At 39.0% G+C, this 280,954-nt stretch overlaps 1 protein-coding gene and 1 pseudogene across 1 annotated transcript; both read right to left on the minus strand.

Annotated features, from left to right (window-relative positions):
• Positions 1 to 25,693: 25,693 nt before the first annotated feature.
• On the minus strand, positions 25,694 to 44,963 carry LOC131766843 (small ribosomal subunit protein uS3m pseudogene; annotated as a pseudogene).
• Positions 44,964 to 47,996: 3,033 nt separating this feature from the next.
• Positions 47,997 to 194,964, minus strand: ST8SIA1 (ST8 alpha-N-acetyl-neuraminide alpha-2,8-sialyltransferase 1). Its single transcript, XM_059082192.2, has 5 exons — positions 193,541 to 194,964; positions 135,199 to 135,343; positions 103,182 to 103,291; positions 97,000 to 97,092; positions 47,997 to 50,622 (listed from the first exon to the last, which is right to left on the minus strand). Exons 1-5 carry the CDS (start codon positions 193,774 to 193,776, stop codon positions 50,136 to 50,138), a joined length of 1,071 nt encoding a protein of 356 aa, XP_058938175.1. The 5' UTR covers positions 193,777 to 194,964; the 3' UTR covers positions 47,997 to 50,135.
• Between the last annotated feature and the right edge of the window lie 85,990 nt (positions 194,965 to 280,954).

Here is a 280,954-nt window from a genome sequence, read left to right on the forward strand (position 1 = left end):
GAAAAATTGAGCTTCTTCTAGTTAATATTAACACACAGTAGAGGAAGCAGCTAGTATTGCATTTCAGGAAGAAAAGAGGAATGGAGTAAGAAAATATAATTTTTTCTAGGAACTGGCAGATAAATCTGTGACTAAATATAAACCCCACAGGAAATACTTTAAATAAAAAGTACAAAAGATAACATGGGAATCAGGAAACCCAAGCAAAAAACAAAACAAAAATACTTGAGCTTTGATGTACACAGGAAGTTTTTTGGTTGAACTAATAAACTCTTGAGTCATTCTTAGCTTCTGTCACCAATATTGTTACATTCTGGATTGAATTAAATATGGTAATGAAGTGCCTAGTTACTTCAGTGAACCACATCTGAATCTTTTTTGTTTGCTCGTCTAAACATTAAAAAGAAATGCACACCAACAAGGAAATAATCAGCATTTTAGCTGAGCACAAAAAAGTAGAGGTCAATTGTCGCAGAACTAATTGAAGAAGATACAAATGGAGTTGAGGAAAATGGCGGAAGAGTAAGACACGGAGATCACCTTCCTCCCCACAGATACATCAGAAATACATCTACAAGTGGAACTGCTCCTATAGAACACCTACTGAACGCTGGCAGAAGACCTCAGACCTCCCAAAAGGCAAGAAACTCCCCACGTACCTGGGTACGGCAAAAGAAAAAAGAATAAACAGAGACAATAGGGACAGGACCTGCACCAGTGGGAGGGAGCTGTGAAGGAGGAAAGGTTTCCACACACTAGAAGCCCTTTCGCGGGCGGAGACTACAGGTGGCGGAGGGGGGAAGCTTCAGAGCCGCGGAGGAGAGCGCAGTAACAGGGGTGCGGAGGGCAAAGCGGAGAGATTCCCGCAGAGAGGATAGGTGCCGACCAGCACTCACCAGCCTGAGAGGCTTGTCTGCTCACCCGCCGGGACGGGTGGGGGCTGAGAGCTGAGGCTCGGGCTTCAGTCGGATCGCAGGGAGAGGACTGGGGTTGGCGGCGTGAACACAGCCTGAAGGGGGCTAGTGCGCCACAGCTGGGCGGGAGGGAGTCAGGGAAAAGGTCTGGAGCTGCTGAAGAGGCAAGAGACTTTTTCTTACCTCTTTGTTTCCTGGTGAGCGAGGAGAAGGGATTAAGCGCACAGCTTAAAGGAGATCCAGAGACGGGCGCGAGTCACGGCTATAAGCATGGACCCCAGAGACAGGCATGAGACGCTAAAGCTGCTGTTGCCGCTACCAAGAAGCCTGTGTGCGAGCACAGGTCACTGTCCACACCTCCCCTCCCAGGAGCCTGTGCAGCCCGCCACTGCCAGGGTCCCGGGATCCAGGGACAGCTTCCCTGGGAGAACACATGGCGCGCCTCAGGCTGGCGCAACATCACGCCGGGCTCTGCCACCGCAGGCTCGCCCCTCTTCTGTACCCCTCCCTCCCCCCGGCCTGAGTGAGCCAGATCCCCCGAATCAGCTGCTCCTTTAACCCCATCCTCTCTGAGCAAAGAACAGACGCCCTCAGGCGACCTACACGCAGAGGTGGGGCCAAATCCAAAGCTGAACCCAGAAGCTGTTCGAACAAAGAAGAGAAAGGGAAATCTCTCCCAGCAGCCTCAGGAGCAATGGATTAAATCTCCACAATCAACTTGACATACCTGCATCTGTGGAATACCTGAATAGACAACGAATCATCCCAAATTGAGGAGGTGGACTTTGAGAGCAAGATATATTATGTTTTCCCCTTTTCCTCTTTTTGTGAGTGTGTAGGTGTGTGCTTCTGTGTGTGATTTTGTCAATATAGCTTTGCTTTTACCATTTGTCCTAGGGTTCTGTCCATCCCCTTTTGTTTTTCTACTTTAAAAATATTCTTTCTTGGGCTTCCCTGGTGGCGCAGTGGTTGAGAATCCGCCTGCCGATGCAGGGGATACGGGTTCGTGCCCCGGTCCGGGAGGATCCCACATGCCGCGGAGAGGCTGGGCCCGTGAGCCATGGCCGCTGGGCCTGTGTGTCCGGAGCCTGTGCTCCGCAACGGGAGAGGCCACAGCAGTGAGAGGCCCGCGTACCACAAAAAAAAAAAAAAAAAAAAAAAAAAAAAAATTCTTTCTTAATAATTATTTTTTGTTTTTTATTTTAATAACGTTATTTTATTTTATCTTACTTTAATTTATTTTATTTTATCATCTTTCTTTCTACTTTTTCTCCCTTTTATTCTCAGCCGTGTGGATGAAAGGCTCTTGGTGCTCCAGCCAGGAGTCAGTGCTGTGCCTCTGAGGTGAGACAGCCAAGTTCAGGACACTGGTCCACAAGAGACCTCCCAGCTCCATGTAATATCAAACAGCGAAAATCTCCCAGAGATCTCCATCTCAACACCAAGACCCATCTTCACTCAACGACCAGCAAGCTACACTGTTGGACACCCTATGCCAAACAACTAGCAAGACAGGAACACAACCCCATCCATTAGCAGAGAGGCTGCCTAAAATCATAAGGTCACAGACACCCCAAAACACACCACCAGGGGTGGACCTGCACACCAGAAAGACAAGATCCACCCTCATCCACCAGAACACAGGCACTAGACCCTCCACCAGGAACCCTACACAACCCACTAAACAAACCTTAGCTGCTGGGGACAGACACCAAAAACAACGGGAACTATGAACCTACAGCCTGTGAAAAGGAGACCCCAATCACAGTAAGTTAAACAAAAATGAGAAGACAGAAAAACACACAGCAGACGAACGAGCAAGGCAAACACCCACCAGACCTAACAAATGAAGAGGAAATAGGCAGTCTACCTGAAAAAGAATTCAGAATAATGATAGTAAAGATGATCCAAAATCTTGGAAATAGAATAGACAAAATTCAAGAAACATTTAACAAGGACCGAGGAGAAATAAAAAGGAAGCAAGCAACGATGAGCAACACAATAAATGAAATTAAAACTACTCTAGATGGGATCAATAGCAGAATAACTGAGGCAGAAGAGCGAAGAAGTGACCTGGAAGATAAAATACTGAAAAAAACTACTGCAGAGCATAATAAAGAAAAAGGAATGAAAAGAACTGAGGACACTCTCAGAGACCTCTGGGAAAACATTAAACACACCAACATTCGAATTGTAGGGGTCCCAGAAGAAGAAGAGAAAAAGAAAGGGGCTGAGAAAATATTTGAAGAGATTATAGTTGAAAACTTCCCTAATATGGGAAAGGAAATAGTTACTCAAGTTCAGGAAGCACATAGAGTCCCATACAGGATAAATCCAAGGGGAAACAAGCCAAGACACACATTAATCAAACTACCAAAAATGAAATACAAAAAAATATACATTAAAAGCAGCAAGGGAAAAACAACAAATAACACACAAGGGAATCCCCATACGGTTAACAGCTGATCTTTCAGCAGAAACTCTGCAAGCCAGAAGGGAGTGGCGGGACATATTTAAAGTCATGAAGGAGAAAAACCTACAACCAAGATTACTCTAGCCAGCAGGAATCTCATTGAGATTTGATGGAGAAATTAAAACCTTCACAGACAAGCAAAAGATGTGAGAATTCAGCACCACCAAACCAGCTTTACAACAAATGCTAAAGGAACTTCTCTAGGCAGAAACACAAGAGAAGGAAAAGACCTACAAAAACAAACCCAAAACAATTAAGAAAATGGGAATAAGAACATACATATTGATAATTACCTTAAATGTAAATGGATTAAATGCTCCCACCAAAAGACACAGACTGGCTGAATGGATACAAAAACAAGACCTATATATATGCTGTCTACAAGAGACCCATTTCAGACCTAGGGACACATACAGACTGAAAGTGAGGGGATGGAAAAAGATATTCCATGCAAATGGAAATCAAAAGCTGGAGTAGCAACTCTTATAAAAGACAAAATAGGCTTTAAAATAAAGACTAGTACAAGAGACAGAGAAGGACACTACATAATGATCAAGGGATTGATCCAAGAAGAATATATAACAATTGTAAATATTTATGCACCCAACATAGGAGCACCTCAATACATAAGGCAAATACTAACAGCCATAAAAGGGGAAATTGACAGGAACACAATCATAGTAGGGGACTTTAACACCCACTTTCACCAATGGACAGATCATCCAAAATGAAAATAAATAAGGAAACACAAGCTTTAAATGATAATTAAACAAGATGGACTTAATTGATATTTATAGGACATTCCATCCAAAAAGAACAAAATACACATTTTTCTCAAGTGCTCATGGAACATTCTCCAGGATAGATCATATCTTGGGTCACAAATCAAGCTTTGGTAAATTTAAGAAAATTGAAGTCGTATCAAGTATCTTTTCCAAACACAATGCTATGAGATTAGATATCAATTACAGGAAAAGATCCGTAAAAAATACAAACACATGGAGGCTAAACAATACACTATTTAATAACGAAGTGATCACTGAAGAAATCAAAGAGGAAATCAAAAAATACCTAGAAACAAATGACAATGGAGGCACGACGACCCAAAACCTAAAGGACGCAGCAAAAGCAGTTCTAAGAGGGAAGTTTATAGCAATACAATCCTACCTTAAGAAACAAGAAACATCTCAAATAAACAACCTAACCTTGTACCTAAAGCAATTAGAGAAAGAAGAACAAAAAAACCCCCAAAGTTAGCAGAAGGAAAGAAATCATAAAGACCAGATCAGAAATAAATGAAAAAGAAATGAAGGAAACGACAGCAAAGATCAATAAAACTAAAAGCTGGTTCTTTGAGAAGCTAAACAAAATTGATAAACCATTAGCCAGACTCATCAAGAAAAAAACGGAGAAGACTCAAATCAATAGAATTAGAAATGAAAAAGATTACTACAAGCAACTCTATGCCAATAAAATGGACAACCTGGAAGAATTGGACAAATTCTTAGAAATGCCCAACCTGCTGAGACTGAAACAGGAAGAAATAGAAAATATGAAGGCCAATCACAAGCACTGAAATTGAAACTGTGATTAAAGATCTTCCAACAAATAAAACCCCAGGACCAGAAGCCTTCACAGGTGAATTCTATCCAACATTTACAGAAGAGCTAACACCAATCCTTCTCAAACTCTTCCAAAATATAGCAGAGGGATGAACACTCCCAAGCTCATTCTACAAGGCCACCATCACCCTGATACCAAAGCCAGACAAAGATGTCACAAAGAAAGAAAACTATAGGCCAATATCACTGATGAACATAGATGCAAAAATCCTCAACAAAATACTAGCAAACAGAATCCAACAGCACATTAAAAGGATCATACACCATGATCAAGTGGGGTTTATTCCAGGAATGCAAGGATTCTTCAATATAGGCAAATCAATCAACGTGATACACCATATTAACAAATTGAAGGAGAAAAACCATATGATCATCTCAATCGATGCAGACAAAGCTTTTGACAAAATTCAACACCCATTTATGATAAAAACCCTGCAGAAAGTAGGCATAGAGGGAACTTTCCTCAAAATAATAAAAGCCATATATGACAAACCCACAGCCAACATTGTCCTCAATGGTGAAAAACTGAAACCATTTCCACTAAGATCAGGAACAAGACAAGGTTGCCCACTCTCACCACTATTATTCAACATAGTTTTGGAAGTTTTAGCCACAGCAATCAGAGAAGAAAAAGAAATAAAAGGAATCCAAATCAGAAAAGAAGAAGTAAAGCTGTCACTGTTTGCAGATGACATGATACTATACATAGCGAATCCTAAAGATGCTACCAGGAAACTACTAGAGCTACTCAATGAATTTGGTAAAGTAGCAGGATACAAAATTAATGCATGGAAATCCCTGGCATTCCTATACACTAATGATGAAAAATCTGAAAGTGAAAGTAAGAAAACACTCCCATTTACCATTGCAACAGAAAGAATAAAATATCTAGGAATAAACCTACCTAAGGAGACAAAAGATGTGTATACAGAAAATGATAAGACACTGATGAAAGAAATTAAAGATGATACAAATAGATGGAGAGATATACCATGTTCTTGGATTGGAAGAATCAATATTGTGAAAATGACTCTACTACCCAAAGCAATCTACAGATTCAATGCAATCCCTATCAAACTACCACTGGCATTTTTCACAGAATTAGAGCAAAAAATTTCACAATTTGTATGGAAACACAAAAGACCCCAAATAGCCAAAGCTATCTTGAGAACAAAAAATGGAGCTGGAGGAATCAGGCTCCCTGACTTCAGACTATACTACAAAGCTACAGTAATCAAGACAGTATGGGACTGGCACAAAAACAGAAATATAGATCAATGGAGCAGGATAGAAAGCCCAGAGATAAACCCATGCATCTCTGGTCACCTTATCTTTGATAAAGGAGGCAAGAATATACAGTGGAGAAAAGACAGCCTCTTCAGTAAGTGGTGCTGAGAAAACTGGACAGGTACATGTAGAAGTATGAAATTAGAACACTCCCTAACACCATACACATAAATAAACTCAAAATGGATTAAAGACCTAAATGTAAGGTCAGACACTATCAAACTCTTAGAGGAAAACATAGGGAGAACACTGTATGACATAAATCACAGCAAAATCCTTTTTGACCCATCTCCTAGAGAAATGGAAATGAAAACAAAAATAAACAAATGGGACCTAATGAAACTTAAAAGCTTTTGCACAGCAAAGGATACCATAAACAAGACGAAAAGACGACTCTCAGAATGGGAGAAAATATTTTCAAATGAAGCAACTGACAAAGGATTAATCTTCAAAGTTTACAAGCAGCTCACGCAGCTCAATAACAAAAAACAAACAACCCAATCCAAAAATGGGCAGAAGACCTACATAGACATTTCTCCAAAGAAGATACACAGATTGCTAACTAACACACGAAAGAATGCTCAACATCACTAATCATTAGAGAAATGCAAATCAAAACTACATTGAGGTATTACCTCACACCAGTCAGAAAGACCATCATCAGAAAATCTGCAAACAATAAATGCTGGAGAGTGTGTGGAGAAAAGGGAACCTTCTTGCACTGTTGGTGGGAATGTAAATTGAAACAGCCACTATGGAGAACGGAGGTTCGTTAAAAAACTAAAATTAAAACTACCATACAACCCAGCAATCCCAGTACTGGGCATATACCCTGAGAACACCATAATTCAAAAAGAGTCATGTACCACAATGTTCATTGCAGCTCTATTTACAATAGCCAGGACATGAAACAACCGAAGTGTCCATCATTGGATGAATGGATAAAGAAGATGTGGCACATATATACAATGGAATATTACTCAGCCATAAAAATAAATGAAATTGAGATATTTGTAGTGAGGTGGATGGACCTAGAGTCTGTCATACAGAGTGAAGTAAGTCAGAAGGAGAAAAGCAAATACTGTATGCTAACACATATATATGGAATCTAAGGGGAAAAAAAAAAAGGTCATGAAGAACCTAGGCGTAAGACGGGAATAAAGATGCAGACCTACTAGAGAATGGACTTGAGGATATGGGGAGGGGGAAGGGTAAGCTGTGACAAAGTGAGAGAGTGGCATGGACATATATACACTACCAAATGTAAAATAGATAGCTAGTGGGAAGCAGCCACATAGCACAGGGAGATCAGCTCAGTGGTTTGTGACCACCTAGAGGGGAGGGATAGGGAGGGTGGTAGGGAGGGAGATGCAAGAGGGAAGAGATATGGGAACATATGTATATGTATAACTGATTCACTTTGTTATAAAGCAGAAACTAACACACCATTGTAAAGCAATTATAGTCCAATAAAGATGTTTAAAAAAAAGAAGATAGAAATGATGGTAGCAGAAATAAAATTTTAAATGATTATACACCAAGAAACCCCTCAAAGTATCTAGAAACAATTAAAGTGAATATGTAAACTGATCATGGTTGCTGGATTATGAGGGCAATACATGGCAGTAAATTGTATTTATGTATTCTAGCAACAACCAGTTGAAAAATAAAATTTGAAAAACTATACTATTTATAATAATATGAAAAAATTAAATCTCTAGAAATAAATCTAATAAAATATGTGAAAGACAGTGAAAACTACAAAGCATTAATGAGATGGGTTAAAGAAGACCTAAGTAAATAAAGAACAATATCATGTCCATGGACTGGATGACTCAGTATTATTAAAATGTCCAGGGACTTCCATGGCAGCCCATTGGTTAAAGCTCTGTGCTTCCAATACAGGGGGCGCCGGTTCAATCCCTGGTCAGGGAACTACGATCCCACATGCTGCAGGATAAAGCCAAGTAAAAAACCCCAAAAAAACAAAAAATACTCAAAAAAATAAAATGTCAAAATTCTCCTTATTTGTCTATGAAGTCCATTTAGTTAGATCAAAATCCTAACAGATGTGTGTATGTGTGTTTGTGTCTGTGTGTGTGTGCATGTGTATAAATTGACAAGCATTTGTATAAACTGACAAGCATTTGTATGGAAGTGCAAAGGTCCCAGAATAGTCTCTTAAAAAAGAACAAAGCTATAAGACTTAGATGATAAGATTTCTAGATTTACCATAAAACAGCACTAATTAAAATAATGTGGTCTGAGCCCAATGCTGCACATGTAGATCAATAGAACAAAGTAAAGAGTACAGAAAAAGATCCACACATAAATGTTCACTTGATTCATGACAAAGGTGCAATTCAATAAGGGGGAAAAAACATGGTCTTTTTTAGTGACTGGTGCTTATTCAATGGGATCCATATTGGGGGAAAGAACGAATTTTACCTCTTATCATACACAAAGAAAAATTCAAGATGGATCATAGAATTAAACTAAAAAAAAAAGTTTCTAGAAGAAGATGTAGGAGAATATCTTCATGATCTTTGGGAAGGCAAAGATTTCTTAAACATGATTCACAAAAGAACTATCCATTAAAGAAAAAAATTATACCTTGACTTCATTAAATTAAGAACCTTTGTTGATTAAAAGTCGCCATTAAGTGAGTAAAAAAGGTAAGCCACAGACTGGAAGAAAGTGTTGTGATACATATATTCAATACTGTACTCAGTTTTAGACTCTTTAAAGAACTCCTACTAATCAATTTTTTTAAAAATCAAACAACTCAGCAACAAAAAAAAGAGCAAAAGACCTGAATAAGCCTTTGAAAAATTTTCAACATCATTAGTTGTTGAGGAAATGCTAATTAAAATGAACCTCATGGGACTTCCCTGGTGGCCCAATGGTTAAGAATCCGCCTTCCAATGCAGGAGACACGGGTTCAATCCCTGGTCGGGGAACTAAGATCCCACATGCTGTGGGGCAAACTAAGCTCAGGCTCCGCAACTACTGAGCCTGTGCACTCTAGAGCCCACATACCACAGCTAGAGAGAAGCCCACACGCTGCAACGAAAGATGCCGCATGCTGCAGTGAAGATCCTGTGTGCCAAAACTAAGACTCAATGAAGTCAAATAAATAAATAAATAATTTTTTTTTTTTTTTTAATGAAACTCGGGCTTCCATGGTGGTGCAGTGGTTGGGAATCCATCTGCCAATTCAGGGGACACGGGTTTGTGCCCCGGTCCGGGAAGATCCCACATGCCACGGAGCGGCTGGGCCCGTGAGCCATGGCCACTGAGTCTGCGCGTCCGGAGCCTGTGCTCCGCAACAGGAGAGGCCACAACAGTGAGAGGCCCGCATACCAAAAACAAAACAAAACAACAAACAAACAAACAAAAATTAACCTCGTAAGGGGATCCACTTCCAGAATGTTGGCATGAGGAGCTCTGTGGATCCACTCCCTTAAAAAACAACCATGAATGGTGACAATTATTTTTAAAATAAAATAAATAGGGACTTCCCTGGCAGTCCAGTGGTTAAGACTCTGAGCTTCCAATGCAGGGGGCATCGGCTCGATCCCTGGTCGGGTAACTAAGACCCCACATGCCATGCAATGTGGCCAAATAAATAAATAAATATTTTAAATTTCTAGAAATTGTCCTAAAAGCACATAGCAAATGAAGAAATAGTTATTCAAGAAAAATGTACTGAATATTTATAAGAACAGCCAGACTCTATCACACTTGAGCAACAATTGGTTCCCTACCTCCATTGCCTCCGCTAGCTAAGCATCAAAGCTCCACTCCAAGAAGTTATGGCCAAGAAGATGGGGCTTCCTCTTCCCCTGGCTTCCAGGCAATAATTTGAAAAAAAAATAAAATCCCTAAAAATACCTCTCCAGTACTCCCCTGGGAGGAGCAAGCCACCAACATTTCTCATCCCTTCCAACTCTGTCTAAATTCCAGGTGACTGCAGGCAAGAGGTTGAGGGCTTCCTTCCTTCATCCAGTTCCCACTCATAAGGTGGAGGCCCTACTGCTGGTGTGTCAGGCTAAAAACATTGGGGCCCTGATTGCCTTTGGCCCAGCTTGCTTATAGGTCAGAGGTTCCATATCAGGAGAGGAAAGCCAAGAAGACCAGGGGCTTTCATCATTTACCAAATCCCTGCACCAAAAAAGGGTGTGTCACTCCAAGAGAAATGGACCACTGTCCTCACACCCAACTCCACAGTAAATGGTTCAGAGATTTTTTTTCCCCAGAGCATGAAGCTGGGCATAAGAACAAAGAGCTCTGAAGCTCTTCCTAAAGAAACTGACTTATTTAGAAAAGAATGAGGGGGAATTCAAGGATAAAAATGCTCTAGAAAACAACAGAGATTTTTGTAGTAAGCAATTAGCTCCACGAAAGCAATAAAATAAATTGTACACTGACTTGTTTATCATAGAGAACCAGGAAAAGAGGTTAAAAAAAAAAAAAGATCTCCTGGGATAGAAAGACTACCTCCACAAGTGGCCCAAATTTAATTGGGTTAGACTGTGGATCAATTTATATACTGAGGCATTGCTGAAAACAATAGAGCAACCAGCCAGCAGTTATTGGAGTCAAATAGCTGGGTGTGATGCCAACAGAGGCAGACAGCTTAACAGAAAGATCAAGGAAAGAGACAGTCAAAAAGAGCCCTGCTAAAACCATTGTCATCCCAGAGTGACTGTGTACATGCCCAAGGATGCACCCTCTGAGGAGTGACATCATAGAAGGTTTGAACAACACTATATACCAACTAGACTTAATGCACATCTATACAACACTTTACCCAATAACAGCAGAATACACATTCTTCTCAAGTACACCTGGAACATTCTTCAGTATAGACCATATGCTATGCTATACAACAAGCCTCAATAAATTTTCAAGTATTAAAATCATACAAAGTATGTTCTCTGACCACAGTGGTATTAAAAATCAGTAATAGTAGGAAAGCTGGAAAATTAACACATATTGGAAATTAAACAACACACTCTTAAATAAGCAATGGGGCAAAGAAAGTTGGGTCAAAAAAGAAATTAAAAGAACATTAGAAAATATTTTTTTTAATACCAAATTTATGGAACTCAGTTAAGGCAGTGCTTACAGGGAAATTTATTGTTATAAATACATATTGATAAAAGAAAAAAGATCTCAAATCAGTAGTCTAAACTTCTACCTTAAGGTGCTAAATAAAAGAAGGCAAACTAAACCTAAAAGAAGCAGAAGGAAAAAATTGTAAAGATTAGAGTGAAAATTAATGAAATAGAGAATAACAAAAAAGTGCAGGGCTTCCCTGGTGGCGCAGTGGTTGAGAGTCCGCCTGCCGGTGCAGGGGACATGGGTTCGTGCGCCGGTCTGGGAAGATCCCACATGCCACGGAGCGGCTGGGCATGTGAGCCATGGCCGCTGAGCCTAGGCGTCTGGAGCCTGCGCTCCGCAACGGGAGAGGCCATGACAGTGAGAGGCCCGTGTACCGCAAAAAAAAAAAAAAAATGCAGAAAATCAATAAAAACAAAACTTGCATCTTCTAGCTGAACTGATGGGGGGGAGGGTGGGCAATGGCAGGAACAGAACATTACAACTGACTTTAAAGGAATAAAAAGGATTCTAGGGAAATACTATGAAATTGTTTTCAATCAAATTAGTTAACTTAGATAAAATGGACGAATTCCTAGAAAGACTCAAACTACCAAAACTGACTTCAGAAGAAATAGAAAATCCGAGTAGACTATAAGTTAATAGATTGAATTTGTAATCAAAGATTTTCTACCAATAAAATTCCAGATGGCTGCAGTAATAAACTCTACCAAACATTTAAAGAAGACTTAACACCAATTCTTCACAAACTCTTCCAAAGAATAGAAGAGGAGGGAATACTTCCCAACTATTCTATGAGACCAGTATCACCCTGATACCAAAATCAGACAAAGATCACAAGAAAACTACATACCAATGTCCCTTAGTAAAAGTTCTCAATGGAATATTATCAAATCAAATCCAGCAAAAGAATTATACACTGTGACAAAATTCTTGGTAGCTATCCCAAGAATGCAAAATCGATTTAACAACTGAAAATCAATTAGCCTAATACCCCATTTAAATAGAATAAAAACAAAAACCACACGATCCTCTCAACAGATTCAGAGATACATTTGACAAAGTCCAACATCCCTTTATGATAAAAAACGAAAAAGAAAATCAACCTAGAAATAGAAGGGAACTTAATCTGGCAAAGGTCATCTACAAGAAAATGAGCAGCTAACATCATGTATAATAGTGAAAGACTTAATGCGTTCCCACAGAAACAAGAAAAAGATGTCTGCTCTTATCACTTCTATTCAATATTGTACTGAGGTTTTTGCCAGGGCAATTAGGCAAGAAAACTGAAAAAAAAAAAAAAAAACAAAAAACTTTCCAAATGGAAAGGAAAGAAATAAAACTATCTTTATTTGGAGATGGCATGATCCTTTATCTAGAAAATCCTAAGGATGTGAGAGCCGATGCAATCTGGAAATATTGATCATGTCCTAAGATTCTCGAGTGTTGCTAGTGAGTCTGTGTCCAAGGACTATAGATTAAGTATAAATATTGAACATATTTATATATTTAATACAGATGAATATTAAAATAGCCCTGCTGGTTTCAGCTTAGAGAGGCAGTTCATCAGCTTAGTGGGAACAGACCTCTTCAGAGTTTTGGTAATTGGGTTCTAAGAATGAAATCCCAGGGAAAACTACAGTGATTAGATGTCATTAGAGTTATGCAAAGTTTTCCTTATTGTAATGACAACAAAGCAGAGTTTTCAAGTGGTGTTTGGCAGTAGACTGGGTAAATGACTACTGAAGAAAATCTAGATGGTAGAACAGTTTGTAATTCTGATAATTTTTTGTTGTTTTCTCTCTGGACTGATGGGATATATCTGAGACCAGAATTTCTTTGTGCACTTGAGTTTAGATTTCAGCTTTATATTTGTTGGGACTATTATGCTTTGAAAATATGAAGAATTTGGGAACCTAGTTATATACAGAGGGCAAATTTTTAATTACTTAGAGAACTATTTTTAAAGAAAGCTAATAAAGGAAGAATCTATTTTTAATTTTACAATGCATCCTACATGTTTAAAAACACAGAATATGCTTGAAAGAAAAACAACACTTTTCTTTTCTAAATACAAGTAATATGTGTTTATCAGAGAAATTTAAAAATGCTAAAAAAAATCCCAGAAAATTATCTCATAATTTTATCATCCAAAGGTAACAGCTAGAAGTTGATATACACCTTTGAGACTTTTTTTCCTATGGCTATTTGTAATATGTGTGTGTTTACAAAAATGTTACCATTCTTTTTGGCAACCTGTTTGACAAAACTATAAATATAATTATATCACTATAAATATAGAAATACAAGTAACACACTATAAATATAGTAAGCACAATCTTTAGTGGAGCCTTAGTATTCTGTTGTATTTAATTAATGTATTTAATCAATTCTCACTGTAGAAACTTTGTTTCTAATTTTTTGTCATAATAAATGAAAACAATCTGAATAGACATTTCACCAAAGATATACAAATGAATAATAACTACGTGAAAATTGGCTCAACATCATTAACCATCAGTGAAATACAAATCAAAACCACAGTAAGATGACTTCACACCACCAGGATGGCTATAATAAACAAGGCAGATAATAACAAATGTTGACAATTTTGGGGAGCATGGAACCCTCAGACACTGCTGGCGGGAATATAAAATGGTACAAAGCTTCGGGAAACAGTCTGGCAGTTTCTTAAAATGGTAAACGTAGAGTTATCGTATAATGCAACAATTCCACTCCTAACTATATACCCCCAAATGAAAACATGTCCAAACAAAAATTTGTAAACAAATGTTCACAGCAGCATTATTCACAGTAGCCATAAAGTGAAAACTACTCAGATGCCCATCAACTAATGAATATATATATGAATATAAATGTGTATGTACAGAGATAGATGTATACATGCACATATATGTATGATGTTGTATATCTGTATTATTAGTTTCCTGTTGCTGCTGTTAACACTGTAAATTTAGTGTCTTAAAGCAACACAAGTTTATTATATTTTAATTCTGGAGGTCAGAGGTCCTAAAATGATGTTCGCAAGGCTGTGCTCCTTTTGGGGGCTGTGGGGAGGAATTCCATTTCTTTGTCTTTCCAACTTCTAAAGACTTCCCTCGTTCCTTAGCTCATGGCCTTGCATCTCAAACCTTTTCCCCCTCTGCTTCTATAGTCACATCACTTTCTCTCTAACTTTGACCCTGTAGCCTCCCTCTTACAATGTCCCTGTGATTCTAGTGGGTGTACCCAGATACTTCAGGATAATTTCCTCATCTCAAGATCCATAACTTAACTATTTCTTCAAACTTTCTTATGCCACATAAGGCAACATATGCATAGGTTCTGGGGATTAGGATAGGAACATCTTTTGGGGGCCATTATTCCATCTATCACACATCAAATGGAATATTATTCAGCAATGAAAGGGAACTAAATACTGACACATGCTTCACCGTGGGTAAATGTTGAAAACAAGTTAACTGAAAGAAAGCATTTGCAAAAGACTACATATTTTATCATTCCATTTATATGAAATGCCCAGAACATGCAAATCTACAAAGACAAAAGTAGGTTAGTGGTTGCCTGCAGCTGGAGAAGTTGGAGGGAAATGGGGCGTGACTACTAATACATATGGGATTCTTTTTTTGAGATGATAAAAATGTTCCAAATTTGACTGTGATGTGCTTGCACAACTCTGTGAATATACTATAAACCATTGAATTGTGCACTTTACATGGGTGGATTCTGGGGTATGTGATTTTATAAATAAATCTGTCATATTAAGAAAAACAACTAGGACTATACATCCCCTAGAATCTCTTGCCATCAAAATATAAGAATCCTAGTTGATTCATATCCTTGCCAGCATGTGATATTGTCACACTTTATTGGCAGGAGTATATAAATTGGCTGCAAAAATATTGGAAAAGTATTTGGTAGTATTCAATTTGCCTATTTCTGGTAACAAACCACTAGAATTGTAATGAGTTAAAAGCAACAATTTGTTCTTTACTAGTTTTGTTGGTTGACCATGTTCAGCTGGGTAGTTCTTGCTTCAGCCCTCTGGTGTAGTCGCTGTCAGATGGTAGGAAGCACTGGATTTTTCTGAAGACTTAACTGGGCTTGACATAGAAGACAGCTTGCTCGCATGGCTGGCAGTTGATTCTGGCTGTTTGCTGTAGTTTAAGCTGGGGCTCTCTATCAGAGTGCTTATATGTGCTTTTCGATGCAGTTCAGGCTTTTTACAGCATGGCAGCTGGATTATAAGAGAGAGCACTCCAAGAATGAGTGTTCCAAGAGACCAAAGCAGAAACTACAAGGCTTCTTATGACAGACTCTTGGGAGTCATGTGGCATCACTTCAACTACATTCTATGAGCTACATAGGGCCAGCCCAGATTCAGTGGGGAGAAAACTACACAGAACTTGAATACTGGGAAGTGTAGTTCACGGGGCCTGTCATGGAAACTGGTTCTTACCGTCTTCCTCTAACCTCCATGATTCATTTCCCATCTAGCAACAAAATGCCCTCACAACCTTCCTAAGACCTCCAAATCCTCACTCTATTAAGTCATCAGGGTCAGGCTTGAAGTCTGATCTCATTACCTAAATCAGTACTAAATATAAATGGAGCTCCTTGGTGACAGCTCCCTCTACTAAAGGTCCTCAGGTGCAGCTCCTAGAGCATGATTCTCTTAATCTGAAGACCTGTGAATTAAAGACACAGGCTATCTTCTGATACACATCCAATGTACAATGCTAAGACAGGGAGAAGATAACTGTGGGAGACATTTCTATGTAAAAAGGAGAAGAGTAGGAAGCACCTAAGTGCTAGTGAGGTAGAGAAATTTTGTTGAGTCCAATCCTCCTCCCTATAAGTGATTATCCGAAGTTCTAGGCTCTGCCTTCTGGGCTCTCGGTTCTGCACTCTGAGCCATCTTTCCTCCCTAAATAGCACTCTTCACAGCTGAGCACATTTCTCAGACTGACTCGTGCCTGTAGAAGGTCAGGGCTTATAAGGGCTCTTTTTCTTTTGAACTGTCTCCGTCCCTGAAGTCTGAGTAGGTGGTTGTTTTTGTTTGGTTTTGATTTTTTTTTTTTTTTTTGCCAACGTAATGCTCTTAAAAAATGGTGTAAGCTTTCTGTGATTATTCTTATTGCTCCGTCCATGTGACAAAAAGCCACACCCATAAATATCTCCGGGATAAGCCCCATTCTTCCTTGGAATGAGGAATGGTGCTTTGAGATGATGTCTTTGAGATTCTTAGAAGGCTTTTTGTCTAGCAGATAAGAGAGTCATGCCCTTAAGATTCTTAAAAGCCTATTTGTCTTCCTGTAAGGTCTATGGGGCACACACACATTTTATCTCTCTGAGATATCAAGAAAAGATCTTACGACTAAATCCTTGACTTCATCTTTACCCTGAACCATGTTTTGTTGGTAGTGTCAAGGCTGTGATCTTGTTCTGAAGTCATTTCTTACTGTGAGAACCTTTTGCTAGCTAGAAACATTGTCATGGATCTTATTTCACACATTCTAGTAAAAAACTGGACTGTTTCTTCTTTAATTCAACTCTCTCTTCTTACGCTTTTATTACAGGCACTAGAAGAACCCAGTTATCACTTTCAACGTTCTGCCTGAAAATCTCCTTAGCAAAGTCACAAGTTTGTTAAGACTCAGGGGATAGTGTTGCTAATTGTTCTGCCATAATCCTCTCTCATCCAGACTCCAATAATGACTTCCTCACAGCCCTTAAAAAGTTTGGTTACAGTTTCCTCATGCCCTGTCAAGCCTCTCCTCACTATCTAGTCCCAAAATCAATGTTACATATGCTTTAGGTTTTTGTTACAAAAACACCTCATATGCAAGTATCAATCTCTGTTTCCTTATATATTTGCTGAATAACAAACAATTCCCCAAATGTAGCATTTTAAAGTAACAGTGTATTATCTCTCATACTTTTATGATTTTTCTGGGCTCAGCTGGGCAAGTTTGATCTGGAGTCTTTCATAGCAGCTGGGACTAGAGTTATGTGAAGACTGAGCTGGTCATCCAAGATGGCTCCCTTACATGGATAAGAATTGATGCTGGCTGTTGGCTGGGAACTAATCTCGGGCTGTCTACCAGAAAATTTTCGTCCTTTCGCCCTTTGCCTTCCTTCCTACTCTTGCCTGTCTCTCTTTTTTTTTCTTCTCTCCCTTTCTTTCTCTCTTTCCTTCCTTCTTCTGCCTCTCTTTTCTTTCTCTCCTGTTTTAAAATTTTATTTTATTTATTTACTTTTTATACAGCAGGTTCTTATTAGTTATCTATTTTATATACATCAGTGTATACATGTCAATCCTGATCTCCCAATTCATCCCACCACCATCCCCAACCCTTCACCCCCGCTTTCCCCCCTTGGTGTCCATACATTTATTTTCTACATCTGTGTCTCTATTGCTGCCTTGCAAACCACTTCATCTATACCATTATTCTAGATTCAATATATATGTGTTAATATACAATATGTGTTTTTCTCTTTCTGACTTACTTCACTCTGTATGACAGTCTCTACATCCATCCACATCTCTACAAATGACCCAATTTCGTTCCTTTTTATAGCTAAGTAATATTCCATTGTATATATGTACCACAACTTCTTTATCCATTTGTCTGTTGATGGGCTTTTGGGTTGCTTCCATGACCTGGTTATTGTAAATAGTGCTGCAATGAACCTTGGGGTTCATGCGTCTTTTTGAATTATGGTTTTCTCTGGGTATATGCCCAGTAGTGGGATTGCTGGGTTCTCCTTCATTTCTTTCTTTCTTCCTCCTTCCCTCCCTCCCTCCTTCCTTCCTTCCTTCCTTTCTTTCCCTTCCTTTCCTTTCTTTCTTTCCTTCTTTCCCTTTCTTTCTCTTTCTTTCTTTCTCTCTCTCTCTCTCTCTTTCTTTCTCCCTTCCACCTTCTTTCCTTTCTTTCTCTCTCTTTGATACTTTGAGACTTTAGTCTTTGCAGTGAGGAAACTTGGGAGGAGAGAGGCCTTATCCTGGTGTCTTGATCAGATGTTGACAATTTGCCAGCAGGTGTGTTTCTGGCCCACAAGAGCAGAGCATGCTGCATCTCCCACCACTGGTAGGTTTATGCCACATGGAGTCCCTAAAGCTTCGTTTGAGCCCTAAGGCTGTAAAACCATGAATAAGTGATGGATAATTACAATCCATCAGCCAGCAGCCAGAAAGAAGAATAACAAACAGAACTCCCAGACTTGGAAGAATTTCATGGATTAGAATTGATGGTAGAGATAAGTGACAACTTAAATTTAGAAAATAAATAATAAGGGCACTTAGGAAGATTCTATTAAAACCTTCTTAAAAAGACCTTTAAAAATGATTTACAATTACAAAGTCAGTAAGTGAATCAAAGGAGAGATTGGTTCCTGATGAATACCCAATAGGTGACCTGTAAGAGCCACTCAAAGAAAAATCACAAAATGCAGAGCAAAAATTAAAAGAAATAAAGCATTAATAATAAAAATAGAGGGCAGATCCAGGAGGCTTAATAGCTTGCTACAAGATGTAAAAGAAAAATTAGACATATTTGACTAGATAGAAAATGTTTAATGGGAAAAGACATCATAAATTACAAGATAAATTAAGATAGTGAAAAATATTTCCAAACACTATGGCAGATAGCATTTTTAGCTATAATAAAAAGATTTAAAATTGATTTTAAAAAAAGAAAAATTGACAGAAAGCATGAGACAAACTACAGATCCAAATCAAAGTAAATATATAATAGAAGCCTTACTTCCATCAAAAAGGAAATGGTTGTATAAATTTGGATACAGTCATACTGTGAAATATTATGTTACCTTAAAAAGATACATTAAACGCATAAGCAGCATAAAAAGAAATGTACATATTATGATACCATTTTTATAAAGCAAGCAGTTTCCTCAAAGCCTTACATTTCTACACATGTATGTATGAGTACACATATGTATTTGTCTGTATATGATAATATGAGCCAGAGATAAATATGAAAATTTATGACACATGGATGTTATGACTGCATAGGAAGAAAGAGGGAGGAAGCAGTAATTAAAAAAGAACAAGGGGCTTCCCTGGTGGCGCAGTGGTTGAGAATCCGCCTGCCGATGCAGGAGACACGGGTTCGTGCCCTGGTCCGGGAAGATCCCACATGCCGCGGAGCAACTAAGCCCGTGAGCCATGGCCGCTGAGCCTGTGCGTCCGGAGCCTGTGCTCCGCAACGGGAGAGGCCACAACAGTGAGAGGCCCGCATAACGAAAAAAAAAAAAAAAAAAAAAAAAAAAAAAAAAAAAAAAAAAAAAAAAAGAACAAGAAGGGCTTCCCTGGTGGCGCAGTGGTTGAGAGTCCGCCTGCCGATGCAGGAGACACGGGTTCGTGCCCTGGTCCGGGAGGATCCCGCATGCCGCGGAGCGGCTGGGCCCGTGAGCCATGGCCGCTGGGCCTGTGCGTCCGGAGCCTGTGCTCCGCAGCAGGAGAGGCCGCAACAGTGAGAGGCCCGCATACCGCAAAAAAAAAAAAAAAAAGAACAAGAAGATTATTTCTGAGAAAAACAGCAAACATGACATGATATAAATTATGTAAAATTATATAGACATATAATATATGTGTGTCTATATGCAGAAAGAGATATATGAAAAGAGAAGCATTAAATTTCAATTGTAGTTATCTCAGTCTGGAGGAATTTCAAGTATCAGTTTCTTACTTACACACATGCTAATGATTGCTTGAATTTTTTTTTTTTTTTTACAGACAACATCCTCATATCCTCAAAATTGAGGAGATGAAAGCTAAATTTTGAATGAACACATCTTGAGATAGAAAAGGTCTAAAAGGTTGCCTGGTTGACCATCAGCAAGAAATGTGCTTGGATGCAGTACTGAGTGGTTCTGCAAGAGAGCCTTGATAGCTCAAGAACTGAAAGTTGGCCAAAATAGCTCTTAATTGTTGGGAAGGAAAACCCCTTCCAGCATCATACTGAGGAATGCTTTCCTCTTGCCTGAGAGAGGGTTGGGAACCCTGTGGGTGTGATGGCTGAGCCAATAGCAGTATTGGAATGAGGGGAGGGAGAGTATCAGTGTGTGTGACAGTGATGACTGAGAAATGACAACTGCCAACAGCAACACATGTCAAACCCTGAACTCCTCCCTCACTCCCTCTCCTTCCTCCCATAATCCCTTGGGGCCAGAAAGGGGCAGACCCTCTTCCTTAGTCTTCTTGTCTAGATCCCCTTAAGGAAGACCCTAACCTAGAAGGCTTGGTTAGGAAGATAAAGAAGCTAGCCTTGGGAATCCCCTGGCAGTCCAGTGGTTAGTACTCTGCGCTTTCACTGCCGAGGGCACGGGGTTCGAACTTTGGTTGGGGAACTGAGACACTGCAAGCTGCATGGCGCAGCTGAAAAAAAGGGGGGAGGGAAGAATATTAAGGAAATGTTTAAGTCTTCTTTCAAAATGATAATCTGGTTCACTAGGTTATGTCTTAATGCATAATTCTATTTTCAATGTCGAATGTGGAAAATGATCTTTTATCTGCTTTCTTTTGTAACATAGCATAATTCTCTTTTCCTACCTCTGAGAGCACTGAGATAAAGTTCATGTGCATGGAAAGTCAAAAGAGGAAAGTATAGAAATTATTTTTTTAAATGTTACCCCTGTCACAACAAGTACCATTTACAGTGTACTTCTTACATGCCAGGCACAGTACTGAGTTCTATGTGCACACCCTTACAACAACATTATAAAGGCAATATTATTAAACTCATTTATTTTAGTGGAAAGAAACAGACTCAGTGGGATTAAGTAAGAATACACTTAGTTAGAATAACACAGTCAGTGGTAAATATGATTAACTTGAAAGCACATGCTCTGAATCATTGTGTGATAGTCCTCCTAGTCGTGTCCATGGAAGAGAGAGAGAGAGAGAAAGAGAGAGGGAGAGAGAGAGAGAGTGTGTGTGTGTGTGTGTGTGTGTGTGTGCACGTCTGTGCTCATGTATGAGTAAAATGTCCTCAGTAGTCTGTAAATATCAGAATTTTGGTCTGCTATTTAATGTACTAATAAGTAAATTCTCTTCATTCCCTCCATTTCTAAAAGCAAGATTTGCATCTTTGGGGCCTTCCAGAAGCCTAGACATAATCTCCAGTGGGGAACTAAAACCAAGAGCAGATCCAGGCTCCGTAAGTGAGGGAGAAACACGGTGCTCTGTCAGCTGAGTTAAGGGACAGCACATCTGATGAACAGTCAGTAATGGCTCCTGGAGAGGGTGGCCTTTGACCAGGGACTCGAAGATTTTCACAGACAAAGGGTAGGTGGACCAGGATTTCGGAAAGGAGGTGGGGTGCGGGGTACTGGGGACCATAAGAGGGAGATTTAGGCCTAGAAGACAGTGGCTGAGAAGTGCAGCTGCAACAACTTGGGTTGGAGATAGAATAGGAGCAGCAGAAGATGAGGTTAAAGGTCAGACTGTCCAGCTCTCTGCCCTGGACAGTCCTGGATGCCCAAGTGAGGAGTCTGTTCTCAGTCTGAAATACAACAGGAAAGGGTCACAAATTCTCACCCTCACAGAGGCCAGGTAAGTAAAATAGGTGGGCAAAGAGGGCCAATTATAAGACACAGACATATACTTAATTTATATTAAACACTTAGAAATTATCTTCACTTCCCTAAGCAAATATGTTGCCTTTCAACTATAATTTAAATATGTAGCTTCTCAGGTTATCTTTCGTTTTCTCATGTTTGAAATAGAGATGAGGAAAGAGAAATATTTCTCCCCTCTAAGAAAAACAACAGCACAAACACAACCATAAATAACAAACTACACTTGGTCCCAGCATCAGGAATAGATAGGGAGAGCTGAGGTGAGGACTCAGACAAACTGGGGTGGATTTGCTTTGTCTCTGGAGGTACTCAACACTCAGCTCTTTATTGCCTCATGAGAGACTGGGCCCAGTACTTGCAGATCTTTTAGGTTTTCATGAAAAATTAGAAATTCTGATTTTGATATAAAATCCTTTGATTATTTAACAATGGCTAAAAAATGTGTTTTCAAAACTGACTAAGCCAAACAAACAAAACATATATCTCATCTAAATGAGAACCGTGGGCCCTAATATGCCCCCTTGCTTAGGAAATAATTAATGTTTTTTGAATAGAAGGATAATACATTTAGAATTTACTTTAGGAACATTATCTGGGGGTCATATATGAAATGAACTAAAGAAAAAGGAGAACTGGAAGCAGATAGAACAATTAAGGCATCTTTCAAAAAGCTTGGCTTGAACTGAGCAGGAAGCTGAGGAAATGGAAAGGTGTTTTGACCTTCTCTCTGTGAAAGAGAGAAGGTCTGGAATTTGGTAGCAGGATATGGGGAGTAAAAAAAACAAAAAACAAAACACAACATGAAGTGCAGTGGTTGTTTACAGTAATAAAAAACTCAAGGAAAAAAATTTCTTTTTCTTTCTCCCATGATGTTGATACCAAGGGAGGGTATGACAGTGACTTCAAGTGCCAGGATAAAACAAACCCCAGGACAGGAAATGTGAAGCAACAGGAAGAGTAACAGACAGAAAGATATCAGATAAGAAGGAGATTTCAGGAAAGGTTCACAGGTAACAAAAACAAAGAAGTCACAAGGAACGGTGGACATCAGTGAACACGGAGCTGCCTTGTGATATTAATATTTTTTATGTTTCCTTTTCTTTTAGAACACTTTCTTTTAAAGTAACAGTTGCTCCAAGGTCAGAGTCAGAAAATACTCCTCTGACATATTTTATCAAGCACTTCTAATGCACCAGACATTATTCTGACTACAGGAAATAGAATCTGAATATGACTATAAAGTATATGCTTTTTCTTAAAAAATAGACAATGAGAAAATATCAAGTTATGATAAGTAAAATACAAATAACAAAACCACAGTGAATGCAATATAGAATAAATAGGGGGTTACTTTAATTTGGGTCGTCAAGAAAGGTTTCTCTATGAGGGGCCAGTTTCCATTTTCCACATTCAAGAGGAGGTCCTCATCTAGAGTCTAAACCCATACTGTTGTCTAAGTGAAAAGAATATTACCTTGGGCCGAGAAGTACAGATACTGAGGAATTTGCTGAGAGAGTTCTGACACTGTTAAACTGTCCTCACTGGTAGGGCAAATTCTCAGCTGATCTCAGATTATTACAATGCAGTATTAGCACGGGAATATTTGTTTTTATTTATTTACTTCATTGTTTTATTTTTCTCTGATGGAGCATTTTCTTGCCTTTAATATAAGTTGAAGGAGGCTTCTGGCAAAGATGGAGTTAATGGGAGCTGGCTTACTTTCCAACTGGAAACAAAAGAACAAAATATGACTTCCCTGGCAGTGGTTAAGAATCCGCCTGCCAATGCAGGGGTCACAGGTTCAATCCCTGGTCCAGGAAGATCCCACATGCTGCAGAGCAACTTAGCCCGTGCACCACAACTACTGAGCCTGCACTCTAGAGCCTGTGAGCCACAACTACTGAAGCCCGTTTGCACTAGAGCTTGCACGCCGCAACTACTGAGCCCATGCGCTGCAACTACTGAAGCCCGTGAGCCCTAAGGCCAGTGTTCTGCAACAAGAGAAGCCACCACAATGAGAAGCCGGCGCACTGCAACGAAGAGTAGCCCCCGCTCGCCGCAACTAGAGAAAGCTCGCACGCAGCAGTGAAGACCCAACACAGCCACAAATAAATAAATAAATAAACAAATAAATATTATTTTCCATTATGAAAAAAAATAAAGAACAAAATAGTAGAAGATCTAAGAAGCAATGGGGATGTAAAACAGCTTGGTAGTTTCTTAAAGAGTTAAACATATTCCTGCTGCATGACCCAGACATTCCACGTGTAGGTATGAGAAATGAAAACAAACATCCACACAGACATATACATAAAGCTCATAGCGATTTGATTTGTAATAGCCAAAAACTGAAAAACAAAACAAAACAAAACAACACATGTCCATCAGGAGGCAAATGGATAAACAAACTATGGTATAGCCACATGACAGACTATTATTCACCAATAAAAAGGAACAAAGAATTGATACTTACAACGACAAGGATGAATCTCAAAATAGTTTTGCTAGATAAAAAGTCAGAAAACAAAGGGTATATACTGTGTGGTTTTATTTATAGAAAATTCTAAACAATGTACATTTGTCTATAATAACAGAATATAGATCAGTGTTTGCCTGGGGTTGGGAAGGAGGTGGGGAGAGGCAGGAAGCAGAGATAGAAAGGGGATTAATATGCTTGTTATGGTGATGTTTTTCACAGGTGTGTACATATGCCAACTGCATACTTTAAATATGTGCAATTTACTGTATACCAAGTGTACCTCAATGAAGCTGTTAAAATTATCGAGGAAGATATTTCAATATCCAGAATCTGACAATCTAAGATGACTGCAAACTCTTTCCTATTTAATGTGACTGTGTTTTCAGTATGAAGTGGGTCTTGACCCAATGCTACTGAAATTATTTGATAAATCACTTATCTTTATAAATTGTTTAAAAGGTTTTTTTATTTAGAAATTTAATGAGCAGTTTTAAAATTAATAAGGCCATACTATTAGAATATCATGTAATTATGTTGGTGTCTTTCTTTCTAAACTTATTATTATTATTATTTGCACAGTTAAAAGCTTTTTAAATAAATGATGAATATGCAGTACAGTATTTATGGGGGATAAAAGTGTATCTGGAAATAAAATACAACAAATTATTCACAGTGGGTCTCTCTGGGGTAGAATTACAAACTCCATGGATGATTTAATACATGGCCCTACTGTTTTGATTTTTAAAAATTAACATGCTTTATAATCTCCAAAAACGGATCTTTCCATTTTAAGAGAAAACAAAGAACTTCAGGCAAAGTTCCTGACACAGTGACTCGCACAAGACACTCATTGAACTGTAGCTATTACCTAAACCTCAGGTAACTGGCAGCCTTCCTGGGAACGCTGGAGCATCTTCAAAGAAACCCTATTCTAGTTCTCTACACAGACCCAGAGGCAAGACAACAGGGAGAGTCTATTTATTCAACAGCCGCTTTGAAGACAAATACATCCCCTCAGTAGTCTGAGGGGATGTATTTCCCCTATTTCTACTTCAGTCCTTTTCCACAAATTTCTGTCCTTTGCAGGCTAGAGCCTGATGCAAAAAAAAAGGCAGTTGTCCTAGATATACACAATCTTTGAGGGCACAGTTTGGATATGCACAGGACACTATTAAAAGTGGGACAGCAGAGACTCACCGTAGCCCACAAGGAAGTAGAACCTGTGCGCAGGCAGCTGCCTCAGGACCAGGGCACAGATTTCCACCTGGTTGGCCTGGTGCTTTAGAATAAGCCGGTCGGGGAGGCAGCCGGGGAAGACGCCCAACAGAAAATCTTCCACCGTTCGCTCTGTAGCCTGGTCCTCCCCATCCAGGTTACCTGGGTGCAGTGACAGCCAGTCCTTGCGGTGGGTGATGCAGCGAGGTGCGTGCACCTCCTCACAGGTCACAAGCTCGTCCCACTTGCTCGGTCGGACTCCGGCCGCCCGGTTTTTAGCGCCGACCTCGCAGCCGTTCAAGGCTCGCGAGACTCCCGGCAGCTTCCGGTTCTAGAGCGCCAAGATGGGCGCCGCCATCTTGGGCCCTAAAGGTATCTATTTTTTACTGTTTGTCTTTTCAGGGGCTAAATATGCCCTTATTTTCTCCACCTTCCCGGCCTGCCACTCTCCTCTCCTCCCCGTGTCCTTTCCATGTGTCATTTTCTATCAACCAAAAAAAAAAAAAAAGTACCATCTGAAAAGCAAACTGAATCAAAGCATCACTGACTTTAAATATCAGGAGTTTATTTCCTCATTTAGCCATTGAATCAGAGATAACACTTTATGCAGATGAGGTTCAGTTTTGGAAAGTGTTTTATACCGGAACAGTGAATATTTCTCTCTAGTACTGACAATTAATTGCTGTTCTTCTTTTGAATCTCTCACGTGTATTGATTCATAGCAACCAAGAAGCTTAGCTTTGAATACAAGTATGATAGGGATTGATTTGTGCGAGGGTTATTAGATGTTTAAATCAAGTGGATCTTCCTTTATTTCATCAGCTCGGTTTGTACACCAGGCTCATACACAGTCTCAAAGGTTGCTAAAAGCAGCCCTAACACAGAGTGAAATCAGTGCTAAATTAAGTATCAAAGATGCAGTTACTTTTTTTTCTCCTAAACCTTGGAAGAGACACCTATGACACAGTGAAAAGTTAAGATGGTATGGGATCAACTCTTTAATAAAATCATTGGCGTGATATGCCCCCTGACAAATCAAGAACCCTGAGAGAAAAGACAATTTAATAAATGACAGCATTACCCCTCCCCTATATAACACTTACAACACTTGTTCAGAATACATTTATTGGGAAAGGTAGAGTTAAACTTTGTACTCAGAGTTCTTTTCTTTTTAAGAACTAACCACTGATCCCAATATAGCTTCCCAAGGGAGAAAGAAGCTTACTCTAAAATGGAGAGTAATTTCTTTGGAAGGTACAGAATCCTTGTCACAGAAGGTTTACAAAAAGTTATTTGACAGTAAGGATAGAACTTATAAAAATGATGTCTTGAGATTCCTACAGATGCTATAATTCTGCCATTCTTTGGGAATTAGTACATTGGCATAGTAAGAAGACCAATTTTAAAAGTCAGACTAGAAATTGCATTTTATTTAAAATAAGAAGAATTCAGTTTTACTTATAATCTATATATATTCAGGCCATTAAGCATGAATTGGATCATATTAAAAATGAGAAATCTCTAATCTACCATAGGGATACTACCAGTATTTTCTTCCTTCCAGACACAAATGTGTACATACCATATGATTACATTTGTGTGAAATTCTGGAGTACAAAAAACTAACCTATAGTGTCATAAAGCAAACAGTGTTTTTCTGGGGCCAGGATTGGGGGAATTTACTGAGAAGGATAACAAGAAACTTTTTAGAGTGATGGACATAGTCTGTACCTTACATCATGTGTCAAAAACTCATCACGCTGTGCACTTAAAATGTATTCATGTTATTACTTTTAAATTCTACTTCAGTAAATATTTTTTAAAGTATATTAAGATACCATTTTTTACCTATTACATTGGCAATAAATTCAAAAGCTTGACAACTCACTTTTTTGGTGAGGTTGTGGGGTAATGAACACTCTCATTGCTTAGGGAAGAAAAAAACGTTTCAAGCCCTAAGGAGGGGAATCATATGCCTCTTGATACATTAGTTGCAGAATATGTAGCATTCCTGCCAAAAAATGCATTAACAGAATCTAATCATGTGAGGCTATCAGACAAACCCCAATTCAGAGACATTCAATTGATCTGAACTCTTAAAATTTTTCAATGTTAAAGACAGGGGAATAGTTCCAGATTGAAGGAGACTAGAGTTATGACAACTAAATACAATATGTGCTCCTAGACTGGATCTTAGAACAGAAAAAAACAAAACAAAACAAGTTATAAAGGACACAAATGGGACAATTGATAAAATACAAATAGAAACTTATGTAAGGTAATACTGTTATATCAACATTAAATTTCTGAAATTATCTTTATACTATGGTTATGCAGGAAAATGTCTTTGTTGTTAGGAGATATACACTGAAGAATTTGGGATTAAAGGATTATTGTGTCTGCAGTTTACTCTCAAATATTTCACCAATAATAATAGTGGCCATGATTAGAGAGATAAATAAAGCAGATACTGGCAAAACATTAATGACTGTTGTCTCTGAGTAAAGGTTATATGGGAGTAGGATTTTTACAACTTTTTAAGTTCAATGGTTCTTTAAAATTTGGATATTTAAATAAATAATTAAAATGAATCTTCAAATAGCAGTTTCTCAATTGAGACGGAAAGCCAAAAGAGAAAGGAGAGAATTTGTTTTCCCCTTGGGCTCTTAGAATTGAGTAGACCTCTTGGATTCTCAGGAAAGACTTCAAAATGTCCCAAAGACTATAGCTTGGGGGTGTGTCTAGGAGCTCAGAAAGTAAGGCCAGAAAATAGCCTGGGTAGAAAGTGGGCAAAAATGCCTATGCATGATGGTAATGGAAGGAGGTCAGCATTTCTGCAGGCTTATTTCTGCTCCTGCTCTGCCAGTTTGCTTCTCTAATTCAGGGGGCTATGAACAGTTCAGTGCAATTTTGGCAACACTGGAAAATGTACATACAGTCATATTAGTAAGAGGTGTTGATGGCCACAATAATTACCTGGGAAGAAAAACATGTTCTAGAATTTACCCTGAAACTGGGGTGGACAACTTCTTTAGTCCACAATGCAACCCTTAAGATTAAGACTGTATATTAGAGTCACTGCCAGGTGATTATGGTTTGGAATATCCCAAGAAAGAAGACAAAGATAGAAAGGAATTCTGTGAAAAAAGGGGAAGAAGGGAGAGAAGGACAAGAATAAGCACGTGCTGCCAGCACTACCTCAGCTGCCCCTCGAAGGCACTAGCGAGAGGTGGTTGCTTCTCCTCTTACCCCTCCTGCAAACCTCAGAGAGGACGATTGCCTGAAACACGGGCTGGCTACTGCATTAGGGACATGACCCTTTTTTCAAGTCAGAGAAATTTAAACTGGGCAAGGGCTCACTACTCCTTTGAATTTGTATAATTCTTTGTTCTAGTTTGCCAACACTTGTCTCATGCCTCCCTTTATTTTAATTTTTATACATGTTTTATCTCCCTTACCAAATTGTAGATCTCCTACAAGCTGAGTACAGAACATAGTAAATTTTATGCTCCTCAAAAAGTTCAGTATAATGCCTAACAACTCATGCTCAATAAATATTTATTGAGGGAACATGACATTAAAAAAACAAAAACAAAACTAGCCTCTCAATATTTCACTTGACGTGTTGTGTGTGAGAGCCCCCTAGTGTGCAAAAAAGAGCTGTGTGAAGGAGTCCAGATTAACAGGAATTTAAGCAAGTTTTCAAGGGAATGATCTTGGACTCACTTCTTTAATTCAAGATGCTTTTCTTTTCTTATCTCTCTGACTTATTCTTCTGAAGGGAAAGATCAGTTTTAGAATATTAAAACTCATTAATTCTCCAGGATAGCAGCACCGACTATGCTTCAGCCTCCTTTCCAAAGGCCTTTTCATTCAACCCATTAATGGAAGATAAAGTGTGTCATTGATTCTAAGATACATCTTTTCACATTTTAACATTTCTGACAAACAGCTGTCAAACAGCATCTTATCGATGCCTTTCAAGGTCACTCTTTGCTAAACAGTAATCATGGCATTGTTGCCATTGCCTACACGTGTGCACACTTGGTTATGGCACTTCTCACATCAGTTATGAGCATTGTTTCTATCAAGTTTGTTAAATTTAACTGTCGTTTGAATATATTTTAAAAGATATATACTAAGATACACTAACTGCATATCTATATCTATATTTATACATGCACACACATACACATACACATAGAGAGACAGAGCCATACTTGGCTTTAAAACATAAAGCTATTGTGTATGCAAAAAAGGCAAGAAAATTATGCAGTGGGATGTAAATCAGTTAGTGTAAATTGATTATTTTTTGAAAGAATTCCAGATTGTGCTGCAAAACAACAACAAGTTTCCTACAAGGCCTAAGAGGGGAAGAGACCCAGAAATCGATATTACTGAGATGCATGCAAAAAGATTGCTTATTATGTGCCAAGCAATGCAGCCAGAAGTGGGAAAATTTGCAACTCTCCCTCTGAATAGATAAAAGAAACTTCAAAGTAGTGAGTGACTGATGTGACCTATTTGCACAGTGCGCAGACTATCAGTAACATGTTAACTTGTCAGCACCTTCCTGATTTTTTGGAACAGAAGTGGTTTACTTGTAATGATACATGATTCATTTGAGGTAAAAATGGAAACAGTAATAATGGTAAATTGAAAATCCTGGCGAATCTCAAGGTAGAAACACTTTTCAAAATCATATTGACAATGTTAGAAGTATTAAAGAGATCAAGATAGTGAACACAAGTAATAAAAATCATCATATCTACAGCCACTATGGAAAACAGTGTGGAGGATCCTCAAAGAATTAAAAATAGAACTACCATATGATCCAGCAATTCTGCTTCTGGGAATATACCCAGAGGTGACAAAAGCACTAACTGGAAAAGATATTTGCACCCCTGTGTTCATAGCAGCATTATTTACAATAGCCAAAACATAAAAACAACCTAAATGTCCATCAATGGATGAAGGTATAAAGAAGTTTATATATATATATATACACACATGTATATATATATGTATGATGGAATGTTATATATATATAATGATATATATATACATATATATATGGAATGTTATTCAGCCATAAAAACAACAACAAAAACGAGGAAACCCTACCATTTGCAAGAACACAGATGGACCTTGAAGGCATTATGCTAAGTGAAATAAGTCAAATAGAGAAAAACAAATACTATATGATCTCACTTACATATGGAATCTAAAAAAACCCCATAAAAACCTAGAAAACTAAACTCTTAGAGAAAGAGATCAGATTTGTGGTTACCAAAGGTGGAGGGGAGGGGGAGGGGGAATTGGAGGAAGGTGGTCAAAAGCTACAAACTTCCAGTTATAAGATAAGTAAGTACCAAGTATGTAACATACAACATATGACTATAGCTAACACCATTGTATGATATATAGGAAAATTAAGACAGTAAATCCTAAGAGTTCTCATCACAAGGAGAAAAATTATATTCCTTTCTTCTTGTCTTCTTATTGTGTCTATATAAGGAGATGGATGTTAGCTGAACTTATTTTAATTATTTCACAATATATGCAAATCAAACCATCATGCTGTATGTATACACTTATACAGTGATGTATATCAATTATTTCTCAATAAACTGAAAAAATCAGCATGTCACTATGATAATATGCATAATTACTGATGACTGAACAACTATCTCCATATATTTAAGCCACAACATGAAATCTAACAATGAGATCTTCTCCAAAAGCACATTATGTATAAATGGCAAAATAATTGGATGGATAATGGTTGAGTTAATGGTGAGCTAGCTAAAAGTTACTTGGAATTGGTGTCAACAGCTACCCATAACTCACACAGTAGTTTGATTTCTGATGCATTTCATGCCCATGTATCTTAATGGTTAAAGGAGAAGCTCATTGAAAACTAACTTGAGTTGCCTTGGCTATTCTTGATTCTTTCTTTTTCCATATAAATTACAAGTTAAGTTACACCACAAACTCTCTAGGTCTAGATCAATTTTAGGAGCAATGACATCTTTAAGATATTGAATCTTTTTGTTCATGAATATAGTGCATCTCTCAATTAATGTAGATCTTCTTTACTGTCAATAAATTTTATAATTACTTTGTAAAAGACCTCTGAAATTTTTGTTGTATTTGTCATGGACTGAAATTTCATTATTTTTGTTGCTATGAAATAAAGTAATTTTATTTTTCAAATTGCATTTTCTAGCTGTTAGAAAGTAGTACTGATAAAAAATAAAATTGACTTTCACATGTTGATCTTATATCTGGTAACCTTGCTAGATTTCTGCATTAATTTTAAACTTGTCAAATATTGGTAGGTGAATTTGGTAATTTTGGGTTTCCTGTAATTTTTTAAAAGAAGAGTTTTGTTTTTCCTTTCAAATTATTTTATTTGTATTTATTTATTTATCTATTTATTTATTTTAAACTAATTTTTATTGGAGTATAGTTGACTTACATGTTGTGTTAGTTTCTGTGGTACAGCAAAGTGAATCAGTTATACATATATCCACTCTTTTTTACATTCTTTTTCCATAGAGGTCATTACAGAGTATTGAGTAGCATTCCTTATTAGTTATTAAGTTCTTATTAGTTATCTATTTTATATATAGCAGTGTGTATATGTCAATCCCAATCTCCCAATTTATCCCTCCCCACCCCTTTTCCCCTTGGTAACCATAAGTTTGTTTTCTACACTTGTGACTCTATTTCTCTTTTGTAAATAAGTTCATTTGAACCATTTTTTTAGATTCCACATATAAGTGATATCATATATTTGTCATTCTCTGTCTGATTTATACATCACTCAGTATGACAGTCTCTAGGTCCATCCATGTCACTGAAAATGGCATTATTTCGCTTTGGTTTTTTTTTTTAATGGCTGAGTAACATTCCATTGTATATATGTACCACATCTTCTATATACATTCATCTGTCAATGGACATTTAGGTTGCTTCCATGTCCTGGGTATTGTAAATAGTGTTGCAATGAACATTGGGGTGCATGCATCTTTTCAAATTATGGTTTTCTCCAGATATATGCCCAGGAGTGGGATTGCTGGATCATATGGTAGCTCTATTTTTAGTTTTTTAAAGAACCTCTGTACTGTTTTCCATAGTTGCTGTACCACTCTGCTTTCAGAAAGCAGAGGTAGAAACACATCCTAACTTATTTTATGAAGTCAGTTTTACCCTAATATCAAAGCCAGACAAAGATATCACAAGGAAGCAAACATTCCAGTGAACGCATTCCTAATGAACATGGAAATAAAATTCTTACTAAAATATTAGCAAACCAAATCCTGAAACACATAAAAACTTTAAATGACATGAAAAAGTGGAGTTTATCACAGTTATGCAAGGTTGGTGTAATATCTTTTTTTTTTTTTTTTTTTTGCGGTATGCGGGCCTCTCACTATTGTGGCCTCTCCCGTTGCGGAGCACAGGCTCCGGACGCGCAGGCCTAGCGGCCATGGCTCACGGGCTTAGTTGCTCCGCGGCATGTGGGATCTTCCCGGACCAGGGCACGAACCCGTGTCTCCTGCATCGGCAGGCGGATTCTCAACCACTGCGCCACCAGGGAAGCCCTGGTGTAATATCTTAAACTTGATTAATTAAATACACCACATTAATAAAATAAAGAAAATAAAGTTGTTCATCTCAATAGGTACACAATAATGCATTTGTAAGTAGCAATAGTCATCCATGGTAACAACTCTCAAACAACTAGGAATAGAATTCAAATTTTTCACTCTAATAAGTAGAATATACAAAAAAAACTAGAGCTAGTATTGTATTAATGCTGAAAGATGAAATGTTTTTATTTAATAACAGGAATAAGGCAAAGATGTCTATTCTCAGCATTTCTATTCAACATTTTGCTTGTGGTTCTAGCCAGTTCAGTAAGGCAAGAATAAAATTAAAGACATGCTTATTGAAAGAAAGGAATACATGTGTCTTCACTTGCAGATGACATCAAAAACACTATCTTTAAGGAAAAACATAAAATCAACTTCGTAAAAATGAAATTTTTTTATTTTTTAAAAATATTTTTTATTTTTTGCGGTATGTGGGCCTCTCACTGTTGCGGCCCCTCCCATTGCGGAGCACAGGCTGCGGACGCGCAGGCTCAGCGGCCATGGCTCACGGGCCCAGCCGCTCCGCGGCATGTGGGATCCTCCCGGACCAGGGCACGAACCCGTGTCTCCTGCATCGGCAGGCGGATTCTCAACCACTGCGCCACCAGGGAAGCCCTGAAATTTTTTTTATTTTCAAGAGACAACATTAATAAAATGAAGAAATAATTCAAATAAGGAAAAATATTTGCAAATATTATATCTGAAAAAGGATGTGCATACAATATATATATATATTATAGGAACAAGGAACAAACTATTGATACATGCAATGACAAGGATGAATCTCAAAAACATTCTAATAAATGAAAGAAGTCAGACATAAATGACTGAATACTGTACTATTCCATTTATATAAAGTTTCCAGAAAAGGCAAAACTATAGAGGCTGAAAGCAGATCCACAGTTGTCTGGGGTTAGGGCTGAGAGCCAGGGTTGACTACTGGAATTAGGAAACATTGTGGGATGATAGAAGGGTTATAAAATTGGACTCTGATAATGGTTTCACAACTATAAATTTTACTAAAAATCATCAAACTGTACATTTACAATGGGTTAATTGTGTGGTACATAAAATACCCCCAAATAAAATTGTTTTTATTAGCAACCTAATTTTGGTTTAACTAAAGTGTAATGTCCATGTCCCACACAGATCTTGGGTAGCTTATCTATTAAATAATAATAATAATAATAACAACAATAATAATAAACCTGTCAAGCTATTAGCAAGCGGAGCAGAAGGGACTGGAAAAATCCTCAGGTGCAACAATAATTTACTTGGCCTGACATCTCCCTTCTTACTAAACCACCATAAGAACCATTTTGATGTGAAAAGGTTAGTTAAGCTGGGGCTGAAAAACACAAGAACTTACATAGTTTTGCACATTACGGTGATGCCTAGAACTGGAGACTGCTGCTGCTAAAGCCAAAGGTAAAACCTCTGTCAAAGTGCTGAAACTCAAAGATTAAAAAAATTCTAAAAGAACTAGAGGGTGAAAAAGAAGCTGAAATCACATCTATAACAATAATTTTAGCAAAATTCTCATCAAACACAAGGCAAACCAGAAGACAATGGAATGACATAGTTTAAATGTTAAAAACTGTCAAGCTGTATTTCTATACACAGTAAAGCATCTTTCAAAAATGAAAATGAACTATAGACATTTTCAGATAAACAAAAGCTGTGAGGGATTTTACTGCCAGCACTACCAGAAAAGCTAAAGGAATTTCATCAAGCTGTTGAGAAATGACACCAGTTCTACAGAAAGGATGATAAAACATGAAATTAGTACATGGGGGTAAACAAGCAAAGTATATTTTAATATCCCAATTTCTTTGAAAGACTAAGCAAAACAGCAATACTGTATTACAGGGTTTATAAAATACATGGTAATAAGATATGTCTTCATGTCAGTTTGAGCCACTATACCAAAGTACCATAGACTGGGTGGCTTATAAACAACAAAAAAATTACTTCTCACATTTCTGTAGGCTGGAAGTCTGAGATCAGTGTGCTACCATGGTCAAGTTCTGGTGAGGCCTCTCTTCCAGGTTTCAGATTTCTAATTTCTTGTTGTGTCTTCATATGATAGCAGAGAGAGGAAGCAAACTCTCTGGTGGCTCTTATAAGTGCACTAATCCCATTCATGAGGCTCCACCCTCATGACCTCATTGAATCCTAATTACTATCAAAAGCCCCATGTCCTAATACCATCACATTGTAGGTAGAGTTCCAATGTATGAATTTTGGGGGAACGTAAACATTTACTTGACAACACACAACAATAGGAAAAAAAGGACAGGAGAGACAGAGTAAAGTGACTTATACTATTGCAAACTTCTAATATTATATGTAAGGTGGTATATTAATTCAAATTATACTATGATTAAAGGTACATATTATAATTCCTGGAGCAACAACTAAAATAAAAGCATAGATTGAAATCAAATAAGGGAGATAAATAAGACACTAAGAAAACACATGATTAATCTAAAAGAAAACAAGAAAGCAACATGGAAGGAAAAAAGGAACAGAGCAATCCAACAGAAAACAAATAGCAAGGTGGCAGACTTGAACCCAGCCATATCAACAATTACATTAAGTATAAAGGGGTTAAACATTCCAATTAAAGGATAGAATTGTCAAAATAGATACAAAGCTAAACAAGACCCAACTATTAGTTGTTTACAAGCGATGCATTTTAAAAATAAATATAGCAATAGGGAAAGTAAAAAAATGGAAAAAGATATACCATGAAAATAGTAATCATAAGGAATCTTGTGAGTGTTTATTAATGTCAGACAGAGTAGACTTCAAAACAAGGTTTATGACCAGAAGTAAAGAAAAACATTCTATTTATATATTTATCTTGGTATTTATTTAGAGCATAATATTTATATTGTTATAAATGTTAATACAGGTATCCTCCACTTTTCAAAAATTTGCTTTACACCATTTTGCTTCTATGAAAGACATACATTAGTATCTGTTTTCGCTAATGGAAGGAATTCTGAAGAGAATTTTTGCTTTTACCAAAAAAAAAAAAAAAAAAGGCAAAACCTAAAAATAACATTCAGCTTTTGTCTTTTTTTTTTTTAACATCTTTATTGGAGTATAATTGCTTTACAGTGTTGTGTTAGTTTCTGCTGTATAACAAAGTGAGTCAGCTACATGCATACGTATATCCCCATATCCCCTGCCTCTTGTGTCTCCCTCCCACCCTCCTTATCCCACCCCTCTAGGTGGTCGCAAAGTACCCAGCTGATCTCCCTGTGCCATGCAGCTGCTTCCTTTTGTTTTGCAGTGAACCATTATAGAGGCTGCCCACACCCCGGGCACTGACAGTGGCACCTCCAAGATCCTTCTCCAGGAACTACACTCAACATCTCAGCATCAAGCTGCCATAGCTTTGAACTATGTCTGTGAGCATCTGAGCTTTATCTCAATTTATTTTGTGCATCTGTTTTCAAGATGTGTCCTAAGGGAATTGCTTCTTCACTTCATGCCATTTCTGGTTACAAAAGGTTTCGTAAGAATGCTGTGCTTTTGGATAGCAGGGAAACCTGTAATAAATGGTCAATTCATGAAGAAAATATAACAGTTTTAAAAACTATTTCTCAAGCAATCAGCGCCCGAGGTGATCAATTAGGACAATGAACCAACTTGAAAGTAGCAAGCAAGCCTTTATTCACTTATTGTGTCATCGCAAACTAGAGGCAAAAACAAGTGCCAGTTCCTAAGGGTTTCCTTTTTCCTCGTGGGATGGCACTGGACGAGAGACAGATGGATGCAGTGCGGATGGGGGAGTCATCTCACTACCAAGGAGCCCTAAACAAAAGGCTTCTGCCTCTGTATGTACCTATGGGCCAGGAGGAGGGAGAGAGAGAAGGGCTAGGTGTAGAAAGGCATTGAGTTAAAGCGCAGAAAAGTGCCTTAACCCAGACCCCTGATTAGGAGGATATGTATTGGGCTAGGAATGCAGACATGCATCTGAGAATGGTTGTCCCAGGAGGTCATGAGCCCCTGACTGCAATTCACTCCAGAAAATGAATGCATCAGCTCTGTACAAACCTGATGTGGCCAGGACCACTTTCTCCCCACGAGGCCTGCTGGGCAAAGCCTTGGAATGACCTGTGGTCAGGGCATGAAGGATCAGACAGTCGTTTGACCTGGAGTCAGACTCCTCAGTGTATGTAGTTTACAAGAGAATTGCAAAGTACGTAAAGCTCAAATGCACAGAACTGAAAAAGGAATGGGCATACATTTGGAGACTTTAACATTTCTTTTCTCTGTAATTGAAAGAGCAAACCGAAAAAAACTATCAGTAAGGATACACTTGACCTAGTAAACATTTTTAGCACACTCCTGCCAACAACTGTGCTCCTGGAAGCTGGGCCATAAAACAAGGCTCAATAAATTTCAAAAAATTTAAATCATACATAGTATATTTTCTGATCATGACAGAATTAAGTCAGAAAGAGATACCAAAAAGATACTAGTAAACACTACACATATTTGGAAATTAAAATATACACTTCTAAAAACCCATGCATTAAAGAAGAATCACAAGGGAATTAGAAAATATTTTGAATTAAAAAGTAATACAAGCACTACATATCACAATTTACGGGGGCCACTTCTACTTCCATTCCTTTGTTCCCAGATCCAAATATTCTAAATACGATCCAAATATCTAGATATAAGAGAAACTGGTTATTGTCCAAAGCATACACCACGTCTTGTAAGATGGTACCACAACTTCCTAAGATACTGTCTCTCAGATGGTCCTTAAAGGGAATCTCTGTTAGGCCCTGCCAGCTTTCTGTAAGGCAACTGCTTTTAGGTCAGTGTTTCTCAAACTTTTTTCATTATTCCCCCTCCCACCCTTATTCCAAGGAAATTAAAAAAATTTTTGCCCCTAATCATTGTAATATCTAAGATTTTTTTGCCCCTTAAAACAATCTTTTGCCTTTTGTGGAGGCAGTATCACTCCCATTGAGAATGAATGTTCTCCATGATATGGTAAAGAGCAATACTTGTTAATTCCATAAGCAAAAGCTCCTTTCTATACTTCTTTTGCTGTAAAATGTGTCCTTGGTCAAAAGGATATTGTGTGTTGTATATGCCAATATGGTACATAAGTCCTTCTGTAGATGGTGGTGTACATAAGTCATGGTGGTGATGGCAGAAGCATTGAAGACAGGAAAGACAAATCCAGAATAAGTGTCTATTTCAGTGAGAACAAATTGCTGCATCTCCATGATGGAAAGCACTGATAACCACGCTTGACCTTGCAAGGCATTAACTGTCCTATCTCAGTCTTAACCTTTATAAGAGATCGAGGCAAAACAGTATGTTGAATAGATACCTGTTAATCTCTTTTCTCAGTTACCCCACTACTTTCTCTATAGGCTTCTACACAGAGTTGTTTTGCTAGCAGGTTATGGAGGTTATGCATGGAATCAATAATCTGGCTTCCACCACTGCTGAGTGCCCAGGCAGTAATAGCATGGACCAATATAAACATATACAGATTGCCAACAAACACATGAAAGGATGCTCAACATCACTAATCATTAGAGAAATGCAAATCAAAACTACAATGAGGTATCACCTCACACCAGTCAGAATGGCCATCATCAAAAAATCTACAAACCATAAATTCTGGAGAGGGTGTGGAGAAAAGGGAACCCTCTTGCACTACTGGTGGGAATGTAAATTGATACAGCCACTATGGAGAACAGTATGGAGGTTCCTCAAAAAACGAAAAATAGAACTACCATATGGCCCAGCAATCCCACTACTGGGCATATACCCTGAGAAAACCATAATTCAACAAGAGTCATGTACCACAATGTTCATTGCAGCTCTATTTACAATAGCCAGGACATGGAAGCAACCTAAATGTCCATCGACAGATGAATGGATAAAGAAGATGTGACACATATATACAATGGAATATTACTCAGCCATAAAAAGAAACAAAATTGAGCTATTTGTAGTGAGGTGGGTGGACCTAGAGTCTGTCATACAGAGTGAACTAAGTCAGAAAGAGAAAAACAAATACTGTATGCTAACACATATATATGGAATCTAAAAAAAAAAAGGTCCTGAAGAACCTAGGGGCAGGACAGGAATAAAGACGCCGCAGACATAGAGAATGGAGTTGAGGACACAGGGAGGGGGAAGGGTAAGCTGGGATGAAGTGAGAGAGTGGCATGGACATATATACACTACCAAATATAAAATAGATAGCTAGTGGGAAGCAGCCGCGTAGCACATGGAGATCAGCTCGGTGCTTTGTGACCACCTAGAGGGGTGGGATAGGGAGGGAGGGAGGGAGACGCAAGAGGAAGAGGATATGGGGATGTGTGTATACATATACTGATTCACTTCGCTATAAAGCAGAAAGTAACACACCATTCATTGCAAAGCAATTATACTCCAATAAAGATGTTAAAAAAAAAGACTGTTTGAGGTTACTCTGAAATACATTTTGTATGAGAGACTGCCAAGTAAACTTACACTGTTATGTTCTTGATAAAAGATAATGAGTTTGAATCAGAATAAGAGGAATTGTGTTAAAAATAAACAAATAAGTAAATAATACCATTTCCAAATAGATCAGTAATCCACCTGGTGGCGTGTTGATTACAGCTGACCGACCAAATGAACTCTCATGCTCCATTCTTACTGCCCCCTTTTCCTCTACACACAAAGGTCAGAAACTTCTTAATCGAAGTGTATCTTGAGATCAATAAACTCTTGATTGTTTTGTAATGTAACTTTTGATTGCATTGTTTATGATGACAAAGTTCCCAAATATTGAGGTTGATTTTTGAATTCATGCCTGGAAACCATGACTCTTGTGGAGGAAAGAAATAATTTTCTATCCATATAAAAGAAGTAAAGGATTTGTTTTCCTGTACTTTCAAAATCCTAGAAACTAGTTAATACGTCTCAGAATTACACATGTCAAGCATAAACAGATATGGCCCCAATTTCATCCCGTGGTTTCCTGATCACTCACAATAAACTTCACAAGATTCAATTCAATCATCCTACATCTTGAGTCCTTCATACCATCAAGAATCTAACTGTATATCCAAATAATAAGTTTTCAAGCAAAAATATAAACTGTGACTCGTAATTACACTTCTTTTAGGTTTAGGAATTCTTGAGTAATTAATGCCTTTGGATTCTTAATATGTGTTTTTGAATGCTTAAACCAAAATAAAGTAGAACAGCAGGACTCAGTAATATCTAGATTTTTTTTACTTAATGATAGTTGGTGAAAACAAGTGAAATCTATTTTCCTCATGTGATCTGAGAACAGATTAGAGCAACCCACATTTATGCTGGAGCTCTGCCCTTTTCCCCCAAATGATTCAGCTAAACCTCATGAAGATTTAACATTAGGTAATAGAATGTCCTTTCCTAAAATAGCTTTAGTCCAAAAAAGCTGTTATGTGAGAATGAAGTTCAGAGAATTAATAAGGAGATCTGCACAAAGCACCTTGACCAATTTCTGAGGAGAAATGTATGGTAAAGGATGGACCAAGGTGACTTTTTCTGATATCTCTCCCTCTTGAGAAAGTGGCAGAATGGGGCCACGAGAGTTCAAGGTAAATGGGAGTTTGAAGCAATTATCTAAATAATTCAGACAAGAAGGCACACTTGGGCTTGTCAAAGTCACTGAACCTAAATATTTTGAATCCTGTTAGAAATTTATTAAAGTATCTCTAGGGCACACATACCGATATTGACTCATTGCATGCAGGAAAAATGTTATCCCTGGAAAAAGTAGGCTCATGTACATATACCGTGTTAAATAAATGTTCAGTTTTCTTTCTACTTTCCCCAGTAGATAGTGTCTTTCACCTGCATAAGAAGTACGAATAATGTCCTTATATCCTATTCATAGCATTTATAATTCTGTATTTCTAAAATAATTTTCGAAGTAGCATGAGTTTTCACCCAGAAGAAAAAAAATATCAGTGTAGCTGATATGACAAAATAAAGGAAGAAAAGAAAAGGAAATAGAATTACCCACACGCTTCTGGGAAGTAAAAAGACTTCACAAGCTATAAAAAAAATCATTTTATTCACAGGGTACATTTCCAAAATTTCTCCAAGTAAGGGAGGTAGAGAAATTGAGACTTACTGAACCTTCCCAGTACCAGCCATAATTACAATGAACACAGCAAAGAAAAAGACATGTTTTTACAGCAAACCTCCTCCTATGACATTGCATTTAAATTCTGTGGAAAGAACAACTCAGCAGAACCAACAGAGATACTGTTTTCTCAAGTCATACTATAAAAAGTACCAATTAAAGTTTTTTCTTACCTGCTACATATTCTATGAAACTAAAAAAAGAAGAAATGACGAGCACAGATTTTTCCCCACACCTACTGCCAGTGGAGTTCGGTTTTATTAGGAAGAAGTAATTCCAGGTACACTGCAAAAGTGATTTCAATTTTATGGTCTAATCTAACATCTTTTCCAGAATTACTGCATCTATGGACTTTTAGCCTACTGTACGAGGAAGAATATTTGAATTTTTCTATTTTTTTCTTAGCCCCAGTCTCTGCAAATTTGCTTTTGAAAAACAGCTTGCATACATGTGGAATACTATATAATGTGCAATCGTTGAGTTAAAGAGAAACTTTCTTTTTCAAAGCTTTTCAGACTAACTATGTTGTATGGTTAACTGGAGTTCTAATCATGTTCCAGACTTTTAAAAATTTAGGCAAGTTTTCAGTGGATCTCTCCTTGTCCGTTCTCGCCCCCTTCCTTCTAGTGTCTCTGACTTTGATGTATCCCAGTGGCCATCAATCATCACAAATTGTGAATCCTATATATTATGAAAGAGTTGTCTCTAGTAACCTACCAACAAGAAAGCCCAAAGGATTGGTGCTAAAGAATGAATGAGAAACAAACAAAAAAAACTGTTTCCTTGATTCCACGAATGCTAGAATTTGCTGGAAAAACAAACATTTTTAGTCTATGTGTCCTCCTGTGGCTATCACCTAAGGCGTTCCCTATGAGAAGGTTCTACTACTTCAACAAAGGATATTTACATACTGTTATCAGACGTCTCCAAGGCCTATATACTATTGTGCATTTTTATAAGATAGTCACATTCACTACACTTGTAAGAGTTCTTGCTGATGATAAAGATACAACTTGGAACAAACATGGTTACACCTCTAGAGTGATGGGGTACACGAAGGAAATACACAAGGAAGTGGGAAACAAGCCAGAAAAAGTTAAGGCACCCTCTGCGTGCCCCCCCAGGTCAGCCATCTTTTTCTTTTCAATGGGCATAACTAATGCAAGGGGTGTGTGTGTGTGTGTTTACATTAGAACACAGAGGAGAAAATACATCTATGTCTGCCTAAGTAATCATGAATATAAAAGCCTTTCACTGAGGTATAATTTTGGAAGCAGTGGACTAAAGCTAACTATGCATAGTATAGGGTGATCATGTTTCAAAGGGTCAAGTTCAAGGTAACACTTCCCACTATCGTTGCTGCATCATGACAAGAGATCTAAATAATCTCAGGGCTTCCCTGGTGGCGCAGTGGTTGAGAGTCCGCCTGTCGATGCAGGGGACACGGGTTCGTGCCCCGGTCCGGGAGGATCCCACATGTCGCGGAGCGGCTGGGCCCGTGAGCCGTGGCCGCTGAGCCTGCGCATCCAGAGCCTGTGCTCCGCAAGCCCGTCGCAACAGTGAGAGGCCCGCGTACGGCAAAAAAAAAAAAAAAAAAAAAAAAAAAAATCTAAATAATCTTATTTTGGGAGTACGCATCAAAGTGGAGATGGAAGAGGGGTGTGAGAATGGGAGTGTTTGCATATTCAGCCTCAGACACCAAGCAAAGCCCAACTTGGAGAGGGCAGAAAGGGGGGTAGCATTTAGACCGCGAGGGTCCAAGTAGGTAAATAAGTGCCACTTCTGCTTTCTTCCCTAAGCATCTCACAGTCTCACGCTGCTTTCTCTAGTGTCTTTCCATCATTAGCCATAACAACTGCATGACAATGTATTTCCTTTAAAATGTTTTGAAAGGGTTCTTGAGGCTGACACAAGGACAGCAGCCTCTGTGCTCTCTCTTTGCTGCACGCTAAGATCCTTCCCAGTGGTCCCTCTCCATTAAAGCCCTGATTTTTATCTGTATCTTTTTCATTTTGGTTAAACCTCTTTTTTAAGATTACAATTTTCCATTTCTCTTACTATGTAGAGAAAACTAGACATATCTATCTCCTGACTTTCTCTGCCCTGGATAAAAATCACATCTCTTAGATGTTTATTGGTATCATGTGAAACATAAGCTTTTAAAATGACAAATAACTGGAGAAAATCTAATTACATAGAGGCAGAAAGAGACATGATCAATATATTTAGATACTATTCTATAAAACTCCCAGATAGCTTCGCATCATTGATTCTATCCCACAGATTCAATAGGAAAGCAAATCAGAAAGAATTTTAGCACAATGTAGAGATCAATACAAACACAGGAGGTAGGTAAATTAGTGACCATAACCAAAATATAATTCCTCTTTTGTGCTTTAAAAAGTTATAGTTATGGGTTTTGGCTATCATACAAATGCTCACAGGTATTGTAAGTCAATTTATTGTAAGTTATTTACTCCTTATTTGTTAGAGATGGAAGAAATCAGAAATGCTGGCACTAGAAAATCAGAAGGAGACAGAAGCATATATTTTTTCTTTATTGCAATGACAAGCAGAATTTTTGTGTTATGTTTGAATGAGTTTTCCATTCATGTATTTATTTCAATCTCTCACCCCTAGGATGTAGGTAAAAACTTCAGAGAAGCCTAGGCTGAGGGTAAAGCCAGTAGTATCCATTTTCTTATGCTAGGAAGAAAAAAGGTTATAGCAATTGCAGATTCACACAAATCTCCTTTCACTTACAAAATAGGAATTTTATGGTGCTCAACCTAAATACTGTGGCTTCATATTAGGATTTTATAAACAGACAGTCTAGGCTTCAGGATGCCTTTGGATGAGTCTCCAGGGTTTTCAAAGAGGCTATAGAACTTTCTCTAGGCTACTAAAGAACTAGTAGAATATGTGCTATCTTCCCAGCTTCAAGAACTCAGAAAATGCATCAGAGTAGAGAAAAAAGGCTCTATTTTTAATAAACACTGGCAAGGCCATAATCAGGTCAGGATGACCAGAATTCTGTCACAAGACACCCAAATTTAGAGAGCACAAGTTTAAGCATCTCAGCAAATTTCCACACCAACTCTCTAGTCACAAGGCTACTAGCTCGACCCCGGAGCCAGGCCAGCTTCCTTGGTAGTGGACAGAGATAGAGTGCTGGAAAGCCAAGGCCAAGGGCAGAGACTTCTCTGACCCTTTGTATCCGGAGAGCGTGGGGACTGCGTTTTTCCTCCTTTTGACTTGCCTCTTCCTTGTCCCAGCACTCAATTCACTGAAGTTGTCAAAAGTGCTACCTGTATTTAGTTGTTGTTACTGCTCACTTTGTAAGAGGCTTGACCTATGTTGCAGGTGCCTCGGAGTTGTCTGCACACTTCCATCCGTGCTGTGTGCCCACTAAAATCAGATCATCTCAGAGGAGACCTCTACACTGGGAAGATGAAGAAATAAAAAGCACAGTATTGTTCTTAAGACCTATCCCTCCACATGCTCATCCTTAAGTTCCCACAAACGTCCTTATAGCTCTTGATCTTTGAAACGCTCCAGACAGAGAGCAGTTATTACCTGGTTCTGGTGGGAAAGTTTTTATACAACACAGTAAGTATTTCCTGAAGTTTTCAGTGGACTGTAACATTTTTTTCCTCTTAGGTCCCTCCTAACAAGAATTTATCAGTTAAAAACTTCACAAAGTCAGTATTTTTAAACATAGAAATGAAAACTCGAGGTGGCTGATTTTCAAAACAGAGAAATAGGAGGTGGTATATAATAAAATTACAACCTACCATAGTTGCCGACAAGAAGAAATGTTATTGATATCATTTCTATTTGAAATTATCTGTAACATTCCTGTAAATCTTTTGACTAATCTCAGAATATTTTTGGCAAATTCAGAGTTCTAGGATTTTCCTAGTTATTTTCCATGTAGATTTTTAAGCCATGCTGCCCGTTGCTTCAGGTACAAGTTATATTGAACCTAAACAAGGTTTTTACCCCAGAAGAGGGCATAAAACATCACAAAGCCAAACACAGAGTACTGTTTGAACATCTGTCACTTTGGATCATTGGATCATTTTGGATCATTTGTCCTTGTTAAAATAGCTAAAAGTGAATTCTACAGAAACAAAATCCAGGAAGCACTCCTTAACTTCCTGTGTTACTTACAGTTTAGATGCACAATGTTGTATAAACTTGGTCAAATACTCTCTATAAAGCATATGTGACCAGTGTCCTCTTCCATATAAAAATCTTTCATATAAAAAATTACTTTTCTTTGTTATGGAATGACTTAATCCTTTAGCCATTTTCATTTGACCAAAGTCTAATTAAAATCAAACAGAGGTCATCCTTACTCATGATACATCAGTGCAATTCTCCAGTTGGAGCTAATAAAAATAAAAATTCGCATCAGGTACTCATTTTCAGTCTCTTGAACCCCTCTTTTATCCCCATGGAGCAACCTAATTTTTGTCACTAAAAAGCAATTTTAAAATTACACTGATGTCAGAGGGTGACACCTTCTCTTAGCAGATGCATCAAAAATGATGAAATACTTTCATATTAAATGTGTCTGCCATAACTTGAATCTCTTCTGAGCTGCATCTTAAGGGTCAGTAATATTAAAATGTAATCAACCAAATTTGACAAAGAAAGAGGTCCAATTCTGAAGGTCTCAATTTCAAATAAACAAAATAAAATAATGGGAGTTTAAATTCAACTTCTTGATGTGGCACATATATACAATGGAATATTACTCAGCCATGAAAAGGAACGAAATTGAGTTATTTGTAGTGAGGTGGATGCACTTAGAGTCTGTCATACAGAGTGAAGTAAGTCAGAAAGAGAAAAACAAATACAGTATGCTAATGCATATATATGGAATCTAAAAAATGGTACTGATGAACCTAGTGGCAGGGCAGGAATAAAGATGCAGACATAGAGAACAGACCTGAGGACACGGAGGGGCGGGTGGGAGGGGAAGCTGGCACGAAGTGAGAGAGTAGCACTGACATGTATACACTGCCAAATGTAAAATGAATAGCTAGTGGGAAGCAGCTGCATAGCACAGGGAGATCAGCTGGGTGCTTTGTGATGACCTAGAGGGGTGGGATAGGGAGGGTGGGAGGGAGACACAAGAGGGAGGAGATATGGGGATATACGTATGGGTATAGCTGATTCATTTTGTTGTACAGCAGAAACTAACACAACATTGTAAAGCAATTATACTCCAATAAAGATGAAAAAAATAAAAAAGAATTCAACTTCTTAAGAGTAATAAAGTATGCCAGAGTACTCTGAAAGATAATTCTAGAAAGACCCTCACTTAGGAAAACACATATTTCAATAAAGATGGATATATATAACTTTATGCTACACACACGTACACACACACAGACACTCAAAACTCCTAGGTTTAGATACATCTATCTAACCGCAGAAAAGGGAGTATGTATGGCATACCTAAGGATTATCACCATAAAATAATGCCAAACTGTAACCTACTGTAAGAAAACATTCTCATTAAATTGTAGTCCTACTTTGAATGATGTGAGCATGTATGTGTATCCTGAACTGAAGACAATATGGAACAACCAAAATATCACTTTGGTCTAATCCAGGGTTTCTCAACCTTGGCACTATTGGCATTTTCAAGTGGGGAATTCTTTGTTGAGGGGCAGGGGGCGCTGCTCTGTGCATTGTAGGATGTTTAGCAGGATCCCGGACCTCTATCCTCTAGATGCTGGCAGCACCCTCCAAATCATGACAATCAAAAATGTCTCCAGGGCTTCCCTGGTGGCGCAGTGGTTGAGAGTCTGCCTGCCAATGCAGGGGACACGGGTTCGAGCCCTGGTCTGGGAGGATCCCACATGCCGCGGAGCAACTAGGCCCGTGAGCCACAACTGCTGAGCCTGCGCGTCTGGAGCCTGTGCTCCTCAACAAGAGAGGCCGCGATAGTGAGAGGCCCGCGCACCGCGATGAAGAGTGGCCCGCGCTTGCCACAACCAGAGAAAGCCCTCGCACAGAAACGAAGACCCAACACAAAAAAAAAAAAAAAAAAAAGAAGACCCAACACAGCAAAAATAAATAAATTAATTAATAAACTCCTATCCCCAACATCTAAAAAAAAAAAAAAAAATGTCTCCAGACATTGCCAAGTGTCAACAGATGGGGGAGGGGAATCACCCCATTAAGAAGCCCTGATCTAATTACACTTTATCGATTTGGGCCATTTCTGTTTTGCCTTTCAGAAACCCCAAATGTATAGACTAACCACTGTATAAATCAATTGCATAAACCTAGCCCACGAATCATAAGATGTAAAATTTCCAGAAGGCATCTCCAATGGAACTGTGACACATGGGTTCTATGGAGCTCATTAGTTACATCTGAACAATTTAAATAATTAAAGCACTAATCTGAGTGATACATATTTTATTAACTTTTATGTATGTTTTTTGTTAGGCCTTTTATATTTTGATGAAACATAGAGCTAAAAATAGATTCCTTTTTTAAGGTAGTTATTAAGTAATAACAATAGCTCAAAAGAGGAAATATATTCAGGGTTGTACACACAGCGAATATTTAATGCAACTCCCTCATAGTACATTCTCATTACATTTTTGCTGCCAAATAGGATCAAAAGAGCAAATGAGATCTGCAGAGAATCAATACTCTCAAATTCTTAACTTTCTAAGTAACAACAGAATATGTGTTATGTCAACCAGCCGTATTTTAACTGCTGATCTCTACAATAACCTCAATATTCAATCATATTTAGAAATTGGCTATTCTAATGATGTAGAATTTTTCCAAGGGCTTTCTTATCTTGGTATCTTTTAAATTAACCCACCAAAAACTGCCACCTGTTTAACTGTTTTAGTCTATATTGTATACTAAGTCTCTACTATTAAAAATGAAGCAGAACTTTTGGGTACAGTTTACCTACATTTTGGTGACACTTAAAAATAAAGTTAGTGATTTCTACTGTCTCCTTTTAGATTAAGGCATCCCAAAGCACAAAGACCATGTGAGGTTTCTTTTACCTTTCTCTTACATGTAAACACATCTGACTGCTTGTAATCTGTCAACAGAGTTTGTGTGCAGTTGCGTCGAAGCTGAGGTAACAAGCCTTCTAAGCAGTCCTACCTGTTACTAAGGGAATAAACAGCTAGTAATTCACATCCCTTTACTGGTGTGAACCATGCCTTGATGACCATGCTTAACACAGGACTTACTCATGAGATGTTGGGAAGAGTCACATTGACTAACCCAATTCTGCTCATTTGGAGTGATTTGGGGGTAAGGCTTGCATCTCATACTGGTTTGAGCATTACAGCAGCATGCAGTAAGCTGGCTTCTCTCATATCAAGGTGTAGTAGGTAGTACATAATGCATTCGTAGCTCTCCAATACCCGTTACAGATTTTTGCCATCCCAGGTCATGTGGGTTCAGCTTTCATAATCACACAGGAATGAGCTTTGTTTAACAGTGTGTGTGTGTATGTGTGTGTGTGTGTGTGTGAAACTATGTGTGAGGGTACACAAATATATGCATTCTTTAATGTATGCATGCATATTCTTTATCTTGGAGGGAACATACCATGGTAGATAGAAAAGGATATGCCTTCCAATCTATCTTCCAGAGACTAAGCTTTACGTCATTGTGCTTTACTTCATCTCCAAACATTAAATTATGAAGACAATTCTGGCAATTTGCAAATAAATAATGCACTCACATTTGCAGTTTTTTGCACTAAAATAATAATAATATAAACAGGCTACATAACGCACACCTAAAATTGAGTTTATGCCCTAAATTCTGAGGAGGGAAAGTGGCTCTTCATCCTGACAATGAATCAACCCAGACTAAATTCAACAATGCTTCACATTGTCTAAGTAGACCTGACAAAAGGGGAGGCGGTCATTCTTATTAAACATTTTTTTAATGGAAGGGAAGGGAACTCTAGTTAACACAGAATTGGTTCAACAAATCACAATAATCAGCTGTAGCATTTTGGATCCATATTATTCAGTAAGGGATTTTAAAAATCTACCCCATCACCTACTCACTGCCCTTAAATAAGGCAAAAATAAATAATAATTTTTTTAAAAACCTATAGTTCTAATGTTAGTCATAATAAGATAGTTTTTTTTCTAATTAAGCCAGTTCATGTTGATAATCACTAACACGTTTACCCTGGCATTTCATTTACTATACCTTGATTAATTCCTCAGCTTCAAAAACTAGAGTTTTGTCTTGTTTGTGAACTGTACCATCTCTATTTGAACCATGGAAATGTGCTTTACCAACATCATTTCATCAGCATGTTACTAGATGCACATCCACCATGTGCTATAAAAGATTTCATAGGACATTTCACTTCTTTTTTTGTCCTTCCAGCCAACAGTAAAAGTAGAGTTCCCCTTGAGTTTTTGTCGTCGTTCTTTCCAAGTGGCCCACGCAAATCCATGAAACGACCTGACCATTCCTTTTTGGAGTCACGTAGAAAACCTAGCAAAAATACCCTGGCTCAGTCCTTTCTTTTCCCACAGTCCCTAGGAAGTGGGTGGGAGTGAGGTGTCCTCACATGGGTCTAACTGCATTCTCAGTACACCCATTTTATGAAGATACCAGAGTTGGAGAAATTCCTCCGGCATGGCATGGAAGCCAGAAAAGGGCAGGACATTATCATAGTAGTGGTGGCTGATGGGTTGTTCATGCATATTCACAGAGAAGGGCCAGAAGCCATAGATGACCACCTCTTCACAGAGGCCCAGGGCCGCGCTCACCAGAAAGAGTCCTGTGGACAGGCGCTTGGCATGAATTCCCCTACTTTTCCAGAACTTCCCAATGCTACGCAGAAAGTTGGGGTTGGCAAAGAGCACTGTTTGATTCGCACCAACATCTGACAGTGTGTAATAAACCCGGAGGGATGGCTCTGTTCCCGTCTTCATAGAAAAGGCAGGCATGTAGATGTAACTGTGGTTATACACTTTCATGTGGTCCACAAACGTCTTTCTGGACCACAGCAGGTTCTGAAACCTATCAAAAAGAAGAAGCTCAATTAAACCTGGAGAAAAGAAACTCATCAATACCCACTCTACCATTCTTCTGATGGCCCTGATGGCTCATATCATCTCAGCAAAAAACAAGAAAAACATTTATCTTGCATTTAAAATCCACCTTGAACTTACCAGTTATCTCTCATCGAGTAGCCTGACTCTTCTCCACCGCAACATCTTAAACTCCAGTTAAGATTCTTTAATGAGATGCCCTCTGAACTAAAATGCATTGTACATTTTGTTCTCTTTTAGAATTGACTTGCCTGGAATGTAGAAATGATTTAATACTCATGAATTCACAAAGATTGTTCGTTGTTGGATAGGCTTTTGATAAAAGCTACTTGTGTGGTAGACATAAGCACAGGACTGGTTTTCTCATCTGCAAATCAAAGGAATCACTTCTAAGATACTTCTTACCATTGAAATGCTATAAGTATGCAGCTTAATCAGTGAATGATATATTATAATATTACATGGAAAAAGAAAGACTTGTTTCTATTATAAAATGCTCCTAAGAGTTGCCCATATTGCTTGCTGCAAAGAACTCCACTTTCCTATGTTCTTTCAGTTTGGATTACATAGAGGATCTCTGATTCAAATGTATTCAGCTAAAATTAATGGTACACATCCTATGCATCAGGCATTGGGGACGTAAAATTTTAATGACCCAATTTTTTTTTTTTTTTTTTTTTTTTTTTTTTTTTTTTTTGTGGTATGCGGGCCTCTCACTGTTGTGGCCTCTCCCGTTGTGGGGCACAGGCTCCGGACGCGCAGGCTCAGCGGCCATGGCTCACGGGCCCAGCCGCTCCGCGGCATGTGGGATCTTCCCGGACCGGGGCACGAACCCGTATCCCCTGCATCGTCAGGCGGATTCTCAACCACTGCGCCACCAGGGAAGCCCTAATGACCCAATTTTTGATCTCAGGAAATTCCAGTCCAATTGTGAAACACAAATATAAGTGAGCACAATATAATGTTCTAAGTACAACCATTGATATTTGTATAAATTACTATGGAATACAGATGAAAAAATAATTCTGCCTTGGGAGAGAGAGCGGGTTCTAAGAAAGCTACAGAGAGGGGATGACATTTAAATACATCTCCTTAGGGGAGCAACAGGAAGAAAAGCCACTAAACTATAAAGGACACTTTGGTCATAGGCAAGGGTGCAGTGTCCAGAAACGATGATGAGGATTCTGTGTCCCTGGAATGAGCGAGACAGGGATTGTTGAGGCAGTGATGGGAGATGAGGTATGTTGCAAAAACCCTTGTGTCTCTAATTTGTTTGGGCTGAACTCTGTGATGACTGAGAAGCTTCACAGAAGTGAGTACTTAGAGCACTTACTATCTGGATTACAAATATTTCATCATTTGTTTAGTTGTCAATCTGTGTCAAAAAAAGTGACTCTGGTGATCTGGGGAAGGAAGAGGCTGGTGGCCTGGAGACCACTTAAGAGGTTGCTAATGTAGCTCAAGTGAAAAAAGACAGTGAGTGTCTTGTAACTTCTGGTTCTTTCACAAACAGAAGTCACCTGTCTTGGGTTACATGCAGGTGAAGAAGCAGCATTTGAGAATGGAATTGAGCCAATACCAGCAGAGGGAAGTCTGGCCTGACAGGTTGGCAGGGCTCATCAGAAATATGTGAAACTGAAATTCTGAATACACAAATCCACAGGATTTTATGTCACAGTCAATGTTATGAAATCTGCCTGCCAAGAAAGATGTTCTTCTTAAGCCCAAAGAAAGAGAAATTGCTCAAGTTTTCTTCATGTCATTGATCCAGCAGCCTGCCTTAGCAATTTTCCCTGGGCTCTGACAGAGAAGTGACAACAGGGTTTTTAGGTGCAATAACTTTACCCTAAAAGAAGGCATGGAAGACGCTGATCCATACTCTGGAGCTGGGCCAGCCCCTGCAACACAAACTCCCGTTTCCCAACTTCAATAGGCTCTGCTTAATAATTCTTTTATTCTCTCCATTGTGCGCCCATATTTGGTGCTCACTAACACTTTCCCAATCGTGTAGATACACCCTGCAGATAACTTCCTACTTCATCTGAACTAAGGTTCTCAAACTTTAGTCAGAATAACCTGTATCACAGATTCCTAGATTCTGATGAGAGTGATACAGGGAGTTGCATTTTTACCCAGCATTCCCTGCTGATTCTGATGCAGGTGTCTGGGAGCTATACTTATTTAGAAGATCGACACCATCAGTGTAAGCTATCTAACTCTCTGCATCTTTCCCTCAGCATCTCTTTCTTTACATCTTCTAATTTTGTCCTTGCTCCTTCTTCCTCTCTGAGTCTTCTCCTCTGTGAAACAGGCTGTTTCACACTCCCTAGTGGGTCTCCCCTCTTTAAAACAATCAACCTTTCCATCTCTACTGAATTATTCCCTTCTATCTTCTAAACATGGCTCTAACTTAATAAAAGAAAATTCAGCATAAGCCCAGAGTGTTCCCAGAGCTACTCTCTAGTTCTCTCATGTCACCATCAACATCCTAGAACAGTTAGTACACTTTTGCTTGTTCCCTTTCTTGCTTTCATTACCTCCTCATTGCTGTGCAGAATGGTTTCTATTCCACAGGCTGCTTCTGGCTGAAGGAACTTCTCCCTATTTTTGTAGTGGACTACATACTAATGAGAATTACAGACAGCTCCAATAAAATCAAGACAATTGATTTTGTGTTCCCTGTCTTAAAGCTGACTGATTATTCTTTTTTTTTTTTAAAGAGATTGGAAAGTTAGAACTTTAATGTTGGTGAATTTACTGTTTCGATTTTGATCTAGTGGTAGAGTTCTTTTTAAAAAAAAATAAATTTATTTATTTATTTTTGGCTGTGTTGGGTCTTTCTTTCTGTGCGAGGGCTTTCTCCAGTTGTGGCGAGTGGGGGCCACTCTTCATCGCGGTGTGCGGGCCTCTCACTGTCACGGCCTCTCCCGTTGTGGAGCACAGGCTCCAGACGCGCAGGCTCAGTAGTTGTGGCTCACAGGCTTAGTTGCAGCTTAGTTGCAGCTTAGTTCCCAGACCAGGGCTCAAACCCATGTCCCCTGCATTGGCAGGCAGATTCTTAACCACTGTACCACCAGGGAAGCCCTGACTGATTATTCTTGAAGAAGGTAGTTTTCTTTCCTTGAGTTTTAACTTTGAAAAGGAACACACATCTTGGATTTACTGTACTCCTAATTTTATTGGCATGGTTAAAAAAACCAGCTTATATATTATGTTTTATTATTTTTATCTACCTCATTCTTCAGAATAGCGCAGAATTGTTGTATACTATATGAATGGAAAACTATTAAATAATAATCGAAAAAGAAGAAAAATGAAACCGACCAGTCCATAAAGTATTAAAAATAGACGTGATTAATATTTAATGAATATGGGCACACAATAGAAAAATATAACACAAAGTACAGAAATACAGCACATTTGACAAATGAATTTAATATGTGATAATAGAAACAATGATGAAATTTTTAAAATTAGTTAATAAACAACTTCAAGATAACTAGTTAACAATTTAGAAATTTGAGGGGGAACAGATTCATACTTGACAAGAGAATTTTTAAAAATTTCAAGATACGTAAGATAAATATTTAAAGTCTACATAAAGAAAACAAGAAAAACTAAAGAAAACAGCTGTGAACTTATCATTTACAAAATATCTTCTACAAAGGAAAATATTGACAAAATTGATTATGTTAAGATATGAAATTTCATTACCACAAAAAAGAAGATAACTGAAATAAAAAAAGAAATGACTCCAAAAAATATTTTCAGTCAACATGACAAATAGAATGTTAATACTGACAACATGATAGTCTAAATATATTGGTATATTGACATGAAAATGGACAAAAATACAGACAATAAAAAGGAATTGTGATTAATAAAATGTTAAAATGTTCAGCTTCAGGTTGCCAGTCAAGATGCAAACTGAATAGAATCAGGGAAGGTAAGGGACCAGCTCTCCCCTCCTAGAGCAAATCTCTAGAAATAAGAGAAACGATGTTTTTTAAAAAAAATCTACATTTATCCTAAAAAAGGAAAAGAAGGCAAACCTTCAGTCAATCCCCACATCTGGAATACTTCTGAAAACAGAAAGTTTATAGAAGGAAAGGAGAACATAAACTAACTTGCCAAGCATTGCTCTAAAAGGTAGTTGTGCTCTATTCCTTAAGGCAGGAGATACTGGAGAAAGTGGGTGTCTTGGAACAATCAACAAGGTTATTGTTCAGATTATAGGGCAGCAGGAACATGCAGATGGGTCGAACCCTAAAATCCTGCACTGGCTAATTATCGCTGTGTGTAGTGAAGAGGTAGTGTCAGCCTCTAGGGAGGAACAGTGGCTGTGTGCCCAGATGATACCTGGCCCAGCCCACAGGAAACTGGGGATTCTTTTCAACTCATACAGTATTGGCAGCCAGGCCAATGGAGGACCAAGAGAGAGACCTGTAGATTATGACACTTGGGAGTCGTCCAAGAGAAAGCCACCCTGCCACCTTCTCTTCAACTGAGAGTGAAGCCCACCTGTCAATAGGTCCAGTCTCTGCACAGAGCTTCCAGTCTCCAAACAAGAAAAGATAGTCAAGATCAGAAGACATTGAAGGAAAGTCTCCAACACGAAAGTCAGAGAACAGAATGGAAGAACGAAAGAACTCAGAAAAAACGAAGATCATTAAAGAGGCAGAAGAAAATGCTTAAAAGTCTATAATTAGTTTGTTTAGAAATATTAACTATTAATTAATATTTGCACCCATGAACTAAGACTTAGATGCTATAAAATGAAAAAAAAATTAAGGTAGTAAGAAAGATATGTTAGTAATTAGAACATATAACAACAGATGGATTCGGGTAAAGGAAATCTCCAGGAAGACAGTTTACACAGCAGGCTGAGAATGCCATCAGTCAGATTCTATGAGAGAAAAAGATAGTTTCTAAAAGCATGTCTATACATAGAGAATCCTAAAGATGCTACCAGAAAACTACTAGAGCTAATCAATGAATTTGGTAAAGTAGCAGGATACAAAATTAATGCACAGAAATCTCTTGCATTTCCACACACTAATGACGAAAAATCTGAAAGAGAAATTAAGGACACATTCCCATTTACCATTGCAACAAAAAGAATAAAATACCTAGGAATAAACCTACCTAAGGAGACAAAAGACCTGTATGCAGAAAACTACAAGACACTGATGAAAGAAATTAAAGATGATACAAACAGATGGAGATATATACCATGTTCACTGGAAGAATCAACACTGAAAATGACTCTACTTCCCAAAGCAATCTACAGATTCAATGCAATCCCTATCAAACTACCAATGACATTTTTCACAGAACTAGAAAAAAATTTTCACAATTTGTATGGAAACACAAAAGACCCCAAATAGCCAAAGCAATCTTGAGAAACAAAAACGGAGCTGGAGGAATCGGGCTCCCTGACTTCAGACTATGGTACAAAGCTACAGTAATCAAGGCAGTATGGTACTGGCACAAAGACAGAAATAGGGATCAATGGAACAGGATAGAAATCCCAGAGATAAACCCACGCACATATGGTCACCTTATTTTGATAAAGGAGGCAAGAATATACAATGGAGAAAAGACAGCCTCTTCAATAAGTGGTGCTGGAAAAACAGGACAGCCACATGTAAAAGAATGAAATTAGAATACTCGCTAACACCATACACAAAAATAAACTCAAAATGGATTAAAGACCTAAATGTAAGGTCAGACACTATAAAACTCTTAGAGAAAAACAGAGGAAGAACACTCTTTTGACATAAATCACAGCAAGATCCTTTTTGACCCACCTCCTAGAGAAATGGAAATAAAACCAAAAATAGGGCTTCCCCGGTGGCACAGTGGTTGAGAGTCTGCCTGCCGATGCAGGGGATATGGATTCGTGCCCTGGTCCTGGAGGATCCCACATGCCACGGAGCGGATAGGCCTGTGAGACATGACTGCTAAGCCTGCGCGTCCGGAGCCTGTGCTCTGCAACTGGAGAGGCCACAGCAGTGAGAGGCCCGTGTACCACAAAAAAATAATAATAATTTAAAAAATAGGGCTTCCCTGGTGGCGCAGTGGTTGAGAATCCGCCTGCCGATGCAGGGGACACGGGTTCGTGCCCCGGTCCGGGAAGATCCCACATGCCGCGGAGTGGCTGGGCCCGTGAGCCATGGCCGCTGAGCCTGCGCGTCTGGAGCCTGTACTCCACAATGGGAGAGGCCACAACAGTGAGAGGCCCGCCTAGCACAAAAATAAATAAATAAATAAATAAAAATAAAAAATTTAAAAAAATAATAAAATAAACAAATGGGACCTAATGAAACTTAAAACCCTTTGCACAGACTGGTAAGGAGGACGGCTTAAAGATGGCGGAAGAGTAAGACGCGGAGATCTCCTTCCTCCTCACAGAGACATCAGAAATACATCTACACGTGGAGCTTCTCCTGTAGAGCACCCACCGAACGCTGGCAGAGGACCTCGGACCTCCAAAAAGGCAAGAAACTCCCCACATATCTGGGTAGGGCAAAAGAAAAAAGAATAAACAGGGACAAAAGAATAGGGACGGGACCTACGCCAGTGGGAGGGATCCGAGAAGGAGGAAAGACTCCCACACACTAGAGGCCCCTTCGCGGGCGGAGACCGCTGGCGCAGGAGGGGGAAGCTCCGGAGCCGCGGAGGACAGCTCAGCCACAGGGGTGCGGAGGGCAAAGCGGAGAGATTCCCGCAGAGGATCGGTGCCGACCGGCGCTCACCAGCCCGAGAGGCTTGTCTGCTCGCCAGCCGGGGCGGGCGGGGCCGGGAGCTGAGGCTCGGGCTTCAGTCGGATCCCAGGGAAAGGGCTGGAGTTGGCAGAGTGAAGACAGCTTGAAGGGGGCTAGTGTGCCACGGCTGGCCGGGAGGGAGTTCGGGAGAAGTCTGGAGCTGCCGAAGAGGCAAGAGACTTTTTCCTCCCTCTTTGCTGCCTGGGCGCGAGGAGAGGGGATTAAGTGCGCCGCTTAAAGGAGCCCTAGAACCGGGCGCGGAGCTGCCGAAGAGACAAGAGACTTTTTCTTGCCCCTTTGCTTCCTCGGGTGTGAGGTGAGGGGACTAAGAGCACCGCGTAGAGGAGCTCCAGAAACGGGTGCGAGCCGCGGCTGTCGGCACGGACAGTAGAGACGGGTGTCGGACGCTAAGGTTGCTGCTGCCACCACCAAGAGGCCTGTGTGTGAGCACAGGTCACTCTCCACACCGGCCCTCCCGGGAGCCCGTGCAGTCCGCCACTGCCAGGGTCCCGGGATCCAGGGACAGCTTCCCCGGGAGAACGCACGGCGCGCCTTGGGCCTGTGCGGCGTCACGTCGGCCTCTGACGTCGCGGAGTCGCCCCGCCCCCGTGCCACTCCCTCCCCCCAGCCTGAGTGAGCTGGAGCCCCCGAATCAACTGCTCCTTTAACATCGTCCTGTCTGAGCGAAGGGCAGTCGCCCTCGGACAACCTACACGCAGAGGCGGGACCAAGTCCAAAGCTGAACCCCAGGAGCTGTGCGAACAGAGAGGAGAGGGGGAGATCTCTCCCAACAGCCTCAGAAGCGGCGGATTAAAGCTCCACAATCAACTTGAAGTGTCCTGCATCTGTTGAAAACCTGAATAGACAACGAATCATCCCAAGTTGAGGAGGTGGACTTTGGGAGCAAGATATACTATTATTTTCCCCTTTTTTTTTCTCTTTTTGTGGGTGTGTATGTGTGTGCTGCTGTGTGAGATTTTGTCTGTATAGCTTTGCTTGCACCATATGTCCTAGGGTTAGACCGACCCATTTTTCTGTTTTTTTTGTTTGTTTGTTTGTTTGTTTGTTTTTGTTTTTGTTTTGTTTTTTAAAAAGGAAATTTTTCTTCTTAATAATTATTTGTTATTTTAATAACTATACTTTATACTACTCTGTCTTCTCCCTTTCTTTCTTCCTTTCTTCCCTCCTTCCCTCTTTTCTTCCTTCCTTCCCCCTTCTTTCCTCCCTTCCTCTCTTCCTTCCTCCCTTTCTTCCTCTGCACCTTCCGTCCTTGCTTTCTTGCTTCCTTCCTTCATTTCTTCCTTCCTTTCTTCCTTCCTTCCCTCCCTCCCTCCTTCCTTCCTTTTCTTTCCTCTCTATTTATTCTACCTTTTATTTTGAGCCGTGTGGATTAAAGGTTCTTGGCGCCCCAGCCAGGCACCAGGGCGGTGTCCCTGAGGTGGGAGAACCAACCTCAAGACACTAGTCCACAAGAGACCTCCGAGCTCCACGTAATATCAGACGGCGAAAATCTCCCAGAGACCTCCATCTCAACACCAAGACCCAGCTTCACTCAAGGACCAGCAAAGAACAGTGCTGGACACCCTATCCCCAACAAAGAGCAAGACAGGTCTACAGCCCCATCCATTAGCAGAGAGACTGCCTAAAATCATAATAAGGTTACCAACATCCCCAAACACACCACCAGACGAGGACCTGCCCACCAGAAAGACAAGATCCAGGCTCATCCACCAGAACAGAGGCACTAGTCCCCCCAACCAGGGAATCTACTCAACCCACTGAACCAACCTTAGCCACTGGGGACAGCCACCAAAAACAACAGGAACTACGAACCTGCAGCGTGCAAAAAGGAGACCTCAAACACAGTAAGATAAGCGAAATGAGAAGACAGAAAAACACACAACAGATGAAGGAGCAAGATAAAAACACACCAGACCTAACAGATGAAGAGGTAATAGCCAATCTACCTGAAAGAGAATTTAGAATAATGATGGTGAAGATGATGCAAAATCTTGGAAATAGAATAGACAATTTGCAAGAAACAGTTAACAGGGACCTAGAAGAAATAAAGAGGAAGCAAGCAACGATGAGCAACACAATAAATGAAATTAAAAATACTCTAGATGGGATCAATAGCAGAATAACTGAGGCAGAAGGACGGATAAGTGACCTGGAAGATAAAATAGTGGAAATAACTACTGCAGAGCAGAAGAAAGAAAAAAGAATGAAAAGAACTGAGGACAGTCTCAGAGACCTCTGGGACAACATTAAACGCACCAACATTCGAATTATAGGGGTCCCAGAAGAAGAAGAGAAAAAGAAAGGGACTGAGAAAATATTTGAAGAGATTATAGTTGAAAACTTCCCTAATATAGGAAAGGAAATAGTCAATCAAGTCCAGGAAGCACAGAGAGTTCCATACAGGATAAACCCAAAGAGAAACACGCCACGACACATAATAATCAAACTGTCAAAAATTAAATACAAAGAAAACATATTAAAAGCAGCAAGGGAAAAACAACAAATAACACACAAGGGAATCCCCATAAGATTAACATCTGATCTTTCAGCAGAAACTCTACAAGCCAGAAGGGACTGGCAGGACATATTTAAAGTGATGAAGGAAAAAAACCTACAACCAAGATTACTCTACCCAGCAAGGATCTCATTCAGATTTGATGGAGAAATTAAAACCTTTACAGACAAGCAAAAACTGAGAGAGTTCAGCACCACCAAACCAGCTCTACAACAAATCCTAAAGGAACTTCTCTAGGCAAGAAACACAAGAGAAGGAAAAGACCTACAAGAACAACCCGAAACAAGTAAATGGTAATAGGAACATACATATCGATAATTACCTTAAATGTAAATGGATTAAATGCTCCCACCAAAAGACACAGACTGGCTGAATGGATACAAAAACAAGACCCGTATATATGCTGTCTACAAGAGACCCACTTCAGACCTAGGGACACATACAGACTGAAAGTAAGGGGATGGAAAAAGATATTCCATGCAAATGGAAATCAGAAGAAAGCTGGAGTAGCAATTCTCATATCAGACAAAATAGACTTTAAATTAAAGACTATTACAAGAGACAAAGAAGGACACTACATAATGATCAAGGGATCGATCCATGAAGAAGATATAACAATTGTAAATATTTATGCACCCAACATAGGAGCACCTCAATACATAAGGCAAATACTAACAGCCTTAAAAGGGGAAATCGACAGCAACACAATTATAATGGGGGACTTTAACACCCCACTTTCACCAATGGACAGATCATCCAAAATGAAAATAAATAAGGAAACACAAGCTTTAAATGATACATTACACAAGATGGACTTAATTGATATTTATAGGACATTCCATCCAAAAACAACAGAATACACATTTTTCTCAAGTGCTCATGGAACATTCTCCAGGATTGATCATATATTGGGTCACAAATCTAGCCTTGGCAAATTTAAGAAAATTGAAATCGTATCAAGTATCTTTTCCGACCACAACGCTATGAGACTAAATATCAATTATAGGAAAAGATCTGTAAAAAATACAAACACATGGAGGCTAAACAATACACTACTTAATAACGAAGTGATCACTGAAGAAATCAAAGAGGAAATCAAAAAATACTTAGAAACAAATGACAATGGAGACACAACGACCCAAAACCTATGGGATACAGCAAAAGCAGTTCTAAGAGGCAAGTTTATAGCAATACAATCATACCTTAAGAAACAGGAAACATCTCGAATAAACAACCTAACTTTGCACTTAAAGCAATTAGAGAAAGAAGAACAAAAAACCCCCAAATTTAGCAGAAGGAAAGAAATCATAAAGATCAGATCAGAAATAAATGAAAAAGAAGTGAAGGAAACAATAGCAAAGATCAATAAAACTAAAAGCTGGTTCTTTGAGAAGATAAATAAAATTGATAAACCATTAGCCAGACTCATCAAGAATAAAAGGGAGAAGACTCAAATCAATAGAATTAGAAATGAAAAAGGAGATATAACAACTGACACTGCAGAAATACAAAAGATTATTAGAGATTACTACAAGCAACTCTATGCCAATAAAATGGACAACCTGGAAGAAATGGACAAATTCTTAGAAATGCACAACCTGCCGAGACTGAACCAGGAAGAAATAGAAAATATGAACAGACCAATCACAAGCACTGAAATTGAAACTGTGATTAAAAATCTTCCAGCAAACAAAAGTCCAGGACCAGATGGCTTCACAGGCGAATTCTATCAAACATTTAGAGAAGAGCTAACACCTATCCTTCTCAAACTCTTCCAACAGATAGCAGAGGGAGGAACACTCCCAAACTCATTCTATGAGGCCAACATCACCCTGATACCAAAACCAGACAAAGACGTCACAAAGAAAGAGAACTACAGGCCAATATCACTGATGAACATAGATGCAAAAATCCTCAACAAAATATTAGCAAACAGAATCCAACAGCACATTAAAAGGATCATACACCATGATCAAGTGGGGTTTATCCCAGGAATGCAAGGATTCTTCAATATACGCAAATCAATCAATGTGATACACCATATCAACAAACTGAAGGAGAAAAACCATATGATCATCTCAATAGATGCAGAGAAAGCTTTTGACAAAATTCAACACTCATTTATGATAAAAACCTTGCAGAAAGTGGGCATAGAGGGAACTTTCCTCAACATAATAAAGGCCATTGATGACAAACCCACAGCTAGCATCGTTCTCAATGGTGAAAAACTGAAACCATTTCCACTAAGATCAGGAACAAGACAAGGTTGCCCACTCTCACCACTCTTATTCAACATAGTTTTGGAAGTTCTAGCCACAGCAATCAGAGAAGAAAAAGAAATAAAAGGAATCCAAATAGGAAAAGAAGAAGTAAAGCTGTCACTGTTTGCAGATGACATGATACTATACATAGAGAATCCTAAGGATGCTACCAGAAAACTACTAGAGCTAATCAATGAATTTGGTAAAGTTGCAGGATACAAAATTAATGCACAGAAATCTCTGGCATTCTTATACACTAATGATGAAAAATCTGAGAGTGAAATTAAGAAAACTCTCACATTTACCATTGCAACAAAAAGAATAAAATATCTAGGAATAAACCTACCTAAGGAGACAAAAGACTTGTATGCAGAAAACTATAAGACACTGATGAAAGAAATTAAAGATGATACAAATAGGTGGAGAAATATACCATGTTCTTGGATTGGAAGAATCAACATTGTGAAAATGACTATACTACCCAAAGCAATCTACCGATTCAATGCAATCCCTATCAAATTACCACTGGCATTTTTTACAGAACTAGAACAAAAAATTTCACAATTTGTATGGAAACACAAAAGACCCCGAATAGCCAAAGCAATCTTGAGAACGAGAAATGGAGCTGGAGGAATTAGGCTCCCTGACTTCAGACTCTACTACAAGGCTACAGTAATCAAGACAATATGGTACTGGCACAAAAACAGAAATATAGATCAATGGAACAGGATAGAGAGCCCAGAGATAAACCCACACACATATGGTCACCTTATCTTTGACAAAGGAGGGAAGGATATACAGTGGAGAAAAGACAGCCTCTTCAATAAGTGGTGCTGGGAAAACTGGACAGCTACATGTAAAAGTATGAAATTAGAACAATCCCTAACACCACACACAAAAATAAACTCAAAATGGGTTAAAGACCTAAATGTAAGGCCAGACACTATCAAACTCTTAGAGGAAAACATAGGCAGAACACTATACGACATAAATCACAGCAAGATCCTTTTTGACCCATCTCCTAGAGAAATGGAAATAAAAACACAAATAAACAAATGGGACCTAATGAAACTTAAAAGCTTTTGCACAGCAAAGGATACCATAAACAAGACCAAAAGACAACCCTCAGAATGGGAGAAAATATTTGCAAATGAAGCAACTGACAAAGGATTAATTTCCAAAATTTATAAGCAACTCATGCAGCTCAATAACAAAAATACAAACAACCCAATCCAAAAATGGGCAGAAGAACTAAATAGACATTTCTCCAAAGAAGATATACAGATTGCTAACAAACACATGAAAGAATGCTCAAACTCATTAATCATTAGAGAAATGCAAATCAAAACTACAATGAGATATCATCTCACACCGGTCAGATTGGCCATCATCAAAAACTCTAGAAACAATAAATGCTGGAGAGGGTGTGGAGAAAAGGGAACCCTCTTGCACTGCTGGTGGGATTGTAAATTGATACAGCCGCTATGGAGAACAGTATGGAGGTTCCTTAAAAAACTAAAACTAGAACTACCATACGACCCAGCAATCCCACTACTGGGAATATACCCTGAGAAAACTATAATTCAGAAAGACTCATGTACCAAAATGTTCATTGCAGCTCTATTTACAATAGCCAGGACATGGAAGCAACCTAAGTGTCCATCAACAGATGAATGGATAAAGAAGATGTGGCACATATATACAATGGAATATTACTCAGCCATAAAAAGAAATGAAACTGAGTTATTTATAATGAGGTGGATGGACCTGGAGTCTGTCATACAGAGTGAAGTAAGTCAGAAGGAGAAAAACAAATACCGTATGCTAACACATATATATGGACTCTAAGGGAAAAAAATGTCATGAAGAGGTTAGTGGTAGGACGGGAATAAAACACAGACTTACTCGAGCATGGACTTGAGGATATGGGGAGGGGGAGGGGTGGGCTGTGACGAAGTGGGGGAGTGGCAGGGACATATATACACTATCAAATGTAAATTAGATAGCTGGTGGGAAGCTGCTGCATAGCACAGGGAGATCACCTCTGTGCTTTGTGACCGCCTGGGGGGGTGGGATAGGGAGGGTGGGAGAGAGGGTGATGCAAGAGGGAGGAGATGTGGGAGCATGTGTGTATGTATAACTGATTTAGTTTGTTGTAGAGGGAAAACTAACACACTATTGTAAAACAATTATACTCCAATAAAGATGTTAAAAAAAAAAAAAAAAAAAAAAAAAACTACTGGTAATGGAAATAAACTTAAAAGTAGACATAAACAACAATAACAATAAAACTATATTACATTTGAGTGAAGAAACAATGCCACAAGAAGACAATGGATTAAAATTTTCAGAGTTGTTGAAAGAAATGTGAATGTGACATTCTTTACTAAGTGAAAGCATATTTTAAAAATAAAAGCAAACAACCATAAAATAAAATAAAAAAAAAAAAAAAAAAAAAAAAAACCCTTTGCACAGCAAAGGAAACCATAAACAAGACGAAAAGACAACCCTCAGAATGGGAGAAAATATTTGCAAATGAAGCAACTGACAAAGGTTTAATCTCCAAAATTTACAAGCAACTAATGCAGCTCAATATCAATAAAACAAACAACCCAATCCCAAAATGGGCAGGAGACCTAAACAGACATTTCTCCAAAGAAGATATACAGATTGCCACCAAACACATGAAAGAATGCTAAACATCACTAATCATTAGAGAAATGCAAATCAAAACTACAATGAGGTACCACCTCACACCAGTCAGAACAGCCATCATCAAAAAATCTACAAACAATAAATTCTGGAGAGGGTGTGGAGAAAAGGGAACCCTCTTGCACTGTTGGTGGGAATGTAAATTGATACAGCCACTATGGAGAACAGTACGGAGGTTCCTTAAAAAACTAAAAATAGAACTACCAAATGACCTAGCAATCCCACTACTGGTCATGTACCCTGAGAAAACCATAACTGAAAAATAGTCATGTACCACAATGTTCATTGCAGCTCTATTTACAATAGCCAGGACATGGAAGCAATCTAAGTGTCCATCAACAGATGAATGGATAAAGAAGATGTGGCACATGTATACAATGAAATATTACTCAGCCATAAAAAGAAATTGAGTTATTTGTAGTGAGGGGGATGGACCTAGAGTCTGTCATACAGAGTGAAGTAAGTCAGAAAGAGAAAAACAAATACTGCATTTTAGCACATATATAAGGAATCTAAAAAAAAAAAAAAAAAAAAAAAAAAAAAGGTTCTGAAGAACCTAGGGGCAGGACAGGAATAAAGTAGAGAATGGACTTGAGGACATGGGGAGTGGGAAGGGTAAGCTGGGATGTAGTGAGAGAGTGACATGGACATGTATATACTACCAAATGTAAAATAGATAGCTAGTGGGAAGCAGCCACATAGCACAGGGAGATCGGTGCTTTGCGACCACCTGGAGGGGTGCGATATGGAGGGTGCGAGAGAGACGCAAGAGAGAGGGGATATGGGGGTGTGTGTATACATATAGCTGATTCACTTCGCTATAAAGCAGAAACTAACACACCATTGTAAAGCAATTATACTCCAGTAAAGATGTTAAAAAAAAATCAAAAATAAAGAGGGCAAAAAAGAAAAAAAGAGGGCTTCCCTGGTGGCGCAGTGGTTGAGAGTCCGCCTGCCGATGCAGGGGACACGGGTTCATGCCCCGGTCCGGGAAGATCCCACATGCCGCGGAGCGGCTGGGCCCGTGAGTTATGGCCGCTGAGCCTGCGCGTCCGGAGCCTGTGCTCCGCAACGGGAGTGGACACAACAGTGAGAGGCCCGCGTACCGCAAAAAAAAAAAAAAAAAAAAAAAAAAAAAAAAAAAAAAAAAAAAAAGAAAAAAAGAAACGAAATTGAGTTATTTGTAGTGAGGTGGATGGACCTAGAGTCTGTCATACAGAGTGAAGTAAGTCAGAAATAGAAAAACAAATACCTCATGCTAACAAAAAAATAAATGAATAAATAAATAAAAGAATGTCTCAACAACAAAAATGTGACCCTGACAGACTAGCATGTCGGCAGTAATGAAAGAAGATTTGCAGCTCTAATGGGAGTCTGGAGATGAATTAATGACTGTTGCATGGAAAGCCTTTATTTACTCTAGGGAAAAATTAAAAGTTGAACCGGATATTAAATACTTGTAATAGACTTTTTGTCTCAGATGTAAACAGTACTTAGATAGACACTAAGGTAAGCGCTGACTATTGATTTGATTGTGATATATCTGGATTGAGAGATCAAGAAAGTGTAAGGGTGTATGGGGTAGTGGTGCTGTGAGGAGCACTTTAAGAGAGAAAAATCTTAATTTTTCCATAAGAAATCTATAGATAAATGGAAAAAAATTTTTAATTGAAATTAAGCATGCTGCTTTAAAATGTAACAAGAGAAAAATCAGCTAGACAAGTTGAAGGCCTTGGAACATTTCTTGGGGGAGTGTATGACAGGAGATTGCTGCTTTCTATTTGAAAGCAGTCATATTATTTGATCTTGAAAACTATGTATTATACACATAATATTTTGGTAAAATAGATATTAAATTTTTTAAATCATAAAAATAGAAAATAAAGAATATATATATATATATAACTGAATCACTTTGCTGTACAGCAAAAATTAACAAAACATTGTCAATCAACTATACTTCAAGAAAATAAATTAAAAATATAAACTAATGTATATTGATCCAATGAACAATACCACCCAAAAGTGTAACAGTCAAGAAAGTTTATGCACCTAACAAGATAGTTTCAAAATATATTTAGCAAAACTGCTTAAAATTCAGATATAGTTATTCACAAACTCACAATCATAATTAAGTCTTTAATTTTAAAATGTCTATTATTTTTAAACATGAATAGAAAGTTTCTAAAATGACCACATGTTATGTCACAAAAGAAAATATATAGTATGATATATATACATAAATATATTAAAACAATTATTATCATAAAGTCCAGATCATCAACCACATAAAAATATACATACTGAACTGGAAAACCTATTTCAAGTATGTTTACAAGGGGAAGTCAATATTTACAGATGATATAATTACCTATCTAGAATATATAAGAGAACCAACTGAAAAATTATTTATTAAAACCAATAAAGTCTAGATCAACTTCTAAAATTCCATAGTTAAACTAGGAGAGAACTTCCTCAGCTTGATAAAAAAATATCTATAAAAAACCTGCACCTAACATAATACTTTATGGTGAGAAACTTGAAGCTCTCCCACTAACATTGGGAACAAGTCAAGGATGTCTCCAAGTCAAGGATCTCACCAGTACTTTCAACATTATACTGGAAGTCATTGTTAATACAATTAGATATGAAAAGGAAGTGAAAGGTATACAGATTGAGAAGGAATAAATAAAACTGTCTTTTCAGATGACATGTAGAAAATCTGAAAGAATTGAAAATGCTCCTGGAACTAATAAGGTTGCAGGATACAGGGTTAATATACAAAAGTCAATTGCTTTCGTATATATCAGTAATAACAACTGGAATTTGAAATAAAAACACACAATACAATTTATACTAGCAACGCCCAAAATGAAATACTTAGGCATGAATCTAACAAAATATGTACAAGATATATGTGAAGAAAACTACAAACTCTAATGAACTAAATAAAAATCGAGGAACTAAATAAATGGAGAGACATCACATGTTTACAAATAAGAAGACTCAATATTCTCAAGATGTCAGTTCTTCCCAACTTGATTTATAGATTTAGTGCAACCCCAATCAAAATCCCAGCAAGTTCTTTTGTGGATATCAACAAATTGATTCTACAATTTATATGGAGAGGCAAAAGACTGAGAGTAGCCAATACAATATTGAAGAAGAATGAAGTTGGAGGACTGACACTACCCAACTTCAACACTTACTATAAAGGTACAGAAATCAAGACAGTATGGAACTGGTAAAAGAAGAAGTGGATCAATGTAACAGAATGGGGAGTCCAGAAATAGACCCACATAAATACAGTGGGTCTTTGACAAAGGAGCAAAGTACTCTTTGACAAAGGAGCAAAGGCAATACAGTGGAAAAAAGATAGTCGTTTTAACAAATGGTGCTGGAGCAAGTGGACATCCACATACCAAAAAATGAATCTAGACACAGACTTTACACTCTTCACAAAAATTAACTCAAAGTGGAACATAAACCTAAATGTAAAATGCAAAACTATAAAACTCCTAGAAGACAATGCAAAAGAAAATCTAGATAACCTTGAGTATGGTGATAACGTTTTAGATAAAACACCAAAGGCACAATCCATGAAAGAAATAATTGATAAGCTGGACTTCATTAAAATTAAGAACTTCTGCTCTGTGAAAGACAATGTCAGGAGACAAGCCACAGCCTGGGAGAAAATACATGCGAAATATGCAGCTGATAAAGAGCTGTTATCTGAAATATACAAAGAACTGCTAAAACTCAACAATAAGAAAACAAAGAACTCAATTAAAAAATGGGCCAAAGACTCTGACATCTCACCAGATGGCAAATAAGCATATGAAAAGATGTTCCACATCATACATTATCAGGGATATTCAAACGAAAGCAACAATGAGATACCACTACCCAACTATGAGGATGGCCAAAATCCAGAACGTGGACACCACCAAATACTCTTGAGGATGTGAAGTAACAGGGATTCTCATTCACTGCTGTTGGGAATACAAAATGGTACAGCCACTTTGGAAGACAGTTTGGTGGTTTCTTACAAAATCAAGGATACTCTTACCACACCAAACAGCAATCATGCTCCTTCAACTCAAAGATGTTGAAAACTTATGTCCACATAAAAACTTGTACACATGTACTTATAACAGCTTTATTCATAATTGTCAAAACTTGGGAGCAACCAAGATGTCCTTCAGTAGGTGAATGGATAAAGAAACTGTATTATTTCAATCCAACAGAATATGATCAACACTAAAATGAAATGAGCTATGAAGACATTAAAAGACAGGGAGAAACCTTAAAGGCAGATTATTAAGTCAAAGAAGCCAATCTGAAAAGGCTACACACCGTATGATTGCAACTATATGACATTCTGGAAAAGGCAAAGCTACAGATATAGTATAACATAAAGATCAGTGGTTGCCAGGGGTTGGAGGGGGAGAGAGGGATGAATAGGTAGAGCACAGAGGATTTTTAGGGCAGTGAAAATATTCTGTATGATACTGTAATGATGGATACATGTCACTATACATTTGTCCAAACCCATAGAATGTACAATATCAAGACTGAACTGCAATGCAAACTATGGACTTTGGGTGATTATAATGTGTTAATGTAGGTTCATCAATGGTAACAAAAGTACCTCTAGTGGGAGATGTTGATAATGGGGAAGGCTAGGCATATGCGGGGTTGGGGACATATGGGAAATCTTTGTACTTTCCTCTCAATTTTGCTGCAAACCTAAAACCGCTCTGAAAAATAAAGTCTTTAAAAAATCCAGGGGCTTCCCTGGTGGTGCAGTGGTTGAGAGTCTGCCTGCCGATGCAGGGGACACGGGTTCATGCCCCGGTCCGGGAAGATCCCACATGCTGCAGAGCGGCTGCGCCCGTGAGCCATGGCCGCTTAGCCGGCGCATCCGGAGCCTGTGCTCCGCAACAGGAGAGGCCACAACAGTGAGAGCCCAGCGTACCGGGAAAAAAAAAAAAAAAAAAAAATCCATAGTTTCCTTATACAAGCGCAAGCACATATTTAAAAAAACATAGTATCAAAGGTTTTATTTGTAATAGCAACATGTCCTCAAACACCTTGAAAGAAACCTAAAAATAAATATATAACATTTTTATGGAGACAATAATGAATACTGAAAGATGTCTCCACAAATAAATTTATAGGTTCAATGAAATCTCAACCAAAATTCCAATATTATTTTAAAATAAAATTTTATATGATGAATCTAAAATTCACTTGAAAGGTAAATCAAGTATACATACTCAAGGCAATTTTAGATAAAAGAAGAATACAGGAAGGACTTAACTTACCAAATATCAAAACTGATTATAAAACTATAGTAATAAAAACACAACAGAATCCATGAAAGAGCAGACAATCTATAAAGAGTCTAAAAATGGAACTAGGCATATTTAGGGATTTCCTATATGATGAAAGTGACATTTCAAAGCAATTCATAAAAACTGACTTCCATAAATTGTACTGGGACAACTGGCAAGCCAAATAATAGAAACTAAGATAAATTCCTCCCTCATAGTATTCAGAAAATTAAGTTCCAGATGGAATAAAAATATATTCTAAAATTAGAAGAAAATATAAGAAAATACTTTTAAGACCTTGGGATACAAACGGCCTTGTTAAATAAGGTACTAAAAGCAAAATCCATAAAGGAAAAGGTGGATAAACATGACTGCTTCAAAATTAAATATTTCTATAAGATAAAGGTTATGTAATTAATAAGACAAGCAACAGATTGAGAGAAAATGTTTACAACATGCATAACAAAGGGTTAACCGCATGCTAACACATATTTATGGAATCTAAGAAAAAAAAATTGTTCTGAAGAACGCAGAGGCAGGACAAGAGTAAAGACGCAGAGATAGAGAATGGACTTGAGAACACGGGGAGGGGGAAGGGTAAGCTGGGACAAAGTGAGAGAGTGGCATGGACATATATACACTACCAAATGTAAAATAGATGGCTAGTGGGAAGCAGCCGCACAGCACAGGGAGATCAGCTCAGTGCTTTGTGACCCCCTAGAGGGGTGGGATAGGGAGGGAGGGAGGGAGACACACGAGGGAGAGGATATGGGGATGTATGTATATGTATAGCTGACTCACTGTTATAAAGTGGAAACTAATACACCATTGTATAGCAATTATACTCCAATAAAGATGTTTAAAAAAAGCAAAAAAACCACAAAAACCCCAAAGCATTAGTATCCAGGATACAAACAATAAAAATCAATAATATACATATAACACAATAGACAAATGGAAAATGAGCTGTCGGGGCTGAGATGAGGAAATTCAAAGGGCTGACATTCATATTAACATATGTACGACCTCACTAGCATTCAAATTTTACATTTATATCAATATTTTTAATTGTAACAATTAAAACTACAGTGAAATAACAGTTCTCTACATATCCAATTGGTAAAAGTTAAGGAACATGATGATAACAAATATTAGAAAGAGTACGAAAAAGGGGTACTTTATGCTTCAAATGGAAGGATGAATTGTTACAGTTTGGAAGGTGATTTGACATCTTCAACATGCACACCTACTGACCCAGCACTTCCGTTTCTCTGACGGTGCTGCTGATATTTATAGAACCTCCCTCACTTCTCTTTTAAGTCCTGGCTCAAATGAAAGCACATCAAATAAATCTTTCCTGACCACCCCCATCTCTCTCACATTTGTTGCAGTTGTCCATTATACCTATCACTACATGACATTTTACTACATATATATATATATAGTAAACAAAGAGATAGATATATATATCTTGGTTTATTGTTTGTATCCTCTTGAATGTATATAAAGAGGACTTTATTTTGTTTACCCCTCAATTTCCAGCACTAAGGAGGGTGCCTGGCACATGGAACCAAGTTAATATTCATGAATGTTTGCTGAAGTATGCAGAAAATCAGAAACAACCTAGGTGTCCATCACTCGGGGAATAGCAAAACAGTGGTATGTCCATTCTATGAATACAAGGCAATTCTTTAATAACACGACTCTATTTGTAAGGAAGCAGAAATATGTCCAAGACAAACTGTTACATGAAAAAGATGAAGATGCAGAATTACTACAGCAATTTGTATAGTGGATTATCGTACAGGATAAAGATATATATTTTCACATATGTATATAAATGCATGGGAAAACGTTGGAAGGATACACAATAAACTCAAAACAATGGTTACCTCTGGGGAGAGCAGCGAGTATAGGGCAGTAAAAGAGGGTCCAGCCTTATCTGGAATGCTTCTGCTCTTTAGAAGCCGAATATATTTATCTGTTACTTGTGTTATTAGATATTTCCTTTTGAAAGGTCAGGCGGCTTAATATTCATATAAATGTAAAGTAAGACAATTGTGAGTTTTTAGTTTACTCTTTTCAACACACCAATAAATTAGGCCTAGGGTGTAATTTTATTCTTTTTAAGTTTTTAATATTATTTTTAATGTTGTCTGTACCATATAAACCACATTTACAAAAAGAGTCACAAGTTTTCAAGTTAATTTATCTTTTAAGCATATTTCATTTTAAAAGTTCACTTCTTTTACACAGAATATTTGTTCTAATTTTCTTCTCTGTAACTTTTATTTGAACACTTTTCTTATTAGTTACTTCCTGTTCAAATGTTTCAGCAATTTTCCAGTAGGTTAACTCATTTCCTCCTGTTATTTACTTGCTTTTTTAATATTTTGGACTATCTGTCATGTTCATGGTTGCTGTCATTTTTCTGTCTCTTTGTGCAGCTGTTTGTTTACCCAGCTGTTGCTTCCTTTTCCTCTGTCAAAGAACATTGATTTTTGTGTTCATTTACAAAACTTTCCTCCTCTGGACCTTCTCATCCTAGGGGGGTGCCTCTTCCACAAGAAAATATTTGACCAGATTGCAAACAACACTTCATACCAAGCTATTCCCTTCATACAAAGTACATATTAAAACATGCCCTAAGAATGCAAACTTTAAAAAATATTGGCAAGGTGAAGCTTCCAAACCTAAACTGGGTATGTGGCTAAGAGGAGAGAAATTTAGGACAGGCCTTTCAGAGATGGATATATCTGAACTGAATTTTGAAGACTGGGCAGAAGTCGGCTATGTACATGGAACTGAGGAGAAACAGCATTCCTGCCTGAGAGAGCAGCGTGGGCAAAGGCACAGAGGAGAGAGGGGGGACTTCTGGAAAATGCAAATAATTTAATATGGTAGAGCTTTGGCACCTTGGGAGTAGCTAGCAATGAGGCTAGCTTGATGCACAGGGCAGTATAAAAGATAGACCTCCTGCCAATCAAGGTTGAGATTTCACTCATAAGGAAAAATAGAGAGCCTTTTTCCTCTGTGAGGGAGATGATGAGGGTGTTTCCTCAGGGGTGACAGGAGAGGAAAGAGAAACTGACTTTGGTGACTGAGAGGACTAGGGCTTAACATCACTAGAAAGCAGGGGTGAGGTCTAGGGACAGTGTCCATGCTGATTTAGTATGAATGCTGCACCAGTTGTTAGATCTGCGTCCCTCCTAGGTGCGAGGGTGTTTTCAGTTCTGGTGGCTCCTCTCATCATGATATACAACACAAGAGAAGGTGGCGTGAGGGGAAAGATTATTACCCAATTTTGGACCTTCTGAGCTCTGGACATAAGATCACCCAGAAGGGCAATGGGCCAACATATAAAACGCTGACAAGTTGTAGCATTTAAATGGTGGGCAAAGGGGGTAGAATTCTAGCAAAAGGCAGATGGGCAGCGAGGTGAGGAGACACCAGGAGAGTGTTCAATAACAGAAGAGAAAAGAGTTTCAGAAGTTTGTCGACAGTGCTAGATGCTGAGAAGAGATCTAGTGAAACGAAGATAGAAAATGCTACCTGGAGATTCAGTAACACACCTGTTTTCAGTGGCATCAGCTATTAGTAGAAATCAATCTAGATCATGGGTTGAAAACTCAAGTGTGTCCAGGGGCTAAGCTGATTAGGAAAATATATGCAGGGGCCAAGGACAGGACAAGAGGGAGTGGATCTAGAAATGGAATGTACGTGTCCCATCTAAAGGATTTCAAATTAAAAAGAAAAAGAAAAAGAAAGAATGGCTAAGTAAAACAGTCATGCAGACCAGGTCTGGCCCGCTGGCAACAAGTCAACCATGAAAACTTAATCAAAATTCCAAATGACAATGAGACCATGAAACCACAAAATCCCATTGAAGCAGATGAAAAAACATATGTAGTAGATTTGGTCTCTTGTTTATGAAATTAGTGATAGTCTCAGATAAGAAATTGGAAGACCTATAATCAAATTACAGAAATAATCAACAAATTCTATTATAATTTTCTTGCTTAACACGTGTTATCTTACTTAAGCCTTGTAGTAACTCTATGAAGAGGGCATTATCTCTTTTCTGCTGTAGAGGAAATTGAGGAACAGAGCAGTTAAGTACTCTAGAGAAGCTTCATAGCTGGAATGCATATAGTAGACTCCAGATTCCAACTCAGCTCAATCTGACTGGTGATTCAACGCTCTTTAAATCACACTGTGTAGCTTTTCCTTAAGGGGAAGATGTATGCCTCCTGCCCTGTATGAATTCATTCACCTGTGATCTGGGATACACTCCTTCTCACCTTCTCAAAGATCTGGTCCATGTTACCCTCTTTATTGCCTTTATCTTCATCCATTCCCTTCCACTGGCCCGTTTCCCCCATGTGAGCTCTTGGCCAATTCTCCCTCACTGAAAACAAACTAACAACAAACAAAAATTTTCTCAAAAGTACATCTTTCTCTAGCTGCTTCCTGATCTCTTTCTTTCCATCCATAGCTGATTTTTTCTTATCTCAAGTCACCCATACTCTCTGGGAGATTTCATTCACTTTCATTTCCCAAACTAGGACCCAAACTGGTAAGGGGTGGAAAATACTATTTTAACAACTGATGCCAGAGTCCTTTTTGGAAACAGAATTCCCTTTGTTTAAGTGTAGAGGGTGCTTTGGATGTTGAAAGTGAAATTCTAAGAGTATGTCCTGGGAGTAGAAAGGGAAATAAGTGATAATTAACCTCTTCTGCAAATGTAATTAATGGGAATTTGGGGGCGGGGAGAGCCAAAGGGTGAGATGAAGGGAGAAAGAAAAGAAATGAGGAGTAACAACATCCCAGGAGACTAGAGAGTAGCGGTAACTCACCAAGTAAGCCCTTCCCAGTGACACGGTGGTCAAATACTTTTAAGCACAGAAATGTCAGATGTTCCATCTTTATAATATTTGCTTGATAGTTTTTCAGTGTCTCCGATCTCTTACCTCAAACCTTCTATAAATTTTGCTACATATGCATAATGCCTTTGGGAACAGTATTCTGGAAAAGTTAAGGAAAGAAAGCTTTAATCCATGTCTACATTGATGTGGAGCAGGAAGAGACCAGTCACAGGAGATGAGATGAGGAGACAAGTAAACTGAAGGTAATTGAAGGAAACGGGTAATTGGAATAAACAATGATCATGTAAATTTAAGCTTATGGAAATTCCCAAAATACTGGGGAGAGCATTGAACTCTCTGGCTTATACAGGATAGGAGTTGCAGGTCAGTCTGAAAAAAATCTCAAGGGATAGGTTGACCTCTACTCACATCTAAAGTCATGTTGATGATTTTCTGATCTCTGGCTCCAGCCCAGTTCTCAAACATTCCAAAATTATGTGGCAGAATAGCATAATGGTTAAGAGCGTAAACTCTGAAGCCCTAACACCTACATTTGCATCTCCTGTCTAACTAACATTGTGAGCATGGTTAAGTTTCTTCAGCTGTATGTACTTCAGTTTCTTCATCTGTAAAACAGAGATATTAGTTGTATCTAGCTTATGGGGATGCTTTATTACATGAATTAATACTTGCAAAGTATTTAGAACCGTATCTGTCTCATTGTCAACACTCAATAAATATTAGCAATTTATTATTACAACCAATAGACTGCTGGTCATTTCCACTTTGATTCTTTTACACACTCAACAATTATTTATTGAGCACCTGTTATGTGCCAGGCATTGTTCTATGCAATATAGGATAGAGAAGTGAACAACATAAACAAAGTCTCTGCTCCCTAGGAGGCTTCATTTGAGTGAGAAGAGATACCCAATAAAGAAAAATGAACAAGATTTGAGGAGTTCCATGAAGAAAATAAAGTAGGAAGATAGGAAAGAGAGGGTGGGGTGTTGCTATTTTATTTAGAGTGACATTTTAGCAGAGGTCTAAAGAAAATGAGGCAGCAAGTCCTGTGGAGATCTGTAGGAAGCACCTCAATCTCAGCATCTTCCCTCCATTATCTTTTGTAACAACCATATTCCTTAACTGAACGAATGTCACAACCATTCACTGGTGACTGAACCCAGCCTTAAAACATGTATTCTTCCCCTTCTCACAGCTTAGTGACCAACTGGTCACTAAGTTTCCTTTTTATAACATCTTTTGAGTGTACTTTCTTGTCTCTCTCTATTATTTATGGGTTGAGCCACATGAAACGGACACTCTACAGATCAAAAACAGTTGAACATGGGCATGTGCTCACCAAACCCATCTTGTTTTCCTCCAGAGCATGCAAAAGGACTACTTCCCAGAATTCTTTGTGGCTGGGCAGAGCCGTGTGATGCGTTCTGGACGGAACTGCTGTATGACACTTCAGCCTGGACCCTAAAGTCTCTATCCCCAATATTCAATATCTGCCTGCCCTAGTCCTTCCTCTGTCAGTAACACAGAATAAAGCAGACACAGGCAAGGTTTCTATGGCCCCAGGGGAATGGTGGAACCACTGGAAAAAAGAAGTTTAGGTTCAGAAATGACAGCATGGAGCAGAACCCTTCCTCTTCCTCAGGTGCCCTCAAATTACATGTGAGTGAGAAAGGATACTTTATTGTATCGAGCCATGAAGATTTGCGGTAGTTTTTTATAGCAATTAGCCCACCCTCACTAATGCATATCCTCAATGCCACGGTTTTATTTCAGATTGCCATCAATCTTCCTCTGTGTCATAGCAACAACATCCAAATTGATCTCACAGTCTCCAACACATCCTTCTCAAGGCTCCCCAAGTCATTGTCCCAAGCCCCAAATTGACCATGTCAATCCCCCATCAAGGAGGAACTCTTCAATGGCTTGCCCCCAACTTGTCCAGGCAATCCTGGATAATCCCTGCCTACCTCTGCAGCCTCTCTTTTTTGCTATTGCTCATCAGCACTCTCTGCCTTTGCCCCGTCCAGCCCAATTACCTGCTCTTCCTCAAAGGAGCCATGCCCACTCACGCCTCCAAGCCATTGTACATGTTATAGCTTCTGTCTGAAGCGAACACCCCCATTGCCCTGTTAATTCCTAGTAATCTTTCAGGAAGCAACTCATGGCATCTGCTAGAGAGTTTTCCATGACCCCAAGCCTGGATTAGGTAGCTCACTTTGTGCCTTTTAGCACTTTAGTTTTATCAAGGTACTTACTACCTTGTCATGTAATTTTCTCTTTAAGGCTCCTTTACTGATTCCTGCAAAAAAGGCTAATTCCTTTATCTTTGTATTCCCTAAGCCAAATACTGTGCCTGACACAGTGTAGGCATTCATTGTGTATAAATGCATACAGGAATGAGTGAAATTTTAAGCATTTTTGCATCTTTGTCACAGAATGCATTTAATTCATTCCAAAATATGCTACAGGGCAAAACACAAAATTTTTCCCAGGAAAATTTTTTTTTTTCCCAGGAATACTAAGAAAATACAAGAGATACTTTTGATTGCCTTCACATTTGTCAAGCAGCATCTTTCACCGGTTTTTATGCAAACCATTCCCACCCCTGCCCTCCCCGCAAGCCTTAAAACTTGTAAGCCATTCCCACCCCCCACCCACCACCCCGTCTTAAACTGGAAAATGGGTAATTAGAAACTGAATAGCACTTTTTTAAATACAAATCTCTCATTAGAAGCTAGTTCATTTTCTTGTAAACAGAATATGATCATTTTTGACAAACATCAAACCCTCTAAGAATCATATAATCATTTTTCAATCTCACTAAGCATTTAGAAAAATTTCATTGTTTTCCGAGACAAATAAAACTGTGCTTGTTTCTCTGACCATAGGTGTTCTTTTGTGGTTTCTCCCTTTTGTTGTTCTCAGAATAGCAATTATATTTATTTCTTTAAAATTCCATATGAAATTAAAGCCACAGTAAACTTTAAAAACAGATATAGATTTATTTTAAGACATATAAAATTAGGTGAGGTATATTCTAATCTGTGGAATGTCATCACCTTTTAGGTAAAAGAAATATGGCAATGTTGGCACAAAGCAATAATCTTATATTTTAAAAAACAGATCCCATTTTAGAAGCCAATAGATACTGCCATATTCGTATCTCACAAAAAAAATTTTAATATAGATGGTGGTCTCAAATGTGGCTTCCAATGGTAGAGAGGGTACTTGGAGAAGACTGAACATTCAGCCTCTTCCACAGGCAAACTATGCAACGTTAAGCAAGTTACTTCATCTCTTTATGCCTCAATTTTTCTCCCCTGGAAAAAATGGAGACAACAAGAGCACCTAGTTATATGGTTGCTGTGAGATCTAGGTGAGTTCATACGTGTGATGCACCTTGAATAGTGCCCGGCACATAAGAATTCTTATAATTTTTGCTTTATCATCATCATCACCACCATGGTGGTCCTCTGGCCATCTCTAATGCAGCATGGTTTATCTTGTCTGGTCCTTGGGGTCTAGCTCTGGTGTCTCTGAGATGTGGTCAGTATCTCTGGTGTTTTTGGACACCAAGCTGGCCACTAGTACTCAAGTCTGTGGTCCCTTCTGCTGTCCCGGTAATCCATGGTTGCCCTTCCCCAACCTTGGGCCTCTTCTTCTATCGGTACTTTTTTTTTTTTTTGGCTGAGTCCCACGGCATGTGGGATCTTAGTTCCCCAACCAGGGATCGAACCCATGCCCCCCTGCAGTGGAAGCGTGGAGTTCTAACCACTGGACCGCCAGGGAATTCCCACTCCATCGGTGCTTTTAATGTTTTTGTATCTTCCTACTGGAAATATGGAAATGTCATGATTCTCAAAATATCACATGCAGGCTATGGAGAACTGGAGACATCATCTCAAGCCCAACCCTGGGCACTCTCTTTCAGCCATTTTTATTTACCTTCCAGCACCAAGATGGACTCCACTTGGGCTCCCAGTCTCCTTGAAGAGACACATAGTCCTTTCAGACACACACCCTGCTCATCCACACTATTAATACCCTAACTCTCTAATTTATACCATCACCTGGAAAAAAGAAGAGGAGGCATGAGGACAGATGGGGAAGAAAGGAAAAAGAGAGAGAAAACAGAAGAATAGGAAACAAAGGGACATGAGAAAGGGGGGGTAAATCAAAAATACTGCCAAAAACAAATGGAAAGATAAAATCAGGGGATCAAAAACTTGTGTGGTACAGGGTTAGAGAAACAAATAGAGAAAAGGAACAAAAATTATTTCACTTCTTTCCCTGTCACTGACTCCATTCTCCATCTGCCACAGTGAACCAAGTTGCAGAGGGAAATAGCAAAGTGAAGAAAGTAACGAAGAAGAGGAGGTGAGGTGTGTCTCACTTGCTCTCTTCAACTTCAAGGACTAATTATACATCCATTCCCTCTCACCTCCAATTCTTTCAAATCATGAACTGCAAATAGCCCCAGACAAACCTCGGTAGGCTGCAGAACAGTTGATTCTGTGGCTAGGTAAAAACAGAGGCTAAGAGTTCATTATATGACAGTTGTTGAAAATAGAACATCTATTTTCATTTCATGTTGTGATTCAAGTGTTAGTGGATTACATCTGCTTTTAAAGTAAACCGTCTTTTCCCACTTACACTTCTATTAGATGTGCGGGCAAATGGCGACTCCTTCCATTTCTATCCGTCCTCAGTCACTGCCTGTCTACACTAGAAAGTATTTTGATAATAAATTTTATATGTTATATATACCCAGCAGCCATTCTCCTATCTCTCTAAACATGGTTAATACCAACCTTCTTCTCCCACTGTTCAAAAATGGAAAAGAAAGTTAAAAAAAAACAGAACAGCACATATATTGGAATCTTCTTAGTACCATGCTCTATAATCACAGTGTGTTAGGATAACAGACCAAATATATTTCTAGGAAGGATGAATTTGGGAAAAAAGTGCATTGATTTATTATATCTGTTATTGGATTAATTTGTTTTTAACATGAGAGTCTCTATCTGTCAGCATCATCCTGTAGGGGTTTCCTGTAACTAGGTCGGGCAGTTAAGTTCCTCCTTAGAATCTCTGAGAAAAGCCTTCTGCTAGGTCATATGCTAAGTTGGAAAAGCATGGTCCAGACAGATGTTCAGCAAAAGAAGGTGCCTCACAAGAAGGAACTGTAGGAAAAAAAAACAAAACAAAAAAACCCCTTTTTGCTCTTCTTGAGTAGTTTTATTTCAGGAATCGATTTACATGAGAAAATCCTTAATTTTCCAAAAAGAAAATCTCTAATACTTAAGGAGGAGAGAAATGATACCGAAGTTTTACGTTTTTGTCACAGTTGGTAAAAATTATTCATTCAAAATACCAAAGGAATTTTAATTAAAAGTAGAGCACTCTGTGTGAAAGAAAAGTAAGTAATATTATTGCTAGTTAACTAGGAAAAGACCATATACATACCCTCTTTCTGAGTTTTATTTTTCTTTGCAAGCAATTATTACAGCTCATTGATTTATTTATGACTGAGAAATAAAATTAGCTTATTTATATATTAATAGTAAATAAGTCTATATAGTAGAGATGGTTCATTTTATGTGTCAACTTGATTGGGTCATGGGGTGCCCAGATGTCTGGTTAAATATTATTTCTGGGTGTGTCCAAGAGGGTGCTTCCAGATTAGGATTTGAATCCATCTGAGTAAAGCAAGTAGCTCTCCCCATCATCCAAGCCACTGAGGGCGCAAAAAGAACAAAAAGACAGAGGATGGGAGAATTCATTCCCTCTGCCTGATTACTTTAGCTGGACATTGGTCTTCGGCTTTTGGATTGGGACTTAACATCATTGGTTTTGAGGCCTTTGGACAGGGACTGGAACCTAACTATGTATTCTTGGTTCTCAGTCCTACAAACTTGGACTGGAAGTAAGCCACCAGTGAAGAATCCTTGTACTCCTGGGATAAACCCCACTTGATCAAGTTGTATGATCCTTTTAATGTGCTGTTGGATTCTGTTCGCTAGTATTTTGTTGAGGATTTTTGCGTCTATGTTCATCAGTGATATTAGCCTGTAGTTTTCTTTCTTTGTGACATCTTTGTCTGGTTTTGGTATCAAGGTGATGGTGGCCTCGTAGAATGAGTTTGGGAGTGTTCTTCCCTCTGTTCTATTTTGGAAGAGTTTGAGAAGGATGGGTGTTAGCTCTTCTCTAAATGTTTGATAGAATTCGTCTGTGAAGCCATCTGGTCCTGGGCTTTTGTTTGTTGGAAGAATTTTAATCACAGTTTCAATTTCAGTGCTTGTGATTGGTCTGTTCATATTTTCTATTTCTTCCTGGTTCAGTCTCAGAATATTGTGCATTTCTAAGAATTTGTCCATTTCTTCCAGGTTGTCCATTTTATTGGCCTAGAGATGCTTGTAGTAATCTCTCATGATCCTTTGTATTTCTGCAGTGTCAGTTGTTACTTCTTTGTCATTTCTAATTCTATTGAGTCTTCTCCCTTTTTTTCTTAATGAGTCTGGCTAATGGTTTATCAACTTTATCTTCTCAAAGAACCAGTTTTTAGTTTTATTGATCTTTGCTATCATTTCCTTCATTTCTTTTTCATTTATTTCTGATCTGATCTTTAGGATTTCTTCTGCTAACTTTGGGGTTATTTTGTTCTTCTTTCTCTAATTGCTTTAGGTGTAAGGTTAGGTTGTTTATTTGAGATGTTTCTTGTTTCTTAAGGTAGGATTGTATTGCTATAAACTTCCATCTTAGAACTGCTTTTGCTGCATCCCATAGGTTTTGGGTCATCATGTTTTCATTGTCATTTGTTTCTAGGTATTTTTTAATTTCCTCTTTGATTTCTTCAGTGATCTCTTGGTTATTAAGTAGTGGATTGTTTAGCCTCCATGTGTTTGTATTTTTTACAGATTTTTTCCTGTAATTGATACCTAGTCTCATAGTGTTGTGTTCAGAAAAGATACTTCATACGATTTCAATTTTCTTAAATTTACCAAGGCTTGGTTTGTGACTCAAGATATGATCTATCCTAGAGAATGTTCCATGAACACATGAGAAGAATGTGTATTCTGTCATTTTTGGATGGAATGGCCTATAAATATCAATTAAGTCCATCTTGTTTAATGTATCATTTAAAGCTTGTGTTTCCTTATTTATTTTCATTTTGGATGATCTGTCCATTGGTGACAGGGGGGTGTTAAAGTCCCCTACTATGATTGTGTTCCTGTCGATTTCCCCTTTTATGGCTGTTAGTATTTGCCTTATGTATTGAGGTGCTCCTATGTTGGGTGCATAAATACTTACAATTGTTATATATTCTTCTTGGATCAATCCCTTGATCATTATGTAGTGTCCTTCTTTGTCTCTTGTAATAGTCTTTATTTTAAAATCTATTTTGTCTTTTATGAGAATTGCTACTGCAGCTTTCTTTGATTTCCATTTGCGTGGAATAAAAAGAACTGAGGAAAGTCTCAGAGACCTCTGGGACAATATTAAATGCACCAACATTCAGATTATAGGGGTCCCAGAAGAAGAAGAGAAAAAGAAAGGGACTGATAAAATATTTGAAGAGATTATAGTTGAAAACGTCCCCAGTATGGGAAAGGAAATAGTTAATCAAGTCCAGGAAGCACAGAGAGTCCCATACAGGATAAATCCAAGGAGAAACACACCAAGACACATATTCATCAAACTATCAAAAATTAGATACAAAGAAAAAATATTAAAAGCATCAAGGGGAAAACAAGTAACACAGAAGGGAATCCCCAAAAGGTTAACAGCTGGTCCTTCAGCAGAAACTCTGCAAGCTAGAAGGCAGTGGCAAGACATATTTAAAGTGATGAAGGAGAAAAACCTAAAACCAAGATTACTGTACACAGCACAGATCTCATTCAGATTTGATAGAGAAATTAAAACCTTTACAGGCAAGCAAAAGCTAAGGGAGTTCGGCACCACCAAACCAGCTTTACAACAAATGCTAAAGGAACTTCTCTAGACAGGAAACACAAGAGAAGGAAAAGACCTACAATAACAAACCCAAAACAATAAAGAAAATGGTAATAGGAACATACATATCAATAATTACCTTAAACATAAATGGATTAAATGCTCTAAGCAAAAAACATAGACTAGCTGAATGGATACAAAAACGACCCGTATATATGCTGTCTACAAGAGACCCACTTCAGACCTAGGGACACATACAGACTGTAAGTGAGGGGATGGAAGAAGAGACATGTTCTTATAATTCAACGTGTTGAAAGTCAATATAAATCCTGTGTAAAAAATTCTTAACCTGGTACTCCTTCTGGGTCAACCCCTTAATGTTTTATCACTGGAGTGCAACCTACTCTCAATGGATCTGCATGAAAGTATCAGGAAAAATTAGGCTATTCCAGTATTTACTAATTATGTACTAATTATTCTTTTAAAGTAACATTTGATCTGACCTGCTACTTAATGCTGAGGATTAGAACTTCAGAGAGGGAAAGAGAAAGGGAAGAAACAAATGGACACTGAGGTGATAGCTACTCCATGTCAGGAGGTGGGTTCTTGTTGCCAGGCTCACTTCCACTGCTCCCAGGACAATGTTCCTCAAAAGATGCACAGAATGTTCTGACTTTCTGAATTCAGTACATAAAATTTGGGGTCCAAGCCAATCTTACTTAGATCTGGAAAGGCAGGAACACACACACACAAAATCAGGGCTTCATTCTATTGTCTGCTCTTCTAACTCAGAGGGCTACTGCATCATCAAAAGGAGTTAACATTAGGAGAAAATGTAAAATAACAACTTGCTTTTAATAATTTTTTTCCTATTATAAAACTTTGCAGCCAATTTGGAAAATGTTTGTTTCCTTAGGGATTTTCTATGCATATAGTTTTACATAGTTGAAGCATATGCATTTATATACTTATTTTTTCACTTACTATGTGGGCATTTTACCATTTGTTAAAATTATTCATGAATTTTATTCCATAATATCATTGCATAATATTCCATCAATATGGACACTAGTTACAAAACCACTGATACATTTTTGTATGTCTAAAGAGTGCAAATGTTTTCAAATTATTTACAACATGATATGTGTGCTTGTACACACTAGGGTTTTTTTCCCTTTATTTTTAGGACAGATTTGTAGAAAAATTATAAAACGTCTATTTTAAGTAGTTTTTATTTATCAACTTTTCAAAGAATCAACTTTAGCTTTTTAGATCCCCTCTGCTGTACTTTTGTTTTCAGGTTATTCTTTTCCGGGTTTCTGTTGTTGCTTTTCCTTCTTTCAATCCTTTGGAGATCCTGGGACTTGAAGTTGATGCTGTGATGGAATAAGTCTTGAGGGTCTTCAGGGAAAGACTAATGTTATTTTGAATGGGCAAGGGATATGAATTGTTGTGACCCAAGGCAGATTATATTTTCCAAAGATGACCACAGTAACATTTCCTATCATACATATGCTTTTAACAATGTGACTTTGACACTTCTCCTAACAACAGGCAGATCTGTGCTAGGACTCTTTCCTCTCGAAGCTGGGTGGGCCTTTGTGATTACCTCAACCTATAGAATGTGATGGAACTGACCTATATGTCATTTCCATTGTGAGGTTATACAAATGTCACGACTTCTGCCATGTTCTCTTTGGACACTAGCTTTGGTGGAAGCCAGCTACCATACAAACAATCCAACTGTACTGAGGCTGGCATTCTGTGAGGGAGCCCAAGCAAGCTCACAAGGAGAGACCACATGGAGATCCCTGAAACTAGATGGAGAAAGAGAGATGCCCAGCCAACCCCAGCTGCTCCAATCCTTCATCATTTCAACTCCAGTTATTGGATGAGAGATCATAAGCCAGATCTCCTGAGCCTGGTCCTTCCTGAATTCCTGACCCACAGAAACTGTGAAAGACAATAAAATGACTGTTGTTGTTTAAGCCATGGCGAATGATTTGCTATTGAGCAATAAATAAATGAAACAAGAGCTTTAAAACACTTCAATCTCTCCCTCCCAATTTAAGTGATGTTATTTTCCAGTACAGTCATCCCTTGGTATCTGCAGGGAAGTAGTTCCAGGACCCAGTCCATGGATACTCACATCCCTTAAAGCAGGCTCTCCGTATCTGTGGCTTCTACAAATCATACGTAAAGATAATGTATAATTATTATTTCATATGGGTGAGGTTCATTTAGATTTATTTATATGTTTACCAATTTCTTTGCCATCCCAGATTTTCCTTCTAAAGTAACATTCTTTTTTCCTGAAATACATTCTTTAGAATTTCTTTCTCTGAAGGTCTGCTGATGGTAAATAATCTGTCTGTTTTTACAGAAAATGTTTTTCTTACTTCAAAGACAATTTGTACACACTCCTATGTTGATAGTTTCTTCTCAGCATTTTGAAGATATTTTCCCACTGATTTCTCTTTTTTTAAAAAAATTTGTATTGGAGTATAGTTGATTTACAATGTTGTGTTAGTTTCAGGCGTACAACAAAGTGAATCAGTTATACACATACATATATCCAATCTTTTTTTTTTTTAGATACTTTTCCCATACAGGCCATTACAGAGTATTGAGTAGAGTTCCCTGTGCTATACAGCAGGTTCTTACTAGTTATCTGTTTTATATATAGTAGTATGTATATGTCAATCCCAATCTCCCAACTTATCCTCCCCCCCAATCCCCTGCTAACCATAAGTTTTAACATCTGTGACACTACTTCTGTTTTGTAAATAAATTCATTTGTACCCTTTTTTTAGATTACACATATAAGTGATATCATATATTTGTCTTTCTGTGTCTGACTTACTTCACTCAGTACGACAATCTCTAGGTCCATCCATGTTACTGCAAATGGCATTATTTTGTTCTTTTTATGGCTGAGTAATATTCCATTGGATATATGTACCACATCTTTATCCATTCCTCTGCTGATGGACATTTAGGTTGCTTCCATGTCCTGGCTATTGTAAATAGTGCTGCAATGAACACTGGGGTGCATGTACCTTTTTGAATTATGGTTTTCTCCAGGTATATGCCCAGGTGTGGGATTGCTGGGTCATATGGTGGTTCTATTTTTAGTTTTTTAAGGAACTTCCATACTGTTCTCTATGGTGGCTGCACCAACTGACATTCCCACCAAAAGTGTAGGAAGGTACTCTTTTCTCCACACCCTCTCCAGCATTTATTGTTTGCAGATTTTTTGATGATGGCCATTCTGACTGGTATGAGGCGATACCTAGTTGTAGTTTTGATTTGCATTTCTCTAATAATTAGTGAAGTTGAGCATCTTTTCATGTGCTATTTGGCAATCTGTACAACTTCTTTAGAGAAATGTCTGTTTAGGTTTTCTGCCCATTTTTGGATTGGGTTGTTTTTTTTTTTTTTGATATTGAGCTGAATGAGCTGTTTGTATATTTTGGAGATTAATCACTTGTCACCTGCTTCATTTGCAAATATTTTCCCCCAATCTGAGGGCTGTCTTTTTGTTTTGTTTATGGTTTCTTTTGCTGTGCAAAAGCTTTTAAGTTTAATTAGATTCCATTTGTTTTTTCCCATTGATTTCTGACTTCCATTTTTACTGTTGGAAGAAGTCTGCTTTTAGTGTAATGACCATTCTTTTGCAGGTAATGTCTTTTTTCTCCAGCTGCTTTTAAAAGCTTCTTATTATCTTTAGTTCAATTTTACTAAAATGGTCTAGGATTGCATTTTTTAAAAATTTAATTCATGTTTGATACTTTGTTTTTTGTATTTATGGATTACATTACTCTTTAAATCTGAAGAAGTCTCAACTTTTACCTCTATTTTATAATTCCACAATTCCATTTAAAGAAAGACTGGACTGGTAGTCATTCTTATTCCAGTCTCCAAGTTTCTTTGTCTTGTCTTCATATTTTGTATATCTTTGTATCTAAAAAATTATTTGCTCTATTTTTCAATTCACTGATTCTCTTCAGTTATGTCTAATCTGATGTCTGTCCATTTCAACAATTATATTTTCATTTCTAAATTTCTTATTTGGGGGACTTCCCTGGTGGTCCAGTGGTTAAGAATCTGTCTTCCAATTCAGGGGAGGCGGGTTCAATCCCTGGTCAGGGAACTAAGATCCCACAAGCCATGGGGCAACTAAGCCCACACGCTCTAGAGCCCGCACGCCACAACTAGAGAGTCCCCATGCCGCAACAAAAGATCCCGCATGCTGCAACTAAGACACAATGCAGCCAAATAAATAAATATTTTTTAAAAAATAAAAAAAATCCTATTTGGTTCTTTTTTAAAGGTATCTAGGTAATTTTGATATTTTCTTGCTGACTTTTGATTCATATTTATTTTTTCTATAAGAATTTCATACTTAGTAATATATTGCATCTGACAATTTCAGTAAATTCTCAGGCATGTCTATCCACAATTTTTGTTTACTTTTTATCTCTGAGGACTTTCAATATTGTGAATTTCAGTGTTTCCTTATGAGCTTATGTCTGTTTGAAGGTGGTATTCTGAGAGCTTTCCTCTAGAAGAAATTTGTGTTTGCTTCTATTAGAAGCCATAGACTGCTAATATGACTTGGGACCACATTGTCCCTTATCAAGGCTTAAATTTACCACATTAACATGGTAAATCCAGGGCTTGGTCTCCTGTTCTCAGCTTTGGTATCAGAATTTTATAGTTCACAATGCTTGGTCTGGTTTTAGGTTCATGATTTTCTGTTTTGTGTTTTGGGGTTTTTTGTTTGTTTGGGGGAGAAGCATGCAGATACTCTTGGAGATTCCCTGAATTCGATGAGGCCAATAATGCATTAAAAATATGTTTTAACCAAGAACAAAATGTATTCCAACAGGAGAGTCCTCCTGAGTAGCTATTCTGGGTATTAATCAGAATAGCTTCTACTGGCCACAGCTACATTATTTCATTTACATCTCTCAACAATCCTCAAGGTAAATAATTTTATTCTCAACTCACAGCGGGGAGGTTAAGTAACTAACTTTACATAGCTAGCAAGTATGAAGCACTTACTAGCAGTGGCACTAGAATTTGAACACAAAGTCTGTTTAAAGCCAAAACGTGGATAACTATTTCATCCAGACACAAACTCCATACAGATCTACACCCTTTTAGAGGCATCTCTTCTCTGTCTTCTCCTTGCTCTCTCTAGCTCCAGTTTTAGCATCTGCCTTTTAATTCCCTTATATCACAGCAGATGTTAGACAGAATGGCTATCAGTGACTGCCAAACCTTGGTGCAAACACTGATAAACTGCTCTAAGTTTGGAGAGAAAAGAAAAAAGAAGTCAGCGGGCAGAAGAGATGGAGATGTTTAGGAACACAGTCTGAGGCATGAGTCATGTAGAATGTTAAAAAGAAGTTGCTATAAACCCTCTTTGGATCCAAGTCATTCTCCTCAAAGCTCAAATTATTTTTGAAAAAGTACATCAATAAAATAAGCAATTGTTTTCCCAGATAATACCTCTACACTCCCAAGTGCCTTTAGTAAAATAAGAGGTGATAACCATTGGATAGTCTCTTTCACTTGTACGAAAAGAGATTACCCAGTTTCTACCTGATATTAGAAACTTCAAAATAAATATTTGGATCTTATATAAAGTCCTTCCAGTCAACTAAAAGCTACACACTTACAAATTTTAAAAGGTTAACTTCACCATGATTTGTACTCCATTTGTTCTGATAGCTTTTTTGTTCCTTAATTTATGTCAACTTTTAAAAAAAAGAGGAACCAAGTTTTCCCTGCTAAGCATTTGATTAATACTGCTTTGAAATATCTGTTACTAAAAAATTTATCTCCTTAGTTTAAGACCATAGAAACATTTTAACTGACATCAAAAAATTCATTAAATTTCCTTTTTAAAGACAATTTAAACCAGAAATTCAGTTTGAAGGATATTTAAAATATATTTATTCACTTATTCATTCATTCCCTAAAATTTACTGTGCATGTCCTGTATGCCAAAAAACATGCTGGGGTCTCAAGAGCACAGATAAAAGATTCTTGACCCCAAGCTGTTCACACTGATACTACTGCCTCTAATATGCCCACATGGAAGCACACACTCGGAACACTGATGCTCTTTTTTGTGGCTGCAAATAATAATTACTGCCCAAGCTGGAGCCTCAAAGCTCAAAAGTAATATCATAACAGGACAATCAATTAAGTTCCAGTTTTTATTTTTTAACCATCATTTGCCCAAATATGTACTGAACACCTGATACGGGCAAAATGGCTAACTGAGTTTTCAATTCTTTTGAAAAATTAAGCAACAAGCTTTGAGAAGTGTAATCTCTAATTTTACTTGATAGAATGACTCAGTTTGGGTCAGTGAATTTTAATCCTATTGTGAGTAATGGAAGCCTTGGAAAATAGGATTCAAAAAATACATAATACACATACATAAAATCTTAAAAATAAATTTCAGAAGGGGTCCTCTGGACCCCCTTCATGGATTCCAAGACCACAGAATGTCTGCTGACTGGGAGCAACGTCAGGGTATGAGTTGTATTTTCTTCAACTTTGTATTCTCTGTCTCAGAGTAGATTTCAAAATATATTTGTTGAATGAGCACCTCTGCAACTTTGTTCTTGTGAAGCTCCCTTTTTAATATCCCTCTTCCCCCATGAATTTCCAAATCCTCAAATTCCACATATGCACTTTTCTAAAACATTTACTCGAGACTAATCTGATAGCCTAAACAACTATTTTCCAAACTCTACTTTCATAATTTTCCCTTGTCCACTTCACAAAAGGCATACCTCCTATTATCCCAAATATTATAATGATGCAGTGCCCCAGAGTGTAAAAGCCACCAGGCAACCAAAGAAACATTTGTAAGGTACATACTTTCTGAAGACGTGTCCCCTGAGAAAAAGCAAAAAGATCTGTATAAGAAATAGATGGAGGCTGTGCCTTATTTTATACAGGGGACAAACTCTTGGCAACTCCTATACTTTACTTATATGTTGAATAATTAGAACTCAGAAGTGAGATGTTTGTATGGGGTTACATCTCAGCACTTAATTGAATAAAATGGAGTCTGCCTTTTTCTGACAGAAAGTCAACTCAACTTAATGAACTAATTTGACAAAGCGCACTGGCTTTGCTATGAGGACATGGAACATCCAAAAAGCTAAATCTGCACTTCTGAGACTTTGACAATATGTATTTAAATATGCACAATGCAGAAAGCTCTGAAAGTTCATGCTTGGCAACAACTTAACTTCATGCCCCCCCAAATTATGTAACTTTTAAAAGATCAAGGAAATAATGACGGATTTTAAAAATTCTTTTAAAGGGTATTTGAACAAAAATGTTTGTTGGACCAATGGGTTAGAGCTGGTACATGTGAATAAAGGGTAACCCTGTGAAGGGATCCTTGTTGCCCCTCCACCTACAAAACCCCGCAAAGGAAGGAAGAGGACAACAGCAGCGGGTCTGAAGATACAACAGACTCTGCTGTCACATTAGGATAACTTCTCTAACCCATAAAAATGCAATCAGAAGTTGAATGCGACTGAAAAGCCCTTTCTAATCTGTGTCCCGGGCACCCCAACTAATCCTTTTGTTCTAGGTGCTGTCAAAAAGGGTTCACTATATACCCATTGAAAAACAACCTGTTAAGAGAATAGCACTCATCTGAAGTGTTCTTATTACCACACACTCAAAAAAGCAGGGGCACAAGGAAACTTTTGGAGGCGATGGTTATGTTTATTACCTTGATGATGGTGATAGTACCATCGGTGTATGCATATGCCCAGACTCATCAAATTATACACATTAAACATGTGCAGTTTTTTTTGTATATCAATTATACCTCAATAAAGCTTTTTTAAAAACTGAGATTGTACTCTAGACAAGATATCCTAACAAAGGCTATAGCAGATCCCCTTCTTACTGAGAATTTCTACTAACTACATCAACGAATATTACCTTCTCTAACCTTATTTTTCCTACAGGCAGAATAATGTGTACATTATAAATATATATATACACATTAATTATACATATATAATGTGTGAATCATCATTATGGGTGCCTCTCATATATACTGAATTTTCTCACGCCTGTTCTATCTTGATACCGATATCTTTTCTACGAGAATTTTGTAGTGAAAACTCATAGTGCTTATAACTCTCAGTGGAATATTTTTATAAGAATCAAGGATCTGGAGGACAGCCATGAAAATTAGTGGTACTTAGGCATTTCCACTGCACATCTTTGCCCAATGAATTTGATTTTTAGTCACATGAAAGTGCAAGACACTGCCAGCATCTAGGGTGCGCAAAGCTTTGGGAGGAGACTACAAGATCTGAATAAAAAGCTTCCTGAATCCAACACTCTCGTCCCCTGAGAAGGAACCGCTTGTTGGTCCTCAGAATTGTTATGGACGTGTCTCTAAACCATCCTGTTAATTAGTTTTCTTTTTACCTTTATATGGACATCCTACTGTATTTTTTATGACTCCCCTCTTTTTGTCAATATCAGGTTTTTGAAGTTCACCCACTTTATTGTGGGTGGTCATAGGTAGTGGCGGTAAGGCATTCCACTATGTGAACATACCTGAATCCATTGGTTCATTCCACCATGAATTCACAATCCACTATTTTAATTTTTAGCTACTATAAACGTTATTATACATTTCTCTCTTATAAATACTGTTTTTCTCTAGGGTATATAACTAGGAGTGGAACTGCGAGGGCGTGGAGCATGTGTCTCCAACCCTACTACATAATGTCAAAACACATTCCAGAGTGGTTGGAACCATATTCCCTCCAAATAGCATACATGGTACTTTCGGGTCCACATCCTCACTAACAGTTGGAATAAGTTCCGTCAACCTGATGGATGTGTAATGATAACTCCTAGGGATTTTTATTTGCATTTTTTTCTGATTACTAATGCGGTAGAGCATCTATTCATTCATTTATTGGCTATCTGGAGTTGTTCTATGATGTCTGGTTCAACTCTTTGACTTATTTTCCTACCGGTTTTCTGTTTTTCATGTTCAATTACTTTATTTCTAAATTACACGTAAAAGAGTTACTTGTATATGCTGGATCCAAGTCCTTTGTTAGTTGTCTTCCTCTAAAATGTGGTTGTATGTGCCCTACTTCTACCACGTCTTCTTATGAATAAAATTTCCCAATTTTAATAAATCAAACTTATCAGTCTTTTCCCTTCTATTTAGTGCTATGTGATTCTTATATAAGAAATCACAAGACCTATGTTATTTTCTACAAGCTTTCTTGTTTTGCTTTTCAAAGATAGGTCTTAACCATCTGGAAATGATATTTGGTATAAGGTATGAGGTAGAGGTATAATTTCATAGACACCTAACTGTCTCCACATCATTTTGGAAAATTTGTCCTTTTCTCTCTGATCTACAATATTACCTCTGTCATATATTAAGGATCTATATATATGTGAATCTGATAACTACAGAAGGAGAAACGAAAGGGTCAAAAATTAAATGTTTAAGAGGCAAAGTAAACCTGTTGGTTAAGATTAAGTTCAATATAAAGAATTAGTGCAAGGTTAAGCAAGAATCATTAGAATTAATATTATTTGACATTTAGGTTGTCCAAAATGTCCCTCAATAAAATTCCGTAATTTTTCTATAGAGGGTTTGATTTTTGTCTAATTGTTTGTTTGTTTTTTTGGTCGAGCCACGTGGCTTGCGGGATCTTAGTTCCCTGACCAGGGACTGAACCCAGGCCGGAACGGTGAAAGCACCGAGTCCCAACCACTGGACCACCAGGGAATTCCCACTGTCTAACTGTTAAGTATATAAAAGTATCTGATGTTACTGGGATATATTTTTCCATATTTCACAAAATGGAACTGCTATATGCATTTTGATTTTGTATTCAAACATCCTGAAACATTGAATACACTTTGTTAAGCAAAAAAACCTTTCGCTCCCTTTTCCAAAATGACTTATCACTTGTGGAAACTCAATTTTCTCCTTGTGCAACATATGGATCACCTGGAAAGATGGGGTGTGCGATGGTCACTGGTTAAGAGTATGGGTTTTGGATTGAGACAAGTCTGGGTGAAGTCCCAGACTGATGACCAACAGCTGTGAATAAGAGCAGATGACAAAACTTATGTCACATTTGTTTTTCTGTAAAAACACACATTAAAATACGTCCTCATTAGGATTATTTTGAGATTAAAAGAGGCAATGCATATAAAGAACACAGAACCTGGCACATAGAAACACTGACTAAATGTTGACCCAGCATTGATCATAATGACTCTTGCTTGCCTTGCATTAATTCTTTATATTGAACTTTTTTCCCTTCAAACAATTATTGATCCTTTCCTTTCTCCTTCTGTAGTTATAATTTTTCTCAAAATCACAATCTCACTTTCTCTTTCATCTTGCTCTGTCTTGTTCTAAATAAATACCCGTTTTCACGAGCTTTTTAAAATCTTACCACCAACTCCACACATTCAGGTAGAAAAATAGACTCTTTTGTCCTTCAGTGTAATGTATTGCATGCTTCATTCCCCTCTAGGAACGGAAAAGTATTATACTATGGTCATGCAAGAAATTACCATTGGGGTAAACTGGATGAAGAGTACAAAGGACCTTCCTGTACTTTTTTTTGTTTTTCAACTTCTTGTGAATCTGAAATTATCTAAAAAAAATTTAAATAATCAAAGAAAAATATTTCTGTAAGTGTTCTCTTGACCTTTTGCTCATTCTCTTGAGTCTGATATGAATCCTTCCCAATTTTTAAAATTGCACATTTTTATGATTTCCAGAACCCCAATCCACTTAATTGAATTAAAGAGACATCATCATCATTGTTGATTTTCTGACATCTTCCTGATCAGACCCCCAAGCCCTCTCACAAAAACCCACAACAAACCCAAGACTGAGTGAGAGTCAATAACTAATCTGTAAAAGAGAAATGTTTTGTTTTCTTATTCTTCCCAACTCCTTGCTATGCTACATTAGTTTATGTCAGCAAACAAATCACACTAAAAATTAAAGACAGAGCACTGATTTTTGGTCATTCATTTAACTTATTCAATACTAACTCACAAAGTTGACTGGCATTTTTGGTTTTCAGTGACATTTTTAAAACTAACTGTTTGTTATGAAAGTAATATACCTATAAAGCTATATTCACTGACAGCAAAAAGGCTTACCATACAAAAATGAACAGAAAACTAAAGTACAAATTTTGGAAAATGTCAAATCATATATGTAGCATTAAGTCAAAAAAATAGGAAGAATAATCTGAATATAGAAAGAACAAAAACACAAAACTGTTAAGTCCATTTATACAGTCTTCATGAAACCTAAGAGGACATTATATCCATCAAAAATATGCTTCTATGAAAAAAATAATTTAGCTCACAAAAAATAAAAATACAATTAAAAAGTGGAAGTGGTAGACTACATAGCAGAATGAACACAACTAAAATACGATTTATTGAGCAGAAAGGGGTTATTCTTGGGACACAACACACACAAAAAGCTACATGGTACAAGGAGAGAGTTAGAAATCCTGGTTAATATATCTAGAAGTTTTAATATCCACTTAATAGGAGGACTAGAAAGAGAGAGCAAATATAATGAAGAAGAGGAAATAATCAGGCATATAAGAGAGAGAATGTTCACAAAGATGAAAAGCAATACTAATGATAGCTAACATTTATATAGTGCTTACAATATACCAGGCACGCTGTTCTAAGCATATATGTAATTATAATATACATATATACAGACACATATATACATCTACATATATATGTAGTTTAATTCATTCTAAGTATGAATTAAACGAAGTATTATTATCCCTGCTTTACAGATGAGGAAACTGAAGGAGGAAGTGTTAAGTAACTCAGTCAAGCTCACACAGCTGTGAGTGGGCGAGCAGGAAGCGAAAACCAAGTCATCTTGCTTTAGAGGACAGACTCATAACCACTACACCTCCACATCTTCCAACTCAAAAGACCTCTCATTAATGTGCCAAGCAACATTAATGAAAAAAGAGACCCACTCTGAGATGTATCTTGGTAAACTTTCTGAATTTAAATAGTAAAAAGAAATGTATAAGTTTTAGTGGAGGAAGGAAAGAAAGAGTTCCCTCAATCAAAAAAAAATGAATAAATTTCCATTAGATTTTTGCTTGGCAACTCTGGGTGTCGGAAGATAATGAAACAATATCTTCAAAGTTCTGAAGAATATATGGAATATCTGAAAAAAGTGTACCTCGTGTTAGTTATAGTTATTTACAAATGGTGAGGCTTGGGGTGATTCTTTTTGTTACCATCTTCTTTGTATTTTTCTCTCTTAATTTCTTACAATGAACATATATTTTTGTGGAAAAACATTAAGATCAGTGTTATAAAAATAAAGATAGTCACATGGATTAAATTTCTTAAGTATGAAAAATGAAACTATAAATGCACTAAAAATACACAGGATAATATTTTCTCATTGGAGGGGATGTGGGTAAGGAAGATTGTCTAAAGATAGTTTTTTTTTTTTAAAAAAAAGGAAAAGACTAACAAGTTTCATTGTATAAAAAATGTTGAGTTCTGATAGGACAGAAGTTAAACAGACTAGAAGAAAATATTTGCTCCATATATAGCAAACAAAGACTTAATATCTATACAGTTCTTATAAATCAACAGGAAAATAGTTTGTAAAAAGAAAAAAAGTACGAAATGAGCAAAAAATGCAAATAGGCAATTCACAGAAGAAAAAATACTAATAGTCAATACCCACTCAGCCCTTCTTATATTCAAAAAAACCCACATATTAAATAAAAAATAATGTATCACCTTAACTCAGCAAACTGACAAAAATTTAAAAGATGAAGAGCACATAATGTTTTCAGTACTGGAAAACAGGCAGTCTGATCCATGACCGAAGAGGAAGTAAATGGTACATTTTGGAAGTGTAATTTCACAGTATCTGTCAAATTAAAAATTGGTTGTGTTTCCCAACATCTATTTTATGGGAATACTTACTTATGAACCAAAACAAGTAGCGTAGCATTGTTTATCAAGTGACACACAAGTGCTGTCCACTTGGATAAGACTTCCTTAGGTGGCAAATGCCTGAGCTTAGAATATCTGGGTATTTCACTATTAACTGCTAGTGTACATGGGACAGCATAAAGGCGATGTTCAACTCTTCTTTTCACAGAGATTGAGTCATTCTCTACAATGAACAGTCCTTGGATAAACAGCTCACAGCTTACTGCTTCATCAACTAGAGACCGACGACCCCCAGAAGCTCCCACAGCAGCTGCCAAGATTTCTGGAATCGATACTAGAGTAAGAGTTTTCCATCTGCTTTCCCAAATCTGACTGAATATCATGTGATGTACTATATTGTAACATCATATAATCACACATTCCTGTACATTCCCACAATATTGCTACTTTCATGCGTGCATATGCAGTAAAGTGGTCACTTCTCTGTTTTTACTCTTTAATAAAGTTGATATGACTTCAGTTCACCAATCAGTGCCAATCAATGAGTTGGAACTGAAGCCAACAAATTGGAAAGTAGTAGTAATAAGCACGATATTATATTACTTCTTTGAGCAAAACGATGGATTCACATGTTATTTTTACCATCTCTAAAGGCAAGAAATGGAATCCCAGAGGAAGCATGAAATAGTGTTTGGATTCTCATAATCCTGTCTAGTTTATTTACAATTCCCTCCTTCATCCTTCCTGCCTGTCCAGATGGTTTTCTTCTTTGTTTACCAAACTGAATTATGTTCACTGCCTTTAAGACGTTAAATACTTCGAAAGCCTTCCTTTTAATTCCTCACAAACAGAAGTCATAAACTCTTACCTTTGCCGAATTATGCTGGGGTTAGCCGTCACTAAATGACTTTTGGATCCAACATCCTTAGTGTATTCGCTTGACAAAGGAGGAAGATTGCATCTAGAGAAACAAGAACAAGCACTTCAGAATGATTTAAATACTTTTAAATCAGGTCAATTATCATGGCAAATAGGAATTTTACTAAGTCTAGCTCAATTCACAAAAAACTGTTTTTATCACCTCTCCCTTCCAATAGACATTAGATGACTAACTCTTAGCATCTTCAAAATGCTGTCATAAAAACTATTTCTGTTTTCGAAGAAAGAAAATGTCAGCTAGAGAGATAAGGGATTTACTAAAGGAAAAAGGTATAACTAAAATGAATTTATTCCATTCAAAATATTTTTGAGGTGATAAGTCAGGGTACATTAGACTTGAAATTAGTGCTCAGGAGGGTGTAGTCCCCTAGAAGACACGGGACCTACAGTGTTCTCTGTGGATACCAACAAGCTTCAAGAGAAAAGGAAGAATTGTACTTGCTTGTGTTTCTCATTCTTTTCCCAAATTCTAAATTATAATAGTACATTCAAGGCAAACTCTGCCACCTAAATCGATGCATGTGCGACTTTTGGGTACATGACCAATGTATGGTTTGCCTACTGCTGAAGACAAAATAATCTGTCATTTAAAGAAGTGCAATGATTCTCCACCATCCCAGTCTAGGCAAGGGAAGAGTACAGGTGACAGAAATAGCTCCTCCTCCCTCCCTCACACACACACACACACACACACACACACACACACACACACACACACACACACACAACACAGCCCTGGCTGCTCTCCTCTACCGCAACGTCTTGTGAATGCTTACAACGGAAAGTATTGCAACTGCAAATCCAAATCCCATGGCTTTCTGCCAGTGAGACATTAACCAAGTTGTCAACTGCCTCAGTTTCCCCATTACACAAAATGAGGATAATGACTCTTCCTCTCCAATAAGATGGTTGCAAGGATTAAAGTAAGAAATGTATAAAAAGTCCCTACCTTGATGCCTCATACATAGTAAAAGCTCAAATATATCACATATCAGAAATATCATATAAATATAACTAAATATATATCTATTACTTCTGGACATCCCAAATGAGTCTATAGTTTCCATTAGATTTCCTTTTATTACTGAGTCCTAAGTGCCCCTCTCTACCCATGTCTCTAAGTTGACTCCACAGCAGGGCAACTCTAACGTTTTCTTACTTCAGCAAACCAAAGCATCGTTTATTTGCCAGTAGATGTCTTACAAATATTAAGGTCTCGGCCATTCCCCAACTACTAAAATTTCCCTACAAATTTCCCCCAGGTCATGGACTTGTCTGAGCACCGACTCAGCTGACGAGCTCCTTGATGTCGTCTCGTATTTACCCTGTGTTTGACTCCTACCACATCAGGCCATCCCAGGCAGAAACTTGTCTCAGCTGATTTGGAATCTTCCTTTCACCCGCTCTTTGGTAACAAGATCCTGGTTCTTCTGGCAGCTCCCCACAGATTAATGTCAGCCAGTTGAGTGCCCATTGAGAACTAACACAACAGACATGGTGGGGAGCCTGGGGGAAGCCAAGTCACAGAGCCTACTTAAGGCACCTCTAGCCTAGTGGTTGCACCATATCCCAAGAGGTTTCCGAAGACCGTGTCGGGGAGTGAGCTTATTAACCGCCAGGCTCATGCGGCCATGGTGCTGACTGTGGTCTTGTGATTTAACTGATCTTTGCAAAGATGAAAAGGACTCCCAGGATAAAACACAGACTAGAATTTAGGCATCTGTCTCTCTTTTTTTTGATGAATGTAATTTTTTTTTTTTTTTTTAGTTTTTATTGGAGTCTAGTTGATTTACAATGTTGCGTTAGTTTCAGGTGTACAGCAAAGTGAATCAGTTATATACACACACACACACATATATATATATCCATATATATATCCATTCTTTTTCAGATTCTTTTCCCATATAGGTTATTACAGAATATTGAGTAGAGTTCCCTGTGCGATACAGTAGGTCCTTGTTAGTTATCTATTTTATATATAGCAGTGTGTATATGTTAATCCCAATCTCCTAATTTATCACTTCCCCTTTGTTCCTGATGGCCCTTCATAACATCTGAGAATCAACCACATTATATTAAACCTGTAAACTCTGAATATTGCCAGAAAGTGCAGTTAACCTGTTTTGTCATCGTTAAATGAAACTAGTTGGTATTCCTGAAAAATAGTTGGTATTCCTGAAAAAATTCCTGAAAAACTAGTTGGTATTCCTGAAAAAATTTCAAAAAAACTTTGTTTTTCTGTGCATTCCTCGTAGATTGATCCATGGCTCATATGTCTGGGTCCACTTCACACCTCCTATCACAAAGCAAAAGCTCAGAAAAACACTTGCAGACACTAACTGCCAATTTTATTTTTTAAAGTATTGCTTTTGGTTACAGAGCAAATGTTTACTTTGAAAAACAGGGAGTTGACTTCTAGCATTAGAAGACGTATTTGAAAATGTCCAAGCAAAGGAAATTATGGCATTGTTATATCTTAATTCTGGAAAACATCTTGAACTGTAACTGGGTATACCACTGTGTACAGGTAAGGCTGTTTTTGGATCTCATCTTTCAATGTAACTGTCCACGTACCCTATAGCCCAGGAACATACTATGTGCTTTCTAATCACATTTACTCACTAAATGTTTCATTTTGAACATATGATATTACCTCAATTTCCTCAGGGTGCCCCCAAAATGTGTATTAAGCAACGCGTGCATAAATAGATACATAAATGGTCAAATAAGAATACTTTATAAACAATTTATCAACATTTAATTACTCCCACACTGTAAACTATTAATAAGGCTTTTTAAAAATTCAAAGGTGTTATGATAATGGCGCCATTCTTGAAACTGAATCAAAGGTACATGCACATCTAGTTTTTTTTATTTTTATTTTTCGGTACGCGGGCCTCTCACCGCTGTGACCTCTCCTGTTGCGGAGCACAGGCCCCGGACGCGCAGGCGCAGCTGCCATGGCTCACGGGCCCAGCCGCTCCGCGGCATGTGGGCTCTTCCCGGACCGGGGCGCGAACCCGCGTCCCCTGCATCGGCAGGTGGACTCTCAACCACTGCGCCACCAGGGAAGCCCTGCACATCTAGTTTTGATGCTACCTTCTTTGAATGTTCTTCATTCCTCACCTCCCTCATCATTCCATGAACGTCTGTTTAATCCTGTGCTGTGCACCCTAATCACAAGCGCTCATTAATTCTGAACTTGACTATATCAATATTGATTTTATACAACACAAACGTAGTCTTGCTTATTTGTCATAAATAATACAGGTAACCCCCTACGATGCTTAGGCCTGGTCTTGTGCACGTTAAGTTTAAAATATCCATCTCCTAGGGGTTTCCGTGGTGGCGCGGTGGTTGGGAGTCCGCCTGCCGATGCAGGGGATGCGGGTTCGTGCCCCGGTCCGGGAGGATCCCACATGCCGCGAAGCGGCTGGGCCCATGAGCCATGGCTGCTGAGCCTGCGCGACGGGAGAGGCCACAACAGTGAGAGGCCCACGTACCGCCAAAAAAATAAATAAATAAAATAAAATATCCATCTCCTAAATGTAGTGACCAACACACACCCACTCAGGAATACTAAAATAATCCATTTACTGTACTAATGCCTCCTTCCACATTGCACTGAGACCTCTCAATATCACTCAACTTTCCTGAATCCGTGAGTATAATATTTCCACTCTTTCTTCCTTACATAGTTTCTGGAAAAAGCAAATCAACTTACACTCAAGAGCAATATGAAAACTTAAGCTGGACTATGTGAATGTGTTAACAGTGGTGTGATACTCACAGCATCACAGGATCAGAGTTTCCACAACAGAAAGGCTTGGGGTATTGTCTGCAGCGACCTCCTCACATAGATTAGAAAGCTGAGCTGCAGCAAAGGTGCAACGTGCACTGAGGGTCACAGAGTGAGTTTGCAGCAAGGGCTGGGCCTCCAACCCCTCTGTTTTCTTTGCTGGCCCTTCAGCCTCCACCTAACACCGATGTATTAGCGGGGGTACCTCCGCTCTTCAGGTAGCTGTCCCCACTTCTACAGCTTAAATCCCATCTCACCGCGCTCTCGCCATGGCTCACAACTCTGTGGCAGCGCTTGGTGTCCTTCCTACATTAGAGCTTGGACAGGGTGGCCTGCGTCCAGAATGGAATGGAGAGAGGGCTCTGCCCAGATGCCACTTCCCCTCAAAAGGTCCCCACTCACTGATCATCTGCTTCTGAATCACCCCAATCACAGCACTGGCACATCTCCAGGTTTTAAGTCCATGAGGGAATTGTTCAACTTCCATTCCCAGCCCCAGTGAAGACCCAATACAAAGGAGGTGCTCACCAAACTGACATCGACTTGAATTAAGAGAACTACATTTTTATTGTCTCCATGTTTCTATGGTTTGTATGTATCACAAAAAAATAGGAATGGCAATGGAGAGGAAAACGGAGTCTTACACTGGAAAAACTAGGGCAGGGCAACCCCATAAAGGAAGGAGAGATAGAAAAGGACCCCACTCCCACTCTGCAGCAGGCTTCACCAGTGAGATAAAGTCTTTCTAGGAGCCCAACCCTTGCTCTCAGAGAGGGAACCTGACCCTCCCCTGAGTACACAGCTTCCTTGAAACACTCTCAGACAGGCTTTACTCTCCCCTACTCCACTTAGCTCAGAGCCCAGAGACGGTTCAGTGTTCTCTCAGCTAACTTTTGCTACTTGTAGACCACTATCTATTTATCCTTTAAAATGAACACAGGGGGCTTTCCTGGTGGCGCAGTGGTTGAGAGTCCGCCTGCCGATGCAGGGGACACGGGTTCGTGCCCCGGTCCGGGAGGATCCCACGTGCTGCGGAGCGGCTGGGCCCGTGAGCCATGGCCGCTGAGCCTGTGCGTCCGGAGCCTGTGCTCCGCAACGGGAGAGGCCACGACAGTGAGAGGCTCGCGTACCGCAAAAAAAAAAAAAAAGAAAGAAAAGAACACAAAACACGACCGCCACCCCGCTTCAGCTTTCTGCCCTCTGTGTTGCTGGAGACCTCAGCCTTCCTGGCCCCGGAGCTTTTCGGCCCCTGGTTCATAGTCATTTCCACTTCACTGCGACTTCGGGGCCCACCTGAAAGACCCTCCCCAGAACAGCCTCCAGGTTCCTACACTTCTACAGTAACAAATGTCCTTTTTTTCTACAACACGTCTGCTCGTCCCCCAGAGAAGGTGAAGTCAACAGTCTCCAGTGGGCCATTCTTTGACATGAGCTCTCTTTTTTCCACCTCCTCTCATCTTTCCCACCACCGCCCCCTGCAGCTCAGAAGAGCCCCATCATTTGGTCCCATTGGCCCCCTCCTTTCTCCTTCACCCCTCTCAGGGCCCACTCCCCATCCAGCCGAGACTTCAAAGTGTGTCCCCCGACGCTCTCTCTAGCCAGGACCCTCCATGCTCTCCCCTCCCACCCTTCTCTCCTCTCCACCAGACAATCCCAAGCCTGTGTCTATCCAGTCACTCGGTATCTTCCCTTCTGGTCAAAATTACCCAACGGCGCAGGCTGGTGCCATTTCGGCGTCATGGTCTCTACTCTTGGCTGGATGTGTCCTAACAGCTCCTTTACACACCCCGGCAGGATCACGTCACCACGCTGCTCAGTCCCCTTACCAAGCGTCCTCTTTGCTCCAAATGTAATCCCCCTCCTTCCTTCCAGTTTTCTTAGTCCTGCCCAGATGCAACCCCTCTTCGAATCCTACTCACTACTTCCAAATGCTTTTGTGAAGAACGAAGCAGCAGAGTGTGTAGAATGAAATGACTTAATGAAAATGTTTATTCATAGAGAGCTTGTCTTAAGAACAAGTCTTAAAGTTGGACTCACCCGACTGTATCGTCTACAATTAAATGAGTGTTTCCACTCTGGGGGGGGGTCTCCCCGCGACCGCGGAAGCTCTCTCAGCTTTGCACTTTCTTGGGGCCCGTTCCCAGGCTCCCCTGGCCTGTCTCCTCCACTCACTTATATGTGAACTTGAAGGGACCTGAAGGGCAGCTACCGCTGATTAATCACCAGTGACTGGTTTCCAAAGGCCCCGGGGCTGGCAGGAGGGGTGGGGGAGAAGAGAGGAGGCAGAAGCCGCGCTGTGGGAGCTCTCTTACCGCATGACAAAATTTGCTTCATCTATTTGACGGCCACAGTCACTCTTCTTCAGTATCCCACCATTTCCCACCACCGCGCATTTCTTCAAAGGCAGCTGGAATGGGGTTGCCTAGCAACAGAAAACAAGGCGGGTTTTCACTGCAGAGAACACACAACCACTCACAAAATCATTGTTTACAGCAGACCCGGCCAGAGAATTTGGCTGAAGACTGGGCAAAGGGAAAAGAGCATGTAGAAAGAAAGATGCCAGGAAGTTTGCAAGGAACAAACGAGCCTATTCCTTTGAAATAAACGGGTTTTTTCTTTTTAGCTCCCTGAAGTGTATTTCAATATAACATTTTTTGCTATCAAACTGGCCATGCACATAGTAGGGAGTGACTGCTAAAGAAAATGGAAAAATCCCCACTAAACATTCTTAGGATTCTTTTTAAAGGCATTAAGCTGGGAACAAACTCAAATGAATTCTATTCCCCTATTTGGATGTCATTTCATTCATTCATATAATCAGTCATTCACTCAACGTTGCGGGTGTTTCCTATGCTAACTGTTGGGGATAAACGCGAAGACAGAGAAATCCCAGGTCTCAGAATTCACAGTTTGGGATGTGAGGAGAGTGTGAACACAGAAACTTATGTAACAGACCCTATTGTAATGCTGAACTTGCTGTAGAAGAGGTACGTTTCACAGGCTGTGGAGAATCCAGAGAGAGGCAAGAAGGCGCGTCTGTCAAGCTGATTCAGGGAACGCTTTCTTACTCGAGATGAATCTTTAAGTCTGAGTAAGATTTTGCCAGGCAGAGAGAGCAGCATAAACAGAGGCACAGAAGTATGCGGAGAGTAAACACTGTGTTTAGGAGCACATGAACACTCCGGGCAGGTCTGTCTAGAACTTAGGAAGCACTAAGGGACACAAATGACTTGTGTCCATCCAGACAGCATATGACTTTCTGCAGACATCGAACTGGACTGCAAAGAAAATGTTCCGTGTACCTGAACGTTCCCTGGGGTGCTATTTATAGTACCAGGCAATATCAAAACCCAGCACTAGCCCCTGGAAGTGAAATGTGACATTCGGTCTCTTTTAGCTGGGTCAGCAAGAACCACCAGGCACGGCACTTCCTGTTTGCTGAAACCAGGCAAAGCGGTTGGTGTTCTCTGGGGGAACACCTTACATCTGCATAACTGGGACAGAAAATAACCATGCCCGTATGAAGTCAGCCATCCTTGATGAATCTGAAGGGCATAATATGGATTATACCAAAAGAATAAATGAATACCCGAATATATGCACATAAATTAATTAAAACAGAAAAATGAAATTCCAGGGGAGTGAGTGATCACTGGTAGGTGAGGGGCACTCGCTGTAGTACAAGAAGGGAATTTCACTTCCTTGATTTCTATTTTGTAAAAGGAATAGCCAGAGCTATGACAATATAGCTGATGAAGATACAGTACTGAAACTGCAGCGTCTAAGCCTTTGCAGGTGGGAAAGACTTCCCTTCGTGACACTACAGCAGAGACTGTCCAGTGACCTCCAGATCAGGATACAGAGAGGAGTGCCAAGCAGAAGCCAGCACCCCAACACGCCCAGGATAAGCCAGGATGACACATGGCATTTTTCTCAGTCACTCCTGGGAGGAAGGTTTGAAATCAACAAACACATGGGCTAGATCTATAATTTTTTAGATGTAGATTTAAGTCTTTATGCTCAAATTAACTGTTCTTTTATTCCACGAGTATTTATTAAACACCTACTATGTCCCAGGCACTGTCCTGAGTGACAGGGACATAATAATCCCTGTTCACAAGGAGCTTACATCCTAGTGGGGAAATGGATGATAAATAAGACAAATGAGTAAATAAACAGAATACCAGAGGGTGACGGAGAGAAAGAAAATCATTGGCTTGAGAAGATGAGGAAATACTTTTGAAGAGGACTTGCCATTGAAATAGGGTGGTCAGGAGACATGGAAGCAAATCCCCGAAGGACAGGGGGTAGTGAACCTTACGGGTACCTGTGGGAACCACTGGGAGGGGACACTCCTGGGGTGTGAAGTGAAGAGGAAAGAGCCCACTGTGTCTGGAGATGAGTAAGCAAGGGACAGAGGAGGAGGAGAGATAAGAGACTTGCCTGGTAGGAAGGTTGGGGAACAATCTCTGTAGAGCTTTGGAGGGTCCTGTAAAGACTTTGGGCTTTATTATGAGATGAGAATCAAGTCAAGGTAGGGTGAGCAAAGGAGTGACGCTATTAACATATTTTGGAACAATCACTCTGCTGCTGTGTGAATAGGCTGTAGGGTGTCATGCACAGAAAGAAAGAGACCAGTCTCCTGAAACAGCAGACTAGAGATCTGGGTGGCCTGGGCTAGAGTGAGAGCAGTGGGGGTGGTCAGAAGTGATCAGATTCTGGAGATGTTTTGGAGGAAGAGCTGAGCGGATTTGCTGATGCAATGGAAATAGGATAAGAGAAAAAGAGAGGAATCAAGAACGATGCCAAAGTCTGGGGCTTGGACAACCGTGAAGACAGACTTGCCATTTACTGAGACATGGAAGATGATAGAGAAGCAGGTTTTGTTGCGGGGCGGGGGGGGGGAATAATTTGGAGTTCAATTTTAAATATGTCAAGTGTGAGATCCCCATTAGACATTTAAGTGGCAATGTCCAGTAGGCAGTTGAATATATGAGAATACAGTCGGGGAGCTGGTCTCTCCTGGAGATAGAAAGATGGAGGCGATCAGCATATAGGAGGTATATAAAATCAGGTGACTAGCTGGTGAATGAGTGTGGACAGGAAAGAGAGGAGGTCTAAGAACTGAATCCTGGGAGGCTCCAAAAAGATGTCAGGAGACTGAGGAGAAATCGGTAAAGGAGACTGGAGGAGTGGCCAGTGGAATGGGAGAGAAAAACAGGAAAGTGGGGTGTCTTGCAAGCAGAGTTTAAAAAAATATATCTCAAGATACTCAAGAAGGATGGGGAGAATCGCAGCAAATGCTATTGACAGATTGCGTAAGATAAGTGCGGAAAATTGCCACGGGATTTTGCAACATGGAGGTCACTGGTAACCTTCCTCAGGACAGACCTGTTTCAGGAGTGAGGATGGAAGCCTGATCTGAGTTCAGTGAGTTATACAACTAACTGTATATAGTTTATGTCCAAAGTGTGGGGTCACTCATGCTCTACTAATATTTCGTTTGCTTTGTAAAAGCCAACTTAACCCCTGCTCATTGTTGTTAAAGGAAAGTCCCTGGACCACGTCGACCGACAATACCAGTTTTCCAAGCAAGAATCTGGGCACAGAACAAGCAGGGCTGGGCAGTGGCGGCAGCAGTAGCAGCATAAACCTGGGTACAAATACTACCTCCTAACCTTGTGGGACCAGTGGGGCTCCACCTCCTGTCTCTAAAGAGGGGTAATGCTGCACAGGACTACATGAGATTATATGAGGTACTGTACATAAAGCATCTCACTGAGCCACTAGCATGGTGGTCCTCCCATTATCCTTCCCCTCTTCTTTCATCTCCTTCCTCCTTCTAGCAGAGCCCATTGACTTGTTCAAGCCACAGAATACTTAGATTCCATGGGTTTGGGAGAAACATGGTAAAATAATGATTCGTCACACTCTATCTCAACAACTGGAATAATTTTATTAGCAGAAAATTTACCTACTTTATATGGTATTTACCTGTTCTTACATTATATAGACGTATATGTCATATACAACATATATGTATATATATATATATATGTTTTATACACACACACACCATTACACTTTTTTAAGCCTTTGAACAAAAGCCCAGTTGAGGAGGAAGCCCTTTCTGACTTTGTGCTGGTAATATTTGCTTACTTCCTCTTCATTTGGTCAATGCTAGCCCTCACACAAGCAACTTCATTTCAATAACTATTTCTCCGGTATCTGGGTGCATTCTTCTGGGCATTGGTAATATGCCAGTGAACAAAGGAGCTCGCCAAAGTTTTACAGAGAAAAAACTTAATTGAGGAAATACTGCGGAATTTTTTTTAACTAATTGAGATAATACTATCATTATTCTATTCTAGACACAAAATATTTTAACTTGGCAATGGTTGATGCTTACCAGAATGATCCGTGAACAAGGTGTCCTCCTTTTGGTGTATATTACATAGAAAGAATTTTGGTCATCCATTTCCACAAAAATATTATGATTCTGTCAAGGAGTATTTTTATTAAGGCACTAACTGCATCCTATCTTTTCAAAGGTATCTCCTTGCACCCATGTAAGAAAATATCTACTGGGTCTGAGAATATAGTACTATACTATAACACTCTTCCTGCTAACCTTAAAAAATACTACTCTAAATGAAAGGATGGATTAGGCAGATTGACTACAGCCATGGTCTCAAAATATTGCTTGACCACCGATTCACCTTACAAATCTTTGTCCAAGTTTTTTCACCTATCACTGTTCCATCTATTAATGGGGCCATCTTCTTAATGACTCTATTATATTAACCATCTGGATTCAGATTATGGTTTATCAGGCTCTGCAAATTCTCAGTGCCTCACTGGAAGTCAGGCATGATAATAACTATCCCATCTGTCTCCCAGTATGATTATGAGAATTAAAATCAGCTGAGGTGTTGAACATCATCAGAAAACTCTGAAGTCCCATATAAATATATGAGACTAGTACATTATTAAATACTAAAAGAATTAAATTATCTGGGGAAAAATTATCATTACATTGCTAAAGCACTACTATTACATATAGCTTACCTTTGTGTGAGATACTTGCAATTTCAAAGGTTTACATAGATCTTGAACAAAATATTTTCTAATCATTGGCCCTTAGAGGGTATATCTACTACTCTAATCAATCAATGAGTTTTTAAATGCACATTTTTTTATGAATCAATCCAAGTATCATATCATTTTTTGCTCACTGTTCTATATGCAAACTAAGAACAGATCAGATGATCAACAATTTGTTCAATAATTATTTAATTTGCAGACTTCTATTGAGCATCCAATCTATTTTAAGCAGCGTCGGACCTAAAGGCATTTTCTTAATGTCATAATGGATATATTATTCATTTATTTATTTTTAAAATTTATTGACATATAGTTGATTTACAATATTGTGTTAATTTCTGCTGTACAGGAAAGTGATTCAGTTATACACATATATGCATTATTTTTTTATATTCTTTCCCATTATGGTTTACCATGGGATACTGAATATAGTTCCCTATGCTATACATATATAGTTCCCTATACTATACAGTAGGCCTTTGTTCTTTATCCATTCTGTCTATAGTAGTTTGCATCTGCTAATCCCAAACTCCCAATCCATCCTTTCCCCACCCCCCTCCCCCTTGGCCACCACAAGTCTGTTCTCTATGTCTGTGAGTCTGTTTCTGCTTTTGTTTTGAATTTTATTTTATTTTTTTATAAGCAGGCTCTTGTTAGTTATCCATTTTATACATATTAGTGTATGTATGTCAATCCCAATCTCCCAATTCATCACACCACCACCCCCCACCTTGCTTTCCCCCCTTGGTGTCCATACGTTTGTTCTCTACATCTGTGTCTCCATTTCTGCCCTGCAAACTGGTCCATCTGTACCATTTTTCTAGATTCCACATATATGTGTTAATATACGATATTTGTTTTTCTCTTTCTGACTTACTTCACTCTATGGCAGTCCCTAGGTCCATCCTTGTCTCTACAAATGACCCAATATCATTCCTTTTTATAGCTGAGTAATATTCCATTGTATATATGTACCACATCTTGTTTATCCATTCATCCATTGATGGACACTTCGGTTGCTTCCATGTCCTGGCTATTGTAAATAGAGCTGCATTGAACATTTTGGTACGTGACTCTTTTTGAATTATGGTTTTCTCAGGGTATTTGCCAGGTAGTGGGATTGCTGGGTCGTATGGTAGTTCTATTTCTACTTTTTAAGGAACCTCCAAACTGTTCTCCATAGTGGCTGTATCAATTTACATTCCCACCAGCAGTGCAAGAGGGTTCCCTTTTCTCCACACCCTCTCCAGCATTTGTTTGTAGATTTCCTGATGATGCCCACCAGTCTGTTTCTGTTTCATAGATAAGTTCATTTGCGTCATATTTTAGATTCCACATAAAGTGATATCATATATTTGTCTTTGTCTGACTTACTTCACTCAATATGATAATCTCTAGGTCCACCCATGTTGCTGCAAATGGCATTATTTCATTTTTTTTATGACTGAGTGGTATTCCATTGTATATATACACCACATCTTCTTTACCCATTCATCTGTTAATGGACATTTAGGTTGTTTCCATATCTTGGCTATTGTGAATAGTGCTGCTGTGAATATAGGGCTGCATGTATCTTTTTTTGTTATTTTTTTTGCGGTACGCGGGCCTCTCACTGTTGTGGCCTCTTCCATTGTGGAGCGCAGGCTCTGGACACGCAGGCTCAGTGGCCATGGCTCATGGGCCCAGCCGCTCCGCGGCATACGGGATCTTCCCAGACCAGGGCAAGAACCCACGTCCCCTGCATCGGCAGGCGGACTCTCAACCACTGTGCCACCAGGGAAGCCCTGCATGTATCTTTTTAAAGTTTTGTCCAGATATGGGCCCAAGAGTGGGACTGCTGGATTATATGGCAACTTTATTTTTAGTTTTTTGAGGAACCTCCATACTGTTTTCCATAGTGGCTGCACCAATTTACATTCCCACCAACAGTGTAGGAGGGTTCCCTTTTTTCCACACCGTCTCCAGCATTTGTTATTTGTAGACTTTTTTATCATGGCCATTCTGACTGGTGTGAGGTGATACCTCACTGTAGTTTTGATTTGCCTTTCTCTAATACAGTAAGTCCCCTACATACGAACCTTCAAGTTACGAACTTTCAAAGATGCGAACATACGTTCCACATGTCCAATCACGTAAGTTAGTTCATGTGTCTGGTGTACACAGTCACATATGTGCATCCTTTACAAGTGGTTGTGCTTTTGTGTACTTTACTGTACTGTATAGAGTACAATAGTACAGTATCTTTATTTCAAGCCCAGGATGTCTGGCAGCAAGCGTAAAAGCAGCGGTGTTGTAGCTGGTGCTGCTAAGAAGCACCAAGAGATAACGATGGAAACAAAAGTGAAAATAATTGAGAGAGTGGAGTGACAAGAGGAAGAAGAAGTAACTGCAGAACCGAAGAGATTCACGATGCAGGAGATGGCAAGGGGATTTTCTTTATTTGAGGAGGCACTGTTAGTATTTGAAGCACAGGACTGGAACGTAGATTGGTACACGAAGGTTGCAGCAGCCGTTCAGAATGCAATCCAGTGCTACCGTGTCATCTATGATGAGAAAAAAACAGCTACTACCCAGACATCACTAGATCGTTTTTTCAAGAGGGTAGATAGAATTGAATCCAGTGAGGAACCAGAACCTCTGTCATCAACGTCAGGCGTGAGTGAAATTGCAGCCTGCGCTCCGTCTCCTGTTGCTGACGATCCTTCAGCTCTACCATCTCCCACCTCCTCCCCCTCCTCCAGTCAGTAACTCTTCTTGCCTGTTCACTCGATGCCAGCCCCTGGGTGCCAGCTGGTGGACTGTACTGCTGTGCTTTTCAAGGGACGGTACTGTAAGATTAAAAGTGTTTTCTTTCTTTTTCGTGTTTGTTTTTTATGTATTATTTGGGTGAAAAGCATTATAAACCTATTACAGTAGAGTACTACTTAGCCGATTGTGTTAGTTGGGTACCTAGGCTAAGTTTATTGGACTTATGAACAAACTGGACTTACAAACGAGCTCTCAGAATGGAACTCGTTCGTAGCGGACTTACTGTAATTAGCGATGTTGAACATCTTTTCATGTGCCTCTCGGCCATCTGTATGTCTTCTCTGGAGAAGTGTCTATGTAGGTGTTCTGCCATAATGGATATATAATCTCCAAACTTCAAGAACAAACATGAGACCCACCACTCTCTAAAACATGAGCCGATTAATGAAGCCATTCAGAATCTTGCTTCTGAGACACCCTTACCCATATTATGGTCCACAGCCTGCACTGCCTGCGCCTCTTCTTAAACAGCCCTGATGCCTGACTTCCCTTTTCATTCAACAATTATTTGTTGAGCCCTGATATGCGCCAGGAGCTGTTGTGGATGCTGGTAATGTACTGGTGAACAAAATAGACACATACCCTGCTCCTGGAAACAGGAAAAACAGAATTTAACAAATAGGAAAGTACAGAATGCTATAAGGTTAGGAAAAATCTCTCTGAGGAACTGACACTGGGACCTGAGATCTGAAGTTTTTAGGCATAAGAAAGGTAGTTGAGATTTCGGCCTATTAGATCATCTTAGGAAGATTGGGGGAGAAAAGACAAAACTTAGAGTCTTTGATGTATTATGGAACGAATGAAAGTGAAAAGACGTGTTACAGGTTGGAAGGCTTTTTCAGAAACAAACTACAAATGCCAACTGTGGAAATATTCCTGGCTGAGAATATGCCTCGAAGAAGGCTATTAAAAACTGAAGAACTTAAACCCTGTTCTTTGTGCCTTATGTAAATAGCTCCAAAGCGTCCCAGAATGGCTTTTATAATTAAGTGAATAAAGTCTTATTTACCAAGTCAGTTCCAAAGCCAAACACCTCACTTCCTTTTCCTCTTCATGGGCAATCCACACAAAACAACAAAGTAGTAAGACCCAGTGACCTTGATCACCTACTCATCTTCCATTACACAGACATAACTAGACGTCCTCGATGATAATTACACTACCTCTATGAGCGACTGAGTTAACCACCGTCGATCTCTAATTCTTAGAGTTTGGGCTGGCCTTGCAGGGAGGGGAGGAAGGACAGGTGTGGGAAAAAAGAAACGTGCAAACCATTTAGTAAATAAAGAACTGGATTAAACAAAGTCGTAGTAACTATTTTCACAGGAATACACAACATTTTAGTAACAGCGCCTCTGATCCCAAATTAGAAGTACAGAAGTCAGCAAGGGACGGCTACACCTCTGGTTAGGGTCTGCGGCCCCTGTCCAGCAGGAGGGAGTTTCAGAAGAAGAGACCTTCGGCCCTTTACCCCTTAAGAATAAGGGTGTAGAGTCTCTCAGGGGGGAATGACACAGGCTGGGACCTGGGACCCTTTGCTGCAGTGCTGCAGAGCTTGTACCTGGACACACCTCTCCTCCAGCAACAAAATACAAAGAAACTGTATGGGACTAAAAATAACTGTGTACATGCCCAGTTGGGGCAAAATTATGGACAAAAAAGAGACCAAAAAACGCAACTGCCACTCCTGAAGAGCCTGGAGCAAAATCAGGGTAGTGCGCATGCGCCCTGAACAAAACACCACAAAGGGGTGGGCAGACCACCGCAGCCGCCACTCCGGCCCGACCCCTGGACACACCCCTACCCTCACCCCACGTAAGGAACAAGCTCGCCCCCCCTTGGGGAAGCAGGCAAGCAAGGGAACCTGTTGTTTGTTCTCACTCCCCACCCTGCTGCAGCAGGGGCCCCAGTAAAGCCTTGCCTGGAAAAAAAAGTTACCATATTCTTGGAGAGAGAGGGTATCTTTTAGGCATGTCTAACAATGTAAAAAATTAGCATCAGAATCAAAGAATAAAAAATGTTCTGCAGAATCACTGTAGGACAAAACTGGAGATTAGGGAGAAGGCTGTAATGTCCCTACATCCAGGTAATAAAAATAACTAACCTTAAATCTAGGCTTCTTGGGAGCACCAGGAAGCCAAAAAGTTTGAAATCCTGGAAGCGGCCCACTTAGATTCTATCCACGGTGAAGCTCCACCAGATACAACCTAAGCCCTAAACAGATGAGAGGAGGCTCTAAGGTGTCCAGAATTAGGAGAACTGAGTAACAGACTGAATCAGATTAAGCAGACTAGTGGCCAATTAAATAACTTTAATATCAAGAATTTCTGTAAGCAATGAATTTGTATTTTAAAATGCTCTCCTGGGCTTCCCTGGTGGCGCAGTGGTTGAGAGTCTGCCTGCCGATGCAGGGGACACGGGTTCGTGCCCCGGTCCGGGAAGATCCCACGTGCCGCGGAGCGGCTGGGCCCGTGAGCCGTGGCCGCTGAGCCTGCATGTCCGGGGCCTGTGCTCCGCGACGAGAGAGGCCACAACGGTGAGAGGCCCGCATACGGCAAAAAATAAAAGTAAAAAATAAAAATAAAAAAAATTTTTTTTTAAATGCTCTCCTGCTTTTGAAGATGGTAACAAAAGACTGCATTGTTTTAAATTTAATACAGGATATATCAGATTATTATAACTCTCACCATACTTCACTAATTCAATATGTTTCTCAGATGCACTGGGTGATTTTGGGACCTAACTTGTTCTAGATTCTTCTTCCTCTAGCTTCTTTCTGTCATTCTGTTTCTATTGTACCCGTAAACTACATTCCTCACCTTCCTAATTTTATACTTGGGAGGGAGGGGAGAAATGTCATAAATATTGCTGAATAAACATGGTTTCATAAACTAAAAAAAAAAAAAAAATGAGGCTGTCAAGCTAAATTTTGCTGGTTTTGTTACACATGTAACTTTATGCTGATACTTTAAGCTGGAAGAGTTGGCACTTCTATTTTCACGCTTCACAATTCAAAGGAAAAATCTTTGTTTTGCTTTGCTACTCCCTCCAGACTTCTCTTTTATAGGAAGGAGGAGTAAGTCTTCCTTGTCATGCAGTTTTCAAGCTAGAAAAATTACCAAGCCTTTCAGTACTTAGAACACCACCAAGTGCCATGATTAAGAAGAGGAATCAATGTCAATGTTAGATGTGGGTCTCAAGTCCTAATAGAAAAGCAGGGATTTTGATTTGCAACCCTTTAGATAGGCCTGAAAGGCTGTCACTATATGCCAGCCTGCTATTAGTGATGAAGTCAAAACATATGCTTGCCTTTATTGATGTAAATATCAAGTTTTCGTCCTTAAGAACATGAGCTCACACATCTAATTGCATCTAACCCATTCATTTCTATGTATCCTCACCCATGTATCCGCATGGACTCCCACACATAATTATGCTTCACCCACACACATAATTTAATATCTCACCCATACGTTAATTATATCCTCAACCTAGGCATCTAAATACATCCCACCCTCACATCTAATTACAGCCCCCCTCTTCTGAATGTAATTACACCATTCAGCCACCCATCTGATTATGCCCTCCTAGACTATTTAATTGCATTGCCCTGCTTAAGGACCTAATTACAGTCTAACCAGTGCATCAATGAAGCCCCCAGCCCTCCAACCATATTCTTCAGATGCATGTCTCTTTATCTCTGTATCCCACTTTATTATTTCAACTAAAGACTGGCAAGTTCCCACAAGCAAATTCCTAGTAAGTATGGCGCCCAACAAAACAGGCAAAATAATGACAAGATGCAGCTGAATCAAAAGCAGCTTTGGTCCTTTCCAGTAAATAAGCTTTTTCCAATATTTGCTTTTTTGGTTATTTAACCAGCCCCCTTGGAAGTCCAAATTAAAATTTCAGATGCTTTCTTATTTTGCACGTTTAAGCATTTTTATGACGAAAATATCTAGCAATTAATTTATTTCAGAGACAAATGCTTCTCATTACAGATATTTAATTATTGAACCCTTTAAAAAGATATTACCCAAAACTTTACCTGGGGATATATATTTATAAATACTAATTACAGAATATTTGCACATCCCTACCACTCAAAAAAGGTTAACTGTTCTTCAATTATACAAAATGAATTTCTAGAAAGTTGTTGTTAAGATCCGTATTCCCCATTCCACTACTAAAATTATGATTTTAAAAAAGATTAGTTCAGTATGAATAGTCTTTCTACATAGGATGAATCTCTGGAAATTGAATGATATGAATATTTATATATTGGGTACTGTTTCCCTATTAAACTTTCTGACTCAATCCACTATAAAAAAATGACACTTAAGCATTCCAAGGAATATTATGTATTTTTCACATATCTATTATTCTGGACATAACTTTCAGAAGCCAAAAATAAAACATCAGTTCAGATTGTAAGAACAAACCTGACTCCTTATTGGATCTGTTCCTTTTCCTGTGCTTCGTCATGCTGGCTCTGCACCTTTTGTAAAACAATGTTGCCTAGAGCCTGAAATATACAGGATGGCCTATTCTCAGGGCTCTGACCTTTAACAGTCCACTCATATAGAGATAAAAAGATGCAGAACAGAGAATAATTTTTGTCTTGTTGGAAGTTGGCAAGAACATCACGACCTATGTGGACAGCTGCAAGAACAAAGGATTCTGACCCCAAGAAGTCTGCAACAACTAACCAAGCCTCTCACTCACCTCAGCCATAAAAAGCAACGAAATTGAGCTATTTGTAGTGAGGTGGAAGGACCTAGAGTCTGTCATACAGAGTGAAGTAAGTCAGAAAGAGAAAAACAAATACCGTAGGCTAACACATATATATGGAATCTAAAAAAAAAAAAAAAAAAAGGTCATGAAGAACCTAGGATGGGAATAAAGATGCAGACCTACTAGAGCATGGAGCTGAGGACATGGGGAGGGGGAAAGGGAAGCTGAGACAAAGTGAGAGAGTGGCATGGACATATATACACTACCAAATGTAAAATAGCTAGCTAGTGGGAAGCAGCCGCATAGCACAGGGAGATCAGCTCAGTGCTTTGTGACCACCTAGAGGGGTGGGATAGGGAGGGTGGGAGGGAGACCCAAGAGGGAAGAGATATGAGGATATATGTATATGTACAGCTGATTCACTTTGTTATACAGCAGAAACGAACACATCATTGTAAAGCAATTATACTCCAATAGAGATGTTTTAAAAAAAAGTGCTTCCCTGAAAGCCTTTGAGGAGTTCACGTTTTTTTGGGCACGAGCCACCCGTCCCCTTGCATGGCCCTGCAATACACCTTTTTCTGCTCCAAACGCCAACGTTTCAGTTTCTTTGGCCTCTCTCTGTGTCAGGCACACAAACTTGCTGTCAATAACAAGGTGACTATTCATCAGATTTATCGAACATTTCATATTCACTTCCTGCTTAACTGAAGTTTGTTACTGATCTTGTTTCTGACCCATGGATGCTAAAGCCATAAGAGGGACTTCCCTGGTGATCCAGTGGGTAAGACGCCGAGCTCCCAATGCAGGCGGCCTGGGTTTGATCCCTGGTTGGGGAGCTAGATCCCGCATGCTGCAACTAAGACCTGGTGCAGCCTAAATAAATAAATAAATAAATAATAAATAAAATAGTTTTAAATAAATAAATAAAGCTGTAGGAAGGCTGAGCCTGTGCTTTAAGCCAGAGCTTGGCCACATTTCAAAAAGTCTCAAAACTGGGGGGCTTTTTATGGTGGAAAGGGAAGGAAATATGAAGGCCATGTACATTGCAAAGGTAGTGGCCAGTGATTCTTAGTAGTGAAGCAGAAAGTGGCAGCTGTAGCAGCAGAAACTATACCTCATGTCATGGCAAGACTTTGTCTTCTCAGCTCCCAAGGTGGAAATACCACTGAAGGATTCTTTTTCTGCAAATATGCGCAGTTCCTCTTCCTGCTGATGAGCCTTACCCTAGAGCCTGCCTGCCTGCAGCCAAGTCCTGGTTTAACGTTTCTTTTATAACCACTGGCAAGTGACTTAACCTCAGTGCCTTACTCTTCTCATTCATAATAACGGTATCCACCTTGTACAGTTGTTGTGAGAAATTAACTGAGTTCTGTCTGGCACAAGGTAAGTGATCAATAACTGTTATTTTTATTTTTAATGGACCCAGTTTTTCTCAGCAACAAGCCTAGAAACCTTGGAGTCATGTTTGCTCATCTCTCAATATCACCCTAACACCTACCTCTTCAAAAGCTCTTCTATGCTTTTTCTCTTTCCACCTTCATTGTAAATATTTTTACAATGGCTGGTTACTATTAGTCGGCTTCTCGTTCTTACCTCCCATCCCTCCTTCACTCTCATATACTAGTTATTCTTCTAAGACAAAGGTGATGGTATCACAGGTGTTTGCAGTATGTCCAAATGCATCAGATAATGCTCATTAAATACATGTATCAATTATCCCTCAATAAATCATTAAATAAACAAACAAAGCCTAATGCAAATCACTCCCCTACCAAAAAAGTACAAAATGTACTGTGTTGCCTGCCGACAAAAACGTTTGAGATCTTCACAGAGGCACTCAGGACCCACCAACACCCCAAACTCTCTGCTCATCCTTTTCTCAAACCACATCATCTATGCTCACACCCAATATTCTCTCCACACCATTTTATTTACGACGGTTGGCCTCCAATACAGCCCAAATTTCTTGTCTCCCTATATTTTTGTTGAGGTTGCTACAGTGCCTCTTCTCCTCCCCGTTTCCCTACTCAATTCTCCACCAACCAAATTATTTTTCACCCTTAAGATTTATGAAGTGTCTGCGGGTATTGCGTCCAATAAGATCCCATACAAATTCAAGGAAATGCTCAAAAACTGAAGCAGATCAGAGGATCGTTAGGATTCATTTATGCTCAACGAGTCATGAGAATTAGGTATTAAAGCTGTGCACGGTGGCTTGTAAGTATAAGTGGAATTGAATCAAATCATTTCTTCAATACGTCAGAGACTTTTAAACTTACTACTGTTGATGTCGTTATTCTGCCTGCTTGGAAATGGAAGTCTCTTGTTTTTTGAACAAGGCTGTATGCAGAAAAACCCCGTAAAAAGAAACACAAATCGAAAAACAAAAGAGAAGATGTTGTTTGAGGTCAAGGTGGGCGCCCTCCCCTCCCCGACCTCTTGGTCTCTCTCATTCCTGAAAGTGACACTGAGACACCCCAAGGAATTTGATGGTGTAGAAAACTACTCACCTAATCAAATTCCTTTTTTCTTCCCCAGAAATGAAGAACCACAAACATCGAACACATTTCAGCTAAGGACATTTGGCAAGTATTTATTGAGTGACAACCAATCATATACCAGTCACTACAACATATTAGGGCAAAAAACCTGACCCCCTGGCTCTGTGTTTATCCCACTAACATGTGGTGGGAATTAAGACGTCTGTTTTGTTTTCAATTATATATAGTGTGCAATTCCTCAGTAATGGAGCAGATTGTTTAACTGTTAATCCAATTTAACTAATTAAGTACCTCAACTAGCAGAACCGGATCAATTGCCTGCTAATTAACTATTAAATTAATTATTAAGTTTAAAGAAAGCAAACCCAGTACTGTCCCATATATAGCTATTCCATTAAAAAGTGACGAAGTCATGGGGGAGGGATAAATTGGGAGATTGGGATTGACATATACACGCTACTATATATAAAATAGATAACTAATAAGAACCTACTGTATAGCCAGGGAACTCTACTCAGTAGTGTGTAATGACCTATATGGGAATAGAATCTAAAAGAGAGTGGATGTATGCATGTGTGTAACTGATTCACTCTGCTGTACAGCAGAAACTAACACAACATTGTAAATCAACTGCACTCCAATTTAAAAAATTAATACATTTTTTAAAATGCAGAAATCAGACAGAAAATATTCTCTTCGAGAATAACTGGCTCCTGAGGCTTCCCACCTCCCCCCAACTTTATAAAAAATTATCTGTCATCCTTTCTTGTGAGAAAAAAAGGAAAAGAAGTTGCTTCCAGAGCATCCCTTTCTTCCCAGCATTGCTCCCTTAATTATGTCCCAGGGCACCACCATACAAACCTCCAATCAGCTAAATTTTATAGCCTCTAAGGTCCCCACTCACACCCCTACCTCTACTTATTTCACCCTACCATCTTCTCCCCTTTTTTCAGTGTGACCCGCATATATCAGAATCACCCTCATGTGCATATTAAAGATGAGTATTCTTGGTCCCACTTCTGCCCTCTTGAATCACAATCTCTGAGTAGAGCATGAAAAGCTAAAGTTCTCCTACACAATTCATGTGCACAATAAAGTTTGTGACCCACCAGATCCTACCAACCCTCAAATAACAACCTAAGGTCTTCCTTCCTTAGAACTTTCCCTGACCAATCTCATCTTCTGGAATCATCATCCACAATCCTGCCCACTGCCACCAAAGAGCTACAGTGCTGACTGTCACTCCCTCTAACCAAACACTCTAGACGCTTAGCATGTGGCACCAATTGCTAGCCTCCATTTTGTGTATATACCCATCCTCCACAAATAGAGAATAAGCTGCCCAAGAGTATAAAGCATGTCTTGTAACTCCTAATGTCCTCAGACATTATACACTGACCACAGTAAGTGCATCAAAGTTTTCATTCATTCATTCGTTGACTTATCCAGAGATGCTAGGAATATAAGCAAATAAAGTAAATCTGTTAACTTTTCCAGACTACTGGTATAGAGGTTATGGATACACAGCTGAGCTAAAAGAGTCTAGCACACAAGAGTTACAAAATCAGATGCCTACAGAACCCAGGCAGGAAGCACAAGCAGAGTGGAGGGAAGAAAATAGGGAGTGCTAAGAACTATGGTAAACAAAGGACCCCTGACCAAACCAAAAAGAGCAGGAACTGATCCATACCCTGTTAAGAGCACTGGGACGCAGTGCTGCCAGATATACTGAGGTTTTTTTTTCTAAGCAATACTAAAAATCCAGATTTTTATATGAGATCTAGTTTTTAGTGTTGCAATATAGTTCAGATGACTTTTTTCTTTAAACAGTAAAAGCCAAACAAGACATCCAAGGGCCAGATTTGGCTTGCTGATAGCATTTTCTCCTCTAGAACCCAGGCAGGGCCCTCGCGGACTTATATTTATCCAAGGGTAGGAGGTTAGGGACTTCCCTGGTGGTGCAGTGGTTGGGAATCCACCTGCCAATGCAGGGGACACGGGTTCGAGCCCTGGTCTGGGAGGAGCAACTAAGCAACTAAGTGGCAACTAAGCCCGTGTGCCACAACTTCTGAGCCCGCGTGCTGCAACTACTGAAGCCCACGTACTTAGAGCCCGTGCTCTGCAACAAGAGAAGCCACTACAGTGAGAAGCCCAGGCACTGCAGTGAAGAGTAGATCCCATTTGCCGCAACTAGAGAAACCCCGTGCGCAGTAATGAAGACCCATGGCAGCCAAAATTAATAAATACATAAATGTTAAAAATATATTTATATAATCTTAAAAAAAAAAACCAAAGAGTAGGAGGTAAGAGATGAGTGTGAATCTTCAATTATTCAGAAAGATATAGGAAAATGCATGTTTTGGGGAAGTTTTAGCCAAAGACTGGGGAAGACTCTCTTCCCCTTTCCAGGACCCAAAGAAAGAGGTCCTTTTAGAAGGCAATTTGTGAAAAATTCGGGATTCAAAGAGACAAAGAACAGATCAAAGGTTTTTTGAAAAGTCTCCCTAATATCAGTTTAAAATAATATTAAGTCATATTCAGATAGTCTCATCCTAAACAGTTGTTTATTTTCTAACCAAAATGGGATCATCTTATCCTTGCTGTTGCAACATGCATGTTTATTTAACAAGATATGATGTGCATCTTTCCACCATTGTTTTAATACCCTCATTCTATTTGACTGGATAGGTGGCTCATAATTTAATCGATTCCTTACTGTGAATATTTTAGGTGGTTCCCAATTTTTCACTATGATAAACAACACTGCTATAAACATCTTTGGATTGTGGCAAATGCAGGAAGGTGGATGGGGAGGGAGGGATGAGCCCACTCTATTTTCTCCTTTGGTATAAACAATCAGGTTGGCTTAATTTTACGTAAAGTTCCGTGCAAGAGCCTCTTCAAGACCACTTTTCAGCAAGATTGCCATCCCTAACCCATTCCACGCAGACTTACTCATGCTGTTACTGACCTGATACATACAACCTTGAGAACCTGACCAGTTATTTTAAGGTAAATCCTCAGATGTGGAATCGCTGGGTCAGATAAGAAGCACATATTTAAGGCTTTTGATATGCACTGCGAAATTTCTCACCAGAAATACTGTACCAGGTTCACTGACCCCAGGGCGCCCTAACGACTTGGGTCATATCAATAAAAGTTAGCAACTGAGTAAGTATTCGTCCATTTCCATAAGAAAAACAGAGTGGAAATCTACTTATATACTCTCACAGCTATTTCAGACATACCAAGGGAGAGACTTTATTGTGTTATAATCATTCTGTGGTGGATTACTTAATCTGAGAGGAAATGATACTCAAACAGGATCCAAGGGATTAACATAAGTGAACTAGAAAAGAGGAGACAAGAGTCTCCCTGGGAAAGGGAGAGAGGGTCAAGAAGCTCTATAGAAAGACAGAACTTAGTGTTTATGAGGAGCTGAAAGCCGGCCAAGAAGGTGAAGTGTAAAGGGAAAGAGGGCACCTGTGGAAACTGATGCTGGAGCCCCAGGCAGGGACCAGACCGCGCAGAGCCTTGTGGGCCTAAGAAGTTTGTTTTATCCTGAAATCAATGGGAAGCTAATCAAGGATTTTACGCAATGTGATGGCATAATCTGATCTGCATTCTAAAGCAATAACTCAGGCTGAAATGTGGAAACAGACCAGCGAGGAGGCCAGATTAGATACAAGAAGGCCAATGAGAGACTATCGTAAAATTCTAGGCAAGAGGCCACTGTCATCTGGAATAGGATGGTAGAGGCAATGGTGGAAAATAAGGAATAGAGATAAAGAGAGAGAAACGATCTTCACAAACATCAAAATGTCCTTCCGGGGCTTCCCTGGTGGCGCAGTGGTTGAGAATCCGCCTGCCGATGCAGGGAACACGGGTTCGAGCCCTGGTCTGGGAAGATCCCACATGCCGCAGAGCAACTGGGCCCGTGAGCCACAACTCCTGAGCCTGCGCATCTGGAGCCTGTGCTCCGCCATAAGAGAGGCCGCGACAGCGAGAGGCCCGCGCACCGCGATGAAGAGTAGCCCCCGCTCGCCACAACTAGAGAAAGCCCTCGCACAGAAATGAAGACCCAACACAGCCAAAAATAAATAAATAAATTTATTTAAAAAAATTTTTTTTAAAAAATGTCCTTCCGCACTACCCGGTAATAATTTCTCAACAATAATGTGTTTGCAAAGTGATTAATAATAATAGCAAAACAAACAAAACCAAAATAATAACTACATACATGTCCGGCACGAATACCGTGGCTCACTTGAAAACTGTATGATCATTTCTTCTCAAGACTAGGATGAAGTTCTGAAGACTAAGAAGGTGATCTCAGACACACCATCCCACACCTTTTCCTTCTCCCAGTGCTGTTGCCTTTGTGGGGATGGTCTTGGGTCCTTCTAGCACAGGCAGCGTCTCCTTACAAAAGAATGAGGCTGCTGTCATGTGGTTGCAAAGGCTTGGGAAGAACATTCAGCTTGTTTTCATCTACCACCTGCTATGCTACGTGCCAGGCCCTGTCTAGGTGCTGCCTTCAAGGAGCTCACAGTCTGGCGCACAGAAAGCACGTGAGCAAATCACTGCTATTCTATAGTATAGTAACAGATACATACACAAATTTGGGTGGGGGGGCGGGGAGGACAGATTTTTAGTTGATATGGCAGGCAATGGATATTTGGGAGAGGGAACTGGGGAGATGAAGATGAAGATGAAGATCTTCATCTACAGACATGAAGATGCTTTAGCTGGATCTTGAAAAGTAAGAATTCATCAGTCAAGGAAAGGAAGAATATTCTGGGCAGAAGAAATAAAAAAGCACAACTTTTGGGGGGGAATGCAAGTCATGTGGTAATTACAGAGTACAGCTGACCTTTGAACAGTGGGGGGGTGAGGGATCTCGACTCTCCGCAGTCAAAAATTCTCATGTGAACTTATAATCATCCCTTCTTATACTCGTTCCTCTGTATTCATGGCTCTGAACCCGTGATTCAACCCACGGCAGATGGGACAGTACTTTAGTATTTACCTTTGGAAAAAATCTGCATGTAAGTGGACCCATCCTTAAACCCGTGTTGTTTAAGGATCAACTGTATAAAGTGATGAGAAGCAGGGGAAAGAAGGTGGACGGCTATTACTAAGCTTGTATTATTTTATATTCTCCGAGAGTTCAGATATTGAAGGCCTGTGTGCCCCCGTATGAAGTTTGAACTTTATCCTGTAGGTGGTGATCAGGCAGGGTTAACTTGACCAAGACTGATCCCCTGCGGTGCAGAAAAGAAAGTGGCCTCTGATAAAGTTCCATGCAGACCAGCAGTGGTCAGGCGCTGAAGGCCCTCAGTCCTGGCCAAGAGCAAGACGGGGACCCCAGCCCTCCCATCAGGCCAGGGAAGAGGCTAGCTCTTGCCGAACCGTGAGCTGATGGATGGATCCTTTTCTGGCAAGCTATGTCATTCACCTGTGTCTGCAAGGCTTGTCCTCTAGCTGCCAATCATGACTGCAGAGGGCTTTCCATCACCCACAAGCACTGAGCTGATAAACCAGACCAAAGCCAAGGCTCTGCCGTATCTTAATACTTTAATATCACAGTCTTTGAATCACACACACCTAATTAGACGACTAATATGTCAGCCTAGTTTAAGCGTCCCTCTCCTGGAGTCCAGAAAGCCTAGGATCTCATCATTTGTAATTATGAAAAGGCAGCAGAGTATCTGCCAGCTGCTACTTGGCCTTCTCTGTGAGATTTCCCCACTGACACTGATCCAGCAGACTTGGTGAGTGTGCCGTTTGGCCCCTTGCTCTTGTGTGCATGGCGGGCAGACAGGAGCGACCTAAGAGAAGTTACACAAACAGATTTCACGTTTTATAATGACAGCTGTTGGCAGCAGGATGGAGGGCGTTGCAGGGAGGCAAGTTCATAAGAGTCAAACCTGTCAGAAAGTTATTGAATGAGCCCATATAACAGATGATAAACCCTGAACTACCACAGTGGCAGAGAGGTCAGGGAAGAGGGGATGGAGTCAAGAGATATTTACAAAATAAAACTGCATTGGGGAAGTGGTTAGGACAGAGGACAGAGTCAAACATAAGACCCGGGTGTCAGCTCTAGTGATTCGTGGGCTATAGTATCATTACCTGAGGCAGGGAACAGAGAAGAGAAGCCGGCTGGGGAGGGAGGGCATTTAATTTTGAACATGTGGAAGGTAAGGAAGCTCTGGGACACTGAAGACAGTACCCGATGGCGGGGAGAGAATGGGTCTGGCTTTACTCACCACTACCTCCCCAGAACTAGCACTGTCCCTAGCACACAGCACAAAGTGCTTAATAAGTGCTGGATGAATGAATGAACTCATTTTATATAGAATCACCAAAATTTTAGGAAAGCATCATTTTGCTGGCTGCATGGCAAATTTATTTTGGCAGCAAGTCCAACACATGTGAAAGGGAATTTCTGCTGCATCAGAGCCTTATTTTAAATTTTAACTCAACTCTGTGACTATATTTTGTTGATTCTTGATTTTTACTAAATTTTATGGATCATATAGAAGTACTATATTATTTACATAACCAACAGGGACCTACAGTATAGCAAAAGGAACTATACTCAATGTTTTGTAATAAGGGAAAAGAATCTGAAAAAGAATATGTGTATGTATATATATGTATGTATAAGTGAATCTCTGTGCTACATACCTGTAACTAACATGACATTGTAAATCAACTATACCTCAATTTAAAAAATCACATTTGAACAGGACCAACAGATACTTGTAAATAAACAAGTAAATACAAATAAAATTAAGATTAAAGCTTATTTTATAAAAACAAAAAGAAGTACTATATTTTTTCTTGAGTCCATACATATCACTGGCTTTTGGGTTTGAAGAAGTCCTCCAATAATCCCCATCTCGTCTGGAAGCGCCTACCACCTGTAGTTCCTTCAGTTCTTAATGACCTTGTGCATTACAGTCAAAGTCTACCTCAGGCTTTAACAAGACAAAGCAATCAGGAAATGTATATGTTTTGTGGCTCCAAAATTAACAATGCTTTGTGAATGTGCTATCATCTGAATAGTAGATAAGACCCAAAATGTATATAAAAGCAGAGTAGACCAAACCCTAGGGAGAGAAAAATTTAAGCAAAATAATCATATACTTATAAGGAGCTGCTAGCCAGTGCTTTATTAACAGCAGACCACCTCAAGTAAAGGCACTACTGAATGAATTTAATTTGCTATCGTCTTTTTCTCAGCACTTTTTTTTTTTCTTAGTAAAGAGTTAAAACTCTGAGTCCCGGTAGACAGGAAAAATAAAATTCGGCAAGAAAAATTTTATGAAAAATAGTTTTCAGAGTATAAAACGTTGGTTATCCTCAAAAAAACACTTCTGTTTCCATTACAGACAGCACACCCACACCCTATCCTGAATTTCTCCACCACACTTATCCCCTCACCTATTTTTCTGACAAGCTGCTAACATATTGCCTTAATTAACAATTTGCCCAGATTCTCTTCTTCACTTAGCTTCTGCGCTCTCTGTCCTGTCAGCCTCCATAGAGGTGACACGGGAAAGGATAAGAACCTAACATTTTTGTCTTAAAAATTCTTCTTTATCAGGCCTAACTCTCAGCCTGAACCCACATCAGGGCCACTGCAGATTCGGCCTGAGCCCTGGGAAATGTGGATCAGCTCTGGCTTCAGGGGGATGATTTGGGGGAGTGGCCACCCAAAGCTGTGGGAATCACCATCAAGTTACACCTGTGGTCTTCTGACCCTGGCCTTCGGGCATGGCTCTGGTAACTTGGCTTCTGTCTTATTTTCAAAACGCAGGCCCAGGTTGCCCTTCCAGATTCCTGGTGCCCAGCTCAGACTCAAGTTCCAGAAAGGTGCTTCCACCTTGTTCTCAAAAATGGTGCCTAATTTTGACCCCCAGGCTGGAAACCTCCACCTTGTTCCCTTGAGTCCCTGCCTGGAATAAATGATCAGCTTTCCAAGCCTCCTAAAGGATGGAACCCCGCCTTCCTCTGGCCAGTACCTCCCCAAAGCTGCCAGTTGCCAAAACCTCCAGCCTAGTGGCTGGGAACCTGAAATCGGTGACTATTTAATCTGGCTCTCTGGGTATAGCTCCACCCTCCCCCAATCTTCATGCCTGAGTTTTGCACACTATTGGCACATCGGGTTTTTTTCTCTTTTTTTTTAATTGAAGGAGTTGATTTACAGCGTTTTGTTACTTTCAGGTGTACAGCAAATTGATGCAGTTATACACATACATACATATCTATTCTTTCTCAGAATCTTTTCATTGTAGGTTATCATAAAATATTAAATATAGTTCCCCATGCTATACAATAGGTCCTTGTTGTTTATCTATTTTATATATAGTAGTGTGTATATATTAATCCGAGACTCCTAATTTATCCCTCCCTCCCCCCTTTCCCCTTTGGTAACCATAAGTTTGTTTTCTTTTCTTTTTAATTTATTTTATTGAAGTATAGTTGATTTACAATGTTGTGTTAATCTCTACTGTACAGCAAAGTGATTCAGTTATACGTATGTGTACATTCTGTTTCATGTTATTTTCCATTATGGTTTATCACAGGATATTGTGTATAGTTCCCTGTGCTATACAGTAGGATCTTGTTGTTTATCTATCCTATATCTAATAATAGTTTGCATCTTCTGATCCCAAACTCGCACTCCAGCCCTCCCCAACTCCCCTCCCCCTCCCCCTTGGCAACCACGGGTCTGTTCTCTATGTCTGTGAGTCTGTTTCTGTTTCGTAGATAAGTTCATTTGTGTCATATTTTAGATTCCACATATAAGTGATATCATATGGTAGTTATCTTTCTTTTACTCCTTATTATCTTCTGGTTACTGGAAACAGTTACCGAGGGTGAGAATCTTAATAACCCTTTCTGGCTACTAGCTGGACCACTTTTTACTCTCCACAGCCAAATTAACTTCCCTATTCTATCCTCACCCCAACCCTTCTTCACCCAGAAGTTCTGACCCTACAGATAAGAGTGTATGTCGGGCCATGAAGGATGACGAGAATATTGTATCAGCTCCCATGGGATCTAAAGATTACAGGCCGATTAGCAGAAGAAGGAGAGTAAATTGATTTGAACAAATACAAACATTAAGAAAATGTTCTCTGTACTCATTTTGTATCTTTTTATTCCCTGACCAAATTAATTAAGCCAGAGAAAATTCAGTGTTGATATGATCTAAGTTAATCAAATGTATCTTCATGCAGTTAAGAGATCTCTAATAGACTTAAAGAATGCAAATGAGCACATCAAGAGCAGAGGCCTCCTGGTATGAAAACAAACGCTCAAAATGAAGTCAAAATCAGAGAGAAATACCTTTCTACACTTGGACATTTGCCAGTAAGAAGGACCAAGATGAAGAAACCAACTGAAGAAAAACAAAGATATACCAGCTTTTTCTCCAGGAAAACACCCTGTCATGTCAACCAAATCTAAGAAGAAAATGTTCTGTGGAACATTAACACCTCCTGAAAGGAGTTATCACTCCCATCAGACCTATGGGATGAGATTTGCCTCAGTGGTAATTGGTGTCATGCAACTTTTTCAGTTGTTCCCAGGAAGCTTTACACCTGAGCCATGATCAGTCTTTGTACTAAATTTTACACACTGTCACATATTTTAGACAGGTCCACACCGTGGTGAGACACACCATTCCTTACAACTCATTTTCATTTTGTTCTCAACCATAGACAACCTGTGATAATTTTCATTAGAGAAAGGTCTTAATTTGTAATTATTTCTAAGTTTGAAAGACAAAGGCGTCTGACAGTTTACTTTCAACTACTCTGTAGGGCAACTAACTTCTAATCGTGTGCTTTCCTTTCCTCTGAAGATAACAGGTATTTGGAAGTCCCGTGATGACCCACTCTCCTCATCTGCTCAGTTATGGGACAATGAAAGGAATAGAGGCTACTAATCCATTGTTAAGATACACAATCTTAATTCACTAGAAATTAAGAATTATCTTACATTGCACTTTCAGTGTATCATAATTATTATCCAACTATAATGATACAAATGTCCAATTGGCACAGCCTGAGGCATTCTCCATAACTAATTTATACTTCCCTAAATCCCAGACTCAACAGATTTCTCTCTTCTCACCACTCACCAGCATGGAAAATTGATTTGACCACTTTTCTAGAGTTTTCCCCCCCATTGGTTCCCAAAATGCCTAAGAAATGCTTACATGCCATAAATACTTAAGCAGAAAATAAAAGTAACATTATTATATGTTTGCACAGTGCATTCATTACAAAGCACTTTTACACCCCTAATCTCATTTTAACTTGGTGTCTCATAATAACACTGAAATACAAACACCAGGCATTATTAGTCCCGAACTGAAAATTATAAATTCAGGTTGAGAATAGTTACATGACTTGCCTGGGATCACAAATGTCATCATATAAAGCCAGGTCTAAAACCCAGATCTGTAGACTCCATTCCCTACATATTTCTCTAACATTGCCGTTTAACCAAGGATGATAGGAGTAAATGCTCTGAATTCAGAGCATTTAATGGTAGTGGGATCATGTTCTGGATTTCTATAATATAGAAGCAGTGTGCAAAGAATAATTTGCTTTCCTTTGAGAACCTGGATTTCTCTATCACAGATGTGATGTTGTGATTTATAAGGAACATTCAGATGACAAAAATATGTTTCCCAAATATATTTGGTCTTCATGCCCAGTTCCTGACTTACAGCTCCCAAAACCCTTGGAATTTCCTGAACAATAAGAGCAAAGGGAACATCTTTTATAACATTTGGTCTCTTGTCCTCAGTTCCTGAAAATCCTTCAGAGCCATAAAGGTGAAAATGGTGTCTTGTTATGGATAACAGGCCCCTTCACACCACATCTGGGTTGATATTAATGTAAGTGACTTTTGGAAACCATCTAAGGATGGGGGCTGGTTGTCAGGGGAACCAATCATGAACAGAGGGTTGGAACTTTCAGTCCCACCCCCCTGATCTCCGGGGAGGGGAGAGGGGTTACAGGTTGAATCAAGCATCAATGGTCAAGGAGTTAATCAATCATGCTGACATAATGAAGCCTCCATAAAACACCCAAAGGATGGGGTTCAGAGAGCTTCCAGGTTGGGGAAACAGGGCGCTTCCACTTGCCACAAAGCAAGGCCCCAAGGTCCAGGAGAACAGAAGTTCCTTTGTTGGGGACCTCACCCTATATGTCTCTCCATCAAGCTATTGATCTGTATCCTTTAATATCCTTTGTAGTAAATCAGTAATCTAGTGAGTAAACGGGTTTCCTGAGTTCTGTAAGCCACGCTGGCAAATTAATGGAAACCAAGAAGGAGGTCGTGGGAACCTCTGATTTACAGCCAGTCGGTCAGAAGTATAGGTGACAACTTGGATTTGCGATTGGCGTCCTGAGTTGGGGTGAGTCACTGGAACTTCCCATTTGTAGCCAGTCGGTCAAAAGTGCAAATAATAACCTGGGCTCATGACTGATGTCTGAAGTGGAGCATGGTCTTGTGGGACTGAGTCCTTTCCCTGTGGAATCTGATGTTAACCCCGGGTAGACAGTGTCAGAATTGAGTTGAATTGTAAGACTCCCAGCTAGTGTCTGAGAATTGCTCGGTGGTCTGGGAAAGTCTCCACACAGTCTCCACACACACACACACACACACACACACACACACACACACACACACACACACACACATTGGATTTACATCCAGGAACCCATTTAATAGAAACCAAAAGACCAGTTGGAACTGGTCTTATTTCCCCTTCCAAAGTAGGCCACTAGGGCACTCAAAGTCAAAGGACAGCTAGAGTACTGTACAGGATCCTAGAACCTGCATATCTGCACTCGATTTCTTTTCCTCTCAGATAGCTATGAAAGAATTTCTCCATTTCCTCTAAGAGTATTTCTATAAGGGAAGCAAAAACCTTAAAATGGTTTCAAGGTGATTGAGTGATAAAAATTAACAATGAATCCACCAGAACCCATGACTTTTTAAGAAAAAAATAGAAACAAGATAATAAACAATAACACTTTGGGGGACTTCCCTGGTGGTGCAGTGGTTGAGAATCCGCCTGCCATTGCAGGGGACACGGGTTCGAGCCCTGGTCCGGGAAGATCCCACATGCCGCGGAGCAACTAAGCCCGTGCGCCACAACTACTGAGCTCACGTGCCACAACTACTGAAGCCCACACACTTAGAGCCCATGCTCCACAAGAGAAGCTACCACAATGAGAAGCCTGCACACCGCAACGAAGAGTAGCTCTCACTCGCCACAACTAGAGAAAGCCCGCACGCAGCCACAAAGACCCAACGCAGCCCAAAATTAATTGATTAATTTAAAAAATAATAATACTACTTTGGAAATCAGACAGGCCATGTTTTACATGCCAGCCCTCCAATTGCGAGCTCTAGAGCCTTGAATAAGATATTTAACCCTCCCCAGTCTCAGTTTCACCCATGAAATGAAGACCAAAGTAACAACCACACAGAGCTGCTATACGGACAGAGTGAGACAACCTGTGAAGAAACTAAGGCAGGCAGTTGTCCAGGTCAGCACATGGAGTGCATTTGCCTTACAGCTGAAATACTGAAATTCCCCAGCCTCTCTTGCAGCTAGACACACCCATGAGATTCAGTCCTGGCCACTGACACATCAGCAGGAGTCTGTCCAGATTTCCTCTTCTGTCTCCTCTCTGTCCTACTGGGACCCTGGATCAAAACTAGAAGGTTCCTTGGCCATCAGCTAAAGATGTTCAAGCAGGAGCCTGGGAACTTGATGGCGCTGTGTAGCCACCATCTAGCTCTAAGCTACTGACCTCCTAATCCCTAACTATTGCTTGAGATATATAAATACCTATTTGGTTAAGCTCCTGTGTCAGGTCTCAGCCAAACACAAGTCTGACAACATGGACCAACACAGGCTTGGCAAAGATCTACGCCCACCAAACAGTCCCCTCAGTTTCCTTCTAGTTGAAAAGGTATATGTTTGGAAAATGATTACAATCATATTGGTAAGTAAAAAAGCAAGCTACCAAATGATGTAGATTACATAGTAGAATCTAAATTTTGTTAGGAGAAAAAAACTGCTTTGAGACTCGGGAATACCCAGGAGCTCAGAGGATTCTATTAAGCACATTACTGTGAAAAAAAAAAATGTGTATTTTCATTCTAACAAAGTCATTTTGACAAAACTACTTCAAAATATCCTGCTGGGTTTTCCCTGGGCCAAGGGCATTGTGAGTCCACGCCAAGTGGAAGTTGTCAGGGCGTTTATGGAGACCAGAGGAGCTGGAAATGTCTGTCTGAGGTGCATTAATGATGTTTTGTGATTCTTTACCTATGGCCTTGAGTAGATATTTTGAGGAAAAATGACTCGTCTAGTTTGTGATGTATTTCACGTGACTATCCAGCATAATATAAGAGAATGGTGGGCCGACCACATATTTATTACACCAAAGAAAATATTTATTAAATTATATCAACACAGTTGTGGTTTCTAACATTCCTGCTACTCCCTCACTCATTGCCAAGGAAATGTATGCTCTTTCTAGGTAAAAATATGTCTTAGGCCAAAATAGCATTTATTCGGTATTATATACAAATGTGGGACCATGTAGGCTTCAAAGGGAGACGCAGAGCAGGACAGAGCTGATCCCAGCCTAGGGGATGGAGGTATCCTCAAGTTCTCAAAGTGGGAACACCTACCATCACACTGACCCCTCCAAACACACACACACATGCACGGCATATTCTAGAAAACCTACATGAGGATTACAATTTGTCCCGTCATGCCTAGTAATATTCAACAAATATTTCACCAAAATATATTTATAGAGCCATTTGAAAACAGCTGCATCAAACTGTCCTGCTTGGTCTCCTATAGTTCAAGCCAGGGCACAGCAGTGGTCCAGCCCAGGTGGGACATACATAGGCAGGGAGAGCAGCTGGAAATGAGCATCTATATTAAGTGTGAAGCACTGCACAAGGCACAAAAATGAGTTTCCTCAACAGCTCACAAGATGGTATTGAGATCAGCAGATAAAGACTTTTAGAAAACTGTGATAGGTGATTAGGCAAATAACCGCATAGGAGGCAGAACTGAACAAATTTGATCATAAAGCCATGGGAAGTCATAGGAGGTCCAAACAAGAAGCAACTAACTGTAATTACAAAGTATACAGCATCTCACTAGGGCCCCTGTGGACCCTCCAGCCTTGATTCAGGACCTGTTAACTTTCCACATCACAACAGAGAATCTTGGATTGCATCTTGGCAACAGCAATAAAAGCAGTGATTAAAATAGGCAAAGGAGTAATACCAGTAATAATGACAGCTGACAAATATGGAGCATTTAGGGGAGAATTGTAATATACAATTAAACTAAATACATTAAAATATATAATTAAAAGTGTGATATAAAGTTATACATCTGAGTTAGCAAAGGAGTGATTTAGCTTTATCTGAAACAGGGAGCGGAGGGATGCTTTGTTCAACTGACAACACGGAGCCCAGATCACTCACCTGCATTTCTGCCAATCAGCACACACCACTTTTTTCCCACAGGGAGCATGAATGAAGCCTAACAATTAACTGACCACTTAGCTTACTGACAACAAACTAGAAATCATTCACTGAGAAATAAGAGGGCCCGGGGATAGACACCCTTTGATGCAAACTGATTCTCCAGGATTTCTGTAAATTAATTAGTCATTTCAGAGTCTCTTCAGAAGAATACACACGTAACCTTTTCTCAAGTCTACCCATTGAACTGGTTCAGCCCTTTGTAATGACTGTGCACACACACAGTGATGTGATGACTTTCGCTTTCTAAGAAAAAAGCATTTTTCCTTTATTATTCAGGGACGGTTCCTTGGTCTTGCAGCTGGCACACAGAGACACAAAATTCATGTGCACACACTTGAAAAAGAAAATGTGTCCTGCTATCTTACTGCTGCAACTTAACGGATAAGATGGGAAGTTAGTTTGTATTTCTTTAATCATTTCTTCTCTTCAAATCTATTTTCTAGCACAGAGTCAGTTAGTATGACTGAAAGCCCTCGTCTATAAAATCCTATTTTGGGTTTCTTTAAAATTTTTTCTATTTGATGAGCTGTTAAAGGAGATTGCTTCCTTATCTCTTCTTCATTTCATAGCGAGTTGATATCGGTGTTTGTACAAAGAAGATGCTGTGAATTGGCTTTACTCAACCTCAATTCCACCCTTTTTCTAGCTTCCTGCTAAAGCTTGATTGCTTCAAAAACTGTCCCTCCTGGACTTCTTTGCAACTACTGTTCTGGATGCAAATTAATCTTACCACTAGATGCACTTGAGGGAGATTTGGAGGGAGGAGGGGAGTTGAAACCCATCTTCCTGGCCCTGTTTCTGCTAATGGCAGTGGCCACTGTGGTTTTCTAATCCCTAAACCACAGTTATGGCAGTAAAGTTCTTGAGCTAAGTAATTCCAGGAGCCACCTCTTGACTTCCACTCCTCTATTCACCTAACGATTGTTTAAGTTCCTAATGCCCAACATGAAATATCCTTCTGCTAAAAACACCTAGGAAGATTTCTGACTAATGCAATTACATTCTTCATTCCTCAGTCTAAAGATGCAGTATATGAACCAGGACAACATTAATAAACCTAAAACATTTACATAATGCTTTGTAGTTTACAGCATACCTGGACATGCATTATATCACATGTCCTTGACCTCAACTCTGTGAGTGGACAGGTACTGCTCTCGCCACTGTACAAATGAGAAAGCTGAACCTCAGAAGAGTTAGGTGACTTAGCAAGGCATTTAGTTAGGAAGAGGTGGAGACAAAATTCAATCCTACATTTTATGACTGTTAATCACTTCCTTTGACATAAGGAAGGCTCCCAAGGGCAAATGAAGAAGAGAGAAGAAGCACAAGGATGCTGGCCATGAATTAAACCTCCTATTTCCTATTTTTAAATAATTTTTTTTTTTCCACTACGTGGGCCTCTCACTGTTGTGGCCTCTCCCATTGCGGAGCACAGGCTCTGGACACGCAGGCTCAGCGGCCATGGCTCACGGGCCCAGCCGCTCCGTGGCATGTGGGATCTTCCCGGACCGGGGCACGAAGCCGTGTCCCCTGCATCAGCAGGTGGGCTCTCAACCACTGCACCACCAGGGAAGCCCTAAAATAAAATTTTTTTAACTGTATCATTATACATACTCTAAAACCGTTAAATTGGATGAAAACACCTAAGAATGAACTAGCAAATGGGAGCTATTTCATAGAGCATGTGACTTTGGATCTGGTACTTCCTGTGCCTCAAACTTTATAAGATGCCTCCTCTGAAGAATCTTTGCTATCAATACAGATATCTGTTTCCCACCTCTGACCATGAATTCTCTTTCTGCACAATCATCTAGCCAAACCAAGAGTAGCGTGAAGACCTGGGGAAGCTGAGATTCATTTCTCAATTTCTCCCTAATGGCAAGTTCACCTAAGATCCACTTCCCAACTCCAACTATGGCTCCCTAGAAATAAAGACTTCCTTTCCCCCCCCACTAGCTACATAGATATATTTTAGTAAAACATTTGAATTCAATGCTTAGGAAACCACAAAGAAAAACCTTAAAGAAGCAAAACTTGATTTAGACCACTTCAAAAGTGGTCAAATACTTTCTCTCCATCTCCACCACTCCTACACTTCATAGCAGTAATCTAACCACAGGGTTAAGATTCCCAAGCTCTAAGAAGCAACTTCTGACCATATGGTCCCCACTCTCTGAGAGCAATATCAGCCCTAAGAAAACATTCCAGTATAGCAAAGCTTCAAGATCATGCCACAGCCAACCTCAAAACGCTGGAATTCCACAATTCCCTGATCTTGCTTCCTTCTCTGCTTGCTTTCTTCAGTCTCATATGACTCAAATCAGAAGGGCTAGGAAATCTGTTACTCGGTAATATCTTATGCTGCCCCTGCATCACAACATTAGTTTATTTCTTCACGAAAACATGACAGTATAAAGGGAAGCATTTATAATTCAGAAAAGTAAGAAGATGAAAAGAAGTAGATCTGATTAGTTAGGCAAAATCAATTATCCCTTTCCTATGATATCAAGACATACAAGAGACTATATTAAAAGGCAACAAACTCTGTACTAACCTGGGGGAAAAGAGAATAAGTTGAATTGTCAATGGTGAATGAGTATAAAAACTCCCCATCGTACCACATGCTCTTCCCCATGGGGGAATTCCTTTTAGTCATAGCAAAGAGATGGGCGGGGTCACAGCAGTCTTCCATCTGTTTCCTAGAAGAGAAAACAGAGAGAGAAAAGAACAGCAGGTTAAGTGAGCAGCAGACTCATTCAGTTGTCATTCCCACAGAGATGTGCAGCCTTACTTCAGTGCCAGCTCACAAAAGCATCTGTGTCTCCAGGGTGATTAGACTACTATTAATTCATTCTTTCAGCCATCAGAATGCATGACTGGAGTATTTCATAATTTTTTAAAAGTTAAAAAAAAACACATCAGCTGGTAGGACTGTAAATCGGTGCAGCCACTATGGAAAACAGTATGGAGACCCCTCAAAAAATTAAGACTAGAACTACCATGTGACCCAGCTATGCCACTCCTGGGTATTTATCACACGAACCCAAAAACACTAATTTGTAAAGGTATACGCACCACTACGTTCACTGCAACATTACAATTGTCCCTGGGTATCTGCAGGTAATTGGTTCCAGGACCTGCCTCAGATACCAAAATCCACAGATGCTCCAGTCCCGTAATCGACGCTCTGTATCTGAAGTTCTGCCTCCATGGATTCAACCAACCTCAGATGGTGCAGTGCTGTACGTATTTATTGAAAAAGTCCATGTATAAGTGAACCTGTGCAGTTCAAGCCCATGTTGTTCAAAGGTCAACTGTATTTACACTAGCCAAGATATAAAATCAACCTAAGTGTCCATTTATGAATGAATGGTAAAGAAGATGTGGTATCTATACACCATGGAATACTACTCAGGCGTAAAAAAGAATGAAATCCTGCCATTTTTGACAACATGGATGACCCTTGAAGGTATTATGCTAAGTGACATGAATCAGATAGAAAAAGACTGTCTGATTTCACTCATATGTGGAATCTAAGAAAAAAAAAAAAAAAAAAAAACTCATAGTTGCAGAGACCAGATTAGTGGTTACCAGAAGGGAAGGAGGTTGTGGGGTGGGAGAAATTGGGTGAAGGGGTCAACTGTCTGGTGATGGATGGTAACTAGACACATGGTGGTGATCAATTTGTAGTGTGTGCAGATGTTAAATTATAATGCTATACTCCTGAAATTGATATAACTAAACAAAAAGAAAGAAAAACATCAGCTCTCACATGCAGTTGAAATATGTCCAAAGGCGAAAATAATCATTATTATTACAGATTGATGGATGTAAACATCCAGGTGCAGAAAAGGCTTGGCTAATGCACCTTCATGGTGATTTAACAATCGGATGGTGACATTTGGGGACCAGGGACTTTACGTGACCTGTATGGAGTAGGGAATGCACAGAGAAGCCCCAAAGAGGGTGCACATCCCCCCCAAACTGAGGGCACGATCAAAGAACCACCCCTGGGAAATCCTTTTAAATAGAAACAGAATGAGATGAAGGATGTGATTTCAGGCACTGGCGAAGCAACCTGCCTTTCAACTGGTAAACTGCGGGCCTTTCCTGTTCTCGTTTTGTCTGATCTCTCAGTAGCGTGGGACACAGCTGAGCACCGGGACTTGGCGAAGGTCTCCTCACTTTCTTTGTGTATGAAACACCAGGGTCTCCTGGGTCTCCTCCCCTTGTCCTGGGCTGGCCCGCTGGCGCTCCTCTGCCTGCCCCGCACATGGTGGCCATGTTACTATTCTACAGGCCAAGCTGCACATTCTCCTCGAATTCAAAGCCTGTCAGAAACCAATTCCATTTCCTCACTGAGCCTTCGGGAGTAAAAGAACTCATTCCCCAGTTCCACTTCTAGAAGGACCAATAAAACAAATTGCTGACATAAACCACTTCTGAATAGTGCCCCTAAATAGACCTGCTTGCTCAGATATCTTTGGTCATGAGTGGTACCCAAGCTTAGAGCTGATGGGGATGGGGAACTAGAGTACAGTCATCCTTGGTCTCCTCGAGGTTGGTTCCAGGACCCCCCCCCCCAATACCAAACCCCATGGATGCTTAAGTCCCTTATATAAAATGGCACAGTGCTTGCAGATAACCTACACAATTTCTCCTGTGTACCTTAAATCATCTCTAGATTACTTTTTAGTGCACTACCTAATGCAGTGTGTTATGTAAATAGCTATAAATACAATGTAAATGTCATGTAAATAGTGGCCAGTGTGAGGCAAACGCAAGTTTTCCTTTTTAGAACTTTCTGGAAGTTTTAATTTTTCCAAATACTTCCCATCTACCCATTGGTTGAATCCTCAGAAGCAGAATCTGAGGGTTTGGGGGCAACTGTACTTGGGTTCAAATATTGGCTCTGCCACTGACTGACTCCGTAACCCAGGAATGTTACTGGGCTTCAGAAATGGCCTCAGAGACTGTTCTTGAGAATTCCCTGAGAATGTACAGGTGAAGCATGTAGTACAAGTTTGACCTCATTGCAGAGATGAATAAATCAGGTCAGTGCCTGGAACTCTTCCCAACACCTGGTGCTTTCTCTGGTGCTTTCTGGTTGGCTTCCCCTTCACAAAGGTTGCAACAGAAAGGACAGGGGAGAGGGGCTCGGGAAAATGGCCTTCATCTTTCGAAGTTGCTAGAACGTGCGTCACTCTTGCTTCTACATCAACATTCCATCAGCTGCTCTTTCCTTGCCTCCTCCATCTTTGGTCATTTTTATTGTGTTTCATTACCCAAAAGGCAGCCTCAACAGAGGCAGGAAAGTTTTATAGTGAATTGCCTACATTTTCTCAAAAAAGCATCCTAGGTACTATAGTCAGTCAACATAGAACTAGCCATGGCTTAAGACTGTCTTTAAAAATGAGGAGAATTATCTTAAGCATGACTCTCAACGTTTTGGGGTGAGTAAATTTTTGAGCCCCTATTCCATTTCTGGTGATATCTTACCACTTTTAGTCCTTACGGTAACCCTAAGAGATAATTAAGGGAATTACTATCATTATTATTCCTAATTCACATCTGAGGAAATATATTAGGGCCATCACAGGACATGCTTTTTCCTCTCTGCATGCTGCCTGTTCAAGACCATTTTGACTCACCCTTACCTTTCTCTTTCCTGAAGGAATGCTTTCCAAACACCAGCCAAACAGCTGCAACACACCAGGTGCCTTCCTAGATCTTTTCCCACTTAATTCTCACAGTGAGTGACCTTGGAGCTACACAGCTTTAGGATTCTTTTTTTCAGTAATTTAACTTGGGGCACATCACTCGTGAAGTGGTGGGGCATGATTTTGCTCTCAGGTCTTTTTACTTCATATCTGGTACTTACTTCCAGCCAGACCACAGCTCTCGCCTCCAAACCAAACTAAACTTGCTATTGAGCACGAAGTGCTACAGGAAATTCAGAAGAAAAATTTGTCCCAGCCATATAATAACACCCCATTTAATCTTTATTAAGCTAGCAGCTTACATATCACTTCATACTGGCTTCCTCTATTCATCCCCCAAAAAACTAAGATAGAGATGATTACATTACCTTAAACTTACAGACAATGGAACTGAAGCTCAGAGCAAGAGACTTGTTCAAGTCAAGTTCATGAGGTTCCTGCACTGTTGGTGGGAATGTAAACTGATACAGACTCTATGTAGAACAATATGGAGGTTCCTTAAAAAACTAAAAATAGAACTACCATATGATCCAGCAATCCCACTACTGGGCATATACCCTGAGAAAACCATAATTCAAAAAGAGTCATGTACCACAATGTTCACTGCAGCACTGTTTACAGTAGCCAGGACATGGAAGCAACCTAAATGTCCATCGACGGATGAATGGATAAACAAGATGTGGTACATATATACAACGGAATATGACTCAGCCATAAAAAGGAACGAAATTGAGTTATTTGTAGTGAGGTGAATGGACCTAGAGTCTGTCATACAGAGTGAAGTAAGTCAGAAAGAGAAAAACAAATACCATATGCTAACGCATATATAAGGAATCTAAAAAAATACAGTACTGATGAATGTAGTGGCAGGGCAGGAATAAAGACGCAGACACAGAGAACAGACTTGAGGATGGGGGGGAAGGGGAAGCTGGGACGAAGTGAGAGAGTGGCATGGACATATATACACTACCAAATGTGAAATGGATGGCTAGTGGGAAGCAGCCGCATAGCACAGGGAGGTCAACTCGATGCTTTGTGATGACCTAGAGGGATGGGATGGGGGGGAGGGAGACTCAAGAGGGAGGGGATATGGGGATATACATATACATATAGCTGATTCACTTTGTTGTACAGCAGAAACTAATACAACATTGTAAGGCAATTATACTGCAATAAAGATGTGGGGGGAAAAGTTCATGAGGTTAATAAATGGTTGCTTAATTATTGATTAAAAGTGTGTTAGATGGACTCAAATTCACATGTTTTCCTACAGCATCATCATGCTCAGGGCAACCATACCCCGAATGGGAAAACAAAATACTCGACAGAAAATAGAAAGTGTCACATGTGTACAAATACTTTTAAAAATCTAAGAGTTATAGCAAATTCAAAATAATCATAGCACCATTTGCAATATGGGAGTGCTTTTCTTATAAACTTTCGGACTTTTCCCTCCATCCAGAGTGCCTTCCCGTCTTCCTTCTACCATGTGCATGTCTGGAGGGTGGCTGAAAAGGGATCACAACACAGAAGTATGTTCGCCCCCTGGGCCTGAGAAGGGCCCACACGAGCTCACCAGCTATACGGGCTACAACCACAGAAGCAAAAGCAGTAGTGGAAATAGCACTCCCAACAGTACGAGTGTTAACCGTGGTAGTTGTAGTAGTAATGGTTTTTACAGAGTGCGTGCCTAACATGCTAGGTTTGGGGGATATAAAATTGAATTTCACCTCCATCCAACTTGCAGGTAACCCTGGAGAGAAGACACATACCAGCTTTTAGAATGTTTAGAAAATTTGGTTCCCACCCCCTTTCTCATGCTTTGCATTAATGCTGCCTATTATTTGTGGCAGGCAATAAAATCACAGAGTCAAAAAAGCAAAAGTAAACCCATTTTTATATTCAAGTTTAAATCTGCAGATTATTATGTTTCAGTTAAGTGTGAGTTGAGTATTGGAGTTAACATGTAAATGCTTTTTATTATTTGAATTCAAGCTTCAGCAGAGCTCCTGCTAAATGACGCTATAATTGCATCATGAAGGTGTTTAGGAAGCCTGGGAGCCACTTGCTAAAAAACTCACTCAGGTTCTCATCCCCTCCCAGTGAAAGCCATGCATATCAACTAAACCAAAAAGACCTCACTGGCTTATTGTGCCGCGAAGACTGAGGTTCTGCTGAAACTAAACAGACAAATAAGGGTGAAAACCCAACCACTCAGTTAATAATGCCCAGTATCAGCGTGAACCTTGCTGAAACTCTCTTGGATGCCATATGGGTTCATCACTTTGGTCACCAGACATGAAGGAGGTTGGGAGGCTGTCACTCCAATGACTGACACTATCGGACACCCTCTGAGGAAGAAGTGAATTTGAGGAAGCAGAGGTGAAGGAGAGTTTCACTTTGGTCTCAGTATTTGGCCAAACTCTGCTGTCACACTCCAGCTTTAGACTCAGCTAAACATCCAGTTCAATGCCATTTCTGGCCTCCTTGTACACGTATGTGACAAACGCTTGTGTGATCACTTCCCTCACCATCGTACCTAAATAGGGTGTTGATGTTAGTAACATAAACAGGGAATGTCACTAAAGTTTGCTGTTTACAACTGAATGTGCAACTTAAAATTCTGATAAGCAACCTAGAAGTAGATGGAGTGAAAAATCTCCCTATATGCTTTCTATGTTGAATTTCTATCCATCAGGTGAGGTATAAATGTATCTTTAATACTTCAAAAGGAAAATGCTGCAATAATAAATTTATTGTGAAAGCTATTAATTTTATGTATAAAAATTATGAAGGATCCTCAACTACAGAGGAGAATAAATTGTCAGTTAAAGGATATATTAAGTGTGCTTAGCATAAAAACTTAGGAAAAATACTGTCATTTTTTAACCAACAAATATTTATAAAATTTTAAGCAATAATATAAGGAAAAATAACAGAGTTGAGATTACATGAAAATTCTAATCTTTGTAGAATTAGATGATATACTAGCATTCAAAATATTAAAAAATATTAAACACATAACCCTTAAGAACTTTATTTAATTTTCAGTTATTTAATTCCATTTAGACAATGAGTTGCTCGGGGAAAGAAAAAAGTCCTAGTTGGGAACTCTTCATATGTGGGATTAATAGTTAAATACCAAATCCACCCCTAAAAATTTCATGAGAATAAAAAACCCTAAAAACAACACCATGAAAAATCATCATGACCCAGTCATAATAGAAAGTTCTTCATATCCTTAACTGCTTTATTCTTCTTAACAGCACTTATGCTATTTATATGCTATATGTTTTATCTATACTTTTGTTTATTGTCTGTCTCCCCAAGTCCAAGAATTTAAACTCCATGAGGGCAAAGACTTTCGTCTTCTGTTCAATGCTCTGTCCCCATCCCCTTAAATGGTGGCTAAGACACTGAATTGGTGCTTAATAAATGTTGATCAACTGGATGAACAAATTACAAGTTGGAAGAAAAGAAGAAAATGTTACAGAACCTCAATGCACATTTTGTCCTCAATCATCAAAATTCAAATTGAAGAAGTCAATTCCTTACACTTGCAGTCTATGGAGACCAAAAGACAAAAGCTTGTCAAAATAACTGCTATAGGTGGGTAAACATTTTCAGTAGTAGCAGATCCAGGATTTTTAAGATTTGCTGAGTGGTGAATCCCAAGTTCCTTATACTGTGCACTAAACATTAGTGTGATTAAAGCGAGCATCCCTTTTGGATTGTGGGCCTGCAGCACAAGCATCACAGGAGTGGTCCATCAGCGGATGGCACTGATAAATTTTGTCTCCTTCACCAGTGTCAAACTTTCAAAATTTGACTCATAAAATTTTAGACAAGTTTTCAGATTTAATCTTGCCTCCAAAAACTTATTTCTGTTCTAGCAATGTCTGGCTTCAGTCAAGTACTGATTTTAACATTTGGCTTTTGGCCAAAATGTGTATCTAATGCATTTCCTCCAGACAGTTCAATCGATAGCTCTTGTTGTAAACTGTCCTGAGTTGAGTTCCTAAAATTCCTGTTAGACTAGTATATGTTAACTCCTTGGTTAATGTAACTCCAGATTCACTGTTAAAAACGTGCCCACATACCACATCAGAGGATAATATATATAAAGTCCTTAGCACATTATATGGTTTCAATAAGTATTCATTTCATTCTCCTTCATATTCAGGCACCATTCGATTCTGTTTGCCTCCCACAATCCTAGGTTATGACTGTTTCCCAGATACAACTATTAATAGTTACCTCCCCCTTTCATTCCCAAACATGCCCCTATTTGGATGATAAATTATATGTTCACTCCATTAAGAGTAGAAGATAAACAGCAGCATCCAATAAAAGAGGGCTCTTCTTTAAGTGAAGAATCTGGTGGCCAACAGAGAAATTTCTTATTCTAAATATGGCAACGGCAGATTTCACAGAGATTACGGCAGGTAGGGTTTGGACCATCCTGAAGTTGGTTTTCACCCTAACTTAAAGGAATCTTTGTCTTAAATTACCCATTTTGAAGCAAGTATAAAAGTCAGGAGTCACAGTTGACTGCGGGCCCAGGATCTAGAACAAGCACTAGCAGAAGCTGCTCTGAAGTGAATGAACAGCAGGGCCCTGCCTGTAGGAGACTTGGGAGCAGGTGGTGACAATACCATCTCTGTGGCAAAGGCCACACCTTCTGTCCACAGTATTGTCCCCTCAATGGCTTACATCCCTGACCTAAGAGATTCAAAATACACACTCGATACAGGGTAGAGATTTGTATTCATCTTATTTCTCTGTAAAACTCTCTTAAATGGTATGGAGGAGAATTAGTTTCATGAGATTATCACTTAAAATAATGTTTTCTACAGATATAATAAAAAAGGCTTTTCAAAGATTAATCTCTGGATAATTTGCCAGGACTACAAAAACAGAGAAAAACAACTCTTGCATACTACTTAAGACAGCAAGTAATCTTTTATTTAGCGGCATTTTATTCTTCACATTTGAAATGACCGTATTATAAGCAAAAAGTATTCCAAAGAGAGGTCGATCTGTGTCCCGTGTAATTTGCATTTCTCTACCACAGGCAGGGCAGACTTACAGGAGAAACTTTTGGAAAACAAGTATTTCAAAGATGATCTGGTTTTCCCTAACACATATTTGTTTTGTAGTGTGCTTAATGAGTACACATGATTATTTGAATTGAAGAGCATAAATTTTTCCAGGAAGGATTTCAATAAGCACTTACCTGCAGTCTTCCTACTTATGCTTATCTGTCTATATGACTAGAAAAGCTCTAGTGTTATCCTTTGAGAATCACCGGTTTGCTTTTTTGGTAACTGAAACTGACTAAGCTCCTTTGAACAGTGCTCCTTATTTGATTCACTCGATAAATATTTATTGAGAACTTTCTATGTGCCCAGTGCTGTTCCAGGCACTAGGGACAGAATGGGGGCCAGGAGAAGGAGAGCTTGGAATACTTTGCCCTCTTAAATTCTAATGGAGAAGACAGACAAAAGATGATGTGAGTAAGGAGTGGGGGTGTAATTTTCAGCAGGAGGCTGGGTAAGTCCTCATGGGGTAGGTGACGTTTGAGTTTACTCAGAAGGAGGTAAGGAAGTAAGCAATATAGATATCCAGGCTATACCAGAGAAAAGCATTCACGGAGAACAAACAAGTACAAAAGGCTTAAGGCAGGAATGACCCTGGTATGTTCAAAGAACGTGGAGGAAACCAGCAGAGCTAGAGTAAGGAGAGTGTGGCATGATAGGGGGCAGGCGGGTTGCAGGGAGAGGATCATGCAGGGCTGCACACATGTGGTTTTTACTCCAGTGAAAAGAGTAGAATCTGCCCTCACCATCAAACTTCTTGTGGCATCCTCCATAGACCCTCAAGGATAAATCCAACTCCAAAATCACACAAAGACATTTGGATTTTCCTGAAATTGTAATGGAGGGCATTGGGTCACCACACCACAAAAACTTCTTAAAGTCTCCCAGTGAATATCTGTCTTTTCCCTGGATACAATTCTATCATTTCCTCTAACCATCCCCAAAGCCAGCCTTTTCTCCATCACCTCTCTCTCTTACCCAGAGAAACTTCACTTGATTAAGCCCTCTAATTTTGACTTCCTTTCTAATCATTTAACATCAAACTTAGGTATGAAAAGACCTATCATACATACTCTTTTTAGATTTTTTTCCCTCTTTTGAAGAATGGAAGGATTTGAAAGACAAAGACAATTTTCCTGTTGTATAGGTTTAAGTTTATGAACAAAGATATTTCTCTCTTGGTCTCTTACCAGGATCATGACAAAACAGCTAAATGGATATACACCAAATTTGAATATATTTTTAGTGGTATGAAACTTAAAAACATGGGTTTGGAGGAATGCAACAAATTCACTTTTGGAGGCTTGGGTAGGAGCGTAGGGAAGAGGCAAGTGCATCCCCCCAGAGAAATAAGTGGGCAGTCATCCATGAGAACATGAGGTTTTGAAAATGAGGTCTAGATCAGAAGCACCAGTACCCACGTAAACCACCATACTCTACTGAGTTTTAAACTTGTGCCCAAGTGGCAGATGCTTCAAATCACAAGTTACACTGATTTACAATTGAGCTGTTTCTCCAATGCACAAGTTTACACAGTAAAGGGGGATGCAGCAGGGATTTCTTTATGTAATCACGGTTAATGGTGTTTCTGAATAGCACTCGGAGAAATTATGTTTTAAATATGGGAACTCTATTCAACTGAACCACACATTAGACCAGATGAACTTAACAGATATACGTAGAACATTCCATCCAAAAGCAGCAGAATAAACATCATTTTCAAGTGAAAATGGAACATTCTCCAGGATAGATGACATGCTATGCCACAAAATAAGTCTTACTAAATTTAAGAAGATTGGGATTATATCATGTATCTTTCCCAACAACTATGAAACTAGAAATCAACTACAAGAAAAATACTGCAAAAAAACACAAACACTGGGAGGCTAAACAATATACTATTAAACAAGCAATTGGTCACTGAAAAAAATCAAAGAGGAAATTAAAAAGTGCCTGGAGACAAATGAAAACAAAACAACAATGATTTTCAAAATCTATGGGATACAGAAAAAGCAGTTTTAAGAGGAAGTTTATAGCAATAAAGCCTACGTGAGGAAATGAGAAAAACCTCAAATAAACAACTTAATCTTACACCTAAGGGAACAAGAAAAAGAAGAATAAACAAAATGCAAATTTAGTGGAAGGAAATAAGTCATAAAGATCACAGCAGAAATAAATGAACTAGGGACTAAAAAATAAAAACAACAGAAAAGATCAATGAAACTAAGAGCTGACTCTTGGAAAGATACACAAAATTAAGAAACATTTAGCCAGACTCATCAAGAAAAAAAGAAGGACCAAACAATGCAAATTAGAAATGAAAAAGAAGTTACAACTGACACCACAGAAATACAAAAGGATCATAAGAGATTACTATGAATAATTATAGGCCAGTAAAATGGACAACCTAGAAGAAATAGAAAAATGCCTAGAAATGTACAATCTCCCAAGACTAAACCTGGAAGAAATAGAAAATATGAACAGACCAATTAACAGTACTGAAACTGAATCAGTAATTTTAAAACCCCCAACAAACAGAAGTCCAGGACCAGATGGTTTGTTGAATTCTACCAAACATTTAGAGAAGAGTTAACACCTATTCTTCTTAAACTATTCCAAAAAAATTACAGAAGAACACTTTCAAACTCATCCTATGAGGCCAGCATCACCCTGATACTGAAACCAAAGATATCACAAATACAGAAATTGCAGATTTTTAATATCACTGATGAATGTAGGTGCAAAAATCTTCAACAAAATATTAGCAAGCTGAATCCCACAATACATTAAAAGGATAATATCCCTTTTAATGTATCAGTTGGGATTTACCCCAGGGATGCAAGAATGGTTCAATATCTACAAATCAATCAATGTGATACACCACACTAACAAACTGAAGAATAAAAATCATATGATCATCTCAATACATGTTTTTGACAAAATTCAACATTTATTTATGATAAAAACTCTCCACAAAGTGGGTATAGAAGGAACATATCTCAAAATAAGAAAGGCCATATATGACAAAACCACTGTTAACATCACATTCAATGGTGAACAGCTGAAAGCATTTCCCCTAAGATCAGGAACAAGACAAGAATGTCCACTCTTGCCACCTTTAGTCAACACAGTATTGGAAGTCCTAGCCACAGCAATTAGACAAGAAAAAAAGAAAATCAAAGGAATCCAAGTTGAAAAGGAAGAAGTAAAACTGTCACTGTTTGCAGATGACATGATACTATACATAGAAAATCCTAAAGACATCACCAAAAAACTAATAGAACTCATCAAAGAATTCGGCAAAGGTGCAGGATACAAAAGTAATATATGAAAATCTGTTGGGTTTCTAAAAACTAACAATAAATTATCAGAAAGAGAAATTAAGAAAAATCCTATTTACAATCATATGAAAAAGAATAAAATACCTGAGAATAAATCTAGCTAAGGAGATAAACGACCTGTACTTGGCAAACTATAAGACACTGATGAAAGAAGTTGAAGATGACACAAATTAAGAGATATATCATGTTCATGGATTGGAAGAATTCATAATGTTAAAATGACCATACACCCCAAGGCAATCTACAGACTCATTGTAACCCCTATCAAAACACCAGTGGCATTTTTCACAGAACTAGAACAAATACCTCTAAAATTTGTATGGAAATACAAAAGATCCTGAACAGCCAATGCAATCTTGAGAAAAGAGAACAGAGCTGGAGGTACCACACTCCCTCACTTCAAACTATACTACAAAGCTGCAGTAATCAAAACTGTTTTGCACTGACACAAAAACAAGCACATAGATCTATGGAACAGAATAGAGAGCTCAAACATTAACCCACACTTATATCACAAATTAGTCATGACAAAGGAGGTAAGAATATACAATGGGGTAAAGACAGCCTCTTCATTAAATGGTGTTGGGAAAACTGGACAGTTACATGCAAAAGAATCAAACTGGACTATTTTCTCACACCATATATAAAAATAAAGTACAAATGGATTAAAGACTTAAATGTAAGACTCAAAACCAAAAAACAAGTAGAAGAAAACAGGTAGTAAACACTTTGATACCAGTCTTGAGCAGTATTTCCTCACATAAGGGAAACAAAAGCCAAAATAAGCAAATGGAACTACACCACACTAAAAAAAAAAAAAAAAAAAAAAAAAGCTTTGCATAGCAAAGGTAACTATCAGTGAGACAAAAAGTCAGCCTGTTGAATGGCAGAAGATATTTGCAAACAATATATTTAAAAGGGGTTGATATCCAAAGTACACAAAGAACACATACAACTCAACATCAAAACAAAAAAAAACCCAATTAAAAAATGGGCAAAGGACCCAAATAGACATTTTTCCAAAGAAGACAAAGAAGACATACAGATGGCCAACAGGCACATGAAAAGATGCTCAACATCATTAATTGTCAGGGAAATGCAAATCAAAACCACAATGAGATATCACCTCACACCCGTCAGGATGGCTATCATCAAAGATACAACAAGTAACAAGTGCTGGCAAGGATATGAAGAAAATGGAACCCTCGTGCACTGTTGATGGGGATATAAATTGGTGCAGCCACTATGGAAAACAGTATGGAGATTCCTCAAAAAATTAAAAATAGAACTACCATATGATCCAGCAATTCCACTCCTGGGCATTTATCCGAAGAAAATGAAAACACTAATTCTAAAAGATATATGCACCCCTATGTTCACTGCAGCCTTATTCACAGTAGCCAAGATACAGAAGCAACTAAGTGCCCATTGATGGATAAATGGATGAAGATATGCTGTATTTATACAATGGAATATTACTCAGCCATAAAAGAGAATGAAATCTTGCCATTAGTGAGAACATGGATGAACCTAGAGGGTATTATGCTAAGTGAAATCAGTCAGACAGAGAAAGACAATACTGTATTATTTCAATTATATATGGAATATAAAAAACAAAACAAATGAACGAACATAACTAAATAGAAACAGACTCATAGATATGGAGAACAAACAGGTGGTTGCCAGAGGGGAAGGAGGGTCAGCAGAAGAGAGAAATAGGTGAGGGAGATTAAGATGTACACATTTTCAGTTACAAAATAAATGTCACAGGTATGAAATGTACAGTGTGGGGCTACTATACATAAAATAGATAACCAACAAGGACCTACTGTACAGCACAGGGAACTATATGCAATATTTTGTAATAACGTATGAGGGAAAAGAATTTGGAAAAGAATATACATATATATCTGAATCAGTTTGCTGTACACCTGAAACTAAAACAATTGTAAATCAACTATACTTCAATTTAAAAAATTTAAAATATAACATACAGTGTAGAGAATATAGTCAATAATTATGTAATATCTTTGTATAGTGACAGATGGTAACAAGACTTACCATGGTGATCATTTTTAAATGTATAGAGATATCACATCACTATGCTGTGTAACAGGAACTAACATAGCATTGTAGGTCAATTATACTTCAAAAACAAGCAAACAAACAAATTCATAGAAGAAGAGATAAGATTTGTAGTTTCCATAGGTGACGGAGTAGGGGGAGGGAGAACTGGATGAAGGTTGTCAAAATGTACAAAGCTCCAGTTATAAGATAAATAAGTACTAGGGATGTAATGTACAGCATGATAAAGATAATTAACACTGATATATGTTATATATAAAAGCTATTGAGAGTAAATCCTGAGTTCTCATCACAAGGAAAAATATTTTTTCTGTTTCTTTAATGTTGTGTCTCTATGAGATGACGGATGCTCACTAAACTTCTTGTGATAATCATTTCATGATGTAAGTCACTATGCTGAAAAAATTTAAGAACTCTCTTTAGAACGATTTTTTCTTTTCTTGTTCTAATAACACCTAGGTCTGAGATTATTCCTGTGAAAGATGAGAAGTTAGTGGAAAGCAAAACAAACAAAAAGGAGACAAATGTGATAGAAACCACATGGGTTTTCCAAACTATACAGATTTCTCTAAACTAGGAAACTGAATCAACAAACATAAGATGACCTAAGTGGTAAATTTTAGATGTTCAAACCCAGGAGTCAAGCTTGTTGGATTCAACTCAGCTCTACTGCCTACTCAATGCAGGACTGGAGCATTAGTCCTGAAATTTTTTTCTCTTCCATGATGTATGGCACACACTTGTGGTATTTATGTGAGTAACCATTCTAGTATTTCAACATATTCAAAATTATTTTCTAAGAAAACTTTTGGCTTTTCGTTATGACCCATTTTCACAGGATAAAATTCTGTACAACAAAACAAACCAGGGCTTCTCAATTTTCTTACCAGAATATTAACTGTGCCACCTGCTTGTCTAAAACATATGGGTCTCTTTACTCAGCACAGAGTATCAGCCATTCAGGTTGTCAATAACATTTAATTTACTGTCATCTAGTTCCCATTAAATGTGTGGTTAAAGGAACGGGTATTTGGGAGAGACAAAGGGATGTCTTAGCGGATTTTCTCCTAGGAGTTCGACTCTTTATTTTCTTTCTCTGTATCAAATCAAACCATGAACAAGTCAGCTATTCACATAACTAGTAGCTATTTTTAAATGCCCATCCTATAAACTTCCATAGATAAGAACACAGCTTATTCTCCAGGTCAAATGTGTCAATTCAGCTTACCCACAACATGTTGTGAAAACAATCAGGCAGGTATTTTCAGTTCAGCCATCTATCATCCCTCACTTTGTTTGTTATGTTCGCTACATTTGTACATAATTTTGAATTGTTTTGTGAATATCATTGATCCCATCGAGACAGAAAAGTATTGAGACAGTTGACAGCAACAGTTAAGGAGAAGAGTAGGCTTAAAAAGGAAACAAAAATGGAGATGAATTTTAAAAACTGAAAGCATTGAGAAAATAAAGGATATTACAAGTGTAGATGGAATGAGTCATTTGACAAAGAGTGAATAAAGAAACAACTATTGAAAAAAGAGAAGAAAATAATAGATGAAAGGGATTTTTTTTTTTTTTTAGTTTGTCAATAAATGATAAACAGAAGCTGAAAACTAGAGACCGGATAAGCCTACTATGATGTCTTCAGTGCTTAGAGATAAACAAGACTGCATTCAGCTGGGGGAAATACAAAAATGTGTGTTTCCTGATGTTCAAGGCCACTCTGAATCTACCCATTAAAGGGGACAAAGGCAAGTGTTTATGGGTTACCTGCTAAGGAATCCCTCACAACATCAGAAGAGATCAAAGAAAATGTTTAGTTACCTCAAAACCCTTCAATGCAGACAAAACCTAACCATTTGGGGAAACTGTAACTTAATTGGCTATAAAGCCAAAAACCAGAATAACATACTTTCAAAGGACAGACTCACACTCTACTTGGTAGAAATGTATTGGGGAATGCAAGGTCAAAAATTCTCTTGGTCATTTTGGACTTGAAAAAAACTTTGGTACAGTAACCTGTGAAAAGTAGAGAGGTCTCTGAATAAACTAACCATCCTGTAGAAACACCTTCAACCAAGTTACATTACAAAGCTATGCTTTTATTGAGGGTCAGTATAAGAAACAGTTACATCAAGAATAGCATCCAGGGCTTCCCTGGTGGCACAGTGGTTAAGAATCTACCTGCCAGTACAGGGAATACGGGTTTGAGCCCTGGTCCGGGAAGATCCCACATGTTACAGGGCAACTAAGCCTGTGCATCGCAACTACTGAGCCTGTGCTCTAGAGCCCGTGAGCCATAACTACTGAGCCCGCGCGCCTGGAGCCCGTGCTCCACAACAAGCGAAGCCACCACAATGAGAAGCCCACGTACCACAACAAAGAGTAGCCCCTGCTCTCCGCAACTAGAGAAAGCCATGTACAGCAACAAAGAACCAAAGTAGCCAAAAATAAATAAATTTTTTTAAAAAAAGAATAGCATCCAACTTGCTTTAAAACTGAAGTTGAAGGTAATGCCTATTATGTATTCACGGTCTCGTTTATTTATGTGATAACTTTCTCCTTGAATTTAGTGCCAGGAAATTTTTTTTCTAATTACATAAAAATGTTATGTTTCTACTTATCAAACAATAAGAGTGACTTTGACCCATCAAGTGGTCCTTTGGACTGAGTCATCAGGAAGTTTAGAAGCTGATACAGTGCAGTTATAAGACCATTTCAGCCTCAAGCCTATGAACTGCTCTCTTTATTGGTGGTTGTTTTTAAAATATTAATGGTTGTTTTTTTAAAATGTACTATATTTTTAAATTATAGAAATTTATAATTTAAATATGTTAATCTTAGAAATTTTCAAAAATACAAATTAGAAAAATAGGCAAAAATAAATATCACAGATAATCCCTCCACACAGAGATAACCGCTGTTAATAGATTGTTTGGTGTGTATTTTTCCTATGCATTAATTCAATTATTCCCTTAGTCAGTAAATATTTATTGAGCCCTAGTATGTGTCAGAGACTGAAGACACAGCAGTAAACAAAATGAGCTCAGTGCTTGCCCACTTGAAATGGGAATTTAGTCGGTTTACAATTTGTTGATGCTACAAACAACACTGTGGTAAACATTCTCATGCTTAGATTTGTGAACATATTCATGATTGTTTTCCTGGGATAAAGTTTTAGAAGTATTTCCTGAATTAAAGGGTATATACTAATGAGGTTCCTCTTGCTTCAAAAAGTATGTTATACAAAATACAAACAGAGTTTAAACTACTGTTTCCTTTCATATTCCCCACATCCATGTCTAGACCAAAAGGCAATGGTTTCATTCATTCAAATAGTGCTATTTTCATTTTCCAACTATTTGTGCTATCAATTGACTTACTACTAAAGAAGATGAAGATATCACTATCCAATCCTACCCCAAACAGACACACACAGACTTTTCTTCATTCCACATTCCCCAAAGAATTACATAAAAAATTTTAGTTGAACCAACATTATTTTAGTATTATGAGTCTCTAAGTATGATTTCATAGCTGAGTACTATCACTGTATTTCCTTTCTTATAGGCTTTCTAAAATTTTCTCTTCCTGGAGTTAATGACTGCCTATTTTCATTTGCTTCATTTATCATGTGCCTTCCAATAATTCCCCTTCTAATTCTTCAAAGAACTGTAAAATTTTCTCAGTGTGGTCAAACACATCAAGAGATCAATCAGTTTGATTTTTTTTTCTTGGAAACATCTCTTCTGGAGCCTTTGTCCTCTGGCTCTAATCTGGGCTGCCTTCTCTCTAGCCTTGATGAACATCTGTTGTCATCTTGGGAACTGCCTTCACCTCTTTTCTGTATTGTATTACTCAGTTTCCTTTATCCATATTGTCTCTTTCTTAGTACTTTCTCATTTGGGTATAGCATATACTCTATTTTCTTCTCAAGAAAGGGTGCAAGCAAAGTATATTTTTTGAGTCTTTGAATGTTGAAAATACTCTCACTTAGTTTGGCTGGGTATAAAATTCTAATTTAAAAATGATTTTTCTCAAAAAAAGATAAATTTTCTCAGATTTTGAAGGCATTACCCATTGTTTTCTAGCTGCCAGTGTTTTGTTGAGAAATCTGGCATCATTCTTATTTCTAATTATTTGATTTTAATCATTTTTCATCTTAAAAGGTTTTTAAGATCTTAAATTGAAGATTCTGAAATTTCACAATCATATGGCTTGAACAGGTCTTTTGCATTTACTGTGCTAGACACTTGGTTGTCCCTTGCAACCAGGAAACAGATCCTTCAGTTCTGGAAACAACCTTCTATTATTTCTTTCTTCTATATTTCTCTTTCTGAAATTCTTATTATCCAAACTTCTCACCTTTTTTTCCATTTTTTCACCGTTTTATTTTTCTTTTCTATTTTGGGGGGAATGATTTCCTAAACATTATTTTACAAATCCATCTACTGAACTTTTAATTTCCACTACCATATTTTTAATATCAAAAAGTTCTTTCTCATCTTCAAAAAAAATTTTGTATTAATTTTTATTGCAGTGTAGTTGCTTTACAATTTTGTGTTAGTTTCTACTGCACAGCAGAGTGAATCAGCTATACATATACATATATCCCCTCTTTTTTTTGGATTTCCTTCCCATTTAGGTCACCACAGAGCAATGAGTAGAGTTTCCTGAGCTATACAGTAGGTTCTCATTAGTTATCTATTTTATACATTGTATCAATAGTGTATATATGTCGATCCCAATCTCTCAATTCATCCCACTCCCCCCTTCCCCTCTTGGTGTCTATATGTTTGTTCTCTATGTCTGTGTCTCTATTTCTGATTATCTTATTTTCAAAAAGTTTTATGTTCATAGCTTCCTAACCTTTGTGAATGCAATACAATTTTTTGTGAGAATCATAGCCATATAATTTGTTATATATTTTTCTGCTTCCTTATTGTCCATTTCATGTGTTTTTCTATTGGTTTACTTTGGTCTCTGTCTTTCATGTTAGAGGCTTTCTAAAAATATTTTACAAATATTTTTATTTCTAAATAAAGATCTATAGCTCTCTGTTTACATTTAAGAATGAGGTACTAAATAGATGAATAAAAGCTCTGTGCTTGGGTAGTTATTACCAACTGCTGGGCCTCATCAGAGTGTAATCCAACAGCCATTTCATGACAGGATCCCCAAATGTCAGTATCCACATCTTTTTCTCTTCCAGGAATCTTCCAATTTCTTGATAAGGTATAAGCCTGGTTGATAACATTCTGGGAGCTAAGTGAAAAGAGAAGGCTGAGTTCTCATTCTTCAGAATATAACCTTTCTTTTAATTTCCCTGTTTTCAGCTGATGTCTCAAGTCCAGAGTCACTCCGTGTCATCTCCAGTCTTCTAACATATGGACAAAGACAACTCCTTGTGTCTGTGGGTAAGGGGAGATTGGGAACACTTCCAACCAAACTTCCTGCTTTTAGTGTCATCAGCACTCACCTCTAATTGCTGAGTCTTTCAGGAATTCTGCAACATAAACTGGCTTCCTTCTTGCTGGCTTACCCTGTTGCAAACACTCAAGTTTCCAACTTCTGTACTCTATATGTTGTCAGACATGACTGAGCCATCTGCTTTTCATCTCCTAAGATTCTGTTGATGTCTTTTGTCTGCTATTGTCGCCTCTTCCATTTTCTTCATTCTTACAAGTTCATTCTTATTTATATTCCTCTATTATTATTTATTAGTCTTTCAAGAGGAGTCAGAAAACCAGAAGCCAGGTGGTATTATCCTTTTCCAGTTTAACTTCTTCACTGGTGATTTTCAATAATGTTTTCTGATTTGAAAACATATGTGTGTAAAACTAAAAGGCTGCCAGGAAAAAGGATTCTGGTGATGGCTGCTTTAAAGAAATGGAAATGGTGTATTAGGATATGTAGGGATTTTAATATTCATCTTATATGTTTTTATACCTTTTTTAGTGCTGTGAAAGTTATCTTTTATTATTTTATCAATTTATCACTTATTTGTCATATTTTTATTCATTCATTCATATTATGTATTTATATTTACCATTTTATTACTTGGTAAGATGATATATATATCATAATATAATATATATTATCATATATATTAATATATATTAAATTTGATTAATTTTTAGAACTATTAAAAATTTAAAGTAATAAATGCTTGTTATAGAAAATCTGGTAAATATTTAAAAGGACAGGAAGAAATTAAAAGTTAAAAAGCAATACAACCACACTGATTAAAGTGCAATTAGTATTTTTTTCTCCCAGTTATCTTAATGCCATATTCTCCAGCTTTCTTTAAAATTAATTTACACTTACTAAACACCCCTTCTCTCCAGCATCCTGAAAGTCTCCTTTTTATCTAAATCCTTAATTTCTGACCATAAAAATATTTATATTGGGGGCTTCCCTGGTGGCGCAGTGGTTGAGAGCCCGCCTGCCGATGCAGGGGACGTGGGTTCGTGCCCCGGTCCGGGAAGATCCCACGTGCCGCGGAGTGGCCGGGCCCGTGAGCCATGGCCGCTGGGCCTGCGCGTCCGGAGCCTGTGCTCCGCAACGGGAGAGGCCACAGCGGTGAGAGGCCTGCATACCGAAAAAAAAAGAAAAAAATATTTATATTTATCCTAAGCTAAAGAAAAATTTCCTCAGAAATGCCACCTTCTTTAAGATATGCTAAAATCTGAGGACTTTTACAAACAAAACATCTGAAAGCACTTATTGCCTCTATTTCCTCATTAACTTTTTCACTTGCTTCCAGTCCATCACCCTCACTGAAACAGCCCTCTCCAAGGGCTTCAAATACATACAAATGACCAAATCAAATCAAATGGCCTTTCCTCATTTCTTACTCATCCACATGACCACTCTGGCCTTTGGCATTGATGACCAACTGTTTCCTTCTTATTAACTTTTCTGCCCTGGATATCCATGTCAGTGTATCAACCCACCTAACCACCTCCTCTCTATTTGCTTTTTCTCTCTTTCCTGACAAAATAGCAGTTTTTCCTCCCATCACCTAAATGTGGTTATGTCCCGAGGCTCAACTTTGGTTCACAGTATTTTTTTCTTATGCTAATAGTAATGAAAGATTGAGTCACAGTCACATTCCTTACGCTCAACCAAAAAAACTAATAATATCTCGTATAGAGATACAAAAGAGAAAAAACCTAGAACAGACCATCAGGAGATACCTAAAACTGAGTGGGCAGGGTTGGGCTTATGGAAAAAGGAGGATACAGAGAAAAAAAGAAGGAATTAAGAAAAACACTCAGTTCTTACAATGCCCAAGACACTATGCCAGGTCCTTTCAAATATATGCTACTCCATTTAGTTCTTGACACAACCCTGTGAGCCAGGTACTTTATTTCTCTTTACAAGAATTAAGCAGGGGGCTTCCCTGGTGGCGCAGTGGTTGAGAATCCGCCTGCCGATGCAGGGGACACGGGTTCATGCCCCAGTCCGGGAAGATCCCACATGCCGCGGAGCGGCTGGGCCCGTGAGCCATGGCCACTGAGCCTGCGCTTCCGGAGCCTGCGCTCCACAACGGGAGAGGCCACAACAGTGAGAGGCCCACATACCAAAAAAAAAAAAAAAAGAAAAAGAAAAGAATTAAGCAGGGGCACAAAAACCACATATCTATGATCCAGGTCATCTGATGAGGAAAGAAGCAGAGTGTAATGTAAAGAACAGAGACTCTGGGGTCACACGGCTTTAACTGCACCGCTTACTGCCATGTGGTTTTACCCAAACCACTTAACACTCTGGTTTTCAGGTTTCTCATTTACAAAATGGGGACAAACTTAGTTGATGACTAATGAAAGGATTGTAAACAAGATGAATAAAGTACTTAGTACATAGGAAGTGCTCATAAGTAGTTGTTGTTATTATTATTATGACTCTATTATAAAGACGGGATATTTTTATAACAAAAGCGAATGCAATGGGAAGCAAAGGAAGAGAGTTTCAAGAAGAAGAGGTAATTTTTTTTTTCTAAAGCATAGACTCAAGCCCAGACAGAACTCTTCTCATGGCTGCACAGTTTTAGAGAAGAGATCTCAGCAATTCGCCATCAACAGAGAGTGCCTCTGTGAGCAGCGCCAAGAAGTGGGTCCCACTGTGACTGAGCAAGAGTCAGTGAAATAACACAAGTCAAAGTCATTTTGTGAGCTGGAAAAATGCTCGACCCAGGAGCTCCTACTGACTAGAGATCATAGGTCCCCCAAAGAGAGTGCTTGCATCACTAATAAATCTTACGACAAGCTGTGGCTATCCTTTCTGGATAAATCATTTTGACAAAATTTTTAAAAGGCAAAAAAAGGTATGTATTTTTTTAAAGGAACAATAACAAAAAGGAAAAGCATCATAAGCCCCTGCAGATTTAGAAAAATCAGACTACAATAAATGCTGAATATTCTCCATGCCTCCTTTATAGCATGCCTTAACATTCCTTTGCCATAAAAATACATAAAAGTGTGATAATCAACCTGGTAAACCAAAAGTGAACAGACTACAAGAAAAAGACAAACTGACCAGAAAAGCTGAGAGAAGCATTATAGCCCATGGAAGTATTTCAGACGGCAGCTGCAGACTGTTCCCAGACACTCTGATAATGGAGAACATAATTAGTTTTCCTTGACAAAGAAAAATAGAAGAACCAATGAGGTCAAAAATCCATAAATTAATTCAATTCAATGAGTGCTTGTGTTTGTTTGAATAAATACTCTGTGCTTGAAACTGCAGGTCACAGAAGATGAACAAGACACAAGCCAAGGTCATGAAGGGTACCCAGATATTTATTCATTCATACATTCATCCATCGATTAAATGCCTATTACACACTGTGCAAAAGACTATACGCTAAACCTTAGGAACGCGGGTGAATAAGATGCGTCTCTGTCTTCTAAAATCTCATGGTCTTGTGGTAAGAGAGAGCAGCAAATAAACAACCTCGTCACCATTTATCAGTGTCTGGAGGAAGATGTACAGAACGCCACCGAGGGGAGATCACTGGAGGGCTGGCTCGGGTGGGAGAGAACAGGTGGAGGGAGAGGGGAAAAGATTTTCTAAAGTCAACATGTAAACTGAGAATGGAAGGGCTAAGAGGATTTAGCCAGACAGGCCAAAAGCTAGAGGCATGAGAAAAATAAAGAATTCCTGACCAAGAAAACAGCGTGTACAAAGCCACCAAGTTCCCAAATTCCACAGGCCAGGGCCAGTCCAGAACAATTTTTTCAACCATCTCTGGTAAAATGAGGAGAATGCAGGCAATGAGGGAGGCTTTCATATTTTATTTTAATTAGCAGCCTTTTTTCCTGAGATTATGTCCTTTCTACATTTTGATGGTAACGTGTAAAGTCTTTAATGAAATGGTGGTATCTTATAATTTCCTTTCCTGCCACAATACAAAATTATCCATTTATTAACATCCATTTCTTAATTTCTTTGGTAATTTTCTAGCCCATTAAATCCTAAATTTGGGAAAGCCGGAACACGATGAACAGAGCCACAAGTACTTGACATGATGAGGAGGCAAAACATACATGGCAAATAAGCATGAATTTGTTTACAGAGGAGATATGAATTCAAAAAGTAGGCGAGGACCAGATTATGAAGGGCTTTATACAGCTGGTTAATAAATTTAGACTTTATCCCATAGGCAAAAAGGAGGGGAGTGACATTCAAAAGGGAAAGGAATTAGCAAGTGTGATGCTGGACAAGTTGCTTACTCTCTTTCTCTGTTGCTTATTTGGAAAATGCTGATGCTGGTAACCACACCACACCTACCAGATTCATGGGTGCTTAAATCAAAATAAGACAAGTTGATGAAATACTCCATAAATTCTAGGGTATATTCCAAAGGTAAAGGGTTAATATTAATAAGATCCTCCCTCTTCTCTAAATAAATATTTAAACTAACCAGTCTTAAACTCCCACCCCTACCCCCATCACTTTTGGCCAACATTTTGGACCAACAGGTCTTACTGATAGGACATGAAGTGCCAAAAACAGTAAGACACTTCTTGAATTCTAATTGATGAATGACACGTCTCTGCAGACTCTGATTTTTATGTGTGACAAAGGACGGCCTCCTAACAATCTATCAAGTTAATTTTTAAGAGTTATGAAAAATTTAGTATTCAAATACTAGAATTACAACACTTTTAGAGTTTACCAGGAATTCCCACTCAACATTCTACAAAGAAGCCTGGCTGCTGTGTCACACTTGGCTACAGGACAATGCTTCCTTTGTGCCCGACACATGCAGTTTTGAAATTCCCACAATTGTTAGAAAAGACGTGTTGTATCAGAGCATCATCAGTGTTGTGGGGAACTGGTTTTGATTTTCAACCACTATTGCTCTTGTTTGTAAATATAAATTACTTTAGTCATTGCTGGATTCACCAAAAGGCAGGTATGTTTGTATATGGTGTGCCAACCAAGGAAGGGCATCACAGAAATGGGAAAAAAAGTTTTTAATAACTTGATACTTGAATTCCTATAAGGCATTGAAATAATCATCATGGGAAAATTCAAAAAACTTTGTTAAACCAAGCATCCCATATTCTTTTCAATGGTTATGGCCTCTAAAATTTTAAGCAGAACTTTTGATTAATTTCACAAACAATTTTAGTTTCTTATGCATTATTAGACTAACTCTTTGGCAGGTAAGAGATGAGTATTTACACTGAGAGTATTGTATGTTATAATTTTTGAGTAACTTTAATTTGAGACATATCTGTATTATTTACAGTTCAAATATGAACCATCCACAAATGTGCTGGTATAGGCATAGCTCGTGGTTAGTAAGCTTTGGAAGCAAGCTAACCTGAATTTGAATTCTGGTCCTACCTCTTAATACATATGAGACCTTGGCTATATTCCGTAAACTCTCTCAGCTTCATTTTTCTCAACTGGAAATAGGAGTAAAACAGTATCTACCTCATAGGTTAGTAGAGAAAATGAAATAAGATCAATCATAGAAATTCCTTTGCATGGAACCTGTCACATTGTTCAAAGTTAGCCATTATTATTATTACTATTTTAATTCATTTTTCAACATAAAGTAAAACTAGATTACAAAGAAGGACAAGAAGACTTCATGCATTAAAGCCACCAAATAAACACACTTGAGTTTTGCCAACAAAGAAAACAGGAAAAATGCAGAACAAATGATGTAGGAGTTATTTCCACACAGAAACCATCAGGAATAGAAAATGGGATAATATCCAAGGGAGGAAAAAATGAGAAGCAAGAGAATTCCAGCCTGTGCCAAAGGGCTTGGGTAAACACTTGTCCACAAATGTCACCCTATTCCAGTGAATATAGACAACTAAGCCAGATACCCCTGATGATCAACAACAAAATAGAATTATTGAAAGGTACACTAAATTTTACCAAAATTGATGAATGTATATCTAAGCTCAACTTCCCAATTTTTATGGAAAATATTTAAACTTCTCACACAGGTGATTTTATTTCCAGAATATGCTAGGAATGTCCATGAAGCCAAGGGCATGTGTTGCCAGTAGGAAGGTCCTAGGCCATATGGGCTGACCAGTTAGTGGTCAGATACCTGGCACCAGCAGACATGCTCTATTTATGCCTTGGTATTTGCTCAAATGCAAATCTAGAGATTTTCATTTTTATTAAATGTTTGTCTAGTGAAAATATATTTTTGTTGTATTTGCTTCGTGTGTGTGTGTGTGTGTGTGTGTGCACCCGCCTATGTTTGGGTATGTTGCAAGGAAAGGGGTGCATTTGGAATAAGTGCTTTGTGATTCTTCAAGCACTGAGTTGGTTTATCTGAAGACAGATAAAAGAAGGGAATAAGTATGTCAGGATGTCTGCCTCTGCCATCCATCCAGACCCCTGCTAGCTCAGTCCCACCTGGTACACAAACATCCACTGCACATGGACCAGAAGCAAGCAACTGACCAAGTGACTAATGTGGAACTGGTCTAGCCTTACACTCTTCCTTTCCCTCCTCCGTGATCACTGAGGTATCAGCATTCATTGTAGATTTTCAGTCATCAAAGAGCTCTCAAACGCAGTTACCCCATAGTATCAAAGAAGAAAAGGAAACCAGCCCATGTGTCTCCTAATAGAAGTCCCTAACTCCCCCTCTGTTATTCCATCATGGTGAGAGCTTTGACTTTTCACTTCCTGGGGCATCTTCTGGAGGATCACTTGAGGACAAGTCAACACATAACCCAGGAAAGAGCTATGGGAATGCATTGAGAATCCCATCGAACAATGAATGGGGCAAAGATTTAAAGAAGAAAAATGAAATGATAACTGGCTCAACGGGCAGAAGAAAAGTCGATTCCAGCACAGACTCTATGACTCCGGATGAGAGTGTGTAGCTAAGGTCAAATTGGCCTGTCGGTCCAGTTTTGTACCTGAGGCTCCAACCTGATTTATCGTGTATCTTCCCCCTCTTCCATTAGCTCTACTAAATCATTTTTTCACTGGGGGGTTTTCTGCTAGGTCTCTTAGATCTGCCTCTTCTACGCCAGCCCCATCCTCTGCACTCGATGTGGGGCTCTTGGCACAGCGGTCTTTTAACTCACATCCCCGTCTCTGACAATCCGCCCCCACCCCTCTACCAGACGTCGGCTCCTGGTCACAGTTACCAAGTTACTTCCACACCCAGGAGCTTACAGTGGCTCTCAAACTCCTACTGAACCTCGTCCGAACTACTTGAGATTTTCTTTCATTCTCACGCTCACATAATTCTGCTGAAACCAACCATTCAGCACTAGCTCACAACCAGAAACCATTTCTCAGCCTCAGAATGTGCCATTACTATTTCTCTGCCACTTCAAATCCCACTCATCCTTCAGGCATAAGTTCAGCACTCTTCTCCTCTCCTAAATATCATTACTCAGTTGTCTGACCCATTGCCTACAAGCACCTGGAGGTCTGGGACTATGCCATTCCCTTTCTCTCTATCCCGCCTCAAAGCCATCATTATAGTAAGAGCTCAACAATGATTTGATGGATAAAAGAAGATGTACTAAGCAGAGTTGAAATTCTCTCACTTTCAAGCAAGAAGTTTCTATTTTTGCCATTTTTCCTACTCCAGCCCCATCCTAACCACCCATGATAGATCTGTGCTCCATTAACAAAAAACTTGGTTTAGAGCAGCCAATCTGTCTCTGAAGTAAGATACACGCAGAGAAAATATAGCAAAATTAACACACACCAATTTTTAAAACCTATCATCAATTTCCTCTCTTCTGAACAGAACTTCTGTTTTGGCTCTTGCTTTCCATTTCCCCACAAAAATCTAAACTATTTTCCTGCCCTCCCTCCTATGTGCCCTCCTAAAATAATGACATTTCCAGAAACCAGATTCATTTAAGCCTCTCACAGTGAGCTGTGTTTCCCTCTCAAACTGAGGACCTTACTATAGCGAAGGCTAAGGGGAAAATATGCAGCAAGAGTCCTTGAAGGAGTGAAGAAATAAGGACTTCGAATAATCTGGAAAAGATGAAAGTGGTTATGGCAAACAAACAAACCAACTCAGAACCCCCCTCCAAAAAGACCTTCACAGAGAGGCAATGTTATATGATGAAATGTGCTGTTTCTTCAAGTCAGAGGTCCATCTTACCTTGTTTCCAGTCACCATAATTGTTTATCAAATGCAGATTTATTATATCAAATGCAGATTTCCACCACAATTATTCCAACGGAATGCAACCTGGGATGAGGTTTGGTGACTATACTTAGAGGATTTATAAGCAAATAAGCTGGGGGGAGGGAGGGACAGTGGAAGAGAGAGAGGGAGAAAGGGAGAGAGAGAGAGAGGAAGAGAGAGGGAGGAATGAGAGGAGGAGAAGGAGAAGGAAGGAAGGAAGCAGGAGGAGGGGGAAGAAGAAGGAGGAGGAGAGGAAAAAAAGGAAGAAGGAGGATGACAAGGAGAAGGGGGATGGGGGCGGTGGGGGAGGGGAGAGGGAAGGAGGGGGAAGAGAAGAGACAGACAGGCAGCAAACAAACTTCCAAAATCATTTTTGAGGCCATGTATAGGGATAGTCTTAGAGGGTTGTCCTGAAGTCAGAGATTCCTGAGTCTGCATCCTGGCTCAACCACTCACTACCCCTCTGAGCCCCACTGTCTTCACACATCAGAAACTTGCCCAAGGTCACAGAGCTCAAAACTGATGAGGGGTAAGATTGAAATGAAGAGAGAGAGAGAGAGAGAGAGAGAGAGAGAGAAAGAGAGGAGAGGAATGATAAAGAAGTCCAGCCCTGAACTCATTAAATAAACACCAAAAGCAGGCCCATTAAAGAACACCAATCACAAGAAGTAAATATTAAAAATGAGAGCAAAATTATCATTATTTATAAGATATATAAAAATGCAAGTGCATGGGCTTCCCTGGGGATGCAGTGGTTGAGAATCTGCCTGCTAATGCAGGGGACACGGGTTTGAGCCCTGGTCTGGGAAGGTCCCACACAGAGCAACTGGACCCGTGAGCCACAATTACTGAGCCTGCACATCTGGAGCCTGTGCTCTGCAACAAGAGAGGCCGCGATAGTGAGAGGCCCTTGCACCACGATGAAGAGTGGCCCCCGCTTGCCACAACTAGAGAAAGCCCTCACACAGAAACGAAGGCCCAACACAGCCATGAATAAATAAAAATTTAAAAATAGTTCCAATTTCAATGGTCAGTTACTCTTACAAATTCCCACAATCAGAAAATGCAAACTTAAAAAAAAAATGCAAGTGTATATGTGGAAAACTCAAGAGGATAAACCAAAAAAAAAAAACAAACCACACACACACTAAGAAACTTAAATAAGGTGGCTTGTTATAAATAAAAATTAATAACTTTCTTATATATGAACAATAATCACAGAAATAATTATGAAAAGAAAATACTACTGAGTATAAAAAAGAAGCATCAAAAACAAAATAACTAGGAGCAATCTCAATAAGAAATGTATAGAATCTAAGAGAAAACAACTAAATATTCTGTTTTGGGAAATAAAATAAGGATTGAATATATAAGTAAATATATCTTGTTCTTGGATAGAAAATGGCAGTTTTGTAACAATATATCAATTAATGAAATTCAAATGAAAATATCAACAGGAATCACTTGAACTTGAAAAGCAATCTCAACTGCACCTAAGAGAAAAATATGAAAGAACCACAAAGAAAATTCTGACAAGGAAAAAGTGACTAGCTTTTTGAGATACTAAAATTTACTAAAAAGCTACAGTATTTGAGACAGTATGGCTGTAGAACAGAACTTCTGAGAAAAAGCTATGCAAGGAAAGTGGAACTTCCAAAATAGACCCGAACATACAGAATTATCTAGCATGGATAAACTTGACATTTCAAATCAGTGCAGTGAGGTAAGTTTTTTGTTTTGTTTTTAAGTAATGATGCTAGAACATATGGGGAAAATACAGGCTCTCTACCTCATTATACTAAAATAAGTCACAGACAGATCTAAAATTTAAATGCAAAAAGTTAAATCAGAAAATACCAGACTAGGAGGAGGAACCAAGATGGCAGAGTAGAAGGATGTGCTCTCACTCCCTCTTGCGAGAACACCAGAATCACAACTAGCTGCTGGACAATCATTGACAGGAAGACACTGGAACTCACCAAAAAAATACCCCACATCCAAAGACAAAGGAGAAGCCACAATGAGATGGTAGGAGGGATGCAACTGCAGTAAAATCAAATCCCATCCCTGGTGGGTGGGTGACTCACAGACTGGAGAACACTTATACCACAGAAGTCCACCTTCTAGAGTGAAGGCTCTGAGCCCCACGTCAGGCTTCCCAACCTGGGGGTCCAGCAATGGGAGGAGGAATTCCTAGAGAATCAGACTTTGAAGCCTAGTGGGAATTGACTGCAGGACTTTGACAGGACTAGGGGAAACAAAGACTCCACTCTTGGAGGACACACACAAAGTAGTGTGTGTATCCGGACCCAGGGGAAGAATCAGTGACCCCGGGGTAGACTGAACCAGACCGACCTGCTAGTGTTAGAGGGTCTCCTGCAGAGGCAGGGGGTGGCTCTGTTTCACCCTGGGGACAAGGACATTGGCAGCAGAAGTTCTGGGACGTACTCCTTGGTGTGAGCCCTCCCAGAGTCTGTCATTAGCCTCAACAAAGAGCACAGGTAGGCTCCAGTGTTGGGTTGCCTCAGGCCAAACAATGAACAGGGAGGGAACCCAGCCCCACCCATCAAAACTCAAGTGGATTAAAGTTTTACTGAGCTCTGCCCACCAGAGCAACAGTCAGCTCAACCCACCACCAGCCCCTCCCATCAAGCCTCTTAGATAGCCTCATCCATCAGAGAGCAGACAGCAAAAGCAAGAAGAACTACAATCCTGCAGCCTGTGGAACAAAAACCACATTCACAGAAAGATAGACAAGATGAAAAGGCAGAGGGCTATGTACCAGATGAAGGAACAAGATAAAACCCCAGAAAAACAACTAAATGAAGTGGAGATAGGCAATCTTCCAGAAACAGAATTCAGAATAATGATACTGAAGATGTTCCAGGACCTCGGAAAAAGAATGGAGGCAAAGATCGAGAAGATGAGAAGATGCAAGAAATGTTTAACAAAGACCAAGAAGAATTAAAGAACAAACAAACAGAGATGAACAATAAAATAACTGAAATGAAAACAACACTAGAAGGAATCAATAGAAGAACTGAGGCAGAAGAACGGATAAGTGACCTGGAAGACAGATGGTGGAATTCACTGCTGCAGAAAAGACTAAAGAGAAAACAATGAAAAGAAAGGAAGACAGCCTAAGAGACTTCTGGGACAACATTAAATGCAACAACATTCTCATTATAGAGATCCCAGAAGGAGAAGAGAGAGAGAAAGGACCCGAGAAAATATTTGAAGAGATTATGGTCAAAAACTTCCCTAACATGGGAAAGGAAATAGCCACCCAAGTCCAGAAAGCACAGCGAGTCCCATACAGGATAAACCCAAGGAGAAACACTCCAAGACACATAGTAATCAAACTGGCAAAAATTAAACACAAAGAAAAATTATTGAAAGCAGCAAGGGAAAGATGATAAATAACATACAAGGGAACTTCCATAAGGTTAACAACTGATTTCTCAGCAGAAACTCTACAAGCCAGAAGGGAGTGGCATGACATATTTAAAGTGATGAAAGGGAAGAACCTACAACCAAGATTACTCTACCTGGCAAGGATCTCATTCAGATTTGATGGAGAAATCAAAAGCTTTACAGACAACCGAAAGCTAAGAAAATTCAGCACGACCAAACCAGCTCTACAACAAATGCTAAAGGAACTTCTCTAAGTAGGAAACACAAGAGAAGAAAAGGACCTACAAAAACAAACCCAAAACAATAAAGAAAATGGTCATAGGAACATACATATCAATAATTACCTTAAACGTGAATGGATTAAATGCTCCAACCAAAAGACACAGGCTTGCTGAATGGATACAAAAACAAGACCTATACATATGCTGTCTACAAGGGACCCCCTTCAGACCTAGGGACACATACAGACTGAGAGTGAGGGGATGGAAAAAGATATTCCATGCAAATGGAAATCAAAAGAAAGCTGGAGTAGCTATACTTATATCAGAAAAAAATAGACTTTAATTAATATAAAGAATGTTACAAGAGACAAGGAAGGACACTACATAATGATCAAGGGATCTATCCAAGAAGAAGATATAATAATTATAAATATATATGCACCCAACATAGGAGCACCTCAATACATAAGGCAACTGCTAACAGCTATAAAAGAGGAAATCAACAGTAACACAATAATAGTGCAGGACTTTAACACCTCACTTACACCAATGGACAGATCATCCAAAATGAAAATAATAAGGAAACAGAAGCTTTAAATGACACAAGACACCAGATAGATTTAATTGATATTTATAGGACATTCCATCCAAAAACAGCAGATTACACTTTCTTCTCAAGTGCACACGGAACATTCTCCAGGATAGATCACAGCTTCAGTCACAAATCAAGCCTCAGTAAATTTAAGAAAATTGAAATCATCTCAAGCATCTTTTCTGACCACAACGCTATGAGATTAGAAATGAACTACAGGGGAAAAAAACATAAAAAACACAAACACATGGAGGCTAAACCATACGTTATTAAATAACCAAGAGATCACTGAAGAAATCAAAGAGGAAATCAAAAAATACCTAGAGACAAATGACAATGAAAACACGATGACCCAAAACCTATGGGATTCAGCACAAACAGTTCTAAGAGGGAAGTTTATAGCTATACAAGCCTATCTCAAGAAACAAGAAAAACCTCAAGTAAACAATCTAACCTTACACCTAAAGGAACTAGAGAAAGAAGAACAAAATAACCCTAAAGTTAGCAGAAGGAAGAAAACATAAAGATCGAGCAGAAATACATGAAATAGAAACAAAGAAAACAATAGCAAAGATCAATAAAACTATAAGCTGGTTCTTTGAGAAGATAAACAAAATTGATAAACCACTAGCCAGACTCATCAAGAAAAAGAGGGAAAAGACTCAAATCAATAAAGTTAGAAATAAAAAAGAAGATGTTACAACAGACTTGCAGAAATACAAAGCATCCTAAGAGACTACTACAAGCAACTTTATGCCAATAAAATGGACAATCTGGAAGAAATGGACAAATTCTTACAAAGGTATAACCTTCCAAGACTGAACCAGGAAGAAAAGAAAATATGAGGAGACCAATCACAAGTAATGAAATTGAAACTGTGATTAAAAATCTTCCAACAAACAAAAGCCCAGGACCAAATGGCTTCACAGGTGAATTCTATCAAAAATTTAGAGAAGAGCTAACACCGATCCTTCTCAAATTCTTCCAAAAAATTGCAGAGGAAGGAACACTCCCAAACTCATTATATGAGGCCACCATCACCCGGATACCAAAAGCAGACAAAGATACTACAAAAAAAGAAAATTATAGACCAATATCACTGATGACTATAGATGCAAAAATCCTCAACAAAATACTAGCAAACAGAATCCAACAACACATTAAAAGGATCTTACACCACAATCAAGTGGGATTTATCCCAGGGATGGAAGGATTCTTCAATATACCCAAATCAATCAATGTGATACACCATATTAACAAATTGAAGAAGAAAAATCATATGATCATCTCAACAGATGCAAAAAAAGCTTCTGAAAAATTCAACACCCACTTATGATAAAAACTCTCCAGAAAGTGGGCATAGAGGGAACCTACCTCAACAAAATAAAGGCCATATACAACAAACCCACAGCAAACATCATTCTCAATGGTGAAAAACTGAAAGCATTTCCTCTAAGATCAGGAATGAGACAAGGATGTCCACTCTCACCACTATTATTCCACATAGTTTTGGAATTCCCAGCCACAGAAATCAGAGAAGAAAAAGAAATAAAAGGAATCCAAATCAGAATAGAAGAAGTAAAGCTGTCACTGTTTGCAGATGACATGATACTATACATAGAGAATCCTGCCACCAGAAAACTACTAGAGCTAATGAATGAATGTGGTAAAGTTGCAGGATACAAAATTAATGCACAGAAATCTCTTGCATTCCTATACACTAATGATGAAAAATCTGAAAGAGAAATTATGGAAACTCTCCCATGTACCATTGCAACACAAAGAATAAAATACCTAGGAATAAACCTACCTAGGGAGACAAAAGACCTGTATGCAGAAAACTATAAGACACTGATGAAAGAAATTAAAGATGATACGAACAGATGGAGAGATATACCATGTTCTTGGATTGGAAGAATCAATATTGTGAAAATGACTCTTACTACCCAAAGCAATCTACAGATTCAATGCAATCCCTATCAAATTACCAATGGCATTTTTTACGGAACTACAACAAATCATCTTAAAATTTGTATGGAGACTAAAAAGACCCCGAATAGCCAAAGCAGTATTGAGGGAAAAAACGGAGCTGGAGGAATCAGACTCCCTGACTTCAGACTATACTACAAAGCTACAGTAATCAAGACAATATGGTACTGGCACAAAAACAGAAATACAGATCAATGGAAAAAGATAGAAAGCCCAGAGATAAACCTATGGTCAACTAATCTATGACAAAGGAGGCAAAGATATACAATGGAGAAAAGTCAGTATCTTCAATAAGTGGTGCTGGGAAAACTGGACAGCTACATGTAAAAGAATGAAATTAGAGCACTCCCTAACACCATACACAAAAATAAACACAAAATGGATTCGAGACCTAAATGTAAGGCCAGACACTATAAACCTCTTAGAGGAAAACATAGGAAGAACAGTCTTTGACATAAATGACAGCAAGATCTTTTTTGATCCACCTCCTAGAGTAATGGAAATAAAAACAAAAGTAAACAAATGAGACCTAATGAAACTTCAAAGCTTTTGCACAGCAAAGGAAACCATAAACAAGACGAAAAGACAACCCTCAGAATGGGAGAAAATATTTGCAAATGAATCAACAGACAAAGGATTAATCTCCAAATATATAAACAGCTCATGCAGCTCAATATTAAAGAAACGAACAACCCAATCCAAAAATGGGCAGAAGACCTAAATAGACATTTCTCCAGAGAAGACATGAAGATGGTCAAGAAGCACATGAAAAGCTGCTCAACATCACTAATCATTAGAGAAATGCAGATCAGAACTACAATGAGGTATCACCTCACACCAGTTAGAATGAGCATCATCAGAAAATCTACAAACAACAAATGCTGGAAAGGGTGTGGAGAAAAGGGAACCCTCTTGCACTGTTGGTGGGAATGTAAATTGATACAGCCACTATGGAGAACAGTATGGAGGTTCCTTAAAAAACTAAAAATAGAATCACCATATGATCCAGCAATCCCACTACTGGGCATATACCCTGAGAAAACCATAATTCAAAAAGATACTTGTTCATTGCAGCACTGTTTACAATAGCCATGTCATGGAAGCAACCTAAATCCCCATCAATAGACGAATGGGTAAAGAAGTTGTGGTACACATATACAATGGAATATTACTCAGCCATAAAAAAGAATGAAATTGAGTCATTTGTTGAGACGTGGATGGATCTAGAGACTGTCATACAGAGTGAAGTAAGTCAGAAAGAGAAAAACAAATATCGTATATTAACGCATGTATGTGGAACCTAGAAAAATGGTACAGATGAACTGCTTTGCAGGGTGGAAGTTGAGACACAGATGTAGAGAACAAACGTATGGACACCAAGGGGGGAAACCCGCGATGGGGTGGGGATGGTGGTGTGCTGAATTAGGCAATTGGGATTGACATTGTATACACTGATGTGTGTAAAATTGATGACTAATAAGAACCTGCAGTATAAAAAAACAAACAAACAAACAAATAATATTAAACTTTCTTTGGGTTATTTGTATGGAAATATGTTAATATAAATGTTTCAGACATTACATGAAATTTCTAAAAATCTTATATGTTCTGGTATAATGTTATAAGTCGTAATTCTAGTTATTATTGTAAAATATATATCTCAGAAATAACTAAAAACAAATACCAAATGAAAATATCTTGGGCTGCAGGAAACATTACACAAAGGTTCAAAAGCCATAAAAGAAAAAACTGATGAAGCTGATTGCCTGATTATTCTTTAAGTCATTACAGAAAAAAAAAAAAACTTTTTCCTTTTTCTTTTTTTGCAAAAAGTAGACTTTTATTACAGCAGACTTTAAAAACTTTTTAAAACATTAACATAAGCAAAGTCAAAAGACAAATTGGGAAAAATATTTGCCACAGATATGACAAAGTCAAAAAAGAAAAAAATGACCACCTCAAGAAGAAAGTAGGCAAAATACATGAAGTACCCTTCCCTGGAAAGGAAATCCTCAGGAATAAATTTAAAATTTTTTTTAAAAACAGTAAAATGAAGCTCACTCTCACTAGTCATTAAAATTATAATTTTTCACCTACATATCACAAAATGTTTAAAGTTAATACTATACAGTTTTGGACAGACCAACAATCTCCTTTTAGTCACAAAACAGATGACTTCCATTGGAAGATAATTTGTAAATATCAATCTAACTAAAATCAAATGTGTTGCTTCATGACCCTGAAATTTTCAGTTTAAGAAGCTACCCTGTGGAGATAATTGCAGAAGCAGAAACATCTATTTCAAGGATGTTTGTTAAGCCAGGTTTGGTTTAAAAAACAAAGGAAAAAAGTCACCATGGTCAATTCTAAAATGCAATTTTATATTCTCTCCATCTTTTTCATTTAATGAGATAGTATTGCTTTGTGCTACACACACTAAATGAGGTATCTACTGACAGATATGTTGTGAGTGGGAAAAGACAGATGTTGTTAAGAATACTTTTTATGTGATTTGATAATTACTTGATAAATGTTAGCTATTTATTACTACATTAACAAATTACTCCAAAACTCAGCAGCTTCAAACAACAAAGACATACTTCTCACACAGTTTCTGAGGGTCAGGAGTGTCTGAACTGGATGGGTCAGGCTCAGGGTCTTGGATGAACTTGCAGTCGAGCTGTCGGCTACTGTCACCTAAAGCTGGAGGATCCACTTCCTAGCTCACTTCCGTGGTTGTCAGGGGCCTTGGTTCCTCACTGGCTGTTGACAAGGCACCTCGGTTCCTTGCCATGTGTCCTTTACCACTTTCTTACCTCAGTTCCATGAACTGCCCAAGTTCCTTACAACATGGCATCTGGTTTCTCCCAGAGCAAGTGACCCAGTGGAGAGAGAAAAAGAACACCCAAAATGGAAGCCATGGTCTTTATAACTTAATCTCTGAAATGATATACCATCACTCCTGCAGTAATCGATTCTATTCTAGAAGTGAGTCACTAAACCCAGACTACACTCAAACGGAGGTTATGGTACATGAATACCAGGAGGTGGGAGCCATCTGAGAAGCCATCACTATACCATATATATATATATATATGGAATATATCTAGATGTTTATATAGATATGGATAAAAACACTTATATAAAGTAGGGGGATTGTATCAATACATCCCAGTTTGTTTGAAATAGTCCTATTTTATTGCTGCTGCCTTGGAGTAATGATAGTATTTTACCTCAAGTATCCCACTTTGAATACTAAATTATACTGTGAATAGAAGAAACATCTAAAAGGATACATATCAAAATATTAACACTGTTTACCTCTTGGAATGAAATTGAGAAGACTTCTATGTTTGCTTAATACACACTTGTAGTTTTAACTTTTACACTAAAAATGCATTACCTTGATGAAGAATTTTCAAGAAACAGAAAATACACATTAGATCTCTATATTATCTTTCGGAATAACTCAAACTATTGTCACATGGCTTCCATTTCAGGCACAGAGACTGACGCCGAAAGAGCCTCTGGGGATTTCAGCTACGGAGAGAAGAGAGAGAATAACTTCCCTTTTCAGGTGACACAGGAAAGGTCACCACGCCGTTAGCTGTTCCACTCTGGTTTCTCGCAGTTTTACAGACTTCAGTCCCCTGATACCCTATAGTTGGTATCATTTCTTAACATCCATCTCGCAGGTATAAATGAGAATTAAGAAAGTGTGCTACGACAGCTAGATAGGAGAGGAAAAACAAACAAACAAACAACCCTAAAGCTAAGCCCCTGGGATGAATAAGAGATGTAAGGCAGAGACGGAAAGGATGGAGACACCTTCTCGCTGACTTGAACCCAAGATCTTTGCTTGATTTGCAGGATCCTTGAGGAGTGGGTGGTAAAAACAGCCTTAGATACTTGGATAACTACAAATACAACAAGTGTTCATTCACCTTCACAGACTGAAATGTTACCATTTGAGATTCTTTCCTTTGTTTTAAAAAAGGTAGCAGGCTTTAACTTGAAGCCCTGAAAGTCAATGTTGGTCCTACAGCAAAGGGAGCAGTCCACCATAATGAGGAGGCTTAGAGCCCTAGGTCCCATGAACCCTAGAGCTGGACAGGTTTTTTACTAACTGCATAAGCCTGAGCGAGGTCCTTAAACTCTCTTTGTTTCAGTTGCTCCATCAGTAAAACTGGACTATCTTAGTCTTTTCAACAAATGGTGCTGAAACAACTGGACAATACACCTGCAAAAAAATTAATCTAGGCACAAACCTTATACCTTTCACAAAAAATAACTCAAAATGGATCACAAAACTAAATGTAAAATGCAAAACTATAAAACTCCTAGAAGATGGCACAGGAGAAAACATAGATGACCCTGGATATGGCAATGATGTTTTACGTACAACACCAAAGGCACAATCCATGAAAGAAATAACTGATAAATATTATCAACTAATTGACTGGACCCCATTAAAATTAAAAATTTCTGCTCTGTGAAAGACAATGTCAAGAGAATGAGAAGATAAGCCACAGACTGGGAGAAAATATCTGCAAAGACACAGTTGATAAAGGACTATTATCCAAAAATACCAAGAACTCTTAAAACTCAACAATAAGAAAATAAGAACCCAATTTTTAAATGAAAGAAATAAAAATCTACTCATAGATACACAGCACTGATTGGTGTTTGACAAAGGCTGGGGGGTGGAGGTGGGTAAAATGGGTGAATGTGGTCAAAAGGTACAAATGCCCAGTTTTAAAATAAATAAGGCCTGGGGATGTAAGGTACAGCATGGTGACTTCAGTTAGTAATACTGTATGGTACATCTGAAAGTTGCTAAGAGAGTAGAGCTTATAAGTTCTCATCACAAGAAAAAAAAAACTTTGTAACTATGTATGGTGATGGGCGTTAACTAGACTTACTGTGGTGATCATTTCACAATATACATAAATATTGACAGGGCTTCCCTGGTGGCGCAGTGGTTGAGAATCCGCCTGCCGATGCAGGAGACACGGGTTCGTGCCCCGGTCCGGGAAGATCCCACGTGCCGCGGAGCAACTAAGCCCGTGAGCCATGGCCGCTGAGCCTGCGCGTCCGGAGCCTGTGCTCCGCAGCGGGAGAGGCCGCGACGGTGAGAGGCCCGCGTACCGCAAAAAAAAAAAAACAACAAAAAAAATATTGAATCATTGTTTTATATACCTACAACTCGTATAATGGTATATGTCCATTCGATTGCACATTAAAAAAAGGGGGCCAAAGACCTTAACAGACACCTCAGCAGATGGCAAAGAAGCACATGAAAAGATGCTCTACGTCATGTGTCATAGGGGAAATGCAAATCAAAACGACAATGAGATGTCATTACACACCTATTAGAACGGCCAAAATCTGGAACACTGACAACACCAAATGCCGGTGAGGATGTGGAACAACAGGAACTCTTATTCACTGCTGATGGGAATGCAAAACGGTACAGCCACCTTGTAAGATAATTTGGCAGTTTCTTACAAAACTAAACATACTCTTACCATACAATCCAGCAATCAAACTCCTTAGTATTCAATCCCTGAAAGTTTAAAAACTATGTCCACATAAAAACCTGCATGCACATGCTTCCAGCAGTTTTACTCATAACTGCCAAAACTTAGAAGCAACCACGATGTCCTTCAACAGGTGAATGGATGAACTGTGGTAGATTCTTACAATGCACTATGACTCGGTGCTTAAAAGAAATGAGCTCTCGAGCTGTGAAAAGACATGGGAGAACCTTAAATGCATATTACTAAGGGAAACAAGCCAATCTGAAAAGGCTAGATCCTGTATGATTCCACCTATAGAACATTCTGGGAAAGGCAAAACTACGGATTCAGTAAAGGATCAGCGGTTGCCAGGGGAAAGGGAAGGGATGAACAGGCAGAGGATTTTAAGGGCACTGAAAACACGTTGTGAAACACTATAATGATGGATATGTGTCATTATACATTTATTCAAACCCATAGGATGTACACCACCAAGAGTGAACCCTAATAAGATAAACTATGGACTTTGGGTAATTATGTCAATGTAGGTTCATCAATTGCAACAAATGTACCACTCTAGGGGGGGATGTTGATAATGAGGGAGGCTATGCATATGTGGGGGGCAGAGGGTATATAGGAAATCTCTGTAACCTTCCTCTCAGTTTTGCTGTGAACCTAAAACTGCTCTAAAAAAGAAAGTCTTAAAAAAGGCCTGGGGATGGGCTTCCCTGGTGGCGCAGTGGTTGAGAATCCGCCCGCCAATGCAGGGGACGTGGGTTCGTGCCCCGGTCCGGGAAGATCCCACGTGCCGCGGAGCGGCTAGGCCCGTGAGCCATGGCCGCTGCGCCTGCACGTCCGGAGCCTGTGCTCCGCAACGGGAGAGGCCACAACAGTGAGAGGTCCGCGTACCACAAAAAAAAAAAAATGCCCAGGGAGGCAGAGGTACAGCGAGGGGCTTAACCAGCCCTTGGGAGCTTTTAGGAAGTAAGACGAGAAACATGAGCCAAGGAATGAGGGTGGCCTCTAGAAGCGGAGGACAGCCTTCAGTTGGCAGCCAGCAAAGAAACAGTGACCTCCATCCTTTAGCCACACAGGAGTGAATGCGGCCAACAGCATAGATACGGAAAGAAATGTACCCTCCTCTAGAACCTCCAGGAAGGGATGCAGCCTGCTGACACTTTGATTTTAGCCCACTGAGATGAAGCCCACGTTAGACTTCTATTCTGCAGAAATGTAAAATAATAAATTTGTGTTGTTTGGGGGTGGGAAAGGACTATCTTACAAAACTCCTATGATGATGGTAACATACATAAAAGTATTTAAACGAGGATCTGACACATAAGCGTTTATTAAATGCTAGCTCTCAGCACCACCTACAATCTAAGCAGCCTTAGGCAAATAATTACTCACAGCCTGTTTCTTTATAAAATAAGGACAATAATACCTCCCTCACAGAGCATTTGTGAATGTTAAATGATAACACTGTGTAAAGTGCTTAAAACAGGGCTTGGCATATGGCAGACACAAAATAAATAACTATACTACTAAGAATATCATCATTATTGTTTGAAAAATGGAGCTGATTTTAAAATCCAGGGTTAGATGGATATATTGCACATGAGACCCCCTAGCACAGTGCTTGCATGTAACTGGTGCTCAATAAATGCTAATTAAATATAAACTTAATTTTCCATATTGCATCTCTATTTTAAAAATGTAAAGAGCATTTTTCAGAGTGCTTAAAAGTTTTACGTCTTGCAATCTGATATGCCAGGAGCAATCTTCTGGCTTCTCTACAGGTTCTTTCCTTTTGTAACAGAAGTTTCAGTGGGATTCTATGCTGGAATTATGGTTGAAGTCCAAAGTTGGAGACAAAGATGCTAAGTACATCATATTCTGAGTTGAGAGAGGCACTGGATATGAGGTCAGTCCTCCAGGAGGGTTTGAGGGGGGTTCATTAGCAATTGAGACCCCACCACCACTACTATCCCCCAACCATGGTCATAAAAAGAGAAAGCTGGTGGCGGCGGGGATAAATTAGGAGTTTGGGATTAACATATACACACTACTATATATAAAATAGATTACCAACAAGGACCTGTACTTGTTGTATACTGTGTACTGTAGAGCACAGGGAACTCTATTCAATATTTTGTAATGACCTATAAGGGAAAAGAATCTGAAAAAGGAATATATATCTATATATATATGACTGAATCACTTTGCTGTGCACCTGAAACTAACACAACATTGTAAATCAACTATACTTCAAAAAGAGAGAGAGAGAAAACTGGAAGCCGGAGAAGTCTATTGAGGAGTGGGGATTCTCCCCTCCCCCAAAGGTGAGGGACGGAGCACCCAACAGAATTAAGACTGGGGGTACCTGGCCAGAGGGGTATCCTCCCATAGGGCTGGCTTAAGGCAACACCCTGTTGGTCTGTCCCCCAAGCTTCCTAAGTGGAAAGAAAAGGAAATGACAATGCATCAGCAGTAGGAGAGTGACCCTAAATGATGAGGCAACAGTTGGAGACACTCATGGTAAACCCCCAAAATGGGGGTGTGGGGAGCATGGATGGCTTTTGGGGATGTGAGACCTTGATCACCTGCTCAAGATGAAAGTGAACTGAATCAGCTGAGCATTTCACCGTTCCTAGGGCCCATAGGGATCCTTTAAGAAACAGTGCACAACGACAGTCTTAGAAGGGTACAAAAGCTCTTCCAGGGGATAAGTATAACAAAATATGAGGGTTTTTTTCTTCTATCTGGGAATTATGGTCCTAGCCCCAAACTGAGACCAACATGTGCTTAAGGTACCCCATCTTTTAAGTTCAGAAAGCTGCCAGAAGTTGGAGCCAGCCACCTCTCTACGAGTCTTCTAAGTTGTGGTACCCGACCCGAGGAACAGTCCCCCCACCATACAGCTGATCCATACTAAGAAGGCCTGGGAGGAAAGAGCAGCCCCGGGAGTGCCCTGGTTTTGCCGTGATGCTATTTCTTCTCCATCCCGCGGAGAGAGGAGACAGTGCTCTCCCTCCCTGCCAACTAGGGAAGAAGAGGGGTGGGGCAAGTTCCAAAAGAACCCACTTATAAAAGCGCTGAGGGTCTGCATTAAAGAGAAACAGTTATTGCATCCTCGGGTGCTTTGCTGTGCTGGCCCCGCACTGTCTCTGGGAAGAAGAAACAGACATGGAAAGAGATGCTGATGCTGAGGCTGAGGCAATGGGCAGTGAAATTCCCTTTGGTGAGGCAAGGACGGCGTCCTTCCTCCACCTGAGAAGGCTGCCCAGCAGGCAAAGAAACCAGGACTATTTGCTCTTTAAAAATGTGGGCAGGCTGTCAGGGTTCACCTGAGAAGCAGTAGTCACCAAGAGAAAGACTGTGAATAGTCTCCTTCCTCCCTGCCCAGTGGGGAAGGAGCAGCTTCCAGGCAGGGGAGGATCAGGGCTCTGCATCAGAGGACACCCTTCACACTTCCAGCCCAGGTGCTGGAGATTCATGCGGGGTCACACACGAGAGTTTTCACTGTGCTTTAAAATCAACACAACTGAGCTAAGTACCAAGATAAGACTATCCCAATAATCAAGGTGGATGCAAATTGATAAAATATGGCCAGGTTGGTCACACACCCATTAGTGTCAATAAAGGGGAGTGGGGCTTCCCTGGTGGCGCAGTAGTTGCGAGTCCGCCTGCCGATTCAGGGGACGCGGGTTCGTGCCCAGGTCCGGGAGGATCCCACATGCCGCGGAGCGGCTGGGCCCGTGAGCCATGGCCGCTGAGCCTGCGCGTCCGGAGCCTGTGCTCCGCAACGGGAGAGGCCGCAACAGTGAGAGGTCCGTGTACCACAAAAACCAAAAAAAATAAAAAAATTTAAAAAAAATAAAAAAAAATAAAGGGGAGTAAGGGGTGATGGTCAGGCGGTAGATTTGACAAGGCATAGTTGGAGCAGTTACCAGGAAAAAATAAAATGACTGTATTTTTACCCCAAAATTGAGGCTCCCCAATCCCCGGTGGACGTGTCCTATTTCCCGCCTCTCTGCTTCGTGTTGAGCTCCCTCTCACTATGGCAGCCTGGCTGGGGGAGTGCAGAGCAGTAGCTCACAAAGTGAGAGATCCCCCTCCAAACCAGGCTGGCTTCTCTGTCTCTTTTATTCCACTGGTAATTGAGTTTTGCTTTCCCCCAAGGACTCATGTATCTTTTAGCAATGCTTTAAAGGGCTTTTTCTCTCTGATATCTCACATATTGCACAGGTTGCCCAGAGTCGAAAGATATTATACCACTGAGCTGCATGGAGTCCCCGTGCAGGCCAAAACCTCAGTGGACCAAGGGAGGGACTTGGGCCCTCTCTGGACTCCACCAAATACACACACACACAGCTCACTTCTGAAAGTGAAGGTCAACCTGTGCTTGGTTTTCCTCCATAAAAAGGAGCTGAGAGGCTTTTTGGAGCACATAACTGTTCCAAAAAATACTGTGTGCTTCTATGTTCTCTGCAGGAAGGCCCGTGTCCTCCTGGCTACCCACTTTATTCCCAGGGCCTAGCAACAGTGTCTGGCACATAGAAGGCACTAAAGAGATATTTGCTGAATGAAGGAATGAGTGGAGGAGTGAATGAATGAATTGGGAGTGAATATTTATGGCATGGAGTCTTAATATTAGGCAACAAAAGAAACTACCCCTGAAAGGTATTCCAACAGCTGTGGACAGGCCTTTCAGATAATCCAGTCTTTATTCAGACAACAAATACTTCTTAGACACTTAGAAATAAGACTGTGATAAGGGATCTAAAACAGGCAAAAACAAGACTGAATCTTTGACCCTAAAGCACCAAAGCAACAGTATGTATAAGCTGCTTCAAACAGGTGCAAGGGGAGAAGGACATGAGAAAAAATGACAAAGGCCAATGTCAACACAATCACCAACACTCAACCTCCAAAAACCCAACCCAACAAAATATCATCATGGGATTTTTGTGCCTTTTTACTGCACCTTCACCCTCCACTCAGTGGGTACGATCTGTCCCAGAGTCAAGCTCAAGAGTTTTAATTTCAGTAAACAGGAAAAGGACTCTTAACAGAGTCAGAAAACACAATTTTTAAATTTAAGACAGTTGTATTTTTCCTTGAAATCTCTACCTTATAGTGAAGCCAAGTTCTTTTTCCCTTTTAAATTACAGTTTTATTTAATTGCTTAAGTCCTGGGAAAATGATACAAATGGTTCCATGAAGGCACTGCTTTTTTTAAAAAACTGAATTATAGTTGATTTACGATCTTGTGTTAGTTTCAGGTTTACAGCAAAGTGATTCAGATATATATAAATATATAGATATATTCTTTTTCAGATTCTTTTCCATTATAGGTTATTGCAAGATATTGAATATAGTTCCCTGTGCTGTACAGTAAGTTCTTGTTGGTTATCTATTTTACACACAGTAGCATGTATCTGTTAATCCCAAACTCCTAATTTATCCCTCCCCACCTTCCCCCTTTGGTAACCATAAGTTTGTTTTCTATGTCTGTGAGTCCATTTGCTTGAAAATACGAAAACTCTAATTGAAAAAGATACATGAACCCCAATGTTCACAGAAGCACTATTTACACTACCCAAGATGTGGAAGCAAACTAAGTGCCCATCGACAGATGAATGGATAAAGAAGATGTGGCATATATATATACAGCAATATTACTTAGCCATAAAAAGGATGAAATATTGCCATTTTCAGCAACATGGATGGACCCAGAGATTATCATACTAAGTGAGGTCACACAGAGAAAGACACATATTATATTATATCACTTATCTAGGGAATCTGAAAAAAATAACACAAATGAACTTATTTACAAAATAAGTCACTGCCTTTTAAATGCAGATGACAGACCATGCTAATGCGGAGGATAACCGTGACAGATAAAGGTCCATGTTACATGGCACTAAGGAAATTCCTCATAGCTAGGTCTCTGCAATTGAGGGGAGACTACCACTGCACATATTCAGTTTTATGGGAATCTTTCTTAGTTGTTTTGCTTTCTTGACCAATTTCATCATTTAATGCTAACAATCATTGTATGTCTGACTATTTATGCAATTGCTATCCACATTGAAATGGAGGAAACCTCAAATCTGCCCTCAGCCAAAGTCAAAGATATTCTATGAACAACCAAAGAAACCAGTTATAAGGAACTGATGGTGGGGGGAAAAAAAACCATCAAGAAACTACTTTTGGAAATTTATACTAAGAAAATAAACGGACAAATGCTTAAGATGTATACACAAGTATGTTCATAAAAGCATTATTTCTAAAGGTAAGAAACTGCAATGTGAATATCCAATAACAGTGGATTACTTAAATAAATTATTAACTATCCTGAAAAAGGAAAATCTTATAGCCGTTAAAAAGCAATGATGTACAGCAAGATCCTTTCTGACCCACCTCCTAGAGAAATGGAAATAAAAACAAAAATAAACAAATGGGACCTAAGGAAACTTCAAAGCTTTTGCACAGCAAAGGAAACCATAAACAAGACGGAAAGACAACCCTCAGAATGGGAGAAAATATTTGCAAATGAAGCAACTGACAAAGGATTAATCTCCAAAATTTAAAAACAGCTCATGCAGCTCAATATCAAGAAAACAAACAACCCAATCCAAAAATGGGCAGAAGACCTAAATAGACATTTCTCCAAAGAAGATATACAGAGAGCCAACACACACATGAAAGAATGCTCAACATCACTAATCATTAGAGAAATGCAAATCAAAACTACACTGAGGTATCACCTCACACCAGTCAGAATGGCCATCATCAAAAAACCTACAAACAACAAATGCTGGAGAAGGTGTGGAGAAAAAGGAACCCTCTTGCACCGTTGGTGGGAATGTAACTTGATACAGCCATTATGGAGAACAGTATGGAGGTTCCTTTAAAAACTACAAATAGAACTACCATATGACCCAGCAATCCCACTACTGAGCATATACCCTGGGAAAACCATAATTCAACAAGAGTCATGTACCACAACGTTCACTGCAGCTCTATTTACAATAGCCAGGACATGGAAGCAACCTAAGTGTCCATCAACAGATGAATGGATAAAGAAGATGTGGCACGTATGTGCAATGGAATATTACTCAGCCATAAAAAGAAATGAAATTGAGTTATTTGTAGTGAGGTGGATGGACCTAGAGTCTGTCATACAGAGTGAAGTAAGTCAGAAAGAGAAAAACATATACCGTATGCTAACACATATATATTGAATCTAAAAAAAAAAACAGTTATGAAGAACCTAGGGGCAGGACAGGAATAAAGACGCAGACACAGAGAATGGACTTGAGGACACAGGGAGGGGGAAGGGTAACCTGAGACGAAGTGAGAGAGTGGCATGGACATATATACACTACCAAATGTAAAATAGATAGCTAGTGGAAAGCAGCCGCATAGCACAGGGAGATCAGCTCGGTGCTTTGTGACCACCTAGAGGGGTGGGATAGGGAGGGTGGGAGGGAGGGAGATGCAAGCGGGAAGAGATATGGGAACATATGTATATGTATAACTGATTCACTTTGTTATAAAGCAGAAACTAACACACCATTGTAAGCAATTATACTCCAATAATGTTAAAAAAAAAGCGATGATGTAGATCTACATATATTGTTACTACAAAAATATTCACGACGTACTGTCAAATTCATTATATACACACAGAGAGGCATTGAATGGTCTGGAAGAATATATACCAAAATATTAGCAATGGGCTTCCCTGGTGGCGCAGTGGTTGAGAGTCCTCCTGCTGATGCAGGGGACGCGGGTTCGTGCCCCGGTCCGGGAAGATCCCACATGCTGCGGAGCGGCTGGGCCCGTGAGCCGTGGCCGCTGAGCCTGCGCGTCCGGAGCCTGTGCTCCGCAACGGGAGGGGCCACGGCGGTGAGAGGTCCACGTACCACAAAAAAAAAAAAAAAAAAAAAAAAAAAAATTAGCAATGTTTCTCTCTGGGTGAATAAATGTCAGTCACTTTTACAAATGAAAACAGTATTGGTCTTATATTAAATGCCAACTTTAAGAAAGAAGAACTCTTTAAAGAAGCTCTTTGATTTCTCATATTCAGTATTTACCAAATATTGGGTTGGCCAAAAAGTGCCTTCGGTTTTTAAGGAAAAATAAGACACATTTTTCATTTTCACCAAGAACTTTATTGAACAACGTATTTACCCTTTTGTTCCACTACCTTCTGCCATTTTTTAGGCAACTTCATAATTCCATCTTCCCAAAACTTTTTACCTTTTTGAGCAAAGAACTGTCCCAGGTGCCTTTTACCATCTTCCAGGGAATTGAAATTTGTTCCATTAAGGAAATTCTGTAAAGACTGAAATCAATGGAAATCCGAAGGTGCAGTGTCTGAATACAGTGGGTGAATCAGAACTTCCCAGCCAAGTTGTAACAGTTTTTGCCTGGTCATCAAAGAAACATGAGGTTTTGCGTTATCCTGATGGAAGATTATGCGTTTTCTGGTGACTCATTCTGGACGCTTTTCATGGAGCGCTGCGTTCAGTTGGTCTAATTGGAAGCAGTACTTGTTAGAATGAATCATTTGGTTTTCCGGAAGGAGCTCATAATAGAGGACTCCATTCCAATCCTACCATATTCACATCACCACCTTCTTTGGATGAAAACCGGCCTTAGGTGTGGTTGGTGGTGGTTCATATCTCTTGCCCCACGACTTCTTCCCTTTCAGATTATTGTACAGCATCCATTTTTCATTGCCCATCACAATATGTTTTAAAAACGGAATGTTTTCATTGCATTTAAGTAGAGAATCGCAGGCAGAAATACGGTCAAGAAGGTTTCTTTTGCTTAACTTATGTGGAACCCAAACATCAAAGCAATGGACATAACCAAGCTGGTGCAAATGATTTTCAACGCTTGATCTGGATATTTTGAGTATGCCAGCTCTCTTCTGTGTGGTATAATGTTGACTGCTCTCAATTAACGTCTCGATTTGATCACTATAAACTTCACCTGGTCTACCCGATCGTGGAGCATCATCCAGTAAGAAATCTCCAGCACGAAACCCCACAAACCACTTTGGACACGTTCAATCAGTCACAGCACCTTCTCCATACATTGCACAAATCTTTTTTTGCGTTTAGGTTGGATTTTTACCTTTCTTGAAATAATAAAGCATAATATGCCGAAAATGTTGCTTTTTTTCTTCCATCATCAATATTAAAATGGCTACACAAAATTTCACCAGTTTTTATGAGTCCTTTTTTAAATGCACGCTGATATGACAGCTGTCATATACAATCTAACAAATTGTTTTGAATGAAGTTAAAGACAACTAAGTGCTACTAGAGCCATCTTATGAAAAAAAAAACGAATGAACCTTTTGGCCAACATATCTTTTCAATATCCTTTTTAGGATCCTTTTGAAGAAAGTACTTTGTTCCAATGTGGTAACATTTTTTTTTAAAAAGAAACTCATGGTAAATAATTTTTTTCCAAAATGAAAATCATAAATCTATTTTATCACAAGCTTGTAAGTTAAAAATTAATTATATGAGAAAATGTTAAAGCTATAATGTTGAATGATTAAAAAGGATATAAAACTAAATATACAAAATACATAAAATTTAGTAATAATACACGTGCAAACAAATACACAAAAAGAAACAGTTACAATGAGCACTTCTGAGGAACAGAATTATGAGTGACTTTTTTTCTCCTTTTTCCTACATTTAAAATTTTCCTATAATAGGTATCTATTACTTCCAAAATCAGACAAATAATAAACACTATAAATTTTTTAAATAAGCGTGAGGGACATAAAATCATGTACATATTTGTTTTATCAATAATTGAAACAAGCACTTTGTTCAAAACAAGCCCTTTCTCACTACGCTCACTTGGAAATAAATCTCTGGTTTGTAGTCTGTTACTCAAGCCCTGAATAATGGAGACCGTGTAACTCTGAATTCATTTCAGCTTCCTTATGGCACCTAATTAAAGCAGTGGCACAGCTCTTATGGCTTTGGCAGCTTCCCTCTCATGCAGCGCCATTGCTAGAAGACGGTCCAACAGAAAGGGGGAAAATCGGTTGCTTCGAAACTCAGCACGATCATCTAAAACAAACCCTCACCCTTGGAACACAGTACTCAGTTTCTTACTGACTTAACTAATGACACTAGTCTCGACAAGAAATTCTATAAAATCAATAACCATGTCTAACTTTCATCACTGTATCCCAGCACCTAACTGGGACACAAGAGGCATTTACTAAACGTAGATAAATGAATGATTGAACGAATGAATGAATGGGTGATTTATGACTGGGGTCTGCTCTCCTTCTTAAAATTCTGCTGGCCATTTTACAGCAACCTTAGTACTAACACTGTGGAGGAAGAAGTGTGTCATAAGGTCACATTACATTGTCATACAGTCCATTACTAAAAGTGCAATAATAGGCATAGGATGTGTCTCAGGAAGCAGCTTTTCTCATCATTATGGCTTAGTAATTAGCAATTATTCAGCACCTAATCCTCCCAAGGTAAGAAGTGCCACCCATAGCTAAGGCTCAGAAAAGCCAGGTAAATTTTTCAAGGTCACAAAGTTAATAAATGACAGAACCAGTATTAAAACCTGATTCTATGGGGCCCTGAAGTCCAGGCTCTTCCTAGGTGGGGACAGTCATCCTGTCACCTCACCAAGCCAGTTGAGGATGACTATGGCTTGCACACTGATCATCTCCCTTAATTATCATCATAAACCTAGGAAGTGAGTTGGCATATTACACCATGTTTCAGATGACAAAACAAAGGAACAGAGAGGTTAAGCAGCTTGCCCAAGGTCACAGAGCTCCCCAAAGAGCCAAAATAGAATGAAAAGCTAGGAAGTATTTGACTAGAGATCTATCAACTTCATCATAAGGGACTGCATTAATGATACACAGTCAGCATCACTTCCGAAATGACTCACAACTGTGATGAGGAAAACAAGCTTTGAGAAAAACGCTTGTTTTACTGAGTTGCTGCCTGGGCATTTTACAGCATGGTAATGCTGCTCACACTCAGAGTCCGGACATTTTTTTTTTTTTTGCGGTACGCGGGCCTCTCACCGTTGTGGCCTCTCCCGTTGCGGAGCACGGGCTCCGGACGCGCAGGCCCAGCGGCCATGGCTCACGGGCCCAGCCGCTCCGCGGCATGTGGGATCTTTCCGGACCGGGGCACGAACCCGCGTCCCCTGCAACGGCAGGCAGACTCTCAACCACTGCGCCACCAGGGAAGCCCCTAAACTTACCTTTTTTTGTTTGTTTGTTTGCTTGCGGTACGCGGGCCTCTCACCGTTGTGGCCTCTCCCGTTGCGGAGCACGGGCTCCGGACGCGCAGGCTCAGCGGCCATGGCTCACAGGCCCAGCCGCTCCGCGGCATGTGGGATCCTCCCGGACCGGGGCATGAACCTGTGTCCCCTGCATCGGCAGGCGGACTCTCCACCACTGCGCCACCAGGGAAGCCCCTAAACTCACCTTTTTTTTTTTTTGCGGTACGCGGGCCTCTCACCGTTGCGGCCTCTCCCGTTGCGGAGCACAGGCTCCGGACGCGCAGGCGCAGCGGCCACGGCTCACGGGCGCAGCCGCTCCGCGGCACGTGGGATCCTCCCGGACCGGGGCACGAACCCGCGTCCCCTGCATCGGCAGGCGGACTCCCAACCACTGCGCCACCAGGGAAGCCCAGAGTCTGGACATTTTGATGAGGACTCGCGTTTACGATGCCCGCCCTAAGTTCCCTCTTTGCTTTTCCCCAGGCTCCTTTTAAAATAACCACTTAGAGTTAAGCCAACAAAAAGTTCCACCCCTCTGCCTCAACCACCTTATAAGGCATAGGTGCTTGTTACCTTGCTTTCTGTCTCACACTCTTGAGCTCCTGGCCTGGGACGGAGGGCTGCCCCTCCCCAAGCTCCCGGTGCCCCCTAGCTTCTGGGATCTGTAAGTAACAAATCCTGGACTCCACTCCCTTTGTATGAGTGTATTCAAACCGTGTCTTCAATCAACACGACCACAGGTTTCACCTCCCCAAAGTGGACGCTGGACACCGAGGGAGGTGCCTATCCCCACAGTGGGGGAGCTTGTGTCTCATGATTCAGCATGTTTTTAGTTTGATATAACAGCTCTGGCTTCCTAACAGAACTTTGTCAAAAGACAAACTGGCCATACTCTACACTAACGTATATAATTATTCAGTTGATCCAACCAGCTGCCTAAACACTCCTCTACAAAAGGAAGACAAATAGCCTCCCACATTGCAAAAAAAAAAAAAAAAAAAAAAAAACCCTACTTGCAAAGCAGAAGACAAAACTGAAAATTAACAAACATAAAATATATGGTCTCTTCTCCTATCCTTTTCCCTGGACAAATACACCTGTGTAACAATCTGGAATGCCAGATTCAAATTGAGGCTTCTCAAACTCCAGCAAGTTTGGTACTGGAACATGGCCACACAGAAAGAGCCACCCCTCCCCACGCGTACATGTGAAATCCCCCCAATCCCATATCCAGTTTCCTCGCACAGCCTCCCATTCTCACAAAGAGCTGTTCCTTGGCCAACCCTTGGGCCTAGGAGTGCACACAGCAGTGGGACAAGCCACCCCCAGGATGAGGAATGGGGGAAACACTACATAAAGGCAGGCAGGCTACGGGGTGGGCTTGAGTCATCTGGGCTGGGAATTCCAGGGTCTACAAAGGCCCCATTGAGCCTTGCCTGATTGAGAAGGGGGGAGACCAGAGGAGGAGCAAGATGAGCTCACCCCTAAAACACAGGACACAAAGCATGGGCTCCTCTTGCCAAGGTCTGGGGGCGGGGGACACTGATCAGCTCACACACAAGCTTTCAATAGAAACTTATCATAAATCTCCCCAAATGCATCCCCTCTCCCTACCCTTCCCTAGAACCAGGACCTGGCCATCTATCAAAGTAAATTCATTCACTCCTCTTCCAGTCATCAAAGCATTTACAGTTTGTCGTTTCCAAATGTAGCTGTTAATTGCATGATATTTTCTGGGTGTTTTAAATCCTGTCAATTGGACTGATTTTGTTTCTCTAAAGCAGTGATTCTCAACCAGCAGCCACTTTGCCCCCCGGGAGATATATCTGGGGACATATATGGTTGTTTCATTCCGTGGATGGTCAGTGGACAGAGGCCATGGGTGTTGCTGAATATTCTACAAGGTACAGGACAACCCGCCACAACAAGGAATTATCCAGCCCGGGACGTCAGTGGTGCTGAGGTGAGGAAACTCTCTGTTCTAGAGTAGGAACTCCTTGAGAAGATGCCCTTTACTCCTTCGGTCCCCAAACAGCCAAGCAGAGTGCTGGACCTCGATAAATCCTTGCCGGCTGACTGGCTAACGGTCCCACTCCATTCTAAAATGTTCAGTCACGCAGGAACTCAACAAAAATGAGTGTGCCAGGAACCACCGCTCAGCTCCAGGGATGCAAATATGAATGAGTCGGCATAAAAGGCAGACAAGTAAACCGGTACTTTTAGCACAGCTTGAGAAATGCACCTGTCATTACCAGCCATTTCTGTATTTACCTGTTTATTATGTCTCCCCTCATTAGCCTATAGATTTCAAGAAAGTAAGGGTTTTGTTAAGTTCACCGTTATGGTTCCAGCCCCTTTTACGATACTAGTGGTAGATAACAGTAGTAGATTTTTTGGATCGATGAAAAAATGCAATAATGTGCACAAGGCTTTTTTTTTTTTTTCCTCTCTCTCTGAAGGAGGAGATTCTAACACATCCTGGGGAGGAAGGAAGGAAAGCTGCCTTGAGGAAAGCTAATGCAGATTAAGCACTAATTACACCTGGCCCTCAGTATCCGTGAGGGAATGGTTGCAGGACTCCACCCCATCTCCCCATCCTCCCACCCCGCACAGATACCCAAAATTCCCGGATGCTCAAGTCCCTTATAGAAAATGGCTAGTAAAGGATGCCCTCCACATCCGTGGGTTCTGCCTTCCGAGGAGTCAACCAACCGTGGATCTCGAATTTCCATCCTAGGCTAGTTGGATCCGCGGATGCGGAAAGCACGGAAACCACGGATTCGGAGGGCCGACTCTATGTTCCAGAAACAGTTCTCAGCATTTTCAACGTATTACCTATTCTAATGCTCACAGCACTCCTATAAGAAGCCACGTTTTACATATGAGGAAATGAAGTCTGATTTGCTCCAGAACACAACAAAGAGTGGCAGCAGGGTTTGAGGACAGCTAACTTTGGAACCTTTGTTCTTAACCACTGCAACGCACTGTGGAGAGATGAGTTAAGAATTGACCCCGTGGAGGGCGGGCCCTGTGGCCTTGAAGGAAAAGCTGTCCAGGCGGACGGAATGGCGCAGGCAAAGCCAACACAGCCCGGCTTATTGCAGGGACTATAACTTTCACCAATATGACTAAAGCATAAGGAGGGACACTGATGAAAGATGATGGTGGAAAAGTAATCGTGGCCAGATCATAAGAGACATCGGCAATGCCTCATTTCCCCGAGATTATCAGGGAATGAGCGTTAAGGCTTAGAGTCTAATAGCTGTGGGTGGAAACTCAACCCAATCACTTTGTTAGTGGTTCTCTCTGAACCTCCATTTCCTCAACTGTAAGACAAAGAACATACAAATATCTACTTTATAAAATAGCCATGGGAACAAACATAACTAATACAAGCACTGAGAACTGGACCTGGTACATGTCATGAGTCCAAGCAATGTTAATGACTTACTTTTGTTATTGCATTATTGCTGATGGGAGTTTTTTCACATGTGTAGATCTGCAGCATAATGGCAGCTCATTTTCGTAAGCACCGCATTAAACCAGCTTTTTCCTAAACTACTTTTACAGTGAATTCCACAAATTCCCCCACTTAACAAACATAAAACTTACATCCCATATACACAGATGGCTGCACCCCCCTCCCATCCCATCACCACCACCCCCCAGTGCCCTTCTGCAGCCACCAGGGCAGCTGTGGAAACCCCCGAGGCTTCTGGTAACCATAGATTTAAAATAGGGACAGAAAGGAAGCTACATAAAGCTAGAACTGCTTAGAGGAGTGTTTTTCGTTCAGAATTTAGAAAGGGAAAGAGGAACAGGACGACTTAGACTGATGGCCCCCAGCCAGTGAACAGACAGGATGCTCACAGCACTCTGGTGATATCCCCTTTCCCCAGATCCACCAGCAACAGTGACGTGCCACCTCTGCTGCTGTCGGCACACGGCCAGTGCCCTTGGATACTGGATGTCTGTTCATTTCTCATGAGCTGCACCTTAAGCCCATTCGGAGCTTGTGACCTGGCTCCCACCTGCCTCCCAGTCTGCTTACCGCTGTGCTTGCTGTGGGAGGCTTAAGAACTTTCCACACAGGAAGCACACCAGACACTTGCCCACCTCCCCATCTTGGCTGTTGCTGTCCTGTCTGCCTGGAACATCCTTTGCACACCCCTCTCACTACTCCCCCATCTTACCACCCTTCAAGGCTGAGTACAAATACCACCTCCTCTCCAACTTCCCTCCTTCCCCCAGAATCAAGTGCCACGTTCTATGAACCTCCCCAGCCCTTTGTTTGTGGTTCAATTGTTTAAGGGCCACGTACTAAGCAGAGGTACGAAGCAAGCATCCTTTTAAATGCTATCTGTACGCTACCATATGCTTTTCACTATAAACCTGTAAAAAATGATCACAAACCCCGTTTTACAAATGGGGAGGGTGAAGCTCTGAGAGTCGAACTTGCCCATGGTCATACAACTAGAAAGGGAACTCCAACCATGTGCTGACAGCTCCCCAATTCCTAAGTTTTTCACTCTGTTATGCTGCCTCTCTTTAACGGCCCTATTGCCAGGTGGTTAGTTGATTACATACATATACACCTGTCACAGGGACCAGGGCACAGTCATCTTTGTAAACGCGGATAACAAGGTACCCATACGACGTTCTTAGAAGAATTAAATCAGACAGTACATTTAAAACACTTAGCAGAGTGCCATGCACATAACAAGAGCCTAATAATTTGTTCGTTTTGTTGTTGTTGCTACTATGTCAGGTGCCTTGCACATAAACTGTGAACAGGAGTTTATTTCCCCAAAATGGGGAAGGACCCGACGGAAGAGACAAATGCCACTTTGGTTTGGCATTAACTTGCACTGCTTGATTACTCAGTCAGAAGCAGCAAGAGCTTTGTAATAACTTTAAGTTTCTACGATAGGGTGAATTGACTTCTTTATCTTTCTTAGACTAAGTGGGTGATGGGGAAACTCCCTATTTAGCAAAACTCTTGCAGCTTTGTTACTTTCTTGCTGCCCATTCCCCCCCCTCCCCCCAAGCAATCTGTCAAAATTCCCCTCTGAGAAGTCAGCACTTAAGTTCTCAGCTTGGAGAAGAAGAAAATCACAAAAGTAAATGGAAGCACTGAGGGCAAAATGGAATCTGAAATTCTGATGCTTATAAACCTAGTGAAACACTTTCTTTTGTCCTCACAGGATTTTACAAGACTTTAAACCATCACATTTCCTTACTCATAGGTTTTGGTCAGTCGCGCCCTAGGAGGAGGAAGCAATCCATGCATCCTGTTTACTGCTATCCCCCAGGGCCTAACTCAGACCTGGTGCGTTGTAGTCACTCGTTAAATATGGGTTGACTGGCTGGCTGCAATTATTTGTATGTATGTATATATGAATATGCATATATTTATACATATACATACATCATTCCGTGGTTTATGGATAAATGTGTATACATCCCCACATGTAAGTGCATATTGTACATTTATGTATGTGCGTTTGTAGTTGTGCAGAAGATATTTCAGACTGGCAAACACAAATACCTGTTTGCCAAAGTTGTGTCTCCTTAACACAGTAAAGGCCTCTGGCTGACCTAATAGTTAACAATCATACTCTGTTACCTGCATACTAACAATCCAGATGTTAAAAAACAATTAAACACGCAGAGTAAAAAAACAAATTTTTTGACTTAACAAACCATGATACTTTGACTATCTTTTAAAATCCTCGTCCCTGTTCATTAGCTTCGGTGGGGAGGCGTGCGGACGGGCGAATTTGAACCACTAATGATTCGCTGCAGATTTGGCAAGTGAAACATTCCAAATTCCTATGGCCTGGCCAAATGTCCTTATTAAAGTTGTAACGTATATAACTTATCATTTATACTGTCCAACGATTAGAATGGCACCGCTGACTAGTTATACGTGCCAGACACTTGGCATCAGTTTTTTTATTTAAACTTTACACCAACCCTGCAAGGTAGACGCTATTATCTCTATCTGTACATAAGGAAACTCAGACTCAGAGAGATAGAGTAACTTGCCAAAGATCCTCTGCTGTTTCCCTGGTCATGGCACGGCCAGTCTAAAAATTCAGGATTCTCCTCCAAAGCCCAAACTCCCTTCCATGCACAATGGTGCTGCTGACACAGTCTTATGGACACTAACTTTGAGGGGTATGTGTTTAGGCAGTTTTGGGATTTTCATAAGTATTTCTCTGCACAGAGAGACTAGACCAAATGCCAGCCAAGCACACTGAAGATTACCCCCAGGCTATAGACAGCAAGAGGCAAGTGTGTCTCAGAAACAACCAGCCTGGGCTTCTCAGAATGTGAAGCATTTTCCACTCAATTATGTCCTCCAAAAGAAATCTATTCTCTAAAAGAGCTTCATTATTGCTCCTCCTATAAAAAAAAAAAAAAAATGTGCTCTTTCGTTGCAAACCAATGGGAAGCTCTTAACTCATTTCCTTACATTACTTGAAATGAAAGTGCCTTCTGTCTCTAGGGAAAAGAATGGCTGCACGTTATGCCTTTTGAGTAGAACAATCAATACCATGAAGGCAAGAGAAAATTAGCTCTTATATACTTTTATGTGGAGTGGGGTTATTTTTAAACTTAATGATAGCAGAATTCTAAACAGAGAGACAGAAGGAACGTCTTCCCTCGCAGTTTAAAGGCGAATTCAGCTGCCTTTCCCTGCAAGGTTTGGCTATTATCTCTTTGACCTTTCCAGGAGCAGGCCTGAGAAAGGAAAGGAAACCATATGTTTTAAAAGTTTGTTTTTTTAATTTCAGATATTTCTGAACATTTGTAACTAACAGTAGTGAAGTTGGCTCTCACCTGGCCATCCATACACGGCTTGGAAAGATCCTATGCAGAGCAAAGGAAAGCACTCCGTACCCCCTCTGCACCTCCAGACCACAACCATCGCAGGAAGAGCCAACCGCAGCATCTTCAGCTGAAGGGACTGAAGGTGAAAGGGGCTCCTGACAGTGGGAGAAGCACCAGGGTGCCCCTTTCAGCAGATCAGGAAGGCAGAGAAGAAGCGGAAGTAGCTTTGCCTCGCCTCCAATCTTACCGCACAACCCCTGCTGCCAAGAACTCATCTTTAGACCCTTAAACTGAAATTCCCAGAAAAGAAGGGAAACTACAACCTCCGAGCGATGCTCAGAGATTGATTTCCAACCTGGTTTTGGTTTTTTTGTTTGTTTTCTGATTTCAAGTCCCCACCTAAAGTGCATCTCCCAGCCTCCAGAAGGCATCCACAGTAAGCCAAGCAAAAGAGCTGGGAGCTTTAGAGCTTTATGTGACCAAATTCCCAGCTCCGACCCTGCAAAGGTACATGACCTTGGGGAAGTAATTTCTCTGAAGATTCAGTTTGTGGTTGGTAAGATGGGGTATTAATATCTGTTATTAGAAAGTCGGTGAAACTCCAGTAAAAACCCCTCAGTCCCCGGCTTTTTAGTAGGGCATCAGTAAGTGCCTCGTGTTTGTTATGGGCCTACTGCACAAAGCAGCCGGAGCCAGGCTGGATGTCCACGTTTTCACTGCCCGTGACTCCCTCATTAGTGACTTAGGTTACCAACCATGCACCAAACCCCAGGAAGACGCCTGGTACCTGCCTCTAGTTCTCTTCAGCTTCTAATGTCTGCAGAGCCCGAGATAAATTCTCATTAAGTTCAAGGGACAAAGTTAGCCTAGATTCTTCTTGGGAAGAAATGCGTACAGACTTTCCACCGCCAGAGCAGGTGTCTGCACGTCTCCCGGGGTAAAGGGCTGGGGAAGGGCCCCTGACTAATGTCTCCAGGTTGGGAACGACAAAGAAGAGGAATAGGACAAGAAGGACGGGATGAAAGGGCCTCTGCAGGGCGGTCCTCGCCGGTGACCCTGTCCTCGGCGTCCCGGGAGGAAAGGACACGAGCTGGGTGGAGCCGCGAGAGCAAGGGTACCTGAAGACTCGGGCCGCCGTCCGGTTCCTCCTCCACGCCGTGCCCTGTTGCAGCACCCCCTGCACAATCTCCTTCTCGTTGGGCAGTCGGTAGACGGGGAAGATGTAGAGCCAACAGAGGACCACGACGCAGAGGGCACTGGCTCCCACGGGCAGCCGGGTCCGCGGGAACTTCCACGCCAGGACGGCCATGGCCCCTCTGGACGTGTGTCGCCGGGCCCGCCCGCAGGGGCTCATCGCAGCCCCCGGGTCCCAGGGTGGCGGTCGAGGGCCGGAGCCTCAGCACTAGGCTAGGCGCAGTGGCAGCGGAGGATCCCCCCACCGCCGGCCCCCCATGCACACACACCTTTCTCTTTCGTGCTCGCACTCGCACGCACGCTCCTTCGGCGCCCACAGCCCCAAAGGTCAGCGCAAGGATTTTTTCCAATGCAACTTTTTCGAGGATTTCTTTCTAGGGGAAGTGCCCCGGGAGCAAGTCACGAGCTACGGCCATGGTCGCTCCCCCTGAAGAAGGCGGGCGCCGGCGCCTCCGAGAGCGCGGGGAGCGGCGGCGGCGAGTCGCTCCCGCCGGTTCTGCAGCGTTACCGTCGCCCTCGGCGTGGGGCCGGGGAGAGTCTCGGCTCCCTCGCAGACATCTGGTCCGCGGCGTCCCCTTCTGAGCGATGCTCCTGCGCCCTTCGCCGCCTCTCCCCGCCTCCCGCGCTACTGCGCTGCCGGGCACCCCCCAGACGCGCTCCCCGCGCCGCGCCAAGTCCTTGGAAATTTCCACGGCGGCCCGGGACCGCTAGCCCGCCCCGGGCTTCTCCGCCTCCCCTGCCAGGACCCCTGCTTCCCACCCCTCCCGGAGAAGAAAAGAACTCGCTTTCATCAGTTAATTCAGCGGCGCGCCGCAGCCTTCCGCGGCGCCCGGGACTTCGCAGACAAACGCCCGGGGATTGGTGGAAATCAAGGTCTCCCCTCCCTCCCCCACCCGCGAAATTGCCTCCTTCGACCCGTTCAGATGCGCGACGCTCGGCTGGAGAGCGCGCCCCTCTCTCCCGCCCCGGTCCCCCGGAGACAGAGGCAAACAATACAATAATGATAATAACCCTCCCCCAAAATGTGTATACACAAATCTCTGAGTGTGGCCGAGACTGGCTGAAAGCCTGACCCTCCGACACGCAGCCGGCGCGCCGGGGCTGTCACCCTGCCGCCGTCACCCTCGGCTCTCTCTAACTGGTTGGTTATTAACCCGCAGTGAGGCGCGAGGAGGCCGGCGGAGATTGATTCCTTCCAGGGCCCCCACCCCCATTCCCCGGTCCCGGAGCCGCGGCTCCAGCGACACCCGTGCGCGCGCGCGCACACGGGCACACACGCTCGCGGGCCCGCACGCGCGCGCACGAAGAGGTGCGTGCACACCGGGGTCCTCCGCCTCGCCTCCGCCCTGCAGGGAAAGGCGCTGCTGCATCCAGATGTGCAGGCAGCTGGTGGCCCAGCAAACAGACCTCGGGACGGGACAATGCCTTGGAGGCGCTGTCGCCACCTCTGCCTTTTAGATGCAAGGGCCGTTTGTTCTTCGACGTCCTTCTCTCTCCACCGACCAGCTATCGCAACCCCGACCTTGGAAAAGCGCCACCCGTCTGGACCGGCCGAGCCCAGGGACATACAGCTAGCCATTTCTGCCACCCCGGCGGCCAGCGAATAGCTCGGCTACCTCCTAGCGGTTGCCTAGTCTATTTGCTTAAGCGTCTCGTCAAGCATGATGTGTGCAGGGACAAAGAAATCCAGCAGCCTACTAACCAGGTCGCCTTCGTCGTCACGAAACCAAAATTTAGGGCCATAACTTCAGTTGCTCAGCCGACCAAGCTGCAGCGTCCCTCGGGCCTGCACTGAGTTTTACGCGGCCTGGTGCATCTTTCTCCACTGAGAGATGGGACTTGAGAAGTTGATGGAAAGTTATTTGCCAAAAAAGACAACCAAAGTCTCATTTCTCCCTCTTAGAAGAACGGCCCACTGCCCTCCGGCCTGCAAGCATGCCCTAGGAATCCCTCCTACTTAGGTGAATCAGGAGAGATGAGAAAGCATAAAATCCCAAAGTTACATCCTACACAGTGGAGCTTAATTAAGATTCTTTGAAATAATGGTTACCTGCAAAGTAGTCCTGCAAAGTACCCAACCCACCCTCTTCTGTTCTTGGAAGAGGATTGTAGGGGGCGGTGGGGGGGGGTGGTGCAAGGGGCCAGGGAAATCTTTCCCATAGTTGCCAGGCTGTGGATAAATCATCTGCCTCCTTTGTTCCAGTCATTTAAATAGAGCACAAACTAATTTCTCTTTTCTTCCCCTAGTCCAAGGGGTACTCCTGTCCCAGTCCAAGAGATACAAATAAATAAGACAACAACCAAAAATATTGCAGTTAGGAAGGGGTTATATAAATGTTTCCCCATTTAATGTCATAAAAAAATGCAGCAAAGTTGTGCCTTAAACCAAGGGATTTCTGTGATGCAATGTGCTGTTTTTCCTTCCCCTGAAAACTAAGATTCTCTTACCCTTGTTGACTCCTGCCCTACTCTACAATCCAACTTCATTCCTCGCTTCTCTGGAGCATGAACACTGAATCCAGTCAGACCATTGCCCTTCCCCTTCCAAGTCACACAGGCATCACTTTTGTCACTGTGTTTTGTGGTCCACGTTCTTCTTTCACGAGATACCTTTTTTCTCCCTCCATACAAATCCAGCACATGATTCAAGGCCAGATCAAGTGGCTAGGAATTTCTCCCTCCATGTGTTCCCAGACCACCTAAAACATAGGCTTCGTAGGTAGGAACTCAGTAAATGTTTCTGGTTTCTGCTTCTATTCCCTTTGACCTCCTGATCTGAATGTCTATAGTATCTGCTGGCTCTGACATATGATTAAACGTTTAGATGTGTAGTGTTATGTGGCTAGCATTTTTTACATGTAGCTTTGCCTCAGCAACGGGGCAGTAAGAGTATTTGGTCTCATATGTCAAATGACAAACCTGTGCTTTTGATCCAAAGGAGGACTCCACATGACGTGCCTCCATGTCTGGGGGAAGAGCAGGAACAATATTTTATGTTTTTTTCATATTCCTCCAGGTACAATCTCAGGCTAGAGTACATACGTACTCAACAAACAATTGTTGCTTGGCTGTTTGCTTGAGAATTTGAGCGTCTCAAATTTAGTTGGCCTGTTGCTCAGGCAGCACTGCTAAGGAAATGTATAAACCCCCATGTTTAATGTTTAAAATAAAATATTTTACCTGATATTTAGCTCTCTGGTTTATACGACTTTTAGTAGGTAGTTGAGGTATTGTTTTATAGTTCTGCATCTGAGTACACAAGCAGGGTTTGCTCTATAAATGTCAACATGGTGTGCAAAACTACTTGATACCATAAGTAAATTCGATGGGCAGCGTTTGTATGACATCAGAGTTGTGGTGAAAGCTCATCTAAGAGATGAAGCCACCACAGAACTGAAGCTTTGGAGAAGAAAGGGAAAGGAGCCCCTCACACTGAAAAAATGAGAGAAACCAAGATGCAGGAAGATGATCATAGTGAATGGGTCACACGCAATTTACAAGCTAACCTGGATGCTAACAGTGTGTAGACAAATATTAATAGTCATGTAGAAGTTTCTCATTAGAAAACTAAAGAGAATTGTCAATGAGTTGAGATTACAAAATTCAAAAATATCATCCTTTCTTCAGTCTCCTCTCAAATTCTTGTTGTTAGAGTGACTTGGAATTGAGAGATGAAAGCAAAAACCATGCCCTTTTCACAACCAGTTACAATACTAAAGCAAATAGGGCTGTAAAATGAGAAAGACTTTGAATATAGATTATCTGAGTAAATGCATTTGCTTCTCTCCACTCCCTCTTATGACCCCACTTAAAGGACAGTAAAGGAATAAAAGAGGCATAAACTCAAAAGAACAAGAGGAAAGGAAAGCATGCATAAGCAGGCAAATTATGTCAAAAAGTGCACAAACAGGTAAGTAATTGAAGAGTGATAACTGATTTATCAGAATGGAGAAACCCCTGGGCCTTCAAGTGATATTGTGTGTTTGTGCGTGTGTGTGTGCGTGCACTCGCACAGGATGGGGGAGTATAAATTGAAGCCAACAAGAATCAAGCTAATTTGCACTATGGAGCTCTCGAAAGGCTCAGAATTTAGAAGCATCTGGTACCTCTGAAGATGGAGGTGATGGATGACAGAAAATAAGAGGTTTGTTTGAAACTTTTTAGAAGGAACAGTGATATCTCTAGGAACAGTGTTATCCTCTAGCCTGGCTTAACGTATGAGATTACCTCTCTAGAGAGACTGCCCAACACAAAGTAGAAAACCTACAGATTGTGATATATGCAGGAGGTCTCCATGCAAACAGCCATATGCCTGCCTCACACCCTATGGTGAAGCCCATCAGTGATAAGTTCTACTCACACAGACCCACTGGCCTCTTTGTTAGGCCTCAGTCTTAAATAAGAGTGGGGAGTTAAGGATCCCAGACATTTGAAGAGTCTTCAACACAAAAGCAAAGAAAAAACAAGCAAACAAAAAACTGCAAAAAACTGCAAAAAAAAAAAAAAAAAACCCAAACAGAGAAAGAATAATGCAGAAAACATAAGGTACCTTGAATACAAATTATAATGAGGAGATTGGTTCAACATTGTGGAGTAGAAGGACGGGCTCTCACTCGCTCTTGCGAGAGTACCACAATCACAACTAACTGCTGAACAATCACCGACAGAAAGACACTGGAACTCACCACAGAAGATACCCCACATCTAAAGACAAAGAAGCAGCCACAGTGAGGTGGTAGGAGGGGCACATACACAATAAAATCAAATCCCATAACTGCTGGGTGGGTGACTCACAAACTGGAGAACACATACCCCAGAAGTCCACCCACTGGAATGAAGGTTCTGAGCCCCAGGTCAAGCTTCCCAACCTGGGGGTCCAGAAACGGGAAGAGAAATTCCTAGAGAATCAGATTTTGAAGACTAGCTGGATTTGACTTCAGGACTTTAACAGGACTGGGGGAAACAGAGACTCCACTCTTGGAGGGCACACACAAAGTAGTGTGTGCGTTGGGACCCAGGGGAGGGAGCGGTGACCCCATAGGAGACTGAACCAGACCTACCTGCTAGTGTTGGAGGGTCTCCTGCAGAGATGGGGGGGTGGCTGTTTCTCACCATGAAGACAAGGACACTGGCAGCAGAAGTTCTGGGATGTACTCCTTGGCGTGAGCCCTCCCAGAGTCCGCCATTAGCCCTACCAAACAGGCCAGGTAGGCTCCAGTGTTGGGTCGCCTCAGGCCAAACAACCAACAGGGAGGGAATTCAGCCCCACCCATCAGCAGACAAGCAGATTAAAGTTTTACTGAGCTCTGCCAACCAGAGCAACACCCAGCATTACCCGCCACCCATCCCTCCCATCAGGAAACTTACACAAACCTCTTAGATAGCCTCGTCCACCAGAGGGCAGACAGCAGAAGCAAGAAGAACTACAATCCTGCAGCCTGTGAAACAAAAACAACATTCACAGAAAGACAGATGAAATGGCAGAGGGCTATGTACCAGATGAAGGAACAAGATAAAACCTCAGAAAAACAACTAAGTGAAGTGGAGATAGGCAACCTTCCAGAAAAAGAATTCCAAATAATGATAGTGAAGGTGATCCCAGGACCTCAGAAAAAGAATGGAAGCAAAGATCAAGAAGAGCAAGAAATGTTTAACAAAGACCTAGAAGAATTAAAGAACAAACAAACAGAGATGAACAATACAATAACTGAAATGAAAAATACACTAGGAGGAAGCAATAACAGAATAACTGAGACAGAAGAACAGATAAGTGACCTGGAAGACAGAACAATAGAATTCACTGCTGCAGAACAGAAAAAAGAAAAAAGAATGAAAAGAAATGAAGACAGCTTAAGAGACCTCTGGGTAAAACAACAACATTCGCATTATAGGGGTCCCAGAAGGAGAAGAGAGAGAGAAAGGACCCGAGAAAATATATGAAGAGATTATAGCCGAAAGCTTCCCTAACATGGGAAAGGAAATAGCCACCCAAGTTCAAGAAGGGCAGAGAGTTCCATACAGGATAAACTGAAGGAGGAACACACTGAGACACATAGTAATCAAATTGGCAAAAATTAAACACAAAGAAAAATTACTGAAAGCAGCAAGGGAAAAATGACAAATAACATACAAGGGAACTCTCATAAGGTTAACAACTGATTTCTCAGCAGAAACTCTACAAGCCAGAAGGGAGTGGCATGACATATTTAAAGTGATGAAAGAGAAGAACCTACAACCAATATTACTCTACCCGGCAAGGATCTCATTCAGATTCGATGGAGAAATCAAAAGCTTTACAGACAAGTAAAATCTAAGAGAATTCAGCACCACCAAACCAGCTCTACAACAAATGCTAAAGGAACTTCTCTAAGTTGGAAACACAAGAGAAGAAAAGGACCTACAAAAATAAACCCAAAACAATTAAGAAAATGGTAATAGGAACATACATATTGATAATTACCTTAAACATGAATGGATTAAATGCTCCAACCAAAAGACACAGGCTCACTGAATGGATACAAAAACAAGACCTATATATATGCTGTCTCTGAGAGACCCACTTCAGACCTAGGGACAAATACAGACTGCAAGTGAGGGGATGGAAAAAGATATTCCATGTAAAGGGAAATCAAAAGAAATCTGGAGTAGCAACACCCATATATAAAGTAGACTTTAAAATAAAGAATGTCACAAGAGACAAGGAAGGACACTACATAATGATCAAGGGATCAATCCAAGAAGATATAACAATTATAAATATATATGCACCCAACATAGGAGCACCTCAATACATAAGGCAACTGCTAACAGCTATAAAAGAGGAAATCAACAGTAACACAATAATAGTGGGGGACTTTTAACACCAGTGGACAGATCATCCAAAATGAAAATAGATAAGGAAACAGAAGCTTTAAATGACACAACAGACCAGATACATTTAATTGATATTTATAGGACATTCCATCCAAACACAGCAGATTACAATTTCTTCTCAAGTGTGCAGGGAACGTTCTACAGGATAGATCACATCTTGTGTCACAAATCAAGTCTCAGTAAATTTAAGAAAATGAAATCATCCAAGCATCTTTTCTGACCACAACGCTATGAGATTAGCAATCAATTACAGGGAAACAAATGTAAAAAACACAAACACATGGAGGATAAACATTACATTACTAAATAACCAAGAGATCACTGAAGGAATCAAAGAGGAAGTCAAAAAATACCTAAAGATAAATGACAACAAAACACAATGACCCATAACCTATGGAATGCAGCAAAAGCAGTTCCAAGAGGGAAGTTTATAGCAATACAAGCCTACCTCAAGAAACAAGAAAAATCTCAAATAAACAATCTAACCTTACACCTAAAGGAACTAGAGAAAGAAGAACAAACAAAACCCAAAGTTAGCAGAAGGAAAGAAATTATAAAGATCAGAGCAGAAATAAACGAAATAGAAACAAGAGCAAACATCAATAAAAGTAAAAGCTGGTTCTTTCAGAAGATAAACAAAGTTGATAAACAATTAGCCAGACTCATCAAGAAAAAGAGGGAGAGGACTCAAATCAATAAAATTAGAAAAGAAAACAGGAGAAGATACAACAGACACCACAGATACAAAGCATCCTAAGAGACCACTAAAAGCCAATACTACTATACCAATAAAATGGACTACCTGGAAGAAATGGACAAATTCTTAGAAAGGTATAACCTTCCAAGACTGAACCAGGAAGAAATAGAAAATATGAGCAGACCAACCACAAGTAATGAAATTGAAACTGTGATTAAAAATCTTCCAACAAACAAAAGTCCAGGACCAGATGACTTCACATGTGAATTATATCAAACATTTATAGAACAGCTAAAACCCATCCTTCTCAAACTCTTCCAAAAAATTGAAGAGGAAGGAACACTCCCAAACTCAATCTATGAGACCACCATCACCCTGATACCAAAACCAGACAAAGATAGTACAAAAAAGAAAATTAAAGACGAATATCACTGATGAATATAGATGCAAAATCCTCAACAAAATACTAACAAACAGAACCCAACAACATATTAAAGGATCATACACCATGATCAAGTGGGATTTATCCCAGGGATGCAAGGATTCTTCAATATACCCAAATCAATCAATGTGATACACCATATTAACAAATTGAAGAAGAAAAACCATATGATCATCTCAAAAAAGACAGAAAAACTTTTGACAAAATTCAACACTCACTTATGATAAAAAACTCTCCAGAAAGTGGGCATAGAGGGAACCTACCTCAACAAAATAAAGGCCATATACAACAAACCCACAGCAAACATCATTCTCAATGGTGAAAAACTGAAAGCATTTCCTCTAAGATCAGGAATGAGACAAGGATGTCCACTCTCACCACTATTATTCAACATAGTTTTGGAATTCCTAGCCACGGCAATCAGAGAAGAAAAAGAAATAAAAGGAATCCAAATCAGAATAGAAGAAGTAAAGCTGTCACTGTTTGCAGATGACATGATACTATACATAGAGAATCCTGCCACCAGAAAACTACTAGAGCTAATGAATGAATGTGGTAAAGTTGCAGGATACAAAATTAATGCACAGAAATCTCTTGCATTCCTATACACTAATGATGAAAAATCTGAAAGAGAAATTATGGAAACTCTCCCATGTACCATTGCAACACAAAGAATAAAATACCTAGGAATAAACCTACCTAGGGAGACAAAAGACCTGTATGCAGAAAACTATAAGACACTGATGAAAGAAATTAAAGATGATACGAACAGATGGAGAGATATACCATGTTCTTGGATTGGAAGAATCAATATTGTGAAAATGAATCTACTACCCAAAGCAATCTACAGATTCAATGCAATCCCTATCAAATTACCAATGGCATTTTTTACGGAACTACAACAAATCATCTTAAAATTTGTATGGAGACAAAAAAGACCCCGAATAGCCAAAGCAGTCTTGAGGGAAAAAAACGGAGCTGGAGGAATCAGACTCCCTGACTTCAGACTACATTACAAAGTTACAGTCATCAAGACAGTATGGTACTGACACAAAAATGGAAATATAGGTCAATGGAACAGGATAGAAAGTCCAGAGATAAACCCATGCACTTATGGTCAACTAATCTATGTCAAAGGAGGCAAGGATATACAATGGAGAAAAGACAGTCTCTTCAGTAAATGGTGCTGGGAAAACTGGACAGCTACATGTAGAAGAATGAAATTAGAACACTCCTTGACACCATACACAAAAATAAACTCAAAATGGATTAGAGACCTAAATGTAAGGCCAGACACTATAAACCTTTTAGAGGAAAACATAGGAAGAACAGTCTTTGACATAAATGACAGCAAGATCTTTTTTGATCCACCTCCTAGAGTAATGGGAATAAAAACAAAAATGAACAAATGGGACCTAATGAAAATTCCAAGCTTTTGCCCAGCAAAGGAAACCATAAACAAGACTAAAAGACAACCCTCAGAATGGGAGAAAAAATATTTGCAAACAAATCAACGGACAAAGGTTTAATCTCCAAAATATATAAACAGCTCATGCAGCTCAATATTAAAGAAACAAACAACCCAATCCCAAAATGGGCAGAAGACTTAAATAAACATTTCTCCAAAGAAGTTATACAGATTGCCAACAAACACATGAAAGGATGCTCAACATCACTAATCATTAGAGAAATGCAAAGCAAAACTACAATGAGGCATCACCTCACACCAGTCAGAATGGCCATCATCAAAAAAAATCTACAAACAATAAATGCTGGAGAGGTGTGGAGAAAAGGGAACCCTTTTCACTGTTGGTGACAATGTAAATTGATACAGCCACTATGGAGAACAGTATGGAGGTTCCTTAAAAAATGAAAAATAGAACTACCAAACGACCCAGCAATCCCACTACTGGGAATATACCCTGAGAAAACCATAATTCAAAAAGAGTCATGTACAACAATGTTCACTACAGCTCTATTTACAATAGCCAGGACATGGAAGCAACCTAAGTGTCCACTGACAGATGAATGGATAAAGAAGATGTGGCATATATATACAATGGAATATTACTCAGCCATAAAAAGAAACGAAATTGAGTTATTTGTAGTGAGGTGGATGGACCTAGAGACTGTCATACAGAGTGAAGTAAGTCAGAAAGAGAAAAACAAATACCATATGCTAACACATATATATGGAATCTAAAATTAAAAAAAGGTTATGAAGAACCTAAGGGCAGGACAGGAATAAAGATGCAGACGTAGAGAATGGACTTGAGGACACAGGGACGGGGAAGGGTAAGCTGGGACAAAGTGAGAAAGTGGCATGGACTTATATATACTACCAAATGTAAAATAGATAGCTAGTGGAAGGAGCTGCATAGCACAGAGAGATCAGCTCGGTGCTTTGTGACTACCTAGAGGGGTGGATAGGGACGGTGGGAGGAGACACAAGATGGAGGAGATATGGGGATATATGTATACGTATAGCCAATTCACTTTGTTATAAAGCAGAAACATACCATTGTAAAGCAATTATACTCCATAAAGATGTTAAAAAAAATTATATGTCCAGTCAAAATATGACTCAAACCTGAAGGTAGAATAGACTTTTCAAATGCAAAGTCTTAAAAACTTTACTCCTGGGCTTCCCTGGTGGCGCAGTGGTTGAGAGTCCGCCTGCCGATGCAGGAGACACGGGTTCGTGCCCTGGTCCAGGAAGATCCCACATGCCGCGGAGCAACTAAGCCCGTGAGCCACGGCCGCTGGGCCTGCGCGTCCGGAGCCTGTGCTCCGCAATGGGAGAGGCCACAACAGTGAGAGAACCGCATACCACAACAAAAAAAATTAAAAAATAATAATAAAAAAAAATAAAAACTTTACTCCCATGCACTTTTTCCTGGGAAAATACTGGGACGACTCCACTAAAATAAGAAGTTTACCAAGAAAAAAATGAATTAAGGATCCAGAAACCCAAGGCTCTCATGCAGGAGAGGGACAAAGGGTATTCCTAAGGCAACAGCTTAGACTCGGATCAATAGAATAATCAATAACTTCGGGTTTTAGCTCAAAATTAATTGGAAATTTTAACTCCCATCCTTCCAAGAAAACTGAGCAAGCTGTAAATCAACAACTTTTCTTGCACCATCAGAGAACTGAGGTCACAAGGTAAACCACCAATCTTGAAACATAGGCAGATGCAGAGCCAGAGCTGAGATCTGTTTATTTAGAGCAGAAGATGTGGAGCCACAAACTGGTAAGAACAGTTCAGAGTAACTTGGAGTCCCACCAGGTTCTCAGGGTGAAAAACTGAGAAAGATCCTCTTAGGACTCTGGTTAGGGTAGAGAAGAGTAATCATTGTAAAATATGCTCAGAAGATTCTCCATAGCAAAGTCCTACTTTCTAAGGAAAAAGACCTTATAATAGCCTTATCCCATCTGGAGGAAAGGCATTTCTCCTATTTTAACCCACAGGTATCTTCCTGCCTCAATTAATTTCAGAAAATAAAACTATGAAACACTTATGAAGTTCACAGCCCAGGGACACAGGCCTTCTAAAAGACTGAAATTTAATCATAGTATCATGGAACAACACTTCCCTTCTTACCCACATTACCTCCAGGCTAATAAGTTTCCAATGTAATAACAGAGGATTACAGCTGAAAAGTTACAAGATGCATATTCTCTCTGAGGAAAGCACTTAGGAAGCCCAAAGTCAATAGATGAGTCAAAACAAGTGATATTAGAGAAATTTGAAGCCTATGGAAATTTGGAGCTACTATGAGCATTAAACACAGGCAAACACCCAGCCAAATTAACATAAAACTTTACACTAAAGGCCTAATTATCTTTATTTCTATTACTCAATACATCATGTCTGGCTTTCAACAAAAAACTGTAAGACAAGAAAAAAAAAAAAAAAACTGTATGAATTGACAAAACAAGGATCAGAACCAGACACAGCAAAGAACATATGACCCAAGTGTAGGAATTATCAGACAGAATTTAAAATCACTGTGATTAATATGTTAAAGGCTTTAATTGAAAAGGTAGACAACACACAAGAACAGATTGCTAATGTAAGAAGAGCAATAGAAACTCTAATAAAGAATCAAATGGAAATACTGGAAAACAGAAACCATAATGAAAATAAAGAATGTATTTGATGAACTCATCAGTACTGCATATGGCTGAAGAGAGAATCTGCAAGATGGAAGACAGGTCAATAGAAAATTCCCAAACTAAAATGTGGGACAGTAAATAGTTAATTCACAAGGTGTTAAAGGAGCTTCCTGGAGGATGGCCAAGACTGAGGAGTAGGAAGACTGAGCTCACCTCCTCCCATACTCATACCAAATTTACAACTACATACAATATTATATACATACACATATATACATATATTAAAACTATATACAATATTCTATTGATAATAAAGACTAGAAGACTAGCAGAAAAGATCTTCTATAACTAAAGGTATAATGAGGGAACCACAACAAGATAGGTAGAAGGAGTGGAGACACAATATAGTCAAGACACATACCCCAGATGGGTAACCCAAAAACAGGAGGATGATTACAATTGCAGAGGTTCTTCCCAAGGAAAGAGGGACCCAAGCCCCACATCACGCTCCCTAGCCTGTGGGTCCTGCACTGGGAAGATGAGCCACCAGCACATTTGGCTTTGAAAGTTAGTTGTTCTTACTCCTGGGAGGGGAGACCCAGAGGGCTGTGGGAAATACAGACTCCACTTTTAAAAAGCACACACAAAACCTCACATGGTCCAGGACCCAAGTCAGAAGTAGTCATCTGAAAGGAGCCTGGGTCAGACCCACATGCTGATTTTGGAGAGCCTCCCAGAGAGGCAAGAAGATACTGAAGCTCACCCTGGGGACAAGGACACTGGTGACAGCAATTTTGGGAAGCTTGTTCTACCATGAGAAAAATGTTGCTGTAAACCACCATTTTGGAATCTTCCCTCTAGCTTTTTTCTGCCAAGACATGGTCCCACCCACTGCCCTATTGGCACCAGCACTGAACTTCCTATGGCCAAGCAACTAGGTAGGTGGGGACATAGCCCCACCACCAACAGGCAGACACCACCACCAACAGGCAGACATCAGCCCCAGAACTATGGCAGCCCTGCAGCCTGCCATGTTAGGATCCAGCCCACCTACTAATAGGCCAACACCAGCCCTGGGATACCTTGGGTCCCTCAACCACCCACCTTGGGATCTGACCCCAACCACCAGGAGAGGAACACAAGCTTTGGGACACCCCAGATGCTATATATATATATATATATCATGAGCTTGACCCATCCACCAGCAGGACAAAATTAAGTCCAGAACCCCTGACCCTACAGCTACCTACCACAGAACCTGGCTCCAACCATCAGTGGGCCAGCACTAGCCCTGAGAGGCTATAGGGCTCTGCAGCAAGCCACCTTGTGCCCCAGCACCACCCACCAGGGTCCAGCAGCCTCTGTACAAGATGGGGCCTGGAAATCAACCGAACCAGAGCCAGCCACACCTATCAGACAGCCCATGGTTGTCAGCCCACCACAAAAGAGGGACACACACACAGACCACACAGAGAGCACCTCTAGAGCATATACTTTTGATGACCAGAGGGGAGTACACTGCTGGGATGCATAAGATGTCTCCCACAAAAAACCACTTCTCCAAGGTCAGGAAACATAGCCAACCAACCAGATACATAAAAATAAAAACAGCAAATTAGGCAAAATGAGGCAACAGAAGAATATATTCCAAAATAAGGAACAAGATAAAATCCCAGAAGAACTAAGTGAAGTGGAGATAAGCAGTCTAACCAATAAAGAGTTCAAGGTAATTATCATAAAGATGTTCAAAGAACTCAGAAGAAGATTAGATGAACAGAGTGAGAAGTTAAAAGTTTTTAACAAAGAGTTAGAAAATATAAAGAAGAAACAAAAAGAGATAAAGAATATAATAACTGAAATAAAAAGTACACTAGAAGGAATCAACAGTAGACTAGATGATACAGAGGAATGGATCAACAAACTGGAAGAGAGAGTACTGGAAATCACTGAAGCTGAACAGAAAAAAGAAAAAAGAAATGAGGACAGTTTAATAGATCTCAAAGACAACATCAGGCAGGCTAACATTCATATTATAGGAGTACCAGATGGAAAAGATGGGAGAAAGGGGCTGAGAATATATTTGAAGAAGTAGTAACTGAAAATTTCCTTAACCTGGGAAAGAAATATCCAGGTCCAATAAGCACAGAGTGTCCCAAACAGGATCAACCCAAAGAGGACTGCACCAAGACACATTGTAATTAAAATGGCAAAAGTTAAAGATAAGAGAGAATATTAAAAGTAACCAGGTAAAAACAAAAGTTATATACAAAGGAACTCCCATAATGCTATCAGTGGACTTCTCAGCAGAACCCCGCAGGCAAGAAGGGAGTGGCAGGATATACTGAAAATGATGAAAGGGAAAAGCTTACAGCTAAGAATACTTGGCAAGGCTTTCATTCAGATTTGATGGAGAAATCACAAGTTTTACAGACAGGCAAACGTTAAAAGAGTTCAGCACCACCAAACCAGCTTTACAAGAAATGTTAAAAGGGACTTCTCTAAGCAAAAAAAAGAAAAGGCCAAAATTAGAAATGAAAATTACAAGAAGAAAAACTCACTGGTAAAGACAAATATACAGGAAAGGTAGTAATTCAACCACCTATATAGCTGGTAGGAAGGTCAAAAGACAAAAGTAGTAAAAGCATCTATACCCACAACAAGTAGTTAAGGAATACACAAAACAACAGGATGTAAAATATGATGTCAAAACAGTAAACGTGGGTGAGGAAGTAAAAATTCAGAATTTTAAAAATGCATTTGAACTTAAAAGATCAAGAACTTAAAATAATCACGCATATGTAGAGATTGCTATATATAAACCTCATGGTAACCACAAACCAAAATCTATATTAAATCACACACAAAAAAGAGAACAGAAATTGAACATAACTCTAAAGATAGTCATCAAGTCACAAAGGAAGAGAGCAAAAGAACAAGAAAGGAATAAAAAAGAGCTACAAAAACAAGCCAAAAACAATTAACAAAAATGGCAATAAGTACATACCTTTCAAAAATTAAGTTTAAATAGATTAGATGTTCCAGTCAAAAGACATAGAATGGCTGAATGGATACCAAGACAAGACCCATAAAAGAGACTCTCTTCAGATCTAAAGACACAGCACAGACTGAAAGTGAGGGGATGGGAAAAGTTATTCCATGAAAATGGAAATCAAAAGAAACTTAGGGTAGCAATACTTACATAAGACAAAATAGACTATAAAACAAAGACTGTTACAAGAGACAAAGAAGGACATTGTGTAATGATCAAAGGATCAATCCAAGAAGGTATAAGAATTATAAATATATAGGCACCCAACATAGGAGTACCTAAATATATAAAGAAAATATTAACAAGCATAAAAGGAGAAATTAACAGTAACACAACAATAATAGGGTACTTTAACATCCCGTTAATGGACAGATCATTCAAACAGAAAATCAACAAGGAAACACTGGCCTTAAATGACACATTAGACCAGAAGAACTTTGTATATATATAATTTATATGATATATATGATATATTATATATATCATTTTATATATATATGATATATATATCACATATATATATTATTCCATCACAAAGCAGCAGAATACACATTTTCAAGGGCACATGGAACATTCTCCAGGATAGATCATATGCTAGGACACTGAACAAGTCTCAGTAAATTTAAGGAAATTGAAATCATATCAAGAATCTTGGGACTTCCCTAGTGGCCCAGTGGTTAAGACTCCATGCTTCAAATGCAGGGGGCACAAGTTCGATCCCTTGTCAGGGAACTAAGATCCCATGTGCCACATGGCCAAAAAAGAAGAAGAATCTTTTCTGACAAACTTATGGCACAAGAAATCACCTACAAGAAAAAAACTGTAAAAAAACACAAGCATGTGGAGGCTAAACAGTACACAACTAAACAACAAATGGATCACTGAAGAAATCAAAGAAGAAATTTTAAAATTCCTGGAAGCAAATGAAAACAAAAACATAATGATGCAAAATCTAAGGGATGCAGCAAAAGCAGTTCTAACATGGAAGTTTATAGCAATACAAGCTTACCTCAGGAAACAAGAAAAATCTCAAATAAAAACCTAATCACATACCTAGAGGAACTAGGAAAGGAGGAACATTCAAAACCCAAAGTTAGTAAAGGGAAAGAAAGCATAAAGATCAGAGAAGAAATAAGTGAAACAGAGACCTAAAAGTTAGAAAAGATCAGTGAAACTAAGAGCTTCTTCTTTGAAAAGGTAAACAAAATTGATAACCTTTTAGCCAGACTCATCAAGAAAAAGAGAAGGCCTGAATCAATAAAATCAGAAATGAAAGAAGTTACAACTAACACCACAGAAATACAAATGATCATAAGAGATTACTACAAACAATTATATGCCAATAAAATGGACAACCTAGAAGAAATGGACAAACATATGGAAAGATATACTGTGTTTTTGGATTGGAAGAATTAATTTTGTTAAAATGGCCATACTCCCTAAGGCAATCTACAGATTCAATGCAATCCCTATCAAAATACCAATGACATTTTTCACAGAACTAGAAGAACTAATTCTAAAATTTGTATGGAAGCACAAAGACCCCAAACAGACAAAACCATCTTGAGAAAGCTGGAGGTATCGTTCTCCCTGATTTCAAACAGTCCTACAAAGCTACAGTAATCAAAATAGTATAGTACTGGCACAAAAACACACACATAGACCAATGGAACAGAATAGAAAGCCCAGAAATGAACCTACACTTATATGGGCAATTAATCTACAGTAAAGGAGGCAAAGACTATAAAATGAGGAAAAGACAGTATCTTCAATAAGTGGGACTAAGAAAACTGGACCACTACATGCAAAAGAATCAGACTGCACTACCTTCTCACACCATATACAAAAGTAAACTCAAAATGTATTAAAGACTTAAAATGTAAAACACAAACATAAAACTTCTAGAATAAAACATAAGCAGTACAGTCTTTGACATCAGTCTTAAGCAATATATTTTGGATATGTTTCCTCATGCAAGGGAAACAAAAGCAAAAATAAGCAAATGGACTACATCGAACTAAAAAGCTTTACACAGCAAAGGAAACTATCAACAAAATGAAAAGGCAGTCTACTGAATGGGAGAAGATATTTGCAAAAAATGTATCTGACAATGGGTTAATATCCAAAATATACAAAGGACTCATACAACACAACACCAAAAAAAAATAAACAACTCAGTTAAAAAATGGGCAGAGGATCTGAATAGACTTTCTTCCAAAGAAGACACAAGTATATGAAAAGATGCTCAGCATCACTAATCATCAGGGAAATGCAAACCAAAACCACAATGAGATATCAACTCACACCTGTCAAAATGGCTATTATCAAAAAATCTACAAATAACAAGTGTTGGCAAGGATGTGGAGAAAAGAGAACCCTCATGCATCATTGGTGAAACTGTAAATTGATGCAGTCACAATGGAAAACACTATGGAGATCCCTCAAAATATTAAAAATATAACTACCATCTGATCCAGCAAATCCACATCTGGGTATATATCCAAAGAAAACCAAAACAGTAATTAGATAAGATATATGCTTACCTATGTTCATTGCAACATTATTTACAAGAGCCAAGATATGGAAGCAACCTAAGTGTCTACTGATAGATGAATGGATAAAGGAGATGTCATATATATATATAATATATATATAATATGCATATACACAATGGAATACCACTTAGCTGTAAAAAAGAAGGAAATCTTGCCTTTTACAACAACATGGGTGGACCTAGAGAGTATTATGCTAAGTGAAAACAATCAGACAAGAAATACAAATACTGTATTATTTCACTTGTATGTGGAATATAAAAAACGAAAGAAATCAACAAATGTAACAAAACAGAAACAGACTTATAGATAAGGAGAACAAACAGGTCATTGCCAGAGGGGAGGTGGGTGGGGGAGGAAAGAAATAGGTGAGGGAGATTAAGAGGTATAAACTTCCATTTGCAAAATATATGGGTCACCAGTATGAAATGTACAGTGTGGCAATTATAGTCAATAATTATATTATCTTTGCATGGAGACATATTATAACTAGATTTATCAAGGTGATCATTTTGTATAGAAATGTATAGAAATATCAAACCACTATGTTGTATAACAGGAACTAACATAGTGTTGTAGGTCAACTTTACCTCCAAAACAAACAAACTCATAGAAAAAGAGATCAGATTTGTGGTTACCAGATGTGGGGGTAGGGGGGAGAAAAATTAGATGAAGGTGGTCAAAAATGTACAAACTTCTAGTTATAAGATGAGTAAGTATACTAGGGATATAATGTACAACATGATAAATATAATTAACACTTCTGTAAGTTATATATGAAAGTTGTTTAAAGAGTAAATCCTGAGTTCTTATCACAAGGAAAATTTTTTTTTCTATATCTTTAATTTTGTTTCTGTACAAGATGATGGATGTTCACTAAGCTTACTGTGATAATCATTTCATGATGCATGTAAATCAAATCATTATGTTGTACACCTTAAACTTATATAGTGCTGTATGTCAATTATATCTCAATAAAAACAGAAGAAAAAACAAACAACCAAAACCAACTTTTAAACAGATGTTAAAAATGTTTAATTGGAATACCAAAAAGAAAATTAAGAGAGAAAGGAACAGGAGAAATATTTGCAGTAATAATAGCTTAGAATTTTCCAAAGTAATAATAGACAGCAAACCACAGATCCAGAAAGCTCAGCAAACACCAAGCAAGATAAATACCAAAAAAAACTACACATAAGCTTATCATAATCAAACTACAGAAATCAAAGACATTTTCTTGTAAAATCTTGAAAGAAGACAGTGAGGGGAAAAATTGCCTTATCCAAAGAGGAAAAAGGATAAGAATTACAACCAATTGCTCATCAGAAACTATGCAAGCAAGAAGATAATGTAGTGAAATATTTAAAGTGTTGAGAGAAAAAAAAAATCACTCACCTAGGATTGCATAGCCAGTGAAAGTATTCTTGAAAAGTAAAAAAAAAAAAAAAAGGGAGAGACTTTCCCAGACAAAAACTGAGGAAATTCATAATGTTTTTTGCAGATCTACACTGCAAAAAATATTAAAAGGAGTTCTTTGAGAGAAGGAAATGGTATAGGTCAGAAACTCAGAGCTACATAAAGAAAGGAAGAGCATCAGAGAAGGAATAAATGAAGGTACAGTAAAAATCTTTTATTTTTCTTATTCTTAATTTATCTAAAAGATAATTGTAAAAGTAAGAGCAGTAACAATACATAAGGTAATTATAGCCAATAGATATGCAAAATGAAGACAGCAATGTCATAAGAAGGATCAGGAGGGAGGAATTGGAAATACTCTGGTATAGGGTAACTGCACTACACATGAAGCATCATAGCATTATCTAAAGGTGGACTGAGACTACCAAAAATGTATATTGTGTCTCTGGGGTAACAACTAAAGAATTTTTAGAAAGAAATATAACTGACATGCTAAGAGAGGAGAGAAAATGCTCAATTATAACCACAGAGGGCTGGAAAAGAGAAGGAAAGAGAGCAGTCAATCTATACTGGAGTAGGAAGACAGGGCCTGAGAAAGGAGTACTCAAAAAAAAAAAGAGAGAAAGAAAGAAAGAGAAAAAGAAACTGAGAGACCTCCTGTTATGTTTGAATGTGTTGAGATTAGACACTTGTGTTAACTAGTTTGGGGCTGAAATACTAATAGGTATGTAAAAAATTAAATCAATGTGAAACCAAGGCAATAACTAACTCCTGATCAAAACAAAAAGTTACACAGGAAAAGAAACATTTTGATACATTTAATCCATAATCTTAATAAAATAAATACTAAATACTAATTTAACCCAAAAAGTGGTACAATGATATTAAGGTTGAGATAAAATGGAGGATGTAAGATAACAAAATCCTCATCTTTCTTAGAGAGAATACAATATATACCATTTTTTTTAAGATCAAGAAAAAGCAACATTAGTATGTTATTTAGAATTATGGAGTAACTATCTAAAGAAACAACCAAAAAAAAGTTGAAAGTGATTTACTCTGTGGAGTAAGGAATAACAGATGGAGCACGGAGCACTATTTATTTATTTGCTTGTTTATTTGTTTTTAAAATATATTTACTGTTTCAAGCTACTACCTGATGTTTTAAAGTACGTTTTTATTCACTTTGTAAAGTGGAAAATAAATTTTTAAAAGAAAGAAGATAAATACTAGAGGAACAGAAGGATGTTCAGGGAGATCATTGAGTCTGGGATGCGTGCAGCAGAGATCAAGAAAAGAGAGCTGATTAGAGAAATATTTAGGAGATAAAATTGATGGCAGTTGGTGATGAATTTGAAAACAGACATGAAAATGAAGTAAGTGTTGAGGGCAGCTCATAGGTTTCTGGCTAAATAATAAAAGGTGCTATTTTTAAAGATAGCAAATACTAGAAGAGGAGCAAGTTGAGTCTGAGGACATGTTTTGCTTCGGACATGTGGATTTGTCCACATGTCCAAAAGAATACATTTTTCTTCACGTGGTAAGTCCTTTTGAGGTGGTCCAAGAAATCTGGTCATGGAATATCAATATTTTGTGTATTGATAGTTAATCCTTTTGAAACTATACAATTTTAGCAAATTATATTTGGGAGGAAATGGCCACTTTGGTGTACAGCAACAGTTGCGTGGTTTCAAAAATGGCTATCTTAGATGTATTAAACATAAAAAGGAGGAAGAGCATGGAAGGGGAGCTAAGACTTCCTGAGACACTTTGTGTGACGCTTCGCATGTTTTAACCCCTTTAATACTTGACAGCCCCTGTGTGTTGTCATCCCCATTTTTCAAAGGAGCAATCTGACGCATGTAGAGGGTCAACGATTTACAACATTTTATTATTTTTCAAGGTCTGCCTAGAAATATCTTGAAAAAAACTTTTAAAGAATGGGTCATTCCCTCATGGAGTAACCCTAAGCAGCAGAACTGAAGGGTCTTGGGGTATTATTCTTTCTACATATATTCAGAGATTGCTTCATAAAACGTGTTAATCTGTTCACACTGAAAAGACTATATTATTGTTTAACTTTACATACGGTAAATATCCATCTTTACTTTAAATTAAGAAAATCCGAAGTCCATAGGTTATGGGAAGAAAGCATGAAGCATTAGTGAATGTATCCCATCTAATGAGTGCTAAGTTCGGCCAATTCTTTTTGTGTCTTTTGAATGCCCTCTTCCTGTGTTGCTACCATCTCAAGTCTGCTTCTGACTTTCTTTTATCTCCGAACATACTCCTTGCCTGCAATCCTTTTGCTCATCCATTTTGTGTACCACTGACATATTTACCTTTCTAAGAAACTCTTTTAATTGCATCATCTTGCAGTTAAACATGGACTCCCAGTTTCCCACATATGTGTGACTAAATCCATAGTCTATCAGGCAAGATGTACCACAGTGTCACCAATCCTTCTTCTCAAGCTTATATCCCCACACAAGCCATGCCTCCAGCCAAGTCATTCTAGCTCATGGCCCTACCTTTCTTGTGCTTGCTTCATTTATATAAGCCTTCATTTGACATTCTGCCTGTACCGATCTCACCCATCTTCAAACCCCATCCTTTTCATGAATGCTTATTTTTCCCCACAACATTCCAAGCCATGGTCATATCTCCCCTGGTTGATTTTATGCCAGTATCTGTAGACCTCTTTTAGCAGAGCGTATAGAATGATTGCAACAGGGTTTGAATATTTACTTTGTTTTCCTCTCTGTATATTGAATGTACATGATTTGCCTTCTAAGTTAGATTTTAAACTACTTAGAGCAGGCACCATCAAATACAACTAAAAGGCCATCTTTTAAAGCCAAACCACTATGTAGGTATAAAAATACAACTATGAGCAAGACAGACACAGTCCCAGTTCACACATTGCTTAAAGCCCATCCTTTTTTGCACTAATCGTCTTTTGTGTGTTAATGGAGATAAAACTGTATTTAATGACTATGCCTACCCATAATTCCTCTAGCATATCACAAAACAGACTTTTATGTTGTACAAAGTGGCCATGGAATGTGAAAAAAAAAAGCTTATCAAGACAAGTCTGTATTCCCAAATTCACAGCCTAAAGCAAAGCAATTTCCTGTCTTTCACAGTCAAATACCTGACAGCGTTGGTGGTATAGTAGTGAGCATAGCTGCCTTCCACAGTCAAACACCTTTGCTCCTGTCAGTAAAAATATCCAGAAGCAAACCTATATTGAATCTGGTTTCAGTGGCCCAGGGTGATTTTTATCACAGAGCCATGTTCAAATAAATTCTTTGTATACTTTGTAAAATAATCTATTTTATGAGACCCTGGAGACTAAATGCCCACTCCATCTGGCATAATATATTTATTTTTCCCAAATGTCAATATGTATACTGTACGAAATTCCACCCACAGTAGACTACAAAGTCACTTAATTTTTCTAGGCCACATATTTCTCTCTCCTAAAATTAGAGAATTATGCTTGATAATCTTGAAGTTCCCTCCAATTGCAAAATTCTACAATTATTCTTACATACACACCACCTAGAGTTAGAATCAGAGTGATGAACATAAAAAAAGGATGGGAAACAAAAATATTTCTTTAGTTGTGTGATGGTTAATTTTCCTTGTCAACCTGACTGTTGCCAACAGGGTGCCCAGGTTAAACTTTATTTCTGAGTGTGTCCGTGAGGGTTTTTCTCCATGAGATTAGCATTTGAATCAGAGGACTCGGTAAAGTGTATATATTGCCCTCCCCAGTATGGGAAAGCATCGTGCAATCCACTGAGGGCCTGAATAGAACAGGAAGCAGAAAAAAGAGGAATTTGTCCCTTTTTCCTTCCTGCCTATGTGTTTGAACTGAAACATTCATCTTCTCCTGCCCTTGCAGTTGTATTTATACCATCAACTCCCCTGGTTCTCAAGCCTTCAGACTTGAACTGGAATTACAACACCAGCTTTCCTGGATCCCCGGCTTGCGGATGGCAGATCGCGGGACGCCTCAGCTTCCATAATCATGTGAGTCAATTCCTCATTTTATATATATTTATATATGCATGCATGTATTTCCTACTGGTTCCATGTCTCTGGAGAACTCTAACTAATACAAGTTGTAAAATGAAAATGAGACGCGGGAAGATGAGGTCAAAGGGGCCAAGAGGGGGATTTAGATGTAGCTTCTATTATCCTTACTAGAGCTGCCCCCGGCCACCTACTGATAGAAATGTTTGGGTGCAAATGAAGCAACAAAAACTTAACCTGGGGGTTGTGGGTAAACATCTGGCATTTGACAAATGTCTTTTATGCAAGATAATATATTTGTAAATATCAAAACCAGGCGAAGTCCCTAGTTATTCTTTCAGATCTACTGACAGAAATAGAGGCAATCCTGCATCATGAGGATAAAGAAAGCCTATTCCAATGTTTCCCAAACTTTAATGTACATACGACTCACTTGGCAATCTTGTTAAAATGCAGATTCTGATTCAGAAGATTTGAAGTCGGGGCCTGCTGTTCTGTATGGCAAGCAATGATCCTTAACTTGTCAAAACCTAACCAATTTGTGCCATAGGGAATAGAAATACCTTTTTAATTTATGGCACTGTGGGTGTTATGGAACCAAAACAAAGAACCCACTTACCAGTGACATTTTGCCATAGTCTGACTTCAGCTATATTTTAGGCTGGCTTCAGTTTTTCCACAAATGCACCCTCCTAGCCTGAGCCTCCATTGTACCTGGGCACTGCCCTTTTAAGTATATCAGATTCTGTTGCAAGCAGTATGTCAGGGCTCATGCCTTTCCCCAGAGATGTTAGCAAGCCCAATCCTCTATCAGTTTAGTAATAGGTAAAGTCCATTCTCCTATTGCTTCATTATCTTTCCAGACACAACAACAAGTCTGCAGCTATCTCACTAGTTGTCCTTTTCTGGTTTAACAGGTCTTTTCCACCATGATGGTGAGACTTCAGAAAAGCTATCTATCTCCGCTTGTCTTCATATACGAAGTCCCACTCCCCAGACACGCAAGTCCTTCTTAGCATATTGTGGCCAATATTGATCAAGGCACAACAGACGTTCTCACTGTGTATATGTGGTTTGAGTGAAATTCAGAAGTTGTGCTAGTTGAGTCTATGAAACTCCTAGATGCAATTCATTTTGAGAAAGCCATAAAACTTCCCATAATTTTTCTTTTTGAAGCTCCAGACATGAATTACCAATCATATATGATAATCATATCAAGCCAGTATTCAACCTCTGGAGCACCATCCTGATTCCATCAAGATGGGCTTGTAAAGAACTTTATCTCATTCACATCTGGCATTGTCAAAAGAGCAAAGTAGATCCTGACATCCAAGGCAGGCAGCATTGCAGCAAATCATCTCCCATCATACCCAGTTGCCTTAGCAGGCTGTCATCTTGGTTCACAGCAAGGCACAGTACCAGCTATAGATGCCAAATCTGCAATCTCTCCTCCAGTTCAAAGATAGGATTCTTCTAGAAACTGCTAAAGAATCAATACAGTAAACACAACCAACAAAATATTACCCAAATGGCAATAGCAACCTGCTTTTATTCAAGTGAGTCATCATGAAATGCTGTTGATTAATATCTTTTCTCTAAGTTTCCCAAGTACATTCTTCAAGTACATTGAAGCCCTATAGTAGGGCTTCAATCCAGTTCTCCTTCTCAGGGGAAAACAAATCTAGGGGCTTTGCCTAGCATTGGCCATAACTCAACATCACACCTGAAACAGTCTAAAGTATTGATTATCTTGTTCTGAGATGTTCTCTCAGGAAAATGTGATGGTGCCCTTTCCTAGCACCATCACCCAGTTACATACTCCCTTCCCATCTCTCAGTTTTCACTTGCTTCCATTTATTACCTTGTTTCAGACTTCCAGGCTGAGAGTCTCTGCCTACCACAGAGCAAGCTTCAGGCCCAGCCTTGCCAGAGTTTCCTCTTCTGTCCCTGCCCAGGAGACAAGACTAGCATTTTGAAAGGTTAAGGACAATGAGACTGTTTCCACCTCTAGGCAGTGAGACAGCACTGACTGTCAAACCTAGTTTAGGCACATGACATGCCATCCAACTCACTGTTTCCTTAAGAATACACTGAGTCAAATTCAGAAGAATTAAAATAGTGTTCTGAACACTATTTTCCTCTTCCAGACACACAAGGGCAGCCCCAGAACGAGCACATCTGAATGTGGGGGAAAAAAGAAAAATTTGGGGAGATAGGAAGAGTACAGAATTGCTGTGATTGATTCAAACCCCACTCCTTTCTTCACAATCCCCATTCCAGAAACCTGTCCAAAGATGTGTCCCCTTTATTACCCATAGAATCAGATGAAACTTGCATTCTCCCAAGTGAGTCAACCATCATCTCCTGCCTTATCCTCCCCCAGGTTCATTGTTAGGTACTTTAATTGCTCATTGTAGCTACCAACCAAACTTCTACTCTGCATGGGGTCAGGGATATTTTTCCATATGTTATTACTCTCTTTAGTCCAGTTTTGTACATAACCAGCAGCTAAATGCATACCTTGGTCCAATGAAATCTGGGGGACCAATTAATGTACAACTGGTGCCCCATACCTTAAGTGATCTTCTCAGCCACTGTTGAGGTCACTGGGGAAGCACAGACCAAAGTAAATTACATGTCTACCCCAGGCAGGCCTCACTGGAAGCCAGCTAGGGCTACTCATGAGTCCTATTATCCACTTGCTGGCTAAATGCTGGCTCTTAAACTTGAAGACTCTTATCCAAAGCCATCTTTAGGTGATTCTTTTCTTCTTGGCACTTTCTGCAGTCTTTTACCTCGTTAGCAGCTTCAGCAGGAGGCAAAGGAATCTGTCATTTTTTCACCAGCGTTTCATAACTTGAACATCTTCACGCAGCTCAGCTCACATACCTGGGTAGCTATTTCCAGTGGCTAGACAAGGACAGTCTCTACATTCCCAGTCCCCTTCTGAGCCACCCACTGGGCTTTTCTGGTTGGCATTACATAGCTCACTTCAGTTCATTCTTGGAATTCCTACACATTTTTCCATAATTGTATTCTCTGTGAAGCGTTGTCTGACTATGCATTAAGATCTTAGTAAGGTCTAGTTCTTGCTGTACTATAGATACACTGCTCTCAATATTCACCATTGTTCAAACTCACCCTTGCTTCTTCAGCCAAGGTTTTATGACCCACTGATCAAATGGGGTAAACTTCTAGACTGCAAAGCATTCTCAGTTTGGGAACTTCTATCAGTAAACCAGGAAACTTACTTTGTTTTAATAAGGAGAGAAATCTATGATTCAAACCATTTAGCACTAAGAGCTGCCAGTTTGGGGGTTTCCTGTGGTTGGCCCTAAGGGCAGGGTGGTGCTATAACTATGGATACAATATACATCTCCAGGGCCACAGCCTGTAGTATATTCATATACATATATAATTTCCACTTTTACACTGAGGTCTTCTGAGCTGCTCCTTTCTTATGGGAATGAATCTGACATTGCCCAAGACAGAAAGGTATTATGGATCTCAGAATTATTTTAAATCCCTGAGTAGTGGGAGCAGTATCTACTGAAGCCCAGCAAAAGGCCAGTAATTGTCTTTCAAAGGGCTCATACCTCTTCTCGACATCAGGGACCTTTGAATCCAATATTCCAACAGCTGCTGCTTGGGGAGGGAAGGATAGTGTTAAACACTTCTGCAAGAGACTCCAGTCTGTGTGTCCAGATAGCAGAATCCTTCACAATAATTTGTGCATTAGGCCAACCCAAATGGTACTATTTGAAGCTACAGCCCTCTGCAAGTCTCTCAAAGCCCGTTTTTGTTTTGGAGCTCATTCAAACTCAAATTTTCTTCTTGTCATTCAATATATTAGTGCTTGCAAGATACCCAGGAACAGTGTATGGTGTCCCCTAAACCCAAAATGCCCCACAAGTTGTATCTCTCTTATTAACAGGGCATGGCAAATACATCAGTTTATTCCCTGCCTTGGGTGGCCTGTCTCTCATGGTCTCCAACCCAAGTAATTCCCAAGAATTTAGCTGACTGAACTCAGCTCTTTATCTTAGCCATACATATAAACCATCTTCAACTAGTCATATGGACCAATGTTGTTTTCAAATCTTGGGGGCTTTCTCCTCTGAGAGGGAAACTTTCATACTATCATTAATGCATATGTTAACTTTGCATTTGACTGTGATACGGTCTAAACCTCACCAGGTTGTCAAAAGACACTGGAAAACTCAACTACCCGTAGGAGAGGATGGTGAATGTTTATCAGTCATTCCTATGAAAAAAGAAAATTTTGCCTGACTTGCTTCTAAGATTGGGACAGTATAGAAAGTATTAGCCAAGATTATCACAGCATCCTAGTCATCTTAGCTTACTGGATTTTCTGAGCAGCTTTCCACATGTGTGACATGGTAGGAGTTATCAGTGGAACTACTTGATTTAAGCACAATAAATAGCATTTCATTTCCACGAATCACCTACTTTTCCCCCACAGGCCAGAGAGGATGATTGCAGAGCAAGCTGCTGGGAATTAGTATCCTTTTAAATATTTAAATTAAAATTTAAAACATTAAAAATTCAAACTAAAATTTCTTGTTATTTTCTTGGGACTTGGTACTGTTTAGTATTCAGTAGGGAGGAGGGTGCAGGCAATTCTAAAAATTCCTAATTAATATGACCAATTAAAATCAAGCAAAAGGTATTGCCCACAATGGCAAAGCACTCCATTCACAATCACATTTATTCCAACTATGCACTCAGGTATATAGGTAATGCCACTACAAGTTTTTTGCATTTGGGAGGCTTTACTGGTTTTTTGGATATTGTTCTTTACTTTCTCACTTTCCAACCAATGGTTTTGCCATAACGCTAGTACTTCACATCATAACATCACCATACCCCTAAAGATTTGTTTTTGTTCTCCTGATTTTTCCTACCACTATATAGCAGGTGTTGCAGTACATTGTTCACCAGTATGCTATAACTCCATCACTCCAAGGCTATTCAGTTTAGACAGAGCATATAGCCTTCAATCCCCCCACCCATGGGATTCAAGTCAGTCATCTTTTCTTTCACCACCTTAACAGATGGAGTAAACTCAGCACCCTCCTCACACATCCTTCTTCTACTACCCATCAGTACTACTGGATTTAAATTCATCTAAGCTGGAATAAATAAAGTAAAATTTGACAAGACCGTTTAGGCAAGGTGGTCACCTGTACTGAAGGAGTTTTTCTTCCTCCCAGCTAGCAATAATGTGCAGTCTGGTAATGTGCAAAGTCGACACATTTTTCTTTTGTTTTCAAATACTTACTTTAACTTTCTGTGGTCTGATATTATTTTTCCTTAGCCCCATCAGTGATTTAATTTTTATGAAAGCAGTTTGCTGTAACCAGAGGATTGTATTTCTGGCCACATCTTCCTCATTTTACCTCTCCTTCTCAATGCATTTTTCCAATTCCTCAAAAGTCAAAGTTTTAGCATCCAAATTCCATTGATAACATTTGTCCCTGGTAATTTGTCACGGATCTTTCACACCTTCAAACCTAGGGTGGGTTGACTAACACCCTAGCTTCAAAATTTTGTTAGATTTCCACTCTGGCCAGGATGGTGTAAGTCTACTTTAGCCTAATTACAACTCTGGACAAGATACAAAAGCACCTGAGAGCTTTGAAAATTAAAAAGTAGCAGGGATACTGGGAAGAGAAATCAAATAATCAGTATGGCAGTGAATTTTCTGATTTTTTTCCTCTCCTTTATCACCATACTTTGACCCAAGGCTGGCCCACAGCACAGCAGAGAAGATAAAAGAAACTCAAAGAGAAATCCTCTTTTTCTTGCCAGAGGACCAGAAAAATAGACCTTTACTTATACCACCTATTTCTTTCTCAGACTTTCCATTTTTTCCATTTATTTCAAACATGTTTGTAATTGTTTGCTGAAGACTTTGTATGATGGCTGCTTCAAGTTCCTTGTCAGATAATCCCAATATCTGTATCAGCAAGGTATTGGCATTGGTTAATTTTCTCTTCTCATTCAAGTTAAGATTTTCCTGATTCTTAGGATGATGGGCGATTCTGATAGTATCCTGGACATTTTGAGTAGGGTCATGAGACTCTTATTTAAATCTGATTTAGCAGACGTTATCTGACACCATGCCAGTTGGAGAGAGGGGGAACTTTCCCATTACTCCCAGGTGGGCATTGAAGTCCATGTTCCCCATGTTCTCTACTGATACCACTGGGAGTGGAGGGAAGAGGAGGTGTCATTACATCTGGATAAGGGTGAAGACTAGCCTCCTCAGCCTTTGAGAAAGGGGATATGGCCACTATTTATTATGAGTTCTAGTGGTTGCATTAGGGTGGTTAGTGTCTAAAAGACTTCTTTCTTGCTAGTCTCCCACTTTCCTGTCCTTTAGCTAGAGAGAGCCAGTTTTTCTTGGGATGATTTTGGCTATGCCAATTGATGTTTCCAGGTTGCCTCTTTCAGCACCCAGTCCAGGGTGTATAAATCAACAATGACAATAACAATAACAAAAGGGAACTCTGCCAGGGATTCTGCCAACTCCCTAGTTTTTCTTCTTTCTCTCTACCTTTCAAAGTCTTCTATGTTTGATTTAGATATACTGTCTAGGATTTTTAGCTGAACTTATTAGAAGGACTAGGGTAAAGTTTGTCTACTCCATATTATCTTACAACCAGAGGAAACCTACTTGTCTTTTAAAACAAAACAATCAAGTTTCTCTGGAGAATTTTAACAGGACTCAGGATTCCACAACATAATTTTCAAAATGTTCAGTGTACAATCTATAATTACTCGAAGTACCAAAATCCAGGAAAATGTGCCTAATTACTGAGGGGAGAGACAATCAATATATGACAACCCTGAGATAACTTAGATATTGGAATTATCAGAAAAATACATTAATGTAACCATTATAACTATGCTCTATGAGGTAAAGTTAAAAATTCTTGAAATAAATGGAAAGACAGAAGTTTTCAGCAGAGAAATAGAAACTATAAGAACAAACCAAATAAAAATTTTGTAACCAAAAACCACAATATTGGGAATAAAAATATCAGTGGATGTGCTTAATAGCAGAATGGAGATGAAAGAAGGAAGAGTGAATTAGAAGATAAATTTAGGGAAATTATCTAATTTGAAGAAAACAGAGGGGAAAAGAGATGGAAAGTACATTAACAGAGTCTTAGGGACTTGTGAAACAGTATTAAATGGTCTAGTATCCATATCATTGGTGTCACAGAGGAAGACAAGAAACAATTATTAAAGGAAAAAATATCTAAATAAATTACACTGAAAACTTCCCAAATTTGAAGGCCTGAATCTATATATTTAAGTACCTCAGCAAACAACACACAAGTAAGCTCAAAGAAAAACCAAGCCCAAATGCATTGTAATAAAACTGCTGAAAATCAAAAATTAAGAAAAGCTTTAAAAGGAGCCATTAAAAAAAATGACACATTGCATATAAGGAAACAATTTGAATGACTATGGATTTCTCATCAGAAACTACAGAGGCCAGAAGACAGTGGAACAATATCTTTAAAGTCCTGAAAGAAAAGAACTGTCAATCCACAATTCGATGTCCAGTGAAAATAGCCTCCAGAAACGATGGCAAAATAAATCTATTCTCAGATGAAGGGAAACTAAGAGAATCTGTTATTAGCAGACTTGCTTAAAATAAATAATAAAAGATGTTCTTCTGGATGAAGGAAAATAATACCAGAGAAATATTTGGAACTAGTGGAATGAAGGAAGAGAAACATAAATGGGTATATATCTAGATAAATATTTTTAAAATATTTTCTCATCCTAAGTTTCTAAAATATATATAGCCATTGAAAGCAAAAAAAAAGAATTGTTACATTTTCAAGTGGTGTGCTTTCACTTAATTAAATGTAAAACATATGACAACTATAACATAAGAGGAAGAGAGAGTTTCTTTGCTTGAAGTGCTAAAACATTAACTCTAAGTAGACTGTGAAAGGGTAGGTAGGTATACTGTAATCCCTAGAGTGCACACACACACACACACACACACACACACACACACACACACACTCACAGACGCGCGATATATATCCAATAACAATATGGTATCCAAGATATATATCAAATAATAATATAAAATTAATGGAATGTTAAAATGAAACAATCCAAAAAAAGGCAGAAAATGGGAAACAGAGGAACAACAAATAAAACCCCAAACATAATAATATTTACATCAAATATAAATAATATAAACATATCAGTTAAAATACAAAAAATTTCCTATTGGATTAAGAAAATAAGGTCCAACTATAATGTTGTTTACAAGAAATTCACTTTAACTATAATGATATAGATACGTTAAAAGTGAAAGGATGAAAAATTATATACCATGCAAACATTAACAGAAAACTGGAATTATTATATTAATATGAGACAAAGTATATTTCATATAAAGAAGGAAAGTGTGGATAAAGAGGGCCATTACATAATGATAAAAGGTCAGTTCTTCAAAAATATATAACAATTCTAAATTGTTTTGCACCTGTTAATAGAGTTTCAAAATATATGAACACTTATAAAACTTAAAGGAGAAGTAAACAAATCCACAATTATACTTGGAGACTTTAAAAGTCCTCTTTTACTAATTGATATAACAAGATAGACAAACAGCAAGAATATAGAAGACTTAAACAAACTACCAACCAACTTGACCTAATTGACATTTATAGACATTTATAGACTAGAATATTCTGCCCAACAAAAGAATATAGAATATTCTACACAACACATTCATTTCAAATTTACATGAGCAATCACCAAGAAAGACCATATATTTGGTCATAAAACAAACCTTAACATACTTGAAAGAAGTTACATTATACAAAATATGTTCTCTGACATAACAGAATTTAATTGTCAATAATAGAAAGATATACGGAAAATTTCCTCATATATTTGGAAATTAAACAATTTGCTTCTAAATGCCATATGGGTCAAAAAAGAAGTTGTGGGAAAGTTTAAAAGTCATTTAAACTAAATAAAAATGAAAATGCAACATATGAAAATCTGTAGTGGGCTACTAAATCAGGGATGAGGGGAAAATATATACATACACAATTTGCTTAGATTATTAACATTTGATGTATATATAATTAATTAATTAATTTAAAGTTTGTATTAGAAAAGAAGAAAGGACTCAAATCAGTCATTTAAGATCCCACTTTAAGAAACTAAAAAAAGAAGAGCAAACTGAATTCAAAACAAAGAAACTAACAGCAACAACAACAAAAAGCAGAAATCGATGACATAGTTGTTTTGTGGTTTTTTTTAAGAGAAAATAAATGAAACCAAAGCCAGTTACCTGAATAGAATAATAAAATTGATAGACTTCTCACGAGTCTGGTCAGGAAAAAAAAGAGAGAATATAAACATTACTAACATAAGGAAAGAAAAAGGGATATCACTACAGACCATGTAGACACTAAAAAGGTAATAAGAAAACACTACCAAGGAGACCTTAAAGATGGCGGAGGAGGAGAACGTAGAGATCACCTTCCTCCCCACAAATATATCAGAAATACATCTACATGTGGAACAACTCTTACAAAACACCTACTGAACGCTGGCAGAAGACCTCAGATTTCCCAAAAGGCAAGAAACTCTCCACATACATGGGTAGGGCAAAAGAAAAAGGAAAAAACAGAGACAAAAGAACAGGGGCAGGACCTGCACCTCTGGGAGGGAGCTGTGAAGGAGGAAAAGTTTCCACACACTAGGAAGCCACTTCACTGGTGGATATGGGGGGTGGGCAGTGGGGAAGCTTTGGAGCCATGGAGGAGAGCACAGCAACAGGGGTGCAGAGGGCAAAGTGGAGAGATCCCTGTACAGAGGATCCATGCCAAGCAGCACTCACCAGCCTGAGAGGCTTGTCTGCTCACCTGCCAGGGTGGGTGGGGCCTGGGAGCTGAGGCTCGGGCTTTGGAGGTCAGATCCGAGGGAGAGGACTGGGGCTGGCTGCGTGAACACAGCCTGAAGGGGTCTAGTGTGCCACAGCTAGCTGGGAAGGAGTCCGGGAAAAAGTCTGGAACTGCCAAAGAGGCAAGAGACCACTGTTTTGGGGTGCACAAGAGAGGGGATTCAGAGAACTGCCTAAATGAGCTGAAGAGATGGGTGCAAGCCATGGCTATCAGTGCAGACACCAGAGATGGACATGAAATGCTAAGGCTTCTGCTGCAGCCACCAAGAAGTCTGTGTGCAAGCACAGGTTACTATCCACACCTCCCCTCCTGGGAGCCTGTGCAGCCCACCACTGCCAGGGTCCCATGATCCAGGGACAACTTCCCTGGGAGAACACACGGTGTGCCTCAGGCTGTTGCAACATCACACCAGCCTCTGCCGCAGACTCGGCCTGCATTCCATACCCTTCCCTCCCTGAAGCCTGAGTGAGCCAGAGTCCCCAGTCAGCTGCTACTTTAACCGCGTCCTGTCTGGGTGGGGAACAGAGGCCTTCAGGTGACCTACACACAGAGTCAGGGCCGTATCCAAAGTTGAACCCCAGGAGATTTGCGAACAAAGAAGAGAAAGGGAAATTTCTCCCAGCAGCCTCAGGAGCAGCAGATTAAATCTCCACAATCAACTTGATGTACACTGCACCTCTGGAATACCTGAATAGACAATGGATCATCCCAAAATTGAGGTGGTGGACTTTGGGAGCAACTGTAGACTTGGGGTTTGTTTTCTACATCTAATTTGTTTCTCATTTTATGTTTATCTTAGTTTAGTATTTAGAGTTTATTATCATAGGTAGATTTCTTCAGTGATTTGGTTGCTCTTTCCCTTTTTTTTTAATATATAGATTTTTTTTTCTTTTTCTCTTTCTGTGAGCATGTATGTGTATGCTCTTTTGTGTGATTTTGTCTGTATAGCTTTGCTTTTACCATTTGTCCCAGGGTTCTGTCTTTTTTTTTTTTTTTTTTTTTTTAGTAGAGATTTAGCACTTGTTATCATTGGTGGACTTGTTTTTTAGTTTGGTTGCTCTCTTCTTTCTTTCTTTCTTTCTTTCTTTCTTTTATTACTTTTCAATTTTTAATCATTTTTTCAATTTTAATTATTTTATTCTTTCTTTCTTTTTCTCTCCCTTTTCTTTTGAGCCGTGTGGCTGACAGGGTCTTGCTGCTCCAGCTGGGTGTCAGCCCTGTGCCTCTGAGGTGGGAGATCCGAGTTCAGGACATTGGTCTACCAGAGACATCCCGACTCCACATACTATCAAACCGCAAAAGCTCTCCAGGAGATCTCCATCTCAACGCTAAGACCCAGTCCCACTCAATGACCAGCAAGCTACAGTCCTAGACATCCTATGTCAAACAACTAGCAAGAGAGGAGCATAGCCCCACCCATTAGCAGAAAGGCTGCCTAAAATCATAATGAGGTCACAGACAACCCAAAACAAACCACTGGACGTGGTCTTGCCCACCAGAGAGACAAGATACAGCCTCAACCACCAGAACCCAGGCACCAGCCCCCTGCACCAGGAAGCCTACACAACCCACTCAAACAACCTTAGCCAATGGAGGCAGACACAAAAAACAACAGGAATTACTAACCTGCAGGCTATGAAAAGGAGACCCCAAACACAGTAAGTTAAGCAAAATGAGAAGACAGAGAAAGACACAGCAGATGAAGGAGCAAGGCAAAAACCCACCAGACCAAACAAATGAAGAGGAAATAGGCAGTCTACGGGAAAAAGAATTCACAGTAATGATAGTAAATATGTTCCAAAATCTTGGAAATAGAATGGAGAAAATACAAGAAACATTTACTAAGGACCTAGAAAAACTAAAGAGCAAACAAACAGTGATGAACAACACCATAAATGAAATTAAAAATTCTCTAAGAGGAATCAATAGCAGAATAACTGAGGCAGAAGAACGGATAAGTAACCTGGAAGAAAAAATAGTGGAAATAACTGCCACAGAGCAGAATAAAGAAAAAAGAATGAAAGAATTGAGGACAGTCTCAGAGACCACTGGGACAACATTAAATGCACCAACATTAGAATTATAGGGGTCGCAGAAGAAGTAGAGAAAAAGAAAGAGACTGAGAAAATATTTGAAGAGATTATTCTTGAAAACTTCCCTAACATGGGAAAGGAAATAGTCAATCAAGTCCAGGAAGTGAAGAGAGTCCCATACAGGATAACTCCCAGGAGAAACATGCCAAGACACATATTAATCAAACTATCAAAAATTAAATACAAAGAAAAAATATTAAAAGCAGAAAGGGAAAAACAACAAATAACATACAAGGGAATCCACATAAGGTTAACAGCTGATCCTTCAGCAGAAACTCTGCAAGCCAGAAGGGAGTGGCAGGACACATTTAAAGTGATGAAAGGGAAAAAACTACAACCAAGATTACTCTACCCAGCAAGCATCTCATTCATATTCAATGGAGAAATTAAAAATTTAACAGACAAGCAAAAGCTAAGAGAATTCAGCACCACAAAACCAGCTTTACAACAAATGCTAAAGGAACTTCTCTAGACAGGAAACATAAAAGAAGGAAAAGACCTACAATAACAAACCCTAAACAATCAAGAAAAAGGCAATAGGAACATACATAACAATAACTACCTTAAATGTAAATGGATTAAATGCTCCAACCAAAAGATAGACTGGCTGAATGGATACAAAAATAAGATCTGTATATATGCTGTGTACAAGAGACCCACTTCAGACCTAGGGACACATACAGACTGAAAGTGAGGAGATAAAAAAAAGGTATTCCATGCAAATGGAAATCAAAAGAAAGCTGGAATAGCAATTCTCATACCAGACAAAATAGACTTTAAAATAAAGACTATTACAAGAGACAAAGAAGGACACTACATAATGAGCAAAGGATCAATCCAAGAAGAAGATATAATAATTGTAAATAATTATGCACTCAGCAGAGGAACACCTCAATACATAAGGCAGATGCTAAGAGCCATAAAAGGGAAAATCGACAGTAACACAATAATAGTAGGGGACTTTAACACCCTGCTTTCACCAATGGACAGATCATCCAAAATGAAAATAAATATGGAAACACAAGCTTTAAATGACACATTAAACAAGATGGACTTAACTGATATTTATAGGACATTCCAACCAAAAACAACAGAATACACTTTCTTCTCAAGTGCTCATGGAACATTCTCCAGGATAGATCATAGCTTGAGACAAATCAAGCCTTGGTAAATTTAAGAAAATTGAAATCATATCAAGTATCTTCTCCAACCACAATGCTATGAGACTAGATACCAATTGCAGGGAAAAAAAACTATAAAAAAAAATACAGTCACATCGGGCTTCCCTGGTGGCACAGTGGTTAAGAGTCCATCTGCCGATGCAGGGGACACGAATTCATGCCCTGGTCTGGGAAGATCCCACATGCCATGGAGCGGCTAGGCCTGTGAGACATGGCCACTGAGCCTGTGCGTCCGGAGCCTGCGCTCCACAAAGGGAGAGGCCACAACAGTGAGAGGCCTGTGTACCACCAAAAAAAAAAAAAAAAAAAAAAAAAAAAAAAATCACATGGAGGCTAAACAATACACTACTTAATAACCAAGACATCACTGAATAAATCAAAGGGGAAATTTTAAAAACCTAGAAACAAATGACAATGAAAACATGATGACCCAAAATCTATGGGATGCAACAAAAGCTGTTCTAAGAGGGAAGTTTATAGCAATACTATCCTACATAAGGAAACAAGAAAAATCTCAAATAAACAATGTAACCTTACACCTAAAGCAATTAGAGAAAGAAGAACAAAAAAGTCCCAAACTTAGCAGAAGGAAAGAAATCCTAAAGAACAGATCAGAAATAAATGAAAGAGAGATGAAGGAAACCATAGCAAAGATCAATAAAACTAAAAGCTGGTTCTTTGAGAAGATGAACAAAATTGATAAACCATTAGCCAGACTCATCAAGAAAAAAAGGGAGAAGACTCATATCAAGAGAATTAGAAATGAAAAAGGAGAAGGAACAACTAACACTGCAGAAATACAAGGGATCATGAGAGATTATTACAAGCAATTATATGCAAAAAAAATGGACAGCCTGGAAGAAATGGACAAATTCTTAGAAAAACAACCTTCCTAGACTGAACCAGGAAGAAATATAAAATAAGAACAGACCAATCACAAGCACTGAAATCTTCCAACAGACAAAAGCCCAGGACCAGAAGGCTTCACAGGCTAATTCTATCAAACATTTAGAGAAAGCTAACACCTATCCTTCTCGAACTCTTCCAAAATATAACAGAGGGAGGAACACTCCCAAACGCATTCTACAAGACCACCATCACCCTGATACCAAAACCAGACAAAGATGTCACAAAGATAGAACACCACAGGCCAATATCTCTGATAAACATAGATGCAAAAATCCTCAACAAAATACTAGCAAACAGAATCCAACAGCACATTAAAAGGATCATACACCATGATCAAGTGGGCTTTATCCCAGGAATTCAAGGATTCATCGATATACACAAATCAATCAATGTGATAAACCATATTAACAAATTGAAGGAGAAAAACCATATGATTGATCATCTCAATAGATGCAGAAAAAGCTTTTGACAAAATTCAACACCTATTTATGATAAAAACAACTCTCCAGAAAGTAGGCATAGAGGGAACCTACCTCAACATAATAAAGGCCATATATGACAAACCCACAGCCAACTTCATTCTCAATGGTGAAAAACTGAAACCATTTCCACTAAGATCAGGAACAAGACAAGGTTGCCCACTCTCACCACTATTATTCAACATAGTTTTGGAAGTTTTAGTCATGGCAATCAGAGAAGAAAAAGAAATAAAAGGAATCCAAATCAGAAAAGAAGAAGTAAAGCTGTCACTGTTTGCAGATGACATGATACTATACACAGAGAATCCTAAAGATGTTACCAGAAAACTACTAGAGCTAATCAATGAATCTGGTAAAGTAGCAGGATAAAAAAATAAGGCACAGAAATCTCTTGCCTTCCTATACACTAAGGATGAAAAATCTGAAAGAGAAATTAAGGAAACAGTCCCATTTACCATTGCAACAACAACAAAAAAATACACCTAGGAATAAACCTACTTAAGGAGAAAAAAGACCTGTATGCAGAAAACTACAAGACACTGATGAAAGAAATTAAAGATGATACAAACAGATGGAGAGATATACCACATTCTTGGATTGGAAGAATCAACATTGTGAAAATGACGGTACTACCCAAAGCAATCTACAGATTCAATGCAATCCCTATCAAACTACCAATGGCATTTTTCACAGAACTAGAACAAAAAAATTCACAATTTGTATGGAAACAAAAAAGATTCCAAATAACCAAAGCTATCTTGAGAATGAAAAACGGAGCTGGAGGAATCAGGCTCCCGTATTTCAGACTATATGACGAAGCCACAGTAATAAAGACAGTATGGTACTGGCATGAAAACAGAAATATAGATCAATGGAACAGGATAGAAAGCATAAACCCATGCATCTATGGTCACCTTATCTTTGATAAAGGAGTCAAGAATATACAATGGAGAAAAGACAGCCTCTTCCATAAGTTGTGGTGGGAAAACTGGACAGCTACATGTAAAAGAATGAAATTAGAGCACTTCCTAATACCATTCACAAAAATAAACTCAAAATGGATTAAAGACTTAAATGTTAGGCCAGACACTATAAAACTTAGAGGAAAATACAGGCAGAACACTCTATGACATAAGTCACAGCAAGATCCTTTTCGACCCACCTCCTACAGAAATGTAAATAAAAACAAAAATAAACAAATGGGACCTAATGAAATGTAAAAGCTTTTGCACAGCAAAGGAAACCATAAACAAGACGAAAAGACAATCCTCAGAATGGGAGAAAATATTTGCAAATGAAGCAACAGAGAAAGGATTAATCTCCAAAATATACACACAGCTCATACAGCTCAATATCAAAAAAAAAACCCGATCCAAAAATGGGCAGAAGACCTAAACAGACATTTCTCCAAAGAAGATATACAGATTGCCACCAAACACATGAAAGGATGCTCAACATCACTAATCATTAGAGAAGTGCAAATCAAAACCACAATGAGGTATCACCTCACACCAGTCAGAACGGCCATCATCAAAAAATCTACAAACAATAAATGCTGGAGAGGGTGTAGAGAAAAAAGGACCCTCCAGCACTGTTGGTGGGAATGTAAATTAATACAGCCACTATGGAGAACATTATGGATGTTCCTTAAAAAACTAAAAATAGAACTACCATATGACCCAGCAATCCCACTACTGGGCATATACCCTGAGAAAACCATAATTCAAAAAGAGTCATGTACCAAAATGTTCATTGCAGCTCTATTTACAATAGCCAGGACATGGAAGCAACCTAAGTGTCCATCAACAGATGAATGGATAAAGAAGATGTGGCACGTATATACAATGGAATGTTACTCAGCCATAAAAAGAAATGAAACTGAGTTATTTGTAGTGAGGCTGATGGACCTAGAGTCTGTCATACAGAGTGAAATAAGTCAGAAAGAGAAAAACAAATACCATATTCTAACACATATATATGGAATCTAAAAAAAAAAAAAAGTTTCTAACAAACCTAGGTTCAGGACAGGAATAAAGACGCAGACGTAGAGAATGGACTTGAGGACATGGGGAGGGGTAAGGGCAAGCTGGGACGAAGTGAGAGAGTGGCATGGAAATATATACACTATCAAATGTAAAATAGATAGCTAGTGAGAAGCAGCTGCTCAGCACAGGGAGATCAGCTCGGTGCTTTGCGACGACCTAGTGCGGTGGGATAGGAAGGGTGGGAGGGAGATGCAAGAGGGAGGGGATATGGTGATATATGTATAAGTATAGCTGATTCACTTTGTTATACAGGAGAAGTTAACACAACACTGTAAAGCAATTATACTCCAGTAAAATGTTAAGAAGAAAAATAAATATACAAATGGACAATAAACACGTGAATAGGTGTCTGTCATCTGTTATGAATGATGAATAAGTATTTAAAACTATTGTAAATATCACTACACATCTATTAAAATATGTTAATTGATTAATTAACTAATAAAATTTAATTAAAAGCCATTAACAATACTAAATGCTTTTGAGGATGCACAGCAATGAAAAGTTTCATACATGACTGATGGGAATGCAAAATGATACTGTTACTTGGGAAAGCAGCTTGCAGTTTCTTATAATGCTAAATATATACTAACTGTATGATTCAGCAATCCCATTCCTAGATATTTATCCAAGAAATATAAAAACTTATGTTCACTCAAAATCTGTACAGTATGTTTATAGCAGTTTAATTTATAACTGCCAAAAGCTGGAAAGAATCCAGAAGTCCTTTAACTGGTGAGTGATAAACTCTGTTACATCTATAAAAAGGAATATTAAGCAGCAATTTTTTAAAAAGGGCTCTTGATACACAAAAACAGGAGTGAATCTCAAATGCATCATGCTAGGTTTAAAAAACCATACTCAAGAGGCTGCACACTGTACAATGCCAAATATGTGATACTGTAGGAAAGACAGAGCCGTAGGGGTAGAGAACAAATCAGTGGTTGCAGGTTTGGGGACTGGAGAGTGCTTGATTACAAAGGGGTAGCGTGAGAAACCTTTTTTTGGGTGATGAAACTGCTATGTTTCTTGATTGTGATGGTGGTGATTATACAACTTCATGCATGTTTCACGACACATAGAACTGTACACAAAGAAGTGTAAATTTTGCTGTATGTAAAATCAAAAAATTACAATAAAAATAAATTTTAAAATAAAACCTTGTTAGATCCCGTCTCCAAGTATTTTTTTTATTATGCCTGGGTGCTTGTTTCTAGCAATAATTGCTATAAGGGGAGAACAGACTTCTGTGGACAATCAGTAGTGTCCACCATAGAAAGTTTAATTCTGCATGGAATTATTCGCTAGTGAAAAACCTTTTTGTACAGACCCCTAAAAAAAAATGATGAGAGGATTAAAAATTTGCAGACAGTAGAATTGAACAATTGCTGCAATTCTCTCATCCATATAGAAACTCAGTAAAGCCATTGTAGGCTGTTCAATAAACTATTAAGAGATGAAGAAACTAAGCCAAAGGAAATAGGCAGAAAGGAAATGAAAATTACAAGGCAGGGTAAAGGGAGAATACAGTGTAAAAAGGGAGAAGAGGTAGAGTTGGAAAGGGAAGACAAGATAAGGGGGGGGTAATAAAATGGAATAGGGAGTGTATGAGATCTTTATATCTTTCTTATGCAGAATACATTTCCCATAATGTAGATACAAAAGCAAAAACATCAATTGGGTGCAAAGTGTTACCGATTTTTGGCTTTGAATTAAGCTTCTCACACACTAAAAGAAATAGCTAAAAAGTCTTCTTTTTTAATAAAAATAGTCAATTATTCTGCCTTAGAGTTGGTGTATAAAATATCACTGTGTTTCTCAGAAAATGAAATGGTCTTACTGTTCTCTTATGAGTATCTCTGTTGCCGGTTCTCATATTCTTTAAGCATAGGGAAACTGCTTTCTCCATAGATGTGAAGTTGAAAACAACATTAAAATCAACTTATTAGACTGCCAAAGTTATCAATAAACTATGTGGTGTTTTAACATTTACAGTAGTGCAATGTGGCATGGATATCTTCATGGCATAAGGAAATAACCCTTTTCCTTAAAATAAAACACCAAGCCCTTACAAAACAATCAAATTGTATTCATTCATTAAAATGCCAATGAAAATAGATACAGAGAGACTGCCAAGAGCACTATAAATTAACGCTAAGAGAAGAAATATATCAAATTCTGAGAAGTTCTACTAAATACATTGTCTATCGGGATGAATTATTAAAAGTCTTGAACCTTAGACCCAAACATGTCAGAACCTTCTTCCTGGCATTTCCAATGAGCACTCTTAGAATGGACATCTTAGGTTTTTTGCCTTGCCAGCCTCTAATTCCCCTTCTTCTGGTCCTAGCACAGTGAGAGCCGAACATTCTTTAATATCTGTCCATGTAACTGCAGTGAAGCTGACTCGCCCAGTTTCAGGATTAGGCTTGTGAAGTAAGCATGGATAATAGGAAGTCTGAGGCTCCCCTTACTACGGGGATTGGGTCAAGAATCGACACCTGACCCAACCCGGGCCAATCAGAGCCAACAAGACTGTATTTTAGGACTTTTAAAAGAATTGTTGGGAAAGTCAAGTTCTTTTTTCTACTGAAGTGCAACCAGTAGTGTATACATCTTAAGATATTGGTATCCATCTTACTACCATATGGAGAGGGTTGAGAGAGAAGCCAACACAGAGAAAGCAGAGATTCCAGATATATAATATGTGGAAACTGAGGCCCTGATGGTATCACGTATGGCCCTGGATCTATTTCTGTAGCTCTACCTTTGAACCTTTCAGTTGTTGAGAGAATAAATGTACTATGTTTATTAGACCATTTGAGTTAAGGATCTGCCAAGTCGCATGGAAAGCACCCAGGCTAATAAAGTTTATAAACTAGTTTTTCTCTCCATTTATCATTCAAATTCCTGAAAAAACAAACAAACAAAAACCAACCAGTAAAACCAGCAGGAAGAGTGAAGGGCCAGTAGACAGGACAGCTAATTGCAAAAGTGAGTGGGGAAAGAGACAAGAAGAGTATGGAGAGCCTCTGTTCCTCACCTCCAACCAGCAATATCAAGTTGAGAGATTTTTTAAAAGCTTCTACTTGGATCTGATTCTCCCTTCAGCAGCCTACATTGGATTATGATGTATGTATATCAGTAGTCTTCATCCAAGGAGATTTTATTCTCCAGGTGACACTGGGTGATGTCTGGATGGAGACATTTTTGGCTGTGATAATTGAGAGAAGGGGGCTACTAACATCTAGTGGTGGAGGCCAGGACCAGGGTCGCTGCTAAATATTCTACAATGCACAAGACCACCTTCCACGATAAAAAATTATCCAGTCCAAAATATCAAGAGTTCCAAGGTTGGAAACGTCTCATCTGTATCTATCAACATCTAGATCCTTATCTGTATTTATTTTTAGACCGAGTACTTGTTTGGGTTTCTGGTGGCTTTTGTAGCTTTGGATATTTGGGGTTTTCTGATAAGCATCGCTTGTTCTGGATGAGAGACCACAGGATCCATTAGCAGACTTTTCAGAGGCCTTAAGAAAAGATGTTTTCAGTAATATTGACCATTGGCAGTCAGTTTCTGACTCGAGCTGCAGAGCCCTGATTTATGTAGCAACATAAATTCTGAAGAGGAACAGATCCTGTGGCTGGGAATGGAAACTCCCACATTTCTGAAGACTGTGCAGCTGGCCTCCACTAAGGCAGTAATAATATTCCTGTGGCACTTCTTAAAAATAATAGCAAAAGGGAGAAAAAATAGAAACTAGCCTTAGGTGTGAAATAGCAGCATATTTTCGAATACTTGGAAATTGGGTACTTCTTTACCAGGAATGATAGTAAGTTAGCAAATTCAATATACTCTTAAATGGATCTTCAGACTCAGGTAATACTGTTCATCTCTGAGAGGCACTGAAAGTACAAAACTTAGGTTCACCCTGATAAGTGGACAGATGATTTATATATGAAATAAATCAGAGAAAAATCTTCATTTTTTTAAACTGAGAAAGTCTAAATACATAAAACTTTTACTCTAACAAAAGAGTTAGAGTATGGGGGAGGGAGTTAAATCTGAAAAATTCTCTAGTTTGCATGCAGCAAATCCTCTCTGTAAGAGTAAAAAGGTAAAGCTACATTTTCAGCCATGATATTGATATTTAAAAACTGGTTTTGGTATGAAAATAAAGAAAAAAATTTGTAATCATTGTGTTGTTTTTAGTGCCTTTTTAAAAGACTTTAAAAGATTTAAGAAAATTTGCTGTGTTAGACTTACGAAAACATTACAATTTACAATCTATGTTTAAGTATTTGGAAATGTTAATTGACTACATAAACAAGTTTCTATTCTTGGTTGTAAAAAGAGTTTGTGAATATTTGGAAAATTCTGTTTTAAGGATTAAACAAACATTAAATGACATACAAATAAAAGTGACGTTTCCTCTCCATACACGAAAAGCCCTCCCGAAAACTGCTCACTTCCCAAATTATCACTTGGTATCTGTCTGCCCTTACTTAAGGTCTCTCTGATTATAATGTCATAAGAAGAGAAAACTCACTGAGAGAAAGCACCTGTCAGGAAAGATTAAATTACCCCATTATAAAACCCCTCCTCCAAATCATAACAGTATGTTTAAGAGTCCATGTTTGAGAACCAGACTTCATGGATTCAACTCCTGTTGCTCAGCCATTTAACAGCGGTGTCACCTTGGACAAATCATTTAACGTATTCAACCATTCTCTGACTCAGTTTATTCATTTGTAAATGGGAATAACAGTAGAAGCTACCCTATAGGGCTGCTATGAGGATAGAATGAGATAACATCTTTAAGGACTGGGCATAATACATGAAAGATGTAGCATTATTATATTACTCGAAACACTGTAACCTTTCTCCCTGTCTCCTAGAATTGGCAAGTGTTTGTTGTTGCTGTTGTTGTTTATTTTTACATTTGAGACCCAATCCCCCAAATCAGAAGGGAAATTGGCCAACAAATTTTCAAAATATTTATTTAACTTCGCCAAACTGTAAAAGAAACATGCTGTTACTTTTAGTAACATGTTCTAATAGTGCATTTCACAAATACAAAATGTACAGGGTTGAAGATAGAACATAGGATATATCAATGAGTTCTATTTAATAATTGACTGGATCAGAATGAGATAAAATTTAGAATGAAAGGAGACATATGGACATGACATACGTGACAAAGATGTGGGGATGGTTCTCATTTGTTGGATGCTTACTCTACACCACACTCATGTTCACTCAACGTGTCCTCAGAACATCCTTGCAAGTGAGCACTAGTGTGATTTCCATTTTTGTGAACGAAGAAGCTACACACTGAGAAGTTGAGAAGCTTTCCCATGACAGTGACAGAGACCTCACCAAAAAGGCTGAGACCTGTGGCTCTGAGTGTATAAGACATGTTTTTTATTAAAGTACAGTTAATTTACAATGTTGTGTTAGTTTCAAGTATACAGCAAATTGATTCAGTTATACATATATATATTCTTTTTTCAGATTCATTTCCATTATAGTTTATTACAAGTTATTGAATATAGTTCCCTGTGCTATACAGGAGGTCCTTGTTGGTTATCTATTGTATGTATATTAGTGTGTATATGTTCATCCTTAACTCCTAATTTATCTCCTCACCCCACCTCACTATCCCCTTTGGTAGCCATAGACTATAACATTTAAAAAATTACTTTTATTACAGTAATAATAACTTGCTTATATGAAACAATAAGGTTAATAAAATGTTTTTTATGTTAATAATTGTAGCAGGTAACACAATGCTTACTATTCCAAGAGCTGTTCCAAATGCTTTACGTATGTTAGCTCTCTTAGCATTCACAACACTAGGAGATGGATTACTGTTATTTAACCCAATTTGTAGATGAGGAAACCCAGGCACAAAGAAAGCTAAGTGACTTCTTAAGGTGTATACATGTCAGGGAGAGGAAAAGGGTCAGGTCACACCAGAAATCTGCCTCCAAGAGGAAAACTGCCTCTTACTATGAAAAAAGTAGTCTTTCTACTTTAAAATGTTAAATGATAAATACATATTATATACCTGAAAATAATGAAAAAAGGCTAATTATGGGGAAAATAGTTTAGTTCAAATGCTGGTTTATAAATTCATATTTTCAACTAACTCCTTTCAAATGTGTACTAAAATTGTTCTCCTTACTGACAATCCTGGCCTGAGTCACTAAGATTTATACAACTAAATTAGATTCAAAGAAAAATCTGTTGCTTAAAGACAGAGCCTTAGAAATATTTCTCTATTTGAACTAGATATTAAATAGATCCCTGAAACTTTCATTGCCAACGTGTACAGAACATCATTTCCTTTTAATACTTTGTTTTTACATTATCTGGGCCAAGCAAAATAGTATATTATCTGGATTAAATGTCTTTGAGACATTTATAAGCTTCATCATTTGCAGGGAGATCCATCTTACTAAATTAAAAAATGATACCGAGACACCAGAGTGTTAAAATTTTCTATTATTTTACTCTTTTATTATTTCAAATATTTCTGTTTTATTGCTTTTCTATTTCAGGTATAAATCTGGTTATGTAAGGATGGTCTTCATAAACTATAACAGAAACCATCTGAATGAACTTATTTACAAAACAAAAACAGACTCAGACTTCGAAAACAAATTTATGGTACCAAAGGGGAAAGGTGAGGGGGGGGGATTAATTAGGAGTTTGGGATTAACATATACACACTACTATATATAAAATAGGTAATCAACAGGATGTACCATATAGCACAGGGAACTCTACTCAATATTCTGTAATAACCTATACGGGAAAAGAATCTGAAAAAGAATGGATATATGTGTAACTGAATCCATTTGTTGTATACCTGAAACTAACACAACATTGTAAATCAACTATACTCCAATATAAAATAAAAATTAAATTAAAAATTAAAAAAACAAAAATAACCTGGCATCATACCCAGACCTCACTGATATTTCAAGCAATGAGGAAAAATAATATGGCTTAGGTAGTTTGGCTTGAGGCCACAGCTTCTGTAGCTTCTGAATTGTTTAGCAAAAAATTGAAGTTTGAATTCTCCTCTCCTACGTTCTTTCATAAAAGGAGAGAGGGATATTAAACGAGTGATACTAATCAAATAAAAATATATATTTTCAGAGTTAGTCAACATGCATCAGAAGTTCAGATACCAGGAGTCTGGAAGAAGAAGTGAGGGGTGAGAGAGTGATCTTCAAACTGAAAGTTGATGCGTGACACCCAAACTCCAGCAAGACTGTGAGGTTCCCACATCCCTGCACATACAGAGCCTGTACACAGCCAAGCTGGCAGAACCAATTTAAAAAGAGAGCATCAGAGAAAAACTGAAGAAACAAAGCAGTGCCCAAGAGTGAGAGAGGCAGATGCAGGCTAGAATGAGTAATTGTGATTAGCCTCATGGAAAAGCAGATCATCTCTCCTGCAGGTAGATGGACAGTAAGACCAGGGGTCTTCCTCATTCACCTAGAAAGACAAAGTGGCCCTTCCTGAAATTGATAGTATGAGGCTTAGAGATGAGATCACTTAAACCTTATGTAATGTTACTCCATCTGCAGACAAGTGCTATTTAGACTTGCAAAACAAGAAACTAATAATTACTAGCTCCAAACAAATAATTTAGTATAGTTAAGCTCCTGGAAATCACATCCTTAGGGGTAGCCCTAAAAAGCCCAGGCAGTGGAAAATGCCCACATTCAAAGGGTCAGTGGAAATGAAGAGGTTTTGGTTATTCTTGTTGAGGCAAAAATAGAGATCCACAAAAGACCTGGCAACTGGGATTGCAACCATTGAAATGCCTGCATTCTTGAGAGAGAACATAGCATACACAGGAGGATTTTTTTCCCCCTCAGGTGCAAACACACAGTAGCATAATAACCTCTGGTGACTTGACATTGACAAACCATGGAATGCAAACAACTTACTTGGAAGGACTGACATCCTGATGAGCCCGAAATCAAGGTTTTCTCTTCTCCATTGATGTCTTTCATTCAGTTACCACAGAGTTCCCATCTTCGGAGTTTACCAAGTACTAGGTTTGGGGAACATCATTTTGCTTGGTATAGCTCTTCTCTAGGAACTTGGGATTTAAAAAAAATGTTCTGGTGGGATAAGTGTGGAGGGCTGAAACTGTGATTATCTTGTGTAGCCTGTTATTTAAACATGAGGCATATGTAACTTTCTGAGATCTTGAAAGACCCACACCCATATCCACTAAAGACAGTACCTGCCGAAGATTGTTCAGTGGTTCTCAGCCTTGGCCGGCATTAAAATCAACTCAGAGCTTTTTAAAACTGCTAGTTCCACAGCCCAGTGATTAACAGAGTGTGGTTCCCAGACCGCTACCAGAATCATCAACATCACCTGGGAACTTGCTAGAAAAGAAAACCAGGGGGTAGGGTCCAGCAATCTCTGTTTTACTAAGCTTTCCAGGGGATTCTAAGGCACACAAAGGTTTGAGAACCACTGCCCTAGCTCATCTCAAGCAAATGAAATTAGAAATTCTGGAGGAGAAGCCTGAACATCAGATTAAGTACCACTGTATTTAAAAGAAACAAAAAACACTAAATCTACTTAAGCAGTTGGAGTGAGATTCACCTGGCTGAGACTAAGCAGAAAAATGACTGGGAAATTGGGGGGTTTAATTTAAGAAATTTGGATTATACTTTCTTTGGACTTTCAAAGATCAAGAAAATTTGATGAAGACTTAATTTTTTTAAATTTATAACTCAAAAAAGCAAAATAATTTGGTTTCAGATTTTAAATCCCTTGGACTTAAGTAATTTGCAACAATTAAAAGAAAAACCTGTGAAGATGAAAGTTCTCAAGCATACACAAAAGTACAGATAATAGTATAACTGACCTGCATATTCCTCAGATTAAACAATTATCAACATTTAAAAAAATATTCTTTTCAACTGATCTTTCTTTTCTTCTTTCTTTCCTTCCTCTTTGTTTTGGTTTGGTTTGGTTTGGCCAAACCAAACATTTTGTTTTGGTTTGGTTCGGCCGGGGGGGGGGGATGGAGTTGGTGCTATAGTATTTTTGAGAAAATCTCTGGTATTATTTTATTTAAAATCACAGGTACTTCCATAGGCGTCACTAAATAATAGGAGCATTGTCTTACATAACCACAATCCTATTTTCTTTTGTAACAGAATTAATAGTAATTCTTTGGTGTTATCTGATACCTTGTTTGTAATAATATTTCCTCAATCGTCTTAAAAATATCTTTTGTAGATTCATTTGTAACAGAAACAAAACAAAGTCCACACATGGCATTTGATGGTTACATTACATTTCTTAGGTCTCTGTTAGTTTAGAACAGTCACTCCTCCCTTTTATATTCATGTCATTGACTTACGGATGAAATAAGATGGTTCTTCTGTAGAATGCCTCCCTTCTGAATGTGCCTAATTGCTTCCCCCTGATGCCATTTAACTTTCCCCCTATTCCTCTCCTCCCATTAAACCGGAAGTTAGATTGATAATCTCAGTTACAGTCAGGTTCAAGCCTTTTTGCAAGAATACTTCATATTTTGGGCTGTGTACAATACTTCATAAAGTCTGCTTGTTTAGCTGTGTTGTTGTTAAGACTAACAAGTAAATTCAAGAGTGGCTGTCTGATCCTTCTTTTATAATCATCCACATTCCTCTTGATGTTTTGGCATCCATTAATGATTACTGTTCGAATCAGTTATTACTTTAGAAGTCATAAAATGGTGCATTTATAATGCTATCACCCTTCCTATGTTTTTCATCTGGAATTCTATAAAACCAACCACTTTTGTTACTGAGTCCAAACTCATACTGCTCACTGCACAACAGGCCAATAAATCGAGAGACGAGCTGTTGGGGCAAGGAATAGCAACTTTATTTGGAAAGCCAGCAGACTGAGAAGATGATGGACTAGTGTCCCAAGTACCCATCTTACCCAACTTAGAATTCAGGCGCCTTTTATACTAAAGAGGGAGCGAGTGTGGCTGGTTACTGCAAACTTTTTGGTGTTGTTCTTGCAGCTGTCCATGTAGGTCTGGTCACAATGTTCCTGTAAACCTCCAACAAGATAATTGTTATTTTCTGTTCTGCAACTTTTTATCACTATATGAACGGAAAAGTGTTTACATTCAAATGTCAGAGTCTTGAGAATGGACTATCATGTATTTCAGGCTATAGGCAACATTCTTTTGCAGAAGGTGCAAAGCCAGCATGACTAAGCACAGGCAGCAGAACTCAAAGGTTAGAGATAAAGGAATAGATACAATATGAGTCAGGTTTGTTTTTCTCTGTTACACTCTCATCAACTAAGGTTCTTTAGCTAGCTTGAAATGGTGCACAGAACAAGATGAATAAATGCTTAACTCTTTCTCTCTTTGATAACACTTATCAAAAATTTAAGGAACATATCTTTATACTCAGCAGTTATGCCTCTAGAAATTTTTTCTACACATATACAAATCTGGAAAGAAATATGTATAAATATTTTTGATGTGGCACTTTGTAATAGAAAAAATAAAATTCTGAAAATAACCAAATGTTTCTCAATAAGAGATTGCTTAAATGGATTATGATGTATTTTTGCAAAAGAATAGTATGCAGCCATTAATAAGTGTGCTTCTCTTAGAAAACTAAGAAAAGGAACTTCCTTAATTTAACAGAATCTGCCTACCGCAAGGCCACAGCAATCAAATGATTTCATGAAGAAACTTTAGAAACATTCTGTTTAAAATTGTGACTAAGACACCATCTATTATCCCATCTATTTGTTAAAATGGTATTAGAAGTCCTGGACAACATAATGAGATGAGAAAAAGAAATAGTATGTATAAGAATTGGAAGGAAAGAGACAAAATAACTAATAATTGATACAGAGAATCTCATTAGAATAAGGAAGCCAGTTTTCTCAATACAAGGTCAACAAATAAGAATCAACAACGTTCCTCTACAGCAGCAATAAACAACTAGAAAATGTACAAGGAAATATGATACCCTAAACAATAACAATAAAACTATAAGGTGTCTAGCAAAGAATAAATCTAAAAAAGAATATCTAGAATGACACGAAGAACAACTTTAAACTCTATTAAGGCCTTAGAAAAGGAACTAAATAAATGAAGAGATAACCAAGTTCGTCTTGAAGAACATGAGATTGCAAAGATATTTTTCCTTACACACAGACGCATTAAAAAAATAATCCATAAATTCCTCGTGGTCCCAAACAAAATCCAGGTGGACTTTGAGAAGATATGACAAACAGATTCTCAAATTTAAGTGAAGGAATAAACGTTTAAGGATAACTGACACAATTTTGAAAAATGGAGGGTAAAAATATAACTGACATATTTAGTTGCCTACACAGCAACCATTTCCCCATTCTTTCTTATTAGCAGAGCTCCAATTGTGTTCACCTCCTTCTATGTGACTGAAGGAATGCCCCATTCTCATGTCATTCCTAGGGCACACTGTAAATGGTATTAGGCAATCATTGCAGTCCGACTCTCTTTGCTTAGATGTGGGCATTTGATGTGATCTGGTCAATGATGTATGAGGGGGAACCTACTACAGGCCTTGGGTGAAAAGATTCTTCACTCTTTTTTTTTTAACTGAAGTACAGGTAATTTCTCCACTCTTAAAGAGACAAGAAAAGACAGTCCCTCTTCTAATTCTCTGCTTTGGTATATCAGAATAAGTTTCCAGCTACTACTACTGCCGTTGTGTAACCTGGAGGGGAAAGCCAACTTGCCAATGATAGCTGAGTAAAGCCTTGGAGATTTCTTATCTCAGGATTTCTGGTTTGCATAACATAATAAATGTCCCTCATTGTATAAAAATGGGGTAATATTATATGCATTAATTCAAAAAGATCATGAAACATATTTTAAGTAGGGAAATAATCCAAAATAGTATGTAGAGTATGATTCTGTTTGTAGAAAACAAAACACATATGTATTATTTACACTGTAATATGCATAGAAAATTTATCCAAGGAAACAAAAGAACCTATTATCAATATTTACTCCTTTTGCATAATATCAGGCTTTTGCTTTATAATACTTTTCTAATGTTTGAATGTTTTTTATCATGAGCATGTATTATTTCTGAAAAAAAATGAGATGGAAAGAAGAAAATGGTGATTTGCCAGGTCAGGGAAGAGATAAAAGGAATAGAGCACAGAGCAATGGAAAGAGCTATGAATAAAGAACAAGAAAACAAAGATACTACCAAATAACAATAAAGTCTGACGTCAACATTTGGATGATGGCATAGGTTGGGCTGGGCTCATACTGCTGCTAAGTTTCAGTTTCAGTTATAGTCAAATTCTAGCTGTTGCCCCGTGTTCCAGGACAATGAATGGAGAAGAATAAATTCCAGGTGGCAAGGGCTCTTCATATACCTGCTCTCAGCTGGCTGAGGAAGACTTTATGTTCAAAACCTTGGCTCATCTCATGAAATGCCCACCTGCCTTATCTGCCAAGCAATGGATTTTGTGCTAAAAGAAGCAAGTTTCACAAGTCATTAATTATACCAGATGGTGGTGGAAGACTTAATAGACAACATAAATCTACTGGGGAAACAAACATCAACCAATCACTTCAGGAAATAGCATCCATCCATACATCAGTACAGACAGTCACTAGTTTTGCCACAGCACTTATCTGTCATGGAAGTTGGTTAGATCATCATAAATTAAGTCATCCAGAAATACAGGTAGGAAATTCCTATCCTCATAAAACATCAAATCCCAGAATGATCAATTCTAGGAGAAAAAAATATATATATTATGCCTCTATATTTGAACAGAAATATAACTCAGTGTGATAGAGTCATAGTGCAGCCTGCATGGAACCCTGTGGAAACAGAAAATTGATAAAGAACATACTTGTTACAGTGGCAGGGACCTTGAATCTGCGACAAGGGTTGCTCTTTTGAGTAGAAAATGGTGGTAATGTACCAGCATTGAGGTCAGAGTTCTGTGTTCAATCCCTGGTGGGCCAATTTTCTTTGTTTTCAGTCTACATTGTGCAGTTTGCCCTTAAATAGGACCATAAAGGAAGGGCACTAGGAATGTAAGAATCTATCTCTATTACTGGAAAGCTATTCGAATGGCTTACTCTGGAGGTGGCAGGTCAGCAGATTCACCTTTAAAACAAGAGAGAACCAATCACTATGAACACAGCAGATACTTGTAACTCATATCAGTGTTGGAAAATGTTAAATATTATTTCAAGAAATATAACTTTTACTTTTGATATGAGATAAGGTACTTTTACTGGGTTGGCCAAAAAAGTTCCTTCGGGTTTTTTTTTGTTTGGTTTTTGTTTTGTTTTGTTTTTTGCCGTACGCGGGCCTCTCACTGTTGTGGCCTCTCCCGTTGCGGAGCACAGGCTCCGGACGCGCAGGCTCAGTGGCCATGGCTCACGGGCCCAGCCGCTCCGCGGCACGTGGGATCCTCCCGGACCGGGGCACAAACCCGCGTCTCCTGCATCGGCAGGTGGACTCCCAACCACTGGGCCACCAGGGAAGCCCTCTTCAGTTTTTAAGTAAAAATAAAAGACATAATTTTCATTTTCACCAAGATCTTTATTGAACAACGTATTTACCGTTTTGTTCCACTACCTTCTGCCATCTTTCAGGCAACTTCATAATTCCATCTTCCCAAAACGTTTTATCATTTTGAGCAAGAACTGTTCCAGGTGCCTTTTAAAGTCTTCCAAGGAATTGAAAATTTTTCCATTAATATAATTTTGTCAAGATCGAAATCAATGGAAATCCGAAGGTAAAATGTCTGATGAATACAGTGGGTGAATCAGAACTTCCCAGCCAAGCTGTAACAGTTTTTGCCTGGTCATCAAAGAAACATGCAGTCTTGCATTTTCCCAATGGAAGATTATGCATTTTCAGTTGACTAATTCCAGATGCTTTTTGTCTAGTGCTGTTTCAGTTGGTCTAATTGGGAGCAGTACTTGTTGGAATGAATCATTTGGTTTTCCGGAAAAAGCTCATCATAGAGGACTCCTTTCCAATCCCACCATTTACACATCACGTTCTTTGGATAAAGACTGGCTTTTTGTGTAGTTGGTGGTGGTTCTTTTCACTTGTCCCATGATCTCTTTCATTCCACATTATTGTACAGTATCCACTTTTCATCGCCCATCACAATTTGTTTTAAAAATGGAACATTTTTGTTACGTTTGAGTAGAGAATCTCATGTGGAAACACGGTCAAGAAGGGTTTTTTTGCTTAACTTATGTGGAACCTAAACATCAAAGCGATTAACATAATCAAGCCGGGGCAAATGATTTCCAACACTTGATTTGGATATTTTGAGTATGTCGGCTATCTCTTGTGTGGTATAACATAGACTGTTCTCAGTTAATGTCTCAATTTGATCAATATCAACTTGAACCGGTCTACCTAATTGTGGAGCATCGTCCAGCGAGAAATCTCCACCACAAAACTTCGCAATCCACTTTTGCCACGTTTGATCAGTCACAGCACCTTCTCCATACACTGAACAAATCTTTTGTGTTTCAGTTGGGTTTTTACCTTTCTTGAAATAATAAAGCATAATATGCTGAAAATGTTGTTTTTTTCTTCTATCTTCAATATTAAAATGGTTACACAAAAATTCACCAATTTTGATTTTTAAAAAAATTCACATTGAGGGCTTCCCTGGTGGCGCAGTGGTTGAGAATCCGCCTGCCGATGCAGGAGACACGGGTTCGTGCCCTGGTCCGGGAAGATCCCACATGCCGCGGAGCAACTAAGCCCGTGAGCCGTGGCCGCTGAGCCTGTGCGTCCGGAGCCTGTGCTCCGCAACGGGAGAGGCCACAACAGTGAGAGGCCCGCATACCGCAAAAAAAAAAAAAAAAAATTCACATTGATATGACAACTGTCACAATATAATCTAACAAAATTGTTTCAAATGAGGTTAAAGACAACTAAGTGCTACTAGAGCAATGTTATGGGGAAAAAAAACGAATGAAGGCTTTGTCCAACCCAATATGTCATGTGGAAACTAGTAACAACTTAACTCACACAGAAAACTGTGTATTCTTTGGAATTTCCCTAGCTCAACATTAAACATTAAAAGAACTCACCATAGTAGCTCATGAGAAGAAATATATTCTAATGATTTTGCCCTTGATATTACAAAATGTCATTCTGTCCATACTTTTCCATAACACTTGTCATTACAGTACTTTTAGCACTTGACTTTTCCTTTGTGAGTTAAAGAAATAACGATTAAAAAGTTAATAACAAAAAATTTAATAATAATAGTAATAGTGTAAATACTATTACCACTAGTATATAAATATCAGTATAATAAAAGTAATAGTATTTATTTAGTATCTTTAGTGATGGCTCATTAACTTGGATACCTTGAAAACCTTTGCCAATTTGTCCAAATTGCTACTAATCAAATTTTTCAAATGTAGATGTTTAAATAAAAAAATGAACACTGAATCTAATTAAACCAAAACCTTGATACTTGTATTCTAGTCATAATCTTTGAGAAACAAAAAATTACCTTAGAAAAAATGGATACTTTCTTTAGTCTAAAAAAATCTAGGCCCTGGCTGCTTATCAGATGTAGATAGAGAAAATGAAGCATATGGAAAGAGGCAGAAAAAGAGGAATTACTGCTAAATTTCTGGGATGAGCAAGGAAGGTTCTTTCCAGGTGAATCCATGTATCAAGTAGAATAGGCTAACTGCAATAGCAACCCAAGAGCTCAGTGGCTTAACCTTGCAGAAGTTTGTTTACAACCCAGTCCTGCCTGGACTGTGAGCATCATTGCAAGTTTCAGCTAGTCATGTCAAGCTAGTCATGTCAAGCTAGTCATGTCAAGACCCTAACATTCTCTACCAGGGCCGTTCCCAGGGTTACAGTTACTGTGACCAGCCTTGAAGGAGGAGGTAACGTCTTCCCCATGGGCAAGGACAGGCTTGCTTCTGCTTACAATAAAAGTGGTGAATCCCCCAAGCTCAGTGGTCCTCTCCTGTAATATAGCCCACTGCCTGTGGGGACATCTCTCCTGTGTCCTGAGTTGACTGAATGGAACTTGAGAGACAAGACAAATAGATGCAAACCAACATGAAGCTCTGGCTACCACTTTTGTCAGGAATAATAAAGTCTTCTCTTTCTGACTCGGGAGTTTTGTGTCTTCTTCCAAGATCCATGAAACAGTAACAGGTACACTTGTCATCTTATGAGTAGAGTAAAATCCCAGATCCATCATAATTCTTGACAGGTGGAAGTTGGGGCTCTGTTCCACACAATCATTCAGGGATCCAGGCATATACTAGCTATTAGCTCTTCCAGCCAGAGTCCTCACCCACCTACTCAGCATCTAACTGACAGGTAAGGGAAGGACCAAGAGGGACTGTATAGGAGGTTCTAGGGCCCAGGCCTGGAAGCAGCATAAATCACTTCCATCCAGATTCTATTGACTCAAGTGTAGTCGTATGACCCCCCCCCCCCCCTTACTAACAGGAAGCTGAGAATTATTTAACTGTGTGCTCAGGAGAAAAAGGAAACAGGTCTTCATTCACTATTTTTCTAGAGAATGAAGAAGGCTTTCCCATCTTGATCTGCAAAGCCTTGAAACAAAAGGACAATTAAACTTGCCAATTAAAGATAACTTGGGCTCCCCTAATTTTTAAAAGTCTACTTGGGTGTGACTTCCTTTATTTCAGGTAATTGCTCAGGAATTCAGAGTGTCTCCCCTGTCAGAGGATGCATGGGTGTGGAGGTGAGGAGAAAAGGATCCTGGGGTCTGGGAGTGGGTCCTGCACTGTGCCCCTGTCCCTCCTTGACTTCTCTGAGACTATTTCTCATCCCGCCTGGACACTGGGCATTTTTCTGATATCTTCTGTTAAAAGTCACAGGGAGAAAAACTTGCAGTCTTTTCTCTTTCCTGACCAGATCTTTGTGCTGGTGCCTCCATGATGACTGAACTTGGCCTTGGTTGGACAGAAGAGAAGTCAACAGAGCTCCCCTCAACTGTTCTGACCTGTCACCTGGATGAACCTTTCTAGTTGCTCTCCTTCTGTAAGGGGACTTGAAATTCCAGGCTGTGCCCAGGAAAATGGAGAGAAAGCCTCCCTCCTCCCATATGCCCAAACCTTGTCTGGTTGGTTTTAACGCCTCACTCTCAGGCCTTGACGTGAAGCAGGGAGGAAGAAGTTATAGATCTGACCGTGTCCTCTTTGTTTCCTCTTCTCCGTTCACCCCTGGAGATCTCCCATTCTTCCCTATGCGATCAACATCCTTCCTATATCACAGTCTGTCTGCTTCCTCTTCCTGCGATCCCTAGTAAAAGTTGAAGTTCAGACGACCAAGCTTTAAGGAGTTTGCAAATGTAGAAAGGCTCTCTCTCTCTCTACAAAACTTGTTTCTAAGGAACCTGCTTTTACAAGAGTCCTAAATGCATCTGAGCAATAAATAGTGTGTTCTGTCCTTTCTCCGAAGCACTGAAACCCACTGGTTCTTTAGGTAGAAAGTCCTAGGACACCACAATTTAAAGGGAAGAAAAATACATCACTTTACTGTTTCAAATGTGTATCTGTTACACTCTCACTCTTGAAGGAAAACAGCTAAAAATATTGATAATGTTTCCTTCCAATACATATTCTTTCAGGACCACTTGTAACAAATATTACCTTGTGGTATTTGGGGCTATCATAACTTTCCATTCCAGGATAACACTCACATCTTGGATGACTTTCAAATCCAATATTACACAACCAACTTCTCGTAATTACTTCTCCAGCTCTTTTTCCCAGGCGAGTGTTGAGTAGTATCCATTGTCATGGAGCCACACTGGGAACTTCAATGTGACTATTTTATTTTTAAAAAGATAACTCTTGTTTCATTTGAGTTTTAACTTGTTCATGTCAGTATATAATTAAAAGGGGAAGTTTTCTTGTTTACCAGTACAGTTTTTCAATGCTATTTTGAAACAATGTTGCTCTTTGTGCTAGAGGTCTGGCTCTTCAAGTCAGAAAAATTAAAAGCTGTCTCAAGTTGAAAATTAGGAAATAGAATCGCAGAGGTTTGCTATTTTAAACATTCTACTGGAAGAATTGCTCTATGCCAGAACTCAGCCGGGTGGTGTCGCCAAGTACGGGACTGCAGTAAATTCAGGTCCCACTTTGGGGTTAGCATGGAGAATGAACACTAGCATTCGAGGGCAACCACGGGGCCAGAAACGGATTGGGGAGATAAGGAAGAGTTGAGGGGTCCTTTAAACTGGTAAAGACCCCAAACAACATTCTGACTACACCTCTGTCAGATGGACGTTTTCTCAGCCACAGACCATGAGGAATATTTTGTACTTACACATCATGAAAACATTTTCTGACAATTACCGGGTGTCAATATCAATGTTCTCATACTTTGAGTTGTATTTCTTAAAATACAATAAGCTGTCTTGTGAGTAGTACCATTCTTGTCACAGGAAGTATTTAAACAGAGGCTGTTGAGGCTTATTATTGAAATATGAAAATAGATTCCCATTTTCCAAGATCTACAGTCCAAAGAGCAAAAAGGCAAAATCAGTCTTTTGGATCTGCAGAAGAAAAATCATGTCATTCAAAAAACAGTTTTGTCCATAAGAATGGGAATATGTTCCATATTAGGAAGTGGTCTTGGATTCACTTCTACAATTCTTCCACTTCTTTATTTTTATAACCTCAACAACATAAACATCAAAGCACCTCAGTCTCCACAAGGAGTATCAGCAAGACATGACTTTATATGTAGCCAGTAAAAGGCCATCAGAAGATTCTTTTTCCACATTTGCTGAGTATTTGCAGTTATTTCTATTTTAGCAGCTTCCAATAATCTAAAGTGGAATAGAAGAAGAGGTACATCTTTCTTTTTCTAAGGATTATAAATACCCAAAATACCGCTGACTTGGGAGAAGCCCTCAAAACACTCCGACCCTCTCATATACCCCCTCCCCTCGCTCCCAGGCCAGCCACCTCCCTGCCCTCCAGCACCTCCTTGATGCCCCTGGAGTAGCAGCGGTAATTTCTTGTTTTTATTGTCTTTGGGGATCATAAGAAGTACCCAGGGAAGAAGCACTTCCTTGTTCTAGAGGATCACTTGCCCTTTTTGTTCTTCTCTTGTGGCAAAAGAGGAAGTGATATTTAAAAAGTATTAAAAGAAAAACAGAAACAGCTGTCATCTCTTATATTGGGGAAATGGATTCAGAGAAATTGAAATGACAGTTTTGCCACTGCTAGCTGTGTGACTTTGGGGAAGACAGTTCATTATCCTGTGTTTTATGGAGCCCACAAAATAAAAAATGAGGAGAGTAAAATTTGTCCTTCACAGGATTGTTGCATAAAGATTAAAAACTTAATAGATGTAAAGCTTTCGAAGTAGTATCTGTATATAAGAAGCATGATATCAATGTCATCTGTTTTTATTGTGATTTGTTCAAGTGGAAATGAAGAACAACACAGGTGGAGCTGGTGTCCTACCTTCTCTTATGATTTCAGTGTATTTCTTCCTGTTTGGTCTTCAGGAAAACTACTGGCTCATCCTATTTACCTAGAGGCATTCACACCCCCTTTTGTTGATTGCATTTTCTTTACAGCTACCCATTAGCCAGTTGAGGCAGCGATTATATAGCCCCTTAGCTTCCTCTATGCTTGATAGTTTGACATCCCTAAACTATCATATATCTTCATAGCAGATGGTGGATTACAAAATGTATCCCCTAAGCTTACAGCCCACAAATTTAACACCAATAACACTGTATAAGCCAGGAATGGTTGAAATCACAGCCAATAAATAATAAACAAAGGAGTTAATGCTAATAGAATTAGTTTGCCCCCCAAAATATATAAAATAACATAGATTTTATATGTCCAACCTACATGAAGTGACTAAATTCTGAGAAATATTTATATTTTCCTGTAATTGAAAAAATAACTTCTACATGAAATGTGATGATGCCCAGTTAGGCAAGATTTTTTTTTTTAATTGGCCATATATAAGTTCCCAACCTCTTTTATGTCTAGGTAAACTCACTTTTTCAAATAGGTCAGCATTCTCTTTGTTCACGGAAGAGAACTGAAGGCTCCATGTCTCATAGGTTTTCCACACTAAATCTGAGAGGCAGTGACAGACGTAATAGCAGCTGAAAAACTGGTTTCCCAATGGGTTGATCAGAGTCTTTAACTCCTTTTTCACCTGACACTTCATGGGACTGGCCCCTTTGGACTAAGTGCAGGTTGTTCCACATTTGATTGGAGAATATGAGAAAAATACACAAAGTCTTATTGATATGAGCAAATGGATGACTGAGCAATTATAAATATTAACGGGATATGTGTTATAAGAAGAGTGCCATGGATGCCAATAGAAGAGAGGGGTTCAAGCAGAGTAGAGTGGTGACCACTGTCTAGAGAGATTTGAACAACATTGCTGAAGATGCTTTCTAGTCACCTCTTGGATCCATGCTTTAGGTCATCAACCTTGTGAGTGCAGTTTCAGTGGAAAGGTTGAGGTAGAAGTCAGATTTTAGTGCATGGAAGAGTGAATGACAAGTGAGGATGTAAAAAGAGCAAATCATAGGCCTTTCTCAAGAACTGTGAATTATAAGATGAATAATTTCTGGGGATCGAAGTACAGCATAGTGATTATAGTCAATACTGTATTAAATACTTGAAAGCTGCTAAGAGAGGAAATCTTAAATGTTCTCACTGGAAGAAAGAATAGCAACTAGGTAACATGATGAAAGTGTAGGCTACCCCCTGGTGGTAATCATTTTGCAATGTATCAAATCAACATGTGTATACTTTAAACTTACCTAATGTTAATGTTATATGTCAGTTGTAGCTCAATAAAGCTAGGAGAAAAAAGAACTTAGTTTGACAAAGGAAGGCCCAGTAGCTAAAGCCCGACGTAGGGAAGAGTAGGAACACGTTTATATTTTAAGATCAAGAACAAGCAGAGTGAAAACCTTGAAAATAAGAGATGGACTAGAATTTGGAAAAGTTTTAGGGGGAAACTGCACAGATGTGACTTAAAACCGAGGTACAGAAACTAGCCTGAAAAAAAGAGACGGGATTTCCCTTCCTCTGACAAAGTAGAGAGGAGGAGACAAGATTGGAAATAGCTACTGGGAGGAAGGGGAGAGAGAGCAGACCTGAGACTGGATGAGGCCTCCTGCACATGGTTTACTGTCAGACAGAGATTGTTCCAGCACCAATTTGCAAGAAAAGGGTTAATGGCTAGAGTGGCCTAGGATTGGAATCTGGTCAGCTGGTGTGGCAAGAAAACAGACTTTGGGCTTGCCCAGCCAAAACCACACAGTTGTGTAATTCCTTGAAAGAAATCTCAGAAGTTGGCCGACATCTGTTCTACTTTCTTTATTCCTTGGATTCTATTTCCAATTTCAAGTGGAAAAGAATTACCCCATTTCTTGGTGGGGAAAGGCAATGTTCTGAAAAGCATGTGGAACTGGAGATACAGTCTGCCATACAATAGCTCATGGCAGGAGGCTCCCATTGTGAGCCAGGCCAGTGTCTCTTTGAAAAGCTTACTGGGGAGGGAGAAGGGTGTATCACCCTCCCTTTTGCTTACAGTGCCTTTATTCAACATTCTTCAGTGGTCTGGCTTTTAAACCAAGCCATTTAGTTTCACACCTCAAAACCTCGGAGATTTGTCAAATACACATGAGTACTTTCTGTCGATGTTTTGTCATATCTTGAATAAAGGAGGGGAAAGCTCAGAGCTGAGCAAGTGAGCACAGCCCATTCGGTCAATACCCAGTTCTCAGTGGCTGGAAGTAGAGCTAGGATGAGGCAGGCAAGAGTGTTTTCATTCAAACGGAAAAGACAAAAACACTAATTCAAAAAGATATATGCACCCCAATGTTCTTAGCAGCATCATTTACAGTTGCCAAGATATGGAACCAACCTAAGTGTCCATCAACAGATGAATGGATAAAGATGTGGTACATATATACAATGGAATAGTACTCAGTCATAAAAAAGAATGAAATTTTGCTATTTGCAGCAACATGGATGGACTTGGAGGGCATTATGCTATGTGAAGTAAGTCAGACAGAGAAAGACAAATATCATATGAATCTAAAAAATACAACAAACTAATGACTATAAGGAAAAAGAAGCAGACTCACAGATATAGAGAACAAACTAGTAGTTACCAGTGGTGAGAGGAAAGGGAGGGAAAGGCAATATAGGGTTAGGGGAGGAAGAGGTACAAACTATTAGGTATAAAAATAAGTTACAAGGATATATTGTACAACACAGGGAATGTAGCCAATATTTTATAATAACTATAAATGTAGTATAACCTATGAAAATAATGAATCATTATATTGTACACCTGTAACTTGGATAATATTGCAGAGCAACTATACTCCAATTTTTAAAAAATATTGTTTTCATTCAACCTAGAAGATGACTTCCATTCACGGCAGAAGCATAAACAGAATCTGAACACACGTATTAATTATTCTTGCTGTTGAGGGCATGTGAGCCCAGGTTTTCTACTCTCATTAAGTGGCACCATGATGGAAAGAGCTATTATCACCTTCATACAAGAGAGGCATAAAAACAGGACAGATTTTCCAATCTAAGGATGCGTGACTTCACTCTGGTTTGAGGTTGTTGTCTATGATCCACAAGTTTTCCCCTAAACACAGCTTCTTCACCTTCCACTAATTGAATCCTAGCTCACTGAATCACTCTGTTCTGCATCTGTACACCTTATGCTACCTTGCTTCCAGAAGGACTGGGTTAAAATTCTTTCTTCCAGTCTGCCTTCTCTAACTGGAGCCACTGACTTTTAAAAAAATTTTCATTGGAGTATAGTTGCTTTACAATATTGTGTTACTTTATACTGTACAGCAAAATGAATCAGCTATACATATACATATATCCCCTTCTCATTTAGGTCACCACAGAGCACTGAGTAGAGTACCCTGTGCTATACAGTAGGTTCTCATTAGTTATCTATTTTATTTTATTTTATTTTATTTTTAAATTTAATTTTATTTTTTAACATTTATTTATTTATTTGGTTGAGTTGGGTCTTAGTTGCAACACGTGGGATCTTTTGTTGTGGCACATGGGCTCTTTGTTGCAGCACATGGGCTTCTCTCTGGTTGTGGCACATGGGCTCCAGAGAGCACAGGCTCAGTAGTTGTAGCGTATGGGCTCTCTATTTGTGGTGTGCAGGCTCAATAGTTGCAGTGCTCGGGCTTAGTTGCCCCGCAGCATGTGGGATCTTAGTTCCCCCACCAAGGATCGAACCCACATCCCTTGCATTGGAAGATAGATTCTTAACCACTAGACCACCAGGGAAGTCCCAGTTATCTGTTATATACATAGTATCAATAGTGTATATATGTCAATCTCAATCTTCCAATTCATCTCACCCACCCCTTTCCCCCTTGGTATCCATACCTTTGTTCTCTACTTCTGTGTCTCTATTTCTGCTTTGTAAATAAGATTGTCTATACCAATTTTTTTCAAATTCCACATATATGCATTAATATACGATATTTGTTTTTCTCTTTCTGACTTACTTCACTCTGTATGACAGTCTCTAGGTCCATCCATATCTCTACAAATGACTAAATTTCATTTCTTTTTATGGATGAGTAATATTCCGTTGTATATATGTGTCACATCTTCTTTATCCATTCCTCCTGATGGACATTTAGGTTGCTTCCATGTCTTGGTTATTGTAAACAGTGCTGCAATGAGCACTGGGGTTCTTGTGCCTTTTTGCCTCTTTGATTTCTTCAGGGATCTCTTGGTTATTTAGTAGTATATTGTTTAGCCTCAATGTGTTTGTGTTTTTTACAGTTTTTTTCCTGTAATTGATTTCTAATCTCACAGAATTGTGGTCGGAAAAGATGCTTGATACTATTTCAATTTTCTTAAATTTACTGAGGCTTGATTTGTGACCCAAGATGTGATCTGTCCTGGAGAATGTTCCATGTGCACTTGAGAAGAAAATGTATTCTGTTGCTTTCAGATCGAATGCCCTATAGATATCATTTAAGTCTATCTGCTCTAATGTATCATTTAAGGCTTGTGTTTCCTAATTAATTTTCTGCCCAGATGACCTGTCCATTGGTGTAAGTGGAGTGCTAAGGTCCCCCACTATTATTGTGTTACTGTCAATTTCCCCTTTTATGACTGTTAGCATTTGCCTTATGTATTGAGGTGCTCCTATGTTGGGTGCATATATATTTGTAATTGTTATATCTTCTTCTTGGCTTGATCCCTTGATCACTATGTAGTGTCCTTCCTTGTCACTTATGACAGTCTTTATTTTAAAGTCTATTTTGTCTGATATGAGTATTGCTACTACTCCAGCTTTCTTTTGATTTCCATTTGCATGGAATATAATTTTCCAACCCCTCACTTTCATTCTGTATGTGTCTCTGGGTCTGAAGTGCCACTGACTTTTTCGTGTATTTCCTGACAGCAAATAAATACGCTTTTCCCATCTTTTGCTGTACTTTTTCAGTGGCACCAACATGCCACACTGATTCACTCGTTTATGTTATCAATTACTTCTACTGACAGTAATTGATATACTTTATATCTCAATATCTTAATAATCTAATATCAAGTATAGGAGAGTTTTTAGAAACTGGTAGAAACTGATAGGAAGTTTCTGGAAACAAGGTAGAAATCAAAGAAAAAAGGTAAAGGTACTTTGAAAACTATAAAGCACTGCTATTTAAATAATTACACATATATATGTACACCTATATATATATTTTTTGTAGACCTGTATAAATACTTATGAAACACTGAACAAGAGACATTGTAGCCACCTTAAAGCAGAGGAAGCTGGGATGTCGGGGAGACAGCGGTAAGAACTGCCATCGGAGAGGGTGGCAGGGGACAATTCATAAAGAACCTTGCAGGAATTTAATTGCATTCTAAATGAATGAGACTTCAATGCAGAGTGACGGGGTTAATGGAGAGAGCTTGACTTGAAAAGCTCTGTGTTCTAGGTGTCACTAATATAGTCATGCCTGGTTTGTTGTTATAGTTGAAGATTTCTCTATGGTCGTTCTGTATGTGATAATATGTCAGGCCTTCCCAGGGTTTTTGAACACTTATACATGAGACGAGTTTTGAATATCCTTCCCTAAAATCTGTAGCAAAGAATAAACTTAATGGACAGCAGACTGGTCTGGATATAGTAAGTCTCCTACATAGGAACAAGTCCAGTTCTGAGAGCAGGTTCACAAGTCCAATTTGTTTGTTAAGTCCAAATAAGTTAGCCTAGGTACCCAACGAACACAATCAGCTATATAGTACTGTACTGTAATAGGTTTATAATACTTTTCACACAAATAATACATAAAAAACAAATACAAAAAAATAAAGAAAACATTTTTAATCTTACAGTACAGTACCTTGAAAAGCACAGTAGTACAGTAAAACAGCTGGCACACAGGGGCTGGCATCGAGTGAACAGGCAAGAAGAGTTACTGACGGTAGGAGGGAGAGGACGGGGGAGATGGTAGAGCTGAAGGATCATCAGCAACAGGAGACGGAGGGCAGGCTGCACTTTCACTCACGCCTGACGTTGATGGCACAGCGTCTGGTTCCTCGCTGGAATCAATTCTATCTACCCTCGTGAAAAAACGAGCCAGTGATGTCTGGGTAGTAGCTCTTTTTTCTTCTCATCATAGATGACATAGTAGCACTGGATTCCATTCTGAACGGCTGCTGCAACCTTCGTGTATCGTTCTACGTTCGGGTCCTGTGCCTCAAAACCTAACAGTGTCTCCTCAAATAAAGAAAATCCCCTTGCCATCTCCTGCGTCGTGAATGTCTTCGGTTCTTCAGTTACTTCTTCTTCCTCTTGTCTCTTTTTTCCTTTCTCTGGGCCTCCGATTCCATCAGGTCCTCGTGCTGCACACAAGGAGTTCAGTGAAGTCGTCCTCTTGCAGATCTAGCTCCAGCTTCTCGCTGAAGGTCACTAAGCTGCTGAAGACCTCTTTGGACTCCTCACCCACCTTCTCAAATCCACAAAAATCGTGAACAAACAGCAAGCAAAGGTTCTTCCAAACCCCATTCACGGTGATAGCCGTAACCTCATGCCAAGCAAAGTCAATGTTTTTTATGGCGTTGTAGATGTTATAGTCCTTCCAAAAGTGTCAAAAGGTTGTTCCTGATTCATCACTCGCCTTTACTGCCTGATGGAAAGTGTGACATAAATATTTCTTGAAAGTCGCTATAATTCCCTGGTCCATAGGTTGGATGAGGGACATAGTATTCGGTGGCAGATGCACTACTTTGAGATTGGGATGAAAGTCGTCCTTGGATGGGGAGTGGCCCAGAGCACTGTCGAGCAGCAAAAGAATGTTGAATGGGATGTCCTTCTCCAAGCAATATTTCTCTACCTCTGGGATAAAGTGGTGGAAAAAGCAGTCCTGGAACATGGCCTGTGTAACTCAGGTTTTGGGGTTACTCTTCCGCTCAACAGAAAGAGAGCCCTTGGCTATGATTTTAAGGGTTCTTGTGTTCTCTGAAAAACTAAGAGAGGCTTCAGCTTCATATCGCCGGAAGCATTGCCACCAAGCAAGAGTTAGCCTATCCTTTGCTGCTTTATAGCCTGGCATCAACTTTTCCTCCTTACTGATGTAACTTCGGTCTGGCATCCTCTTCCAGTACAGTATATTCTTCAATATTCATCATTGGCACAGGAGACTTCACATGTTCCACGATTTTGTCTTTAGAATCGTGCTGATGGTTGAATAATTCTTGTATAAGCAACATCTACCTATTTTTGCCTCGCCCCACTCTCTCGATTATTTCCACTTTTGTTTCCATTGTTAGCGCTTGGAGCTTCTTAGCAGTACCAGCTACATCACGGCTACTTTTATGCTTGCTTCCAGACATCCTGGCCTTGAAATAAAGACACTGTACTACTGTGCTCTATACAGTACTGTACAGTAAAGTACACAAAATCACAACCATTTGTAGAGGATGCGTGCACGTGACAATGCACACCAGGCACGTGAGCTAACAACGTGATTGGACATGTGAACACACATTAGCATCTTTGAAAGTTCGAAACTTGAAGGTTCGTATGTAGGGGACTTACTGTAAACCCAAATTTACCATGCATATAATTCCATATACTATCCTTTGGGAAGCTTCCATGTACGGGCAGCAGGGCACCTAGAAAAAGCATCCTACCTCATCCTCTCCGAGGTGTTGCCTGCAAACGGACAAGTGGTGTCTTTGTCATCCTCAATAGGTAGACACATCTCTTATCACCTCCATTACAGGCCTTAGCATCTGTACAGAATCATAAAGCAATAAAGACTTATATTTAAACAATTGGCCCAGAACATAAATCTCTTACCCATCTTCCATTATACTTGTTTATCATGCATCTAATAATGAATTCTGTCAAATTCTTTGCTAGCCAAATTTCCCTAGTTTATTTTTTTTTATTTTTTTAAGCTTTACCAAAAGATATTTAGTGCCTTTATTATTTTTAAAAAAAAAGTTGAACTGGAGTGAAAGATTGTTCAAAATGCTCATAATGTAAATTAGCATACACGTGGTTTAAAATGTAGCAGGTAATTCGTTTTCTATAATGTAGGATTCTTGAGAGCTAGTCTATAATGAATAATGTATCTGGAAGGGTGTGGTCATTATAGCCTGAACCTCTGGGGCTTTGTAGTTTCAAAGGAGAAAATATATTCTGTATATAATTACTTGGCATTTTCAGTGGCTACAGAAATACCAATAACTAAATACTTTCAATTATAATATGAAGAAAAAATTTGGCAGAGTACTTAGCAAATTTTAGTAAATGTAATATATTCATAACTGGCAGGGTATTATAAGTATTCTTGAAGTGGTCTTTAAATGTTGAAATGGACTTCTTTCTAATCCTTCTTTGATTCTGACCTGGAAGGAGAATTTCAAATTACGCTGAGAAGGAACAAATCCCACAGCAGTAGGAGGCATTAGCACCACGCCAAGTATATGAAGGGGTCTGTGAGGCAAGTTTAAGACAGCCTCTTTCTGTGCCTTGTAACCAAAATGGAATGTTTCCTGAGGCATCAAAGTATGATAAATTATCTATTCCAGGATGGTAAAAAAAAAAAAAAAAAAAAAGAATGTGCTGATTTTAGTTAATGTACTCCTTTGTTCTTCCTCAGTTCTCTGGGGAGTAACTCATAACCTAGGGAAAGAAACAGGCAGGAAGCAATTAATTACAATAGTCGGATACTTTCAGTAATAGAAGAAACAAAGGAGAAACCAATCCCAGTTTTCCTTATTCTCGTTTCAATCCTCTCACTGACGTGCAGGAGGTCACTGTGTCTAAGATGGGGCCTCCTGAAACATAGTGAGGTATATAGCAAGTTCGAGGCCATAGAGATTAATTGGTGTAGGTAGTCATGTCGGGCAGCGCCTATAGACATTTTTAGCTGGATGTTGTGCATACATACATGGGTTATCTGGTGGTTCATGGAGTTGCTCCCCAAATTTGTAGGCATTGACTTCAGGCTTATAAAGAACAATTCTGTGTTCACAAAGTGTCCATTCAGCCACATCTGGAGATACAAGACTCTGAGCGCCATGTATAGAGAGAACCAAGACAAAACTTGACAACCAAGATTTTTAAAATTCTGCCCAATTGGGTCACCTGCAGTCGAGCCAGATAGTCCTCTTACCACAGCTGTAGCCTGAGTCCTGCTCTCTGCTTGGCCCCTCCAAGTACTTTCTAACCTTGGCAAAGAGTCCAGCGGTCATCCTCTCCTTACATCCTGAGCCATACAGAGGTTAAGCATACATTTCTTCCTGTCCATAAATCCTCTCAATGATTAGTTTTTCTCTCTGACGGCAGTACTCTGTGTGCTGTATACTCACTCACCAGCCACAACCAGGTACATAAAGAAAGAGGCCAGCTAAGTGTGGTGAGAATGCCCACACTCCACATATCTTATACCTTCTGAGCTGAGCTATTGCATCTCCCATCAATTATCTGAAAGGACAGATGGGTGGGATTCTTACTGTTTAAACTGGAACCTTGAACCTTTGAAGACCATGCTGGACAGAGTATTTTTTAATGGTTCACCAACACTATACTGTCATACAACTACAGCCACTTACAAAGCACTTAACAGTTTTTCTTTTAGCAAAAATGATCTTAGAGGGCTTCTAGTGTAACACTTTAATTTTCTAAATGATAAAAATAAGGCTCAAGGAATAAACTGCCTTGCCCAAGGACAGAGTTGATAATAGTCATTTCTTTAAGTATTCAAAAATCATTTATTTTTTGACTATCCACAACCCTATTCTTGCAATTTGTGGATGTACAGTTTCTCACATTTTGACCTCTCTGAAATCTGGGTGAGTCTTAGAGTTGCTGTCTGACAGGCATTGACTTCCCACAAGCATCAAAATTTGCAGAGCAAGCGTCACCATCTGGGAAAAAAATCAGAAAGACAATAATGGAGCAATCTTTTAAGAAATACTGCTTCACTGATGCACTTGATGACACAGACCATGATATTGTGTGGAAAAATGTGTGTACTGGCAACTTTCACTGAAAATTTATACTGGAAATTTGGATTCTGAGTGAGAAGTTGTTTCAGGAATAGCTTAACCAATTTTTGCTACGTATGATAAATTTATGTTCTTTCTAAACAAATCTAAAAGAGCTCTTCAATATATTAAAACTAAAAGCCTAAAGTGACAAGAAGGCATTGTCCCATAGCATAAATGGTGGCATTTTTTTCATACATATGTAAAATGATGGTGTATCTTACAGTCGATGTCATGCTAGTCAATGAGATATGGTATATTCCTGGCTCTCTTCTAGATGCTGGATATTCGGCAAAGAAAAAAAGACATAAAGCTTCTGAAGCTTAAATTCCAGGAGGATTATCAAAAGAAACAGACAAGGAAAATATCAAGTAGTGAGTAGTAAGGGCTATGTGGAGAATTAGCATTAGGTGATGTTCAAGAGAGAGATTGGGTGGCTTCTTTAAATGATCAAGTTTCTCACCCCATGGAGGTGACATTAAGCAGAAGAAGTAATGATACTAGGTGGGTGGAAGATCCAGGACTACAAGAGTCTCCTGAACACCAGCACGTTTGCCAACATACCTCTGAAGGCTGATAGTATAATTACTGTAACAAAGCCTATTCACAGTTCTTTTTCACTCTGGAGGCACAATTCTTATTTCAAAGTGAATGTGGACTTTAGAGCAAACTACTCCATCGTCTCGTCATTTTAAATGGAACTGTCCTAGATGGCTGGTGTTTTATGCATTAAAATACATTGGGAACTTCCCTGGTGGTCCAGTGGTTAAGACTCTGTACTCCCAATGCAGGGGGCCCGGGTTCGATCTCCAGTTGGGAACTAGATCCCACATGCGTGCCGCAACTAAAGGAGCCACATGCCTCAAATAAGACCTGGCGCAGCCAAATAAATAAATAAATATTTTTAAAATAATAATAACAATCAAATAAACACATTGAACTTTTTATGTAATAAGTGACCTTAGGAGAATGAATCTTGAAAATCCCTGTGAAATGCAGGAAGAAAGGAGGGAAGGAAAGAAGGAAGGAAGAATGGTGGGAGATGAAAGAGAAGTAAAGAAAAAGAGGGAGAGAGGCAGGGAGAATAACACACTTAACATCAAATGTCCTATCAAAACGTTTGCCAAAGCTTTAAATAATTAGGCAAAACCTATATCAGAATTGAAGATTATCAATTTGGAGTTTAGAGAGAAGAACAATTGACCTCATTGGCTTTTTATTCTTTTCTTGATTGATTGCTGTTTAGATGGTAGGTATTTAAAACCAGAATGTTTATAAAAGAATGACTGAAATGTTCTTGGCCAGTAATTTAGTTTTAAAATATCAGAGATTCCGAAAACTGAAATCCCAAAAACAAGCCTACAGAAAAAATGATAAAATAAAAGCTCCTGAAACATTGGGATTAAAAAATAATAAAATGTTAATAAAAAAGACAAACAAGGTAACTCCTAGGATAGATTAAAACCCAGAGAGCATGACACTAAAATGGTAAAAGCTATTAGAGATACATAAGCACTAAGAGAATTAACTGGTTTTTATCTTAAACAGCTTTATGCTTAAAAGTTTAACTTGAACCCTAAACAATGGCATTTCAATATTTTTAAAGAAAAAACAAAAGCTTTCATTCATTTTACCTGTAATAATTATTTACTCTGCCCTTATTATGTACTAAGAACTCTTTGTAATATGCCAAGAACTCTTGGCTGGTTGTAGAACTATTTGTAATATGCCAAGTTCAGCTGACAAAATAAAAGCAATTGCAAACAGGTTATTAATAATTTAAGACCTAAAATGTGAGGGATAAAGTGGTACCTATGTCCGTCCCATTGAGCATCCAAGAAAATTGGTCTCGAGTTTCCCAACTACAGACATTAAGTGGCAGTCCCTTAGGTTCATGCCTCTGAAACATGATAAGAATAAATATGAAAGGGCGTTCTGGAAAATGCCCAAGGGTACAAATAGCAATCAATCCACTGAACACAGCTGCACCCCACGTCCTTCCACCCATTACAATTTGATGCTTCAGCTTTTATTTCCATCATTATAACCACTTTGGTGAATGAGATGTTTGTGCCAATGTGTGGAGGACAACCTTAAGGGCCAATAAATATTTCTGGGAGCCAATAATGGCTGAGTACTTTATTTCAAAGTGGAGGATTAGGAGGCTGATCAATTTATATTCTGGTGAAGGCCCATCAAACATAACTGAGTGTGTCCAAGCGAACATAGAAAGGATTTTTCCTCAATTTCCTCGATTTCAGAGAGTGAGAAAGAGATGGGAGTGCCAGTAAATAGACACATTTCTCTAAATATGCCTAGCAAATACCACCCAAGGCAGACAAGAATAATTCAACTAGATGACTCTGTTGTTAAAACATATATGTGTACCTTTGTCTTATAAGATATGAAATAGTTACCTTCATCCTTATGCCTAAAAGAATCCTTCTTGTTCCCTCAATCTGAAGTCTAGCAGTTTCCTTGAAAATCTTACCTGTGAGAATAAAATGCTTTGTGTGACTGACTGCAAGGAAAATGGAGAAAAAGTGTTCTAACCACTGTCTGGGTCATCATTCATTCTAAGCTTCATCTGTCATCTTCTCTACAGATCTAATCAATTCCCTTAATCTCAGATAAATAATTTCCTGTCAAGAAAACACTGCTAGGAATATCAAGTTTTCCAATTAAACTTGTATATGTAAAGTTACTTCAAAAACCATCACAATGAAAGCACTACGTTGATATACTGAAGGAGAATCTTCAACTATATAATATCTTTTGCTGTGGCAGTATACTTTTTGCTAGTTGAGGTAATTAAATCTCACAGCTGAAAGTTAGATCCGTGAGACATAATAAAATGATTCTCTTGTTTAGCAATGAAAAATAAACCAGCCTTATCATAAATTCTGAATCATTTGCAAGAGACATTATCAAGCTCAATAAGTGGATATAGATTTAAATCAGCATTTTGGAAACGTTTCTCAATTGATATTAACTCTTTTATAATAATTAATTGATTGCTCAGAAACTGTAAAATTTTGCAATTAACAAAGAATTTTTCAAATCCATTATTTTCTTTTTGTTTTGAAACTCACAAGACTATTGTGATTTAGATTACTATTCCCATTTTCAAGTGAGATTGTTATGTTAAGTGGCTTTGTCAAAGCCAAACTGTGATAAGTATAAGATCTGACATTACTTCTGACCCCCAGTCCAGGATGATTTTCATTATTCTGTTCTCCTAATATCTGTAAAGTTCATTCATTCATTCATCCCTAGGTGTCTGGTGCTCTGCTAGGAACTATGGCACTCTTCTGAGGAAAAAATATTGTGAACCTAGAATTATATAGTCAACCAAACTACATAGTGAAGGTGGAATAAAAACAATTTTGGATACAAATGTTTAGATATACTCAGAACCTGAGTAAACTAAATTCTAATAAATACACTTGCTATGCAAGAAGGAAAAGGAACCCAAAAGAAAGGGATGGTACACAAAAAGTAATGCTAAGCAGATATCAGAAAAGTACATTGGTAATCTAAATAAGTACCTACAATACAAAAACAACACATGGAGAGGGAGCAGCAGCACATCCAAAGGAGGGCCTCCAGAGTTTGGAGACAAAACTGAAGATTTAAGCCCGGGACACAGCATGTCCTCTGAGAGACTGCTCCAAAGAGATATTAATAATTTGAGACCTCTATTTCTAGAAAAAGACAGCTGTGTGGTTGACAGGGTCTTGGTGCTCTGGCCGGATGTCAGGCTTGTGCTTCTCAGGTGGGAGAGCCGAGTGCAGGAGATTGGTCCACCAGAGAACTCCCAGCTCCACATAAAATCAAATGATGAAAGCTACCAGAGATCTCCATCTCAACGTTAAGACCCAGATCCACTCAATGATGAGCAAGCGACAGTGTTGGACACCCTATGCCAAACAGCTTGCAAGACAGGAACACAGCCCCACCCATTAGCAGAGAGGCTGCCTAAAATCAGAATAAGGTCACAGACACCCCAAATCACACCAGCAGGCGTGGTCCTGCCCACAAGAAAGACAAGATCCAGCCTCATCCACCATAACAAAGGCAGCAGTCCCCTCCACCAGGAAGCCTACACAACCCTCTGAACCAACCTGCAGCCTGCAAAAAGGAGACCCCAAACACAGTGAGTTAAGCAAAATGAGAAGACAGAGAAACACACAGCAGTTGAAGGAGCAAGGCAAAACCCCAACAGATCAAACAAATGAAGAGCAAATAGGCAGTCTTCCTGAAAAAGAATTCAGAGTAATGATCGTAAAGATGATCCAAGATCTTGGAAATAGAATGTAGAAAATACAAGAAAGTTTTAACAAGGACCTAGAAGAACTAAAGAGCAAACAAATAATGCTGAACAACATAGTAAAGGAAATTAAAAATTCTCTAGAAGGAATCAATAGCAGAATAATTAAGGCAGAAGAATGGATAAATGACCTGGAAGATAAAATATGGAAATAACTACCACAGATCAGAATAAAGAAACAGAATGCAAAGAATTGAGGACAGTCTCAGAGACCTCTGGGACAACATTAAACACACCAACATTCGAATTATAGGGGTCCAAGAAGAAGAAGAAAAAAAGAAAGGGACTGAGAAAATATATGAAGAGATTATAGTGGAAAATTATCCTAATATGTGAAAGGAAATACTCAATTCCAGGAAGCACAGAGAATCCATTCCAGGATAAATCCAAGTAGAAACATGCCAAGATACATATTAATCAAACTATCAAAAATTAAATACAAAGAAAAAATATTAAAAGCAGCAAAGGAAAAACAACAAATAACATACAAGGGAATCCACATAAGGTTAACAGCTGAATTTTCAGCAGAAACTTCACAAGCCAGCAGGGAGTGGCAGGACATATTTAAAATGCTGAAAGGGAAAACCTACAACCAAGATTACTCTACCCAGCAAGGGTCTCATTCATATTCGATGGAAAAATTTAAAACTTTACAGATAAGCAAAAGCTAAGAGAATTCAGCACCACAAAACCAGCTTTACAACAAATGCTAAAGGAACTTCTCTAAGCAGGAAACACAAAAGAAGGAAAAGACTGACAATAACAAACTCAAAACAGTTAAGAAAATGGTAACAGGAACATACATATCAATAACTACCTTAAATGTAAATGGATTAAATGTTCCAACCAAAAGACATAGACTGGCTGAATGGATACAAAAACAAGACCCATATATATGCTGTGTACAAGAGACCCACTTCAGACCTAGGGACACATACAGACTGAAAGTGAGGAGATGAAAAATGGTATTCCATGCAAATGGTAATCAAAAGAAAGCTGGAGTAGCAATACTCATATCAGACAAAATAGACTTTAAAACAAAGACTATTACAAGAGACAAAGAAGGACACTACATAATGATGAAGGGATCAATCCAAGAAGAAGATATAGTAATTGTAAATATTTATGCACCCAACATAAGAGCACCTCAATACATAAGGCAAATGCTAAGAGCCATAAAAGGGGAAACTGACATTAACACTATCATAGTAGGGGACTTTAACACCCTGCTTTCACCAATGGACAGATCATCCAAAATGAAAATAAATAAGGAAACACAAGCTTTAAATGATATTAAACAGGATGAACTTAATTGATATTTACAGGACATTCCAACCAAAAACAACAGAATTCACTTTCTTCTCAAGTGCTCATGGAACATTCTCCAGGATAGATCATATCTTGGGTCACAAATCAAGCCTTGATAAACTTAATAAAACTGAAATCATATCGGTATCTTTTCCGACCACAACACTATGAGACTAGATATCGATTACAGGAAAAATTCTGTAAAACATACAAGCACATGGAAGCTAAACAATACACTACAAAATAACCAAGAGATCACTGAAGAAATCAAAGAGGAAATCAAAAAATACCTAAAAACAAATGACAATGAAAACACGACAACTCAAAACCTACGGGATGCAGCAAAAGCAGTTCTAAGAGGGAAGTTTATAGCAATACAATCCTAACTCAGGAAACAAGAAGCATCTTAAATAAACAACCTAACCTTACACCTAAAGCAATTAGAGAAAGAAGAACAAAAAACCCCAAAGCTAGCAGAAGGAAAGAAATCATAAAGATCAGATAAGAAATAAATGAAAAAGAAATGAAGAAAACAATAGCAAAGATCAATAAAACTAAAAGCTAGTTCTTTGAGAAGATGAACAAAACTGATAAACCATTAGCCAGACTCATCAAGAAAAAAAGGGAGAAGATGCAAATCAAGGGAATTAGAAATGAAAAAGGAGAAGGAACAACTGACACTGCAGAAATACAAAGGATCATGAGAGATTACTACAAGCAACTATATGCCAATAAAATGGACAACCTGGAAGAAATGGACAAATTCTTAGAAAAGCACATCCCTCCCATACTGAACCAGGAAGAAATAGAAAATATAAACAGACCAATCACAAGCACTGAAACTGAGACTATGTTTAAAATTCTTCCAACAAAACAAAAGCCCAGGACCAGATGGCTTCTCAGGCAAATTCTATCAAACATTTAGAGAAAAGCTAACACCTATCCTTATCAAACTCTTCCAAAATATAGCAGAGGGAGGAACACTCCCAAACTCATTTTACAAGGCCACCATCACCCTGATACCAAAACTAGACAAAGATGTCACAAAGAAAGAAAACTACAGGCCAATATCTCTGATGAACATAGATGCAAAAATCCTCAACAAACTACCAGCAAACAGAGTCCAACAGCACATTAAAAGGATCATACACCATGATCAAGTGGGGTTTATCCCAGGAATGCAAGGATTCTTCAATATACTCAAATCAATCAGTGTGATAAACCATATTAACAAATTGAAGGAGAAAAACCATATGATCATCTCAATAGATGCAGAGAATGCTTTTGACAAAATTCAACACCCATTTATGATAAAAACCCTCCAGGAAGTAGGCATAGAGGGAACTTACCTCAACATAATACAGGCCATATATCATCATTCTCAATGGTGAAAAACTGAAACCATTTCCTCTAAGATCAGGAAAAAGACAAGGTTGTCTACTCTCACCACTATTATGCAACATAGTTTTGGAAGTTTTAGCCATGGCAATCAGAGAAGAAAAAGAAATAAATGGAATCTAAATCAGAAAAGAAGTAAAACTGTCACTCTTTGCAGATGACATGATACTATACATAGAGAATCCTAAAGATGCTACCAGAAAACCACTAGAATTAATCAATGAATTTGGTAAAGTAGCAGGATACAAAATTAATGCATAGAAATCTCTTGCATTCCTACACACTAATGATGAAAAATCTGAAAGAGAAACTAAGGAAACACTCCCATTTACCACTGCAACAAAAAGAATAAAATACTTAGGAATAAACCTACCTAAGGAGACAAAAGACCTGTATGCAGAAAACTATAAGACACTGATGTAAGAAATTAAAGATGCTACAAACAGATGGAGAGATATACCATGTTCTTGGATTGGAAGAATAAACATTGTGAAAATGACTATACTACCCAAAGCAATCTACAGATTCAATGCAATCCCTATCAAACTACCAATGGCATTTTTCACAGAAGTAGAACAAAAAAATTTACAACTTGTGTGGAAACACAGAAGACCCCAAATAAGTAAAGCAATCTTGAGAGAGAAAAACAGAGCTGGAGGAATCAGGCTCCCTGACTTCAGACTATACTACAAAGCTACAGGAATCAAGACAGTATGGTACTGGCACAGAAACAGAAATATAGATCAATGGATGAGGACAGAAAGCCCAGAGATAAACCCACGCACATATGGTCACTTTATTTTTGATAAAGGAGGCAAGAATATACAGTGGAGAAAAGACAGCCTCTTCAATAAGCGCTGCTGGGGAAACTGGACAGCTACATGTAAAAGAATGAAATTAGAACACTCCCTAACACCATACACAAAAATAAACTCAAAATGGATTGAAGATCTAAATGTAAGGCCGGACACTATAAAACTCTTATAGGAAAACATAGGCAGAACAGTTTATGACATAAATCACAGCAAGATCCTTTTTGACCCACCTCCTACAGAAATGGAAATAAAAACAAAAATAAACAAATGGGACCTAATGAAACTTAAAAGCTTTTGCACAGCAAAGGATACCATAAACAAGATGAAAAGACGACTCTCAGAATGGGAGAAAATATTTGTAAATGAAGCAACTGACAAAGGATTATCTCCAAAATTTACAAGCAACTCATGCATCTCAATATCAAGAAAATAAATAGGCCTTCCCTGGTGGCGCAGTGGTTGTGAGCCCACCTGCTGATGCAGGAATGTGGGTTTGTGCCCCAGTCCGGGAAGATCCCACATACTGCGGAGTGGCTGGGCCCGTGAGCCATGGCCGCTGGGCCTGCACGTCTGAAGCCTGTGCTCCACGAAGGGAGAGGCCACAACAGTGAGAGACCCTTGTACCGCAAAAAAAAAAAAAAAAAGAAAAGAAAACAAATAACCCAATCTAAAAATGGGCAAAAGACTTAAATAGATATTTTTCCAAAGAAGATATACAGAATGCCAACAAACACATGAAAGGGTGCTCAACATCACTAATCATTAGAGAAATGCAAATCAAAACTACAGTGAGGTATCACCTCACACCAGTCAGAATGGCCATCATCAAAAAATAGACAAACAATAAATGCTGGAGAGATTGTGGAGAAAACGGAACCCTCTTGAAGTGTTGTTGGGAATGTAAACTGATACAGCTACTATGGAGAACAGTATGCTTGTTCCTTTAAAAACTAAAAATAGAAATATCATATGCCCCAGCAATTCCACTACTGGGCATATACTCTGAGAAAACCATAATTCAAAAAGAGTCATGTACCACAGTGTTCACTGCAGCTCTATTTACAATAGCCAGGACATGGATGCAAACTAAGTGTCCATCGCCAGATGAATGGATAAAGAAGATGTCGCACTTATATATGATGGAATATTACTCAGCCATAAAAAGAAAGGAAATTGAGTTATTTGTAGTGAGGTGGATGGACCTAGAGTCTGTCATACAGACTGAAGTAAGTCAGAAAGAGAGAAACAAATACAGTATGCTAACACATATATATGGAATCTAAAAAAAAAAAAAAAAAAAAAAGGTTCTGAAGAACCTAGGGGCAGGACAGGAATAAAGATGCAGATGTAGAGAATGGACTTGAGGACACAAGGAGGGGAAAGGGTAAACTGGGACAAAGTGAGAAAGTGGCATGGACATATATACACTACCAAATGTAAAATAGATAGCTAGTGGGAACCAGCTGCATAGCACAGGGAGATCACCTTAGTGCTTTGTGGCCACCAGAGAGGTGGGATGGGGAGGGTGGGAGGGAGACGCAAGAGGGAGGAGATATGCAGATATATGTATATGTGTAGCTGATTCATTTTGTTATAAAGCGGAAACTAATACACCATTGTAGAGCATTTATACTCCAATAAAGATGTTAAAAAAAAAAAAACCAACCACAAGTTGTATATACTTTAAAATGTGAGAATTAGAAATCATAGTCAACAACATTAACTCTTTGCTTATTTCGGAGAAGGATAGAGACACTTTAAGCTTAGACTTGTTAGAGAAATAACGTATTAAGAATATGTATGTGGTAGGCTGAATAATGGCCCCCAGAGATAGCCACTTCCTAATCTCCAGACCTGTGAATATTATTTTATATGGCAAAGGACTTTGCAGATGGGATTAAGGATTTTGAGATTGGAAGATTATCCTGGGTTATCCAGGTGGGTCCTAACTATAACCACAAGTGTCCACATAAAAGATTTAATGGTAGCACAGCCAGAGGATAATGTGATGACTGAAGCAAGATGCTAAATTTCTGACTTTGAAGATGGAGGAAGGGGCCACAGCCAAGAAATGTAACGAATGCAGCTCTAGATGCTGGGGAAAAAAGGAAGCAGATTTATGCCTTAGAGCGCCTGGAAGGAGCTCAGCCCTGCTGTCACCTCGACCTCAGCCCAGTGATCCTCTCAGACTTCTGAACTCCAGAACTGTAAAAGAATAAATGTGTGTTGTTTTCAACCACTTAATCTGTGCTAATTGTTACAGCAGCTGTAGGAAATGGATATATGAAGAATGTGAGGGTAATCACTAAAAGAATAGACATGGAATATATGACTTATTTGGGGGGAATACTTATGCCTCTCTTTCTTCTGCTTCTAGGGGTGATTTTTATTAAAATAATACTCCCGGGCACTTAGGCCATGCCTTCTCACTCTTGTCCAGTAGAACAAAATTACCTCTCTGAATGATGGTTGGGAGAGGCAACTTGTTGGTTCTCAAACTGACCCTGCACACAGAGGGTAAGGAAAGACCAAAGAAAGATGCAGACCACTCCAGACTGGTAGGTGGCAGGTGTAATCAGCATGGAACTTACTTACTTAGGAGGCTTATATTGGGACCACAAGTTGAGTAGATCTCTGCACCCGCCCAACAGAATCTTAAAAGTCTATGCAGAGACCATAATTGGGTTCTGTCACAGGTAGACTCCAGATGGTCTCAACAACACCTTACTCTCTCAAGCCTGCATTCTTGAAAATGGCTTTGGCTGTGGGAAAGGTGGGCAGAACATACATTCCAAGGGGAGGGGAGGGGGAGAGGAGCTTCTGATTGCCCTGGTCCAGCTCGGGGGTCAACCGCCGGGCACATCCTCTTGATGATCTCTTCCAACAACTGAACACTCAGCTCAGTCCTTTCTAATGTCCTACCTGTCTTGGGATCAGCTTATCAGCAGAGACCATGCATTCTGCTCTGCTCTGCTTTGCTCCTCCATAAGGAAGGGGTCCTGTGGTCATTCAACACTGTTAGGGACCAGGTAAGTCTGTCTAAGGCAGAGATGGTAGACTTAAAGTCGCATTCTCATGTGACTTTAGTCATTAGTAAAACCATCATTAGTAATAAAAGTGGCATTTGATCACCATCTGCCTTCCTCCTGTCCATCTCTCAATTGCTTCTGAACACACATAGAGGAAACAGAATATTAAACATTCACTTTTGAAATCTCAATTGTCTAGCTGATAAGGACAAAAAAAAAGTGAGAGGACTTGATCGATTCAACAGAAAACAGAGAAAGAGAAAAGAAAAACAAGCAAAGAAATGGTGGACCACATAGAAGAAACACGATCAGAACAAAAATTCACAGAGAATTAAAAATATAATGGGTTGGGGAAAAAGTATATCAGGCAAAATTACCCAAAGAAAATTGGTATGTCAGTGTTCATATTGTTCAAAATATAAATGTGACTTTAAAAAAATGTATTACTGGGAATACATTTCACATTAATAACAGATATTTATATTGGTAAATGATATAAACAACAAAAATGATATGAAAATTATAAAATATCATGCACCTAAAGTCGTAGCCTCAAAATATAAAAGGTAAAAGTGCCAAAGTTATAAAGACAAATTGGCAACTGCATAATTACAGTGGAAATTTTTAAAGCTATGTATCAGTTAGCTATTTCTTCATAAAAATTACCCCAAAACCCTCTGGCTTAAAATAATTGTACTTTGTTATTATTCATGAATCTACACTTCAGTTAATTAATTCAAGTGCAGGATGGACCCAGTTAGGATGACTTATCTTTGCTTCACAGAGTTTCTCAGACTAGCGAGGGCCTGTTTGCATGGCAAGGCAGAGGTTCCAGAGAGAAAGCAGAAGCACATAATACATCTGTGATTAGGCTCAGCATAGGCAAACCATTACTTCTGCTTTATCCTACTGGACAATGCAAGGCAGGAGACCAGCCCAAACTCAAGACATGGGGAAACAGATTCCACCTCTTGATGGTAGGAGTCACAAAGTCATATACTAAATGCATGGTTACCCAGAGGCCATTATTTAGGGTCATCAATGTAATCAATATGTCACATTCACCTCTCTCAGAAATTGATAAGTCAAGTGGATAAAAATAGTGGTAAGGATATAGAAGATTTAATAACATAATTAACAAGCTTATTTTATAGATCCATGATAGATGTTAGATAGATGATACAGAGATACATAACTTGAATGTAACAAATAAATTTTCCTTTCAAGCACATATGAAACAGTTACACAAACTGAACAGAAAAACAACCAGGGAATTTTCAACAGTTTTCAAAGAACTTGTCCTTGAGATCACAGTATTTTATCATAGTGCAACTTAATTAGAAAACAACAAAGTAAAAAAACAAAAAACAAAAAACATGTATTTGGAAACTAGAAATACACTTCTAAATAATTTATAGACTGATGAAGACATCATAATGGTAATTATAAATATTCAGATTTAAAAATAAGAATACTGCATTAAACTTGTGGGATGATAAAAGAGCAACTGCAGGGGAATCTATAACTTTAGATACACTTATAAGAAACTAAGAATGACAATAAACAAGCTAAGTATTCACTCCAGGAAGCTGATAAAGCCTAAAGGAAGAAAAATGAAAAAAAAAAAAAAAAAGTAAAATTGATTGCAATCATTCAGAGAATATACTCAAACTGCAAAGTAATTATGCTAGTTTATTTGAAGGAAGAAATACTATACTATTATTTGATGGTTGACTGTGATAAATCAAAAGTATATATTTAAAAGGCTAAACAACCACCAAAACTTTTTTAAGAAGAGGCATGGTTTACATGTCAATATTGAAGATAAAATGAAATTTTAAAAAATCAGACCTTGAGGACATTATGCTAAGTGAGATAAGTCAGACAGAAAAAGACAAATACAAATACTGTAAAGTATGTGGAATCTTAAAAAAATCAAACTTGTATAGTATAGTGATTATAGACAACAATACTGTAGTACTGCAAATGTAACACTTGCTAAGAGACTAGATCTTAATTATTCCCACCACAAAAAAGAAATGGTAATTACATGATGAAATAGAGGTGTTAGTTAACAGTATGGTGCTATTTTCTATTGCAATATATAAATGTATCAAGTCAACATGTTGTACACCTTAAAGTTACACAAGGTTACATGTCAATTATATCAATAAATTAATTAAATAAATAAATAATAAATATTTTAAAATTTAAAAAGCCAAACTTGTAAAAAACAGGGAGCAGAGCAGTGGTTACCAGGGCCTGGGATGAAGATGGGATGGGCATTGGCGGGATGTTGTTTAAGGGTACAAACTTGCAAATAGTAGATAAGTAAGTCTTGGAGCTCTAACACACAGCATGGTGACTACAGTCAACAATACTGTATTACAAGCTTCAAAGTTGCTAAGAGACTAGATCTTGTTATCACCACAAAAATATAACTGGAAAAATCCCTAAACAACACTCTTTTAAATAACCCATTAGTCCAAGAGGAAATAAAATGGAAAATTGTAAAATACTTTGAATTTAATGAAAACAACATACCAAAATTTGGGGAGCCTCTTAAAGTAGTGTATATAGAGAAATGTGTCACATTCACTTTTATATATTAGCTTCCACCTTAGAAGAAACTAGAAAAATATGAGCAAATTAAACCAAAACAAGTGTCAGGAAGAAAATATAAAGATAAGAGCAGACTCAAATAGCATTGACAACAGAGGAAAAAATAATAGAGAAAAATCAGTAAAATCAAAAGCGGGTTCTTTGAAAAAGTCAATTAATGAGATAAACTTCCAGCCAAGCTCATCAAGAAAAGAAGTGAGGAGCCACAAATTACTGATATCAGGAATTAAAGAGGATACATCATTACAGTTCCCACAGATATTACAAAGATAAATAAGGAGCTAGTATTAATAACTTTATAGCCATAAACCACAAATCAGAAAAAACAAATTACTTAGATACAAACTACCAATGCTTACAGAGAAAAAGATAACCTGAACAGCCCCATATCTATTAATAAATTCAATAAAATCAATTTATAGTTAAAGATATTTGAACAAAGAAAACTCAAGACTTACATGGCTTGATAGGCAAATTCTATCACACATTTATGGAAAAAAATAGCATCAATTTTAGACAAACTTCTGGAAAATAAAAAAGAAGGGAACATTTTGTTTAACATTTGAAAATTTGGTTTTAACATTTGAAAATCAATAAGCATAATTCACCATATCAGCAAACTGAAGAAGAAAATTCATCTGATCATCTCAGTAGATGGAGAGCAAGCACTTGATAATATTCAGAGCATGTTGGAAAAACCCACAGATAACATCATACTTAATAGTGAATGCCTTCCCCTGAGGTCTGGAACAGGCTAGAATATCCACCCTTATCACTCTACATTATATTTACTTAATAATTTAATAAGGTAATAATTAATAAGGCCAATTTAGTAAGGAACAAGAAAAATAAATATAAGCTATTTAGATTCAAAGGAATAAATAAAATTGTCCCCATGTACAATCATAAAATGATTGTCTACATGAAAACTCCAAAGAAACACGGAAAAATCTACTAGAATCAATACATGGCTGCAGGATGCAAGATCAATGTAAAAATCAATTATACTTGTATATACTAAAAATTAATTTTCAACAAAGATGCCATGTCAATCCAATGTAGAAAAGCTAGTCAACATTGTCCATTGCTGGAGCAATTGGACATCCATATGCAAGCAAATGAAGGAATTAATTAATCCTTGACCCCTACCTCACACCATATAAAAACTAACTTGAAATGATCATGTACCTAAATGTAAGGCCCAAAACTGTGAAATTTCTTGAAAATGTTTGTGAGATTCATCAGGCAAAAATTTCTTAGATAGAACACAGCACAAACCAAAACAGAAAAAAAAGAACTAGACTTCATCAAAATTAAACTTCTTTTCCTCAAAAGATAATGTTTAAATAACACAAAATAAGCCACAGACTGAGGGGAAATATTTGCAAAATACATATTAAAAAAAAAAAAACCTGACATCTAGAATTTATAGCTCTCAAAACTCAACTGACAGCTGCTGAGCACTAGGAACTGAAACTTGGCAGCCTTCCTCGAATGGAGTAGGCATGGAGGAAATTACCGGCTAAAGAATCCTGGAGACCGGTATGGGAGTCTTGGCCGGTTTGGCACCTTGCTGCAGAAGACCAACATCTTCCACTGTGTGGAACCCATTCCAACAGCGACACAATGTGGCAGTGAGAAGCAAATGCAAACCAAAGAGGTTCTGGAAGCTGAATATCTGGGGGACTGTGTCAAGCCCCTAGAATTGACGATGACTTCAAAGACTGGAGATTATGGATTTCTGCTAATTATTCATATGTGTATTAAAAATTAATTGGAAAATAAAAGTTACAATTGTACCTTGAGTCTGTGAAGCATTTCATATTAGATGTTACCATAAATGGCATAACTATATGGTAACTTGATACTTGAACTATATCTCTACAGTTTAAACTCATGAGAACTTGTATTAGTTTTCCATTGCTACCATAACAAATGATCACAAACCGAGTGACTTAAGTTTATCTTACAGTTCCACAGTCCGTAAGACTGACTTGGGTCTCACCAGGCTAAAATGAAGTTGTTGGCTTCAGCCCTGTTCCTTTCTAGAGGCTCGAGGGGAGAATCCATTTCCTCACCCATTTAAGTTGTTGGCAAAATTCAGTTCCTTGCAGTTATAGAACTGAGAACCCCGTTTCATTGCTGGCTGTCAGCATCCAGATGCCACCCACATTCCTTGGTTTGTAGCTCCCTTCTTCCTTCTTGAAAGCCAGCAGGTTGAGTTCACCTCTCATAGAATCTCTCTGACCTACTCTTCTACCCCCCCTTTGCACTTTTAAGGATTCAACTGATTAGATTCCAGGACCCTCGAAGATAACCTTGGATAATTTCCCCATCTCAAGGTCTTCAGCTTTGATCCTAACTTCAAAGTCCCTTTTGTCATGTAAGGTAATAGATTCACAGGCCCTGGAGATTCAGCTTTGCAGGGGGTAGTGGCAGGAGGGCCATTATTCTGCCTACTATAAATATGTATTTTTTAATGTATAGAAGTCTAATCTTAAAAATGTCTTGACATTTCTACTGGAGAAAAGTCATACTTTTTAGGATAGGATTTACCCAATCCTTCCTAATATTTCCTTCAGCCTGGTTCCTTATTCCCCTCTATTCAGCCTATACTAGATTTAACTTGCGGCCAACGAAGGGGTTTTGATAAACCTCCTGAAGTAGTGTGCAAAATTTTACATGTATGCTTATTTTTCTGGAGACAAGGTACAGAGCTTAGATCAGATTCTCAAAGTATTCGTTGGAAGACCCTCCCCGTGAAAAAAGAAAAAGCTACAAAAGTGTTCGACAAAAAATATGCTTTCACATAACATACATTTTCATGCTTCCACATTTTTCTGCATCTCGTTCAGTAAGGCTGGGGGATGTGGGAAGATTGTGGGCTTTGAATCTCTCAGGTGTCTGACTCAAGCTAAAACTGGTCAAGTGGTGATGGCATTTATCTAATAACAAATAATGAAGGTAGCAAGTCTGATGGGGAGCCACCAAGATGAAAGCAATTCAGGACAAGTTGGATGAACCTGCACAACAGCCAAAAACTCGAGGGGAGGTCATCTTAACTCAGGGAATCTAAGGAAGGAAAGTCGTACTATCTATAATAAAATTACAAGTTTGGATATGATCAAAGTTGCCATAAGCTACATGGATGGACAGCAAAATCAGGGGAAGTTTTGTCACACATATGGCAGATTATCTATCAATAAGAAGTCAACCCCATAGAACAGAAATTCTATTTTCACAGGCATATGTGAGCTTAAATAAAAAGGTTTTATTCATAATAGTCAAAAATGTTGTCCAAATGGGGATGCATCTAGAAAGTATTATACTAAGTGAAATTTACCAAGCACAAGATACTACTTACATGGAAGGGGAAGTGAACTGACTGCAAAAGGGAACAGGGTGTGCTCTTCGGGGGACGAAATGTCCTTTATCTTGGTTACACAACTGAACCTATTTGTCAAAACTTGTACACTTAAATTTTATTGAATGTAAATTATACCTCATTAGCATACTTTAATATGTAAGAAGGATACATACTAGGTTATTAACATGGATTGGGAGGGATGAGATGGGGGAAGAGAAAGCTAGGTGAAAAGGTAAAAAATAAAACCACTCTTAAAATTTGTACATGATCCGATTTATTCATTTATGAAAAATTATATGTGTATGCATGAAGAAGCCTGTCAGCTATCTGATGCTGCAATATTGAAATCCAACACTTGCATCCTTGGCATGTTCAAATTTAGGGGTAGATCAGGTGATGGAAGCCAGATGGTGATAGATTACAGCAGAGTAGGAGGTGGAGGAAATGGGACAGTGAGTCTAGCAAACTAACAAAGTATTGGTTAAATTGTGTAGTTAAGCTTTGGAGCAACAATAAAGAATGAAAGAGATACTATGAGGTGTGCTGTTAAATCCCATAACTGGCCTCAATATTTCCAAAAGATTAAGTCCCAGCATGTCTAAAATGATGTTTCTGAGGGAATCCACACACAGGGAACAGCAGCAACTCTTGGGGCATCAGGTAACATCAGCTTTTCTGGAAGGAGCCAATCTTGGCATGGGCTGACCGTACTTCACAGGTAACCCACACTGAGCAAACGGCCTGGGTCTGCAGACAGCAAGCCTGAGTTCTGTAACTCTGGCTTTTCTAGAAATCAGCCTGTGCCTCTGTTGAGTATCCAAATATTCAGATCAAAATGGAGATAACGTCACCCAGCTAGTTTTATGCTTTAAGAATTAGTAATAATGCATGTGCACAGGATGTGGCACAAAACAGGTACTCAATTAGTGATAATTACATTATTAATCCCCTGCCAAGAAA

Source organism: Kogia breviceps, chromosome 12 (assembly GCF_026419965.1).
Source record: "Kogia breviceps isolate mKogBre1 chromosome 12, mKogBre1 haplotype 1, whole genome shotgun sequence".
NCBI classification, from domain to species: domain Eukaryota; kingdom Metazoa; phylum Chordata; class Mammalia; order Artiodactyla; family Physeteridae; genus Kogia; species Kogia breviceps.

Excerpts from the sequence above, each read along its gene's own strand:
- ST8SIA1 (XM_059082192.2), bottom strand. The coding sequence starts at position 193,776 with ATGAGCCCCTGCGGGCGGGCCCGGCGACACACGTCCAGAGGGGCCATG. Across the intron at positions 103,292-135,198 it reads CTTATTCTCTTTTCCCCCAG|GCAACCCCATTCCAGCTGCC; the intron begins GTTAGTACAGAG and ends TTCTGTTGCTAG. Across the intron at positions 97,093-103,181 it reads GAAGCAAATTTTGTCATGCG|ATGCAATCTTCCTCCTTTGT; the intron begins GTAAGAGAGCTC and ends TTGTTTCTCTAG.